The following is a 288,358-nucleotide window of genomic DNA, read 5'->3' on the forward strand; positions in this document are numbered from 1 at the left end:
TATCCTAGAAGTTACTGGTTACTCCTGACTTTATCTTCCATCTTGTGGTTCATTCCCTAAATGCCTGCAATAGCCTGGCCAGGGCCAGACTGGAGACAGGAGCCCAGAACTCAATCTGGATCTTCTACATGGTGGCAGGGACCTAAACGCTGCTCCCTCCCGAAAAGTCCACATTAGCAGGAAGCTGGAACTGGAAGCAGAGCTGGGACTCAAACCCAGGCACACCACCCTAGGGTGTGGGCCTCCCAGAAAGCTTCTTACCTGCTGTGCCAAACACTTGCTGTGGGGAGCAGCCCGGACTGGACTGAGTTACTGGAATTAAGACTTATTCTATGCATCTGCTCTCCCACAATATGGCGCTGGGAGAGAAGTAAACAGCTTCCGCACAGCTGCCTCCAGTTCAACCAATAAACTGTAGGACTTGCTACTGATTGGAGAGCAGCGTACTCGGCGTGTGGGTAGCAGAGTTGGGATTGGCGGAGGAGGACTATAAAGGAGGAGAGAGACGGCATGCACCAGGAACATCTATGGGGAACATCTATCTGAAGGAACACCCGTGCAGCCCCCGAGAAAGCCGGCCGGCGGTGTGCCGCTCCCCTGCGGAAGTGGGGAATGCGGCCAGGGGGAACTGCCCTTCCACGGAGGTGGAAGGGATAGTAGCCAACCCGGGAAGAACCAGCAGCAAACCCGGGGAGGGCCGAGCAGACGAGAGAACAGCGCAGGGTCCTGTGTCGTTCCTCCACGAAGAGGGGGAGCGACAACTTGCCACATTATGGTCTCATATCCATGTTCACTTTCTTCATTGGACTTCATTAATCATCTCTGATGTTATTTGATTTTTCCTTTTTGACTGCCTCTTTCTCCCTCACTGGATTGTGATGTCAAAGAGGGCAGGGGCCCTGTCTTATTTTTCATAGCACAGTGTCTAGCACATAGTAGCCTTGCAATATATATTTGTTGAATGAACTAATGAATAAAGCCATTTTTCTTACTTCATAGTTTCATTTACCTCAAGTGGAATTATAGGTGATTACAACAATTTGCAGGAATTTTTCACAGAAATAGAATAGCTTCAAAGTTTCACTGCAAAAGTAAGGAAATTGAAAGAATGCAGATGATGAATGTTCTTTTTTTAGAGCTGGCATATCTGCTTTTTTCCTTCAGTTGCAACCTTGATATTGCTACAAATGTGCTGCAGTGTAGTTTTTCTTAAGCAGATGATGTCATTTAGTACAATCTTTTTTCTTTTTTAATCTCTGTTCTATTAATCAAATACAAGGTCTGTAAAGTGAGCCTGGTGTCATCCTGTCCTCTGCCAGTTTCCTGATTGAAAGGCTCACCCTTAGCCTATGATCACATCCATTTGGCAGAAAATCAGCTTATTTGATGGGTAAGGACATCAGCATGTCTCTCTTCTTGGTAGATTTGATTCCCTCTCCCCGGAATATAAATGGGACTGATGTGTCAAATGAACCTGTAAATATTATTTCTCCTGATTGTCTAGATGCCATGTTAGCTCTTGTCTGAGGAATAGAGAGGCAGCACAGGAGGAGGTTAGCATCGAGTATGACGTGAGCCCGATGAGTCGATTGGCCTGTTCCTTCACTTGGCCGGCAGAGCTCATCTCCTTCTCGCCCTCTTCACTAAGTTACAAGTTATGTGGGAATAAAGATGTTGTCTTTTTCCTTTGTAATTTTACACACATATGCTGTCTGATATACAGTATTATAGACTGTGAAGTGATATGGATTCTATGAAAGATTGTTCCCACATAATACAAACTATTTAGGAAACAAACACGATTTGCTTATCCAAAATAAAAAAAATCCCACCTACTTTATTAAGCAACATTGACTAAGTAATGCACAGTAGTTGCAACCAATACAAAATAGCTAAGTACATACTATGTGCTAGTTGTTCTAAATGATCACATACCTAAATGTGACTGAACACCTACAGCCGCACTGCAGTCATTGAAATAAATGTATAGGAATGAATTTAGGGAATGAATGTTGCAAACAACTTTATTTACTAGTTCATTTAACAGAAAAGTCTGGGTTTATCTTCCTTTTCATTAGTTCTTTAGATGGGAAACAATGCCATGTGATCAAGAGATAAATTTGTTTTTATCTCTGTTTTTGCCTCACACTCTGGTATTATAACATCCTTATTTGATGGAGAAGTTGAGGATCAGGGAGGTAAAAGTCTAATGTTCAAATAAGAGTAAAATCAGGCTTAGACTGTGGTTTATTTAATTCCAGAGTATGTGATCTTGACAAATATACTGTAAACTGTCTCTAATGTTTATTTTAATGTCTAGTAGTTGATTGTGGCATCTTATATCATTTTTAGAAAGTACCCTTTACTTTAAAAATGTAATATTTCATCAAACATTAAGATGAGAATCTGGGAACATGCATTTGAACCAGCACTTACCACAAGTGAGGTGAACCTTAAAGGTTACTTCTATCTTCAATGAGGTATTTCTATAGAAAAGCTTATGATTTTATTCCAAGACTATAAACAACTTCACAGAAAATTAAAAGCTCATCTTGTGACTCATTTATGCATCATCTCTACATGTACCTATGTTTTTTATTTTAATTTCTGTATAAGTGATATGTTTGCTTAGTAATTCCAATTTTCTAAACCATCAAGTTCTGAGAATGGTGATTTGGAACAAGTCATCATGAAAGAAATATTTTATAAATGCACTTGTCCCTATTGTTTATATCAATTATAAATAGGAGTTCAGTATCATAAAAATCTAGGCAATCTAGATCAGAAGTGCTGTGGTCTGAATGTTTGTGTACCAGTAATATTAAAATGTTGAAATCCAGTTACCATCAGTTTACTGGCATTAGGAGCTGGAGGCTTGGGGAGTAAATTGGATCATGAGAGCACAGATCTCATTAATGTGAGTTGTGCCCTTATAAAGAGGCTGCAGAGAGCTCCCTCGCTCCTTTCACCACATGGACGCAGCAAAAAGTGGGCCCGCACTACACACAGAATCTGTCTTGGACTTCCCACACTCAGAAATGAGTTCCGGTTGTTTATAATCCACCTAGTTTATGATCTTTGGTTGTAGCAGCCCGAAAAGACTAAGATAAGGGGTTTTTAACCTGAACGTACATTAGAAATACCTAGCTGGTGGTGGGAGTAGCTTTGAAAAAGTATGATCTTAGGGTGGTAGAGCTCCATAGACCAATTATATCAGAATCTCAGGAGTGGGGTTTGGCCATGAATATTTTTTAAATGCCCCCCTCTCCTGAATTTTTAATGTACAGCTGGAGTTTACAACTGCTGATCTAGGCTGGATCACCGTCCACTGCACCAAGTTCCATGATCACGGATTCCTTGACTTCCGCAAAAGCCGGCTGCTTCAGTGATGCCAGAGTCTAATGAGCCATCGATTGTTGGTCCCAGAACAACAAACGTATCCTTGCTGTATCAGAGTGATTTGGATTCATAAGATTTTTTGGTTCATTAACAATGTCAGATTAGCCATTATAGTTTGTTTAGTCTTTGAGTCCTTAATAATGATAGAAACAGAACAGTTCTGTCAAAGTACTTGATTTTTCTCATGTGAAAGGAAATCAAAGAGCATCTGAAAGTCAGGGGAAAAATTGTGGGTTGAGGGCTTGAGCTTTTGAAGTTCCCTTTTGAATTCTAGTAACTTGGTTTATTTGAAATCTCTATTTTAAAATCAGAACAACGACATTACATTTTTCTCCCAAATCCTTCAACAATTCTTAAATGTCAGCAGAGACTTCCACAGTGAAATGGGACACAGAGGTTTTCATTAATTCATCTCCAGAAAATTTGATAACAAAACTTGAATTTGTATTCACTGGTACTGAGCATCTCTTCTCACCAAAGAACTCTGAAAGTCATGATGACAAATACTCATTTCTAGGTCAGGACGCAAAGGAGACTCAACTCTGTGGATAGTTGATTAAAGGAATTATTTCAGATTTCGCAGTCATAACATTGAGGTAGTCTTGGATGTAATTTATTTACTTAACCATCTGGGTCAGCACTCAAGAAAAGAAAGCTATTATTTAGTTCACAAATGCACCTGTAGTTTGTTTCACCAATACAGCTGGAAGATTTGTGTAGGTTCAACCTAGTCCCAAGAGGACCCGCTCTCTGGTCAGACTTCAGAGTCACTTGCCCTGGGCCACTGAAGGAAGCCAATCTGACAATTACACAATGAAATGTCTTTTTTCTAGTGAATAATGAGCAGGAAAAAGGCTCCCCTACCCATCCCCTGGGTGTGACCCACCTGCCAGAATACATTGAGAGCCCTCTCCATGGGAGCTACAGCATTCCAGTTTGGTGTAGCATCTGCTCCTTGTACATCAACCCTTCACAACTCAAGGCCAGGTCTGAGTGTTAGAAAAGAAAGGAAGAGACAGGTGAGTCAATGCTGCTTAAGGTCTTGTGCTTCCTTGCCACCTTTGACATCCTATATGTAACCCTACTGTGGGAACAGAATTAAATGTAGCCAGAGAGATTCCACCTTCAGAGAAGAGATGGTGGTTCCCCACTGTTGCCCTGCTTCTGGTGGTGCACGTATCTTTTGGCTCTGTGCTGCCTTTCATTTCATTCTTGTTTGCTTGTGTTGAGACCTGGTTCCTGGATCCCAGAGTGCTGCCATGAGAGACAGCAAATGAAAAACTTGCTCATAGCACAGGAGGCTGAAAAGGAACACTTGTATAACCTGGTAGTCCTTTTTGTGGTCAGTTTTATTCTGCACTTGAATCTGACTTAGGTTCTGATGAGAAAGATGATGGAAAACAGAATAGTGAAAAAAAATGGCTGGGCCTATAATGGTGCTTTTGTGACCAGTGAAAAGTCTTCAGAGATGGTCAAAGAAGAGGGGAAATGACTGAGAAGGGGGACCTCTGCACTGAAAGCTGTGATGGCAGTAGCTGTAATAGCCACTTCTGACTGACTGGATAGTAAGGAATTTATCTGTTGTAATATTTTGTAGACACAGTACTGAATCTGCATTCATCTATGAATGATGTAATTATTCTTTCTATGGTCGCACATACTTAATCTTATAATGAATAGATGCAAGAGCTTTTTTATTTATTTGGCAGGTAGAGTTTACAGACAGTGAGAGAGAGACAGAGAAAAGTCTTCCTTCCGTTGGTTCACTCTTCAAATGGCCGCAATGGCTGGATCTATGCCGATCCGGAGCCAGGAGCTTCTTCCGGGTCTCCCATGTGGGTGCAGGGGCCCAAGCACTTGGGCCATCTTCCACTGCTATCCCAGGCCACAGCAGAGAGCTGGACTAAAAGAGGAGCAACCAGGACTAGAATCTGGCACCCATATGGGATGCCGGCGCTGCAGGCAGAGGATTAACCTAGTGTGCCACAGCGCTGGCCCCAGAGCTTTGTTTTTTTTTTTTTTTAAGATTTTATTTATTTGAAAGGTAGAGTTACAGAGAGAAGGAAGGAAGGAGGAGGGGGGAGACAGATACAGGAGAGGAGGGGGGAAGGGAGGGAAGGAGGGGCTGAAGAGGAGGAGGAAGGGGGAGAGGGAGGGAGGGAAGGAGAGAGAGAGAGAGAGAGAGAGAGATCTTCCATTTGTTGGTTCACTCTGCTATGGCTGGAACTGGGCCAGGCCAAAGGCAGGAGCTGGGAGTTTCTTCCAGGTCTCCCACGTGGGTGCAGGAGTCCAAGCACTTGGATTATCTTTGGTTGTTTTTTCAGGTGCATTAGCAGAGAGCTGGATCTGAAGAGGAGAAACTGGGATTTAATTGGCCCCAAATGGGATGCCAGCATGACAGGTGGCAGCTTAGCCTGCTATGCCACCATACCCACCCCAGATACAAGAATCTGGTACTGTATTCCTAATCAAATGATTTCTAACTATATCAATTCACAGAATTGTTTTTGTTTTACTGTTTTTATATATATGTATATATATGTGTGTGTATATATATATATTTAAAATATTTGTTTATTTGAGATACAGAGTTACACGGAGAAGGAATGAGAGAGGTGGAGAGAGCAAGATCTTCCATCCACTGGTTCACTCCCCAAATGGCTGCAACGGCCAGAGCTGGGTAGATTGGAAGCCAGGAGCCAGGAGCTTCTTCCCGTTCTCCCACACAGGTGCAGGAACCTAAGCACTTAGGCCATCCTCCACTGCTTTCCCAGGAGCAGCTGGGACTCAAACTGTTGCTCGTATGGGATGCTGGCACTGCAGGCAGTGGCTTTACCAACTATCCATGGCACTGGCTCCTGTTTTATATTTTTTCAACAGCTTACATTTCCCTTATTTTTAAAAATCATGCACATACATTCTTGGTACATTTTTAAAAGATAATAAAGGCTGGGGCTGGCGCTGTGGCGTAGTGGGTTAAACCACTGCCTACAGTGCTGGCATCCCATATGGGTACTGGTTTTAGTACTGGCTGCTCCACTTTTGATCAGCTCCCTGCTATGGCCTGGGAAAGCAGTAGAAGATGGCCCACGTCCTTGGGCCCCTGCACCAATGTGGGAGACCCAGAAGAAGCTCCTGGCTCCTGGCTCCTGGCTCCTGGTTTGGGTCCGCACAACTCCGGCCACTGTGGCCAACTGGGGAGTGAACCAGCAGATGGAAGACTTTCTCTGCCTCTCCTTCTCTGTGTAACTCTTTCAAATAAATAAATAAATAAATCTTTAACAAAAAGATAATAACCTTTTTCTCTGTCTCGCTCACTGTCTGTAACTCTGTCACATAAAAAAAAGGTAATAAAGGCTAATATATAAAAACTAGGCATCTAGCTTAGTGATTAAGATGCTCACATCTCACATCAGAATGCCTGTGTTTGGTTCTTGGCTCTGTCTCCTGATTCCAGCTTCTTACCAAAGCAGAACCCAGGAGGAGGCACCAATGATGGCTCAGGCAACTGTTTCTCCCACCCTCGTGGGAGAGCTGGGTAGACATCCCAGCTCTTGTCTCCTACGCCAGCCCAGCTGCAGCTGCTGTGGGCATCTGAGGAGTTAACCAACAGAAGGAAGCTCCCCTCGCCTTTTCTGTCTCTCAAATTCTTAAGAAAGGGCCTTGTTTAGTTTGGTTGCTTAGGGTTTGAGGGGCTTTCTTTTGAAAGTACATTTATGAATTTGCCTAACATTCTTTTCCACTTGTATCCTTTATAACAAGGGCTGTATCATGAATATCTTTTTTATACTTGATGCCACAATGGCTTACACATAATAAACACACAGTAAGCATTTATTGGTTCGCTGGTTTTATGTTACATATGGGGCACAGTCTATTATACTGAGTTTTGACAGTGTCAGATTCAACCACACTTTTTGAAAAAGTAATTTTTCTACTGTGTCTCTTCCCTCACCTTCTTTCACTGCCTTGGTGGAGATGTAGCTGCTACCCCCAGTCCACAGAGACAGCCTTTGCTGCAGTACCAGTGTCTACCTTACGGAAAAGCCCAGTAGTTACTCTGCTGTTGGTAGTTCCTGGGCCTCTCCGTGTACTCCTTCTAATTCCCCCTTTCTTTGGCTTCCATGTTATCTCCTGCTTCTCTGCACCTCCTCAGTATCCCCTGAGACTTCTCTTCCTCTGTAGACCACTGGAAGGTGATGAGCTTGATTTTTGCTTCTTCTTTTCTCATTCTACCCTTTTAAGTGATCCCATCCACTTTTGAGTGTTCAGTACGACCTGATGATGCATTCTAAATGCATGAGCTTTCCTGAGCTGTGGACCATATTTCCAGCTGTTTGCCAGATGTTTCCACCCGGGTACCCCAAGGGCATTGCAACTCTATATATTAGAACTGAATTCCTCACCTCACCTCTACAATTCCCATCCTACAACGTGACTCTTCCTCCTTACCCACTTTGTATCCTGATTTGGTCAGTTTCACCCATGTCCCAGCACCCCACCAGCTGTCCCAGATAGGATGCTTAGAACTGGTGGCAGAGGTGGTCTCTCAAAACAGTGTTAGTGATGTGAGAACAAGTCCTTCAATTCCCCTGCCTGATGACCTTCCTCCCTTAGCACTCATCTCAAGCACTGTCGCCTTTCTGAAGCCTCTATTAAAGCAGAATTAGATGTTTTCACCTCTAGGTACTCAGAGAAATGTTTACTTACTTTTATTGCAACACAAAATCTTGTTGTGTTGTAATTGTCTATGTGTGGGTATTTGCTCTGCTCTACTGTGAACCCCTAGAGATCATGACCCATGAATTTTTCATTGTTATAAAAACCTATACTGAAGGCCAGTGCTGTGGCATAGCAGGTAAAGCTGCCACCTACAGTGCCAGCATCCCATATGGGCATTGGTTCAAGTCCTAGCTGCTCCACTTCCAATCCAACTCTCTGCTGTGGCCTAGGAAAGCAGTGGAAGGTGGCCCAAGTCCCTGGGTCCCTGCAGCCACGTAGGAGACCCAGAACAAGGTCCTGGTTTATAATCCACCCAGCCCCGGCCATTGCAGCTACGGGGGAGTGAACCAGCGAATAGAAGACTTCTCTCTTCCTCTCTTGCTCTCTCTACCTCTCTATCTCTGCCTCTCTATAACTCTGCCTTTCAAATAAATAAACTTTTTTTTTTGACAGGCAGAGTTAGACAGAGAGAAAGATAATAAATAAATCTTAAAAAAAGAAACCTATACTAGCAGCTGGCGCAGTGGGTAAAACTGCCACCTGCAGCACTGGAATCCCATATTGGTTTCCAGTTTGGGTCCTGGCTGTTCCACTTCCAATCCAGCTCCCTGCTAATGTGCCTGGGAAAGCATTGGAATACTTGGGCCCCTATACCCACATGGGAGACCCAGAAGAAGCTCCTGGTTTTGGATCAGCCCAGCTCTGGCATTGTGGCCATTTGGGGAGTGAACCAGCAGATGGAAGATCTCACTTTCTGTCTCTCTCATTCCCTCTTTCTCTGTAACTCTGCCTTTCAAATGAATAAATCTTATTTATAAAAAACCCCTACACTAGCTCTAGTTGAAAGGCACCTAATGAAAGCTCAATGGAGTCTAGTTTCTGAAATGAACAGATTGGTTATTAGGATGAAAGTAATGTGCCAGTGTTGTGCACAGCAGAGTAAGCTGCTGATTGTGCTGCTGGCATCCCGTATTGTGGTGCTGATTCGAGGCGTGACTGCTCTGCTTCTCGCCTAACTTCCTGCTGACGCACGTGGGAGGCAGTAGAGGATGGTCCAAGTACCCATTTGGGAGAACAGGATGGAGCTTCTGGCTTTGGCCCAGCCCAAACTCAGCTGCTGGCAAGCCATTTGGGGAGTAAACAGTGGATAGAAGATTCTCTCTCTCTCCCCCGACCCCTCTCTCAGTTGCTAGGTCTTTCAGATAAATAAATAATCGTTAAAAAAATCATAATGTTGTGGAGCTCGGAAGGAGATCATTGGAAAACCCTACTATTTTCCTGGGTGGCTTTCCTTTAGTTTGTTAATACTTCATCCAGGTTTAAAATACGTACAAATCTTAGGAATTCTAACAAGATGAGAGTATTACTGAAATAGTTTTGAATTCCTTATAGCCACATAATCTTCCAATAAAAATATATGGAAATAGAATATCAAATCCAAAGCTATTAACATCAAAACACAGCGAAAAGCTGTTGCCATCAACCCTGATGTATAAGAAGAAAAGGAAACACTACCAGCAGCTGAAAGACCTCCATAATATCAACAATGATACTGGAAGAAGCACTGGGGCATCTAACAGACCTGAGAAGAATAGAGGGTTTTGTTTTTTTAATTTTTATTTGTATTGATTTGACAGGTAGAGTTATAGACAGTGAGAGAGAGAGAGAGACAGAGAGAAAGGTCTTCCTTCCGTTGGTTCACTCCCCAAATGGCCGCTACAATCAGCGCAGCCAGGTGCTTGCTCCTGGTCTCCCATGCGGGTGCAGGCACCCAAGCACCTGGGCCATCCTCCACTGCCTTCCCAGGCCACAGCAGAGAGCTGGACTGGAAGAGGAGCAACCGGGACTAGACTCCGGTGCCCATATGGGATGCTGGCACTGCAAGCGGAGGATTAACCAAGTAAGCCACGGCACCAGCCCCAAGAATAGAGTTTTTTTTTCTTTTCTTTTCTTTCTTTCTTTTTTTTTTTTAACAGGCAGAGTGGACAGTGAGAGAGAGAGAGACAGAGAGAAAGGTCTTCCTTTGCCGTTGGTTCACCCTCCAATGGCCGCCGCGGCCGGCGCACCGCGCTGATCCAATGGCAGGAGCCAGGTACTTCTCCTGGTCTCCCATGGGATGCAGGGCCCAAGCACTTGGGCCATCCTCCACTGCACTCCCTGGCCACAGCAGAGAGCTGGCCTGGAAGAGGGGCAACCGGGACAGAATCCGGCGCCCCAACCGGGACTAGAACCCAGTGTGCCGGCGCCGCAAGGCGGAGGATTAGCCTAGTGAGCCGCGGCGCCAGCCAAGAATAGAGTTTTAAAATCACCAAAAGCTAAGTACAGTTGGCCAATTTGAGAACCGCTTAACCCACAAAGGGTTTATCCACACATCAATTTGTGGATGAGTGAAAGGACAATATACAGCACCAAGGTCTAAAAAGAATGCAGTAGTTTGATCCTTAAGAACTCCGGAAATTCATCGGCTGAATCTTCAAAGACAACGCTCATACTAAGGAAAAATTATGGGAGTTGAACAGAACAGAGAGACAAAGGAAAGAGAAGGTTCAGAAAGTGAGGGAGAAGCACACAACCAGGAGTTCTCATAAATAAGAAATAAAGGTCAGGCAACTGGCCTAGTGGTGAAGACACTGGGAAGATGTGCCTGGGACCCATGTCAGAGTACCTGGCTTTACTTCCAGCTTTAGCTCCTGACTCCAACTTCCTGTTAATGTAGATGCTGAGATGCAGAGATAATGGTTCACGTAGTTGGGTTTGTGGCACTCCTAGGGAGACCTGAATTGCAATCGAAGCTACTGGCTTCAGCTCCCTGGCCATCGAGAGCATTTGGATAATGAAACAGTAGATGGCTCTCTGTCTCTCCCTCTCCCTCTCCCTCTCCCTCTCCCTCTCTCTCTCTCTCTCTCGTGTGTGTGTGTGTGTGTATACATTATAGATATCTATATAAATGTATGTATTAGATATGTTGCCCTTCTGTGTATGTATATATACTGTGTATGTATATATATACATACATATATGTATATGTATATATCTCCCTTTATGTATATATATATTAACCAAGTAAGCCACAGCGCCAGCCCCAAGAATAGAGTTTTAAAATCACCAAAAGCTAAGCACAGGGAGAGAGTATCTTGCCTCTCTGTGTATATCTCTCAAGTAAGTTTTTAAAAAAATATTTATTGTGAGGTATAGAAACACAAAGAGAGAGAGATGGTTTCCATCTGCTGGTTCAGTCTGCGAAGGCCTACAGTAGCTGGAGTTGAGACAGGCTGAAGACAGGAGCAGGGAACTCAATCTATATTTCCTATGTGGGTGATAGGTACCCAACTACTTGAACCATCACCTGCTGCCTCCCATGGTGCACATTAGCAGGAGACTGGGATTGGGAGTGACTTGAATCCAGGACTCTGAAATGGGATGCTAGCATCCTAACCAGCAGCTTAACTGGTAGATGAAATATCTGCCCTCCTCCCCACAAGAGAACCAAGAAACCAAAAACTTAAACTACAGATGGTGGAGTTCAACAAATAAGGACAGATAATAAATATTTTAGACTTTGAGAACTTCTCAACTCTGCCATTTTAGCATGAAACCAGTGATAGATAAGCTGTAAACAAATACTCATGACGATATTCCAATAAAGCTATAAAAGTAGGTGATGGGCTGAATTTAGCCCATGAGCTATGGCTTGTTGACCCTTGATCTAGAGTCATGAAGCTCCAAAAGTTGTTCTAACCCATCCCTCCTTCCTAAAGGGTCATAAACTCTACTGTCACATAAAGTACAACTGAGAAATAGCAAATTTGAATCTCATACAAACTTTGTCATAAAGAGAATAAGGAACAAGGTAAGCATCTTATAATGATAGTACATAAAAAAGTCCACAAAACAGGTAAAAATTTTAAATATCTCACAATGACTTTAAAGTGACAGGAAAATAGGGGTGTTGTGGTATAACAGATTGGACTGCCACCTGCAATGCTGGCATCCCATAAAGGTGCCAGTTCACAAATACCAGCTGTTCCACTTCTGATGTAGCTCCCTGCTACTGTGCCTGGGAAAGCAGTGGAAGGTGGTGCTAATCCTTGGGCCCCTTTACCTACTTGGAAGACCTGGATGAAGTTCCTGGCTCCTGGCTTTGGCCTGGCTCAGCCCCTGGATGTTAGGGCCGTTTGAAAAGGAAACCACAAATGGAAAATTCTCTCAGTTAGAGAGAGAGAGAGAGAGAGACAGAGAAAGGTCTTCCTTTCGTTGGTTCACCCTCCAAATGGCTGCTACTGGCGGCATGCTGCAGCTGGCACAATGTGCCGATCCAAAGCCAGGAGCCAGGTGCTTCCTCCTGGTCTCCCATGCGGGTGCTCTGCTTTTCAAATAAATAAAAATAGATCTTGGAAAAAATAAGTGATGGGAAAATAAAAGGTATGAAGTGGTTACACAAATTAGAATAACCCAGGAGTGAGGTGATAGAATTCAGGAAGAATTAGAATTTCAAAGAAATAATTTCAGTAATGAAATCCAAACTGGAAGAGATGTAAGTGCAAATAAATCTGACAGACATTTTAGTAAGAAATTAAAAGGAAAGGAGAAACATTTGGTAAATCAAGCAAAATAGAGGAAAGGTTATCAAAAAATGTGAGAGAAAGAAATGGATAAAGGGGGGGAAAATGATCTAACCTGCATGTATTAGGTTCCCTAAAGAAGAAATTCAGCAATAGAACATATTTAGGAGATTTTGTAGCTATACAGATAGATAACAGTAAGAAATGGATAGCAATAAAAATTTGGGATAGAAATCAAATGACTATTTTTCCCAAAAATTCTGGTTTTGTATATCTGTCTTTGAAAGCCATAAAAATGTTATATAATTATAATACAATGTATGTTTTTAAGTATTCCCTTAAGATATAAGGAAATTTAAGGAACTTAGTCCAAGTATCCCACATGAGTAGCAGGAACCTAACAACTTGAGCTACCACCTACTGCCTCCCAAGGTCTACATTGGCAGGAAACTGAAATTGGGAGCTGGAGCCAGGAACTGCACCCAGGTACTCTGATACAGGACATGGACATCTTAACCACTAGGCCAAACACCTTGCTGAATTGTGTGCTACTTTTTTTTTTTTGTTGTTAAGATTTTATTTATTTGAAAGTTAAGAGTTACAGACAGTGAGGAGGAGACAGAGAGAAAAGTCTTCCTTTTCCGTAGGGTCACCCCCAAAATTGCCACTACAGCCAGCGTGCTGCGCTGATCAGAAGCCAGGAGCCAGGTGCTTCCTCCTGGTCTCCCATGCGGGGGCAGGGCCCAAGAACTTGGACCATCCTCCACTGCCTTCCCAGGCCACAGCAGAGAGCTGGACTGGAAGAGGAGCAGTCGGGACAGAACCGGTGCCCCAACTGGGACTAGAACCCCGGGGTGCCGGTGCCGCAGGTGGAGGATTAGCCAAGTGAGCCATGGCGCCAGCCTTGGATGGATTAACATTTAAATTGGTGGCCCAAGTAAGTTAGATTAGTGTGAATGGGCTTCATCCAATCAGTCTGATTAGAATAAAAAGGCTGACCCTCCCCAGAGCAAAAGGACATCTTCCCTTGACACCCATTAACTAGGACATTGGCTTTTTTTCCTGTCTTCAACTTGAACTAGACTGCCGGCTCCCCAGGTCTGTGGACTGGCTACTCACCTTACAGATCTTGGGTTTTGCCAGACTTCAGATTCACATTAACCCAATTCCTTATAGTAAATTACATATATGTATGTGTGTGTATACATACATGTGTGTATATGTGTATATTATATATAATACATACACATTACATATATACATATATGTATACATATATGTATATACACATATATGTATACATATATACACACATGATTTCTCGAGTCATGAATTTGAGTTTAAAGTATTAAAATGAAGTATTAGTGTATTTTCATCCAAAAAAGTATTTCTATCTGTGTACTTTAAAGACCTAAAAACAATGGTAAACCAGTGTCAATGAATAGCTCTTGGTTTATGATCTCTAAATCTCTAGATCTTCCCATGAAAAGGAATGAGAGATCCTCAGGGAAATGGCTGAGTACAAGTCCAGTGTGAGACATGTACAAGGCATGCAAGGACAATCTTGCCAAATCAGATAGAAAAGAAATGATTAAAGCCTGCAAAGATCGTGTCAGGATCCAGAAGCCAACTTAAAGTGCCTCCCAATGGCCAAAGATGGGATGGTCTGAACCCAGTGAGGATAATAACTATAATGGTTTGAAACACATGAAAGTATATTTGAAACTATGAGTCTATCATGTGACCAAAAAACAACTAGTTAATATCATTGTAGAACACTAAACCAACTTACTATTTTGAAAACTGATAATAAGAGGTAAGCATTTACCCTGCCATTACCTCATGAATTGTATTTCTGGGAAACTACATAGTAAACTCGGGGAATTTTTTATTTTGGCTGATACATTTGATTTTTTAAAAAAGATTTTATTAGGGGGCCGGCATTGTGGCATAGTAGCCTATGCCTATGGCTCTGACATCCCATATGGGTTCCAGTTCAAGTCTCAGCTGCTCCTCTTCTGATTCAGCTCTCTGCTTATGGCCTTGGAAAGCAATGGAAGATGGCTTAAGTGTTTGGGCCCCTGCATCCACATGGGAGACCAGAAGAAGCGCCTGGCTCCTGGTTTTGGATTGGCCCAGCTCCAGCTGTTGTGGTCATTTGGGGAGTAAACCAGTGGATTGAAGACCTCTCTGTCTTTCCCTTTCTCTCTCTGTCACTCTGCCTCTCAAAATCTTTTTTTTTAAAGATTTTAAAGACAAAAAGAGATCTACTGGCTCACTCCCCAATTGCCCGCAACAGGTCAGGGTAGGTCAGGCTAAAGCCAGGAGCCAGGGATTCCACCCAGATCTTCCACATGGATGACAGGGGCCCAAATACTGGGGCCATTATGTGAGTTGCAGAGGCCCAAGTATATGGGCCAGTATTCACTGCTTTCCCAGGCACATTTGCAGGGAGCTAGATCCAAAACACAGCACTGGGACTCAAACCAGCAATCCCCTATGGGATGCTGGTGTCACACATGTGCCACAACACCAGCCCCTATTCTAGAAGCTTATAAAGAAGTAGCAGAATTATAATATCAACATTTTTCAATCCTTAATTAATTAGTATCTTTACCAACATCTGCTACCACAATAAAATGAGATAAACAGACATTAGTTCCTCCTAATGGAAACTTCCATATCTATCAAGTGCATTTGTCAAAGATAAACACATCTGAATCTTTTCAAATCTCTTAGATTCAACCATTAGTTTAAAAGCACGAAATATGTTAAATAATACCCAGTGTTATGATCAAAATAAAATCTACTTCTATAGGACAAATGACCTGGTTTTATCAATGAACAAATTATAAAGAAAAAAAAAAAGACGAGATGAAGAGAGAGCTTAGAAAGTAAGGCAGACCCAAGAAACTTGTAGTCAATCACTATGAGTGAATTTTTATGAATCTTGATTCAAACAAAATTAAAACTTACATTGATGAAGCAGTTGGAAATTTGAACATTGTGTATTTGATAATATTAAGTCATTATTATTAGATACAATAATAGTATTGTGGGCTTTTTTTAATAAAGACTCATTTTTTAAATACATATGCTGAAATATTTGTGGATAAAATGATATGTGAGATTTGCTCAAATTATATGGAAGAAGGGAATTCAGCAGGATATATAGATTAAGTGAGGTAGGCTATGACTTGAGATTCTTTTTTTTTTTTTTTTTAAAGATTTATTTATTGAAAGGTAAAATGACAGAGAGAGAGAGAGTTTCCACCTACTGGTTCACTCCTCAAATGTCCACAATAGCCAGGGCTGGGCCAGGTTGAAGCCAGGAGTTAGGAACTCCATCTTAGTATCACAGCTGGCAGGAGCCCCAGTACTTGAGCCATTTTCCACTGCTTTCTTGGGTGCATTAGCAGAAAAACTAGATCAGAACTAGAGGAATCAAGTCTTAAACTGGTGATATGGGATGCTGTTGTCTCAAATAGCAGCCTAACCTGCTGCACCACAATGCCAGCTCCTGAGTTGAAGATTCTTGAAGCTCTTGGATTAAGAGGGTTCATCAATATTTTTTGTGATACAAAAAATTTTTTTGAGTCTAAGCCTCTGAGCTCTAGTGCTCTTTCCACCACATCATTAAATTGGTCATGGAAAAGAGCAAGCAAAATTCCACAATTTTCTGCATTTTTAAATTTCTAATAGTGTTCCCAAAACAAGGGACAAAGGCAGCAGTTAAAAAATGCTAGCACTGGGAGTTCATGAACCCTGTTTTCTCATTGATTTTTGCCAAGAAATGTCTATGTGGTCTTTAGCAAGATCAGATTTTCCAGTCTTGATTTGGTCATGGTCATAGGTCAAGGTCCACATTATAGCTTACAAGAAGGCAGTAGTTCCAGCCAAGGAGGCTCCATTATCTGCATGAAGAGAGCTTACTACTGTGTTTTAGGAGAAAAATAAATCAGCTTTGGAATAACTGTCAATACAATAAGTTAGATGACAAATGTAAAAATAAAAACCTTCACAGAGGGAGGAAAAGGGTGCATTCTGTGAAAGCATTGGCCAAATCTTTATAAGTGACAGTATTATTGGCTCAAAATAGTAGTACCATTTTTCACTGTAATATATGGTCTTGTGGTTGAGGTCCTCTATAGCTATTATTTTTTTTCTCTTCATAGTTTGCCTGTATTTGTTATTTGAGACATGGTAATATTCATAGTTCTCACTGGTTCTAATCTATGTGCACATGACTTTCTTGTATAAAGGGCTATTCCTTGATTTTGAAATGTTCTTGATAATATCTGCAAGCAACCTTTCAAACAAATAAAAAATCATGATCATTTGATGTTGATGCATATATACTGTTTTACTTGTCTAATCCCAGAAAATAAATGAGGTGGTAGAGCAAATGAAATCAACGTTCTCTTTTACCCACCTGGCATCAATTGTTTCCAACCCCAAGCATCTAGTTGAGGATTATTTGTCAGCCGAAGAGGTGGAGGGTCATACCAGAATTCTCAGTGGCTTATGTAACAACCAGACAATACCCTTCTGTGCAGGCACAGCGCCCTTTCTCCATGTTAATTCTCTCCCATACATTTGGACAGACTTACTTTCTCAACCACACACATATGCCCACTCCAATTTTCTCTCCTGTATCTGTAAGTTACTTTGCCCAAGATAAATTTATTCATCTGTTTCATATTTAGATGACCTCCCTCAGCATGTTTTATATGCTATCATTGGAAAAAATTCTAAATAAAAGAGTACATGCCAGGTAATTATAAAAAAAGAGCTATTACATACTTGATAGAAGGAAGGAGAGGAAGGGAGGGAGACAGTGAAAGCAAAATGCACACACCACAAAATTTTGAAACATCTACAACTCATACATTCTAATGTGAGCCATTAGTTGAAGTTTGTTATTCTAGAATATTGAGAGAAAATGTTAACATCCAAACAAAATGCATACTGTAAATCTCAGGTTGAAAAAAAGATCTTGAAAAAAAATTCACAATGATGATGTGTAAAGGGGGTACCTCAGAAACATGTAAAACTAGTGTTGTTAGTCAATAGATTTTCATTTTTTACTTTTTAAAGATTTATTTGGAAGGCAGAGTGACAGAGAGAGACAGAATGAGACATCTATCTGCTGGTTCACGCCCTAGATGCCTACAACAAGCAGAAGCCAGGAGCTAGGAACTCCATCCAGATCTCCTAGATACATGAGAGGAACCCAAATACTTGGGCCATCACCTGATGTGTTCTATGTACATTAACAGGAAGCTGGGGCTGGCGCTGTGGCTCACTAGGCTAATCCTCCACCTGTGTGCTGGCACCCCGGGTTCTAGTCCAGGTCAGGGCGCCGGAGTCTGTCCCGGTTGCTCCTCTTCCAGTCCAGCTCTCTGCTGTGGCCCAGGAGTGCAGTGGAGGATGGCCCAGGTCCTTGGGCCCTGCACCTACATGGGAGACCAGGAGGAAGCACCTGGCTCCTGGCTTCGGATTGGCGCAGCACACCGGCCGCAACACGCCAGTCATGGTAGCCACTTGGGGGGTGAACCAACGGAAAAGGAGGACCTTTCTCTCTTTCTCTCTCTCACTAACTCTGCCCATCAAAAACAAACAAACAAAAAACAAAAAACAAAAACAAACAAAAAAAACAACAGGAAGCTGGATGGAAGTGCAGGTATCCCAAGCAGCAGCTAAATCCACTGCACCACAATGCTAGCTCTCTGTGTGCTGAGAAACTCAGTATTAGGGATTTTAAACATGAAGTCAGAGTTCATATTAAAACTTGAGAGTCACAGCCCAAGCATTCTGCCTACTGCTCTCTGTCATGTACCCATTCCAAAAGCTGGCTCACAGAGCATATTGTTCAAATGAAGGTTTAGTTACTCTCTAAGTTCCAGAATGGACTTACTGAATTAACCATTCTGACCTCTGAATATTTGTTTTTGAATTTATAGGCTATCAGAATTCTGCATTTGCAAAAATTAGTGGGCATTTTAGCTGTTTCAATAGGATGTTTAAATATTTATATCTATTTTTAATAAAACATTTTAGGAGTTAAACTCTAAAACTTGCTTAACTTTAGGAAGTTGTCTGATTTTTATCTAAAACAAAGGCAGCTTTATGGATTAGTAGTCATTGTGTGACAGAAATTGGCTGGATGTCACTGACCCTGTTTCCTTTCTCTGGGCGTACAAGAAGGCCTACTCTTGCTTCCAGTGAGGCTGGTGTCATTTGATGAGGTTCTGGCCAATGGGATGTGGAGGGACGTGGTGTGCACCTCATTGAGGCTTGTCTGTAAAACACTCTGGTGACCTTCAGGCTGATGGATGGTCAAGTGGAGGGTTCATTTCTCCGCCTGTGTATTGTTCATGGGAAGTCCCACAATACAGGGGTAGCCCAGGTCTCTGAGTCACTTCCTGGGGCACAACCTCCAAGGAGAATTGCCCCATCTGTATTGGGCAGGGAGGTGAGAAATAAGCAGATTTTTTATTAAGTCACTGAGATTTGCAGAATACAAGTAACTGCTGATGTTGATTGCTTCTAGGTGGTTAGAACACCATTCTTTCTTCCTGTTTAGGGAGCCTCACCGTGCTCAGTACCTTATCTCTGCATTTAACATCAGGTCTAAACTTCTCACTCCTAGACCTCTGATGTTGACCTTGGGCCCCATGTCATATATTTCCAAAGATAGCTCACTTCCTGATCATACGTTTGAAGAGCTCACAGAGGGCTTGGCCATTCTGTAGGTAAAAGATGCTTTCATTTGAGCAGCATAATTTTGTTTCTGAAACAGTGAAAGAATTTTTTATGGTAGGGCACTTTACATTTTGGAGATCCCCCCTCCACGGGCACACACTTCATTATCTCGTCTTCCCCATTCTTATTTTTCAGCCCAAGATTCATGGTCTTCATCTTGTTTGCATTTCAGAATTTCTTCTCAATATTTCACAGCAAGGAGTTTTGACCTCTGATTTACCATCAATTTTTGTGAATTGTGGATGTTTTTGAAACTTTCTGATTTCTGTTTCGCTTTAGCTCTTTCTTCCTGTGAAGTGTATAACAGCTCTCTTTTATTATTACCAAGTGTGTACTTTCCTCTTTATTAACGTTTCTTTTTTTTTTTTTCCGACAGGCAGAGTTAGAGAGAGACAGAGAGAAGAGAAAGGTCTTCCTTCTGTTGGTTCACCCCCCAAATGGCCACTACGGCCGGTGCCCTGCGCTGATCTGAAGCCAGGAGCCAGGTGCTTCCTCCTGGTCTCCCATGCGGGTACAGGGCCCAAGCACTTGAGCCATTTTCCACTATCTTCCCGGGGCCACAGCAGAGAGCTGGACTGGAAGAGGGGCAACCGGGACAGAATCCAGCACCCTGACTGGGACTAGAACCCGGTGTGCAGGCGCTGCAGGCGGAGGATTAGCCTGGCCCTTTATTAAGGCGTCTAAGAGCTATGGCATCATTCTTTCAGTTCTTCTCCCCCGATGCCTGATTCCTGCAGCCTCAGCAGAGAGGCCTCCTTTCCCTGCCCAGCACAGCCTGTTCACTGAGCAGCAGGTGCAGCAGGGGTCCTGGAAGTCCCCGGGGCTCTCCTCTGCTCTACCTTACTATTTCCAAAGCCTCAACAGCAATTGCACTTTTCTCTGTTCCCACCATTGTCAATCTCTCAACTACATACCTCCACTTTCTGTTATCCTTGAAGTTTCTCTGTGCTCGACCAGTCCTTCCCAAACCACTTCAGCAAGATCTCAAAATCATCTTGGATTTCATACTCCCAAATCTCCCTCACTGAGGACGGTTCTCATTTAGCCTACATGCGTGGTCTCCACTGTACCAAACGCCTGCTGATGCTAGGACAGACTCTCCCCAGAGATTAGGATTAGTGAGTGCATTTTCCTAGGGCCCAAACCCGGGCCGGGTCTCAGACCTGCCCTGGATTCTGGCAGGAATCTGAGGCAGAGAATTTCAAAGTTGAGAACAGGAGCTCTCTTTCTCTGTATAGCTCTTACCTCTCTGCCTCTAAAAATAAATCAATAATTCAAAAAAAAAAAAAAAAAAAGATCTCTAGACCCCTCCCTCTTCAGAGTCTAATTTGTAAAATCTTGATTGAACCGTAGGAATCTGCATTTCTCTAAGGCCTCTCAGGTATACTATTTGCAGGGATGCGAGGGCCACAGCCAGTGAAGTTTTTAAGACGCCCTGAGGAAAATGTCACCTTGTAGGAAAGCAGTCTATTAACATAGCTTTATGACAGGCTGACCTTTGTCACTTGAAGATATTCTCAGGACTGATACTTGCTCCTTCCTTTGCTTCCAGCTCTCTGAGTCTCCTTTGTTGACTCCCGGCCCTGGCTTTCAGAGCCATGACTCATACCTCTTGTTCCGTATTTTTAGCTTTGCTTCTCAACATCTGTAACTGTCCTCACATTGTGCTCGGAAATCACCCAGCGTTCCAAATATTGAGGTGTGAGGTGGAAATTATTCCAATCTTCACTTTCTTTCCCTTTTCCTTTCCAGTACTTCTCAGCCCCTGTGGTTGGAAGGAGCCATGGGATTTGTTCTGGCTAATGATGTAAGAGCTGAAGTGGCCTGTGTGGGATTCCCCAGTCCCTCCCTTTGCTTCCACTTTCCCCTCCTGGTCACATGTTCCAGCAGCTGTGAGCTGGGAGAGCCTCCATCCGTACAGGTCCTTCCATTTCTGTGTGGAGCACAGTTTTTGCAGACATGCACGGATCATCTTGTGTGAGCACAGAATACACTTGTGTTGGATTGATCCAGAGAGATTTGAGGGGAACTTGTTATCACAGAAAAACCAAGTCCATGTGCCTCAAATGCAGTCGTGTTCTACTTTAATCGAGTTTGTCCAGGGTCACCTTGGTCCTTGCTTATGTAGCTGAAAGCTGCTGACTGCATTAGAGAATTCAGTATACAGCGAGGCAGGCAACATAACAAATTGTCTATTTTTATGGTAATGGATCAATGAGCACCTAATAAACATATTTCAGTAAATACATCTTCAGCTTGAGACAAAAATGCATATCAGGAGACTTCTGGCTATTAGACTGTGAACTCTGACTAGTACAGAGCTGATGGATTATTGAGCATTTATCTTAATAAATCTCATACATCCAGATTTGGGGTTCCAACAACCATCAGTTGCCACTAACTCTAATTTGGACTCAATTCTCTGTATTTTTTCCTAAGTGCTTACATTTATGTAGACAGAAACAGCTTTTTGCAAGTTCGTAGAAACATAAGAATCTGCCCTGATAAAGTACAGTAAAATGTTTTTTTTTTTCTTTTTCCTTCCAACTCTGCTGGAGGCAGTGTGGAAGCCGGGGGCATTTGCTGCCCTGAAGAGGCTTTTAAGCTGGCTCCCGTTGATTTGTATTCTGCGTGTCCTCTTGAAAACTTAAGTTGCCCATACAAGGCAACTTAGGTCGTCTAGGCTGTCCTTGTTTTACCTTTGCAAAAGCCTCGTTTACATTGTGAAGCTGGAAGAATGGCCTCTAAACAGCTTCTTCTAAAGCGATTGTGTCTGATTCCTGCCCACAGCAAGATGCAAACTGGCAATTTTCTTTTGTTCTCTGAACTCCCCCTCCCATTCCAAATTGTTGGTTATTTTTGAAAAAAATTTTTCCCCTCGTTGATGCACTCCTAGGCTGACCGACTTTCTGGGCCCTGATTCAGCTTAGTTTAACATTGTTTGCTGCCTTTCACAGTCTTGTTGGGCGATTGGTGTTTTAATTAAGAACATATTGATTTTAGATACTAGAAAATGTCATCTGGTCAAAATATCTCTGTTTTAAATCTTCTCAGCAGACTTCTCTCTGAAACCTCAAAACACACTAAGAGTGATGACAGCCTGTTTTGAGCATATCTACACTTGAATGTTGCTTTTCTTAAAGTGCTTAAAACAGTGCACTTTGTCTACCTTGACTAAAATATTCTCTGCAACCATCATTGACTAACTTTTCCTTTTCTCCACATTTTATTTCATTTATACCTCGAATAAAAGCTTTAAGTCTGAGAGAGAGGAACAAATCACTTAAGCCTCTGCCTGGGGCACTGGCATCCTCTATGGGGGCCAGTTTGTGTGCCGGCTGCTCCTCTTCTGATGCAGCTTCCTGCTGATGGGCTGGGAAGGCGGTGGAGGATGGCCTGGGTGCTTGGGTCCCTGCACCCACATGGGAGACCTAGGTGAAGCTACTGGCTCCTGGCTTTGGATCAGCCCAGCTTTGGCTGATACGGCCATTTGGGGAGTGAGCCAGTGGATGGAAGACCTCTCTGACTCTCCCTCTCTCTTTCTATGACTATAACAGTTATTATTAACTTGTAATACTTTAAATCTTAATGTGTTTAGGAAAACAATTTGAATTTGATGGTAACTAGAGCAATCATGTTCCTAATTTGTGATCTATCAGGGTTGCCTTCCAACAAATATCTTTTCCATCTTAATATTTTAAAAGAGTTAATTCTAGTTCCAATTTTTTTATTTTATTTACGTTTTTTTATTTTATTTACTTGAAAGACAGAGTTAGAGAGAGGTAGAGACAGAGAGAGAGGTCTTCCATCTGCTGGTTCACTCCCCAGATGACTGCAATGGCTGGAGCTGTGCCGATCCGAAGCCAGGAGCCAGGAGCTTCTTCAGGGTCTCCCACGTGGATGCAGGGGCCCAAGGACTTGGACCATCTTCTACTGCTTTCCTAGGTCATAGTAGAGAGCTGGATTGGAAGTGGAGCAGCCAGGACTAGAACTGGCACCCATAGGATGCCAGCGCCTCAAGACAGGGCGTCAACCCACTGCGCCACAGTGCAGGCCCCTCTAATTCCAATATTAAAATGGAAAAAATTACATGAATGAGCTGGCAACTGCCTAAGAGAGGGGGAAAAGAAAAGCTATATTGTGTTGGTTTGAGTTTCACAGCCTAGAAGGCACTGATGTAAGGATTCAAGCTCAAGTTCTTTGAGAGATGATCCTAGAAAGGGAAGAGACATAGGGACAGGAACTGGGACCCAGGCTTGCTGGGAAACTCTTGGGAGAGAATGTAAAGCATTCCCCAGAGTCATCCCACCTAGCAGGTGAGATAGCCTGCTGTTGGTTGAGGGTGCTCTTTCGGGGTGTTACTTCTCAGGCACTTTCTCTTGCCCTGCACAGCTTCCTCCTACTGTTAGACCAAAGACAATCAGCAGTCACAGGGTCTCTAAGTCAGTAGCCAGGAGCTGCAGCAGCAGAAGCTGGAGCTTATGGGAGGCCTCGCAGTGTCTGCTGCTCTTATGAGAAGAGGATCAGTCTCAGTAGGGGTCGCACACATGCTAATTAAAATAACAATGAAATGTTATTTTGATATACTTCTGATATGTTAGAATGGCCATGATTTTTTTTTTTTTCCCAAAAGAAACAATGTTGGAAAACTGGCACTCATACACTACTGGCAAGAATAAAACTTAGACAATCTTTCTGCAATTTGGGAGATGAATCAAGAAAGTTTAAAATTGTGCTTCTCTTTGATCCAGAAACTCTGCTTGTAAGATCATTGTGAGAGGATAATTAGACCAGGATGAAGTGTTCATTGAATCATTGGTTATAAAACAGACATAATCATAAAAATCTAAATGTCCAAGAAAAAGTTATTGATTAATCCCTTATCTTCCAACCAGTGGAATACAATGTTTTATTTAAACTGAGGAAGCAGAAATGATTACCTGGGGCCGGCGCTGCGCCTCACTAGGCTAATCCTCCGCCTTGCGGCGCTGGCACACCGGGTGCGGCGCTGGCACCCCAGGTTCTAGTCCTGGTCAGGGCGCGGATTCTGTCCCGGTTGCCCCTCTTCCAGGCCAGCTCTCTGCTGTGGCCCAGGAGTGCAGTGGAGGATGGCCCAGTGCTTGGGCCCTGCACTCCATGGAAGACCAGGAGAAGCACCTGGCTCCTGCCATCGGATCAGCGCGGTGTGCCGGCCGCAGTGCGCCGGCCGCGGCAGACATTGGAGGGTGAACCAACGGCAAAGGAAGACCTTTCTCTCTGTCTCTCTCTCTCACTGTCCACTCTGCCTGTCAAAAAATAAAAATAAAATAAAAATAAAAAAATATAAAAAAAGAAATGATTACCTGGAAATATTTTTATAATATACTGGTAAACAGTATAAGCAGAGGCTCTATTCTATTAAAATATATATGTGTGTTGTATGCTTATGGAAAGGTCTAGATAGATTAAAAAATACTAGAAGCACTTATTAACAAATAGTAGAAATGCAGGTATTTTTAAAAATTTTGTATTTTTTATAAATCCAAAATTATTTATAATGTTATTAAATATTTTATAGCAAAATTAAATTTATTTTGAAAAGTGAAAATATGTATATTTAATTCATGAGGTTACAATATAAGGGCCAATTAGTATGCAATAAATGCTATACTAAAATCTCTCCTTCTGGGGCTGTAGCACAGTAGATTAAGCATCCACCTGTGGGTCTGGCATCCTGTATGGGCACCAGTTCAAGTCCCAGCTGCTCCACTTCTGATCTAGCTCTCTGCTATGCCTTGGGAAAGCAGTAAAAGCTGACCCAAGTCCTTGGGTCCCTACAGCCATGTGAGAGACCTGGAAGATGCTCTTAGCTCCTGGCTTCAGTCTGGCCCAACTCCAGCCATCCTGGCCATTTGGGGAGTGAACCAGTGGATGGAAGGTCTCTCTCTCTCTCTCTCTCTCTCTTTCTCTCTCTCTCTCTTTCTCTCTCTATAACTACCTCTGCCTCTTTGTAACCCTGCCTTTCAAATAAATAATTTAAAAAAAGAAAAACAAAAATGTTCAATGCCCCATTTAAAAAAATATCTCTCCCTCTGTATCCCCCTCTCTCTGTAACTCTGCCTTTCAAAGGAAAACAAATAAATCTGTAAAACAAAACAAAAGTGCCAGGTGTATAAAATAAACATAGAATGGCCATTTACTTGTGAATGCCACTCTTGTAAACTGAAGGCATAAAATGTGTGTTGTCTCATCTTGGAGAAGTTTTTTTGTTAAATGAAAATCACTTGATTCATTTCTAGAAAAATGCCATGTAGCACTCTTTTTAATATGAGTCAACTTAATCCTGTCTTGAGTAGGGTAACAGCTTGTGTAATTTTGCAACTTGAAGGAGAAATTTATCCTACCAGAAACCAAAATCAGAAGTAGATTGTGTTTAAATTCCATTATATATTATGTAGCTGGAGACATGGAGCAGCAGCTACAAATGTGTTTTCTCACAAGATCAAAAGACTGTAGAAAAGATTTTCAGAACTTATGGATCTTCATGGCCTAAAATTATAGTTATGTACATTATCTAATTTTTTTACTTACCTAAAACTCTATGCGGTTAGTACATTATTATTATATTTATATCACAGATGAAGTTTCTGAGGCCTAAAAAATTCTAAATAATGTTTTCTAACCTTAGCTAAAAAAGCATCTATCTTTGGACTCAGAGATCTGATTCTTAAGATGATTTTTGAAAGATTTATTTATTCATTTGAAAGTCAGAGTTATAGAGAGGGAGAGAGAAGTCTTCCAACTACTGGTTTATTCCCCAAATGGCCACAACAGCCAGAGGCGGGCCAGGCCAAAGCCAGGAGTCAGGAGTTCGTTTCAGATCTTCCATGTTGGTGCAGGGACCCAAAAACACGTGGGCCATCTGCTGCTGCTTTCCCAAGAGCATTAGCAAGGAGATGGATCAGAAGTGGAGTGGCCAGGACTCGAACTGACGCCCATATGGGATGATGTAGATTGGAGCCTAACCAGGTATACCACAGCACTGGCCCCAATTTTTTTTTTTCCTCCAATGCTGTGCACAAGATCTGGATTCACAAGCTTGGCCCTTGTCCCAGGCTCCAACAGCTGGCTTATGTATGAGCCATGTTTCTATAATGGTAGAATAAGAACAATAACATGTATATATTAGAGCAGTTATTCCCTAATTGAATCAGAACCACTTGGAGGGCCTGCCAGTTAAAGCACAGACTAGTAGGCCCCATCCCCAAAGCTGTTCTGCAGGTCTGGGGTAGGACCTGACGATATGCATTTCTGACAAGTTCCAGGGTTATTCTGATGCTACTGGTCTAGAGACCATACTTTGAGACTCGCTGGCTTAGGATCTGTTAAGTATCACTCCTACTAAGAGTTTGTTTTATTTATCCAAAGAATTCTGATCACAATTTAGATTATAAACTGTTTATATTTGTATATGCACATGAGGGTACTTTAATAAGTTTGTAGAAAAATGAAGAGCTAAGTTGATTTTTGGTGCAAAAATATTTTGAAATCCATGCAGCTTCCTTCCTTCCTTCCTTCCTTCCTTCCTTCCTTCCTTCCTTCCTTCCTTCCTTCCTTCCTTCCTTCCTTCCTTCCTTCCTTCCTTCCTTCCTTCCTTCCTTCCTTCCTTCCTTCCTTCCTTCCTTCCTTCCTTCCTTCCTTCCTTCCTTCCTTCCTTCCTTCCTTCCTTCCTTCCTTCCTTCCTTCCTTCCTTCCTTCCTTCCTTCCTTCCTTCCTTCCTTCCTTCCTTCCTTCCTTCCTTCCTTTGACAGGCAGAGTTAGACAATGAGAGAGAGAGACAGAGAGAAAGGTCTTCCCTCAAGTGGCCGCTACAGCCGGCGCGCTGCACTGATCCAAAGCCGGGAGCCAGGTGCTTCTCCTGGTCTCCCATGCAGGTGCAGGGCCCAAACACTTGGGCCATCCTCCACTGCCTTCCTGGGCCACAGCAGAGAGCTGGACTGGAAGAGGAGCAACTGGGACAGAATCCGGCACCCCGACAGGGACTAGAACCTGGGGTGCCGGCGCCACAGGCGGAGGATTAGCCTAGTGAATTGTGGCGCCGGCCAACCATGAAGGTTTTTAACAATACACATTGTCCATGAACTTTTTGAAGTACTCTCTATATACATATTGGGTGTAGATACATACATATATATATTTGAGCTATTTTCTGTGGATGTAGGTTTGTTTGTTATGTTGTTTTTAACTGTCTCAGACTTTCTCCAAATGAACTCTTTTCTGAGTTGTGCTCTAATGTTGAAATTATGAGTAACATTTGACATGAAAATTATTTGGGTAATAATTTGGAATAAGGTTAGTGTTTATAGTTATCATTCTTGATAATACAATGAACCTAAATTTAAAAACTTAAGAAAATAATGTCTGAGGATGCCCACCCAAACCCACACTGTGCTTTCTCAGGACCGCGGTCTACCGGTGTCTCTGTATCATAAAGTCCAAGGTGAAATATCACTGTCATGGAAACAGAACAAAGAAAGCTGAAGCGACAGGAATGTGTGTTGATTTCTTCCTTTCCTTTTCTCTGGTTTCCCCTGGAGACATCAGCAGAATGGTGGAGAAGGAGCCGCTTGGTTTCCTTCTCTCCCACCAAAAGTAATCACACAATTTTCTCAAGCTGGGAGGAGTTTCCACATTTGGGTCATAGACCAGACTCTCCAACAGAAAAGGAAGTCCAGGAAGGACAATATAAAATAAGCTGTTATCAGGAAACTTCCACATGCCTGGTGCTGTGCTAAATGATAACTTAGATAAGTCACCAGAAAATTATAATACTTACATAAACAATAGGATGATACAATGTATTTCTATGGTAATTTCTGCCTATGAGTCTCATGATTCAATATAGAATTTCCTTTTGTTTGACCCTACGTGCATCTTTCTCAAGTTTCGAAAGAGAATCTCGGATCTGGTGCTGGGGCATAGTAGGGTAAGCCTCTGCCTGCAGCACACCATAAGGGCATCAGTTCGAGTTCCTGCTGCTCCACCTGTGATCCAGCTCTCTGCTATGGCCTGGGGAAGCAGTGGAAGATGGCCAAAGTGCTTAGGGCCCTGCACCCACGTGGGAGACCCAGAAGAAGCCTCTGGCTCCTGGCTGTGGATAAGCCCAGCTCTGGCTGTTGTGGCCATTTGGGGAGTGAACCAGTGGATGGAAAACCTCTCTGTCTCTCCCTCCCTCTGACTGTAACTCTGCTTCTGAAATGAATAAATAAATCTTTTTATTATTATTATTTATTTGAAAGAGTTACACAGAGAGAGAGAAAGAGAGGCAGAGAGAGAGAGGTCTTTCATCTGCTGGTTCACTCCCCAGTTGGCCACAACAGCTGGAGCTGTGCCGATCTGAAGCCAGGAGCTTCTTCCTGGTCTCACACACAGATACAGGAGCTCAAGGACTTGGGCCATCTTGTACTGCTTTCCCAGGCCGCAGCAGAGAGTTGGATCAGAAGTGGAGCAGCTGGTACTCAAACTGGTGTCCGTATAGGAAGCCAGCTCTGCAGGCAGAGGCTTTACCTGCTATACCACAGCGCCGGCCCCATAAATACATCTTAAAAAAAATAAGAGAGAGAGAGAAAGAAGTTACTCAAAAAATAGAGAATCTCTTACCCCAGCAGGTTGAAGACAAATAAATTATTTGTTCATTTTTAATTTTTATTTATTCATTTTTGAGAGGCAGAGAGATAAATGGTGGGGGGGAGTGAGTGAGCTAGTGCACTCACATCTGCAGGTTTACTCCCCAAATGTTTTGTTTCTGGGACTGGGCTGAGGCCTAAACCAGGAGCTGGGAACTTATGCAAGTCTCCAGCATGGGTTACAGGAACCGATCGCTGCTGACTCTCACAGTCTGAATGAGCAGGAAGCTGGAGTCAGCAGTCAGAGCCGGTATCAAACACAGGCATTTTGACTTTGGACAGAGACATCTTAGCTAGCACCCAAGCTGCTATGGTAAACTCCTGCCCTGGACCTTTCATTTCCCCAAGCAATCCATTCACTTTTGTTTCTTTGTAGCCTTTACCTTTTTCTTACTAAAGGTCCTGAATATTTTACATTTTTAAACATGCAAATAAACAACAGCTGCTATTCATAATCTTAAAATGTGGTAAGTGGATATTCAGCCAAGTAGACATAAGAATCTGCAGACTGATATTGTTTGCCCTTGGAGGCAGTTGTCCTTATTGAGAGAAGATGAAACTGACTGTTGAGATTCAGTGGTTAGTCCCTGGCCGCCAAAGTTTTCAGAATTAGGTCAGGGACCAGAAATGTCTGATGCTCAGCTTTTTACTGCGAAAAGAATTAGTGAGAACATGCTAACCCTCAGGGAGACGTATGCACTCTTTGACAATGGGATCCACTTACCAGCTAGTATTCCTTCTTTATTTATAATCATGGAAACCATTTAGCTATTTGGGCCTTCTGATACTTTATTTTTCCAATGCCATATGGTCTTTGTTTAGCTTCATTCTCTTATAGGGCATTGGTTTGAAATAGCTTGAGAAGGGGATTCCATGTCTTGTAGCTATCTTCTTTAGAATTGCCTTTTCATTTCTTCCAGTAATTTTTGGCAGAATACATTAATCAAACAAGTCTCATTTATTTCCTCCTCTTATTTCTCTTTCCACATGACTTTTTTTTTGTCTACTTCTTGCAAAAGAGCCAAATAAAAGTCTCACAAGAATATAATTTGGACCAATTAAAATAATAAAAGTGTTAGGACAATATGGTATTTATTTCTAGGCTTTCTGTACTAAAAATAATAGTACTTTGTATTTGTGTTGCAACTCAAGGCACTGTTACAGATGCTTATCTTCTGTTATTCTCAGGAGGGAGAAACAGTTATTATAATCCCTGTTTTATAGGTAGAGAATGAAAAATATGCCCAAAATTTCAAAGGTAGTGAGTGGCAGCGGTAAGACAAAACTTTGGGTTTCTTGATGGGCATCCTAGTATTCTTTCAGTAGTTGTTGTTGCTGTAATTGCAAGAACATGCTTTTCTAACATCATATTAGACATTTAAAAGAAGCATTGCTTATAACATTAGCTATAAATTATGATTTATTCTTTGCATAAGCTTTACATAAATTTCAAATGGATTTTGGTGTTAATCCTTGGTGTGTTTAGAAAATTGCAGATGACATAGAATTCTGTACAGTGGGAGACTTTGGCACAGTGGTGGGCCCACCTTGGCAGATATATTGGACAACCACTGGAGTTTCATCCTCACTCCTTCTTTTGAATAATTAAATATTCATATGGAGAAATCCAAAGCTCATATGCATCTTCCCAGGGATTGGCAGCCAATTTATTTTTATTTATTTTTCTTATTTGACAGATAGAGTTAGCCAGTGAGAGAGAGAGAGACAGAAAGATCTTCCCTCTGTTGGTTCACCCCCCAAATGGCTACTACGGCCGGCACTGCACCGATCCGAGGCCAGGAGCCAGGTGCCTCCTCCTGGTCTCCCATGTGGGTGCAGGGCCCAAGGACTTGGGCCATCCTCCACTGCCTTCCCGGGCCACAGCAGAGAGCCGGACTGGAAGAGGAGCAGCCAGGACTAGAACCCAGCACCACAGGTGGAAGATTAGCCAAGTGGGCCACCGCGCCATCCCCCATGCAGCCAACTTTTAAAAGCGCAAAGTTATGTGCAAAGTCTGAACCTGCTATACCATGGGACATCCATGGTTATATTCGAAGTGTGGAAAAGGGCAGCCCAAGTCCATAACTCTTATTTATCATCATGTCCTCCCACAAGGCCTGTGAATTTTAACGTTTACTCCTTTGGTATATGACATCTACTGCTACCTCCAAGAAAACAAATCTTGCCCACTAAGGATGATGGGTAAAAATAATAGATAAGACTTTAGCCTCAGCTTTTGACATTAGATTCCATCTTCTGGGTGGGCTCCGGGCGTGAGGAGGTTGAATCAAATGAGATCAGCAGTCAGGAGGCCTGTGTAGCTGAGCAGCAGTGTGAGCTCACTGCGGGGCTGGAAGTTTTGAAAGCTGGAGGGAAAACAAAAGGCAAGAGAAAGTCACAAACTCTGGCACTTTAGCTCACCCTGTGTTAGTCACGGGAGCTCAAACTGTGAGACGGGAAATGAATCCAAAAGAAGCTAGTATGAAGAGTTAAAAAATTCTTTTTGAGACAGACAGGCATTGAAAGAAGCACTCTTATCTCCTGATTACTCCCCAAGTGCCTCCAAGGGCTGGGGTCAAGTCAAACTGGGAGCTGGGACCTTGTCCAGGACTCCATGTGGGTAGCAGGGACCCAATTTCTTTAGCTATCACCACTGCCTACCAAGGTGCGCATTATTAGCAGGATGCTGCAGTTGGGAGCCAGAGCTGGGTATTTTTTTTTAAATAACTTTTTATTTATCCTTTTATTTTTATTTGAGAGAGCTACACAGAGAGGGAGAGACAGAGAGGTCTTTCATCCACTGTTTTACTCCCCAAATGGCTGAAACAGCCAATGCTGGACCAGGCCAAAGTCAGGAGCCAAGTGCTTCTTATGGGTCTCCCACACTGGTGCAGGGGCCCAAGGACTTGGGCCATCTTCTACTGCTTTCCCAGGCCATAGCAGAGAGCTTAATGGCAAGTGGGGCAGTGGGGACTCCAGCCAGAGCCCGTATGGGATGCTGGTGCTGCAGGTGGAGGCTTAACCTACTATGCGACAGCGCTGGCCTCCAGAGCTGGATATTAAACTCAAGTACTCTGATATTGATGCCAGCATCCTAACTGGTGTCTTAACACCAGTTAACACTAGGCTAAATGCCACCCCAGGAGAATTTTTTTTATCCTAACAGAAGCTGGTAGATTGTAACTGATTTTATTTTGAAACAAGTATAGTCTGTAAGTCTTTGTTATTATAGTATCTAAGAAAGTTAAATAATAAATGATGAAATGTAAGATAATATACATGGAAATGCTATTTATAATAGAATGGATAATTATAAATCTTGATAAAATAGAATCCCATCCTCTTCCCCCCTAAGCATTGTCTGCTTCACCTATAGAGTGTAACTGCTTTAAGTTCATTCAATTTGATTCATTTCAAGCATTTTGGCATGTTCTTCTTCTTTTTTTTTTTTTTTTTAAGAATTATTTATTTATTTGCAAGGCAGAGTTACAGAGAGGCAGAGAGAAGTCTTCCAGCTGCTGGTTCACTCCCCAAATGGCCACAATGGCCGGAGCTGTGCCGATCAGGAGTCAGGAGCCTGGAGCTTCTTCCAAGTCTCCCACGCTGGTGCAGGGGCCCAAGGACTTGGGCCATCTTCTATTGCTTTCCCAGGCCATAGCAGAGAGCTGGATGGGAAGTGGAGCAGCCAGAACTCGAACCAGCACCCGTATGGGATCCTGGCACTTCAGGCGGCAGCTTCACCCACTACACCACAAAGCCAGCCCTGGCATGCTCATTGTCCAGACGTGGAAGAATCTCATAAAGCAGTTTACAAAAAATTATCATAATTGAAAGATTAAAAGTGACCTCTTCCAGAAAGATACAATGTACAGGGGCAACTTTTTTTGGTTTTCTCTAAATTTGTAAAGAAAATATTTTCAGGGGCCGGTGCTGTGGAGCACTAGGTTAATCCTCTTCCTGTGGCACCAGCATCCCATATGGGTGCCGGCTTGAGTCCTGGCTGCTCCTCTTCCAATCCAGCTCTGCTGTGGCCTGGGAAAGCAGTAGAGGATGGCCCAAGTCCTTGGGCCCCTGTGCTCATATGGGGTACCAGGGAGAGGCTCCTGGCTCCTGGCTTCGGATTGGCACAGCTCTGGTCGTTGAGGCCATTTGGGAAGTGAACCAGCAGACAGAAGACCTTTCTGTCTGTCTCTCCCTCTCACTGTCTGTAACTCTACCTCTCAAATAAATAAAATCTTTAAAAAATTTTTTCAGTTTTGATTAACATTTACTGTTTACATTTAAAATGTATAAAAAAAGAATAAAACACATGCAGCCAATAAGCAGAAGAAAAGATGTTCAACATTTTCAGTCATCAAGAAAATACCAATGTAAATGATAGGATATCATTACTCACCCACTAAAATGGTGAAAACTCACAAAATTGATATTACCAAAGGTTGGTGAGGATGTGGAGCAACTGGAATGTTCATACAAGTATATTTGTCATGTGTCCTAGAAAATTTTACTACAAGGCTTATATGTAATGTTCTTACCAGAAGCCCAAAATATCATCAATAGATTAATGGGTAAAAAATTTTAGGATTTCTTTATTTAATGGAATACTACTCAGCAAGAATTAACTACTGAAAAGTACAGAAATGGATGGATCTCCAAAACATGCTAGACTAAAATAGCTCGACACAAAAGAGTACCTATTGTACCATTCCATTTAGCTGAAGTAAGAGGTACAGTCAAAACTAACCTACACTGGAAAAAAAGCAGATGAGTGGTTTCTGGGGGCTGGCAGTAGGGATCATGAGAATGACTGTAAAAAGGCCCAGGGAATTTCTTGAGGTGATGGAAATACTGTATATCTTGAGTTAGGTAGAGAGTGTCTGGGTATGCGTATTTATAAAAATTCATCAATATACAGAAAATAGGGCATATTGTATAAAGATTATACATCAATCAGTTTAAAATAAAATATTGATGTATTCACTAAGATTTACATATTAAATTACTTCACAAGATGATTCCTTCATGGAGTATCCAAATTGGTCTCAACTGGTACCCAGTAGGTACCAATAAATTAGGTAATGTTTTTAAAGCGTAATGAAAGGCAGGCCACTAATGTTGGGGTAGCTATGCTAACAGTCGCTGTGAGGTGATTCTGGCAAGCACTGGTTAAGGGTAAAGGCTGGAGTTAAGCTATGAGGGTTTGGGTTTAACTCACCATCAGCTGACTGAGTGACTTTGGGAAGTTAATTAACTTCTCTAAGCATCAGTTTTCTCATGTGTAAACTAGGGATAACAATGACCTCTATGTTACAGTGTGTGCAAAGATTAAAAGAGGCAACATATGAACCTAGGTATAGCAAATATTTCATCAATATTAGCTATTATTTCTGGTTTCACCTATTTCAGGAACGCAGAGATCCAGAGGAGGAAGAACCCAGGTGGTGGTTGGTCTATATAGACCTACATCTGTTTATTCCATGGTTTCTTTATTTTCCTTTGTACCGTATGTAAGGCTTTGTTGAAAGGGCTGTTGTCTTCTATTCTAAGAGAAAAGACAGGACTGGGGTCATGGGGCTGAACCTGTGAGACTGCATTAAAGAGAAAGCACAAGGCTGAATGTTGCAGCAATCTCCCCTCATACCCATGGTTTTGAAAAGGAGATGATTTAATGGTAGGCAGCGTCTCTCCAACCATTTAGCTTTCTGTCCTCATCATGGCAGGGGTTGCTGGGCTGCACCAGGCACAGGTGGAAATAAAGCACCACAGAATGGGACTGCAAGTCAGTAGGATCCATGCATCATCTTGCACTCTGGTTGCTTCAGACTCTAGCATTGTATTTAACCTCAAGTTATCCAATATTTAAAATCTATCAACATAATTAATAGAGAATAGTGTAAGTTTGAAGATAGTGTTGTTGCTGCTGACTTAAAAACTGGAACCTTCCTCTATTTTATTTACTTTTTATTCAAATATTTATAAATTCTGTTAGGATTTCTGAAATGAAAGCAAGTAAGTAGATTTGAAAAATTTTTTCTGTGAAAACATCCTGGATGATTCATTTACTCAGAAATAATTTCCCAGTAGCTCAGACACTTGTGGGGTGTATGTGTGTATTAGGCATTTTAGGGAGTTATTTGGCAGAGTTTTAAGACTCTGGGATATGAAAACTGATCATTTTCTTTGCTTTGAAAATTCTGTCAGGAGTCCTATTCTTGAAGTCTTAAAATGAATGTATAATCACCTTGTAAGCCATTGTGCACGTTGGTTTACTAGGGAGAAAGGGCAGGAAACCAACTTTGTTTGAATGGAATGAGTTTTCACAATTGAATCCATTTTTGGACGTGTGCTTCGTGAATCCCTAAGATGGTCGTATTCCCAAGGCGACGTGGAAGAGCAGAGCGGATGTTGCAACACATCACCCATGGGAATGGAAGTGGAAGTTAGTGTAAAATTGAAGACATCTGTGGGAGCAGTGAGCCGCTCAATGCCTAGTGCCCTAAATCAAATGAAACCCCCAGATCTTTCTTGGCAAATTCTCATCTGATCTACAGCTCACTGGTGAAATGATGATATGAAAGAGAAGGCTCAAGCTACTTTGGATTAAACAAACATCAGAAACTGATTAAGATTTTCTCACTTCTTTAAGAACAGATTTTTCGGGGCCAGTGTTGTGGTATAGCAGGTTAAGCTGCCTCCTGCGATGCCAACATGCCATATGGGTACTGGGTCATGTTCCGGCTGCTCCATTTCTGATCCAGCTGCCTAGTAATGGCCTGGGAAAAGCAGTAGAGCATGACCCAACTACTTGGGTCCCTGCCACCCACGTGGGAGACCTGGAAGATATTGCTGGCTTCAGACTGGCCCAGTCCCAGCTCTTGGAGCTATCTGGAGAGTGAACTAGCAGATAGAAGATCTCTCTCTCTGTCCTTCTCCCTCTCTCTGTAACTCTGACTTTCAAATATAAAAAAAAAAATCTTTAAAAAGAAAGATTTTTCACATAAAAATATCTGGTTGGTGACTGAGGTAATATGTATAAATTTAGTTTCTCTTTTTCACAGCATGATTGTTGAGACATAAAAAATTTGAATGATTTGAATGTTATTGGTAAGGAAAAAGCTAAACAGAAAAACTGATTATTTGATGAAATCGCCTACTATGAGAAAAACCGTAAGGAGAGGTCTCTGAACATTTAGCAGAAGAACTTTGACCCATAATCAGGAGCTTCTACAGATAATTGTAGTTCTGCTACTAATGTGCATGAACAAATTGTGTCAACCTGTGAATGGGTTCCTATTTTTGAAAATAAGAGGAAGGGGGCTGATGTTGTGGTGCAACGAGTTAAGCTGCTGTCTGCAACACTGGCATCCTATGTAAGCGCTGACTGGTCCATGTCTCAGCTGCTCCGCTTCTGATCCAGCTCCCTGCTAAAGTGTCTGGGAAAGCAGCACAAAATAGTTTAGAGTACTCAGGCCCCTGCCACCCACATGAGAGACGTGGATGAAGCTCCTGGCTTCCGCCTGGCCCAGCCCCAGCTGTTGTGGCCATCTGCGGAGTGAACCAGTGGATGGAAGACCTTGCTCTGTTTTTCCCTTTCTCTCTAACTTTGCCTTTCAAATAAATAAATAAATCTTTTAAAAAAATAAGTGGGAGAGGGTTGGACTTCATGGTCTCAAACTCTGTGATTCTGCCCTATCTAAACATGGATGACATTGTTCAAGGTGTCTACGTATATAAAGAGCAGCAGGATGTCTGCATAACTATAGTGCAGTTTCACAACCTTTTCATTAATTACATGATATTTTAAAAATATAACTATAAAGGAGGGCAGGCCTTTAGTCTAGCGACTACAGTGCAGGTTAAAAATGTCTCTATCCCATATTAGAGTGTCTGGGTTTGATACCTGGCTCCAGCTCCTGACTCTAGCTTCTTGCTAATGCACGTCCTAGAAGTTGGCAGTCACTGTTCAAGTGATTGGGTTTCTGCCGCCCAGGTGGGAGACGTGGATTGAGTTCCTGGCTGTAGTCCCAGCTATTGGAGGCAGCTGGGGAGTGAACCAGTGCAGAGGAGCTTTCTCCATCTGTGACTGTCTCTCTCTCAAATAAATAAATAAAAACTTGAGGCCGGCGCCGCGGCTCACTAGGCTAATCCTCCACCTTGCAGCGCCAGCACACCGGGTTCTAGTCCCTGTCGGGGCGCCGGATTCTGTCCCGGTTGCCCCTCTTCCAGGCCAGCTCTCTGCTGTGGCCAGGGAGTGCAGTGGAGGATGGCCCAAGTGCTTGGGCCCTGCACCCCATGGGAGACCAGGAGAAGCACCTGGCTCCTGCCATCGGATCAGCGCGGTGCGCCGGCCGCAGCGCGGCAGCCATTGGAGGGTGAACCAACGCAAAGGAAGACCTTTCTCTCGGTCTCTCTCTCTCACTGTCCACTCTGCCTGTCAAAAAAAATAAAAATAAAAAAATAAAAACTTGAAAATGTATCTGTGAGGAGCAAACCAGTAGTTAACACTGTTATATAAACTGGTAGGTAAAGATGTTCTGTCTCTGAACTTCTGCTTAAACTACGCATATAGGAATTTTTAATTTAAGGCAAGAACCCACCATGACTGTCTTCCCAGCTGAACTACGGGAACCTCTTTAGAAATTCACACATAACAGGCACTTCCTCGTTGGCTGCTTCTGTTACTGCCCAGCTTGAACTTGCACTTGTTTTGCAGGCCATCAGCAATCCACCCCAGCAGCGTTTCAGAAGATGGGGAGCAATTGTGTGACTGGGAACAGACTTAGCAAACTGGAGAAAACCAAACCCGAAACTGACACTCAGAAAAGATCCAAACCAGTTGGATTTATACCACACAATCCTGAAGAGGCTCAAAATTGGTGGCATCAGGGAGACAGGAGTGAAGGTGGAGCCAGAGGCTGAAGAGGATTGGTAAGAAGCAGGTAGACCCCTAGGTCACCCTGTGCACTCCACACTACCACGGGGTGACCCCACTGCCACTATAGTGGGAATGTGAATGCTTGTGCTCTGAAGATTGAAGAACAGTCTGTGAACTGGAAGAAGCCAGGCACAGTGAGAGTGTGGATACCATATCTGAAAGAAGGGGATTCAATGACCGTACTCATTGATTGCTGAAATCCCCTAAGTCTCTTCTCCCACTCAGCTCCTAAGATATGGCAGTCAAACAAGTAAGGAAAAAAAAAAGACAACACAGCTCAAGGGAATGACAAAGGGGCTCCCCAGAATGATGGTGCGGGGAGTTGCCAGGCTGACAGGTGTGCATCAGACAAAGTCCACATCAGAGCGGGCAGCGCTGTTACGCAGCGGGTTGAGCAGCCACTCAGGATGCTGGCACCTATATCAGAGTGCTTGTCTGAGTCCCAGCTGCTTCACTTCCTGTTAATGTGCCTGGGAAGGCTGCAGAAGATGGGCCAAGTACCTGGGCCCCTATCACCCATGTGGGAGACCAGGGTGGAGTTCCAGCTTCCTGGCTTTGGCCTGGCCTGGATCTGGGTGCAACGATCATTTTAGGAATGAAGCAGCAGGTGGAAGATCTCTCCCCGCTCCCCTCACTGTTGCTCTTTCAAATAAATAAATGAATAAGTATTTTTAAAGAACCTACATTGGAGCAGTATGGCTCAAAGGCATGTGTGTCATCACCTGTTGAGTATAAATGGCTGGGGGGGTCTGACCCGGTGCTTGTCTGTACTTGGTTTCCTGGGTGCTGTATGGGGGAAGTTCTAATCTCTTCCATTCCTTCTTGGGTTGGCTGAGAACGTTCACTTTCCACCTAGGTGTGTCCTGCTTGGACCTGTTCCTGAGACCTGGAAATGAGTCCGAGTGACACTGGAAGGATTGCAGCAAACAGTCCATGTTCCCATCCAGGGTCCAGTGCCTGGCCCGGACTGTGCCTACCAAATATTGCAGTGGTGGTGAGCCTGGTGTCTCTCAGGACTCATCCAGGCTCCTGCTTGCTGACTCCTTCAAAGGGCTTTGGTCATTTCCTAATGAAGATAAGCCCAGGTCATGACCCCAGATCATGGTTTACTTCTGTAAATTTCTCTTTCCACCTAACATTAGTTTTTAAAACTTATCCATGTTGATGTTTATTTTCTAACTGAATAATGTTCTAATATCTGACTATATAACTTACTAATCTGCTTTTTTTTCTCAAATTTAATTATCTGGGGACTGGTGCTGTGGCGCAGTGGGTTAACACCCTGGCCTGCAGTGCCAGTTCGAGACCTGGCTGCTCCACTTCTGATCCAGCTCTCTGCTATGGCCTGGGAAAGCAGTAGAGGATGGCCCAAGTCCTTGGGCCCCTGTACTCACTTGGGAGACCCTGAAGAAGCTCCTGGCTTCGATACGGCGCAGCTGCAGTTGTTGCAGCCAATTGGGGAGTGAACCATCGGATAGAAGACCTCTCTCTCTCTCTGCCTCTCCTCTCTCTGTGTAACTCTGACTTTCAAATAAATAAAGTCTTAAAAAAAAAAAAAGGTTTACTTATTTGAAAGGCAGAAGGCAGAATAACAGGGAGAACAAGAGAGAACAAGAGATTTTTTCCCTCCCCAAATGGCTGCCACAGTCAGCCAGGTCTAAGCCAGGACGCAAGTGCTTGGACCATCTTCTTCTGCCTTCCCAGGCACATTAGCAGGTGGCTGGATTGGAAACAGAGTATCTGGGACTTGAATCATTGCTCTGATGTAGGATGCTGGCTTCACAAGTGGCCACTTAACTCACTGTACCACAACACTGGCTCCTAATCTGTTCTTTTATTGATTGGATTTTTAGATTATTTACCTCTTTTATATCGCAAACAACATTTCTATGAATAATTTGTGCATGTCTTTCTGTGGATATGTAGAAGAATTTATCTTCTGTATTTACTTAGGTATTGCTAGATTATAGTATTTCAATATTTCCCAAATTTTCCTAAGCAATTTTTACTAATTTTTCTTCCCATTAGTAATGAATAAAAATTTCTGAACTCTACATTCTCACCAATATCTGATCTTACCAGACTCATTACAATTTGCAAATTACATGTGTGTAATTCTCATTGTGATTTTTACTTTCACTTACATGTGGCCAGTGATTTTAAACATTTTTTCATGTTTATTGGCCATTCAAGATTTCTGTTCTATGACATGTCTGTTCATATCTCTTGTGCTTTTTCTTTTTTTAAGATGTATTTATTTATTTGAAAGTAGGAGTTACACAGAGAGAAGGAGAGGCAGAGAGAAAGAAAGATGTCTTCCATCCGCTGGTTCACTCCCCAGTTGGCTGTAATGGCTGGAGTTGCTCTGATCCAAAGCCAGGAGCCAGGGGCTTCTTCCAGGTCTCCCACGCAGGTGCAGGAGCCCAAGGACTTGGGTCATCTTCCACTGCTTTCCCAAGCCACAGCAGAGAGCAGGATTGGAAATGGAGCGGCCAGGACTCGAACCGGCACACATATGGGGATGCCGGCACTGCAAGCAACAGCTTTACCCACTGTGCCACAGTGCCTGCCCCTCTTACGCTTTTTTTTTTTTAAGGTTTATTTTATTTACTTGAGAGGCATAGTTAGGGGGTGGGGAGGGGTCTTCCATTGCTGGTTCACTCCTCAAATGGCTACAACAGCTGGAACTGAGCCAAGCCAAAGCCAAAAGCCAGGAACTTCTTCCAGATCTCCCACACCAGTGCAGTGGCCCAAGCAGATGGGCCATTTTCTACTGCTTTCCTAGGCCATCAGCAGGGAGCTGAATCAGAAGTGGAGCAGCCAGTACTTGAACCAGTGCCCATACGGGATACCAATGCTGCAAGTGGATGCTTAACCTACCACCCCACAGTGCTGGCCTCTCTTGAGCTTTTTTCTATTTGGTTATTCATCTTTTTTTCTAGACTTGAGAAAATAATTTATATTTTTTGAATTATAATCCTCCATTGGGTATAGATTTGCAAGTATCTCTTCCTAGAATGTGTACAATCTACTGATTTTATTATAGTGTCTTGTTTTTGATAATTTTTTTTTCTTTTCTGTTTATTTGAGTGGTATAGAGAAAGAGATTTCCCATCCACTGGTTCACTCCTTAAATGCCTGCAAAGGCTGGGACTGGGGTGGGCTGAAACCAGCAGCCAGGAACTCAGTCTGGACCTCCCATGTGAGTGGCAGGAACTTGGCTCCTTGAGCCATCACCACTGCTACTCAGGGTCTTTATTCGTGGGAAGCTGGAGTCAGAATCTGGAGTTGCAATTCACAACAGCTGAGGTATGGAATCAACTCAGATGGCCATCAACTGATGACTGGATAAAGACAATGTGGTGTACATATACTGTGGAGCACACAGCCATAACAATGAATGAAATCTTGTCTTTGGCAACAAAATGGATATAACTGGAAACCATTGTGCTTAGTGAAATAAGCCAGTTGCCAAAAGACAAATATCATATGTTTTCTCTCAAATGTAACAGTTAATACAGAATAGCAAATAAATTAAGCTTTTAAAAAGTGTTTTTGTTTGTATCAACTGGATTATCTCAAACATGTTTTCAAGCTCACAAATTCTTTTTGCTTAGTCTGCTATTGGGGGCTGTCAAGTATATTATCAGACTTTTTGGCTTCTTACAGTGAAAGACTTCTGTTTGCCTTCCTAATTACATTAAATTTTACTTTACTAAGTTTCCTTAAAATCATTATTTTCAGTCTTTTTTCAGGAACTTCACTAACTTCCTTTTCTTTTGAGTAAGTTGTTATAAATGTGCTCCTTGGAGGCATCATGGTACTTGATTTTCATGCTTCAGTACTGGAGGATTTGTGCATCTGTCAGATCACCTGCCTCCACCAAATTCATAGGCTGGCTTATGTAGTTAGACTTTCTTAGTAACGTGTCTTCAGATGGTGGGTGAATATGCGGTGCTGGCTTCTGTTCCAGCTGAGTGCTTTGCCATAATGTATGTTAGCTTCTTCAGTTGTGGCCAACACCAGCAGAATCTGCAGGCCTAAGCTGTTGGATTGCACTGCTAGCTGAGATGCAGGCAGGTGGGTCTGCTGGTGGTTCAAGGCAGAGTGCACCTGGCTACCTAAGTGGGGCATTTGTGAGTCTCTGTGGGTCACCTGGGATGGGACCTTTCTGGCAGGTCCATGCAGGTGTGGTGCCATCAATTCCTGAGAGTGACATTGAGCTGGGCTATTCCAGTGGATCCAGGTAGGTGCAGCACAGCATTCCTGGTGGTAGAGCAGGGTTCCTGTCCAGTGTCCATGGCCCATCATGGTGGCCGGTGCTGTGGCGCAGTGGGTTAATGCCCTGGCCTGAAGCGCTGGCATCCCATATGGGTGCCGGTTCTACTCCCCGCTGCTCCTTTTCTGATCCAGCTCTCTGCTAAGACCTGGGACAGCAGTAGAAGATGACCCAAGTGCTTGGGTCCCTGCAACCACGTGGGAGACCCGGAGGAAGCTCCTGGCTCCTGGCTTCAGATTGTTGCAGCTCCGGCCGTTGCGGCCATTGGGGAGTGAACCAATGGATGAAAGACCTCTCTCTCTGTCTCTACCTCTCTCTGTAACTCTTTCAAATATATAAAGTAAATCTTTTTAAAGAATTTTTAAAAATTAAAAAAAAATACAGAATACAAAACAACATATAGGAATGAAACGGACATCTTGTGATATGCTTGTTTTCAGCCCTTGTTTATATTCCTGTAGAAGTGTGGTCTTCCCACTTTTTACTTGTTGAATATCATGGTTAGTGGTGAATTAGCCTGGCCCCTTAGAGTGGATTGAAAGCATGTCTTAACAAAAATCAGAGAAGAGAAGAAAGGAGAAGGATTTAAGGGGGAAGGGAAGTATGGTTATCTTTTTAGAACTGTACCTATAAAATTCATGAAATATGCTCTTTTTATGGTAATAAGAAAGAAACATAATAAAAAGAAGCTGGAGCTGGAAATTGAACCCAGGTAGTCTGATGTGGGACACAGGTTTCTTTACTGGTGTGTTAACCACTAGGTTAAATGCCTGCCCCATAGTAACCTTTAAAAAAAATTAGAGTACAAGAGATAGAGTACACACATCAATTCAATAAACATTTACAAGTGAATATGTATCAACATATTATTGCACAGGGATGCATTTACTTTTTTTACTTTTTTTTTTTTTTTTACTTGAGAGGCAGGGGGAGAGGGATTAGGAGAGAAAAACAGACATAAATATAGACAGACTACACCCAACCTGTGGTTCATTCCCCAAATACCTGCAACAAGGCTGGTCCAGGCCAAGACCAGGAGCCTAGAATTAAACCCAGGTTTCCTATATGATGGCTGAGAACCAACTACTTGAGCTGTGATGCATTTAAAATGTATTTGCATTCATGAATCTTTCCCTTTATCATTTGTAATTTTGTGTTTTGTTTAAGAAATCCTCCCTTATCCTAATGTCATAAACATGTTCTTACTTTTCTCCTAAATATTTTAATGTTTTGGTTTTTTATGTTTCATGAACCCAGAATTGTTTCCTGTGTGTATATAATATAAAGTAGTGAAAGGCAGAACTACAGAGAGAAAAGGAGAAACAGGGAGAGAGAGCTGTTCTATCCACTGGTTTATTCCTCAAATGGCCACTATGGCTGGGGCTAGGCCAGGCTAGAGCAAGAAGCCCAGAGCTGCTTCTGGGTCTCCCATGTGGGTGCAGAGGCCCGAATACTTGGACCATCCTCTTCTGCTTTCCCAGCCACGTTAGCAGGGAGCTGGATCAGAAGTAGAGCAGCCAGAACTTGAACTGGTGCCCATATGGAATGCTAACCTCGCAGGCGGCTCAACCCACTATGCCACAGTGCTGGCCCCTTAGTTTTCTTTCTTTTTTTTTTTAACTTATTCAACAGGTAGAGTTATAGACAATGAGAGAGAGAGAGAGACAGAGAGAGACAGAGACAGAGATAAAGGTCTTCCTTCCGTTGGTTCACCCCCCAAATGGCCACTATAGCCGGCGCTCTGCACCAATCTGAAGCCAGGAGCCAGGTGCTTCCTCCTGGTCTCCCATGCGGGTGCAGGGGCCCAAGCACCTGGGCCATCCTCCACTGCCTTCCCGGGCCACAGCAGAGAGCTGGACTGGAAGAGGAGCAACCAGGACTAGAACCCGGCGCCCATATGGGATGCCAGTGCTGCAGGCGGAGGATTAACCAAGTGAGCCACGGAGCCGGCCCCTAGTTTTCTTTCTTTTTAAGATTTATTTTATTTATTTGAAAGACACAGAGGTAGAAACAGAGAGAGAGAGAGATACCTTCCAACTGCTGGTTCAGTCCCCAAGTGGCCACAGTGAGTGGCCAGAGCTGAGCTGATCTGAAGCCAGGAGCCATGAGGCTCTTCTGGGTCTCCCACCTGGGTGCAGGGGCCCACGGATGTGGGCCATCATCAGCTGCTTTCCCATGTACGTTAGCAGGGAGCTGGATTGGAAGTGGAGCAGCCAGGACTTGAACCAGCACCCATGTGAGATGCTGGCACTGCAGGCCAGGGCATTAACCTCTGAGCCACAGTGCCAGCCCCTAGTTTTCTTTCTAATAAGTGTAACCATTCGGTCAAACAGTATGTATTGGCCATCAATACCTTCCACCACTTTTGTGTAGCAAGGTTCTACATGTGTGTGCATCTAATTCCTAGGCACTCCATTATGTTCTATTGATCCCTTTGTCTACCTTCACGCCATAGAGAAGAAAAAATAGTATCTTTTCTTCACGTATTTAAGGTTCACGACCAAGACAGCTGTAGTAAAAGACAGATACGGAAGGAAAAAGCATACGAATTTATTTATGTTTTACATGATATAGGAGCCTTTGGAAATGAGGACCCAAAGGAACACAGCAACGAGTATGTTTTTATGCTTAGGTTGGAAGAAGAGCAGACAGTGGCAGGGAAGCATGATTGGCTACAGAGATACGATCTAAGAGTAAAACCTGAGGAGACCTTACCAAAGCCTCTTTGTTCAGGTACTTCTAGGTGTCTCTGTCTTCAAGAGTAAGCCTGTTCCTTTCCTGACGGTGCAGGGGAGGAATCTCTCACATGAAGGTTTTGCCTCACGAGGGAGGAGGGGGAGGTTTCTCCTAGGCCGTGCTGCCATATTTTGGAGTAGCCTGTTCTGAACCCCACCAGCACCAGGATCTACTACCTCCATGACTATAGATTTATGAGAACGTTTGATAGTGGGTGGAGTAAAAAGTACTCCATATTTTGTGCCATAAACTCCCAGTTACACATTGAGGCATAAAAGCATTCAAATCGTTCCAAAGTTCAGGTTGGTAAAGGAGAAAATGTGCCAAACTTGGTGTCACAGGTGCACCCCTGATCTGACATATCTGATTATATGCTTCAGAGTAGGTCACTTTGATGTTTTCCATTTTAAAACAGGTAAATTTGAGTGGATCTTTAAGATTCCATTCACTTACGATAATCCTGACATCATCATACCTGTTTTCCCACACTGCCAACAGCCTACCCTCGCTGCTCAACAGAGTAGCGGTGTGTTGTAGAATTCACCACTGGAAAAGAATATGAACAACTCCTGATTGTTTTTGTTCTTGTGCTTGAGGACTAAATTAGATTATAAATTTTTAAAAGGCCATCTCAGATCTTTGTCAAGTAACTAAACTCAAAAGAGTAATAACTGTTCTCCATTTCTCATAAATGTCTCATCTATTTTGTTCATACTTTCTAAAACAACTTGGTTTACATGGAGATTTTTAGTTAGTCTCATTGGGACTGTAAAAAATACCTCTTCCTCTTTCGGAATGGATTATTTTGAGTAGTGACATAAATGAAAATCAGCATGTAGTTTTATCATGATCGGTTTCGACTGGAGCCAGTAGAAGAAATGTTCTTGCCCTTATAAAGCAAATTAGGTCTATGGTGATATGCTATAACTAGTGGGCTTTATGTTAAGAACAATATGCAGACTTCATTTACATTTATAAAATAAATTCTTAGTGGGAGGGTTGTAATTATTTATACTACTGAAGGCTTGAGGTTTTTTTTTTTAACTTTTATTTAATGAATATAAATTTCCAAAGTACAACTTATGGATTACAATGGCTTCCCCCCCATACCGTCCCTCCCACCCACAACCCTCCCCAAGGCTTGAGTTTTTTAAAATGAAGACTCACTATGTAGCTCCTTTAAAATATTTATTACATTATTAAAAGTATGGCAAAACACATATGATGAAGTTGGAATTTTCTAAATTGGAAAAAATATCCTATGGGAGCTGTCAATTAAACATTTAAAAAATGTATCTATTTATTTTAAAGGCAGGGAGGCAAAGAGATGGAGAGCTCCATCTACTGATTCCTTCCCCAAACGCTTGCAGTGGCTAGGACTGGGCCGAGGCTAAGGCTAACAGCCAGGAACTCAATCCGGGATTCCTACTTGGGTGGGACAAACCCAACTCCTTGAGCCATCACTGCTGCCTCCCAGGGTCTGCAATAGCAGGAAACTGGAATCATGAGCTGAAAACAGATGTCAGACCCGGATACTCTCATGTGGGACATAGGCCTCTCTGTTGGTAACAATGCTAGGCCAAACACTTATCCCAAATTAATGTGTTTGAAAATGAAAATGATTAGACCCAAGGAGAAGAATAACTTGCCCAAGGGTTCAAACTATGGAAACTCTTCTGCCCCAGGAAATTCTTCTTTGTGAATAGAGATTTTTCTTCGTGTTTTTGTTCTTTTTTTTTTTTTTTTTTTTTTTTTTTTTTTTTTTTTTTGACAGGCAAAATGGACAGTGAGAGAGAGAGACAGAGAGAAAGGTCTTCCTTTTGCCATTGGTTTACCCTCCAATGGCCGGCACACCGCGCTGATCCGAAGCCAGGAGCCAGGTGCTTCTCCTGGTTGCCCATAGGGTGCAGGCCATGGGGTGCAGGGCCCAAGCACTTGGGCCATCCTTCACTGCACTTCCCTGGCCACAGCAGAGAGCTGGCCTGGAAGAGGGGCAACCGGGACAGAATCCGGCGCCCTGACCAGGACTAGAACCCAGTGTGCCGGCGCCGCAAGGCGGAGGATTAGCCTATTAAGCCGCAGCGCCAGCCCGTGTTTTTGTTCTTAACATTAGTTTACAATATATTTTATATATTAATACATATATATAATGTATGTTATACTCAAGGACAAATCTAGATTTTGGGAGATCAAAAATAATTTAATTGCTTTAATTTTTAATTTTATTCTTTCTAAAAAAGTACACAAAATTACAAATATAAAATTAAGTATAAAAGAGAATATTTCAATAAAAAATTATAACAATATATGGAGGATTTAGAGATTTGAGTGCCTTTCTTCTGAGATTTCTTTAGACAGCTTACACATATAATACTTCCAAGAGCAGCCTGCCTTCGTCTCCCCCACACAGATCACTCTATAAATCCCAGTGACTCCCAGAACTCATAGCATTATCAGCTTCATGTTAAATCTGCTTTGGCCCATAGTATGCTTATTATTTCACTAGTTCTTTATTTTCCCCTAAGATTGGTTTATTTATTTGAAAGGCAGAGTTACAGAAAGAGGAAGAGAAGGAGAGACACAGAGAGAGGTCTCCCATCCGCTGGTTCATTCCCCAGATGGCCACAATGGCCAGGGCTGAGCTAGGCTGAAGCCAGGAGCCAGGAGCTTCTTCCAAGTCTCCTATGTGGGTGTCAGAGGCCCAAGGACTTGAACCATTCTCCACTGCTTTCCCAGACCATTACCAGGGATCTGGATCAGAGTTGGAAAGGGGCCTGGTGCTGGGGCCAGCAAGTTAAGTTGCTACCTGAAGCACGCACATCCCATCTGGGCGCCAGTTCAAGTCCTAGCTGCTCCATTTCCAATCTGGCTCTCTGCTAATGTACCTGGGAAAGCAGTGGAAGATGGCCCAACTGCTTGGGCCCCTGCACCCACATGGGAGACCTGGAAGAAGCTCCTGGCTTCAGCTTGGCCCAGCCCTGGCCACTGTGGACATTTAGGAAGCGAACCAGTGGATGAGAGACCCCTCTCTGTGTCTCTCCCTCTCTCTCTGTAACTCTGCCTTTCCAATGAGTAAAATAAACTAAAAAAAAAAAAAAAAAAAAAGAGCAGCTGGGACTTGAACTGGTGCCTATATGGGATGCTGACACTGCTTGTTTCACTAATTCTGAGAGATCCACAAAGTAAAAAGTAGTATAATAACAGAAAGGGATCTATATTTCTTTTTTACATAATGACAGAAATTGAAATTACAGTTGGTATCATGTAATAGCACGCATGGACTTTAGCAAAAAATAAGGTAAAGAAAATGACTCCTTTTATACATTTTCTGTTACATGCCAGACCCTCGCTGGAGTTTAGATGAGGAAACAGGCTCATAAATTAACCACCTATCCAAGGGGACCCAGGTGTTTGCATTCTATCTCCCCTACCTTCCACCAATACTTTCTTCTTCTTTTTTTTTAAGTCCATAGGAATGTATGCAGAACTACACAGCTTTACAGTTTTAAAGTTCATACACTTCATACTTACAACTTTAGGAATGTGGTGATTCTTCCCACTGTGCCTGCCCTCCCTCCCACACTCCCCCACCCCCGCTTCCTCCTCCCTCGCTTATTCCCACTCTTGTTTTTTACTGAGATCTATTTTCAATTGACTTTATACACATATGTTTAACGCTGTGTTAAGTAAATAATTCAACAAATAGTATGGGGAAAAAACCACAAAAACTGTTCCTCAACAGTCAGACAAGGGCTGTTCAAGTTGTTTCTCAAAGCATCAATTTTACTTCTACAGATTGCCTTTTGGGTGCTGTATTAGTTATCACAGATCAGGGAACATGTGTTATTTGTCCCTTTGGGACTGGCTTATTTCATTAAGTATGATGTTTTCCAGATTCATTCATTTTTGTTGCAAATGACCAGATTTCATTTTTTTTATTGCTTTGTTGTATTCCATGGTGTATATATCCCATAATTTCTTTATCCAGTCTTCAGTTGACAGAATTTGGGTTGATTCCATGTTAAGACATTGTGAATTGAGCTGCAGTAAACATGGAAGTGCAGTTAACTCTTTCATATGCTGATTTCATTTCCCAATTATTTCGAAATTTACTCTTCTTGGGGCCTAGAATAAAAATGCAAAATGACAGATGAGTCCATTCCCCAGGGACGGAGCCCTGCAGCCTGGAGCATCTGCCCAGATACCAGACTCATATCCCTGAGGGAATGTTCCTGACAAAAACAACAAAACACAGAACCTGTTAGAGGTACAGTTTGGGTTATTCCCCCAACATTTTAGTTTTATTTTATTTATCTATTTTTTAAATGAATGGCTCCTTCTTAAAAAAATATTTATTTGTTTGAACACAGAGTTACAGAGAGGCAGAGAGAGAGAAAGAGAGAGAGAGAGGTCTTTCATCTGCTGGTTCACTCCCTAGATGGCTGCAACAGCCAGAGCTGCGAGGATCCAAAGCCAGGAGCCAGGAGCTTCTTCAGGGTCTCCCACATGGGTGCAGGGGCTCAGGGACTTGGGCCATCTTTTACTTCTTTCCCAGGCCATAGCAGAGAGCGGGATGGGAAGTGGAGCAGCCAGGACTCAAACCAGCGCCCATAGGGGATGCTGGCACTGCAGATGGCAGCTTTACCTGCTATGGCATAGCGCTGGTCCCAACATTTTAGTGTTAAATACTTTACATAGCTGCAACCTGCTGTGTTCCAGTGTGCATTGATACCGTTAACTTGTAATTTTTCCTCTTTTTAATCAGTGAGTATATTCAGAACTGTGATATCCAGTATATAGAATATTGGATTTATCTGAAGAAACCATTTCGATATCCACTTTCAGTATCTTCCCAAGGGAAACTATTGCATTGAAAAAGCCCGTTTGAGCCGGCACCGCAGCTCACTAGGCTAATCCTCCACCTTGCGGCACCGGCACACCGGGTTCTAGTCCCGGTCGGGGCGCTGGATCCTGTCCCGGTTGCCCCTCTTCCAGGCCAGCTCTCTGCTGTGGCCCGGGAATGCAGTGGAGGATGGCCCAAGTACTTGGGCTCTGCACCCGCATGGGAGACCAGGAGAAGCACCTGGCTCCTGGCTCCTGCCATCGGATCAGCACGGTGCGCCGGCTGCAGCGCACCTGCCGCGGCGGCCATTGGAGGGTGAACCAACGGCAAAGGAAGACCTTTCTCTCTGTCTGTCTCTCTCACTGTCCACTCTGCCTGTCAAAAAAAAAAAAAAAAAAGCCCGTTTGCGTACCCCTGGCAAATATGTGAACTGCGGGGCTGGTGCAGTGGCGTAGCAGATTAAAACCATGGCCTGCAGTGCCGGCATCCTATGTGGGTGCTATTTCAAGTCCTGGCTGCTCCACTTCCAATCCAGTTCCCTGCTAATGGCCTGTGAAAGCAGTGGAAGATGGTCCATGTGGTTGGGCCCTTGCACTCACGTAGGATAACTGGAAGCAGCTCCTGGCTTTGGCCTGGCACTATCGTGGCTGCTGTGGCCATTTGGGGAGTGAACCAGCAGATGGAAGATCTCTCTGTCTCTCTCTCTCTCTCTCTCTGTAACTCTGCCTTTCAAATAAATAATAAATAAATCTTATATATATATATATATATATATATATTGGGGCTGGCACTGTGGCACCCTAGTTAATGCCCTGGCCTGAAGCGCCAGCATCCCACGTGGGCGCCGGTTTGGGACCTGGCTGCTCCCTTCCAGTCCAGCTCTCTGCTATGGCCTGGGAAAGCAGTAGAGGATGGCCCAAGTCCTTGGGCCCCTGCACCCGCGTGGGAGATCCGGAGCAGGCTCCTGGCTCCTGGCTCCTGGCTTCAGATCGGCGCAGCTCCAGCCATTGCAGCCAGTTGGGGGGTGAACCAGTGGATGGAAGACCTCTCTCTCTGCCTCTCCTCTCTCTGTGTAACTCTGATTTGCAAATAAATAAATAAATATTTTTTTAAAAAAATATATGTAGAGTGTGCCAGAATGTGCTGTTTGAGAGCTGAGGGACCTGGTCCTGGTTCTGTCTCTTCTACCAACTAATTTTCTACAACTTGATGATTTCTGTAACTGCAGTCTACAGAATTCTTAACCTCTCAGAATTCTTAAGGTCCTCAGCTATTAAATCAAAGTGTTAGAGCTGGGACTCTGATTTTAATTATTTTTACAGAAGACTGACCTATGGGAATGTTTATCCCATCATTGTATGTACTGGTGGCAGAAGTAACCCAGGGAACTGTGCTAGAAGAATGGAGAATTAATTGTGTTGGCTGATTACTATGGGATGTTACAGACAATTAAAAGCAACAAACTAGATGTTCATGTTTCAATGTGGATAGATCTGAAAAGCATTATGTAGTAAAGAAATTAAGAGCAATAAACTCTATATTATAATGTTGTTTACATAAATTGAAAATACACATTTAAGGCAAAGTAACATTATGCATTTTACAAAGCTAAGTGGATATTTAAAATACAATAGGTGTCACAGTTGGTGGGTATGGGGCGTGGTTATCAAAGAAAGGGAGTGACAGGAAGGTATCTACATGAACCAATGATTTCAGATGGCATAAAAATAAATCATTAATTCAATCATGTGCATTTGAAGTTAAAATTTCAGAGTTCCATAATAGTTACATGCTTAAGAAAGACTGTGGGACTATCCTGTGAATCAACATGAAAAATACGGACTAAGAATAGTATGAATTACAAACAGACAAGCACGTGAAGTGTAGAACAATGAAAAATTGATCAAGTGAGAAAAGGTGAATTTCACTGAAGTTCACAATTATTGATAAAGAGATGTGGATTTAAGGGAATGACAGAACATATGTATTAGAATCAGTTTGTCAATTCATGTGTGTGAATATGGGTCAAATTTGAGTCTTGGAGAATTTACAGGAAACCCACACATAATAATACTGAAAGGTTACATGTTCTCAGTGTTGGACACTTACCAGTTTCATCATTTCTGTCATCTTTCCTTCTCTCAGTTACATTATCTTTGGCTCTACTTTCTTTGGCTTGCTTTTGTAGCCAGCACTGGGCTTCCTCTTTCTTGAGCTGTTGTCTTGGCAGGCACATTATTGATATTTCCTTTAAAGAAGTAAATAGTTCTTGCTTTGGCCACACACTATGTAACCACCGCCCTACAAGTACACACACACACACACACATGCACACACGCACACACACACACAGAACTAGCTACTGCTAAAACTTCCAATAAAGCCAACCCTACAATTAGTGGCTTAGGAGTGGTAAAATGGGTGGTGTAAATATGATGATATGAACAAAAAATGTTCCAGAGAACCCCAAGAAGTTATTTGTTCCATAAATAAAGAGATGGCAAGGCCCAACCCTTTTCTTGTTCTTGATCATATTCTCCATTCCTATACCCCAAATTCAAGTGCTTACATTATCTTACTATAAGTGAGTTTAATATTTTATCTAGAAAAATACTTTTTTTTGATGATCATAAATCCCATTACGGGGGGGACTGAGTTTTTCTGTGACTATAACTTAGTGATTTTTTCCCCTCTGGCTGTAGGATTTTGTCTTGACGTTTAGAGGCCTTAAAGGGAAGAAAATTTCAATAGAGAGGTTAGCTTTCTTGCTTAGAATGGAAATATTTTGAACTGCATTGTTGTTAATTTATTTATCTTTATTCATGGAGATGAAGAGGTTATGTCAGTGGGCTTTCTAGACACTCAAAGTTGTGTTATTTTCCCCCTAATATATTTTTTTTTGACAGGCAGAGTGGACAGTGAGAGAGAGAGAGACAGAGAGAAAGGTCTTACTGTGCCGTTGGTTCACCCTCCAATGGCCACCGCGGCTGGCGCACTGCGGCCAGCACATTGCGCTGATCCGAAGCCAGGAGCCAGGTACTTCTCCTGGTCTCCCATGGGGTGCAGGGCCCAAGCACTTGGGCCATCCTCCACTGTACTCCCGGGCCATAGCAGAGAGCTGGCCTGGAAGAGGGGCAACCGGGACAGAATCCGGCACCCCGACCGGGACTAGAATCTGGTGTGCCGGCGCTGCTAGGTGAAGGATTAGCCTAGTGAGCCACGGCGCCGGCTCCCCCTAATATTTTTACTGATTAAGAGAATCAGAGAGAAAGAGAGCCACCCATTGGTTCCTTCCTAAATGCCCTCAAAAGTGAGCAGCTGGAACCGGGAGCTGGGAACTCAATCCAGTTTTCCCGTGTAGGTGGCAGGAACCCAACTACCTGTGCTGTCACTGCTGTTCCCTAGGGTCTGCCTTAGCAGCAAGCTGGAGTCAGGAGCCAGAGCCAGGAGTCAAATCAGGTGCACTGATGCAGAACACAGGTGCTCTAACTGGCATCTTAACCAGTAGGCTAAACACTCCTCAAGTTTTTATTTTTAATGGCCAAAGATTACAATACTATGATATTAATAGCATTAGTGTCATTATCTTGGAAGAAAATGTTCCACCTTGGAATTTTTACTTGCTGACTTTATGAACAGAGTATGTGGGTTATCTATTCTACATTTGCTGAGGGCAGCTGTCGTGAATAGTGAAGAGCAGCTGTGATGCTGGCTGAAAGGCAGTGTCAGTGAGTAGTTGTGTACTGTAGTAGTTGTCGTAGAGTAGCAGTGTTGTGTAGTAGTTGAGTGAAAGGATTGGAACTAGACTGCCTGAGTTGAATTGTTGTTCTACCAATAATGAAGTATATGGCCTTGGGAAAGGGTGTCATCTCTTTATCCTTTGTAGAGTTATTAGGATTAAATGAGATAATTAAAAAATATTCATAAGAGTGTTTGCTACAAAGTAAGACCTATATGCTTATTAAATCAAAATAAAAGTAATACACCTTTGTAAATGTTATTGAGGTAAATGTCAATAGCCTGGGACTGCTGGGTTCTCATTTTAAGTATAGTTGGTTTTTTTTTTTTTTTTTAAGATTTGTTTACTTGAGAGGCAGAGTTACAGACAAAGAGAGGGAGAGAAACAGAGAGAGGTCTTCCATCCGCTGGTTCACTCCCAAAATGGCCACAATGGCCAGAGCTGGGCTGATCCAGAGCCAGGAGCCAGGAGCTTCCTCTGAGTCTCCCACGTGGGTGCAGGGGCCCAAAGACTTGGGCCATCTTCTACTGCTTTCCCAGACCATAGCAGAGAGCTGGATCGGAAGATGAGCAGCTGGGACTCAAACTGGTGCCCATATGGGATTCTGGGCACTGAAGGCAGATACTTAACCTACTAAGACCACAGCCCCAGCCCCCTAGTATAGTTTTTAAATATGGTTTTTCTGCCTCTTCTCTTTGTGATGACAGTTCTGTTCATTTGAAATGAAATCCCTACTCTTTCATCAGGGGCCTCTTAAATTTTTTTAAATTTTTATTTTATAGGCTTTCTAATTCAGGATGGCCTGGAAAATGAGAGAATCAATTTATTAGAATTATGTGTAGAAATTAAATAGTTCAAAGATCTTTCTTATGAATCATTTGTATGCCCTTTAGTTCTTGAATGAGGAACTGTATCTATCTTGATCAGAAATCATCCTTTTCCCTCTACTTCCAATCATCAATTATGTTCTGAATGGAGGTAAATTGCTAAGAGCTCTCTAGATGGCCAGCACCACGACTCAACAGGCTAATCCTCTACCTGCGGCGCCGGCACACCGGGTTCTAGTCCCAGTCGGGGCACCGGATTCTGTCCTGGTTGCTCCTCTTCCAGTCCAGCTCTCTGCTGTGGCCTGGGAGTGCAGTGGAGGATGGCCCAAGTGCTTGGGCCCTGCACCCCATGGGAGACCAGGAGAAGCACCTGGCTCCTGGCTTCGGATCAGTGCAGTGCGCTGGCTGCAGCAGCCACTGGGGGTGAACCAACGGAAAAAGGAAGACCTTTCTCTCTGTCTATCTCTCACTGTCCACTCTGCCTGTAAAACAAAAACAAAAACAAACAAACAAAAAATCTCTCTGTTTAACAGGGTTCATCATACTGTTTTATTCTGTAACTATATTCTGTATTGGATATCACTGTTCTTGTCCCTCTCTTCCGCACTGATACAAGTGCTCAGATGAAGCAGCAATCACTCTGGGATAGCATAGAATATGTGGAGCTAAGAAGAGGGAAAGGTATCATGGTGGATAATAGCTAAATGGTCTCTTCCTGCTCAGCTGTTGGTGTCTGATTGCAGAGAATGGCCATGAACTCTGAAGCTTCTGGACTAGAAGGTTGCTTAAGTATTTTTAACCTAATCTGCATCTTTGCTACATGAAAGTAGGTGTATAATTTCAATTATGGTGTATGAAATGAGGCAACGTTGTTGGTATTGAAAACACATGAAAATCAGCACTTGGTTGACCCCCCTCCACTGCTTGTCCTCTTAAAACTGCCCAACAACCAAAACAAACTAGCCTTTTGGAATTATTAATCTTGGCTTTGCAGCTAACGGAAAAAGTGAACTTGAGAGAAATTGTGCAGGTAGCTATGGAGACTTAAGACATGCTCATAAATGTTAGAGTTGGAAGACATATAAAGATTATTTAGTTCAACTGTCAGATGTTTAGATGAAGAAGCTGTGACCATGAAAAGTGAAGTAATTTGACAAAAAAAATCACAAAACCACATCTTGACTTTTTATTTTTTTAATTATTTATTTATTTTGAAAGTCAGGGTGCTAGAGTGAGGGAAGGAGAAAGAGCTTCTATCCACTGGTTCCTTCTACAAATGGCTGCAACAGTGGTGGCTGGGCCAGGTCAAAGACAGGAGCCAGGAAATCTGTCAGGGCCTCCCATATGGGTGGCAGGGCCCAAGCACTTGAGCCATCTTCCACTGCTCTCCCAGTGCATTAGCAGGGAGCTGGATGAGAAGCAGAGTGGGGCTCGAACCAGTGATCAGATATGGGATGCCGGCATAAGAAGCAGTGGCTTGACCTGCTGCGCCACATGCTGGCCCATGGAGCTTGATGTTTTCAGTGTTGATGAGGCTATGAGTTTTTATGTGGACAAAATGGAAGCTTTCTCTGTCATGGACTTGTTCCCCTCCTTGTCCTCAGACAGGGTCTTCTTGCATATGTAAAAGATTATTACAGGGGCCAGTGCTGTGGCGCAGCGGGTTAAAGCCCTGGCCCGAAGCACCAGCATCCCATATGGGCGCTGGTTCTAGTCCCAGCTGCTCCACTTCCCATCCAGCTCTCTGCTATGGCCTGGGAAAGCAGTGGAAGACGGCCCACGTGCTTGGGCCCCTGCACCCATGTGGGAGACCTGGAAGACACTCCTGGCTCCTGGCTTTGGATCAGCACAGCTCTGGAAGTTTCGGCCAACTGAGGAGTGAACCAGTGGATGGAAGACCTCTCTCTCTCTCTCTGTATCTCTGTCTTTCAAATAAATAAAATAAATCTTAAAAAAAAAAGATTATTACAACAGCTCCAGACTCTATCCTCTGGGATCCGAGTTCGGTAGGAGAGATGGAATATCCCAGAACTGCTCATATCATCCTGTTGGTTCTGACAAGGACTATCTATTATCCACAGATCCATCACAGGGGCCAGGAAGAATGTGATCCATTCACTGGCATCAGCTATCATCACATATAATGAGAACTAGTACACAAATGATCCAGAAAAAAGTTAATACATGCATGTTATTTAATATTTTCTAACAAACAATCGTATAGCACTTACTCTACTGGGTTGTTTTAAGAACTTTGCAACTATTAGCCCATTTATGCATCATCTCAATGTGATATGATAGGTGCTATTATTATCACCATTTTAGAGATGAGAAAACTAAGTTAGAGGAAGGTCAAGTAATGTGCCTGAAGTCACACACCTTGTGAGTGGCAAAGTGGCGGCAGTGCCAACCCAGGCAACTTTGCTCCTGAATATGTGTTTTGTTTCTCTACTGCGTGAACCCAGTAGTTCAACTCTTTCCCTGTTTCTATAGGGTCACCTTCTTAACTCCACCATCACTCTCTGAGCAGGGAGGGATTTTTTTCTTGCTTCTTGGCATAGGAGGCTGACTAACTGGAAGTGATGTACAAAAGGTGTGCCTGTAGGGCTCGCGATCAGGGCAGACCAGCTAAGCAGAGGTAACAGTTTGCTCCCCGTGTTCTGGGCTTCCTTTTTAAGGAGTCGTCTGGGCTCTTGCAGAAGTGTTCACATGCTCACTCTATTTGCTAATTCCTGGAACCGAGGAGATTTGCCAATAAGCTTCTTGGAGATGGATGACTTCTTAAATGTCAAATGAAACATTGAGTTGTTAAATTGTGCTGCTTAAAATGTCAGGAAAAACCATTATTTTTGCAGACAGAGCTTCAGTGTGGTCTGATTTCAAGTCTGTGAAGTGACTCCTGTCTTTGAGAAGAATCCTCCTTTATTGTCAAGTGTTGCTGTGGCTTTGTACAGAGGTGGCCTAAGTGACAGTGCTGCTCTCTAAGCTAGCTGAACACAGGGAAAGCGTGCTGTTCTTCCTCAACTCCTCCCCTGCCTTCCTACCTGTACTAACCCAGACTTCCCGGAAACTCCACGGGGGCCACTCTCCTGCCATCTCCCTCCCTCCCTCCCTCCCTCCTTCCTTTCTTCTCTTCACTCCAGTACAAAGCTCTGCATGACGGGGCTTTCAGAATCCATTTTTCAGTTATCTGATTTCATTAAGAAAATAATTTTTTTTTTTGTTTTGACAAGCAAGAGAGACAGGGACAGAGTTCCCATTAGCTAGTTCACTTCTTAAATGCCTGGCAATGGTCCCAGGTCAGGGGAGTGGCCCAAAGCTAGGCACCAATAATTTAATCCAGGTTTCCTTGTAGCTGGCAGGAGCCCCAATACTTGAGCCATCATGGCTGTCTCCCAGGGTCTGCATTAGCAGGAAGCTGGAGTCAGAAGTCAAACCCAGGTCCTCTGACACCCACGGGTGTCTTAATCTCACCAGTAGACTAAACACTGACCCCTAGTGATGTTACTTTAAAGTATTTTCCTACAGAGCAAAGCAGGGGCTTAATAGAGTTGAATTTATACCTCAGGATGACATAGCTGAGTGGAGGAGTCCAAGTATGGTCAGGTAATTGGAAGGCTGAGTTGCATCACCAAAAGTAACCTGAAATTCTAGTGATAGGTGTGGCAAGGGCCAAGAGGAGGGCGGCTGTAGTGCCTGTGGTAGGGGACCAGGAGCAGAAGGGTTAGCACTGCCTCTGTGCATCTGTGAACCTCCAGCTTGTGCAACACTTTGAGTCCAGGCAGCTCCGCCTCTGGCCTGCTTCCTCTTTCATCATGACCCAGCTTGGTCATCTCAAAATTGTTAGGTTGGAGGAGATAACTCCCAACCCTTCCCTGCATCTCAAATTATATGGTAAGGCTTACTACATATTTTACTGGAAACAAAATCAATTTGGGAGGGAGGAGTGACTCTGTCTGGACAGTGTAGGTGACTGCCATCTTGTGTCTTAACAAGATTCACTGTGAATACAGAAGTGCACGTGTTCTAGATCGCCCGGTGTATAAAGCACTGTGAATAGGGCGAGCCACATGGCCTCGAGCCAGAGGCGTGGAGCTGCACTTCAAAATGCCCAGCTTCTTCAGCTCTCACGCCCTCTGGCTGGGTGACATTGAGGAAATCAAAATCTTTCTGACCCTTTATTTCTGCTGTGAAACGAAGACACAAACGATCATTTCTAGGATCTACTTCCTATTCGAAGATTATTTTGTATCTATAAAATAAGATTTAAAAATATTGACAATTATTTTCTATTTCTGAAGTCTTGGAAATGTAAATGAATACTTGTCCCTATATAACAGAAAAGAAAATTGAGACACAGCAAAATTCATATCCACCTAACATTAAAATCCTGAATGCTAGGGGTGGGCATTCAGACCAATTAAGGTGTCAGTTAGAATACCTGTGTCCCCTACAGGAGGGCCTAGGTGTGCAATACCCACCGCTTGCTCCTGATTCCAGCTTCCTAGGAGTGCAGACCTTGGGAGACAGCAGTGACAGCTCAAGTAGTTGTACTGCTGCCACCCATGGGATCCCTGGATTGAGTTCCCTGGCTGCCAACTTTGGCCCACAGCCAGAGGCTGTTACAGGCATTTGGGGCATCCGCCAGTATATGGGAGCTCTCTTTCTGTCTGTCTCACAAAAACAAACAACAAGCAACAAAATAAACCCCTGGCTCTCTCAGTGAGATCCTAGTCCCTGTGTGATACTTGGCCAGTGAGTCACTAAGCTACCTCACACAGGCTGTGCTGGCTCTTCCACTCCAGGAAATGACGTAAGAAACTCAGTGGATGAATAGTTTGGTTCTCACTTCACTCAGCTGGGAGATGATATTTAGAATGATGGCTCAAAGACTCTTCTGACCAAGCAAAGTATTAGTCAGCTTGGAAAAAACTGAATGGCTTGGGAGGGAGAGGTAACAGTGTATTCTGTGTATCCCAGGAGGACCATTGCCATAAATCAGTGAGGAAAGGATTTGTTTTGGACCCACACACAGAGAAGGGAAGCAGCAGGCCAAAGCAGGCTGGGCTAGGAGTTAGAAGACTTTACTTCTAGTCTAACTCTGCCAAATACTTAGCACAGGGCAAGGTACCTATCCTTTCTGGCCTTACCTTTTCTATCCATAAAGTGGGAGGGTAGCACTAGAAGATACCAAACTTCTCAAAGCTCTGACATCTATTAGGTTCCTTCCAAAAGTGCACACCCTCTTCTGTGCCACAGAGGTGAGATAGAGGCTTTTCCTTAGTTTCCAAGACCAATCCTGAGTGGCCACAGTGATTTCTCACCCCCAGCTCTGTGTGCTCCTTACCTTATGAACACCTGCCTCTGAGCAGCCGAACGGCAGCCTGATTTGTGTGGTCGTGGGGGTTACGTTCCCCTGCCCCTCGCTCCTGCTGTGGGCTCTCAGCAAGCAGGAATCAGGTCACCCATTTCAGGGTCTCCTAAAGCATGCAGTGAATACTGCCTTCCCTTCCTTTATGAGAATTGTACATCCACAAAATTGCAAATCTCTCACTGCTCAATATTCTAAGTCTTACTATTTCTCAAATCTCAAAATACTATTAAATTGTTAACAATGTAATTATTTTCCGTGTAGCTTGCACAGGAAGTGCAAGTGTAGCACTACCTTGTGTAAGTGTAGAGTTATTAATTCACATTTTTGTTTTCATTGAGAGACTACATAATTTATATATGTATATGATCATTTGTGCATATGATTACATAAAATGTATCTTTTTTCCTGTACCAGTTTGTATTTTGCTGGCTTAAATATTACAACTGAGTAATATTTATATTTGGTTTCCATTTTAGTGCTGGAGCCCTGGCCACAACTTCCTCTTGGCCTTTCCTCTACTTGCTCATCGTGAGGCCCGTATGCAGAATTTTGAAACTGAAAGACCCCTTCAAGGTCATCTCTGCTCCAACCCTTACTTTAGAGTTGAGAAGACTGAGGCCCGAGACGTTAGGGGTCACCGCTGGTCATAGCCAAGGGCAAGCTAGCACCGATGTGGGGCTTGGCTCCCAGCCTAATGATTGTTTCTCTGCTACAGCACTGTCACATTTATAGACATTTAATATAAAACATATTTCATATAAGTATGAATATATAAATATTTATGTTTTGCTTATATTTTGTTACAGAAAGGTAGAGGAATTCAGGTATAAATTTCCCTCTTGAATGTCTTGGAGATGTGCATCTTTATGGATATTATTCATTGGTTGGAGCAAACATGCTGGAAGTAGAAGATATGTATCCTGTTTCTTTAGAAGCCGATTTCACGCTGAGCCAAGGGGATAGAGTACAAGTGCTGGTTAATAATTTATAGTATGCATTCATCTCCATTCCTCTTTGACTAAAATATTAATTCCCCATTGATCATCATTATTTGCTTTTTGCCCAGGCAATAAACAATGTGCAGAGGGTTTGATGAAAGGGTTATTTCCTAGACTCATCATGGCCCCCTGTGCTCTGCCAGTAATTTACTGACTTTATTTACTTGTGGTAATGAGCACGCCATGTAGAGTGTGCCAGCTGCTGGGATTGTCCTGGGTGTCTTTTTTCTAGGGCAGGACAATGTAGAAAGCACAGCTGTTTTTCTAATTTAGTATTTGCAGCAACTGCCTGCATTTTTATTCTATTTTTCATGGAACAATGCAGGTGAATATAGAATATTTAAAAAAATCTCAACACTTCTCAAGACATTTTAAAATAAACTGACTTTATTAATAAAATGAGTTATTTTAAAATATCATCTTTTAAAGACTTATTTATTTATTTGAAAGATAGAGTGAGAGAGAGAGGAGGCACAGAGACAGAGAACACTTCCATCTGCTGGTTTACTCCCCAAATGCCTGTAACAGTCAGGGCTGGGCCAGGTGGAAGCCAGGAGCCAGGAACTCCTTCCTGGTCTCCCATGTGGGTGGCAAGGCCCAAATACTTAATCCATCACCTGTTGGCTCCCAGGATTCACATTAGCAGGAGGCTGGAATTAGAAGGGGAGCCAGGACTTGAACCAAGTGCTCTTATATGGGATGTGGGCCTGAGAGAACGTTTTAGTATTTGAATTTCTAAAAAGAAAGCCAGCCTGCAAATTATTCTTTGTGTACTGTGAAAGGCAGTTTTGAATTTTTTTATTTGTCTCTGAGTATCTAGTTTTCTAAAATTGGGCATTTCCTCCAAGTTTTGATGCTTCGAGGGTAGCCTGCTCAAGGGGGAACTAGTGCTTTGCCTGCACCCTCATTTGGAGGCTTGGTCATTGCCTTCCAGGGCCTTGTTCCACAGCAGGGTTGGGGACTGCCTGCATTATCCTTTGCTATCCTTCACACCAGTGCACCCTGCAAGCTGTCTCTTTTTGCCCTTTCTCTTTCTGACTTTCATCACTGCCTTAAAAAAAAAATAAAAACACTTCTGCTTTTACCTTCTCTTACTACCTCTTGCAATTTTTAAATTTGAACAAACCCAGGAACTGCAACAGCTCTTGGCATACCCAAGATTGTGAGTTGAGTTGCTTGTCCATCACATACTCCTAGTTTCTCACAGGTGATGAGCTAGTGGCACAAACTTGGGACCCTTGGTTGCTTTTAGTGCACTACAAAGACAGTGGAGTTAGATTACAATGGCTCCTGCTCAGGTGGGAGCCCAGTTTTTCCTGAAGCTCAATGAAATAAGTCTGTTTGAATAGTAATCTATGTGATTACTGCAGTTTGGGGGGGGGTATAAGGGTAGGGATGGAGAAGCCTTAGAATTTATGCTCTACTCTTGAATATGTAATTATATTGCTTGGCAAATCACATTTTAACAAATTATGACATACTGATTTTTAAGTAGTTTTACTTATTTATTTGTGTATTTATTTGAAAAGCAGAATTACAGAGAGGTGGGAAAAGACAGAGAAAGAGAGAGAGAGAGATCTTCCATACAACTGTTCACTCCCCAAAAGATTGTAGTAGCTGGGGCTGTGCCAGCCCAAAGCCAGGAGCTAGAACTCCATTACGGTCTCTTAGGTGTGAGGTAGGAACCCAAGTACTTGGGCCTTCATCTACTTCCTCTCATGGTGCACATGGCAGGAAGCTGAATTGGAAACCCAGGCGGGACTCAAACCACTCACTTTGATATGCAATCCAGACAACCCAAGTGGTGACTTAACTTGCAGTGCCTCAGCATACCCACCACCCCACCCCACCCCGCCCCTGCAAGTCAGGTTTTAATACACCATTTCTTTATGCGCGTATGTATCAGTCAGGGTCTAGCAAGGGAACCAGGAATCATTTGAAGTGCTTATAAAGAAGAAATCTAGTAGAGAAATTATTGATGCAGGTGATGAGAAGCTGGGAACCAGAGAGGTTTACAGAGCAAGAGGCAAGTTTACCTAGCATTGGCTGGCACTGTAGGAGTCCTGTGCAGCACAGCTGTAGCCAGAGAGCATCCCCTTACTCACCTGGGAAGACACCCCAAGTAGAAGGAGTTGTGGCCCCTGGTTTCTCTGCCCCCCCCTTCCACCCCGCCCATCTCTTTTAAGCCAGCGCCTCCCGTTGGCCCATTCCAGAGTATAGGCTGTCACGCCAGAGCTCAGGGGTCTGCAAACTGTGGAGATGAGCTTCCCCTTGCTGAGATGCAGATCAGAATTGGACGGGGGTAGAGTGTGGAGCAGGTGCACAGGAAGGGGCAAAAGGTTGGATCCATAAAGCGAAGAGGTTCTGGACGTGCGCATGGAGGTGTCTGAAGGTCTGATCATCTGACCCTGACTGAGATCTCTTGACACCCAATACTGACAAAATCTGGGTGCGGTGCAGGTTTAGGGATCCAAGTGGACAGGGGCCACAGAGCCTGAAGGTTGTGCAGAACCCATGGCTCTTGCAGTGCGTACTCGGGCTCCTTTCTCTCTGGGACTTTCTGGGTTTCTTCCTCTTCCCCACCACCCCACCGCTACTTCCTTGCTTAAACTTTCCCCGTTGTCACTAGTCAGAATCATGTGGGTTTAGTGGGGAAAACCTCAACTCTTCTTGTTGGCTGACAGCCTGGTTCAGGGTTAGAATAACAAGTCAAACAGATTGTCTTCCCAAGGCTCGCTCAAGTCCCAGCAGTGGGAGCAGACCTTCGCCCAACCCTTGGGAAATGAGGAATGAGCCCAGAGCCTCGGTTACTCGACTGGCAAGCCCTCATCACAGACCACCAAGTATTTGAATTATTTGTTTGATGTCTTGGCAATTCTACCAGAATATAGATTTCTGGAGGTAAAGTTTGTGCCCCACAGAACTTTGCAGCCCAGAACACAGTCACTCAAATAATAAGTCCTGCAGTTTTTGAGTGAGAGGTGGAGGCCCAGGAATTGGAAAAGATAAGCTCTAGTTTCTGTGGTTTTGGGTAAACTAGTACAAAGTTTCCAAGTCTCATTTTAATGCTTTTATGTGTTTTAAGATAATGCTATTAAAAAAGGGGGGTGAGGGGGCCAGATCCGATCCATATGAGCTCCAGATGACTTGCCATTTGGGTAGTGAAGCAGCAGACGGAAGATCCCTCTCTCTCTCTCTCTCTCTCTCTCTTTCTGTCTGTCTCTCTGTCTCTCCTTCTTTCTCTGTTAATCTACCTTTCAAATAAATAAAATAAATCTTTAAAAAGTTAAAAATTTTCTGTTTCTGTTTATTGCACTTAAGTAGTAAAAGGAAGTTAGGAATCTACTTATTAGGGGTTGTAAACTCAAATGCCTAGCAGGATTAGGTAGGTCATGTGCAACGAACCTGGCTGGGACAAAAGGAAGTAATGTAAACTGTGGAGACTGGAAATTACTGGAGAAATCCTTAAGTGACCTCTGTAAAGGGAGCAGCTGGTGTCCTGTGCTAACCAATTGTTTCCTTATGGGAGAGTGGTCTCAATGTGGTCAGAACTTCAGACAAGTAGGAGAAATTTCTTTTTGTGGCCAGCTAGGGGATTTTGCTAAATACCAGTGCATAGATTTAAAAATAATACATTTTATATTTTAGGTATTAATAATATTAACATTTCTTTTTTGATTTTTAAAGGTTTATTATTTATTTGAAAGACAGAGTTACAGAGAGGCAGAGGCAAAGGCAGAAAGAGAGGAGGTCTTCCATCCTCTGGTTTATTCCCAAATGGCCACAACTGCTGGAGCTGGGTTGATCCAAAGCCAGGAGCCAGAAGCTTCTTCCAGATCTCCCACACAGGTGCAGGGACCCAAGGATTTGCTTTTTAAAAAAATTTTAAATTTATTTTTTAAGGAATACAAATTTCATAAGTACAACTTTAGGAATATAGTTATTCTTCCCACCATACCCACCCTCTCACCCTTCTTTCTCCTCCCTCTCCTCTTCCCAGTCCCATTCTCCATTAAGATTCATTTTCAATTAACTTTGTACACAGAATACCAACTCTATACTAAGTACAGATTTCAACAATTTACACATATCCACACAGTTTTACAGATAACTCTCATAATACAACTCATTGAGGACAGAAGGCCTGCATGGGGAGTTAGTGCACAGTGACTCCTGTTGTTAATTTTACAAGTAACACTCTTATGTGTGATGTCAGTGACCACCCGAGGCTCTTGACATAAGCTGCCAAGGCTATGGAAGCCTTTTGAGTCCACAGAGTCTGTCAATATTTAGACAAGGCCATAAGCAAAGTGGAAGTTCTCTCCTTCCCTCAGAGAAAAGCACATCCTTCTTTGATGGCCCCTTCTTTCCGCTGGGGTCTCACAGAGATCCTTCATGTAGAACATTTTTTTGCCACAGTGTTCTGGCTTTCTATGCCTGAAATGGTCTCACAGGCTTTTCAGTCAGACCAGGAAGCCTTAAGGGACCCAAGGACTTGTACTATCTTCCACTGCCTTCCTAGGCCATCAGCAGGGAGCTGGATCAGAAGTGGAGCAGCCGAGACTCAAACTAGTACCATATGGGGTGCTGGCACTGCAGGCTATGGCTTTACCCACTATGCCACAGCGCTGGCCCCAATATTAACATTTCTTAAACAGATGCTTATTTAAGATGCTTTGGGAGTTATTTTATGATTTCAGAGCTGTAATTTTCCCCATCATCTTTTCCAGCTTTAACTGGAATGCTTCATCGGTTGTACTCAGTTTACTTTCAGAAGTAACCACAAGGTAAGAAAAGAGAGCTATTAGCTATGCTGTGATTTGTTTTTCTATTGACAAGCACACTAACTGGGTAGTTGCTTTTTCAGATTGTCTTCTACCTTGACCATTCTAACACAGGAGTGATGATGGATGTATAACCAACCAATTGCTTATCCCGTGTAGAGACTACAGGATGATGGGTACTCTAATGCTGACATGTGATTAGCTCAGATAAGAGACACACATACGGTTGCCAAGGAGGGGCTTGTGTTCTTGCGTTGAACAACCAGTTAGTTTCAGACACGAAATCCTCTGTGACCAGCAGGGAGTAATGGCTCAAGCAGAGCCACTTGAGCTTCATAAGATCTACTCAATTTGCAGATGATTTGATCTTGAGGGGAGCTAATAGAGGTAGTAAATGAGTCATTTTCCAGCATGATATAACTAGAATTGGTTCTTGGCCCAGAAAGATGTGAGTCAGTTTAGTCCTGACTCAGTTCCCAGTGTGATGCACGGTGACTCACTTCCCTCTCTGATGTCATGTTTGTTCCTTACAAGATCTGACCTCCTCATTGTTTTGTTGTATTAAGATTTTTTTTTTCAAAAAAAGAAAAGGAGAATATTGTTGAATAAGATGAAGTACTCCAAGTTATTCAGAATCAGACTAATAAAGCAAGCCTTGATTTTCTCACAATGAGCCTGAGGAGTAATTAAGCTTTAAATGTCTATATTGTTGTCCCCATCTATTAGGATTGTTAATTTCCCAACAGCATAGCTATTAGTCAACATTTGATTGAAAACATTTTGCATGTAAAAGAAAAAAAATGGTATCACAACAATTCAATCATTTGGTGGATGTATTTATAAAAGGCAGCTGCATTTGAAAAAGCTAACAATAGATGGTCAGATTAAAGAAGACACATGGATTGATCTGTCTAGTAAGATACACTAATTTATATACAGAAAGTGATCCAAAAATGGAACATTTGTTATGAAAACCACAGGCATTTTCAGAATATGTAGTCTTAAAAAAAATACTTGTAAAAGTGGTTTTGTTATGTTCAGGTCAACTGTGAGTCAAATTCTGTGTCTAAGGCTTGTGCTGAGGGTCAAGTTTGGAAGCTGAGGAGACAGCAAGTGAAGCATCTTAGATACTATATGTGAAACAGATGAGCTGATCTTCCACTTAAGGCAGCTCAAACACTGTAATCCTCAGTGGATAACTACACCGAGAAAGCCCAAGCTATGGGGCTTGGTGTAACAGGTTAAGCTGCTGCCTGCAGCACCAGCATCCTGTATAGGTACCAGTTTGAGTCCCAGCTGCTCTGCTTCCCATCCAGATCCCTGCTTTTGCAGCTAGGAAAGCACTAGAAGATGGCTCAAGTGCTTGGGGCCCTGCACCCACAAGGGAGACCTGGAAGAAGCTCCTGGCTCCTGGCTTCAGCCTGGCCCAGCCCTGGCTGTTGAGGCCCTTTGGGGAGTGAAGCAGCTGATGGAAGATTTCTCTCTCTCTCTCTTTCTCTCTCTCTCTCTCTGTTACTCTGCCTTTGAAATAAATAAAATAAATCTTAAAAACAAAAGCTAAGACCAAGCTACATAGGTTAAGGTTGTTCTAGCAAGCAACAGAAACTCTTGTTAGCTAGCTTAAACTAAAAAGGGGATACTGGATGGATAAATCAAAGGAGATATCAAGGATGGGGTTTAGTCTAGTGGTTTTAAGATGCCCATGGGGCCAGCATTGTGGCGTAGCAGGTAAAGCTGCCATCTGTAGTGGCAGCATCCCATACGGGCACTGGTTTGCAAATCCCGGCTGTTCTACCTCCGATCCAGCTCCCTGGTAATGCACCTGGGAAAGCAGTGGAAGATGGCCCAAATCTTTGGGCCCCTGTACCCATGTGGGAGACCCGGAAGAAGCTCCTGGCTCTTGGCATTGGATAGGCTCAGTTCTAGCCATTGTGGCCAGTTGGGAAGTGAACTAGCAGATGGAAGACCTCTCTTATCTCTGTCTCTCCCTCTCTCTCTCTAACTCTGCCTTTCAAATAAAATAAATAAATCTTAAAAAAAAAGGCCCACATCCCATATTGGACTACCTGGGTTTGATACTTGGCTGTTGACTCTAGCTCCTTGCTAATGCACACCCTAGGAGGCAGCAGTGGTGGCTCAAGTGACTAGATTCCTGGCACCCATGTAGGAGACCTGGATTGAGTTCCTGACTCTTGGATTTGGCCCTAGCTCAGCCCTGGCCATGGCAGACATTTGAGAAGTGAACTAGCAAATGGGAGCTCTCTGTCAGTCTCTCTCTGTCTTTCTGTTTTACTCCCTGCCTCTGAAATAAGTAAATGATTCTTTTTTTCTGGAAAGGGGTTGTTGAATAATGAAGCTGCAGCGTGTTTTAGGGGCTTCCAGACAAGGTCCTTCTGGACTTTCAAAGCTCCCGTCAACTTGGAAATCTGTTCCAACAGTCTTCTCTGTGTTTCTCACCCTTCATGTTTCACATTCCCAGAGTGATTCAGTAATTGGCCTTCCCTGGCAAGTGCATCTCTCCTTGGATCGGCTGTCTGTGACACAGGGGCTATGTGCACAATTCCCACTGAGAGAACTATTATGAGCGGTTGTCATCATAACTTATGTCTGCTACTGAGACCATTTGGTTTGTTCTCCAACTTCCTTCTCTTCCAGCCCCGATCATAATAGTGTTTTTATTCATACTGTGTATGAGTGTTTCTTAAAGTTCTTCATTCATATAGATTGCCTGGAAACCTTGCTAAAATGTGTCCAGTCCAGTTGAATGTGGCACCCCGTGAGCTTTCAGATGATACCAAGAATGCTGGTCCTTGAGCCACACTTTCAGTAGCAGGCTAGAATGTTTTTGGATGTTTAACTAGTATCTCCTTTTTTCTTCCTCTTTCCTAATAGTGGAAGGGACTGTAACTATCCACTCTCACCCCATATAGTCCATGAACTTTGGGGGAAACTGAACATACTCCCTGTTCTAGTTGTTGATAGCAACTGGTTTAAGCCAATCATTCCTGCAATGGTATTCTCACACCGAGTACAGTGGCTGATACATAGTAGGTAGGTACTCAGGAAACATTTGTTAAATGAATACATGAAAAAATGTGAATGCACACATGTGCATTAAGCTTCCCCAGTTTAGCTGAACTTTGGAACATGGGCTTGGGATGCTAATCTTGAAGCTCTCTGTGTCACTGGGTGTGAATGTTAGAGACTGGATTGTGACTGACAGCCTTTTTACAACAGTTAGGGGAGCTGACACTACCAAAGGTGCGGCAGGGAGCTAGATATGGGTCATTGAAGGGGTGAGCATTTAGCTTTGCCCTTAAGATGTCTGCAACCCTATCAGAGTACTTGGGTTTGGTAGCTGACTCTGGCTCCTGACTCCATCTTCCTGCTAATGCAGGTCCTGGGAGAGAGCAGTGATAACACAAGTAATTGAGTCCCTGCCACTCACGTGGGAGACCTGCATTGAGTTTCTGGCTCAGGATTTTGGCCCTGTTGCCATTGTAGGCATTTGGGAGTGAACCAGTCGGTAGGAACTCACTCTCTGTCTCTCAGACACATAAATAATACTTCTAAATGCCTAGAATGTATTTGGTAGTATAATCTGGGATATTAGAACAGTTCGGGGCCGGCGCTGTGGCTCAGCGGGTTAACACCCTGGCCTGAAGTGCCGGCATCCCATATGGGCCGGTTCGAGACCCTGTTGCTCCACTTCCGATCCAGCTCTTTGCTATGGCCTGGGGAAGTAGTAGAAGATGGCTCAAGTCTTTGGGCCCCTGCACCCATGTGGGAGATCCAGAGGAAGCTCCTGGCTCCTGGCTTCAGATTGGCGCAGCTCCGGCTATTGCAGCCAATTGGGGAGTGAACCATCGGGTTGAAGACCGCTGTCTCTCTTTCTCTTTCTCTCTCTCTCTCTCTCTCTCTCTCTCTGCCTCTCCTCTCTCTGTGTAACTCACTTTCAAATAAATAAATAAATCTATTTATAAATATCTATTTATAAATAAATATCTATTTATAAATAAATAAATGGTGTCGTTAACACCATTATTCTACAAATTGAAAAATCTAAAACCAAGATGAAACCAGGCTTTAATGTAGAAAGTTATAAAGTGGGATGCAGAATGAGAAATCCACAGTCGCAGAGGCAGTCATTCATCCAAGGAAAGGCTTCTATTGGGTGTGGCAGGGAGGAGGACACGGCCTCTTTGTTGCTTTCCTATGGAGACCTCGGAAGAACAACATATAGCTGGGGGAGCACCAGATCTGAGTTAGGTGTCAGATGCTCTGAGGAGTTGTCTGGCTGGGAAAGACAACCTTCCTGCTCTGGAGGGTTGAGGCCTGCAGGGAGTGGAGGAGCCTGCAGGAGGCTGAGTCTGGGGTGGCACATCACACTGGGACACAGGGGAAGCCCCTGTTCTGGTTGGTCACCCACAGCGACCTCCTGGAGTCATTTCCAAACCATTTGGCTTGTCATATCCACTCAGGAACCCCCTGGCCAGGCCAGTTGCTTAAAATCCTTCCCGGGCTTTGCCATTGCCTTCAAGATGCAATAAAGAAGTTTGCTTTCCAAGGCAGCACCGTGTGGCCCGCTCTGTCTTTCTTGTGTTACTCCCCTTGCTCCCCACTCTACTGTAAATTCTACTGGACCGGATGACCTGTTCGCCAAAGGTTTCGCATATCATCACTTCTCCGTGCCTGCAAGACGGCTGCACCCTGCCTCTTCCTGGAACGTATCTCGCGTATCTCGCTGAGCGCTCTGCCCAGTGATTTCCTCATGATCAAAGCCTACTCATCCTTTAAGTTGCAGATCAACTGTTGGATTCTCTCTGGGAAACAGTCCCAGATCTTTAATCCCCATACCCAGCATAATTAATCATCACGGCCTTGGAGTCCCCATGGCACTTGCCTACACTGCTGGTACGCACTTATCACCTTGTTAAGCAACATATCTGTGTCCTCCCTGAGATTACCAGTGTCCTGAGTGCACAGCCCTTGTCTTAGTTGTCTTCAGATAGCTTAAGCCCTGCTGGGCTACTCTCCATGGGCTGGAGCCCGCTGGCCCTGCTGTGGCATCCTGCCCTTTTAATATGTATTACGGAGCGTGCCCGAAGGCCAGGGCTTGCTGAGAAGTTGTACAGGCCCTTCCCTGGTGATAAGTGAATGCAAAGATGCTCTAGGGACAGCCCATCAAAATGTTAAAATTCTTCCCGAGCTGGGAAACAAAACGGTAGAGAGAAGAAGCTCCACCTTACAGGTCAGGTTCCCAGAGGGCCACTCGGGTCCCGGGGGTGGGGGTGGGGGTGGGGGTGTGGGGGTGGGGGTGGGGGTGTGGGGGTGGGGCTGCTGGTACAGAAGGTGACCTGAGATAGAAAATGGACAATGTAGTCTTTTTTATTTTTTAAGATTTATTTTATTTATTTGAAAGAGTTTCAGAGAGAGGCAGAGACAGAGAGGTGTTCCATGTGCTGGTTCACTCCCCAGTTGGGTGTAACGACCAGAGCTGAGCTGATCCGAAGCCAGGAGCCAGGAGCTGCTTCTGGGTCTCCCACATGGGTGCAGAGGCCCAAGCGCTTGGGCCATCTTCCACTGCTTTTCCAGGTCATAGCAGAGAGCTGGATCAGAAGTGGTGGAGCAGCCAGGTCTCAAACCGGCACCCATAGGGATGCTGGCACTGCAGGCGACAGCTGCACCACAGCACTGCCCTGACAATGTAGTCTTTGTAAAAGAGAAATTTTCACTTTGACCTATTCTCAGTGTGATTAGATTACCATTAACTTTATCATTTTAATTTTTAAAATGGTGTTTATTTTCATCTATTTGAAAAACAGAGTGACAGGAAGGGGGGGGCAAAGGGAGACAGAGAGAGATATCCTCCAGGCCGGCACTGCAGCTCACTAGGCTAATCCTCCACTTGCAGCGCTGGCACCCCAGGTTCTAGTCCTGATTGGGGCGCCAGATTCTGTCCTGGTCACTCCTCTTCTAGTCCAGCTCTCTGCTGCGGCCCAGGAAGGCAGTGGAGGATGGCCCAAGTGCTTGGGCCCTGCACCCACATGGGAGACCAGGAGGAAGCACCTGGCTCCTGGCTTTGGAACAACGCAGCGCGCCGGCCGTAGCAACCATTTGGAGGGTGAACCAATGGAAAAAAGAAGACCTTTCTCTCTGTCTCAATCTCCTTCACTGTCTTACTCTGCCTGTCAAAAAAAGAGAGAGATATCCTCCATCCACTGGTTTACTCCCCAAATGGCTGCAACAACCCTGGCTGGGCCACATTGAAGCCAGGAGCCAGGAACTCCATCTGAGCCTCCCACATGGGTGGTGGAGGCCCGAACAGTTGGGCCATCATCTGCTGCCTCCCAGGATGCCTCAGTAGGAAGTTGGATCGGAAGTGGAGGAGCCAGGACGTGAACCACACTCCAATTTGGGATGTGGCCCTCCCAAGTGGCAGCTTAACCCGTGTGCCACAACGCCCACCCCGCTGTTAACTTTATTACTGAAGCTTAATGCCCAGGAATGATCCCAGGAAGCACTGTAGAAACAGCCATGAATGGGACCATTCATCGATTTTGCCCCACTGTTTGGGCGTGTGGGGAGGATTTCTGTTCCCGCAGCCAGTGCTGCTCTTGTTAGAGTACTAATGCCAGGCACTTAAATTAGACCACACAGCACTCAAGGAAACAGTTCACTCCTTCATTGGAGAACGTTCGGAGCTCCAGTGCACACCTTGACCTCTGTGGCACTTTTAGAACAGCAGTGTCGTAACCTGCAGCAAGATAAGTGCCGGCAGGGCACGTGGTTCTTCTGAAGGTCGATTCAGGGAGCCCAGAACACACCTACAAGCAATCTGATGCCAAAGTACACGGGGCCCTGGGCGGCAGCCTGCTGAGAGCAGAAACTGCCATGCCTAATGGAAGGGTTGGCACGGCGACAGTCTGCAGGCCCTGTCTGGCCTGCACGGCAGCTGCACAGGCTCCTGGGATCAGAGCCAGCTGGTGGCTCATGGCAATGGTTTCTGGGTTCTGGCTCTGTCCCAAGATGTGCTCAAGCGTCTTAGCTCTGACCTGGCAGTGGCTTTGTTCAGGCTCCAGCTTGAAGTTTGGCCCCTGAGCCAGAAGGTGAGGGCAGGCTCTTGCCCCCTGGCTGGTGCTTTCCTTCCAGTCTGACAACGGGGCCTTCCCTGGGCAGGGGGGGGGAGAGCAGGAAGGACCAGCCCTCCATGATTTGACTTCACTCCCCTCAGAACTTTTGCAAGGGTTTTGCCCTCACTGAGCCTGCGAAGGGAACGTCAGTGTTGCTCTCTGTGCTTTGGGCCTCAGATGGACCGAGAGGCCACGAGGAATTAGCGTGGAAATTCCAGACCCTGACCAGCCCAGGAAAACCCAGAGGTGACTCTGGGACTGGCTTGCAAAGCTGGCCTAGGTTTTGCAAGAAGTGGAACCCCACATCAGGGTCTCTGAAGCAGGGTATCAGGACAGTCCCCCAGATTCTCAAACTGAGATGGATTTCGATCTCTGTTAGAGCATGTCCCACACTCCCCCATGAAAACCCCACTCCTGGATATCCACGCTTGTGTCCTTCCAGCAAGTGTGCATAATAGAACAGCTTTAGAACACTTTAGTGTCTTTATTGATTGGAACAGGCAACCTAAGTAAAAGCAGAGTGCTTGCTATGCAAATAAAGCTTCTAGACGCGTCTCCAGTCCTTCCCCTCCCCCCAGCCTGCCGTCCCGAGCCCCTCCCAGACGGGACTCTGAAAATCTGCTTTAAAACAGTCTTTATTTGCAATTGCATGTTCCCCCCTCGTGTTGCCGTCTAATTCTCCCAGATTGAGAGAAGCACAATAAGGGAGAAAAAAAAAATGTTTTGTTTCCAGTGCTTTCCTTTTCACAAACTTTTTTTGGAAACCACAACCTCGGATCCCAGCAGAGGTTCCTGGGGGCTTTCAGAACATCAATCAGTTTCGCAGCTGGAGGCTGAGGCTTTCCTCAGGGAAGACTTTTTACATAAAACAGATTGTACTTTGTCCTTGCCAGGGCAGACAAAGGTTTAAATTAAATATGCAGCAAGCTCCAGTTGGCTGCTTGCCACAGCGGGGGGCAGGGAGATGGTGTCCCTGCTCGCCTTCCTTTCTCTGGAGCTGCTCGGTTTCCTCCTTGTGTTATTCCAGTGGAAGGGGGCCGAGGCTCTGGGCTGGGCTCTCCTGCAAATCCGCTGTGTGACGGGATGCAGGTCCCTCGGCCTCCCGGCACTGCTGTTTCCTCTGCCAGACAATGAAGGGTGTGAGGGAGATGAGCTTGGAAGGGCTTTTCTATATTTAGCCTTCTAGGTCATCTCCTGAGTCCGCTACGTGGATTTCCAGCAAATGCCCTCAGCGGTGCCTTTCCTGGGGTGACCGGGGAGCCTGCACCCTTTTCCCAGTGGGCGCAAGGCGGTCACCTTACACGAAGGAGGCCCAAGGCAACACGGTAAATGCAGCTGACCCTGGACCTCACTGAGGGGGAATATCAGAGAAAGGTGAGGAGGGAGGTGGACTGGAGAGAGAGAACTCTGAACAAAGGGGCAACCTCCACCCGTTCAGCTGAAGCTCTGTCGTTGCCACTTGGGAATGTGGGCCACTGGGCAGCTGATTCTTCTTTTTCTGTAAGAGATGTACTTGAAAGACAGATTACAGAGAGTGTGTCTGTCTTCCATCTGCTGTTTCACTCCCCAGATGACTGCAACAACCAGGTCTGGACCAGGCCAAAGCCAGGAGCCATGAACTCCATCCAGGTCTCCCCCGTGGGTGGTAAGAGCCCAAGTACTTGGGCCCTCTTTGGCTGCTTTCCCAGGTGCATTAGCAGGGAGTTGGATTGGAAATGGAGTAGCAGGACTTGAAGTGGTACCCATATGGAATGTTGGCATTGCAGGCCACAGCTTAACCTGCTGAGCCACAAGCCAGCCCCGATTTTTTTTTTTTATGTTGTTAAATTTCCAAACTTTAAAGTATTGGAAATCAATTAAAAAAAAAAAAAACTTTTGGGAAGTGTTATAAAACAATGCTCCAAACCAGCTGGAGGAGTTGCTATAGAACACCACACCTGGTCCACCTGCTCCACATGCAGAAAACCACTCCCTGACATCAGGCTGGCGGAAGAAAATAGGTATGTATTTGCAAAGCACAGAGCAGGAAGCCTGCCAGCTATGGCTTGATTCTTGGCTCCCTGAGGGTAAGGGGTTAGGGGTGAAATTTCTTACGGATTGAAATTAGGGCCCAGAAGTGCACATTCTTCTAGTGCTCAAATTCCAGGTTGGAATTTTGGTCAGTGATGCAGTGTTCTTAAGGGCATTTTTATGGGGGCCAAGTGGGCTTCCCTGGGGGCTACATGCAGAAGGAATTTGCTTTGTAGCCCTGGGCCACAGTTCCCTAGCAGCAAGACCCTGTGAGTAGATACTGATCATTTAGGTGTTAATTGATGGAGAATTTTCCTAGGCCAATCATACCATTCCCTCTCCTGATAATTCCTTTTTGATAAGTGGTTAATTAGCTATGCAAAAGGAGGCTGGGTTTTGGTGTTACCTTGTTTGTGATTTAGGGAGACACGGCAGGAATTCAGTTTCAAGGGTGGGCGGTAGGCATAACCTTTGAGGCGGGGTTAAGACATCCCTTGGGATGTCTCTGGTTTCCAGTCCCAGCTTCCTGCTAATGCACACCCTAGGAGGCAGTAGGTCCTGACTCAACAGTTCAATCCCGATCACCCATGTGTGGAAGACCCAGATCCTGGCTTGGGCCTGGCCAGCCCTGGTTCTTGTGAGTAGTTGGAAAGTGAACCAGTGCATGGGAGACCTTGGTCTGTCTCTCCGCCTTTCAAATTCAACAAACAGCTAGCTTTGTGGGTCTCACAAATAGGTAAATCCATCTAAGATGTAGGTAAGCAGAAAGTCTAGGATCAGACAGAAAAAGAGTGGAGGAAATGCCACAGCACCCTCTCCAAGGATTGCCTCTAAAACTCTGTGGCCCACGGCCGGAAACCACTGCCATAGCAGAGCCGCTCCCCAACACAGGGCCAGCCAAAAACATCCAACATGGCCGCTGAGCACATGCCCTCTTGATGACCTATAGCCAATTGTAATATCATTATAATAAAATCACCATGGCTGACACTCCTGCTCCCATCATGTACCTGATGCCATGACATTTCTGAGGCTTCTAAAAAGTCCAGAAAATGGGCAGTCACCAAATTCCTGGAAATCTCCTCTCAAAGCACCACTTCCTATGCCTCAAATAAAACTCAGCTTCACCTTCGAGCATGCCACACTGTTGCTGTTAGGATCTTTGGGTTCAAGGAAGGGAGGAGGTGGCTAGTTAAAGCAGAGGCAGCTTTATTTTAGGGAGGACAGCCTGGGGGGTTGGGGTGAAGGGATTGGTCTGCCAGGACAGGGGTTTTGAAACCCAGCTTCATTCCGTTTGAACAACAGGCAGAGTCAGTCCCTCCTTAAACTGCTCGTTGGGGGAATTGTAGAGCACCGCAGGGACTCTGATGAGGTGCGGAAGAATCCAGGTTTGAGCTAGTTGAGAAAGAATGTGAGAGCTAGGGAGTCCCTGGGGTGGGGGTGGGGGCCAGGGGATTGGATCTGCTTTCAGGCAGGAGCTAAAATGGCTCTGAGGCTTCTCTCCTGTTCCGTCACACACCCCCTCTTGAGTGTGTGCTTCCTCTTTGCTAACCAATCCTGTTTCTCTGATAACCTTGACCTATGTCTCATCCTTGAATTCATTCTCCATCAGAGTGGAGAACCTGGACCCTGGTCCCCCAGCAGGTCTGCGGACTGAGTTCTCTGTGAGAGTCAGTCTGCCTGGTCTTCACGGATCTTAGGAAAGCGAGAGTCTCTGTGCTGTCTGTCTCAGAACTGTCCAGAGAACCTAGGGAGTTCCACGTGCGCCGGGAACGGTGGGCATGAGAGGTGGAAACCGAATAGGTTGTTCAGTCGTATCTTTCACAATAGAAATGTTTCTCAGGAGAGTTCAGGAAAATAACTCGACCATATTCTACTTCCACATTGAGTCATAGCCTGAAAGTTACTGCTTCTGGTTCTTTATTGGTTAAAAATAGCTTATAATTTCTACCTCTATGTTAAAAAAAAAAAAGATTTCATGTTGTTAGCCTTGTGGAGAAGCAGGCTATTGTGCAGTGTATATTTAAATTCCAGAATTCTATTCTGTAATCTTTATGCCATGATTAGCACAGTAACTGAAAAATCATTTTAGTATAGAATTGAACATGAAAACTTTATAGAAGGTAATATGCAGTTTAGTCAATGTTTCTATCATTTAGATTCACATGTTTAATGTATATGTTGTATACTATAATAATTGTAACAGGAAGTATAGAGAACAAAAGCAATCTGAAGGAAATTCTATTCTTTTTGTACTACAGTGTCAAGTGTCTGTCTTGAGAAAGAAAATAAGAATGGAATTCAGTCCTTTGAAGTATACATGTTAATGGCTAGATTACTTCTTTTAACTGTGTCAGAAACACAAATTTTAATTTCAGGAATGTATATGAAATAAAATACATTTGCCTTATATTTATTCAAGTAAAGTACAATCACAGGTAATTTTTTTAAGATAAAACAAGTTCCTGTGTTAAAATTCCATAATTTCAGAATAAGATAATTGAAGTAGTACCTAACTATAAAATCATTTCCTATTACATGGCTAGATAAAAATTCTCTTTTTAGTTTTCTTTCCTTGATCTTTTCAACTTAAAGACATTGTTTCTCTATTTCTCCTTTCTAGTGGATTTTGCCTCATGCTCTTCCCCGTGTGGGTGAGCTGTTTTGTCTTTTTGCCTAACGCAGATGATAAGTCTCATGGATTCGATCGGTTCCTGGGCAGATTCTGGTGCTGGGGTTCAGGACAGGCAGCACCCTGGCCAGGAGAAGGTGGCAGAAGGAGGAAGAACTCCCTGACCTCACCCCTCCCTTCTCTCCTGAAGTAGTCAGAAGGGAGTTGCCTGATCCTGCTCTGAAGCAGGTCACGGGACACCTACCCTACACCCAAGGGAAGGCACACAGGGACACAGATCAGCGGAATCTAAACAAACAGGGCCAGACTCCAGCCCCGTGCCCATGCATTACCACCACCTCACACCCCGTCTTTCCAACTCTCCACTCCTTCAAACAGCACGCAGATCCACAGGTTTCCCTTTCTGGAAGGCTGCCTCATCACGTACAATGTGCAGTAAACACACTTGTGTGCCTTTCTCTGGCTAATCTGTCTTTCCTTAGAGGAGCCTCAGCCATACAACTAGCATAATGTAAGAAAAAAAAAATTGTTTCTTTCCCTACACTGCCTTGGAATTTGAGAATATACCTGTGTTCTAGCTTTCACTTAGGGAACACGGTGAAGGAGACAGGTAGAGATAGGATTCCCCAAAAGTCGGGCGACAGGTGATGGCTGAGCTGGCCTGGGCTCTAGGGGGACGGACACTGCCCTGGTCAGCAGAAACACCAGCTGTCAACACTGCTCCACACTTAGGGGTTCTTTGTAACAACACATTGCAGAGATGCAATTGTCATCACTAGACTCTCTTCTGTTCCTGTAGTAGTTGGATAACTGGCCACCAGCAGCCACAGCAGGCCAGCTCGAGGATCTCAAGGGTCTTCAACAAAAAGGATTTCTCGCTCACGTACGGCGATGCGGTCCCTAGAGATGCTCCTGCCCTCCGCCACTCTGGGACGCTGCCACACTGCAGTCCCTTACAAGGGACAGGAGCGTTGGCTCTGGGACCTTGACTTGGAAGTGTTACTTGATACTCCTGCTCCCCTTTCACTGTCTGGAACCGGACACTTGGCTCCAACCCCACTGCCAGGGAGGGCAGGAAGTGTAGGGAGTGACACCAGTTCTCCTTTGAGTCTGCAGCCCCAGTACTGGCGAGGGCTCCTTTCGCACAGCCTGCATTTATTCAGCTCAGGGTGCCTGGCGGCTGTGCTGCTGACTCATGGCCTGATTCGCTGCCTTTTTTTGCTTTTCATTCTCTGGCTAGCTCTGTCACAGGCTCTCCAATCTATTTCTGGTTCAGATCCTGGGGAGGGACTGTCTGATTGGCTTGTGTGTCGGCCTGGTCTCTGGGCGGAGCCTTTGTTCCCTCGGAGAGGCTGTGGCCGGCCCAGCCAGTCACTACCCTTGGTTTTGCACCCACACCTGTTTTAACCACCTGGGGAAAGGAGTTTGGGAGTAAGTGGACAGGAATTTGAGATAAAATGAATAAGTGTAACGGGACTATTTGGAACATCAAAGATGTAAAACCTATCTCATGATGTCCCTTCGTTATTAAATTGTTACTACATCACAACAGTTGCATAACCCAAGTTCCTCGGGTTTTGTAAGGATCTACAGGTATATATTTTTTCAAGCATATGCGGCAATAGCAATTCAGAGCAGCTGTTTTAAATGTCAGTCCACAAACCAAGATGTACGGAACTTTCTTCCCTTTTTTTGATAGCCAAATTTAATTTCTATTTTATGCCTCTGCTCCATTCAGTAGAAGAAACTCAACTTTGCTCAATTTCAATCCCCTCCCCCATCTGCCTAGAGTTGCATCTAAGAATCAAGGGGTGTGGGTAGGATCCAGGTGTTGGGACACGACCCCTCTGGCCCCATGCTTCTATCCAGGTTGACTCTCCTGTCTACACTTCCCAGGCTGTTGAGAGCCAGGTGTGGACATGTGTGTCAGGGCTGCCTGCCGGTGGGGCGTAGGAGTGGTGAGTCCACTCCTGGGGCAGCATCTCCTGTGGCATCTCCTGGCCCCCAGTTCCCCACATTACTTCCTCTCTTTCTCCCAGGCTGAAATGAGGGTGTGGCGATGCTGAGCCGGCTCATTCTGTGAGGGTGTGAGGGAGGGCAGCCTTCTGCGGGGTGGCAAAGGGCAAGAGAGAAAGATCCTGGCTCCTGGGTGATCTCGTGGCAGCCGAGCAGCTCCGGGCTGCTTGCACCTGCTGCCACTTGAACTTGTGTGAGACAGACACGAGCCTTCGGTCTTGTCTGGGGCTCTGCCATTTTGGTCTGTTTGAAAGCAATTAAACCAGTATCCTTGCGGACACACCCACGTCCCTGGGAAGTCCCTGTGTACTCGACCTGGTTTCCGCCGGCCAGGCTTCCGGTCCCTTGCTTCGCAATGCCTTGCGCACACCACGCCCTGCATGTTACTGCTCCCCCTAATACTTCCTCACCAGCTGCACCGTGGGAAACTCTGCTCCAGGCTCATCTTGCATTCCTGGCATCACTGGGCTGCTCCACCTCGCTCTGTGGCTTTAGTAACTCTGTGGGACTCCTGCAGGACCATCTGCCTCCACCAGATTTTCCTTCTACTCCTGTCCAGCAGGACACAGGGAGCTGGAGAGTCCCGCGGCTCTTCCACCCCACCCGGAGCGGGCGCATAGTCTGCGCAGGGTCTCCAAACACATGTGGGCTTTGTGTTGTCTCTTCCTCTGAGCTCAGCTGTGGTTAGCAGAAGATGAGGTGTGGGGGCAGACCCGAGGTCCCTTCTCGGAGCTCACCAACTTTGCTTTCCTTTCAAATCTCTGTGCTCCTGCCCAGCGGGGCTTTGTTGAGCCAAGGGAGACAGAGCATGCTCTCCCCTCTGACCTTTCTATCTTACTGCCTGGGCCCTGTGCTTTAAAAACACTCGTTGTGGCTGCCATTCCCTTTAGGAGGCAGTGAAGGTGGAACCCCCTAGGAGGTGGAGGGCTGAGGAACAGTGAAGACAGACGGAAGAGCCAGACAGAAGAGCCTGCTAGCACTTCAGAATTTCATCTGCACTTGACCGGCCGCCAAGATTGCCCAATATTTGTCTGCTTGGGGTTTCTTCAGCCAATGGGAATGCTTTCCCGGCGCGGTGGAAGGTTCATTTCTCTTCAAGTCCTGGTTGATTGCTGTTCTTTGGCAACCTCCCTTCTTCCATGTCAATGGCAAAGGGCAGAGCGAGTGATCTTGTTTGTCTCTTTCATCTGTGAACTTTGTTCTGTTGACTGTTTCACGCTCCAGTTTTTGCTTTACAGTCCCGTAGCATGTTAGCTAGGGAGAACGTCCATGAAATAGTCATAATAGTTAATAGTTAAATAGCATTTCTAAGTGCCAGATATCATTCCTAGGGCTTTATATATGCTAATTCATTTTTGACTCATTTATGAGGTAGATATTGAGATAAATAACCCAAAGCAGAACTGCGATTTAAACTTACACAATCTGGCTCCAAGGTCTAGGCTCTTAATTATTAAGCTAGGAAGCTGTTTATAATGGGGTACAGTTTGAAGGAAAGGAATGACAAGTGTACTGTAATTACTGGAGCACTCTCCTAGCTAGATCTGTAAGTACCAATCTTTCAAAAGTAAAGTGCGACTCATCTCTGCCTAAATTATCCCAAACTTCAAATGAGGAATAGCTGAATGAATGAATGTAGTGGTTAAAATTGTTAGTTTAAAGAAATCACTGAGTTATTCATTTTTATAAAACAAATACATTTACTTTAACCTATCTCTTTCAAAAATGAATGTAGGTCACAAATCAATACGAGAAACTCAATTTCACTCCCAACATGGAAATAATAATTCAAAAAATATTATTAACTAATAAATAGGGGTTTCCTTAGGTTTTCTGAGTTATACTTGTTTTAACCCTGGCCAGACTGTGCAGTAAGGCTGTAACGGCATGATAAAGCTTTACCGCCATCTAGTGACTGTAAGGAGCATTGCAGGGAGGTTCTTTTGCGACAGTCTTCCTTAGTGACTATGTCAATGTTAACTTGCATTCCCAAGAGGCACTGTTTGAGTGTTTTACCAGTGCCCTTTGGCTCCATAGATTATTTTGATAATTTGATTTCAGAACAATCCATATCCTGACAGTTCTCACTTCCAAAGTGCAGTTTCCTTTATGAGAGCGTTCTCTGGGGGGGGGTATACAAGAATTTTCATCCAAGTTACAGTGAACGTGCTCATCCTTAAAAGATGCTAAACATGGGGAGAGTGCTCCTGTTGAATAATGTTGAGATTGTGAGGTGTTTTAGCATTCAGAAGAGCATCGGGGAGTCTATGAAATATTTATGTACCCACTGTAGTAGAATATCCATTGCTATGTGACAAATTGCCTGAAAACTGGAGCAGCAGAAAACGCTTATTTCACACAGTTTCCAAGGGTCAGAGAGCAGAGAGTGGCTTCGCTGTGGGTGCAGGAGGAAGGGGACTCAATGTTTCCCTGGGGCAGTGGCTGGTGCTGTGGCACAGTGGGTTAAGCCACTGCCTGTGACACTAGCATCCTACGTGGGTGCTCCATACGGCTGCTCCACTTCTGATCCATCTCCCTGCTAATGTGCCTGGGAAAGCAGTAGAAGATGGCCTAAGTCCTTGGGTCCCTGCACCCACGTGGTAGACCCGGAAGAAGCTCCTGGCTTTGGCCTGGCCCAGACCTGACCATTATGGTCATTTGGGGAGGGAGCTAGCTGATGGAAGATCTCTGTCTCTGTCTCTCAAATAAAATAAATAACCATGAAAATAATGTCCATGGTGCTGGCCAACGTCACATGTTGTTGGGTGGCTTCAGTTTCTTGCTTGCTGGTGACTTGAGGCTCATTTCCTCAATGTGAGGGCTTCTTCACAGGGCTCACTTCTGCAGAGCAAAGGAGAGACAGAGAAGTAATCTTTTAAAATAACCTAATCTCAGAAGTAATATTTTATTACTACCATATGTTGTTTAACATTTTTAAAAACTTTTTATTTTGTTTGAGAACCTCACTTGTGCATATGGAGTTGGGGGGGGGGGTGGCTGGGGGAAGAGAGAGACAGAGAGAGAATCTATCGCGTTTGTGGCTTCACTCCCCAAACGCCCACAACAGCCAGAGCTGGGCCAGACCCATGCTGGGATTGGAGTCTCCTGCGTGGGTGGCAGGAGCCCAAGCAGCTGCCTTCCAGGATGGGTGTTTGACAGAAGCTGGAATTGGGAGTGGGGCCGGGACTGGAATCCAGGCGCTCCGGTGTGGGATGTGGGCATCCCGAGCGGTGTCTCACCCTGGGCCGAACGCCTGCCCCTGCTGTGTGTTCGTGAGCACCCAGGGCAGCCCTGGGCCCCGGGCGGGGAGGGGGACGGGTGTGGGGTCACGCACACAGGCTTCTGCAGGCTGCCGCGGACTGGAGGGAAGATGAACTCTGCCGCATCTGTGGTATTGCTTCATTAAGACGAGATTAAACAGAGAAGTACAAACGAGAAACAGCTTTTTCTCTACCGCCGCTTTCACCCACACTGTGCTAAATGTCCCTTCCTCGCTCTGTCACCGGCATCTCTGCTAGGTCCCGGAGCTTCTGACCGGCGCTCAGCTGGAAGAGGAGTCCATGTCCAGACAGGAAACCGTGGAGCCAGTCTCCCGTGCAGCTCGCACCTCTCCTGACTCTGAGACGGACAGCAGATTAAAGAAAGAGGAACAACAACAATAAAGATTGTTCTTAGTATTAGATACAAGTATACTGCAAAAAAAAGTTAGTGGAAAATAGAAGTAAAGGGTAAGCTTATCTTGGTGCAAACATTTTTGAAATTCATGCATAATTTTTTCATAGTATCTATTTTCCATAAGCATTTGGAACCCCTCCCGGGTAGTCTTCTCTTGGCTGATACTTACTGGTTCCTCATTCCTTTTGTTAATCCAAGCATCCACATATGGGTTCTCCCGGGAATGAGTCGGGTGCAGCGCCTGCATCCGACTCTAGTCATTCTCCGATTGGCTTCTTGAAATCCTTGACCAGTTTGTTCCTCGTGTTAAAGGTCTTACACAGCTTCTTCTTGTTGGGGAGCCCCAGCTCCAGGAAGCAGTTTTCTTGGTCAAGGTCTCTTTGGGACGGCTCACACGTTGCTGCTCTCTCCAGATTCTTTTGGTCTGTGGGAAAATACCAGGATTCCTTTTCCTGCCAAAAAAACCTACCCTTCCAATCAGCCCTCTCTCCCACCCTGTAATTGCATGCTGCTCCAGCTAGTCTTTTGCTGTGGAGATTTTTGTAAATAGCTTTAAAAAAAGTTTATTTTTGTTTTATCAGAGAGAGAGAGAGATTGAGATTCTTGCTTGCTGGTGACTTGAGACTCATTTCCTCAATATGTGGGCTTCTTCACAGGGCTCTCTTCTCCAGAGCAAAGGAGAGAGAAAGAGGGAGAGAGGGAGAGGGGGAGAGGGAGAGGGGGAGAGAGAGAGAGAGAGAGAGAGAGAGAGGGAGAGGGAGAGAAAGAGAGAGGAATCTCTTCTGTTCACAGATTCACTTTCCAAATACCCACAATAACCAGGACTGGGCCAGGGTGAAGCCAGCAGCAGCTAGAGATTCAACCTGGGTCTCCCATGCTGGTGGAAGGGACCCAGGTACTTGAACCATCATCTGCTGCCCCCCAGGGTGCCCATTAGCAGGAGACTGGATTGGAAGTGGAGGTAGGACCTGATTCCCGGCACCCTAGCCATGACTTAATTGTCTGTGTTGCAATGCCTCTTCAAAGCTGCCGTCACCGAACCTGCAGCCTTCTTGTAAACTGGCTGCAGGTGACCGATGGAGGCTGATATTTGAAGGACCAGCTTGATTATTTAAAAAAAAAAATTAAAAATTGACACTTGGTAATTGTACATATTTATAGGGTACAGTGTGACATTTCAATTCTTATTTATACATGTACTTGGCCAATTTTTATAAAATTGTACAGAAATGTGCCTATTAATTAATGCTGTTTAGCTTCAGGGCTTTAGCTGGATTTCAAAGTGAATAAGAAAATTCTCTTTATTATTGTATTAAATTTCATTCAGGTTAAAAAATGTAGAAATGTACAGCTTTAATTGACATATCCTGTGTACTGGTTTTCAACTCTATTCCTCTCCTTGCCTACCCAGAGGATAATTATCATACAGAATTTTATGTTTTTCAATGCCATGGGTTTTTAAAAAGTTCTTAACTATTTTTTATTCTTTATTTGAGAAAGAGGCAGAGACAGAGAGAGATCTTCCATCTGCTGGTGCATTCCCCAAATGCCTGCAACAGTTGAAGCAGGGCCAGACTGAAGCCAGGAGTCCTGAAGTTCATGTAGCTCTCTCACAGGGTGGCAGGGACCCAAGGCCTTGAGCCATCCTCTGTCACCTCCCAGGGTGCTAGACTGGAGGTGGAGATGGGACTTGGACCTGGGCCCTCTGATATGGGATGTGGGCTTCCCAAGCAGTGGCTTAAACCTGCTGTACCTCAATGCCCGCCCTGCCGTGAAGGTTTGATATGATTCCGCGTATGTACGCATCTGTAAAGCATAACTTCCATGCATTCGTCCAAGCTTTGTAGGAATGATATTTCAGCACACGTTCTGCAACTTGTTTACTTGACTCAATATTTGAGAGTTACCCTTGACAATACCAGAATTTAGGAGTTTATCTTTTTAACTACTTTGTAGTATTTTGTTGTATCAGTATGCACTACTTTATTGCACATTTACTGTCTTCAGGGCAGCTGTTTGGTAATACTGGTTTGCGGAACCATGGAATTAAAAGAAGTTTATTTCGGTCCAAACCATTTTAAAATCTATGCATAGTTTTTTCCTAGCATGAATTTTTGAACTTTAAAAAAAATTAATTGATTAATTTGAGAGGCAGAGAGAGAGAGAGAGAGAGAGAGAGAATGCTCCCACTTGCTGGTTGGCTCTGCAAATGCACAGAATGGTAGAGGGGAGAGGGATGAAGCCAGGAGCTGGATTCATAATTCGGGATTGGTCAAATTTTCATGTTTGTTTAGGTCTTTATTTGGGTTCTATATTCTTTTTATTATTTTCCTCATCTCTGAGTCAATACCAAGGCTTAATTGACATAGCTTTTTAAAAAATCTTTAAATGTTTTAAAAATGTTTATTTATTTCTTTTCATCTACTTGAAAGGGAGAGAAAGAGAGAGAGAGAGAGAGAGAGAGAAAGTGACAAAGAGAGATATCACTTCACAAATGGCCACAACAACAGGGCTGGGCCAGGCCGAAGCCAGGACCGCTGGAACTCAACTTGGTTCTCCCACACGGGTGACAGGGGCCCAAGCACTTGAGCCATCATCTGTTGTCTCTCAGTGTGCACTAGCAGGAAGCTGGAGCAGAAGCAGAGCTATCGGACTTGAGCTGGTGTTCTGACACGGAATGCGGGCATCCCAGGAGGCGGCTTAGCCACTGTGCCACAGGCCCAGCCCCACTGTAGCTTTTAGCTAGTTCTCTGAGAGTCAAAGGGGCAGGGAGCGTCCACCTGCCAAAATGCTGCAATGGCAGGACTGCAGGGGAGGGATGGTTGGGGAAGTGGGTGGGGGGAGGGGAGCCTAGAAAAGCCAGGACAGTTTCCCAGCTGCATAACAGGAATGCAATTGCTCGAGCCATCACTGTTGCCTCCCAGGGTCTGCATTAGAGGGAAGCTGGAATGAGGATCCAGAGTCTGGAATCCAAGCCAGGTGCTCTGGTCAGGGATGCAGGCATCCTAAGTGGCATTTTAACCTCAGGCCGACACCTGCCCCTGCTGTAGCTTAATAAGTTACCATATGTGATAGAGCAAATCTCTCCTCCTCTTCTGATCCTCTTCCTTTTCCAACAAAACTGAGGGGCTAATTTTGGTCTGCTGGATGTCCCACACATTTTAGAACTAGTTTGTTAACATCTTTAAAACACCTGTCAAAAATTTGATTAAAGTTGTATTGTATTTGTAGATTCGTTTGGGAGAAATGTGCATCGTTTTGTGCTTGAGCTGTCCTGTTTATGAGTACAATGTACCTCTCTGCTTATGCTTTTCTTCTATTATATCTTTAGGGTTGGTCATGGCCAGGCCACTCAGCTGGGAAAGCCCTAACCCCGTGAAGAAGCCCTTTTCTTTCCTTCGCTTGAAACCCCCAGGCTCGATGTCATAACGAGAAATTCCAGACACAGCACTCCTGCGTTAGGTGTGCTTCTGGAAATTCCAAGGCCATTATACTATACAGGTTGAGCTGGACATGCAGGATGTTGCCTCCAGGATTTTAAGGGGCACTAACCCAAACGTCAGCGTGGCTTTGTTCTGGAGGGAGTCCCTGGGTCTCCGCAGGGCAGGCCAAGTGGAAATAAAGAAGGCAGCAGAGAGCCACATCCCTTTTCTCCATGGGCATAAACTTTGCCTTCATTAGCTGAGTTTTATTCTTTCCCCAAGTTAATAGTTTCTTCTACTGCAGGTACTCTGAGGGTTCATTTTCATTAGTTATACAGAGGTCATGAAAGTGACAGGTGTCTCCTTAGGCTTGAGTGTGAAAGGGACAGCTAAGGACTGTTGGAGAGCCCTGGAGGGGAAGGCAAACCTTGGGAAACGAGTGCTGATTCTTCAGCCTGTTACAGTTCAGGCTCTGGCTGCTAAGATTTGGTCAGCCTCTACTTTCTGTTGTTTCATGTGTCCCCTTCTCTCCCGCCCCCAGTGTAATACCACGCTGTGGTCGGGCACATGGAGAGTCTCTTTTCGTTGCCAATACTAGGGGATCCGGGTTGCATTTGATTAAGGAAGATGGTGATTTTTAGGAGCAGAACCAACGCGAGGTTCCTTGCTCACATTTCCCATTCCTATATATTTGGAAAAAAAGTGCAATTGTATGTGTTTGTTACATAATCATTGAGGAAATTTTTGAAAGATTGGTGCTGTGGCATAGTGGATAAAGCTGCAGCCTGCAGCACCACCATCCAGTATGGGCGCTGGTTCAAGTCCGGCCATTCCACTTGTGATCCAGCTCTCTGCTAATGAGCCTGAGAAAGTGGTGGAAGATCATGGAAGACCTTGGCCCCCTGCACCCATGTGGGAGACCTGGAAGAAGCTCCTGGCTCCTGGCTTCGGATCAGCACAGCTCTGGCTGTTGCGGCAACTTAGGGAGTGAACCAGCAGATGGAAGACCTCTCTCTCTCTCTGCCTTTGTCTTTCCCTCTCTGTAATTTTGACTTTCAAATAAAATAAACAAATCTTTAAAAAAAAAAAAGTTCGTAACAGCAGGATTAAGAAAAAGCTATCCAGAGACTTATAGTTCAGAAGTTACCATTAATATTTTGGTACATTATTATATGTGGAAATCATTTAAAAATTATACACACACAAATACACTGTTTGGGCATATATTTTCATTAGCAATATGTTGTGAATATTTTCTATATCAGCAAGTGTTTTCATAAGACACGTCTAAATGCCAATTCTAGCATTTATGGGTTTCAGAGTATCCTGTCGATTGCCCCCATTGCACTGAAGATCGATGGAGAAGAGTGAGCCGCGTGCTCACCCACCACTGGATCGTTTCTTCAAACGGCCGACTGTGTTCCAGGAACACTACTGAGGCCTAGGGGTGCAGAGCTGAGGCCGGCCTTTCTCTGGCTTCACTCTCAGCCCTACAGGCTCAGAGGCTGTTGGCAGAGACAGGTGTATTGCTGATGAGTACTACAGCACGGGGGCAACGCAGAGAGGGAGACATCACCCCGTGCGGTTGCCATCGAATCCCCTCTTGAGAAAATCACTGCATTCTGGAGGAAAGAGAAGCCCCCAGGCTGAAGCGTCTACAGAGGCCGCCCCCTGATGGGACAAGCCGAAGCACTGTGTCCTCAGGGAAAGGTGAGAGAGAAAAAACTTGCTATGCATGGCATTCAGGGGAAAAGTTGGATTTTTTTTAAAAGATTTATTAAGTTTGAAAGGCAGTACAGGAAGAGAGAGAGAGAGAGAGAGAAAGAAAGGGAGAGAAATAGCTCTCATCTGCTGGTTTACTCTCCAAATATCCACAATAAGCTGAGGCTGGGCTGAGCTGAATCCAGTAGCCTGGAACTCCATCTTGGTCTCCCACAAGCGTGGCAGGGTCCCAAGCACTTGGGCCGTCATCAGCTGCCTTCCCAGGTGCATTAGCAGGGAGCTGGACTGGAAGCAGAGTAGCTGGGACTCAAGCTGCCGCTCGTACAGAATGGAGGTGTCGCAGGTGGTGGCTTAACTTGCTGCACCACAACGCTGGCAACCACCGACAGGCTCCCCTGCCGGTGTGGTCTGAATTTACTCTGCCAAGGAGGCTCAAAGAACATCAAGGAGTGAATTTAATTTAGAGCTGTCAGTTGTGTATGGACCCATGTGAGGGCAGAAACAAACTCAAGTCCTCTCCAGGATTTGAACTTGACTTCCATCCAGGCTGGCAGCAACTGCTAACACTCGGCGGACTCTAACCACATCTCAGTTTTAATGAAATTAAGAACTGAAAACACATGCAGGACAGGCAAAAGGAAATACATCCAGTTACTGTGCATGGGGAAGAGCACGTGGGTGGGCCTTAGAGTGAAATCTGTATGCTTCATAAACCATGCTTAGGTAGAAAGTAAAAGGAAGCCATAGTGCTGATAGAAGAAAATGCCAGTTCTAGGAGAGATCCTCCATGCAGTCTTCTGTTCACACTGGACGTACAGGACAGGAGCGGCAACCTTTGCCCAAGCTCACACACCCACCCGTGCCTTGACATCACAGCTGGCCCGGTTTCCTGAAGTCAGGGCCTTGGTATGGTTCGCCACAGTCTTGCATATCCTGGTGCGGCACTTGGTGGACACCAGGCTGCCATTACAAGACAGAAGTACATCTTCCCACGGCAATGGAGGTGGCAAGGCCAAGAGCAAGGGGCCAGTGAGCTGGTGGTGAGGCCTCGCTTCCTGGCTGACTCTGCACACCTTCTCATGATGCCCTCACCTGAAGACAGAGGGGGAGAGGGGAAGGGAAGGGAGGGAGAGACAGAGGAGGAGGAGAAGGGAGGAAGAGAGAGGGAGGGAGATGTTAGGGCCCACAGCAAGTGTCAGACTTGGGGACCGCACTTTCTGTTGCAAGTGCTCAGCCCTTTCACTGTCAGGGACAGCAGGGAAATGAGTGACAACAGCTGGCTTCTCATAAATTCTTATTTGTGGTCATTCAAATTCATACGGCTCCTTGAGTCATGAATTATTTTTCTTTTGCTCTGATTTCTCCCCTGACCATTTAGAAAGGTCAAAATTATTCTTAGTTTGCAGAAGTAAGCTGTACAGAAACAGGGGCAGGCTGGGTTCCCCCCAGGCTACCGTGTGGGTTGCAGGGCTTTATCCACCTCCACCATTTCTCTACCGGTCCTGCCCCTGGGCCCCTTGCGTTCCGCTGATGCCGCCTCTTCCTGGTGAGTTCCACTCGCATCGTCTCCTTGGTATTTTGCCAAATATTCTACGTAGGTCTCTGCTCTTTGATGGCTGGACACCTTGGACAAATCACAGATCACAAATAATATCTCTAAGTCTCAAGTTTCTCGCCTGGAAGATGGGGCTAGTATCAGCGCTTACTGTGCTATATGCGTATTAAATGAGATAGTGTAAATAAAGCACTTCATACAATGCTAGATATACATTAAGTGCTCACCAATGTTATTTAAGTTAAGCACTTAACAGTATTTAATTGCTCTGTATGTTACTTAAGTGCTTTAAGTGAGGTGTTGCACTTCCTTTAAAGCATTTTACTTATTTGTTTTCATTTTACTTGAAAAACAGAGACAGACAGGCGATATCTTCCAGCTGCTGGTTCATTCACTGAATGTCTGCCCAAGTCAGGTGGGTTGGGCTGAAGCCAGGATCTGGGAACTCAGCCAGGTCTCCCACGTGAGTGGCAGGAACCCAGTCACTTGGGCTGTCATTGCTGCCTCCCAGGGTCTGCATTAGCAGGAAGGTGGAGCCAGAACCAGACCCAGCTACTCTGATGTGAGATGCAGGCATTTCAAGTGTTGTCCTGCACATGTGGGGCGCTCCTGGCTCCTGGCTTCGGTCTGGCTCAGCTCCAACCATTTGGGGAGTGAACCAGCAGATGGAAGACTTTTCTCTCTGTCTCTAGGCTAAATGCCTTCCCTCCCCTTCAGACTCTATTTAAGCAAGCACTAGACATAAACATTAAGGACAAGTTAAAAATTCTAGAAACAGTTTTATGGGAGGCAGCTATCGTAGGAGCAGCCGGACCGTGTCTATCGTTGGAGCCTGCAGGGAAGGCTTGTGTGGAGTTTGCAGCTTCTCAGATTGGTGCCTCCTCACGTGCCTGTTCTTTAAACACTTGTTCAAGATCTCTCCAGTGAGGAAAGAGCAAATGCCGTTTGTGGGTGAGCAGAGCCAGCCCACTCGGCCACTTCTCTGTTATCAAGATCTCCTCCACTCTAGCCCCAGACTTCTGTAGCAACCCCAGCAAAGCAGAGGCGGATGCTAATTAGACTCACTTATTCCTGGGCAGTTTAGCCACCACCTGTGCCTTCCCCGACACACCCCCATGGGATCTTCCTAACCATCTCCCAGTGAGTTATGGACTCCTAACCGCATGGCCACTCTTTAGGCAAGCAAATTTGATAAATACCTCATTCTGTATCCGGTTATGTTTGCTGAGAAATTTGAGAGCTTGTCTGCCCCTTGACCCACTCGGCTGGCAGAATGAGGTTGTTAGTAGGTTCTGACAAAAGGAGATTAAGAGCCTCGTCCCCCTTTCTCAGATTTAGTCTGTGGTCCAGCCTGGCAGAGCAGATGGCTGGCAGAAAAGAAGGCGTTTCAGAAGATGCTCCGTGGGGCCTGTGCTGTGGTGTAGTGGGTAAAGCTGCTGCCTGGGATGCCAGCATCCCATATGGGTGTCAGTTAAATTCCTGCTGCTCCATTTCCAACCCAGCTCCCTGCTCATGTGCCTGAGAAAGCAGCAGAGGATGGCCCAGGTTCTTGGGTCCCAGCGCACATGTGGGGAGCTCCTGACTCCTGGCTTTGGTCTGGCTCAGCTCCAACCATTTGGGGAGTGAACCAGCAGATGGAAGATTTTTCTCTCTGTCACTCCCTCTCTCTTCTATAACTCTGCCTTTCAGAAAAGAAGAGAGAGAGAGAGAGAGAGAGAGAGAGAGAGAGAAAGATGCCCTGTGAAATAATAGGATAAACCCCACCTGCCTGTTAAAGAGGGGCTCTACTGTTGGGCATGAGAGGCATTCTCCACACCCCTGTGGCTTTGGTACTTGAAGACTTGGAGAGGGGGCAGAAAGTGTGCCCCTTTGTGTGAGGGGGCGGGACTGACACTGGGCTTCAGAGCTGTGACAAGTGTCCTTTGTAGGGGAAGAGGCCTGGGCACTCAACCTCCCCACTGAGGATGCAGCCTGAGAGTGGAAGCCCAGGAACCAGTGCAGCTGAGGTGCTGGGAAAATGGAGCTGCGCCAGATGCTCTGCTGCTGGCTGAGAGGCTTGGGCTACTGCTTCTTCTAGAAAATGATACTACTGGAACTGGGCTTGTGGTAGAGCAGTCGAGCTAGCACCTGTGATGCTGCCTCGTTCAAGTCCTGGCTGCTCCGCTTCCCATCCAGCTCCCTGCTAGTGTGCCTGGGAAGCCAGTGGAAAATGGCCCAAGTCCTTGGGTTCCTGGCACTCACATGGGCAAGGCATGGGTTCCTGTGTTTCAGCCTGGCCTTATCTGGTCATTGTGGCCATTTGTGGAGTGAACTAATGGAGGTAAGATCTCTCTATCTTTCTGTCTCTCCCTCTCTCTGTCACTCTACCTTTCAAAGTAACAAACAAATCTTAAAAGAAAGAAAGAAAGAAAGAAAATGCTAAGAGCTACCACATAGTGCTGTTAAAAAGATTCAGATACTGTGAGCGAGGCATTGTGGTAAGTGATATTAAAATATTAGAAAGAGACATGGGCCAGTAACATAGGCGATCTCCCTGGCAATGTGACCCCATTTGAATCTATAAAGAGCGGTCTGGCATTTGTACATGTGAATCACATATGTTTCCATGTGCCTTGGGTGGCCATGAAATTAAGCGATTTTTTTTTGGTCCCTTTAATAGAAAACTACAGCAAACACCATGCAGTGTGTGAAAAGGACCACTTATTTATTATCACGACATGTCAGAAACCATCTGGGCCGTTTTCTTGCAACAGATGTTTGCCAAATTAACTTTGGAAGCAGAGAATTCATGTAGGGTATTTCTGTTAGCACAATGAATGTAACTAGGACAGATGCAGATACATTTTTCAAAACAACATTAAACCACATTACAGTCAGGTAAAAGCTGTGGTGCCCGCACGCGTTCTCCCAATTTGCTTGGAGAGCTCAGGAACATCAATAAGCTACCTCTTAATTTAAAGGAAATGAACTTAGAAATTATCTGCAATGCAAATGAATTTTAAAAACTGACCATGAAAATATCAAAATATTTCTTTTCTGCTAGTCACAGTATTGGCAATTACTGATTATCAACTATTAATTATTGTTCTGTTGGTTGACAAGTAGCGTCTAATTCTTTTTCTTACACAAGCATGCTGGGCCATGACCTGGGAATATGAAGTCTGTTGAGAACTAGCCTCTGTCTTCAGGGATCTTTCGGTCTTACCTGCAGTCAGGTAAACCGAAAGCGTGAGATATGGTCAAGGCCTGAGGCTCAGCTGTGGCCTGGATCCCATGACGACCGTAACAACCAGACCTAGGGCCAGAGAACTCTTCCGAAGGAGGTGAAACCGGACAGAGAAGAGAAAATTTGCAAAGTAACTGCAGATGGAGGACAGGGTCGAACCTCATCAGCAACTTTTCTTTATTTTTATAATCAGCACAGACAGATCAACAAGATAATGATGATTACAAAATCTAATAGTTTAAAAAATTTCACTCTAGTGCTTTCAATAGGCTTGTGTTACATTTAATGTAATTCTAAATCCAATAAATACCTTCTGTAGAGTCATAGAATTATAAAATGTGAAAAGATAATATCTTTTAGTCCATTTATTAATTTTTTTTGACAGGCAGAGTGGATAGTGAGAGAGAGAGAGACAGAGAGAAAGGTCTTCCTTTGCCGTTGGTTCACCCTCCAATGGCCGCCGCGGCTGGCGTGCTGCGGCCGGCGCACCGCGCTGATCCAAAGCCAGGAGCCAGGTGCTTCCTCCTGGTCTCCCATGTGGGTGCAGGGCCCAAGCACTTGGGCCATCCTCCACTGCACTCCCGGGCCACAGCAGAGAGCTGGCCTGGAAGAGGGGCAACTGGGACAGAATCCGGTACCCCGACCGGGACTAGAACTCGGTGTGCCAGTGCCGCAAGGCGGAGGATTAGCCTATTGAGCCATGGCGCCGGCCACATTTATTAATATTAAAGACCTTTTTAAAAAGATTCATTTATTTATTTGTAATGCAGAGTTAGAGGCAGAGGCAGAGGCAGAGGCAGAGAGAGAGAGAGAGAGGTCTTCCATCCACTGGTTTTCTCCCCAGATGATTGCAAGGGTCGGAGTTGCACTGATCTGAAGTCAGGAGCCAGGAGTTTCTTCCCAGTCTTGCACTGAGGTGCAGGGGCCCAAGGACTTGGATCATCTTCTACTGCCTTCCCTGGCCATAGCATAGAGCTGGATTGGAAGGGGAGCAGCCGGGACTTGAACTGGCACCCATCTGGGATGCCAGCACTGCAGGCAGCAGCTTTACCTGCTATGCCACAGCACTGGCCTCTTAATTCTTAAAGTAATAAAGCCCCTTATTATTCTTTTTAAAGATTTTTTGTTTGTTTATTTGAAAGGTAGAGCTACAGAGAGAGAGAGAGAGAGAGAGAGAGAGAGGTCCTCCTTCCATCGGCTCACCCCTCAAACGGCCGCCAAGGCCGGAGCTACGCCAATCCAAAGCCAGGAGCCAGGCGCCTCCTCCTGCTTTCCCATGCGGGTGCAGGGCCCAAGCACTTGGGCCATCCTCCACTGCCTTCCCGGACCACAGCAGAGAGCTGGACTGGAAGAGGAGCAACTGGGACCAGAACCTGGTGCCCACATGGGATGCCGGTGCTGCAGGCTGAGGTTCAACCCAGTGCGCCACTGCACCGATCCCCGAAAGCCCCTTATTCTTAAAGTAATACTGTTTACTAGAGAACCTTTAAGTAAATAATAGAAGAAAAAATTTGCGTTTAATCCTACTGCTAAACTGTCACAAGTATTTTGTAGAGAAATTCTTCAGACACCCATAATTATTTCCTTGAGATAAATTAAGATTAACACCAAGATGGGATTTTCAGGTTTATAGACAATGCCCACTTTGAGGGATTTTTAAAAAGTTATTTATTTATTTATTTATTTTATTTTTATTTTTTTGACAGGCAGAATGGACAGTGAGAGAGAGAGACAGAGAGAAAGGTCTTCCTTTGCCGTTGGTTCACCCTCCAATGGCCACCGCGGCAGGCGCGCTGCGGCCGGTGCACCGGGCTGATCCGATGGCAGGAGCCAGGTGCTTTTCCTGGTCTCCCATGGGGTGCAGGGCCCAAGGACTTGGGCCATCCTCCACTGCACTCCCTGGCCACAGCAGAGAGCTGGCCTGGAAGAGGGGCAACCAGGACAGAATCCGGCGCCCCGACCGGGACTAGAACCCGGTGTGCCAGTGCTGCAAGGTGGAGGATTAGCCTAGTGAGCTGCAGCGCTGGCCTAAAAAGTTATTTATTTGAAAGGCAGAGTGGCAGAGAGAGAGGAAGAGATGGAGATCTTTCATCTGCTGGTTCGCTTCCCAAATGTCCACAGCAAATGAGGCTGGGCCAGGCTGAAGTCAGGAGACTTGAACTCAGTCTGTTTCCCGTGTGGATGATTTGGACTAAAGTGCTTGAACCATCATCTTTTGACTCCTAGGTGCATTAGCAGGAGGGTCGATTAGAAGCAGAGGGGCTAGAATTTGAACCAGGCACTTGATACGCCCCAAGGGGCAACTTAAAAAAAAAAACTTTTTACTAACATAGAGAGAACAGATTTTATGAATTCCACAGGAACAGTTACCATACTTTCCTCACTCTTCTGCTCCCCCTCCAACCTCCCTCCCCCTCCCTTCTCTCTCTTCCTCAGTTTTTGCAGAGCCATAGTTTTAATCCACTCTATATTCACAGGCTTAATTCAACACTAATCACAATATTCAACAAGTAGAAAGTAGGAAGAGCACCATTCCACAGAGTATGAACAGAGCTAAAATAACAGTCATCCCAAAATGAACCTTTCATTCCTATACATTTTTTGGTATTCTATATTAACTGTCACATAGCAGAGAAAGCATACTATATTTGCCTTTTTGAGACTGGCTTACTTTGCTAAGCTTATTTCCAGTTGCATTTATTTGTTGCAAAAGACAGGATTTCATTCTTTTGTATGGCTGAATAGTATTCCACAGTATTCATATACCACATTTATCCAGTATCAGTTGATGGCCATCTGGGTTGATTCCATATCTTAGCTATTGTGAATTGAGCTGCAATAAACATGAGGGTATAAAATAATTCTTTCATATACCAATTTAATTTTGTTTGGGTAAATTCTCAGGAGTGGGATGGCTAGGTCATGTTGTGGATCTCCCAAGGGGCAACTTAACCTGCTGTGCTACAATGCCCACCCCAAGGGTTTGACATTAGTTAACAGATGCAGAAGGATTCTATTCCCATCTGCATGACTGTGCTCTGGAGCAGGCCTCCCAAGTCTACACCACTGTCCATCATGTCTAACTCTGAGACCTTGCCATGTGATACATCTTTCCAAGCTTTGACTTCTTCATTGGCCCACATGGAATGCATTTCAGGTTTGGTTCATCACCTATCATTGTGCCCAGTCAGAATGCCTATATCATGCGATGGTCATTAGGACTACCTTAGACAATCTCTGTAAGGAATTTATTACAGTGCTTGTGCGTTTAAGCTTTCAGTGAAGTTCAGCTACTGCTGCTGTCATGGCTCTTGCTGTTCCCATACTCTTCCCAAGAATACAGAAAGTGCCTGTTTTCCTCTGGCTTTACCAACAGTGAGGACAGAACATATGTAGCTTGACTGGTGAAAACAGTGCTTTAATTTGTAATTCTTTATTAATTCCTCCCCACCTACTTTTTTTTTTTTTTTTTTTTTTTTTTAAAGAGGAAAGACCCAAGGACACCCAGCAAGTTAGAGCAAAATCCAGACAAGAACCCTGATTGTCAGCTCTCGGATCATTGCTCTTTCTAGCTCATTGCTCTGGGAGGGATGATGACTGCTATTCAGCTGTGCTCCCTAAAGTCAGTCAACCTGGGTTCAAATCTCACTTCCTAGTTCTCTGCTGAGGAACTCTTCATCTCTGAAAACAGAGTTAATAACGTCTCTGTGGCCTTTTTCCCCATTTACAAAGTGGAGAGACAGAAATCAAAGGTTGTTCCAGGGATTCATGAGTTTATGTTTATTAAGTGCTTAGAACAGTGATGAGGGGGCTGGCATCGTGGCACAGTGGGTTAACCCTCCACCTGCAGCACCAGCATCCCAAATGGGCGCCAGTTCTAGTCCTGGCTGCTCCTCTTCCAATCCAGCTCTCTACTATGGCCTGGGAAAGCAGTGGAAGATGGCCCAAGTGCTTGAGCCCCTGCACCCGCATGGGAGACCCAGAAGAAGCTCCTGGCTCCTAGCTTCAGGTTGGCACAGTTCTGGCCGTTGCGGCCATTTGGGGAGTGAACCAATGGAAGGAAGACCTTTCTCTCTGTCTCTCCCTCTCCCTGTCTGTGACTCTGTCAAATAAATAAATGAAATCTTTTTTTTTTTTTTCAGAGTGGACAGTGAGAGAGAGAGACAGAAAGAAAGGTCTTCCTTTCTGTTGATTCACCCTCCAATGGCCGCCGCGGCTGGCACACCATGCTGATCTGATGGCAGGAGCCAGGTACTTATCCTGGTCTCCCATGGGGTGCAGGGCCCAAGTACTTGGGCCATCCTCCACTGCACTCCCTGGCCACAGCAGAGAGCTGACCTGGAAGAGGGGCAACCGTGACAGAATCCGGCGCCCCGACCGGGACTAGAACCTGGTGTGCCGGCGCCGCTAGGTGGAGGATTAGCCTAGTGAGCAACGGCGCCAGCCAAATAAATAAAATCTTAAAAAAAAAAAAAAGAACAGTGATGAGCAAGTGTGATGTGCCAATGAAATGACAGTCTCCATTAGTTGTCGCAGTGGGCCTGGGTCACATTTGACTTTAATTATTTGCCTTGTGTCTGATCCTATAGCTCACCTGCCTACAACAGCAGAGGTGGGAGAGTAGAATGGGAGTGGTGAGAACTTGTCCCAAAGTGAAGAAGGATGCAGAGCTGATCTTGATGCCCTTGCCCAGGGGGTAGTGCAGAGTGAGGTAGCACACTTGTCACACTGAAGGTTCTGTATTCATTAGGAACAAAGCATCACACAAGAGCAAAGCACACCCACTCTGTGCATCCTCAACAGTTGGCTCTTTTATTTATTTACTTTTATTTTTAACCTAGAAACCTTTTATTTAAGGTGTGCAAACTTCATGAATTTCATATATACAAATTCAGGGGCACAGTAATTCTTCCCACCCCACCCTCCCTCCTGCACACACTCCTACCCTTCTTCCTCCTCCCTCTCCCATTCTCATTCTTATTTTTTACAAAGATCTACTTTCAGTTAACTTCATACTCATAAAATTAACTCTAATTGAAGAATTCAACAAATAGTGTCAAGAAAATAAAAAAAAAAAAAAAACACTGTTCCTCAACAGTTGAGACAAGGGCTGTTCAAAATCATTGCATCTCAAAGTGTCAATTTCACTTCTATAGATTACTTTTTAGATGCTTTATTAGTTACCACAGATCAGGGAGAACATATGGTATTTGGCTTTTTGGGACTGGCTTATTTCATTAAGTATAATGATTTCCGGTTGTATCCATGTTGTTGCAAATGACAGGATTTCATTTTTTTTAAACTGCTGTGTAGTATTCGATAGTGTAAATATCTCATGATTTCTTTATCCAGTCTTCAGTTGATGGACATTTGGATTGATAGTGTATCTTAGCTATTGTGAACTAAGCTGCAATGAACATGGAGGTGCAAATCATTCTTTAATATGTTGATTTCATTTCTCTTGGGTAAATTCCCAGAGTGGGATGGCTGGGTAATGTAGCAGGTCTATAGTCAGATTTCTGAGGTACCTTCATACTGTCTGCCACAGTGGCTGCACCAGTTTACATTCCCACCAACAATGGATTAGAGTAACCTTTTCCCCACATCCTCACCAGCATTTGTTGTTTATTGATTTCTATATGAAAGCCATTCTAACTGGGGTGAGGTAAAGCCTCATTGTGGTTTTGATTTGCATTTCCCTGATGGCTAGTGTTCCTGAGCATTTTTTCATGTGTCTGTTGGCCATTTGGATTTCTTCTTTTGAAAAATGTCTGTTCAATCCTTTGCCCATTTCTTCACTGGGTTGTTTGTTTTGTTGTTGTTAGGTTTTGTGAACTCTTTATAGATTCTTGAAATTAATCCTTTATCAGTTGTGTAGTTTGCAAATATTTTCTCCCATTCTTTTGCAATGAAGAAGCTTCTCAATTTGATGAAATCCCATTTGTCATTTTTGGCTTTGATTTCCTGTGCTTGGGGTATTTTCCAAGAAGTCTTTGCCTATTCCAACATCTTGCAGAATGTCCCCAATGTTCTCTAATAACTGGATGGCATCTGGTTGTAGGTTTAGGTCTTTAACCCATTTTGAGTGGATTTTGTGTAAGGTGTAAGGTAGGGGTCTTTTTTTATACTTCTGCATGCATAGATCCAGTTTTCCCAGCACCATTTGTTAAAGAGACTGTCCTTGCTCCAGGGATTTATTTTAGCTCCTTTGTCAAAGATAAGTTAGTTGTAGATGTGTAGATTGATTTCTGGCATTTCTATTTTGTCACATTGGTCTACCCATCTGTTTTTGTATCAGTACCAGGCTGTTTTGATTATAACTGCCCTGTAGTATGTCTTGAAATCTGGTATGTGATGCCTCTGGTTTTGTTTTTGTTGTATAAGATTGCTTTAGCTATTCTGGGTCTACTCGGTTTCCATATGAATTTCAGCATTGTTGTTTCTAGATCTGAGAAGAACGTTGTTGGTATTTTGATTGGAATTGCATTGAATCTGTAAATTGCTTTCAGTAGTATGGACACTTTGTTGATATTGATTCTTCCAACCCATGAACATGGAAGATTTTTCCATTTTTTTGTGGCTTCTTTTATTTCTTTCTTTAATGTTTTACAATTTTCATTGTAGAGATCTTTGACATCCTTGGTTAAATTTATTCTGAGGTATTTATTTTTTTTTTGTAGCTATTATGAGTGGGATTGATCTTAGAAGTTCTTTCTAAGCCATGGCATTGTCTGCATATACAAAGGCTATTGATTTTTGTGTGTTAATTTATAACTTGCCACTTTACCAAAATCTTTTATGAATTCCATTAGTCTCTCAGTGGAGTCTTTCAGATCCCCTATAAATAGAATCATGTCATCTGCAAAAAGCAATAGTTTGATGTCCTTTTTCCCAACTTGTATCCCTTTGATTTCTTTTTTCTTGCCTAGTGGCTCTGGCTAAAACTTTCAGGACTATATTGAATAGTAAAGGTGAGAGTGGGCATCCTTGTCTGTTTCCAGATCTTAATGGTAAAGTTTCCAACTTTTCCCCATTCAATAAGTTGCTGGCTGTGGGTTTGTCACACACTGTCTTGATTGTGTTGAGGAATGTTCCTTCTATACCCAATTTGCTTAAGGTTTTCATCATGAAAGGATGTTGTATTTTATCAAGTGCCTTCTCTGCGACTATTGAGGCAATCATATGGTTTTTGTTCTTCAGTTTGTTAATGTGATGTATCACATTTATTGATTTTCAGATGTTGACCCATCCATGCATACCAGGGATAAATCCCATTTGGTCTAAGTGGATGATTTTTCTGATGTGTTGTTGGATTTGACTGGCGAGTATTTTGTTGAGGATTTTTGCATCTATGTTCATCAAGGAGATATCTGTAGTTCTCTTTCTGTATTGTATCTCTTTCAGGTTTAGGAATTAATTTGATGCTGGCTTCCTAGAAGGAGTTTAGGGATAATTGGCTCTTCCTTAGCTTCACAAATAAGTCCTTCAACATCTGACCTATCAGCTGTACAGTTTGGCACACATTCCCACAGACTTACCCCTAAAGGTAAAGCTAAAAACTTGCCATGAAACTCCAAATTCCATTAAGCTGGTGGTACTAATGCCATTTATGTGTTAAAGTGATCATATTAAGTGTGCAATTGATTATATTGATAGGATTATGTGTCAAATGGATCACATAAATAAGACCAAGTGTCTAGTAATAACAATATATAGAATTAAAAAGGAATGTTCCAACATGGGAAGCAGTCTACACAGCAGACTCATAGAATGGCAAATGCTCTAAACAGCAATCTGACCTCAAAATCAGTCCTTAAGGCATTCAGATCTGGCTGAAAAGCTCATGAGAGCATTCCAGGAATGGAAAGCCAAGACACTATAGCAAAAAATGTTCAACATGAAGGATCTCTGTGAGTGAGACACCAGGGAAAAAAGGGGCCATAAGAGAAGGATATACTTTTCTCTGAAGGGAGGAGAGAACTTCCACTTTGCTTACAGCCTTGTCTAAATACTGACGGAGTTTGTGGACTCAAAAAGCTTCCATAACCTTGGCAGCTCATATCGAGTGCCTTGGTGACCACTAACATCATAAATAAGAGTATTGACTGTTAAGTCAGCAACAGGAGGCACTGTGCACTTGCTCCCCATGTAGGACCTCTGTCCTTAATGAGTTGTACTATGAGAATTAATGTAAAACTTGTTTTCTAATAGCACTTTATACTTTGTGTGTGTGTGTACAAATTGTTGAAATCTTTACTTAGTATAGAGCTGGTCTTCTGTATATAAAGTTAATTAAAAATGAATCAATGAAGAATAGGATGGGAGAGGGAGTAGGAGGTGGGATGGGAGGGGGGTGGGAGGGCAGCTATGGGGTGAAGAATCACTGTATTCCTAAAGCTGTACCTTTGAAAATTGCATTCATAAAATAAAAGCTTCCTTAAAAAAAACCAACCAAGTTGTCTACTATATCCTCTAAATCATGATGTTCAATGCGACAGTTGTATTTGCTCATCTTAATATTTGTATAACAATAAATAAATCATGAAGTAGCTTAAGCAAAAAAGAAAAGAAAAGAACCAAACCTATCTGTAAGTGGAAAAATGTATTAAACACAATGTGGAAATGGTTATAGATTCTAGGTAGGGCTGTTCTTTAACCTAAACATAACCATCTAAAAACAGCATCTGGGAGAGGACATTTGGCCTAGTGGTTAAGATATCTGATTCTGCCCCGGTTGCTCCTCTTCCAGTCCAGCTCTCTGCTGTGGCCCAGGAAGGCAGTGGAGGATGGCCCAAGTGCTTGGGCCCCTGCATCTGTGTGGGAGACCAGGAGGAAGCACCTGGCTCCTGGCTTTGGACTGGCTCAAGGCGCCGGCCTTAGTGGCCATTTGTGGGGTGAACCAACAGAAGGAAGACCTTTCTCTCTGTCTCTCTCTCTCTCACTGTCTAACTCTGCCTGTCAAAAAAAAAAAAAAAAAAAAGATATATGCATCTAATATTAGGCTACATTGATTCAATTCCTGGCTCTGGCTCCTGAGTCCCGCTTCCTGCTAATGCAGACCCTGGCTCAAGTGGTTGGGTTCCTGTGACCCGGGTGGGAGACCTGGATTGAATTCCTGGTTCCTGGCTCTTTCAGTGGCTCAGCCCAGGCAGATAGGGGCATTTGGGGAGTGAACTACTGGATGGGAGCTCTGTCTATCTCTCAAATAAATAAATTTAAAAACATTTTTTTTCTGAGACAAATACAAACACTAGAACTTGAATTTTTGCTGCTATTGCTTGTACTTTGGATCAGAGACATTTTAAGGATCATATAGATAAAGTTACAAAGATAATTTTCAAATAATCTAACATGTCCAGCTTCATTTAACAAGGACAAATCTTTTTAAAACAGACCATGTTCCTTAATATAGCCTTAGTCTGACAAATATGCATTACACCTAAAAGCTGAATATTATGCAATTTTAACTTTATCATTTCCAATTTTCTCACATAACAAACACATAACTTTCATTTGCCTTTATGATAAAATACTCGGGCTTGTGCTGTGGTTGCTGTGGTGTATTTGCTAAAGTTAAAGATAAATTTGCTGCCTTTGGTGCTGACATCCCACATGGGTACTGGTTCAAGTCCTGGCTGCTCCACTTCTGATCCAGCTCCCTGCTAATGTGTCTGGGAAACCAGTGGAGGATAGCCCAAGTGCTTGGGATCCTACACCCACATGGGAGACCTGGAAGAAGTTCCTGGCTCCTGCCTTTAGGCAGGCCCAGCTCCTGCCATTTTGGCCATTTAGGGAGTCAACCAGCAGATGGAAGACCTCTCTCTGTCTTTCCATCTGTGTCTCTGTAACTCTACCTTTCAAATAAAGAAATATTGATTTTATTCATTTATAAAGGTGTTTAATAAGCACTGATTATAAAGAAAGAGGTTTTATTTTAAAATTAATTAATTAATTTGAGGGAGAGGGAGAGGGATAGGGAGGGAGGGAGAGAGGGGGAGAGAGAGAGAGAGAGAGAGAGAGAGAGAGAGAGAGAGAATGAATACAAGCCAGCTCTCATCCGTGGTTCACTTCCCAAATGCCTTCAACTGCCTAGGTTGGGCTGGGCCAAAACTGGCAGCTGGAAACTCAGTTTAGGTCTCCCAACTGGGTGGCCAGAACCCAACTTCTTGAGGCACATCACTACTGCCTCCCAGGGTCAGCATTACCTGGGTATCAAATCCAGGGACTCCAATATGGAACATGGGCATCTTACTTGGTGTTTTAATTGCAAGACAAACTGTTCACCCCCAGAAAATTATTCATTTAAAAATGCCTGAGTAGAATAGAGGCAGAGGCCGAGGCAAAGACAGATCTTCCATCCAACTGTTCACTTTCCAAATGGAAACAATGGCTGGAGCTGGGCTGATTTGAAGCCAGGAATCAGGAGCTTTTTCCTGGTGTCCCATGTGAGACAGGGGCCCAAGACTTCTGTCATCTTCCGCTGCTTTCCTAGGCACAACAGCAGGGAGCTGGATTGGAGACAGAGCAGCTAGGACTCGAATTGACACCTATATGGGATGCCTGTGTCATGGACGGAGGCTTAACCCGCCATGCCACAGTGCTGGCCCCTGCATTTTTTTTGTATTATTTTATTTTTTTGGACAGGCAGAGTGGACAGTGAGAGAGAGACAGAGAGAAAGGTCTTCCTTTACTGTTGGTTCACCCTCCAATGGCCGCCGCGGCTAGCACACTGCTGCTGGTGCACTGCGCTGATCTGAAGCCAGGAGCCAGGTACTTATCCTGGTCTCCCATGGGGTGCAGGGTCCAAGCACTTGAGCCATCCTCCACTGCACTCCCGGGCCACAGCAGAGAGCTGGCCTGGAAGAGGGGCAACTGGGACAGAATCTGGTGCCCCGACCGGGACTAGAACTTAGTGTGCCGGCGCCGCAGGCCTGCATTTTATTTTTAAAATCTAATTCAAGTGTATGAATACTGCTTCTTGTCTACCAAAAGTGTATTTTTCCATTTTTTCTACAGTAATAAAGTTATAACTGAGATATTGATACCCAGCAATATCTTTTCCTGCCTCCCTTTGGAGCTAGGAGCCCATGTTCTTGTCAATGCAGTATGAATAGAGGTGATATTGAATTTGCTGGCTTGACCTGGCAACCTTGCTTGTGAATTCTCTATATGTTTCTCCTTCTGTGAGTCAGAATTTAGATGCAGATGAGATGGCTTTGTAAAGGATGGAGGGGGTGGGTGGGAAATACTACAGAAGGAACTTGGCTCTCTGGATGACACAGAGTTGCCCATTGATTTGAAACATTCACTTCTGTTATTTGATCTTCCTTGAGCCGTTTGGTTACTGTTGGGTCTTTTTGTTACAAGAGCCTGATCTCCCATTGGCATTCTCCATGGAATGTGTTCTCCATGTAATTTTAATCTGTTTCCTTTTGCTTGGAGTTCCATGCTCCATGTTAGTGCTGAGTGTACTCCTTCCCTGCACAAGTAGTTTCTGGGCCTCTGCTGGGTGCCAGGGACAATGCTAGGAGGTAGGTTTATAGTGGGGAAAAGAGAAAACTTCCTCTCTTTAGTATTACAGAGAGTCGGACATTAACAATCACAGAATAGCTATAGACTATGATAAAATAAAAGTGTAGGGGGCTCTGAGACTGTATGTATATTGGGAGCTCAGACTTTTCTGAGGGAGACGTTTTTATGTTGAGACTTGATGCTGAATAAGAGTTGGCTAGTTAGGTAAAGGACGTAAGGGAAGAACACTGCATACATGGAACAGCGCGTATCAAAATTTGGTGATATGAAGCATGGTGCATTCCCAGAACTGATGAGAAGTCAGTGAAGTGGGAGGGTAGTGGGTCAGGCAGACAGAGGCACGAAATGGGCCTGGAGGAGTGTTCAGAGGCTGGAAGATGTAGGGTCTTGAAAGATTTGGTGTTTCATTCTAGTCCGGGCAGCCGTGGAAAACCTTTGGCTTAGTTGCATTAGCTAGCATTGCTCTGTCCCCTGGGTAGAGGACTGATTACCAGGGAGAGAGAATGGCAATGAGATAATGGAGACCTGGAGGACAGTGGTAGCAGTGACAACAGAGGTAAGAGGAAAGACTCAGGATACAATTAGAGGGTCAGACATTTGGCACAGCCGTTCAACTGCCAGTTGAGATGCCTGCATCCCAGATTGGAGTAGTACCTGGCTTTGAGTCTTGGTTCTGCTCCTGATTTCAGCTTCTTGCTAATGCGGATGATGGGAAGCAGCGGTTGATGGCTCAAGTACTTGGATCCCTGCCACCCATGTGAGAGACTTGAACTGAGTTCCTGGCTCCCAGGTACAGTGGGGTTTGTGGGCAACTGGGGAGTAAACCAGTGAATTGGATCGATCTCTCTCTCTCTCTCTCTCTCCCCCTTCCTCCCTCTCTCTCTCTCTGAAAGTCTACCAAATAAACAAATAAATAATTTAAAAGAAGATACGGCTGGCGGTAAAAGTGGCAGGACTTGGTGATGCCATGTTCAAAGGAGGGATGGTTGTGAGGGCAGGAAATTGTCACCAAATCCTCTCTAACTGATGTATTCACTTTGTCCTCCCACTTAAACGAGGTGGGAAAACTGCCACATGAGTCTTGCTTTTGTGATTTTCATTGTGTGAACACCTGCTGCATAGCCACCTAAGCCTGGTCCGTCTCACCTGAAGTATTCCCGTCTATGTTCTCTCTTGAGCTATTGAGATTTTTCTTTCCCACCGGATTGTTAGCTGTGGGAAGGAAAAGACCGCTGCTCTCATCTCCTGTTCTACATCGCACCGGCACAATGCTTGCCCCAAGCAGATGCTGCAAATCGTAATGGAATTACGCTTGGTTTGAGCTCTTTGTAAGAAATGTGTCTTTTTCCTCCAGTTGGACAAAAAAGATTTTATTTCCCATTAGATGTATCTTCAATTTTTAGCCCATTGGTTACCTACAGTGTATTTGGCACATTGAAGATAAGTTCAAGTTATTTTTTCCCTTGCTTTTTGATTTTAGCCTCCAGTAGAATTGAGTTGTTTCTATGGGGGTGCAAACTGTTGAAATCTTTACTTAATGTATACTAAACTGATCCTCTGTAAAAAAAAAAAAAAAAAAAAAATTATCAACTCCCAACTTGACTCTCACTGGGATTAAACATGACAATAGGTCTGATCTGATTTCATCATCATTTAAAAAAATCATCTATTATTTTTCACTTTATGTTTCTGTGTGAGAGCAAACTGTTGAAATCCTTACTTAATGTATACTAAGCTGATCTTCTGTATATTAAGATAATAGAAAATGAATATTGATGTGAATGGAAGGGGAGAGGGAGTGGGAAAGGGGAGGGTAGTGGGTGGGAGGGACGGTATGTGGGGGAAGCCATTGTAATCCATAAGCTGTACTTTGGAAATTTATATTCATTAAATAAAAGTTAAAAAAAAAAAGAATTGAGTTGTTGGACCAGCCACAAGCCCAGTGCTTCATCCAAGTCTGGTATTCCTATCTGTGGGGCGAGAGCTACTGATGAGCACGTGGAAGCATTTTGCACATGTGTTTTTCTCTTTCCCCTCTGTGGGAAGGCATTTTCCTAGCTGGGCTTTGGATTTCCCCCATTCCAGTTTTGAAATTTCCACATGGGTTTAGCCACTTGGTGAACTGTTTTCCAATTCCCTGCTTACTGTCAGGGTCAGCTTCAGCTGTGAGAGCTTTGATTTCTTTCTGTTTTTCTGAGCCTCACTTTACTGCCCCACGCCCTTGCTTCTTTGCTTTATTCTTCCCCAATATTTCACGGTTGTGACATATGAGCTTTGCCTTTCAACAGTTCTCGGTCCTTGGGGAAGCACTCCATCTTGTCTGTTGCACGATTTTTGATTTTTGACTCTGCAGCTCCCCAGCTGGGACTGCTGCAGCCTGAATCACGGTGCCCTAGAGCCTGAGCTATTTTTCTTTAGTTTTGCTTGTTTCTCATCTTCTCTGCCCTAACATTGTTTCAGACACACGTTTTAATTCAGCAGACTTTTTCTCATTATTCTGTTTCTTAGATGCTGATTCCAGTCTGTCTCTTTAAAATAAAGCCAATTTTGTCAATTTCTTTCTTTCTGTTTCCTGTTTGGCAATGTCGAGAGTGCCACTGCTCTTGACAGCTGCTATTCAGTATGGCATTACTCAGCCTTGGAAGTAATTTTAGAATGCTGTGTGCCCCTGACCGTGGAACACTGTGTCCTGACACTGGTGTGTCTGAAGGTGGGTGTGACCGGATGAAGAGTCTCTGACATTTGTACAACCCCTTACCACTTACAAGGGACTTGTATGTATGGAATCTTGCTTCATGCTCACAATAGGCCCAGGAGGGTTATTATAATTTCCGTTTTAAAGCCAATGAACTTGAAGATCATTATGCGTGTTTCCCAATGTTGCCCGGTTAGAAGGTGATGGAGCCAGGGTCTGAACTTACCTCCCACCACTAGCTCTTCATACTATAAGATGCGGTCTTTTTGATGTCACTTGAGCTTCAGGCTGGGATGGACAATGTGGACTGCAGGCACAATCAGGAACTCACACAGTGTGAATCAGGGCTTAGTCATCTCTTTTGTCTCTGCTTCTTCTGCACGGACTTTCCCTTTATCCAGGCTTTTGTTGCTTTGGGGCCCAGGATGGCTTCTAGCAGCTCTGGTCCATTATGTGTCAACTCAGAGGAAAGGAGAAGGTTGCCCTTCTGGCAGAAGTATGGGCCTGGCTGCTTACTCGTGTTTTATGTGTACTTCTGAACCAATACTGTGACAGAGGTGAGTGCTGCTCTGATCAGACAGACCTCAGTCATGTGACTTCTGAAGTCTGAGGTACAATCAACTGGCTTTAAATCACGCGGCAGGAGAGTGGGGGGGGGGTGAAGTGGTTTTCTGAGAGGATTTTTTAAAAAAATATTTATTTGGGGCTGGCGTGGTGGTGTAGTAGGCTAAGTCTCCACCTGCAGTGCCGGCATCCCAAATGGATGCCAATTCGTGTCCCAGCTGCTCTTTTTCCAATCCAGCTCTCTGCTATGGCCTTGGAAAGCAGTGGAAGATAGCCCAAGTGCTTGGGCCCCTGAACTCACATGGGAGACCCTGAGAAATCTCCTGGCTCCTGGCTTTGGATTGGCCCAGCTCTGGCCATTGTGGTCATTTGGGGCATGAGCCAGCAGATGGAAGACCTTTCTCTCTCTCTCTCTCTGTAACTCTACCTCTCAAATAAATTAAAAAATATATTTTTAGAAAGAATGAATGGGTGCTGGACCTGTACTGTGCTCTGAGCCAGGTTTTCTGCATTTGCCCTCAGATCTGCCTACCACCCTTTCTCTCCCCAGGGGTCTAACTTGTATACATTGTGTTGCTGGGTTCCTTTCTCTCAAAGTGCCAGTCCCATTAGGCCAATGAAGAGCTCTGGCAGACCTGAATCAAGAAGAGCGATGGAAGAATATTTATTCTACCAGTTCCTTTCCCATATGGGCACTCCAGCACGTAGATAAAGCTCACAGCTCCTGCCAGCAAATCTCTTTGCATAGCTTGCCCTGTCTCCAGATGCAAACTGCTTTCCTCACTCCTTGGAGCCCAAAGCACAATCCTTTCTAGTTTCCACGCACTCTGCCCCCACTTTTGCAGATGGTGCCTTTACTAAGCTCCAATTACCCAACCTGAGCGCGTCATTTCTATCTTGCCAGGATCTGAATGACATCCCGCCTATAGATGGGGAAGTAAAACTCCCACTCATTGTCACATGAAAGATGGTTAGGTCAGAGGTTAAAAAGTTTTTCTAGGGCATGGTAACCATGACCAAGAGGGATGGGGAGGATGGCGCAGGGAAGAGGGAACATCTTTAAATTAGTTTAAATCAGAATTGTTGGGTTTTTAAGAATTAGTGCTGTCTAACAATGAAGTGAGCAGCCCGAAAGGTAATAACTTCAGCATCACTGAAGGTCTCCTGCTGAGTATCTCTGGCGACTTCCAACTGTCTGAGGTTTTGTGAAGGCCATGCATCTGTCAGCTAGTAGGTGGACTAAGTGACCTAGAGGGTCCCTTCCTATAGTTCTATTCTTGCAGAAATATCTTCTCATTGCCCTCTGCCCTTTGGGGACCTATTGATTCTCAGTGCCCAGAAGATATTTTGGTGTTGAAACTAGAGACTGTGGGTGCATTCTGAGTTATTTGCATTGGTTTCCTGGGTTGTGTTGGTCCCTGCACTTTCTCGGTACTCTCCGGCATGAAGGTCACAGATCAGAAGTGGTGACCTTGCCTGCCTTGTCAGTTACATGGTAGAGGTGTTTAAAGACCTCACTTGCACCTTTGCCAATACACACTGGCAGATGTCTCCAAGTGGAAGTCGTGGGGGAAGTAACCCAGTGCTGCTCAACACTAAAGGTGGGATGTTGTCACAAAGAAAACTGCTGGTCCTAGAGAAGTAGCATTATGTTAGCAAGAAGAATGGGCTGTGCATTAGCCTTTAGGGAGACTAATTTAAGATCTGTGAAATGACATTGCTATTCTTTTTATTATATATATTTCTGCATTTAAAAATGGAATAAAAATAAAACCTTGCAGAATTTTATAGGTTCAGTCAAAAACTTCTTTCTCTAATCCTAATTTATTCAGAGGAATCAAATTCTTTAGAGACCAATTTCCTTAGCCTTTAGGTTTTTCTGGACTTATTAGGTCATCTGAGTCTGACTGTGAGTGGCAGACATTGATTTGGCCAAATTAATTAAAAATAATTTATAGGACTGAGGCAAAAGCTGTAAGAACCAGGTTTGGCAAGGACAATTTACAGAGCAACAGGTTGGACATGGCTAGAAGACAGATCCACTCTGGTCCAATTAGGGAGAGGAGTCCTAATGGGCTGCTGGGTCTTAAGCCCATCTTTGGTTAGAGGAAGGCAGTACCCCTTGACTGAGTTCCCCCAAAACTGTACTCCTGGGAGAGGCAATGTCCCTTGATGCAGGAGAAATGGGAACTATTTTCCATGGACAAAGTCTAATGGCTGCTGAGGAACTGTTCCATGAATATGGACATTGAAATAGTTGACACAGTGGTTCTGACGTGGCATAGCCTGTCTGTAGCCCAACAGTGTTAGCTGTGGCCCACTCCTGACTAGGAACAGATAGTCTCCATGACTAGAGGGGTTAACATGCTCCTTTTGGGAAAGGATAATAGCAAATAACATGTATTGAGCTCTTAGAATTCACCGGAACTCCTACCGGTACTTCAGGCGTTAATGTTGTTATTCTCACAGCAGCCTTAACAAGTAGTGCTTATTGTTATGTTCATGTTGTCAATGAGGTCCTGTGAGCTTAAACACAGTGCCCAAGGCCACACAGATAATATGGGGAGCTCTGATTTGAACATGTAGACTCAACTTCCAGAGCTCATACTCTTTAAAAATTTTATCTATTTTTATTTTAGTTGAAAGAGAGAGACAGACAGACACAGGCACACACAGCGAGAGAGGGAGAGGGAGAGGGAGAGGGAGAGGGAGAGGGAGAGGCACAGGCACAGGCACAGGCACAGGCACAGGCACAGGTCTCCCGTCTACTTCCCACAACAGCCAGGAAAGACAGTGGCCCAAAGCCAAGAGTCCAGAACTCCTTCCAGGTCTCCTATATGGATGGAAGAGACCAGGTACTTGCCGTATCCCCCGCTGCCTCCCAGGACGTGCATTATCAGCACCCTGGATCTGAAGTGGGTGAGCTGGGAGTTGAACCAGCATTCTAATGTGAGTTGTGAGCATCCCATATGGATACTTAACCGCTCTGCCAAATGCCCATCCCAGAACTCACACTCTTAATTCCAGTTTTCTTCATAATTTAAAAATTAGGGGAGAGAGAGGCCCTTATGACATAACATTGTACTGTATTAGGTTGTCCTAACAGTTAAAACATTGATGTAAAACAACATTTTAGGGGGCTGGCACTATGGCCTAGTGGGTAAAGTTGCTGATGCAGTGTGGGCATCCCATATGGGCGCTGGTTTGAGTCCTGGCTGCTCTGCTTCTGATCCAGCTCTCTGCTATGACCTGAGAAAGCAGTAGAGGAAGGCCTAAGTCTTTGGGCCTCTGCACCCGTGTGGGAGACCTGAAAGAAGCTCCCGGCTCCTGGCTCCTGGCTTCCGGTCAGCCCAGCTCCTGCCATTGCAGCCATCTTTGGAGTGAACCAGTGGATGGAAGGCTTCTCTTTCTCTCTCTCTCTCTGCCTTTGCCTCTACCTCTCTGTAACTCTGCCTTTCAAATAAATAAATAAATCTTAAAAAAATTTATAAGAAAATCATATTTCAGGAGTTAAAAGTTTGCAAATTTATGAAAACAAATGGCCCCTTTTAGCAACATTAAGTAGTGATGTATTAGGTTCTGGCTTTCAGCTTGTGGTAGCTCTCTCAGAGCAGGAGTTTAGTTCGGTTCTGACTGTGACGGCCCCTGGCCTGTACCATAGCCTTGAAGTGGCTCATCTGTGGGGTGTCCACTCTCAGATTGTTCCTGGAGGAGGCCACACAAGGAAGCGATCCCATCTGGTAACTGGTGTAGGGAGGAGGGACAGAGGAAATGCAGCTGTGAGTTCAAAAGAAGCCCCAAGACGTGTAAGGGTATAAAATGTTATTTTGACAGCTGGCCTTAGGATAAAATAGCCTTTGTTTAAGAACATGGCCTAATCGGGCCTCTAGGGCAGCAGACAAGGACTGGAAGGAGTGACTTGGAAGACAGCAACTGGTTAGAAGTTCCGGCTATTTGGTTTGAATCTCAAAGGCTGTCGTGACCCCAGCTGGTGGCCAGGTTGCACACACAAACCCCTGCCACCACGGAGTGTGCCCCTCACTTTGCAAACTTCTTGCATATGTGAGGCTGCCTACTTGGGGATTTTCCATTTAAGATTGCTCTCGAGATGTGAATTTTAACCTGATTTCCCTTGGCTGCGAATGCTGAGTAGCTAAGGAGGGGGTGGCAGACACTGATTCTCTACAGGCCTGGAAACATTCTAGCTATGTGATTCACAGGGAAGAAGCCCATGGAGAACACAAGTTGGAGCTCCTGTCACAGCCAGCAGAGTCCCCAGGCAACCCCAGTTTGCTGCTGGCTCCAGCCCTGCGCTGTGACACTGAGAGAGGCATTCTCATCTCTGGGTCTTGATTGTGAGCTCTCAGGATAGCCCTCACCCTAACCTCTAGGGTTCTTCAGTGTTTCTTTTTCTTGGTATTGAGGACTTCATCTTTGTATTTCTTCTATTTTTAGAGAGAGATAACTCATCTAAAGAGAACAGTGGTGACACAATTCTGGGAAAAATCAATGTGTTTTCTGAATCACCTTTTTTCATATAAATTCTATATTTCTATGTGTTTCTTGCTCCCTCTTCTGTCCAAACTTTGGGTTACGCTGTCTATTTTTGCATTCTGAAGACCATCGTATACACTTGGGGCTTTATTATTTGAAACCTCTCCTACTGTTGTCAATGCTGATATTTCATGTCTCATTTTAATATTGAGGTAAAATTTCTCACATGACATAAAAGAAATTATCTTGTTTTTAAAAGTTATTTTTTATTTATTAGAGATAGGGAGAGGGAGGGAGAGAGGGGCGGAAGAGGGAGGGAGGGAGGGATAGAGAGAGAAACAGAGAGAGATTCTATCTATCTGAGGATTCACTACCCAAATTCCCACAATGGCTAGGGCTGCAGCAGGCTGAAACCAGGAGCTGGGAACTCAATCTGGGTCTCCTGTGTGGGTGGCAGGGACTCAGCTACTTGAGCCATCGCCTGCTGCCTCCCAGGGTCTGCATTAGCAGGAAGCTGGAACTGGGAGGAGAGCTAAGACTTGAACTTAGGGATGCTGGCATTCCAAGTGGCAGCTTCCTGCTACACTGAACACTTACTCCAGAACCATTGTCAAGTGTACAACTCAGTGGTGCTAAGTACATTGCAATATTGTACAACCAACAAGTCTATCTAGTTTGAAAACATTTTAATCACCCCTAGGTAAAGCCCTGTACTCACTAATTAATCCTCATTCCCTCTCCTCTCTGCTCCTGAAACCACCAATCTCCTTTGTGTAGCTACTGATTTACTTTATCTGGTATTTCATGCATTTGGAATCATGCAAAATGTGACCTGTTGTGTCTGGCTTCCTTCTCTTAGCATAATGATTTGGAGGGTCATCTAGGTTGTGGCACATATCAGTAATTCATTCCTTTTTTTGTGGATGAATGGTATTCCACACAAAAGTTTCTGGAAAAAATGGAATTAAAAGATAAATTTACTTGGGTATAAATGTTTTTGGAGCCTATGCATTTTTTGTTCTCATAATATACATTTCCATGAGTATTTGTTCATTTATTTATTTATTAGAGAGGCAGGGAGGAAGGAAGGTGGGGCAGAGAGAGAGAGAGAAAGAGAACACTCCATCTGTTGGTCCATGCCCCAAATGCCCATAATGGCTGGGGCTGGAGCTTGGGGCTGATGGCTGACATTGCAAGCCAGAACACAATTTAAGTCTCCCATGTGGGTGACAGGAATCTGATTATTTGAGCTATCAGCACTGCCTCCCAGGGTCTGCATTCACAGCAACCTGAAGTCAGTGGCCAGAGCTGGGTATTGAACCCAGGTACTCCTAAGTGACACACAGTTGTCTTAACTGCTTGGCTAAATTCCTGCTCCCCATGACCTTTGGGAATACTTCTTATATATGCAATTTCAGTTTTTTTTGGTACCAATATAAATTTACCTTTTAATTCCATTATTGTAGAAACTTTTTGCCAGATGCTTGTATATCACAATTTGTCTTCCCCTTCATCTGGTGATGGCTATTGGGTTTATTAGCACTCTGGTTATGGGGAGCAGTGCTGTTGTGAACATTCATGTACGAGTATTTGTTTGACTATCTGCTTGGAATTCTTTTGGGTATATACTTAAAAGGGTAGAATCGCATTATCCTATGGTAATCTTGTGTTTTAACTTTTTGAGAAATTGCCAAACATTTCCCCAGGGGCTGCACTATTGTATATTCCTAACAGCAGCATAGAAGATTCCAGTTTCTCTGAATCCTTGCCAACACTTGCTATTCTCCACCCCCCACTTTTTAATTTTTTTTTTTTTTTTTTTTTTTTTTTTTTTTTTGGTTATGACCTTCCTAGTGTGTATGAAGTGGTAGCTGACTGTGGTTTTGATTCTTACTTTTAGGAGATCCTAGGGTATATTTCATACCCTACCACTTCAACCCAGCACAAGAGCTGATAGATACCAGACAAATCCTTTTGTAAAAAGGATTTGAACAAACAGTGTGTTCTTAGTGCCCTGTTCTGTATACCTGGCCACTTACTTTCATGTTGTCTCAACACTGTTCTTAGGGTACAACTCTGTGCCAAGTGTTTCAAAGTCTTTTGCTAATTCTTTACAGACAATAGTTTTTTTTTTTTTTTTTTCTTCACAAAAAGAGCACACAGGGTGGGCATTTGGCCTGGTGACTAAGATGCTAGTCAGTATGCCCATGTCCCACAACCAAAGTGCCTGGGTTCAAGCAATTGGGTTCCTGCCACCACATAGGAGACCTGGATTGAGGTCCTGGCTCCCATATTTGGCCCTGGCCCAGCCCTGGCTGTTGTGGAAATTTGGGGAGTAAATTGGCATAAAGGAACTTTCTGTGTGTCTCTCTTCCTCTGTTTCTCAAATTAAAAAGAGGATATGAAAGCCAAAAACACAGGAGTGAAATTTTTTTTTGCGCCAAAGTGAACATATTTTATTTCAAGTTTTGCACAAAGCGTTTGGCGTACCTTTATAAATAGCATGGTTTTCTATCCATCCATAGAGTTGTGAACACTTACAGTCTTTCTGTCTCTTGGCTATTATGGCAAATGCTGAAATGTACATGGGAGTGCAGTGAAGCTTTGGTTTCCGCGAATGTTCACTGTGAGATAGTAGGTTCTTCCTCCTGGGTTAGGTTCTAGGTGAAATTGTCAACTATGTTTGGTCCTGTGGGGAGCTAGGCCAGGCATTACAAAAGGACCACACCAACTGTTTCAGCCACTTGCTCTCTTTGAGGGAAACTGAAACTGGTTTTGTGCCACACCTAAAGGGTAGTCTTTGTCCCCATCCACCTGTGGAGCTGCTGTTTCTGCAGGGGATGCCTGAGACGGGAAGGGGTTGGTTAGCTGTTCCCAGTGGCCATCTGAGCAACCTTTCTTTTTCCTCACCCACCACTCTTTTTGCCAACAGATCCAGGCCAAAGTCAAGGTTATGTATGGACATTCCAGTGTTCAAAACTTAGGGGAGGTTTTCCTCTAGCTCCTGAGACTAATGAGATCCATTTACCTTGTATTACAAAATTAAGCATCAGTAAGTCAAGAAAAATGATTTAAAACTTGGAAATAAGACAAAAAGATGGGGTGTGTCCTTTTAGTATCATATGAGGATATGGTTTAGCAGGCCTGACAAAGGAGTCTTATTCTTCAGGCAAGAGAATAAACTTTGTTAAAACCATTTATTATTATTGACTAAATTTTCTAAATTGAGGGAAGATTTTTGTTTTAATAGATTTTTAAATTTATTTCTTTGAGAGGCAGAGTTACAGACAAAAGAGAGGAGGAGACAGAGAGAAAGGTTTTCCAACCACTGGTTTACTTTCAAAATGGCCACAATGGCTGGAGCTGAGCCTATCCAAAACCAGGATCCAGGAACCTCTTTTGGGCCTCCCATGTAGGTGCAGGGGCCCAAGCACTTGGGCCATCTTCCACTGCTTTCCCAGGCCATAGCAGGATAGCAGGAAGTTGGATCAGAAGAGGAGCAGCTGGGACACAAACTGGCGCCCATATGGGATGCTGGCGTGCAGGCAGAAGCTTAGCCTATTAAGCCACAATGCTGGCCCCTAACTAAAATTTCTAAACTTAGTGAAGTTACATGAAGATTTTTCAAATGCTTTAATAGAAAAGATAATCCCCCAATTATTGCACTATATATAAATAGCTTATTGTGTATTTAACATAGTTTTTTTCTAGCATTGTTCCAAATGTTTGTGAAAACCTAGACTCTCAAAATATTCTTTGAATGAAACTTACTGTCTTGTTGATTTCCTTATTCGTTATTAAGTTGAATAACATCTTTGACACATGTTTTTTTTATCTGTATGAGAGTCATATTATTAGCTTGTTGAGAGTTTTTCTTTAACAAGAGTTGCTGATGATTCTACTAGAAACCCAGGGGAGGCTGGGGCTTGATCAGTGCAGGGCTTTATGTTCTGTGTAAGGGGACTAACGTCTGACAGGATAGTCATGAATCCGTTTGCTGGAGTTAGCCGAGCACTGCAGAGTGCCTGGGATGGTGGGCTCCTAACTTTAGGTCAATAACGTCAAGGCATTTATAACTTGCCTTTGTTGTCAGTGTAAATTTTGCCCAACATCTGGTGGTGTTGGGTCTCCTGCTTGTGGCTTCTCTGTTTTCTTGGTTCTTCATCATTTGCCTGCTCACACCCCAAATACCCAACCCGTGGGTCCTTTCACTCCCAGCTGCTCTTTATCTTCCTCTCTCAAGTGTGGGACTACGTGCAGGTGCCAGGAGCTGGGTTTTCAGGGCAGTCCTTGCTACCTGCTCAGAGCCTTGCTCCTGGGTGCTGTCTGTGTGGCACACACCTGCTCTGGTGGGAGAAGACACTCTGGGACAGAACTTTTCATGAGAGCCTCATGTGAGTTCTGAAGTAGACTTGGCTTCAGATTGAGTCTTTTCTAGGCTTTGAGGGTGAGTGAGCCTGTGTGCTCAATTATATCATGATTTTACTTGAAAAGCCACTTCCTGTCATCAGTTCCTCAAGCTGTTTGATCTCCTAATCACTCATCAGCAACTTGGGCCGTTCATCACCCTTCCATGTGTATCTTCTCACAGTTCTAACTAGAATATTCTAGAAGGTGGGTTCATTTTTGATACGTCTTCTTCCTCCACCTGTCTCAGAGCCTTACTTGACTCTCTTCATTCAGGTTGTTTGTCCTTAACCTTCTCCAGACTCCTTGCATTCAAAGGGCCCTTGACAGCCAGATCATCTCTTCCTGACTTAGGCTGGGGAAAGATGATGATTTGGAGGACTTCTTTCTTGTCTTTCCCTTCCTCTCCAATCCAGTAACGGCCTCTCTAAGGTACCATATCCCCAACTACTGGGATTCCCTGGTGAGTCCAGCCAAACAGCTGAGGGACTGGTCCCACATCTTGTCTTTGCTGAGCTCAGCTCAGCTCAGCTCAGCTTTTTCCTCCAGCCATTTGCCCATATTGGCATCACCCTAGGAGGATGACTTGCCTTTGACACCAAAGGCAAGTCAAAGGCATTGTCCTCAACTGTCTGCCTTTGGGTTAAATGTCTCATATAGGCTGCTCTGGCCTGACCTTATTAGGGGCTGAAGGAAGCTATGACCTTACCTGTATTCATTGGATCATCAGAACATTCACAGTTGGCTTCTCAGAGCGGGCAGAGCAGGTCTTAGGCTCACTGGCAGCAGTTTTCACACTTGCCATGAAGTGCGATCATTGTGAGCTCCGTAGATCCCCCACAATGCCTAGAGAGCTTGTTGAGAAATGTTGCCTGATGTGTTTCGTGAATAAATGAATGAATCAAATTAGTAGGATATATTTTGGCACTTGGGCTCTGATTGGTTCACATACAAGGGGACTTCAAAAAGTTTGTGAAAAATTGAAATTAAAAGGTAAGTTTAGGGTAGGCATTGTGCCATCGTGGGTTAATCAGATGCTTGGGACACCCACATCCCATAGCAGAGTGCCTGGGTTTGAGTCTTGCCTCTGCTTCGAATCTAGTTTCCTGATAATGCACACCCTGGGAGGCAGTAGATAATGGATCGAGTACTTGGGTCCCTAGCACCCATGTGGAGTACCCTGTTGGAGTTCCTGGATCCTGGCTTTGGCCTGGCCCAGTCCTGGTTATTATGAACATTTGGGGAGTGATCCAGGGGATGGAAGGTATCTCTCTCTCACTCAGTCTGCTTTCCAGATAAATGAAATAAAATAAAAAGAATAAGTTTATTTTGGTGTTAAATTAAAAATTATTTTCATCTTATTTGAAAGGTAAAGAGACAGACAGACATATCTTCTTTCTATTACTTTTGTCCCCAGATGCCAGTGACAGCCAGAGCTGGGCTAAGCTAAAGCCAGGAGCTCTGAACTCCATCTGGGTCTCCCGCAAGGGTGGCAGGGAGCCAAGTATTTGAGCCATAATCTACTGCCTCTTAGGGTGCTCAAGTAGGAAGCTGGATCGGAAGTAGAATAGCTGGACTTGAAACAGGCACTTAGATAGGGAATGGGAGCCTCCCAGGAGAGGGCTTCGTTGCTGAGCTACATGACTGCCACTGGTGCTACACATTTTTGAATTCATGCATGGTTTCATAATATTCATTTCATGAACTTTTTGAAGATTCTCCCCTCATATACATGGATTTCAAAACTTTTTGCACCAAAATAAACTTATCTTTTAATTCCATTTTCCGTGAAAATATTGAAGTGCCCTGTATTACTTTCTCCAGATCTAGTTTTGCAGTTGTCACTATTTAAAATATTATTAGGATATAATTTTAAGAAATTTTATATAAAATATGGATGTCAGCATAGGGAGACCCATTAAAACCAGGGGTACTCCTATCTTTAAAATTATGTAAAAATACAAATTTTATCTATATTGAGAAAATTCCAGCTAAAACATGGCAGATCAATTAGGCACACGTCAGTCCACTCCATTAGCATCCTGGCCAGTATTTGTATTGATGCCAATGGGAAACCGTCAACTGTGGAGATTTGCTGGTGCACTCCTGTGTAAAGATGAATTGCTGTTGTTAAATTTTTTGGTTACTTAATACAAAAAAGAGTAGGCTCTCCCTTGTATAGACAGACTGCACACCGAGAGCCAGGGCTCCCTTCCTGGACTTAGACCAAAGAAAGATCATTTCAGTTTTTAGGACTTTCTTCGCCTCTTGATTCTATTCTCAAGCTGTTGTTGATGGAACCTAGGCCTTCCCAAATGGGATCACTTGAAACAGAGATGAATTCATTCTCAAATGAAATGTATGAGGAGAGAGAACAGTTCTGGGATGTATTTTGGTGGTTAACCACGAAGCCAGGAGAAAAGGGCGGCAGTTGGCTGGGACTCATCCCTATCTAGTCTGCATGCATTTAGAATCCTTTATACGTATGTCACTCTCCTGCTCTATTGGGTGAAAAAAATCAAGTAAGCATTGTGAAGCATGATTTTTTCTTTTGGAAAAGGAGTTTATCTTAAAATAAGATTATGCATTCTGTGCGTGCAAGAGAATTTTGAAAATTTTAGAAGTGAAATTAGATAGCCTGAAATTGATCATGAACTGAGTGATGTGTGCCAAAAAAATATAACAGGGAGATAGGAATTGTGTGGATATATGGTGTGGGCAATTGATACATAAGAAGAGAATAAATTTGGAGTATTGAATGAATGCTATATATATCAGGGGTTTATGAGACTGTACCTTTCAACTTGGATGCCTATGTATTTGGTAAAAAGGAGAAAAATGATGTCATCAAAAGAAAACAAAGAACACAATGTGACTTGTAGTGTCTTTAAGAGACATCAGAGATTACTCCATCCAATCTCTTTATTTCACACAGAGGAGATCAGTGCTCAGCGAGGTCACGTGACTTGCCCAAGGTCACCCAGAGACTTAATGGCACCTCCTGGGATGGGATTTCACTTCCTCGTCAATAAACCGGTGCTCCTGTGGTGTTATGACTCCCATGGTCCCGGTTCACCTAATGTGGACCAAGTTAAATGTTTGAGAGAATCCAAAATGTTCCAACCGAAGAGACAGAACTACGGAACAATTCACATTCCCGTGACCTTGCTTTGCGACTGCGGAGCTTGCAGCTTGAGATATTTAAAACATGCAGGCTCTTATGGGTAGTTTAATGACAGATTTATAGTTTTAAATTTCTGTGTCGTTCCTTTGGAAAGGATTGAAACCTCTTATGGACTTAGCAGGTATCCCCCATAGGCCCTCACTGTAAAATTGGAGGAGTTAAAAAAGAGCAAGATGGCATCTGAATAAGAAGCTTTGGTGACTACTTCCCGCAGAGACACCAGTGTGAACAGCCACACTGGGTCACCTTCGCGAGAGCTGTGGAAGCCAGGCCAGAGAGTGCAATACCTCATCTTGTTATAGTGGTAGGAAAAGCAGCACTGAAGAAAGTGCCTATGCCACCCTCCCCCAGCCGCCAAGAGTATGGCACAGAGACACCTCCTGCTTGGGGGATGGAGAGTGAACTGAATCCCAGTGCCAGGCCCACTGCAGGAAACTTCAGTCTGGCTGAGCCCATGGCCACTTCCGCCAGGCCCATACCTATGGGTAGAAAATAAAACTCCAGCCCCACAGAGCGTTTGGGAGAGAGAGCTTAGAACACTACATCAGAACTCAGAGCCGGGCCTACTGGTACCTAGGAAAGGTCAAAGGCCTCTGGCCCATGGCCAGTGCTCACAGAATGAGCCTCTAGACTTGTCTGGCATCTGGCAGAAACCTGTGTTCCCGTGGGTCAGGCTTGCTTTGGTGTGTGTCATTGTCAGCCTCTGGTGGTCTTAGAATGCCTTTATCACCCTTCTCCAAGTTTGAGCTGAGAGCAAGGGACCAAGTGATTGCTTCTTGGGAATCTCCAATGGGCAGAGAAAGCCCAAAGCTGGGCAGATCCTGCTGGTTTACATCCCTAGACTGGTGCCTGTGGATGGAGTTTCGGGGCTTGCCCCAGCATCTGGTGGAAATCTGCAGCCTGGTGAGAGAGACTTGTTTTGGCATGTACTGCTACCAGTCTCCCATGGGCCTGCTTGTGCACCCCCAAGATTGCATGGAGCTGTTGACTGGGAGACCCAGCGGTGATCTGAGTAGCTGAGGGGCTCCCTCTTTCACCCTTCCTACCACCTGAGGCAGACAGCAAAGATCACAGGACAGTTTAGAAACTCAGTGCCTGGCTGATGAAACCCAGCATTGAACAAGTTCTAACTGTCCCTGTCCCAAGGTCAGTGGCTGCAGACAGAGCCTCTGGACCTGCTTCTGCACCCAGTGGAATTCGTAGTCCTGTAGAGCAGCCTTTTTTTTTTATAGCTCTTAAAAACATTATATATATGTATATATATTTTACAAAGAAACCTTTTATTTAATGAGTACAGATTTCATAAGTACAACTTTAGGAATATTGTGATTCTTTCCCCAATATCCACCCTCCCACCCCCACTCCCATCCCGCCTCCTCCTCTCTCTCCCATTTCATTCTCCATTAAGATTCACTTTTAATTAACTTTATACACAGAAGACCAACTCTATACTAAGTAAAGATTTCAACAACTTGCACCCCCCCACACAAAGTATACAGTACTGTTTGAGAACAAGTTTTACAGTTAATTCTCATAGCACAACTCATTAAGGACAGAGGTCCTGCATGGGAAGTAAGCGCACTGTGACTCCTGTTGTTGATTTAACAATTGACACTCTTATTTATGACATCAGTGATCACCTGAGGCTCTTGACTTGAGCTGCCATGGCTATGGAAGCCTTCTGAGTCCACAGACTCCGTCAGTATTTAGACAAGGCCACAAGCAAAGTGGAAATTCTCTCCTCCCTTCAGAGAAAAGTACCTCCTTCTTTGATGGCCCCTTCTTTCCTCTGGGGTCTCACTCACAGAGATCCTTCATGTAGGACATGTCCTGTCCCCCCCCCCCCCCCCCCCCGCCCAGTGTCTTGGCTTTCCATGCCTGAAATGTAGAGCAGTCTTTTTTTTTTTTTTTTTTTTTTTTTTGACAGGCAGAGTGGACAGTGAGAGAGAGAGACATAGAGAAAGGTCTTCCTTTGCCGTTGGTTCACCCTCCAATGGCCGCTGTGGCCGGCGCGCTGCGGCCTGCGCACCGCGCTGATCCGATGGCAGGAGCCAGGAGCCAGGTGCTTTTCCTGGTCTCCCATGGGGTGCAGGGCCCAAGCACCTGGGCCATCCTCCACTGCACTCCCTGGCCACAGCAGAGAGCTGGCCTGGAAGAGGGGCAACCGGGACAGAATCTGGCGCCCCAACCGGGACTAGAACCCGGTGTGCCTGCGCCGCTAGGCGGAGGATTAGCCTAGTGAGCCACGGCGCTGGCCCGAAATGTAGAGCAGTCTTATACATCAGCCACCATCACCAGTGACTGACAGGTGCAGCACTGAACAGTGAGCCCAACTCAGCAGCAGACAGACCATAGCCCACCTGTGCAGCACGACAGACAGACTGCTTAGAATGTCTTGAAGGACAGCACACTACAAAAACTAATCCTTCAATGCTCAGATGACATCATATTCTCCAGTAAGCATCAGAAACTTCCAGGGAAACATGACCTCAGCTCAAGAGGAAAAAAAGGTGGCAGATAAAAACCATCCAGAAACTGAAATTTCAAAGTATCTGTTTTAAGGAAACTCAGTGAAATTCAAGAGAACATAGAAAAACAATTCAATATTCTACCAGATTTGAGAGAGATGGAGTAACTAAGCAGAATCAAGCAGAAATTCTTCAACTGAAAACTACACTTAGTGAAGCTAAAAACAGACCAGATCAAACAGAAGAAAGAAATCAATGAGTTCAAAGACACGCTATCTGAAAATAAGTATGCTGCTGGAGAAAAAAAGGAAAAAACCATTGAGAGGAATGAAGAGAGCTGACGGGAAATAGGGGATAGTGAGCAAAGAGCAAATGCTGAGTTCCTGGGATTGAGAGGGAACTGAGAATGCCACCGGGGTAGAAAACACATTCAAAGAGAAAGTGACTGAAAGCTTCCCAAACATAGAGAAAGACACAACTACGCAGGTTCAGCAAAGTCAAAGGTCACCAGCCAGAGTCAACTCAACCAAGCCTACCTCGAGGTACATTCAAATCAAGCTCTTCAAGGTTAAAGATAGAAGAGGATTCTCAAAGCTGCAAGAAAAAAGAAGCAAATAACACAGAAAGGGCTCCCACATCACTGACTGCAGCTCCTCCATAGATATCTCGCAGGCCAGGAGGGAGTGGGATGAGACTTTTATACAACGGAAGGACAAACACTGCTAGCAAGGCTATCCTGCAGATATGAGGGAGCAATATAGGCATTCCCAGAGAAACAGAAGCTGAGAGGATTTATTACCACCTGACATGTGCTGCAAGAAATGTGAACGGGAGTTCTTTAAATTGAAATAAAGAGATGCTAACAAGTAAGAAGAAAATGTTGGAAGGTAGAGAACTCTCTGGTAAGAATAACTATACCAACAAATTTGGAGTACTTTAATATTGTAAACGTAGTATGTGACTCATTTATTTCTTAACCATAAAGACCAAAAAATTGTCATTAGCACACCCAAGGTTAAGAGAAGGCGATATGGAAGAGGTCAGATGTAATGTCAAAAATTCAAAATGTGGGGAGGAATGGAGCACAAATGTACAGTGCCTTAGCAGGATTCCCTTTTTTTTTTTTTAACAAAAAGATTTATTTATTTATTTAAAACAGTAATGGAGACAGATATATCTTCTATTTGCTGGTGCACTCCCCAGAAGGCTGTAATACTTGGGGCTGAGCTGAGCTGAAACTAGGAGTCAGTAGTTTCATTGGGGTCTCCCATGTGGGTGGCAGGGGCCCAAACACTTGGGACATCTTTTGCTGCTTTTTCCAGGCTGTTAGCAGGGAGCTGGATCAAAAATGGAACAGCCAGGGCATGAATTAGCATATAGGATGCCGGCATTACAGGTGGTGGCTTTACTTGCTATGCCACAACAGCTGCCCCAGGATTCCTTATCTCCTTGTTTTTGTCTCTTTTCATATTTTTATAATCAATATTAAGTTGTTATTTTTCCAAGATAGTTTTTGTTAGAGCCAAAAGGAGGTCTTTTTTTTTTTTTAAGTTTCAAGGTAATTGCAAAGCAACACCTATACAAAGATTTACTAAAAATTGTAAGGAAGGAATCAGAGTATATCACTAGAAAAAAATCACTTGCCCACACATTAATATTTTAATTTAGGAACAAAGAAGGGAACCATAATAAAAATGTAAAATAAATTTCAAAATGGCAGTAGTAAGACCTTACCTATCAATAATTACCTTAAATGTCAGGGGACTAAATTCTACAATCAAAAGACATGGAGTGACTAAATGGATTAAAAAACAGGACCCAACTAGATGCTGCTCACAACAAAGTCACTTCACCTCTAAGGACACACATAGAATGAAAGTGAGAGGGTGGCAAAAGATCCTCAATGCAAATGAAGCAAAAAAAAAAAAAAAAAAAAAAGCAAGAGTAGCAATATTTTTATCAGGTAAAAAGGATTTAAAATCAAAAGTAGTAAAAAAGAGGCCAGAAAGTTCATTACATAATGGTAATGGATCCAGCTAGAAGAATCCAGCAAGTAGAAATAACATTTGTAAAAATATATGCACACAATATTGGAGCACCAAAATATGTAAAGCACATATTAATAAACCTAAAGGGAGAGATAGACAGATAGACTCCAATACAATAATAGTAAGTACTTGAACTTTCAGAAACAGATAGACAGAAAACAAAAAAAGAAACAGCAGAGTTAAATTGCACCCTATATCAATTGGACCTGACAGACATATGCAGAACTTTTCACCCAACAAATATAGGATATACCTTCTTATAGCAATCCTTAAATTATTTAGAAAAATAGAAGAGGAAGGAATTTTTCTAAAATTCTAGGAGACCTGTATTATCTTTATATCAAAGCCAAACAAAGATACACCACCACCAACAAAAGAAAACTACTTGCTAATATCCTTGATGAAAATAGATGCAAAAATTCTCAACAAAATACTAGCAACTTGAATTCAACAGCACATTAAAAAGATCATTCACTATGATCAAGTGGAATTCATCCGAGGGATGCAAGAATGGTCCAACAAATGTAAACCAGTAAATGCAATACACCACACAACAGAATGAAGGACACATCATATGATCATCTCAATAGATGCAGAAAAGACATTAGCTAAAATTCAACATCCTTTTATGATGAAAACTTTGACCAAATCAGGTCTAGAGGGAACATGTGCCAATATGATAAAGACCATATATAACAAGTCAACAGCTAACATCACATTGAATGGGGGAAAGGTAACGACTTTCTCTCTGATCTGTAATAAGACAAGGATGCCCTCTTTCACCACTTTTGTTGGACATACTAATGGAGGTCCTAGCTAGAGCAATTAGGTAAGAGAAAGAAAGGTTGTTCAAATTGGAAAGGAGGAAGTCAATCTGTCACCGTTTTCAAACAACATGATCTTACATATAGAAAACCCCAAAGACTCCACCAAAAAGCTGTTGGAACTAATAAACAAAGTCAGAAAAGTTGTAGGATACAAACTCAATGTACAAAATCAGTTGGGGTGTTATGCACAAATAATGGATCCTCTGAAAAAGAAACCAAGAAGGTAATCACATTTCCAATAGCTACAAAAAACAAAAACAAATATACCTGGAAATAAATTTAACCAATGGGGTGAAAGATCTCTAGGATGAAAACTATAAATAGCTGATGAAGGAAATTGTAAAGGACACAAAGAAATGGAAAGACATCCATGTTCATGGATGGGAAGAATCAATATTGTTAAAATGTGTATCCTACCCAAAGTGGTTTACAGATTCAATGCCATCCCTAGCAAAATTCCAATGACATTTTTCACAGAACTATTAAAAAAAAAACTACTAAAATTCATATAGAATCTCAAAAGGCCCTGTATAACCAAAGTGATATTGAGCAGAAAGAACAAAGCAGGAGGTATTACACTACTTGACCCTTTTTTTTTTTTTTGACAGAGTTAGACAGTGAGAGAGAGAGACAAAGAGAAAGGTCTTCCTTCCATTGGTTCACCCCCTCAAATGGCTGCCACAGCTGGAGCTATGCCGATCCGAAGCCAGAAGCCAGGTGCCTCTTCCAGGTCTCCCATGCGGGTGCAGGGGCCCAAGCACTTGGGCCATTCTCCACTGCCTTCCCGGGCCCCAGCAGAGAGCTGGACTGGAAGAGGAGCAACTGATACTAGAACTGGTGCCCATATGGGATGCCGGTGCTGCAGGCAGAGGATTAATCAAGTGAGCCATGGCGCCGGCTGCACTACTTGACCTTAAAATATATTATGGGGCCGGTGCCATGGCACAGTAGGTTAATCCTCTGCCTGCAGCACCGGCAACCTATGGGGGTGCTGGTTCTAGTCCCGGCTGCTCCTCTTCCAATCCAGCTCTCTGCTGTGGCCTGGGAAGGCAGTGGAGGATGGCCCAAGTCCTTGGGCCCCTGCACCCGCATGGGAGACTGGGAAGAAGCACCTGGCTCCTGGCTTCGGATCGGCGCAGCTCCAACTGTTGTGGCCATTGGGGAGTTAACCAACAGATGGAAGGCCTTTCTCTCTGTTTCTCCCTCTCACTGTCTGTAACTCTACCTCTCAAATAAATAAATAAAATCTTAAAAAAAGAAAGAAATCCCTTTTATAATAAAATAAAGTATATTACAAAGCTACTGTAATTAAAAACAGCATGGTATTGGCATAAAATCAGATCCATAGACCAATGGAACAGAACAGAGACGCTGGAAGTAAACCAATATATCTATGTCCAAGTTATCTTTGACAAAACATTCTGAGAACTTCCAATGGAACAAGGATAGTCTTTTTAATAAATGATGCTGGGAAAATTAGATATGCACATGCAGAGAAATGAAACTAGATCCCTATCTCTACTTACAAGAATCTGCACAACATAGATTAAAGACCTAAACGTGAGAACTGAACCTTTGAGACTATTAGAAGAAAACATAGGAAGCACATTAGAATGGGCGATAGTACAAACTGCTGTTTCTCAAAGGCATAAAAATGGTGAACAGGTACATGAAAAGGTGCTCAGCCACACCAGTCGTCAGGAAAATGCAAATTGAAAGTGCAATGAGAGATCATCTCACTCCAGTGAGACTGGTTGTTACCAAAAGATGAAAGATGACCAGTTTGCGGAGTAAAGGAACATTTACACACTGTTGGTGGGAATGTAACTCACTACAGCTGTTGTGGAAAACAGTGTGGAGGTCCTCAAATGACTGCACAGAGAACCTTCATAGGAGTTAGCAATGCCACTTCTGGGTGTGTATCCAAGGAAATGTAATCCTTCTGTCAAAGAGACATCAGCACTCTCCTGTTTATTAGAGCACTATGCACAGTAGGCAAGAGATGGAACCGAGCTGAGTGCCCATCCGCTGATGACTGGATAAAGCAAATGTGGTACACATACACAATGGAGTATTACTCAGCTGAAAAAGGATGATGCCTTGTCATTTTCAACAACGTGGGGGGCTGGCACTGTGGCGCAGTGAGTTAAAGCCCTGGCCTGAAGCGCCGGCATCCCGTATGGGTGCCGGTTCAAGTCTCAGATGCTCCACTTCCCATTCAGCTCTCTGCTATGGCCTGGGAAAGCAGTGGAAGATGGTCCAAGTCCTTAGGCCTTGCACCCACATGGGAGACTCAGAGGAAGCACCTGGCTCCTGGCTTCGGATAGGCGCAGCTCCGGCCGTTGCAGCCAACTGAGGAGTGAACCAGAGGATGGAAGACCTCTCTCTCTCTCTCTCTCTACCTCTCACTGAAACTGTCTTTCAAATAAATAAAATAAATCTTAAAAGAAAAAAAAATGGGTGGAACTGGAGATCTTTATGTAAAATGAAATAAGCCGTGCACCAGAAAGACAAATATCATATGATTTCAGTCACATGTGGAGTCTAAATAAAAAATAATAATTGGGGTTACCAGAGGCTGGGAAGGGAAGTGGGGCAGGAGGGGGTGGGAAAGGATATAACTACATAGGAATAAGAAGATCTGAGGTCCTATGCATAGCACAGTGAAGATAAATAGTGTTCATTTACTGTATATTTCTCTAAAAAAAAGCCGGAAGATATGATTTTTGGATGTTTTCACCATATGGGAATGTCAAATGCTTGAAAGCATAAATATATTTACTCTGGACATCATACCTCATACACATATAATGACACATCACAGGGTAATCAATAAATAGCTACAATTTTCATATCTGTTAAATTTTTAAAATGAAGTAAAAAAAAATTGGGACATTGTGTTCTTCAGGGTGACCCACGTGAAATGAGGAGAGTTTGACTTCACTACTCTGTTGTTTCAGGAGCTGAGGTTTGACTTTGTGCTATTACCATGGCACATGTCCATGAATGTATCTAATCGGTAACATCCTGGTACTTCATTCGCCCTGAAAGGTGTTTTCTAAAGTTTTTTCTTTCTCTTAAAAAAGATGTGTATAGCCGGCGCTGCGGCTCACTAGGCTAATCCTCCGCCTTGCGGCGCCAGCACAGCAGGTTCTAGTCCCGGTCTGGGTGCTGGATTCTGTCCCGGTTGCCCCTCTTCCAGGCCAGCTCTCTGCTGTGGCTTAGGAAGGCAGTGCAGGATGGCCCAAGTGCTTGGGCCCTGCACCCAATGGGAGACCAGGAGAAGCACCTGGCTCCTGCCATCAGATCAGCGCGTTGCGCCGGCCGCGGCGGCCATTGGAGGGTGAACCAACAGCAAAAGGAAGACCTTTCTCTCTGTCTCTCTCTCTCTCACTGTCCACTCTGCCTGTCAAAAAAAAAAAAAAAAAAAAAAAAAAGTGTATAGTGGGAGACCCAGAAGAAGCTCCTGGCTCCTGGCTTCGGATCAGCACAGCTCTGGCCCTTGCGGCCAATTGGGGAGTGAACCATCAGATGGAAGACCTCTCTCTCTCTCTCTCTCCTTCTCTATGCCTCTCCTCTCTCTCTGTGTAACTCTGACTTTCAAATAAATAAATACATCTTAAAAAAAAAGATGTGCATGCAACCTGCAGATTTGCCAATTGCTGCTGTTCATTTGTTTCCTAAATGTTTTTTTTTTTTTTTTACTCTTTTGGCTAAGTGGATGGATTCTTTTCTCTCCATTTCCCTGGCCCGTTTGCAACTTTGCTGCTGATTTTGAATGGGCAAGAACCTAGTTAGATTTTATTGTGGTAAAATATACATAATTAAAAAATCATTTTATCCATTTTAAGTGTATAGTTCATTAACATTAATGTATTCACAATGTTATGCAAGTGTAATTAATCATTTCCAGAAGCTTTTTATTATCTCAAGCAGAGTATCTGTACTCTTTAGATAACTTCCCATTCCCTCACCCCCTAGTCACTGGTTAACTCTATGATGTTTGGGGCCTGGGCTAGAAGCTTAGTCTAAAACCATGGTCTCATGTAAATTTTCTTTAACAATACCTGGAAATGCAATTGCTGGTTCATATTCCATTTTGACTTATTGAGGATTACCACGTTCTCTCCTACCACTGTGTCGTATCACGTTTCCAGCAATGTACAAAAGTCCCAGTTTCTCTGCATGCCTATCTACACCTGCTATTTTCTGTTGTTTAGATAGTGACCAGCCACATGAGTGCCTGTAAAGTGGTATCTCATGGCACTTTTGATTGGCATTTCCCTAATGACTAATGATGTGGAGCATCTTTTCATATGCTTAGTGGTCCTTGTGTATTTCCTTTTGAGGAATATCTATTCAAGTTCTTGGCTAATTTTGTATTAGATTTTTTTTTTGGTTGTTGAGTTGTGGTTTGTTATGCATATGTACCTTATCAGATACAGGATTTGCAATTTTTTCCCATTTTGTGTGTTATTTCTTCACTTTTTTTTGATACACAAAAGCTTTCAATTTTATTGAAGTTCAAGTTTTTTTTTTTTCTTTTCTTTTTTGTTTCTTGTTCAAGGCTTAGGGCACTCTGCCCATTCTAAGGAGACTGCTTCAAACAGCTGGACACACCATACTCAGATCGGTCACCCAGTTACACAACTATCAGGGGTCACGTAATGTCCCTTACTGACAGTGGCCCATCAGGAAATAGCCAAGTGTGGATCTGACCGTGAGGCTCTGCTGGGAGGCAACTGCAGTGTGGTGAGTAATTCCCAAATTCAGGGACCGGATTCTGGCTTCGGAATCCTGGCTCTGCTCTTCATTGTCTGTGCCACTGTAGGCAAAGTACTCCATTCTCTGCCTCAGTTTTCTCATAGGCATTATGGCGAGGAGGATGTTAAAGCCTTGCAGGAGTTAATACACCAAGTGCCTGAAATAGTGCTCAGCATATCCTAAGCACTCAACAAATGTTCTTCAGAGGATTAAATGGATTCAAATATGCAAAGCACTTAGAACAGTACCTGCTGTAGCCAGTGTTATTCCCAGCACATGACATTCAAATGCAAAGCTCTAAAAACGTTTTAAAGAAACTGAGTGCAGACCAAACAACATATTTCCATGGGCCAAAATTCAGTTCTAAGACTGCTGGTTTGCAATGTCTGAACCGAAATGGGAGAACTTTGTCAAGTCTCCCAGTCCAAACTTGCTTCTGCTTGTGCTTTCTCTGGCTTTACTGGGACCCTGGACTCTGATCCCTGCCACTCTCCCTGACCCCTCAGCCCCTTCCCCGCATGTCCATCTGGACACTCGAAAATCAAGATTCTAGAAATCTACTCAACTATTTATATCTGCTAGTTTCACAAAAGTTTTCATTTCTTTTTTTTTTCAGCCCAAAATATTTTTATTTATTTTTTTAACTTTTATTTAATGAATATAAATTTCCAAAGTACAGCTTACGGATTACAATGGCTTCCCCCCCTCCCCATAACGTCCCTCCCACCCGCAACCCTCCCCTTTCCCTCTCCCTCCCCCCTTCCATTCACATCAAGATTCATTTTCAATTCTCTTTATATACAGAAGATCAGTTTAGCATACATTAAGTAAAGATTTCAACAGTTTGCACCCACATAGAAACACAAAGTGAAAAATACTATTTCAGTACTAGTTATAGCATTAAATCACAATGTACAGCACATTAAGGACAGAGATCCTACATGAGGAGTAAGTGCACAGTGACTCCTGTTGTTGACTTAACAAATTGACACTCTTGTTTATGGCATCAGTAATCAACCTAGGCTCTTGTCATGAGTTGCCAAGGCTGTGGAAGCCTTTTGAGTTCACCGACTCTGATCATATTTAGACAAGGTCATGGTCAAAGTGGAAGTTCTCTCCTCCCTTCAGAGAAAGGTACCTCCTTCTTTGAAGACCTGTTCTTTCCACTGGGATCTCACTCGCGGAGATCTTTCATTTAGGTATTTTTTTTTTTTTTTTTTTTTGCCAGAGTGTTTTGGCTTTCCATGCCTGTAATACTCTCATGGGCTTTTCAGCCAGATCTGCGTGCCTTAAGGGCTAATTCTGAGGTCAGAGTGCTGTTTAGGACATCTGCCATTCTATGGGTCTGCTGTGTATCTCGCTTCCCATGTTGGATCGTTCTCTCCCTTTTTTATTCTATCAGCTAGTATTTGCAGACACTAGTCTTGTTTATGTGCTCCCTTTGGCTCTTAGTCATATCATTATGATCAATTGTGAATAGAAATTGATCACTGGGACTAGTGAGATGGCATTGGTACATCCACCTTGATGGGATTGAATTGGAATCCCCTGGTATGTTTCTAACTCTACCGTTTGAGGTAAGTCAGCTTGAGCATGTCCCGAATTGCACATCTCTTCCCTCTCTTATTCCCACTCTTATATTTAACGGCAATCACTTTTCAGTTAAGTTTCAACACTTAAGAATAATTGTGTATTGATTACAGTATTCAACCAAAAGTATTAAGTAGAACAAACAAAAAAAATACTAAGAGGGATAATGTATTAAGTTGTTCATCAACAGTCAGGGTGAGGGCTGATCAAGTCACCGTTTCTTATAGTGTTCATTTCACTTTAACAGGTTTCCTTTTTGGTGCTCGGTTAGTTGTCACCGATCAGGGAGAACATATGATATTTGTCCCTTTGGAACTGGCTTAATTCACTCAGCATGATGTTTTCCAAATTCCTCCATCTTGTTGCAAATGACCGGGTTTCATTGTTTTTGATTGCTGTATAGTATTCTATAGAGTACATGTCCCATAATTTCTTTACCTATGTTGTGTCTTGAAGGAATTATCATGATTACTTTTATATCACTTAATGGAACAACACTTTGTCATCATTGGTCAAATAGACCTGAAGGTTTTTTTTTTTTTTTAAGATTTATTTATTTTACTTGAAAGGAGGATTTACAGAGAAGGAGAGGCAGAGGCCAAGAGAAAGAAAGTCTTCCATCCATTGATTCACTCCCCAAATGGCTTTGATGGCTGAAGTTGAGTCAGGCCAAAGCCAGGAGGCAGGAGCTTCTTCTAGGTCTCACACATGGGTGCTGTTGTTTTACCCAATAACTCCAGTGCGACCTGGTTGAATCATTTCCTTCATTTATAACTGACAGGCTCAATAACTATTAGCTATTCACTTATCCATCCCCAGTGTTCTCTTGATTTCAGATGATACCTGTATAACACTAAATTCTTCCCTCTTGAGAGGCAGGAGTCATCTCTCATCTCTATATATTTGATGCCTATAACAATGCATGAGTTTGAATGAATGATCGTTACAAACATACTTTTGAAAAAACTCTCAGGGGGCCGGGGTTTCGGCATAGCGTGTTAAGCCGCCGCCTGCAGCACTGGCTGCACTGGGATCACTGGGTCCTATCTCCACGTTTCTCAACCCTAATTGCTTTCCCTTTGCATCATTTCCAGGAAATTTCTCTCCAAGTGGTGGCAAGATTGGCTCCAGCAGCCACTGGTGTTCATGCTCCTTAAAACTTGGGATCTGAGTCTCCATATTTTCACTCTCGTGGCTGGATGCTGCCGGGTCCAGTTTTGGCCTTGCGTCTGCTTCTTTAGACCCTGTAATGGGCACCATGATTGGCTGGGTCTGGGTCACAGGTCCATTTCTATAAATCTACATAGAGAATGGGTTCATGCATACACATTTACAGGTGTCTACCTCAAGCACTTTCTGTAAATAACTAGAAAGATACATTTACAAACTTGAGATAAATGCTTTTTCCAAGTCTGCGTGTTAACCAAGAAGTGCTTTAGACTTTCTCAAGTTTGCCCATGGATCTTCAGGTCTATAGAAGCTGTTCTATAGAAAATTCATGTCAGTCATGAGGTGTTGTTTTTGGTACTAGTATGGTGATATTAAAGTGAACGCAGCTCAGCTTCTGATGTGGGGCAACCATGGGGCTGGATCTCTGGATTGGCTTTCTCATTCCATTGGACTCATTGGGCTGGGCCCATTGTGAGATAACAGTGACCATGTGTTGATGTATTGTTTTACAGGACAGCAGTAGGTGATTTTTATGAAATCTGTGTTTTTACCGTCCTTTGTGGTACAAAACATATGATGCCTATATTGTCAAAAAAGCAAACATGAGTATAATTTCATTCACATGTAGCTTTTGTCATGGATTATCATACTTCACAACGAATCATGTTTGTGGTTGCTAGAAAAATGAAAGCGTCTTTAGAGTTTTTAATTCTGCTTATAAAGATGATAAATGCTTATTGTAAACAATTCAAGAACTAAAAGGAAGTAGAAAGAATAAAGGAAAACTCCTTCAAATTCTGTCACCCAGGAATAAATACTGTTAACATTTTGATGAATATCCTTCTGAATATTTCTCTATGCGTATATACTGTCCTCTATCTAAAAAAGCAAGAATGAGTGGTCCATTTTCTCCAGTGCCTTTTAGAGTCCTTTGAAGTGTTTGTATGACCTGGTGAACATTTTCCATATTGACCTATTGAAATAATGAAAAAAAAAAAGAGTTCACTCTTATCCGTTATTTATCCCTCTGTATATTTTCCCCTGCATGGGCTGATGTTGGGTTTATTTATCAGTCTGGTTTTAAATTTCCTAATTTTGTTATTAAGTCTTTATTTTTCTTAGGCTTTTGTTGTTCTTTTTTAAAAAACATCTTGGTTAAATTTTTAGTCATCAATTGTGGTGATCTAAATTGAGTCCCCTTTTCTGATCTTCCTTTCACTCCCAGAAGAAAGTCAAGAGTTCATACTAAACAAACATCTTTCTGTTTTGTTAACTCTTAACTCCGAGCGGGGAGACAATGGGAGAGGCTGGCGACCTTCTCACACAGCCGGCTGTAACAGATGGTATTGCCATTTACTTTTGTTTTGGAAGCTAGAGGCAAATAACCATAGCATCTGGGATGAGATCAGTTAAAGTTAGGATGGAAGAAAAGAATTTGAGACTTTCTGCTAGATGAAGATGTAACAGTCCACTCTAAATGTCACCACCGAAGGAAATGTTACTCTGCGTAAGCTCAGCTGTGCGGGCTCACTGAGCAGGCTTAGCATTTAGCATGGGTTGTAGACAAAGGGACCTGACATTCCTAACGGATTTCTCTGACCTATTAAAACAGGAAGCTTCTGGAAATTGTATTTCCCTTGTTGATTGATTCAGTGTGGCCAGTCTATTCAACCTTAGGTCCTCTAAACCCCAGCATAAAATCTCCCCTTCTAGGAGGACGGCGAGCTCAGACTACAGAGGCAGAAGGAATCTGTGCTCAGCCACACAGGAGCTGTGACCTTGGCCAAGTCTCCTATCTCTTTGGGCCTTAGTTTCCTCTGCTGGAATGTAAAAATAATGTAAGAATTAAGTTGCCCAATGCACTTAACACAGGGGCAAATTACAAAGTCTTGGTTGGGGCCACTGATCAATCAAAAGAGGCACAGATCACAGTGTTGGGGAGGCTCCCTTTTGTCATTTTAGTTTCTAGAATCAGGGAAACTAGGGTTTCTAGGAGAGGACCTCGGATGACCAGGACAGCAGGGGTACCCTCAGGGTGCTCAGGGAGATATATGAATATGTGCGTGATAGCACTTCAGTGATTTAATGACCATCATGTCAGTCTGGAGGAAAGCACATAGTACACTATTTAGCACATAGGAAGTACTCAACAAATGCAAGTTACTTTTCCTGTCATGATTGTAAAATTATGAATATTGTGATGATTATTGTTAAGAATATGCATATTCCTACCACAGGCTTTTCTGTCATTATTACCTTGCCTGAGTTAATGATGTGGCCCTGCACAGCGCCTTTTAGTTGGTGACATTTCTTTCCTATGCAGTCTTCTATTTCTATCATAATCCTCCTTAATCCATTTTAGCTCTTCCTCTACAGATCACTTTCCTCGTTTCCAGTAGCATATTAATCAGTGCATGAGCATGAGTCAGTGCCTTGGATGTATTCAGCACTGCGGTGACATGTGGACTCTGCTCCTTGCCATCCGGGCCCTACAACACCTCTTTGATGGTCTCCCTCAATTTTTCCAAAGCCTTCAATGGCTACCTATCTAAATCTACAACTGCGTCTTTTGATGCTCTTTTTCCATACTCCATGTTTTAGCATAATGGGACCATTTTTCACTCTTCCCCATAATACCAGGTAATGTCCTCCTTCTTCTGTTCTATTTTGTCCACATGGCATCCTCACTAGCCTGGCCTCCCCTTGTTTCCTGAAAATGCCGCGAGTTTCAGATCTTTGCTCCTGCTAGTCCGTCCACAGAATGCCTTCCTCCCCTGCCTGTCTGCTTATGTCTCTCCTTCATTTAACCTCCCCTAACCTCAGGTTTTCATCCTCCATAAATTTTTCTTTCTTGCCACTTGTACTGTGAATTTGATACTTTATATTACCTTTTTTGCATATAGTATTACATTTTTTGCATATAGTGTTACATATTTAAAACTTATGTTCTATGTAATTTCTGCAGTTTTATCATAGGCTCCTGGAAGAAATTTTGGAGCCACATAGTCAAGCACCCAGAGTAAGTATTCAATAAACATTTGTGAATGGTAGTCATGGTGAGACTACTGCTATTTCTGATTAGGGAAACTACATGTGCAAGAATGCAGGGGAGATCTTGGAGTAATGACAGATTGGATAGAATTAAGAGGATATTGAAAGCAAAAAGACCAGCTAGGAGTCTGCGGAAATAATTTATGCCAGGACAAAGATAATGGCCCTGGGAATGGGGAGGATAGAACTGCTGTGAGTGAAAGAAGAGAAGAAGAGTGAAAAGCAGGGCTACAGGATCAATTTAGTCCACCAGATGACAGAGTCCAGCTAGAAATACATCCTGAGGTCCTTTGTCTTCAGAGCCAAAAACTCGGTGGGTGACTGAGGACAATGTGGAGGCAGAAGCAGTTTGCTTTGTACATGCTGAATTTGAGGCGACTCGAGCTAATAACTGCAGACTTGAGATAAGAGTCATAAGATGAAGACTGTCAAAAGAAGATCAGTAGGTGGATTGTATAAAAAGAGCAGTAAAAATCCATGGACTGAACCAAGGATTGATCCGAGGACTGGCCTCTGAGAAGAGAGAGGTTGGGAAAGGACATGAGAAGAGGTTGAATCTCGAGTGTGCGGCGTCATGGAATCTGACAGAGAGCAGAATTGTAAGGCTCTGCTAGTGCTCACGAAGAGTGAAGACCATGACTGAGAGGACAGCACAGTGGCTGGGATAGAATGGAGGTCAGCCTCCTTTTGGGGGATGTGCTTTCCATGATGGAGATGAACCTAAGAGAATTACAGGAGCTAGAGGAAATTGATTTAAAGCACAGTGTTAGCTAGGAAGCAGGCACAAATAGCGGGAACCTATTCAAGCGGGCGCAAGTATCCAAAGCGAGAGTACTGAGTATGCAGGGACACCTCATGGAAACCGGGTGGTACAGCTGTGCTCTACAAGGGTCTGGGGGTAGCAACTGTTTAGCAATCAGTCTTTTTCATTCTTACTTTGCTCCACAGAACAACTTCAACTGCTCTGATGTGTGTCTCTCTGTGTGTGTGATTTGCATGTTTTCAATTCAAGTCAGGAGTCTAGGTTCAATTCCAGTCATCCAAATTCTTGGGAAGAGACTTTGATTAGCTTAACTAGGCTCATGTGCCTGCTAATGATCTCCTGAGCTGTGGTCCGTGTCAAGGGGCATGAAAATAGAACTGGGGATGCTGGGTCTAGTTCATAGGTTAGAAAGTAATTCTTAGGGAAAGAGGTGTTTACTAAACTAAGGAGTTAGCTAATAAAAGGAAGAGCAAAGGAGGGTAGCAAAAAGGGAGCAACATCAAATGTCTTTGTTTATAGTGAGAAGAAATGCACATGTTTAAAGGCAGAAGAGATGGGATCCTTAGACAAGGAGGGAATTGGGAGACACAAAGATTTTATGAATCTATGGAATCTAGTGAACCAATGAAGGGACTGACTGACTTCAAGGAGAGAAGGTATTTTTACTGCGGTGCTAGGGAGAAGATGAGGAGGGAAAGGGATGCACTGATGTGAAGAAAGGGGAATGCCAGAGGCTCCTGGGAGGAGTCTGTGATAGAATAACAGCCCACAGAGATGTCCATGTGTTGGTCTCCAGAAACTGAACTGTGTTAAGTTACAAGGCTAAAGGCACTTTACGGATGTGATTAATTTAAGGACCTTGAGGTAGGGGAATCCTGGGTTATCCATGTGGGCTCAACATAATCCCAAGGGTCCTTATAAGAGGGAGCGGAGGCAGGAGGGTCAGGGAGAGAGAGGAGATGTGATGTGTGGCTTTAAGCTGCTAAGTTTGTGACAGTTTGTCACATCACAACAGGAAACAAACATACACCCTCAATTTTTTCTGACAAGTCTGTGAAGTTGTTGGTTAAGTGTCAGTGTGTGGGGAAGAAGGTAGGGTACTCTGGAGGCTGCTGGGAGTGAGCACAGGAGCTGTTGCAGGCGGTGGAATTTGGATAACAGTCAAGCAGTGATAACCAGCACAGCGCACACTGAAAGCGCCCCAGGTATCAGTGCTTCTCGTGAATGACCTCATTGAATGCTTTCTATAAGTCCCCAGGCCCATGCTGCTGTTAGTCCTCTTCACCCTCCAGAAAACTGAGGCAAAGGAAGCTTAAGTGGCTTGCCTGCTGGTATGTAGGCAGGAATTTGTGCCTGGGAAGTCTGGCTTTGAGGTCTGCGTCCAAACTTTACCATGTTGGATCATGAGGTGTCTATTCTTTACGTCTCTTTCCTGGAGTCAGAGTGAGTGAGTGAGTGAATGAGAAAGAGAGAGAGAGAGAGGTATTCCATCCACTTGTTCACTCCCCAGATGGCTGCAATGGCCAGAGTTTCACCAATCCAAAGCCAGGATCCAGGAGCTTCTTCCGGGTCTCCCACATGGGTGCAGGGGCCCAAGGACTTGGACCATCTTCTACTGCTTTCCCAGGCCACAGCAGAGAGCTGGATCGGAAGTCGAGCAGCTGGGACTTGAACCGGCGCCCTTATGGGATGCTGGCGCTGCAGGCCGCAGCTTTACCCATTGCCCCACAGCACTGCTCCCCATAGAGTCTTCGTTTGAGGCTGCAATCAGATGGGAACCTAACGTGGGTGCCACCTGATCTTCAGCAGACATCACTTCAGCCATGGACTTGAAGTCCAGTATGGGTTGAGAGCCACAGCTGAGTGTGGTTCCCTTCCCCTTCCTTCCCCTCTTTCCCCTAAATGCCCTTCTGCATCCACTCCTCTGATTTATTTTTCTCTCTGTGTGTGTAAATGATTTGACAGGGAGAGGGAGGGGGAAAGGGAGATAGATGCTAGATGGATTAGATAGATGGATGCCAGCCAGCCAGCCAGACATTCTGTCTTCTGGTTTACTCCCCAAATGCCTGCGGTGGCTGAATGCTGAGGCCAGGTTAGGCTAAAGTCAGGAGCCAGGGACTCATTTTGGGTCATCCACGCGAGTGTCAGGGGACCCGAACACTTGTGTTATCACTGTTGCCTCCCACAATGCACATTAGCAGGAAGCTGGAACTGGAGGCACCCCCCTTTGAGACACGGCATCTTAACCACGAAGCCAAATGACTCACCTGTCTTCTTAACATCTACTTTTCCAGCTCCTCTTTGAAGAGCCACATAATGAGAGCATGATAATAGTAAAAGTAAGTTTTTTTTCCCCTAGGAGTCAAACTTAAAAATAGGGTTGAATGAATTATGCATTTTCCTCCGAGTTCTGGTGAGCACCTAATAAATGCTAATGATTTTCCTGTGGAAGGCGTATTTACTAATTGGAAATAGGCTCCTGTGATATAAATGGCTTCAGCGTTTTAAAGTCGTACAGCATGTAGAGGAGGTGCTCTCGGGAGGATCTAGACTGCTATTAAAATTTAGTAAACTCAGCTGTGCAGAAACCAAATGAAGGTGGTTGAAAGGATTTTCCAGACCCTTTTTTGGGAGCTATTTTCAATTCTCTTTGCCCAGGCTCCTCACGGAGACGATCATGTGGATCTTGAAGTCAACAGCTTGATAGTCCTTGACCAAAAGGAAAAGGCAGACTCTGGGGCACTGTGCACGCTGAGAACGGTGACAGTCGATTGCACTCTGCAACACGCAACACACTCCTGTTGTGCTTTGAGAACAATGGCAGACACTGTAGGCCATGCGGAGAACCAATGGGACTTCTCTGGTTTCAAAGTGAACCTTCTGGTTTAGCATCAAAGAGGGCTAAGATAAAACACTCAGGCTTCTTTTGAAGGCTTTGAAAAATGCATCTTTGGACAGACCCTCGTTCCAGTAACAAGGCATAGAGCAGAGGAGTTTGCCCCTAGTGAGGAAGTGCAGAGTTGGCCTTATGACTTGACCTCTGCCCTCTCACATACCCTAGTTGGAATCAGGTTCCATTGCTTATAAGTTTCATGAAACAAGGCATGTAGTTCAATTCCTTTGAACCTCCTCATCTGTAAAATGGGCCCAATAATGTGTAATCCTTGTGAGGACTGAAAGAAATCACGTATGTTGTCTTTACTACACAGCCTTCAGAAAGTGCTGAGTAGACAGTGTCATGACGGTCAAGAAAGAATCAATGCACCAGCCTACTGTGGTTCTTGGGCTCAGAAACCCTTTTATACACTGTTATTTAGTTGTTCTTTGAGCTCCTCTATTAGCTATCACAGTCACCAGATTTGGCAAATAAAAATGTAGGACATTCAGTTGAATTCGAATGCAGATAAGCGCAGTGAATACTTTTGTAGTATGAGAATGCACTGTATGATGACATCAGGTATATTTACATTAAACATTATTTGTTGTTTATCTGAAATTCAAATTCAGCTGGGCATTCTGCATGTTGGCTGGCAGCTCTATAGGCTAGCAGGTGTGTGATCTTGGGCAAATTTCTTTTTTTTTTTTTTTTTTTTTTTTTTTTTTTTCTATTTTTTTTTTATCTTTTATTTAATGAATATAAATTTCCAAAGTACGACTCATGGGTTACAATGGCTTTCCCCCCCATACCGTCCCTCCCACCCACAACCCTCCCCTTTCCCACTCCCTCTCCCCTTCCATTCACATCAAGATTCATTTTCGATTATCTTAATATACAGAAGATCAGCTTAGTATACCTTAAGTAAGGATTTCAACAGTTTGTTCCCACACAGAAACATAAAGTGAAAAATAATAGATGATTTTTTTTTAAATCATGATGAAATCAGATCAGACCTATTGTCATGTTTAATCCCAGTGAGAGTCAAGTTGGGAATTGATAATTTCTTTTTTTTTTTTTTTTTTTTACAGAAGATCAGTTTAGTGTACATTAAGTAAAGATTTCAATCGTTTGCACCCCCATAGAAACACAAAGTGAAATATACTGTTTGAGTACTCGTTATAGCATTAATCCTCAGTGTACAGCACATTAAGGACAGAGATCCTACATGAGGAGTAAGTGCACAGTGACTCCTGTTGTTGACTTTACAAATTGACACTCCTGTTTATGGCATCAATAATCTCCCTATGCACCAGTCATGAGTTTCCAAGGCTATGGAAGCCCCTTGAGTTCTCCGACTCTTATCTTGTTTAGACAAGGTCATAGTCAAAGTGGAGGTTCTCTCCTCCCTTCAGAGAAAGGCACCTCCCTCTTTGAAGACCTGTTCTTTCCACTGGGATCTCACTCACAGAGGTCTTTTTGCCAGAGTGCTTTGGCTTTCCATGCCTGAAATACTCTCATGGGCTTTTCAGCCAGATCCGAGTGCCTTTAGGGCTGATTCTGAGGCCAGAGTGCTATTTAGGACATCCGCCATTCTATGAGTCTGCTGTGTATCTCACTTTTGGGCAAATTTCTTAACTTCTCTGTTTCACTCTCCTCATCTGTCAAATGGGGCATTAAATCAGATGACTGGAAGAATTTTTAAAAGATTTTACTTTTATTTATTTGAAAGCAGAGTTACATAGAGAGACAGACAGAGAGAGATGTATCTTCTATCCTTTGGTTCACTCCCCAAATGGCCACAACAGCCAGGGCAGGGCCAAGCCAAAGCCAGGAGCCAGCAGCTTCATCTGGGTCTCCCACATGGCTGCAGGAGCCCAAGCACTTGGGCCATCTTCCTCTGCTTTCCCAGGAGCATTAGCAAGGAGCCAGATTGGAAGTGGAGCAGCTGGGCTATGAACTGGTACCCATATGAGATACCGGTGCCCATATGAGATGCCGGTGCTGCAGACAGCAGCTTAACCCACTATGCCACAGTACTGGCCCCACATTATTATAATCATTTAGCACAGTGACTGGCTCGCAATAGTTACTCTGTGTTATTTTAATAATGGTTACTGTTTGGATGGGGTTGTGCCTGACTGATGCCATGTTGCTGATGGTAAAGCTTGAAATCATAATCTTAAGGATTTGAGACAAATTGTAAAAATTACATTTTCAGTTTGGCCTAATGATTAAGACACTGGTTAGGATCCTATATCCTGGGTCAGAGTGCCAGGGTTTGATCCCAAGCTCTGGCCTGTGATTCCAGCTTCCCAATAAGGCAGGTCCTAGAAGGCAATGGGGATAGCTAAAGCTATTGGGTTCCTGCCATTCATGTGGGAGGTCCTGGCTTTGACCCCCTGGTCATTGCAGGCATTTGGAGAGTAAACTGGCAGATGGGAGCTCTCTGTCTCCTGCCTCTCAAACAAATTAATAAATAATTAGAAAATTATGTTTTCATTGCTACTGCAGTTAGCATTCCATTTGGTATTGCCTTTAAAAATGCAGTGTCAAACTGAAAGAAAAAGACTCCATCCTTATAATAGCTCCCTTTGGCTTTAATGATTTTACTCTGCCATAAATTCTTAGGATTGACAACCATCAAGGAGAATTCAATTCTCACTCTCTGTTTTTGCAGTTTTGCCCTCTGGAGCAGTGCTGACTTGGAGTTGAAACAAATGAAATTGCCCAGTTTCCTCATTTTGCACAAGTTGCAAAAGGCTTGACTGAAGTTTTTAGAAGTTTCAAGCCAGTTAAAAACTTTCTTGGATATAAGCCTTTGTCACTGAGAATGTTTCAGTAAGGGGCTCTGAAGCTGAGTTGTAGTTGCGGTTCTGACAGGGGAGATGTTTATTAATTACTGCATTTCAAATTTATTAAAAGTTAGTATTCACCATCATTTCTTCCCCATCAGAGTCTTTCCTTGTCAAAATCATGATTCTACACGTCCTGGGTCTGAGAAATGAGTTCAATTAAAATTATTTCTCCTTTATTTTAAGTGGCTTGGAACATCTCATGCCATTGTAGCAGAGTAACAGACTGGTGATGTTTAATGCTGAGAAATGTAGTGGTTAACAGTTCTTGATGGAAGCTGGGAAGTCCAAGATCAAGATGCTGGCATCTGACAAGGGCCTTCTTGCTGTGTCATCACATGGCAGAAAGTGACAGGGCAAGACTGCAAGGTAGGAAGGAAGGAGAGAGAGAAATAGAACAAAAAGAGACTGAACTCCTTTTATAATGAACCCATTACTGTGATAATAAATGTATTCCCAAGTGAGATAATGGAGTTAATTCACTGATGAGGACAGAGCCCTCACAGCTCAGTCACTACTCCAAGTTCCTACCTCCTAACACTTTTACCTGACAATCACATTTCTTTCTTTCTTTTTATTATCATTTCATACAATTTTATTTTTTCCCCAGAAAAAATAAACTTCAGGCATTTCATAAATACAAATGTAGGAACATAGTGATTCTTCCCACCCTCTCCACCCTCCCACCCGCACTCCTACCCTTCCTCCTCCTCCCTCTCCTATTCCCATTCTTGTTTTTTACTAAGGTCTATTTTTAATTAACTTTATACACTTAAGATTAACTCTACACTAAGTAAAGAGTTCAACAAATAGTATGAAAAAAAAAATCTGTTCCTCAACAGTTGAGATAAGGGCTATTCAAAGTCATTGCATCTCAAAGTGTCAATTTCAATTCTATAGATTACTTTTTAGGTATTCTATTAGTAACCACAGATCAGGGAGAACATATGGTATTTGTCCAATTGGTACTGGATTATTTCACTAAGCATAATATTTTCCAGTTACATCCATTTTTGGGCAATCACATTTCAATATGGATTTTGAAGGGAAAAAGCATTCAAGCATTTGGGTAAAGTATCTTTCCTGCTCTCCATCCTAAAACTCCACCGAAGTTCTACTTATTTTTCCAGATTCAGGTAAGTTCCCCTTCCTTGAGGATATCTCAGAGTCCAGAATGACTCTTTATGAGAACATTCATCTTTTTCTGTCTTTGTAATTCATCTTTGAATTTCCCAGGATGCCTTGTAGTTGGTGGACAACTCAATAAATATTTGAGGTACTGAATTAAAAACATCTGAGCACTTGATAGGACTTCAGTGTCACTGTAAACAATTCATGCTTTAACAAATATTCATCTTTGCAAACCAATCTGGAAAAGTTGCTTTCCCTAAGATTGGTGAAAATTCAAATATGGAAGAAAGATAGATTTTTTAAAAGTCCATCAGCACTACAGTATTTGTGTTTAGTTTCCACAGATAAAATAGGTTGGGTGAATAACTCACAGTGGACGTGGGAAGCAAGTAGTCTGATGGAAATTATCTGAGTTAACAGAGAGAGATTTCCTTTCTCTTTGAAGAGGAGAAGGATGTTATCTGCAGTGTGGGCAGGGATGGTCTTAAAGACCCAACCCAATATTGAAGGACTGGGCCCCTTGCTGGGTTGGTTGTTCCCCCTTTGCCCTATTTGCGTTGCCTCTCTTCTGCCTGCTCCTTGCCCAGGAGACCAATATTTTCTTACCGCTTTTTCTTATTTACCTATTGTCTATCTTCCATGTGGGTTTGACCAATAGAAGGCACCATCAGGACAAGAAAGCAAGGCTGATAGAAGGTTTCTCTGATTTTACATTGCATCCTATGGCAGCAGCTAGGTACTTCTACAATGATGCACCCTCTGGATGCCTGCTCTATGGTTGGTTCTCTCCCAAGTCCTATAAGGTGCTGACATTTCTCACCTTTGCTAGTATGTGGGTGTCTTATTTCCTGTCCTCACTTCTATGACAAGTTCTTCTTGAGTCTTTATTTGGAGCATTTGGAGTAAATTTTTATTGTTGCTGGGATGTTAATAGTTACACCATCCAAGACAAAGACTTCCTAAGATATCCTCTATGTTCCCATCTCTTCCTTGGGGGTTGGCCACAGAGACAGTGCAAAGAAGAAAAAAACCCAGTCTGTACTCCAATGCTGATCACAGTCTAGTGCTGTAGTCTCTGAAGAGAGCTTTAGTTTTTTTTTTTTTTTTAAGATTTATTTATTTATTTGAAAGAGTTACACAGAGAGAGAGGAAGAGAGGGAAGGAGGAAGGGAAGGAGGGGGGGAGGGAGGGAGAGAAAGAGAGAGATAGAGAGAGAGAGAGAGAATATCTTCCCTCTGCTGGTTCATTCCCCAATTGGTCACAATGGCCTGGGCTGGGCCAGGCTGGAGCTAGGAGTCAGGAGCTTCTTCCATGTTTCCCATGTGGATGCAGGAGCCCAAGGGCTTGGGCCATCATCTGCTACATTCCCAGGTGCATTACCAGGGAGCTGGATTGGAAGTGGAACAGCTGGGGCATTAACTGGCACCTGTAAATAAATATATATATATATACACACACACATATATATTTATCTATATAAAATAAGTTTGAGGAGCGGGCTTTTGCTACAGTGTTTAAGATGCTGTCTGGGACACCGGTATACCATATCTGAGCGCCTGGTCCAAGTCCTGACTCTTCCGCTTCAAATCCAGCTTTCTGCTAATAAACATCCTGGGAAGCAGCAGATGACGGCCCAAATACTTGGGTTCCTCCCACATGGGAGACCCAGATTGAACCCTGAGCTCCTGGTATTGGCCTGGCCCAGCCCTGGCTGTTGTGGGCACTGGGGAGTAGACCAGCAAATAGGAGATTCTGGCGTCTCTCTGCCTTTCAAATAAAATAAAAAATAAGTAAATAATAGCAACTGTGATCCCTCTCTTAATAAAATAAAGCAAGTTGATCTGTGTCTTGATAGTAATCTGTAGACAGAGAACAATTCTAATAGGCGAGGAGGGGATTCTTTAACACGGAGTTGTTGGGCACGGTGTTCTTATTCTTGTTTGCTTTTGGAATTTTGTGTCTAATTGTTTTATTTTGCTGCTGCCAGATATCACCAATACAGTTACTATTACAAAAATAGCAGCTTAATGCACCTGGGAAGGCAGGGATGACAGCCCAAGTACTTGGGCCCCTGTCACCATGTGTGAGACTGCTATGGGGTTGGTCCTGGCTTTGCTGACCCAGTGACAATTTGTGGAGTGAACCAACGAATGGAAGATATCTCCCTCTCTCCCTCTCCCTCTCCCTCTCCCTCTCCCTCTCCCTCTCCCTCTCCCTCTCCCTCTCTCTAAGTCATTCTGCTTTACAAATAAATAAACAAAAACAGATTGGAAGTGGAGCGGCTGGGACTTGAACTTGTGGTTATATGGGATGCTGGTGTTGCAGGTTTACCCGCCACACCATAATTTTGGCCCCAGGAACAAAATTTTCTAACCCATGAACTACTCTTTCAAATGAAAAATTTCAGAAAACATTGAGCTGTTTGTTAAAAATACAGATTGTATCATTTTCCTATTAGATTGGAGGTGACTGAGACATCCAGATGAAAATTTAGTAGGACAAGTTCAAAAAAAGGTATTTTTCATATTTGGCACATGGAATTGAAAATTGAGCATGATAATTCAGTAAATATAGCCAATGATGTACTCCCTCCATTTGGATCTATGAATTTTGTGAAGTTTATTTTTCTAGTTATGTGAGATTAAAGCCAAATATTGAACACTTTACCACTATTATAAAAAGCTTATGACATATTTTCTTTTTTTTAAGAATTATTTTATTTATTTGAAAGACAGAGTTACAGAGAGAGGTAGAGACAGAGAGAGAGGTCTTCCATCCACTGGTTCACTCCCCAGATGCGACGATCTGAAACCAGGAACCAGGAGCTTCTTCCGGGTCTCCCACATGGGTGCAGGGATCCAAGCACTTGGACCATCTTCTACTGCTTTCCCAGGCCATAGCAGAGAGCTGGATGGGAAGTGGAGCAGCTGGGTCTCCAACCGGCGCCCATATGGGATGCTGGTGCTTCACGCCAGGGCATTAACCCACTGCACCACGGCACCGGCCCCAACATATTTTCATCTCTAAAACATTTCCTTTTCTGTATACATTTTTCACTCAGTAATATAATAATATGTAATTTAAAAATAGTACACGTGTCAAGATGTGTTAAGAGACTCCTTCAGTGACTTTGATGAGTGGTGTGGTGAAGACTAAGTGTTTGGAGGATGCAGACAAGCTGTGCAAGAGGACTGGAGGTGACGTGAGCGCACAGAGCCAGATCCAGTCCCTGTGGGAGCCAAGCAAAGAGGAAGTGACAATCTTGTTTTCAAAGAGCAGGATCAGAGGTGAGGTGGAAGGGTCGTTTCCGACAGAGCTATAGAGCTTGGGCTGAGGACGTGAAGGTCCAGCCCCCTCTGACTCTTTTGTAGGATGGTATTAGTGACATCTGTCTTGAAGGGAGGTGCGAGTGTTGGGGAGATTAGAAATTGTATGTGGGGTGAGTGTTTGACCTAGTGGTTAAGACAGCAGTTTAGACACCTGTGTCCCATATCAGAAAGCCTGGGATCCATTGTTGGCTCTGGCTCCCTATTCCAGCTCCCTGGAAGGCAGCAGTGGTGGTCTAAGTAGTTGGGAGGCCAGGATTGAGTTCTTGATTCCTAGCATTGGCCCTGGCCAACCTCTGGATTTTGTGGGCATTTGGGAAACAGACCAGCAGATGGGAGTTCTCTGTCTGCCTGTCAAAAGAGAAAAAAAAAAGCATATAAAACCATTTCAGTACTGTCACCCTGAAGATGCATAAGTATCATATATATAATTTTTATAAGATTGTTCTTTGTCCCATGAGTCACAAGCCAGCCCAATGAGCAACCAGAAATTTCCCAGGTGAGGGCTGAGTTCATTGGCTCCACCTGAGACTGGGAAGTGAGAGGCCTCTGAACTTCACCAGGGGGATTTCTGAGAGAATTGTCAAGGGCTACTGAGTTTGTAATGTGAGTCTGTGGAGGCCAAGAATTTGAGTTGGAAGAGAGCTTTGGAGGTCCAGCCCTGTGGTTGGAGACATGACAACTGGAGGTAGATGTGGTTAGAAGATAAATCTACAAGTAGAAACTGGGTCTCCAAGTTCCCAGGACACAGCCCTTTCCTCTACATCACACTTATGTGTAGCAACAGTAAAATATGACTCTGATTTCTCTGTCTTCCAAACGGCAACCAACTGCTGGCCTGAAATTGTGAATGCATTGATGAGGGAAAAATAAGGATTTTACTGACCTCCAGAAAGTCTGACGTTGTGATGATAGCCCCCTAAATTCTGTTGTCCTTGGAAGTACAGCAAAGTCCAGGCTGAGACCACGAGCTGGAGTTGGAACTTAGGGTTTGCGCCCCACACTCCATGTATTCTGCACTCAATGCCAATTATTCATTCCTCCAGTTCAAATAAAAACAAAAAATAAAGCCACAGATGGGGAGTAGTGGGAGAGAAACCTTGACTGAGAAGTGAGAGAGTGCTGACCATCACTTAGAAAGCTTCACTTCCTGAAGAGAGACCCAGCTGTCATGTGTGTTTCTTAAGGTGGGGCGTGAGGCTGCCAGGTGATGGGAACTTGACTGCGAAAGGGGTAGTGGGAGCAGGAAGCTTTTTCTTCTTTACTGAGAAAATGAAAGATCATTAACTGGAAAAAATAGCCACGACTCCTTCAAGGTGGTGTTATTGATAAAGAGAGCGCAGAGAGAGATGTCAGACGGAGGAGCCCAGGCCCTAGGAAAGGGTTGCAGTTCTCTTCCAATGCCTCTTTTCAAGCCTCTTCCTGGATGACTCGCCCTTGCTGTTTAAGATCCTTGAAGAGGGCCCAGCACTGCGGTGCAGCAGGAGTCCCGGCTGCTCCACTTCTGATCCAGCACCCTGCTAATGCACCTGGGAAAGCAACAGAAGATGGCCCAAATACTTGGGCTCCTGCACCCATGTGGGGGACCTGGAAGAAGCTCCTGGCTCTGGGCTTTGACCTGGCTCAGCCTGGTGGTTGTTATCATTTGGGGAGTGACTCAACGGATGGAAGATCTCTCTCTCTCTCTCTCTCTCTCTCTCCTTCTCTCTTTCTCTGTAACTCTGCCTTTATTTATTTATTTATTTATTTATTTATTTTTAAATATCCTTGAAGGCAGACCTTCCTCTGCCCAGTGCTAGTTGAATGATTTGGGCATGTGATTGATGGGGACTGAGCTGACACCCTGTCCTACCAAAATGGGATAACAGGGATGCTTTTGTGAGAACCAAACAGGACAACGTATGGAAAACTGCCTAGTGCTAGAAATGAGTACATAGTAAGTGGTCAATAACAATTATAATATGAAATGCTTCACACTTACAGAGGGTATAAAGGGCAATGTGACAAATACCAAGGCACTCAGCTCTCAGCTCTCAGTATAACTTGAGATAACATAAAACCCTGATACAGTCCTTTCTCTGTCCCTCTCTTCCCCCTAGGTAACACAACTGTTATTGGTATTCACATTCCTTTGAATGTATTTATATTTTTACTAAAAAATGATATATAGACCATTGCTTGGCTATTTAAAAAATCACACGTTCTGTGTTTTGTAAGTTCTTTTTTGCTTCAAAATTATGTTAGTGAGGCTCAGACATTTTAATCTGTGTAGCTGTAGCCCATTTTATTTTCTTATTTACTCATTTTCTTGGTGATGGATATTTAGGTTGAAGTCTTTCCTCCTATAATTGATGCTATAATCATTGTTTGTTTATGTAACTCCATTTCTCTCATTTGTAAAATGGAATAGAAACCTCTGTGCTACACCACCTATCCTTTATGTATCCCCTACAATGATATTTTGGGAACATTTTCCAGCTTATAGCATGCCTTTAAGCTCATTACAGCCTTCCACAGATGGAGACCACACTCAGATTGAGGTTTTCTGAGTCCCAACCCAAGGTTCATTACAGTACCTTATGCTGTAGAAGCTCTTTATAAACTTCAAAGACTTTACCAATATGAAATGGCACCATCATTGCTAAAAAGTGCCATTTGCAGTGGCTCATAGCCCACTTATTCTGTCTGCTTATCTTTCAAATACGGTTTCAGAGTCTACAGTTGAAGTTTCCTGAGCTAGAGACTTGCAAAACAAATTCAATTTTCCACCTTGAGGTAAAAAATAGTTCCTTGCAATAACCTTGGCATTTGCTGTTTGGTCAATGTGGCTTTTAGTGAATTCCTCTATAATCAAGATTTCCATGGATTTGTTTCTTAAATTAACATTTTCCAACAATAAAATTAATACAAGATTTTTATGTAAGGATTTAGAAGCTGTAAATACAGACAGAAGAAAAAGTAAATCAGAAATAAATGCTATTATCATTTTGGCACATTTCTTCCCAATCCCCCCCCCCCCCCGCATTATTTATATAGTTGGAATTGTGTTGTTGATCCAGATTTGTGCCCTGAATTTTCCACTTAACATTTGAATGTAAGCATTCCCTCTGTGGACTTTTAGTGGCCAAAATTTACCCAGAAAGGAAGTCTGTGTCTCCAAGGAAGCTTGTTCTCAGAAAGGAAAAAAATCTGTTCATTGCAAGGTTATGGGAAAAATGCCTCTTTGGTGGTTTGATCTGCCCATGAGCAACTAACTCTTCATTAAATGTGCCAGTAAACTTCTGTTTTTTTATACTAGTTTTGTTTCTATAAAGATGATGGGTGGAGAAAAAAAAGTGTGTAAAACATGTGTGTTCACATGCTTATCTTTATGTGTACACATGTGTTGAATGTGTGCACATAAATGTGGATGTTTGCTTTCACACTCACACATACTCACACACAGAGACTATGTCACACCCTTTCAGAGAAGGAGTGTTTCTAGGACAGACAGAAGCTCTATATTCCTATCATTATTTTCAAATTTTAGAGTCAACTTTATTCTAGCTCTATGTTATGATTTTTCTTTTTTTTTTTTTTAAAGATTTGTTTATTTATTTGAAAGGCAGGGTAACAGAGAGGTAGAGGCGGAGAGACAGCGGGGCGGTGAGGGGGCGGGTGTCTTCCATCTGCTAGTTCATTCTCCAAATGCCCACAACGGCCAGAGCTTTGCCGATCTGAAGCCAGGAGCAAGGAGCTGCTTCTGGGTCTCCCACATGAGTGCAGGGGCCCAAGCACTTGGACCATCTTCCACTGCTTTCCCAAGCCATAGCTGAGAGCTGGATCAGAAGCCGGTACTCGAACCAGAGCCCATACGGGGTGCCAGCACTGCAGACGGCGGCTTTACCTGCTACGCCACAGCGCTGGCCCCATATGTTATGATCTTAATCTCAGGCTTCTCCAGGAAGGGAGTGAAATAATTATTAATGACAGCTTGTAGTCCAAGTTAATTTGTTGTTGGAAGAACTAATTATCCATTCCACGTGTTCTCCATCAGGGTAACAAGACAACCTGTAACAATCGACTGTTCGTTTATGATGAACTAATTAAGACTAATTAAACAGATTTGAGTTTACAATACAACTAATTACAAGTAATTAAGGAACATTAGGTTTGTAGTATGCATAGAACAATCAGCTTTGAAACCAGAATCTAGTTTTCTCAGATTCAATGAGCATGTTTGTAATATAAGCAGCATCGAGCCAGGAAATCTGCCAGTGAAATGTTTTTTAATGATCCATCATTGACTTTTAAAAAACATCATGGAAGGCTAGTTAATATTTTAATTCATAAAGTATGTAAGGAGATGAATTTCCCCAGGCAAGGTACAATCCACAGAGAAGTCAATTAGCTGTGAAGTTACAGAATATATATATACACACATATATATATATGGCAATACTGAAATGCTTTTGAATGTCATAGTGAATAATATTGAAAGATATTCTCCAATTTACCTGAACTTACTATAACATTCCTATGTATTTAATTTATTTGAAAGGCCAAGCCAGGAGCCCAGATTTCAATTTATGTCTCCCCTGCGGGTGGCAGTGACCCACTACTTGGGCCGTCACTTGCTGCCTCCCCTTTGTCCACATTAGCAGGAAGCTGGAACTGGGAGCGGAGCTGGGACTCGAACCTCAGCACCTCGGTGCAGGATGTGAGCATCTCAGGGAGCTACTTAACTGCTGTACCAAACGTCCGCCCCCGCTGTGGTCTTCTTTTCTGTCTCCAGAGCAGGTGACGGCTTCCCTGTCTGCCAAAGAAAGGTTAAAGAACACATTCTCTGTAGTCCTTTGATAGAGGATCTTTCTTCTGGTACATTAGATAATCCTTTTTGCTAAGGCCTGTGGGTTGCCAGCCCAACCCTTCTCTTAGTTTTTTTTTTTTTTAATTTATTCTTTTTAATTTGACAGAGTTAGACAGTGAGAGAGAGAGAGAGACAGAGAGAAAGATCTTCCTTCCATTGGTTCACCCCCCAAATGGCTGCTACAGCCGGCGCTGCGCTGATCCGAAGCCAGGAGCCAGGTGCTTCTTCCTGGTCTCCCACGTGGGTGTAGGGGCCCAAGCACTTGAGCCATCCTCCACTGCACTCCCAGGCCACAGCAGAGAGCTGGACTGGAAGAGGGGCAACCGGGACTAGAACATGGCCCCTCTGAGTTGTTTTACAGGGAGGCGCTGGGAGCCATAGCTGTTGCCACTTTCTGACCCAAAGGGACTGGCATGGTTTGGTGAAAGAAAAGCAATGTTGGGAGTTATTTCATCTGGGTTTCTCTTATTAGAAAAATCCTAGTTGGGCGGCTGTTGCAATGACAGCCGGGATTAATTGAGTGGCTGTGAAAAGGGGAGGAGATGTGTGAGATATATGTTTGCAAAACAGAAAGAATTTGGCAACATTCAGATGTGTGTTGCACAGGGTGTGTCTTATAAAGCATCTCACGTCCTGCTGGCCTCAGCTCTCATTCCAAGCAGAACCTTGGCAACCCGCTCCTCTCTGGTGTTAAGTTTTGTGCAGTTTCACACTGACATCACTCTCAGGCTACAGCTGTGAGCGTCTTGCTTCCTGGCTTGGAGTTCTGTGGCCTTGACAACCTCCTGGGTAGTTAGTATTCGTGATGAGGAGTATTGGAGAGTCAGTGCCTGGGAGACAGCTCTTGACCCCATAATGCTGGAAGCCGAGAGATACCGCTCTTTTTGCCTTTTCTGGTGGAGAGTCCCAAGACATGTTTGAAAAGGTGGCTGAACACCCTGGAATCTGTAGTGTGGCCAACTCGGTATTGCATCTCCACAGTGCTTTTTTGTTATTTTACTGTTTCACAAACTCCTGTCTCTCATTGCTGCCTCGTCAGATTCACTGCCAAAAACCTAACTGAATATAACACCTTGTCTTCCTCTCTGCTTTTGAGAGAATCAGGCTAATACATGGTAAGCTTGTGTACATGCGAGGACAGTGGACCTATGAAACTGACGAACTCTGGGATACACTGAACTGGAAGCAGCAAGTGGGAATCCTGGTCACAGCGCAGTCAGCATATCAATGGCATTGCTGCCAGAGCTTTCCTGAGACTAGAACTCAGGTTTCTCAGCTCCTAGTTGTAGCTTCTGACTCATACAAAAATGGTCCCCTGGTCGCTTTTATTTCACTAGGGATAACAGTCTGTATTCGTTATATGTTGATGCAAAACAGATCATTCTACAATGTAAAAGCTTGATGCAATAAGCACTTGCACTTATGGTCTCCCATAGTTTTTGGGAGTTAGGAATTCGGGAGTTGTTTGCCTGGGTGGCTCTGTTTCACGGTCACTTATGAGGCTGCAGTCTGCTGTTGACTGGGGCAGCAAGGCCTGCTTCCAGCTCACTCATGTGGCTGTTCCCACCTGGGCCTCTCCATAGGGCTTTTTACAACATGACTTTGTGTAGAGTTAGTGAATCTGAGAAATAGATCTATCAAGAAAAGTATGTGGCCGGCACCGCGGCTCACTAGGCTAATCCTCCGCCTTGCGGCGCCAGCACACCGGGTTCTAGTCCCGGTCGGGGCACTGGATTCTGTCCCAGTTGCCCCTCTTCCAGGCCAGCTCTCTGCTGTGGCCCGGGAGTGCAGTGGAGGATGGCCCAAGTGCTTGGGCCCTGCACCCCATGGGAGACCAGGAGAAGCACCTGGCTCCTGCCATTGGATCAGCACGGTGTGCGCCGGCCGCAGCGTGCCAGCCGCGGCGGCCATTGGAGGGTGGACCAATGGCAAAGGAAGACCTTTCTCTCTCTCTCTCTCTCTCTCTCTCTCTCACTGTCCACTCTGCCTGTCAAAAAAATTAAAAAAAAAAAGAAAAGTATGCAAGATGCAAGCTATATTCTTCTTCTTCTTAAAGATTATTTATTTGAAAGGCAGAGATACGAGGAGGGGCAGAGAGACAGACAGACAGAGAGAGAGAGAGAGAGCGAGCGAGCCAGGAGTTTCCTCTGGGTCTCCCATGTGGGTTCAAAGGCCCAAGCACTAGGGCCATCTTCCGATGCTTTCCCAGGTGCATTAGCAGAGAACTAGATCAGAAGTGGAGCAGCCAGGACTTGAACTGGAGCACATGTGGGATGCTGGCACTGCAGTGGAGGTTTAACCTTCTACTGGCCCTGTAAGCTATAGTCTTCTATACCTAATCTCGGAAATGACATTAGCCATCACTTCTGCCATTTACTATTTGTAGCATAGTGTGTATAGTCAGGGAGAATAACACAATGGTGTAAACACTGTGTATTGGTTTTCTGTATAATGATGAGACACCTGAGGCTGGGGATCTTATGAAGAAAAGACTTGATTAGCTCATTCTTCTGGAGGCTGAAAGTCTAAATAGTTTGATGCCAATTTTTGGGGTTTCCCTAGCTGCACCACCTCATGGCAGGTGCATCACGGTGGGATTTGTGCATAAGAGGGATGACTTTGTGAGAAAGGAAACCAAAGAAGCTGTGGAGTGGCCATGATTTTTTTTTTTTTTAAGATTTATTTATTAGAAAGTAAGAGAGAGAGGGAGAGAGACAGAGATCTTTCATTTGCTCATTCACTCTCCAGATGGCCACAACAGCCAGGACTGGGCCAGGCCAAAGCCAGGAGCCAGGAGCTTCATCTGGGTCTCCCATTTTGGTGTCAGGGGCCCAAACACTTGGGCCATCCTCCTCTGCTTTTCTCAGGCCATTAGCAGGGAGCTAGAGTGGCAATGGAGCAGCTGGGACATGAACCAGCACCCATGGGATGCTGGCGTCACAGGTGGCAGCTTTACCTGCAATGCCACAATGCTTGTGCCTGACCATGCAATTTTAAAAAATATTTATTTATTTATATTTACTTGAAAGTTAGAGATGGAGAACTTCCATCTGCTGATTAACTCTCCAAATGTTTGCCAAAGCCCAGGCTGGGCTAGGCTGGATCCAGGAGCCTAGAACTCCATCTGGGTCTCCCCCATGGGTGGCAGGGACCCAAGAACTTGAGCCATCCCTAGCTGCCTCCCAGGGTGCACATTAGCAGGAAACTGGAATCCCAAGCAGAGCTAGGATTTGACCCCATTCTGGTGTGGGATGTGGTCATCCCAAGCAGCATTCCAACTGCCCTGCCAAACTCCTGCCCCCCAGGCTTGTTCGTTCTTTTTTTTTTTTTTTTTTTTTTTCTTTTTGACAGGCAGAGTGGACAGTGAGAAAGAGAGAGAGAGAGAAAGGTCTTCCTTTTGCCGTTGGTTCACCCTCCAATGGCCACCATGGTGGCTGGCACACCGCGCTGATCCGATGGCAGGAGCCAGGTACTTATCCTGGTCTCCCATGGGGTGCAGGGCCCAAGCACTTGGGCCATCCTCCACTGCACTCCCTGGCCACAGCAGAGAGCTGGCCTGGAAGAGGGGCAACCGGGACAGAATCCGGCACCCCGACCAGGACTAGAACCCGGTGTGCCGGCGCTGCAAGGCGGAGGATTAGCCTAGTGAGCTGCAGCGTCGCCCAGGCTTGTTCTTTCATAACAACCCTCCTGTGAGAGCTAAGCCGGGGGCCCCTGGAGAACTGCCTTCATCTCTTCCAAGAACAGGGCCTCCTGGAATCTAAGGACCTCCTACAAGGTCCCAGCTTTTAAAGATCCCACCAGCTTTTCATATCACAATGCCAGGGACCAAACTTTCAACCTATAAATACTTGGTGGACAAATCATATGGAAACCATAGCCTTTGGGAAGCAGGGATCTGAGGTCCATTTGCAGCATGAAAATCATGCTGTTATCTTTTCCTTTTCTGCTTTTAAGTGGTTATTTTATTGTACAAATAAAGCGTGTCTACAGTTAAAAAAATCAAACAGTGCAGAAGAATGTATGTGGAGAATAGAATTCTTCCTAATGTCCAGCTCCCAGGTCCAGTCCTCATGGATCATCAGTATAAATTGCATGAATGCAATCTATGTTTTCATAATGCTTGACAACTGTGTTTAATAACTGTAACTAACAACTACGCCATTGTTGTGGCATAGTGGGTTAAGTGGCTGCCAGTGATGCAAGCATCCTATATGGGTGCTAGTTTGGGTCCTGGCTGCTCCATTTCCAATCCAGCTCCCTGCTATGGCCTGGAAAAGCAGCAGAAGATGGCCCAAGTCCTTGAGCCCCTGCATACATGTGGGAGACCCAGATCAATCTCTAGGATCCTGGCTTCAGCCTGGCCAGCCATATCTGTTTACAGCCATTTAGGGGAATGGACCAGTAGATGGATGATCTCTCTCTCTCTCTCTCTCTCTCTCTCTCTATATATATATATATATATATATAAATATTTCTCCCCCTCTCTCTAACTGCCTTTCAAATAAATAAATAAATCTTTAAAAAAATTAATTGTAAATAGCGTACTTTAACTTCTTATATTTTTAGAGATTTTGTTCACTTATACACCTCTCACCTGTATTATCCTCCCATCTCCTAAATGTTTTAGTTATATAATTATTTTTAATTCCTCTGCTGGTTATGTTCATAGTTGAAAACATATAATTCAACACTTTGTTTATAGATTTGAGAGGCAGAGAGATAGAAGGAGAGCCAGCGAGCAGGCTCCCATCTACCAGTTTATTCCCCAAAATACCTGCAATGGCTGGGGCTGGACCAGGCCAAAGATGGGAGGGAAGAACTCAATACAGGTCTCCCACATGAGTGGCGGGGACCCAATTATTTGAGCTGTAACTCATCACTGTCTTCTAGGCTCTGAACTGATGGGGAGATGGGGTCAGGATCTGGGGTTGGGAATTGAACCCAGATGTTTTAACAAGGGATGTGATGATCTTGACAGCTGATCTAAATGCCTGCTACCAAACATCTACTTTTTTAAAAAAAGTTTTATTTATTTACTTACTTTTTATTTATTTGAAAGGCAGAATGAGAGAGAGTGAGAGAGATAGAGAGGGAGAGACGGACAGAGATTTCACAGGTTCACTCCTCAAATGACCACAACAGCTAGGTTTGGGTTAGATTGAAGCCAGGAACCAGAACTCCATCCTGGTCTCCCACTCGGGTGACAGGGGATCCAAGTACTTGGACCCTTCCCAGGTGCATTAGCAGGAAGCTGAATGGAAAGCAGAGTAGCTGGGACTTGAACTGGCACTTCAGTACGGATGCCTGTACTGTAAGCAGCAGCTCAACCAGCTGTGCCATAATGCTGGTCCCTAAGCATCTATTTTTGATCTATCATATATAAACAATGCCTTTAGCTCAACTTAGAAGATGAGAAACTCAGTAACATTTCCTCTCTTCCTTTGACTTCTGTCAGTTCTATCATTCCTTTAATCTTACTGAGATTAATAATGTTTACATTCTCTTCTACAGATAAACTTGTATTCAATTCTTTGACTAGAGATTGACTTTAAGGTTTTAAAGGCATGAGACAACATTTATGCATATATAAGTGTTTGCCATAAATGTCTACAGCAAAATCAAGCAGTTGAACCAATAATAAAGCAAACAAAATGTCCGAAGTGCTGAGGGCAAATGGACTTCCTTTTTCTTTTTTTTTGTCAAAGCAAATGGGTTGCTCAAAATGTGTCAAGTTTTAGTTTGTATGATGGCTTTCTTTAATAATATTTTATTTTCCTGGTGTTTCTAATTGCCTTTCTTTCCTTCTTTACAAAAAAGATGCAATGCCTTCATTTTATCTCTAAAAACTTTCTGTTGGGAAAAGAGTTGCAGATTGGCGTCTCCTCACATGGGATACCAAAATGTTAGGAAAAGAGGCGCAGAATAGAGAGGAGGCAGTGTACGAATTTACAGCCAGACCAAATTTATTCAGAGAAAATAAATTTATACAGGTGGGTGACCAATTGCCCACGTGCACATTGATGGAACACGTGGCAGAAGGCCCCGACCCCCAGGGGCTGGGCCTTTTTAAGGAGGGCTAGGTTTGGGGGTGGGGGTTGGGGGCAGCAGGTGGAGGGGAATTTCTGAAACTGGGTGGGACATTGGGAACCTGAAAATAAAACAGGGTGGGTATGGAGGCAGTAGGGTGTGAAACCAATTGAGAGTCAAGGACAAGGAATACATTCCAATGTTTATCTTTTGGGCAATGAGCAAGAATGGCTGAGGTTTATGTCCTTGTTCCACCACTTGCTGGTTCCATCCTGGTATGCAATGTCTCTTCAGTAGTTTTTTTGGTTTAGTTTAGTCCATTTGTCTCTTTTCATTTTTAGATCCTCTTTGTGTTTTGTTGTAATACTTTCTCACATGAATATTTTTTGAATGGGCTCGCAGCAAGTAAACTTTCCAAATTGTTGCATGTGTCAAAGTGTCTGTTTTGTACTCATTTGATGGATAGTTTGGCTTAGTATAGAATTGTAGGTTCAAAAAGTTTTTTTTAAAAAATGTTTCTTATGGTCTTTTAGGATTTACTTATGCTGACAGAAGTTGGATACCAATGCAGTTCTTGATCTCTTGAAGGTGAATCTTTTATGGAAGCCTGTATAATTTTTTGTTTTTAAGACTTCAGCCTTTTAGCCTTCGAAATGTCTGGGTGTGGTTCCTTTTCTTGTTAACCCTGTGTGGCTCCTGCTGGGCCCTTTTGGCCCTCAGCCTACATCCTTCCTTCAGTGCGCCTCCAAGGCCTGTCTCTCTTTTCTTAACTCTTGTTACCTACTTGTGGGCAAAGATATATTTCTCATCTTTGCCCTCAGAGTGTTTTATTTTTGTGTTTTTGCTCTGCATTCTGGGAAACAGCCTCAACTCTGTCTTTCAGGTAAGGTCTATTAACAAAATTTACCACCTTCAGTTCTTTTATTGGATTTCCTACTGTTTTCTGATTGCTCCCTCTTTCACTGAAGGTCATTTCTCTGTGTGTGTGTGTGTGTCCTCTCTAACTTCTCTGTAGATACCTCTAAGCATGAAAGCAAAGATTCCTTTCCTTGTAATATTTGTGTCCATTGGGATTGGTTGTTCTCTGTTCTCTTGGTCTTTCTCATCCACTCTCTAGCCCTTGGCTTTCTCTCCAGCCCCACCACACACACACAATGTGCTCTCTCCCATCTAATCTTTTACTGCATTTAGACAGCCTTTGTTCAGATCTCTGGCGGGTTAGCATTGTTGAAGCCAGCTCTCTGTATACTCAGTGGAGAGGAATGAATGGAACACTGGACTCCAGCAGCCTAACTCTTCCTAGAGACCTACTCTACAATGGGAATATGTCATTCTAAATTCCTTTTCCTAGATTGAGTGGGGATTTGTATCTATGAAAATTTTAGTAAGAATAATAATCACTGGGGCAGACTTTTAGCTTAGTGGTTAAAATGCTGGTTAAGGGGCTGGCACTGTGATGTTGAGGGTAAAGCAGCCGCCTGCAGCGCCAGCATACCATATGGGCACCGGTTAGAGTCCCAGCTGCTCCACTTCTGATTCTGCTCTCTGTTATGGCCTGGAAGAGCAGTAAAAGATGGCCCAAGTCCTTGGGCCCCTGTACCCGCTTGGGAGACCTGGAAGAAGCTCCTGGCTCCTGGTTTCAGATTGGCACAGCTCCAGCCACTTGGGGAGTGAACTAGCGGATAGAAGAGCGCTCTCTCTCTCTCTCTGCGCCTCTCCTTCTCTCTCTGTATAACTCTGATTTTCAAATAAATAAATAAATCTTAAAAAAAAAAAGATTCTGGTTAAGATGCCTACATATCCCCACTGTTGGTGGGAATGCAAACTGGTCAAGCCACTATGGAAGTCAGTCTGGAGATTCCTCAGAAACCTGAAGATAACCCTACCGTTCAACCCAGCCATCCCACTCCTTGGAATTTACCCAAAGGAATTTAAATTGGCAAGCAAAAAAGCGGTCTGCACCCTAATGTTTATTGCAGCTCAATTCACAATAGCTAAGACCTGGAACCAACCTAAATGCCCATCAACGGTAGACTGGATAAAGAAATTATAGGATATGTACTCTTTAGAATACTATACCGCAGTAAAAAAACAATGAAATCCAGTCATTTGCAACAAAATGGAGGAATCTGGAACACATCATGCTGAGTGAATTAAGCCAGTCCCAAAGGGACAAATATCATATGTTCTCCCTGATCGGTGACAACTGACTGAACACCAAAAAGGAAACCTGTTGAAGTGAAATGGACACTATGAGAAACGGTGACTTGATCAGCATAGCCCTGACTGTTAAAGAACAACTTAATACGTTATCCCTCTTAGTATTTTTTTTGTCTGTTCTACTTAATATGACTGGTTTAATTCTGTAATTAATACACAGTTATTCTTAAGTGTTGAAATTTAACTGGAATGTGATCCCTGTTAAATATAAGAGTGGGAATAAGAGTGGGAAGAGATGTACAATTTGGGACATGCTCAAGCTGACTTGCCCCCAATGGTAGAGTTAGAAACATACCAGGGGATTCCAATTCAATCCCATCAAGGTGGCATGTACCAATGCCATCTCACTAGTCCAAGTGATCAATTTCAGTTCACAATTGATCATAATGAAAGGACTAAGAGTCAAAGGGATCACATAAACAAGTCTAGTGCCTGCTAATACTAACCGATAGAATAAATAAAGGGGAGAGCGATCCAACATGGGAAGCGAGATACACAGCAGACTCATAGAATGGCAGATGTCCTAAACAGCACTCTGGCCTCAGAATCAGCCCTTAAGGCATTCGGATTCAGCTGAAAAGCCCATGAGAGTATTTCAGGCTTGGAAAGCCAAGACACTCTTGTAAAAAAAAAAAAAGGACCTAAATGAAAGATCTCTGTGAGTGAGATCCCAGTGGAAAGAACAGGTCTTCAAAGAAGGAGGTACCTTTCTCTGAAGAGAAGAGAGAACTTCCACTTTGACTATGACCTTGTCTAAATAAGATCAGAGTCAGTGAACTCAAAAGGCTTCCATAGCCTTGGAAACTCATGACAAGAGCATAGGGAGATTACTGATGCCATAAACAGGAGTGTCAATTTGTAAAGTCAACAACAGGAGTCACTGTGCACTTACTCCTCATGTAGGATCTCTGTCCTTAATGTGCTGTACATTGAGATTTAATGCTATAACGAGTACTCAAACAGTATTTTTCACTTTGTGTTTTTATGTGGGTGCAAACTGTTGAAATGTTTACTTAATGTATACTAAACTGATCTTCTGTATATAAAGAAAATTGAAAATGAATCTTAATAAGAATGGAAGGGGAGAGAGAGTGGGAAAGGGGAGGGTTGCAGGTGGGAGGGCAGTCATTGGGGGGGGGGGGAGCCAATGTAATCCATAAGCTGTACTTTGGAAATCTATATTCATTAAATAAAAGTTAAAAAAAAAAGATGCCTACATATCATACCAGAGTACCTGGATCTGATACCTGGCTCCAGTTCCTGGCTGCTTTGTGCTAATGCAGACTGTGGACGGCAGTGGTAATGTTCCAGTAATTGGGTTCCTGCAATCCATGTGGGAGACCAGGATTGAGTTCCTGGCCTCTAGCATTGGCCCTGGCTTAGTCCTGACCATTGCAAGCATTTGGGGAATGAACCAGTGAATGGGGGCTGGCTCCCTCTCTCAGTCTCTCAAAAAAAAAAAAAAAAAAAAAAAAAAAGAAGAAGAAGAAGAAGAAGAAAAGACAGTAATAGTCATTTACTGAGCATTGGCTGTACACCAGAGATACGACATCAATTATCTTTCTCTTAAACAGTCCTGAAGGGTAGTTATGATTACTCCACTTTATAAAGACACAGCCTGAGGGAGCTAAGATAGTTGTTCCAAAGTCACCAAGTCAGTCAGTTCAAAACTGGGATTTGAACCTAGGGTTTTCAGTGGCTCCCAGTCTTTGCTTCAGAAGGGATTCTTTCTAGGGTTTGACAAAAGATGAATAAATACTGCAATTTCAAAAAGCCTTAATTTTTAAAAACTGTTTCTCAATTATGCAAAAAGAGTATCTTCACAAGTAGCATTTGGCATAATTCTCATCTTTCCTCGTGTACAATACTATTTTAAGAGACCAAGACCTGTTGTTTATTGGGAGAAAAGCTGGCATAGAATTTTGAGGGACTTTGTTACAGATAGATCTGTAATCTTGTGGCTTTCAAGAAAGGAGATTTTTTTTGGAAATGGACTGAGTTTGAGTTTTTCCTGAGGGAAAGGGAGCTGTACTTGATGAATTACAGTATTACTTAAAGTGGAACTTAGCCAACTTGGGTAGCAAAATACCTTTATCAAGATCTGCAAGGGTTCATAAGATACTATGAGGTTATAGGGCAAGGAGTTCTAGAATTTTAAAAATATAGGTCTGTAGGAGGGGTGAGTAACTTGCTTGTCAACAGAAATTCTTATTTTGAGCAGACTTCCTAGCATTATGTATGCTAGGAAAAATAAAAAACAAACAAACAAAAACAAATTCAAAATGTGGTATGTTTGGAAATAAAAGGTTAAATAAATTATAATACCACATTAAATGAATTCTGTCGTGTCTCTATCCAATTGCCACTTCCACAGACTACCAATATTTCCTTTCTGGGTAGTTGGGCCCATGCAACTGCATCAACAGAATCTGTCCTGTGAATAATATGATTTCACTCTTCATTTTATTATGCTTCCTAATTAACAAGCCCATTCCTCTGCCCTCCTGTGAAAGTCCTTGTCTACAACTGTTGCTAAATTTGGCTTGCATGCCCCCTACTGGCAGGCCCAATTATTATCTCCAGTTATTGCAGATTTTACCATTGCCAAAATTACATGTTTGCTAAGTACCCATGTTCTTTGTCTTTTAAAATTAATACTAGGATGAAAATTCTTTTTTTTGAAAGATTTATTTTATTTATTTGAAAAACAGAGTTACAGAGAGAAAGAGAAGGCAAGAGAGAAATCTTCCATCTGCTTGTTCACTCCCCAAATGGTCAGGCCGAAGCCAGGAGCCAAGAACTTCATTTGAGTCTCCCATGTGGTACAGGGTCCCAAGCATTGAGCTGCCCTCAGCTGCCCTCCCAGGCAAGTTAGCAGGGAACTGGATCAAAAGTGGAGCAGCTGGGATTCAAACTGGTGCCCACATGGAATGCTGGTGTTGCAGGCAACAGCTTAAACAGCTATGCCACAATACCAGCCCCAATTCTTTGTAATTTAATTTTTTAGAATTTATTTTATCTATTTGAAAGGCAGAGTTACAGAGAGAGGTAGAGACAGAGAGAGAGGTCTTCCATCTGCTGGTTCACTCTCCAGATGGCTGCAACGGCTGGAGTTGTGTCTATTGCAGCCAGGAACCAGGAGCTTCTTCAGGGTCTCTCACGTGGATGGGCCCAAGGACTGGGACCATCCTCCACCGCCCTCCCAGGCCACAGCAGAGAGCTGGATCGGAAGAGGAGCAGCAGGGGCTCATATGGGATGCCGGCGCCTCAGGCCAGGGTGTTAACCTGCTGCGTCAGCGCCGGCCCCTGTAATTTAGTTTGATACACTGTCAGGACAGCCAGAGGATGAAAAGGAAGATGAATATTAATAGATGCTCAACCTACAGGAAACCCTCCACAGACGTTGATTTCCTGTACACAGGTTTGTTTCATACGTGTTCAGAATAACCGTGCCCTAGATGGCAGACCAAATTAAAATGCGTACCCAGTAGAGCTGCCAGTATTTTGTTGCAATGAACCGATTCTATCTCTTTGATATAAATGACCTCTCTCCTACTTTGAGTTCTCTATTTAAGGTTTACTAAGTGCAAATTTAAAAGTGGATTTAAAAATTAGCCTATTCAAGTCTATTTCTTTTTATTTTATTTTTATTTTTTGAAAGGCAGAGTGGACAGTGAGAGAGAGAGACAGAGAGAAAGGTCTTCCTTTGCCGTTGGTTCACCCTCCAATGGCCGCCACGGCTGGCGCACCGCGCTGATCCGATGGCAGGAGCCAGGTACTTATCCTGGTCTCCCATGGGGTGCAGGGCCCAAGCACTTGGGCCATCCTCCACTGCACTCTCGGGCCACAGCAGAGAGCTGGCTCAAGTCTATTTCTAAGACAAGCACGTTCTATAAGTCCAGTCTTCAGACATAATTTGTAGATTCATGGTGTCTGAGGCAGTATCAGTGATGTTGGGGGGGGATGGGTAGGGTTTGATTTCGATTTTATTTCTTGGTAATTATTAAAACTAGTTTTTTTTTTTTTTCATTTATTTGAAAGGCAGAGAGAGAGAGGGAGGGAGGGAGGGAGGGAGGGGGAGAACCTCAATCTTCTGATTCATTCCCCAATGCCCTTAACAGCCAGGGCTTGGACAGGCCTAAGCTTGGAGCCCAGAACTCAGTCTGGGTCTTCCACATGGGTGACAAGGACTCAAGTATTTGAATCAGCACCTGCTGTTTCCTGGTGTGCACATTAGCATGAAGCTGCAGTTGGAAGAAGAACCAGGATTTGAACCCAGGCACTGTGAGCTAGAGTGGGACAACCCAAGTGATGTCTTAATGGCTGTGCCAGGTTCCTACCCTCATTTCTATTTTATCTTATCGTTTCTCTTACTTAACCCTTGGAGTAAGGGTGGGGAGTGGGTTTGAAGGCAGCCCCTCTCCCTTCCCCCAGGCTGGATGTAGAGGAGGCGAATGTTGGCTTTCACAGAATTGCCTTCCTTGGAGAACATACAACTCCTCTTTTACAGAGGAAGAAGCAGGTGAAAACCAAAATAGCAGAACATTACCAGCATCCTTTTGCCATTGTCTGTTTATGATTGGAGGCATGAATGTCTTTTCTGTAGAGTTTGAGCACTGTGTGAAATGTTTCTTTTAGAAGAGGTGATGATAAGATGCGTTGGACAGTATTGTCCCCATCTTTTGTCCTTTCTCAAGCGATTTGATTTCTTACCTGGATTTTGGTACTCTATGTAATAAAATGCAAAGGTAAATAAACATCATGTAAATCTTTTTCACCTGAGAATACATGTGCTAAAAAGGTTATATTTCATAAAACTGAATGTGGTAGTCAATCTTCATTAGAAATCATGCTTTTCTTTTTTCTTCTAAAATTTATTGATATTTTTGCTATGACAAAGATAAGAGGCAGATAATTAAACCAAGATGAGAACTTGTCCAGTAAAGATGTAACAGGCTCTTGGGCTGGCACTGTGGCACAGTAGGTTAATCCTCTGCCTGCGGCACCGACATCCCATATGGGCACTGGTTTGACTCCCGGCTGCTCCACTTCTGATCCAGTTCTCTATTATGGCCTGGGAAAGCAGTAGAAGATGGCCCAAGTCCTTGGGTCCCTGCACCCATAAATAAATCTTTTTTTTTTTAAAGATGTAACAGGCTCAAAAATAAAAATAAAAATCAGCCAGCAATCACACTTCCATGTAGCAGTTCTGGTTAGCAAGATAAGATGCGTTGATGATAAATTCTTAGAAAAAACTATGGCCCAAAGAAAGATCCTTTCAGGTGTGAGGAATTCCACAAGATGCATGAGTACAATATATCTGTGATCAAAAAAGGTATCATTAGACAGCCTCCCCTCTGTTTTCATAGGAACTGATGATTATGAGACAAGTTTTAGAATTACTAAGGAAAACTTAGTAACAGACCTGGGGATGGGGAACACAGAGATGCTCAGCTAGGTGTCTTGACCAGGGTCATGTGGAGGCTGGGAGAATTGATTCCTTACACTCATCTTTAAATTCTCCCTCTTCCTCCTCACTTTTTAAATTTTCTGTCCTTGTGTTTTGGGTGCTTGTTAAGAATGAGCTTAGTTGATAATTTGACTAAATGATCTTTCTTTGGGAATTATTAATCAATAATGTTAGGTTTCTTGGCAGAAGGACTCAACCCAAACGAGTTGAATTCTCTGAAAAACAGGCTCTCACATCTGTTGAAAGTGATTAAACGAGAAAACCTGGCCCTGTAGAATGCTTCAGTGCTATGTGCAAGGAAGGTCAGAATTGACTAGAAAGGAGCTGGCACTGTGGCGCAGCGATTCCGCTCCGGCTCCCAGCTAATGCGCCTGGGAAGTCAGCGGATCATGGGCCATGTACTTGGGTCCCTGCCATGCACATAAGAGACCCAGATGGAGTTTCTGGCTCCTGGTATTGGCCTGGTCCACCCCGGGCTGTTGCATCTATTTGAGGGGAATGAATCTACGGATGAAAGATCTCTCTATCACTCTGCCTTTTAAAATGAATGAATGAAACCTTAAAAAAAGAACTAACTAGAAAGGTGTAGAAATGGTGTAATGAAGTAAAACACACGTCTACATTTACTGCCCAGTGAAAGTAACATGCAGTTGTCCCTCAACATCCACAGGGGAGTGGTTCCAGGACCCCCAGCAGATGCCAAAATCTGCAGATGTTCAGGTCCCTTATATAAAATCGTCATAGCATTCGCATATAACCTATGCACATCCTCCTGTGAACTTGAGGTCACTCTAGATTATTTGCAAGACCCAATATGATATAAAGTCTGTGTAAGTAGTTGTTATGCTCTGTTGTTCAGGAAATGGTAACCAGAAAAGGTCTGTGCGTATTCAGAGCTGATACAACTTTTCTTCAGAATGTTTTCATCCTGTGTTGGTTGAATCTGCAGGTATGGGACTCTGGAGACAGAGGCCCGGCTGCTATCCTTTATGCTTCTTCCCAGTATCCTTATTTTGGAGGAATTACCTCTCCTTCACCAGGTGTCATTCTGGAGGGGCTGCCGCTGTGGTGCGTTACCCAGGAGTGACCGTTAAGAAGTGGGGTGTGTGTGGCAGGTACCTTCCCGAAGCCTGAATCCTCAGGGCACAGGCTCAGCTAGAAGAACGTATAAGGAACGGGTCACCTGCTGTCTGAAGTGAGCCTTCTTCCGTCCTGCCTGTGGTTGTGCTGGTTGGGACTTTCTTTACAACTCTCAGCTACTCCAAAATATTGTCAATAAGCCCCTCTGTCCTGTAGAAGAGAGTTAAATCAGTCTTATTGTTTATTATTCAGGGAGCCTCTCACCGGTGTTTCAGGTATAGCAGTAGTTTCTGGCAGAAATTCTATTTAGTGCTTGCATGAAGAATGAAGCCGTAGAAGCGTGCCTCTAGCTGGCCAGGAGCTGATCTGCCTTCAGCCATCTTCTGGTTGTGGACTGTGAGGTCCTCGTATCTCCGGAGCGCAGAGAACATCATCAGAGAGGCATGTAGGGATAGCACAGTGTTTCCTAAAATGTATTACGAGGGCCATTCCTCCTTTGAAAAACGAACAGAAGCATTGCACACTCAGCTAAGATGGAGACAACTCACCTTGTGATTTCCTGGAGATTCACTCTACAGCTACACACAGCAAAGGCTCTAATGGGCGATGTGGGAAAGGAAGATGTGCAACGTTGTCTCCCCATGTCCCCACTACAGAACCCTTTCCCCACAGAATGCCTGTTAAGATCTCTTGTAACTAGGACTTTGTGAAACAAATTTCTAGAAACATAAGAGCAGAAACCCAGGTTTTAGATACATTAATATGCATTTGATAGAGTGTCTGACAGCCAAATTTTACTTTGTCATCATTTCTTAAAACAGTATTTCATCATTAATCATATGATTAAAAATAATTTGGAGCATCTTGCTGGGAACTTATTTGGGTCATCAACACAGCTATTTAATAAAATGACTAACATATTCAATCTCCAATTCATTCTTTCCTGATGAAAGGACAGAAAAATTCATTCCATGATCATTGGCCAAGAGAAAACATGTTCTCATTTTATTAATTTGTGCATGTATTTTAAATCTGGGACTTTAGGTGAGTATATAATTTTTTAAAAAAGATTTATTTTATTTTATTTGAAAGGCAGAGTTACACAGAGAGAGGGAGATACAGAGACTGAGAGAGAGCTCTTCCATCTGCTGGTTCACACCCCAGATGGCTGCATCAGCTGGGGCTGGGCCAGGCCAAAGCCAGGGGCTAGGAGCTTCATCTGGGTCTCCCACGTGGGCGGCAGGTGCCCAAGGACTTGGACCACCTTCCACTGCTCCCCAGGCACATTAGTGGGGAGCTGAATTGGACGTGGAGCAGCTGGAACTCACTGGCACCCATATGGGATGCCAACACTGCAGGCAGTGGTTTAACCCATTGTACCACGGTGCTGGCCCCAGTTTATCACTTCTTAATGCAAGTTAACTTGGGTCAGGTGTTTTGCACAGTGGTTACTGCCGCATGGAATGCCTATGTTCCCTTTTGGAGTACCTGGGTATGAGTCTTTGCTCTGCTTCCAATTCCACCTTCCTGCCAATGTGCACCCTGGGCGGCAGTGGTGATGGCTCAAGTAGTTGATTCCTTGACACCCACATGGGAGACCCAGACCAAGTTCTGGGCTCCTGGCTTTCGCTTGATGCAATCCTGATCCCTGTGGGCATTTAGGCATTGAAACATAGATGGAAGATCTCTCTTTCTTGCTCTCTCTCTTTTTCTAAACATTTTACCCTATTTTAAAGGCAGAGTGACATCCTTCTCTGTATGTCTCTCTATCTCCATCAGTCTCTCTGCTTTCAAATAAACTGTTAAAAAGTAACTGTTGTCAGTTACAGCACTGGATCTGAACCTGGAGAAATTTCCTTACCCAGAGGACATGTGGCAATAGTGTTTGTGTTTTGGTCATCACAACCGGGTTGTGAGTAGCTCCGTCTGCATTTAATAGGTAAACATTCTGTGATAGAATGACAGCTTCCCACAACACAGAGTTGTAGAGCACAAAGCATCAATAACAGTGCTGATTGAGAAGAAATAGTCTCACATCAAACAGATACCATGTGTTTTCCCTGATCTGTGGTAACTAAGAGAGTACCTAAAATGTCATGTATTGGAGTGAAATAGACATTTTGAGATTTGATGATTATTTATAGCTCTTGTCTCTACTGTTGAGGAACAATGTTTTTTTTTTTTTTCTTCATATTATTTGTTGAACTTTTTATTTAGTGTAGGGTTAATCTTATGAATATAAAGTAAACTAAAAATAGATCTTTGTAAAAATTAAGATTGGGAATAGGAAAGAGAAGAGGAAGAAGGGTGGGAGTGTGTGGATGCAAAGGAGGGTAGAGTGGGAAGTTATCATTATGTTCCTAAATCTTTATATATGAAATATATGAAATTTTGTATACCTTAAACAAAATTAAAAAAAATCAACTCAAAATGGAATAAGATTTGAACGTAAGACCTGATGCTGTAAAACCATTAGGAGGGCTGGCGCCGCGGCTCAATAGGCTAATCCTCCACCTGTGGTGCTGGCACACCGGGTTCTAGTCCTAGTCAGGGTGCCGGATTCTGTCCCGGTTGCTCCTCTTCCAGGCCAGCTCTCGGCTATGGCCCGGGAGTACAGTGGAGGATGGCCCAAGTGCTTGGGCCCTGCACCCCATGGGAGACCAGGATCAGCACCTGGCTCCTGGCTTCGGATCAGCGTGGTGCGCTGGCCACAGCATGCCGGCCACAGCGGTCATTGGGGGGTGAACCAACGGAAAAGGAAGACCTTTCTCTCTGTCTCTCTCTCACTGTCCACTCTGCCTGTCAAAAAAAAAAAAAAAAACATTAGAAGAAAACATTGGGGAAAGCCTTCTTGACATTGGTTTGGGAAATGAATTTTTAGATATGACCAAAAGAACATAGACCACAAAAGCAGAAAATGGACAAATGGGATGGTATCAAATAAAAAGCTCTTCCCAGCAAAAGAAACCACAGAAAAAAAGGCAGCCAATGGAATGGGAGAAAATATTTTCAAATAATAAATCTGATAAAGGGTTAATATCTAAAATATCTAAGGAAATACAAATTCATTAGCAAGAAAATTTAAAAAATGATTTAAAAAATGGAGAAAGGACCTACATAGGCAAATCTCAAAAGAAGACAAACATATGGCCAACAGGTATATGAAATGGTGCTCAACACCACTAGTCATCAGGGAAACGTAGATTAGCTCACAATGAGCTGTTACTTCACACATGTTAGAATGGCTGTTCTCAAAAAGAGGAAAACCAACAAGCATTGGAGGGACTGTAGAGAAAAGGGAGCCCTTGTAGATTGTTACTGGGAATGTAAATCGAGTCAGCCATTATAGAAAACAGCATAGAAATTCCTAAAAAATTTAAAAATAGACTTATCCAATGATTCAATAATTCAGCTTTTGGGTATATTCAAAGGAAACACAATCAGTATGTTGAAGAGATAACTGCATTCCCATATTAATTGCAGTATTATTCCTAATAGCCAAGATAGGGAATCTAAGTAACCATTGATGGATGGATTAATAAAGAAAATGTGGTATACATACACAATGGAATAATATTTAGGATAAAACAAAAACAAAAACCCAAACCAGAAGTCTTGCTATTTGAGACAACATGGATGAACGTGGACGACACTACATTTAAGGGAACAAACTAGGAACAGAGAGAAACACTGTGTGATCTGTCGTACATGCAGTTTAAACAAGTTGAATGTGTAGAAGCACAGAATAGAATGGTGGTTACCAGAGGTTGGGGTGTAGGTGGAATGGGGAGATGTTTATAAAAGGGTACAAAGTTTTGTTAAGTGAGATGAATAAGTTCTGGGGAATCTAGTGTAGAGCATGGTGACTATAGTTAATAATACTGTATTGTACACTTGAGATTTGTTGAGAGTCAATATTAAGTGTTTCTGTTACACAGACACAAAAATTAACTGTCAACTATGTTAACTATGGACATACTAATTGGCTTGAAATGGTGATCAATTCCTTATTTAGTTCTATCTCATATATTTTAAATTTGCATATTTTAATAATACCTTGATAAAGCCAGAAAAAATGAATAATGAGTTCCCTTCTCATGAAAACAATGTATTCCTGAGGGATACACAGCAGACTCATAGAATGGCAGATGTCCTAAACAGCACTCTGGCCTCAGAATCAGCCCTTAAGGCATTTGGATCTGGCTGAAGAGTCCATGAGAGTATTTTAGGCATGGAAAGCCAAGACGCTCTGGCAAAAACAAACAAACAAAAAAACCAAACTAAATGAAAGATCCCTGCATGTGAGATCCCAGTGGAAAGAATGGGTCATCAAAGAAGGAGGTACCTTTCTCTGAAGGGAGGAGAGAACTTCCACTTTGACTATGACCTTGTCTAAATAAGATCAGAGTCGGTGAACTCAAAATGCTTCCATAGCCTTGGCAACTCATGACAAGAGCCTAGGGAGATTACTGATGCCATAAACAAGAGTGTCAATTTGTTAAGTCAACAACAGGAGTCACTGTGCACTTACTCCTCATGTAGGATCTCTGTCCTTAATGTGTTGTACAATCTGAATTAATGCTATAACTAGTACTCAAACAGTATTTTACACTTTGTTTTTCGGTGTGGGTGCAAGCTGTTGAAATCTTTACTTAATATATGCTAAACTGATCTTCTGTATATAAAGAGAATTGAAAATGAATCTTGATGCGAATGGAATGGGAGAGGGAGCAGGAGATGGGAGGGTTGTAGGTGGGAGGGAAGTTATGGGGAGAAAAAAGCCATTGTAATCCATAAGCTGTACTTTGGAAATTTATATTTATTAAATAAAGTTAAAAAAAGAAAACAATGTGTTCCTATGGGATATTTCCTGTAAGGGAAATGAGAATTGTAAATTTTTATACCATTGTCTTAAAAAATTATTTTGTCTTTATCTCCTATAAAAGACTAAACTATGGGAGATATTGATTAAGCATCAAATCAGCCGAAACTCAAGATATCCCAGGTATTTATCTTAGTTTGGTCATATTGGTAGCTTCAAACATTAGAGAGTAGTGCAAAGTAACAGCCAGTTCTCCTTTCTCTCTGGAATACAGGGCTACTGTCCTTTGTGCACTGAGACTTAAGAGCCGTGTGCTCGATCTGGCCAGAAAAGCAGGTATGGGAGTGATGTGCGGCATTGGGAAGTCCAGTTTGATTTCCTATTCTCCTCCCCTTCCTTAGAAATCTCTGAGATACCATGTGGTGAGATGACAGAGCCACATGGTTAAGCACCCTAAACTGCTAAACCACTGTATAGGGCAGTGGTCCTGGATAGTTTCCAGGACACATAGTGGAATTTGTTGCAATGTAAAATAACTTCTATGTGTTTAAGTGGGTGAGCTTTTGGGTTGATTTGTCACTGACACATCACTTTGCTAAAACTGACTAGTACATTCATACAGGTGAGATTGGTAATCATAGTCATTACAAATAACAGAAGAAAGCCAATGATAATAATAGCTAGCCCTTACTGAGCACTTATTCTCCAACTTTGTGATATGACATTAATGAGTTATCTTGTTCAACCGCCACAACAACCCATCTAATAAATGAGGAGACTGACACATAGAGAAACAATTCACCCAGAGTCACAGAGTTCAAAAGCTTTAGAGCTGGGATGCCAGCCTACAGGTGATCTGATAATAAAGTTAACTTCCTGATCATGCTCCAGAGTAATCTGGTTTCTTTACATAATTGTAACACTCTAAGTAGCTGCCAGAGAGAACTGGCTTCTAAGGTATCGTGTGTAATATCTGTTAGAGGTGCATGGTGGATTTTGCCTCTGGGAAATTTCTGGTTCACATCATCTGCTTTATTTTTATAGTATCCATATGTTGGGCATAGAGTAGGATTAGAGAAAAATCTTTTTTAGGAGTGAAGAATGCTGATGTAATTAATATGTTATGATTTAACAGTGGCCACAGCAAAGAAGAGTTAGCAAGTTAATGAATTATATGCCATTATGTGCCTTTTGGGAGGGACTCTTTGTCAGCTTAAGTAGGACTTTGTGCCTTGGGTGCCCATGAAGTTATAAACTGAGCCTAGCTCTTCTCTATGGGGATCAAATTCCAAAGTCCTGGCTTCACTTGTTCCCCATTTCTTTGACTCCTTAGGGAGCCATGGTTTTAATGAGGATAAAACCTTTTACTTTACGTACTTATTTGTTGTAATAAAAATGTAGCCAGGACCTTAACTAATGAATGAACTGGCAAGTTATTTTACCCTACCTCATTAAAGGTATTAATTGGTACCATTTGCCTTGGGAACATTTTATATTTTGATTTTAAATATAGAGTTGATCCTTCATGTCTGTGGGTCCCAAATCCTTGGATCAGCTACCCATGGATTTAAACAATTGAAAATAAAATAGAGTTACGGTAGCCGCAGAAAAAAGAACCAGGAAAAAATTGCACGGGAATCGTGAATCAGAGGACCTACTGGGAGAACAAGGTCGCCCACCGCGCGGAAGCCAAGTTGCGGGACGGAGCCGCAGAAGCCCCAGTGCTCCAAGGGGAGTGCATGCCACACAGACAACAGCGGGGAGACTTGGGACGCTCCACACATCGGCGCTGGAAGGGGAGGTGAGCTCAATAACCTGAGACATTGGTGGGGAAACGGGGGTCAGAATCTAGAGGGGGGCCGGAAAGTGCAGCAAACTCACTACCGGAAAGAAGGAAAAAAAAAAGCTTCGGGGTTTCTCTTCCCCCTAACCTTGCAAAGGTTACAAGGCTGCAAGGCTAGAATTCCCAAGAGACAAAGAGCAGGCCTGCGCTCTGGATTTACATATCAATGGGGGAGAGCTAAGGAACTGAGTCACTACAATTCAGTAGCCTAGGCAACCCAGTGGGAGTCCAGAGGAGCCAAAGACTGGAAGCTAAATACCATCAATTCTGCACAGCCGTGCCCTGCGGTGTTACTTACCCCCTGAATAAATAAAATAAATAAATAAATAAAAAGAGAGAGATTTACCACGCATAACCTGAGGGTGTCACCTTTGCACACCCTTAACCTGGAAGAACCAGGCAGAGCTCTCAGGCCGCACCCATCTCAAGCCTCCAAGGCTCCTCCAACAGCAGGCAGTCCACTTAACACAGACACAGTATAAATAAAAAAAAAAAAAAAAAAAGAAAAAAAAAACGCACAGTGACGCAAGAAGAATTAACTATGCCGAGTAACAAACACAGAAATAGAGGGAGCAAGATCAACAATGACACTATGATGCCTCCAAATAAGCAAAACACCCCAAGCCAAGAGTATGAAGATGATGAGATAGAAGAAATGCAAGATACGGATTTCAAAAAATTTATGATAAGAACATTTAGAAGTTTTCAAAAGCAAATCCTTGAACTACAGAAATCCTTAATGGACAAGATTGAAAATCTCTCTCGTGAAAATGAAATTTTAAGGAAGAGTCAAAATGAAACTCAGAAACTAGTAGAACAGGAAAGTGTTATAGTGAAGAGAAATCAAAATGAAATGAAGAGCTCAATAGATCAAATGACAAACACATTAGAAAGCCTTAAAAACAGAATGGGTGAAGCAGAAGAGAGAATATCGGACTTAGAAGATAGAGCACAGGAAAACATACAGTCAAACCAAAGAAAAGAAGAGGAAATTAGAAACCTAAAAAATATTGTTGGGAATCTACAGGATACTATCAAAAAAACCAACATTCGAGTTCTAGGAGTTCCTGAAGGCATGGAGAGAGAGAAAGGATTGGAAGGCCTTTTTAGTGAGATACTAGCAGAGAACTTTCCAGGTTTGGAGAAGGACAGAGATATCCTAGTACAGGAAGCTCATAGAACCCCCAATAAACATGACCAAAAGAGATCCTCACCACGACACGTGGTAATTAAACTTACCACAGTGAAACATAAAGAAAAGATCCTAAAATGTGCAAGAGAGAAACGTCAGATTACTCTCAGAGGATCTCCAATCAGACTCACAGCTGACTTCTCATCAGAAACCCTACAAGCTAGGAGGGAATGGCGAGACATAGCACAGGTGCTAAGAGAGAAAAATTGCCAGCCCAGAATATTATATCCTGCCAAGCTCTCATTTGTGAATGAAGGTGAAATAAAGACCTTTCATAGCAAACAGAAATTGAAAGACTTTGTGGCCACTCATCCGGCCCTGCAAAAGATACTTAAAGATGTGCTACACTCAGAAACACAGAAACACGGCCATCAATATGAAAGAAGGGAAAGGAAGAACACCTACCAGTAAAAGAGCATGGGAAGCTCAAAGCATATACTAGAAAATATTTCCGGGAAAATGGCAGGGCAAAGTCACTACGTATCAATAGTCACATTGAACATTAATGGTCTGAATTCTTCAGTTAAAAGACACCGTTTAGCTGACTGGCTCACAGAACACAACCCAACTATTTGTTGCCTACAAGAAACACATCTCTCTAACAAAGAGGCATGCAGACTGAAAGTGAAAGGTTGGAAAAAGATATTCCATGCCAACAGAAACCAAAAAAAAGCAGGTGTAGCCATATTAATATCAGACAAAATAAACTTTAATACAAAAACTGTTAAGAGAGACAAAGAGGGACACTATATAATGATTAAGGGTTCAATTCAACAGGAAGATGTAACTATTATAAATGTATATGCACCTAATTACAGGGCACCGGTCTATTTAAAAGATATGTTAAGGGACTTAAAGGGAGATTTAGATTCCAATACAATAGTACTGGGGGACTTCAATACTCCACTCTCAGAAATAGACAGATCATCCGGACAGAAGATCAACAAGGAAACAGCAGATTTAAATGACACTATAGCCCAAATGGATCTAACAGATATATACAGAACTTTCAACCCTACATCTACAGACTTCACATTCTTCTCAGCAGCGCATGGAACCTTCTCTAGGATTGACCACATACTAGGCCATAAAGCAAGTCTCAGCAAATTTAAAAGAATTAGAATCATACCATGCAGCTTCTCAGACCACAGCGGGATGAAGCTGGAAATTAGCAACTCAGGAAACCCCAGAAAGTATGCAAACACATGGAGACTGAACAACATGCTCCTGAATGAACACTGGGTCATTCAAGAAATCAAAAGAGAAATCAAAAACTTTCTGGAAGTAAATGAAGACAACAACACAACATATCAAAACTTATGGGATACAGCAAAAGCAGTATTGAGAGGCAAATTTATAGCAATAGGTGCCTATACCAAGAAATTGGAAAGGTACCAAATAAATGAGCTTTCAGCGCACCTCAAGGACCTAGAAAAACTGCAGCAAACCAAACCCAAATCTAGTAGGAGAAGAGAAATAATTAAAACCAGAGAAGAAATTAACAGGATTGAATCCAAAAAAACATTACAAAAAATCAGCCAAGCGAGAAGCTGGTTTTTTGAAAAAATAAACAAAATTGACACCCCATTGGCCCAACTAACTAAAAAAAGAAGAGAAAAGACCCAAATCAATAAAATCAGAGATGAAAAAGGAAACGTAACAACAGACACCACAGAAATAAAAAGAATCATCAGAAATTACTACAAGGACCTGTACGCCAGCAAACAGGAAAACCTATCAGAAATGGATAGATTCCTGGACACATGCAACCTACCTAAATTGAACCATGAAGACATCGAAAACCTAAATAGACCCATAACTGAAACAGAAATTGAAACAGTAATAAAGGCCCTCCCAACAAAGAAAAGCCCAGGACCAGATGGATTCACTGCTGAATTCTACCAGACATTTAAAGAAGAACTAATCCCATTTCTTCTCAAACTATTCAGAACAATCGAAGAAGAGGGAATCCTCCCAAATTCTTTCTATGAAGCCAGCATCACCTTAATCCCTAAGCCAGAGAAAGATGCAGCACTGAAAGAAAATTACAGACCAATATCCCTGATGAACATAGACGCAAAAATCCTCAATAAAATTCTGGCCAATAGAATACAACAACACATCAGGAAAATCATCCACCCAGACCAAGTGGGATTCATCCCTGGTATGCAGGGATGGTTCAACATTCGCAAATCAATCAATGTGATTCACCACATTAACAGACTGCAGAAGAAAAACCATATGATTATCTCAATTGATGCAGAGAAAGCATTTGATAAAATTCAACACCCTTTCATGATGAAAACTCTAAGCAAATTGGGTATAGAAGGAACATTCCTCAATATAATCAAAGCAATTTATAAAAAACCCACAGCCAGCATCCTATTGAATGGGGAAAAGTTGGAAGCATTTCCACTGAAATCTGGCACCAGGCAGGGATGCCCACTCTCACCACTGCTATTTAACATAGTTCTGGAAGTTTTAGCCAGAGCCATCAGACAAGAAAAAGAAATCAAAGGAATACAAATCAAGAAGGAAGAAGTCAAACTATCCCTCTTTGCAGACGATATGATTCTGTACTTAGAGGATCCAAAGAACTCTACTAAGAGACTATTGGAACTCATAGAGGAGTTTGGCAAAGTGGCAGGATATAAAATCAATGCACAAAAATCAACAGCCTTTGTATACACAAGCAATGCCATGACTGAGAAAGAGCTGCTAAGGTCAATCCCATTCACAATAGCTACAAAAACAATCAAATACCTTGGAATAAACTTAACCAAGGACGTTAAAGATCTCTACGATGAAAATTACAAAACCTTAAAGAAAGAAATAGAAGAGGATACCAAAAAATGGAAAAATCTTCCATGCTCATGGATTGGAAGAATCAACATCATCAAAATGTCCATTCTCCCAAAAGCAATTTATAGATTCAATGCAATCCCAATCAAGATACCAAAGACATTCTTCGCAGATCTAGAAAAAATGATGCTGAAATTCATATGGAGGCACAAGAGACCTCGAATAGCTAAAGCAATCTTGTACAACAAAAACAAAGCCGGAGGCATCACAATACCAGACTTCAGGACATACTACAGGGCAGTTGTAATCAAAACAGCATGGTACTGGTACAGAAACAGATGGATAGACCAATGGAACAGAATTGAAACACCAGAAATCAACCCAAACATCTACAGCCAACTTATATTTGATCAAGGATCTAAAACTAATTCCTGGAGCAAGGACAGTCTATTCAATAAATGGTGCTGGGAAAACTGGATTTCCACGTGCAGAATCATGAAGCAAGACCCCTACCTTACACCTTACACAAAAATCCACTCAACGTGGATTAAAGACCTAAATCTTCGTCCTGACACCATTAAGTTATTAGAGAACATTGGAGAAACCCTTCAAGATATTGGCACAGGCAAAGAATTTCTGGAAAAGACCCGGGAGGCACAGACAGTCAAAGCCAAAATCAACTATTGGGATTGCATGAAATTGAGAAGTTTCTGTACTGCAAAAGAAACAGTCAGGAGAGTGAAGAGACAACCGACAGAATGGGAAAAAATATTTGCAAACTATGCAACAGATAAAGGGTTAATAACCAGAATCTACAAAGAGATCAAGAAACTCCACAAAAACAAAACCAACAACCCACTTAAGAGATGGGCCAAGGACTTCAATAGACATTTTTCAAAAGAGGAAATCCAAATGGCCAACAGGCACATGAAAAAATGTTCAAGGTCATTAGCAATCAGGGAAATGCAAATCAAAACCACAATGAGGTTTCACCTCACCCCGGTTAGAATGGCTCACATGCAGAAATCTACCAACAACAGATGCTGGCGAGGATGTGGGGAAAAAGGGACACTAACCCACTGTTGGTGGGAATGCAAACTGGTCAAGCCACTATGGAAATCAGTCTGGAGATTCCTCAGAAACCTGAATATAACCCTACCATTCGACCCAGCCATCCCACTCCTTGGAATTTACCCAAAGGAGTTTAAATTGATAAACAAAAAAGCGGTCTGCACCCTAATGTTTATTGCAGCACAATTCACAATAGCCAAGACCTGGAACCAACCTAAATGCCCATCAACGGTAGACTGGATAAAGAAATTATGGGATATGTATTCTTTAGAGTACTATACCGCAGTAAGAAACAACGAAATCCAGTCATTTGCAACAAAATGGAGGAATCTGGAACACATCATGCTGAGTGAAGTAAGCCAGTCCCAAAGGGACAAATACCATATGTTCTCCCTGATCGGTGACAACTGACTCAACACCAAAAAGGAAACCTCCTGAAGTGAAATGGACACTATGAGAAATGGTGACTTGATCAGCATAGCTCTGACTGCTAATGGACAACTTAATACATTATCCCTCATAGTATTTTTTTTTGTCTGTTCTACTTAATATGACTGGTTTAATTCTGTAATTATCACACAGTTATTTTTAAGTGTTGAAAATTAACTGAAATGTGATCCCTGTTAAACATAAGAGTGGGAATAAGAGAGGGAAGAGATGTATAATTTGGGACATGCTCGGGCTGACTTGCCCCAATTGGTAGAGTTGGAAACATACCAGGGGATTCCAATTCAATCCCATCAAGGTGGCATGTGCCAATGCCATCTCACTACTCCAAGTGATCAATTTCAGTTCACAATTGATCATAATGAAAGGACTAAGAGTCAAAGGGAGCACATAAACAAGTCTAGTATCTGCTAACACCAACCGATAGAATAAATAAAGGGGAGAGTGATCCAACATGGGAAGTGAGATACTCAGCAGACTCATAGAATGGCGGATGTCCTAGATAGCACTCTGGCCTCAGAATCAGCCCTAAAGGCACTCGGATCTGGCTGAAAAGCCCATGAGAGTATTTCAGGCATGGAAAGCCAAGACACTCTGGCAAAAAGATCTCTGTGAGTGAGATCCCAGTGGAAAGAACAGGTCTTCAAAGAGGGAGGTGCCTTTCTCTGAAGGGAGGAGAGAACCTCCACTTTGACTATGACCTTGTCTAAACAAGATAAGAGTCGGAGAACTCAAGGGGCTTCCATAGCCTTGGAAACTCATAACTGGTGCATAGGGAGATTACTGATGCCATAAACAGGAGTGTCAATTGGTAAAGTCAACAACAGGAGTCACTGTGCACTTACTCCTCATGTAGGATCTCGGTCCTTAACGTGCTGTACACTGAGGCTTAATGCTATAACGAGTACTCAAACAGTATATTTCACTTTGTGTTTCTATGGGGGTGCAAACGACTGAAATCTTTACTTAATGCATACTAAACTGATCCTCTGTAAAAAAAAAAAAAAAAAGAAAGAAAGAAATTTTCAATTCCCAACTTGACTCTCACTGGGATTAAACATGACAATAGGTCTGATCTGATTTCATCATCATTTAAAAAAAATCATCTATTATTTTTCACTTTATGTTTCTGTGTGGGAGCAAACTGTTGAAATACTTACTTAAGGTATACTAAGCTGATCTTCTGTATATTAAGATAATCGAAAATGAATCTTGATGTGAATGGAAGGGGAGAGGGAGTGGGAAAGGGGAGGGTTGTTGGTGGGAGGGACGGTATGGGGGGGGAAGCCATTGTAACCCATGAGTCGTACTTTGGAAATTTATATTCATTAAATAAAAGATAAAAAAAAAAATTAAAAAAAAAAAGAAAATAAAATAGCATCTGCATTAATCATATGCAGTCTTCCCTCTGGTCTGGTCATTGTTACCTAAACAGTACAATATAATAACTATGTATGTGGGGAGCAATCCGGACTGGACTGAGTTACTGGAATTAAGACTTATTCTATGCATCTGCTCTCCCACAATATGGCGCTGGGAGAGAAGTAAACAGCTTCCGCACAGCTGCCTCCAGTTCAACCAATAAACAGCAGGACTTGCTCCTGATTGGAGAGCAGCGTACTCGGCGTGTGGGCAGCTGAGTTGGGATTGGCGGAGGAGGACTATAAAGGAGGAGAGAGACGGCATGCACCAGGAACATCTAAGAGGAACATCTAAGGGGAACACCTGTGCAGCCCCCGAGAGAGCCAGCCGGCGGTGTGCCGCTCCCCTGAGGAAGTGGGGAATGTGGCCAGGGGGAACTGCCCTTCCACGGAGGTGGAAGGGATGGTAGCCAACCCGGGAAGAACCAGCAGCAAACCCGGGGAGGGCCGAGCAGATGAAAGAACAGTGCAGGGTTCTGTGTCGTTCCTCCACGAAGAGGGGGAGCGACATAATGGTGCCGTGACTCGGATATGAAGCCTAGCCAGGGTTTAGTGTCGTTCCTCCGTGAAGAGGGGGAGTGACATAATGGTGCCGTGACTCGGATAGGAAACCTAGGACGGATAGGAAACCTAGGACGGATAGGAAACTTAGGAGGGAAGAAAAGGGAAGAAGTGGAAAATACCGGAGAGAGAGACTAGCAAAGAGCCTAGGGGAAAGCTGGACGGAAAAGGTGCCGGAAGAAGCTATTGAAAGCCTAGGCATAGACTCGGATATGGACTGTGGGAAAGAAGTTAGGATTGAAAGCGAAAGTGAAAGCTTTCATAGACTCGGATGCGGACTATGGTGGGGAAGCTAGGAGATTGAAAGCGAAAGTAAAACCTGGAGGAGGCTTGGACTCGGATACGGACTGTGGGGAGAAGCCAGGAGAAATGAGAGGAATATTGTTGGAAGAAAACTTAGGGAAACATACCGGGTAGAGAAAAATGTTAGGGAGGATGAAGCCGCGAGTGCAGGCCAAGGCGGAGACATAAGCCACCTTGGAATTCTTCAAGTCACCCCGGGGAGCAAGAGGTGAAGATCTGGAACCAGAGGCAGAGACGTGGGCCGCCAGGTTGAAATTCGCCAGGTTAGTCCGGGGAACTTGGACTGAATGCCGGTGGTGGCGGAAACATTCGCGGAAGCCGCTGCGTGCAGAGAGAGCACGGGGCGTGAATAGACAGGGAACGCGGGGCTGGCGCGAGGCCGTGGTGCGGGCGCGAAGTGCGTGGAGACCGCGGAGCGTGCGCGCGAAGCCGAGCCGTGCAGAGCCGGGAGCCCGCCGGCGGGGCGAGGCGCCGGGAAGCCGCGCAGAGCCGTGAAGCTGTCGCGGGGCGAGGTGCCGAGAAGCAGCCTCGGGGCGAGCGCCGCCGGGAAGCCGCAGGGATAAGAGAAACAGAAGTTTGGAAGTGGAATGAGAGAAATGGGAATGTTGGCAGACAGAAGTAAAATGGGAGAAATAGGAATGCCCGGAGATAGAGAAATAGAGAAATAGAAAGGCCTCCCCTCAACATGGCAATGAGAGAGCTTGGATTCGGTCTGCCTGATTAAGTGAGGCGATGAGCACCTGCGGCGGCTAGCAGCTTATGCGCCGCAGGTCACCGAAGACAGGCATGAATTAACATCAATAAGGCCTCCCCACAACACTGCTATGTGAGAGCTTGGATTCGGTCTGCCTGATTAAGGCGGTAAGCGCCAGCAGGCGGCTCGACCAGAGTGTGAGCCGCAGGTCACCGAACACAGGCACGCATCAGCGCCTAAAAACCTCCTAACAACATGGCGAAGAGAGGACCCGGATTCGGTTTTCCTGGATTGATAGGACTTGTAAGAACCTGTGGCAACTCTAGCAAGCAGAGCAGAGTGTGTGCCACGGGGCACCGAAGACAGGCGCGTATCAACGCCAAAAATAAAAAGAAAGGGGGATCTGTGGGGAGCAATCCGGACTGGACTGAGTTACTGGAATTAAGACTTATTCTATGCATCTGCTCTCCCACAATATGGCGCTGGGAGAGAAGTAAACAGCTTCCGCACAGCTGCCTCCAGTTCAACCAATAAACTGTAGGACTTGCTCCTGATTGGAGAGCAGCGTACTCGGCGTGTGGGCAGCTGAGTTGGGATTGGCGGAGGAGGACTATAAAGGAGGAGAGAGACGGCATGCACCAGGAACATCTAAGAGGAACATCTAAGGGGAACACCTGTGCAGCCCCCGAGAGAGCCAGCCGGCGGTGTGCCGCTCCCCTGAGGAAGTGGGGAATGTGGCCAGGGGGAACTGCCCTTCCACGGAGGTGGAAGGGATGGTAGCCAACCCGGGAAGAACCAGCAGCAAACCCGGGGAGGGCCGAGCAGATGAAAGAACAGTGCAGGGTTCTGTGTCGTTCCTCCACGAAGAGGGGGAGCGACATAATGGTGCCGTGACTCGGATATGAAGCCTAGCCAGGGTTTAGTGTCGTTCCTCCGTGAAGAGGGGGAGTGACATATGTACATGGTATTTATGCTATGTTAGGCATTATAAGTAATCTAGAGTTGATTTGAAGTTCATGGGGAGATGTGTGTAGGTTATGTGCAAATTCTACACCATTTTATAGAAGCTGGTTGAGCAGACATGGATATCTGTGGGAGTTCATGGAACTAATCCATCACAGATAGCAAGGGATGAATGAATTGATTAAGAAATATTAATTCTTCAGGGTTCCCTGGAGAAATGGCTAATTCCAGTCTGGGGGCAGGATAAAAAATACAAAGTGAACTGGGATATCTTGTTGAGCAAAAAAGTCATGGAAATGCTCGAAGATTAATGCAAGTATGTCAAAAGAATATGTACGTCAATCGAAGGTGCTCCTATTGGTCAAACTGGAAGACTGAGCAGAAGAAAGAATAATGGGAAGTCGGCGTTCAGCCTCGTGGTTAAGGTGCCTTGATCCCACACTGGGGAGCCTGGGTTTGTTTCCTAGCTCTCGCTCCTGCCTCTACGTTCCAGCTGATGCAGACCTTGAGAGCTAATGGTGATGGCTTGGCTTAATTAGGTTCCTGCCATCCACATGGGAGACCTGGATTGTGTTCCTGGCATGTGTCTCTGGCCTGGTCCAGCCCTGGATGTTGTGAGCATTTGGGGAGTAAATCAGTGAATGGGAATGCTCTCTTTCAAAACAATTAAATAAATAAAAAGGAATAATGACTGTAACTGGTAGTACAAACAGAAAAGAATGATAGAACTTACTTGCTACGGTTGTATATATTAGTGACATTTTACTCTAAAGTTCATTATCAGCAGGGAGGTACTAAGTATTTATCTCACCTCTTTAGGAAGGCTAACAGTGCTTTTGGCTGCACAGGGAAAGCTGAAGACTGCCAGCTCATAAATGTGATATTGGTACAAATGAAAAGTCACTTTGCATCCTTCAAAGAAATATTTGATTAAAGTAAGGGATCATCAATGTCTGTTAAAATCTATAATTGAAAAGATTTGGCAGATAGGATGTGTGCATAATATGAGGATATCAATGCATATTTTTGATGATTGCTTATGAAAAAATATACTTTTTTTAAGATTTATTTTATTCATTTGAAAGATAGAGTTACAGAGAGAGATAGAGACAGAGAGAGGTCTTCCATCCACTGGTTCACTCCCCAGATGGCCGCGATGCCCAGAGCTGGGCCGATCTGAAGCCAGGAGCCAGGAGCTTCCTCCAGGTCTCCCACACGGGTGCAGGGGCCCAAAGACCTGGGGCCATCTTCTATTGCTTTCCCAGGCCATAGCAGAGAGCTGGATTGGAAGAGGAGCAGGCAGGACTCGAACTAGCACCCATAGGGGATGCTGGCGCTTTAGGCCAGAGCTTTAACCTGCTGCGCCACAGTGCTAGCCCCCCCAAAAATATACTTTTCAAATGTAAACATTTTGTGGTCTATTTTACTGAGTGATCAAAATTGTCATTGCTAAGCATGAGACAATCTGATATATTTCTTCTGATGTAACAAAATATAAAGTGCACAACATTAAGCATGTAATATTTTGCTAATCACGTTTAAGCTGAATCTGACCAGGCTCCTAGTCCTGACTTAGCTTCTGGTTTCTAGAAGATAGAGATGGTAAGAGCCGGTGCTGTGGTATAGTGGGTAAAGCCACCAGCATCCTCTGTGAGCACCGGTTCAACTCTTGGCTGTTCCACTTCTGATCAGGCTCCCTGCTGATGTGCCTCGAAAAGCAGGAAAGACCGCCCAAGTGTTGGGTCTCTACGCCCACATGGGAGGCCTGAGGAAGCTCCTGACTCCTGCTTTGTCCTGGACCCATATTGGCAGGTGCGGCCATTTGGGGACTGAACTGAGGATGGAAGACCTCCTCCTCACCATCCTCCCTGCCCTCTGCCTCTGTGTAACTCTTTCAGATAAGTAAATGAATCTTTAAAAAAAGGAAAATAGATATGGTAGCACATGAGTTCAATATTATAACTATAAATCATTCAAATTCAGGTCATAGTCCATTCTGTAAGACAACAGCTCCATTTCCCTGCCCCAAAGCCAATGTTGTGAAAAATGAATTAATAAAGATGAGCACTACAGCAGAAAAGCGAGCCGCATGCCGGGACCACTGTGGCTGACTGCCATTTGCTTGCCTTTTCCTTTCCTTGCATGAGCGCAGCTTATGAAGCAGCCTGGGAGAAAGCAGAGCTTTACCTCTCCTTTTCTCTCCTTGGGGCATTTTAAGCCTCTCATTTTAATCCTGTCCCAATTCATACTCCTTGGAAGTGGATTTGAAGCAGTGGTCGTTCAACATAAAACATGTATGAAGAAGCCGTATGAAGGAGAAGACAAAGTTTCAGTCTTAAGGACAGTATTGTATTTCACTGTCTAAAAATAGTTGTTTTTATGGTTTAGTATTGAGTGCTGCTTCAATTTAACAATGTGAGATAAAGCCAGCGATAGGCTCTGTGACTCAGATGTTCATTGAACGCAAGACCCTCCTGCTCGAATCAAGAGAGGGCCGTGGTAGTCTCTACTGTGAGCTTTTCACCAGTGGAGTTGGTGTTGTGCCAAGGTCTGAAGGTCGAGTAGGGTGTGTGTGAACTTGGGTAAATGATTGAGCCTCTTCGAGGCTCAGCTTCTGTGCACAGCACAGGAGGACACATGGGGATGGCCAGCAGTCACTGAGCGGCAGGTTGCGTCCTTCTCTTTCCTATAAATACCTCTCTTCTGACTGGCTGTGGGAAGCACTGTGGGCCATGCTCTCTAGCTCCTGTGTCCTGTACAGCAGGCAGGATCATTACTTGGGATTTATAAAATTTCCACCAGAATCCTGGTGGAAGACACAGGTGGAAGAATCCTTGCTGGAAGACACAGGTGGTACAGTTGCTCTTCTTAAGATTCTGACCTTCTAACAGTTAAAAAAAAATTATCTGGGCTCGGTTTGCTTCTACTCCCTGTGCCTTCAAGCCTATCTGCACTATATGTGGCTGATAAGGATCTTTCCAGAAGAGTTCAAGAGAGTGACAGACAGGTGTTTTTTTGTCTGCCTTGCTATTCCTTTCTCCATCTTGTCTCCACCTGTTTCAGAATCACTGCTTGCATGTGCAGTTATGTTCTCTTTATGAAGCATCTGTATACGTGGATTCATCCCCATAAAGGTGTCCTGAAACTGTGAGACTTTCAGTTCATATTTTATGTAAGCTGTCATCTGTCTTCATATGCATTTCCATCCCTCCCGGTGGAGGAAATTAAAAAAAGATGTACCTGGAAGTTGGGAAAGGAAGAAGGAGGCAGACCAGGTGGCAAAGCAGGAGTGGGAGCTTTCACAGTGCAGCCGTGGGGAAGGGCCAGGCAGCGGAGCCAAGGTGCACCTGAGCCAGAGGCTGCGTGGAGGGGGCGGTCTCCTGCTGTGAGGGAGGCGAGACCCAGGACTGGTTTCTGTGACCTTCTGCTATGATACCAGCCTCAAGGTATCACCACAGACTCCAAGCATGGCTGGGAAATCTGAGAAATACTACTTCTGCTACAGGCAAAGCTAAATCATCTCCATAAAGTTGACTCAAATTCTTCACATCACGATTTGGATAATTATGGAGATTTCCTATAGCCCGTTTCATACCAGACTCCTTATTAACAGGAGATTCATTCTCTCTCTCTCTCTCTCTCCTCCCTCCCTCTCTTCTTCCTTCTCCTTCCTTCTACCTCTCCCCCCAACTTTTAAAACTAATATACTTATTTTCCTTTTTTTATCTAAGAGTCTCCCACATGGATGGCAGGAACCCATGTACTTGAGCCATCACCACTGCCTCCTAGTGTGAATGTTAGCAGGTGGATGGAATTGAAAATGGAGCAGGGACTTGAACCCAGGTACTCTGATATGGGATGCGGCAGTCCCAAGATGATGGAGTTGGCATTGCACTGGCTAAAAATGGCATTACACATCCTTCTGTGAGTTGGAGTGGATGTGTGACTAATTCTGTCCAAAGGGTGTGGGTGGAAGTCACTGGGTGTCTGGGAAGTACCTTCAAAGGAGGGCTGACCCCTCCTGAAACCACTTGTCACCTTCCCCTTTTCTTTCTGAATAGAGTTGTGGTAGTTGAACTTCAGCAGCCATTTTGCCACTAAGGTGCAAACACAGTGGGATTCTGAGGTTTCAAGCTTGTGCTAGGGACAGTGGAGAAGAAAGGTAGGAGGCTGAGACGGCTTCACCACATCAGTGTTAAAGTAAAAGATCTGACACTTGTTAAAATGGCGAAGAAAACTTGACTGCAGATGGTCACGAAAGGGTTCACGCTTTTGCAGTGGAGGAGAAGGATCCAGCTGATGGTTGGAGTGAGGAAGGAGAAGTGGGATTTATGGCTGAGGGGCTGAGTGAATCAGTGGGTAGAAAATCACTGTAAGGAGAATCACGGGTGAGGGACTTTTGCTTGCAGGGTTTAATAGGTTTCCTGTTGAAGGCGCTGGGGTGATTGGATACCAACAGTGATGTATCCCTCTAACCTGGCTTACCAGGACTCCTGTTAATTCTGGGCAATGCAGGCCTGGCAAAGGCAGGATGGGGGCCCCTGTTGCAGCCCAGGGAAGAAGAGGGCTCGGAGGGGCCTGACATTAGGCAAAGGAGCACCTTTGTGACTCAGGGTCTTTGTCGCAGATGAACGTAACCCCAAGAGAGGCTGTCTTCAGATCTAGGAATGAGGAGCCCCAACTCTGGGTCATAAACTCGTGCAGGAATTCTGCTTTGCATGGAGGACCAGACACTGAAAGAGTTAAATGTTTTCTTTAAAATCAGAGCTATATGTTTTATTTATAAAAAATAATGAATACTTATTTTAAGGAGAAATTCAGGCAAAACTGAAATGTACAAAGCAGGAAGTGAGAATCTCTTTTAATTCTACCCTCCACAGTAGCAACAATATAATTGCCACCTCTCACATATGAATGCAATGTAAAATAATTAAGAAGTTAGCATTTAAGTTTTCTACAAAGAAAAAAATTTATGAAAATCTTGGGGGAGATCTTGGTATCTTTTATAAAGAGATTGTGATAATAAACAAAGATGAATTATACAGAAACTATTACTGCTCTTATAATATGTGTAAAATGTTATTAATCATCTTATTGCCTGAGTAATTATTTCAAATCCAACTTCCTCAGTCTCAGCATGTAACCTGGCTCATCCTTTCATAGGGTAAATAGAGGCCACCCAGTGGAAACTCTGTTTAAAATTTTCTTACTTATTTTTTAAAGATTTATTTTATTATTTATATGAAAGTCAGAGTTACACAGAGAGAGGAGAGGCAGAGAGAGAGAGAGGTCTTCCGTCCACTGTTTCACTCTCCAATTGGCCACAATGGCCAGAGCTGCGTCGATCCGAAGCCAGGAGCCAGGAGCTTTTTCCGAGTCTCCCACATGGGTGCAGGGGCCCAAGGACTTCGGCCATCTTCTTCTGCTTTCCCAGGGCATGGCAGAGAGCTGGATTGGAAGTGGAGCATCCAGGACTCGAACCGGCACCCATATGGGATGCCAGCACTGCAGGCAGCGGCTTTACCTGCTAAACCACAGAAGCTGGCCCTTTCTTACTTATTTAATCATATTTATTTGAAAGGTGGGAAGAGAGAGAAAGAGAGAGAAAGAGAGAGAAAGTAAATTCAATTCGCTAGTTCACTCCCCAAATGCCCACAGCAAACCAGGAGTCTAGAACTCAGTCCAGGTCTCCTTTATGGATAGCAGAAATTCAACCTCTTGAGCCATCGTGTTCTGCCTTCCAGGGTGCATATTACCAGGAAGCTGAAGTTGGGAGTGCAGCCTGGACTTGCACACAGGTAATCTGGTAAGGGATGCAGGCAACCCAAGCACCATCTTAACCTCTGTGCCAAACACTCACCCACTGTGGAAACCGTCAAGCTCCTGCCTCTCGCCTACTCGTGTTTGCACCACATCTTCCTCCTTCCCTTTGGTCTCAGCAGGTGTGTGCCTTCCACCTGTGCCCTGATTCCCTCCGTCCCTTCTCCTCCAGGACTCGCATCATTCGCTGGTCTCTCTCTCCCTCTCTATGAGCTCTGTTCTACTAAACATGAAGAATTTTTCTCCCCTGTCTGCAGAGAGGAGTACAGCTCTCTCCCCTAACTTCCCAGCCATAGCTGACTTCTCCTGGGCCTCCTTTGCATCACAGCATCACTCTTGTCTCCTTTCCTTCATTTTTCATGGCATTTAGTTTGTGTCTCCGCCTTGCCCATGAATTTCTAAGCGATCCATTTTGTGGGTATTTTCTTGTTTTTCTTTCTGCAGCAGGTGTTTCTGTTGGCTCCTCCTTCCTTCTTAGATCGTTCTCTCTTTGTATTCATAACACCACACACTTTTATCTTTTACTGTTCTATCCATCTCTTTAGGATATTCTTAGGTCCAATTTTTTTAAAAAAACATTCACATTTCTTTTTGTTCCCAGAATATCCACATAGTAGTGCCTTTCCGACTTGTTAAAAGGAAATGTGTGTGTGTGTGTGTGTGTGTGTGTGTGTAGGCTGGTTGAAGCTCAGTTTGGAGCACTTTAGCCTGAGAAAACTTCAAAGGCCCTGTTAAAGACTGGGGCTGTGACTGAGAGTAAGTTGTGCCAAATAGTTCTACCCTTAGTATATTATTAGACATCTAACTATTTTACCAACTACAAGTTGATGACAGCTAGAACCCTAGAACAAATATGCCTATAGACGACCATTAGAGGCATAGCAAATACAGGCCTATGGATGAGAGTTATGAGCCCAGCCTAATAATCAGTCTGTGAAAACAGGTACATATACAGAGCTACCTGCAGAATTACCAGAAATCGTGATTTCTCCTGAACTCACACCATATCTATAAAATGTGGTAAGAGCTCTGTCTTTCTAGTGATCACTGCTTCTTTACAAGTGACTCCCAAGCCCCTCCATGTCTTCTGCTTTTTGAACAAGACAATCGTGCTAAGATCCTCAATTACTGCTGCCCCCTCGTGGCAGCTTCCAACTCTGGAGCAGGTCCTCCTTTCTCTCAGCTCCCCCTCAATTCTCATTAAGAGCAAGCAAGCCCTGACTTGACAAAACATCTCTCCCTGTCCTCCTTGATCTCATGCTGTGGGTCCCACTTGTTGTGCCAAGTTGAAAACATCTTCCTTTGTTGGACCGCATTGGTGTTCCTAATCGTCTGTATTTGATTGGCTGTGTTGTTCTAGCTCGCATTCCTAATTCATGTTCTGATTTGAATGAAGCCTGTCCACAATTGAACTCATCATTTTCTTTCCCAAATCTGCTTGCTTTCTCTTTCACTCCTCTTGCATAATGGGTCCATCTAGTTTTTTAAACCAAACATTTGTGAATCATTTTTGACTCCTTTCTCTTTTGCCATCATTCAGAACTAAGTTCTGTTAATTATATCCCTTCAATATATCTCAAATGTCTTTCTTCTTCATCCTTGTCATCCATGAGATTAGGTCCTGGTCACCATGAGATTAGATTTCATCACTGAAAGTCCCCTCCTGTCCCTAGTTTCAGTATTATCTCCTTTAAGAAGTTGGGTTCTGTTGTTTCATGTGAATCGTTGTTGTTAAAGACATGTGGTTGTTGTTTAGCTTTCTAACCCTGTGGGCTGAAATATTACCACTTTATGTTGAAGGCTAGGGTCTTATCGATGTTAGTTACTCAAGGAAGAAATGTAACTCAAATTAGAAGCAAAGATGGAATGCCCTAATGTGCAGCATAGTGGAAATGTGGCTCTCTTGCTCTTATCCCCAAACATGTTGAAGTCTAGTGGGGGTGGTGAGTTGCTATCCCTTTGCTGAAGTCAGAGCGGAGCTGGGAAGTGGTTCTGACATTTCTTGGGTCTCCAAGGGATCTCATATGGTGTGTGTGTTGAAGTCTAGTGGGGGTGGTGAGTTGCTATCCCTTTGCTGAAGTCAGAGCAGAGCTGGGAAGTGGTTCTGACATTTCTTGGGTCTCCAAGGGATCTCATATGGTGTGTGTGTTAGAACAGCATCTGTCAGACTCAGGAGAAAGCCTCCCAGGGAAGCATCTAAAACCTGTAAGTGATCTGCCCGGCTGACCACAATTCATTCTTTCCGTCATGTTGAATTCCTTTTTATTCTGCCTTGACATCAAGCGATCCTTCTTCAAAGGGCATAGGGAAAACAGTTTGTATCTCTTTCTGAGCCAGGCTATAAAGGGGATCTCAGTATCAGGAGAGAAAGGAGAAAGTGATACGAGGAATCCCTTCTTTAGAAATCGCCCTAGGAGATTGTACTCTACAGCTGATTCATGGAGAGTTTGAGTTTTCTTAAATTGATATGGGGTTCTATGATTAAAATCTTTCATTGAATTCCTTCACATTTTGTTAGGGTGAAACAATTCCTCACTTAGCTTATAAGGACTTTCATGCTTTACCTCCAGCCTATTTTTACTATTCTATTCTCCTACACTGTCTTATACACACACGCTCACACACACATGTGTACACACACACATGTGCATGCACACACACACACACTAGCCACCTAAAAATATTGAGGTCTCACAAGAGTTTGTTTCTCTCTCTGCTTAAATTTTTCTCAAGAAAATTACTCTTATGAATTTTCCTGAGTGTGATGGGAAATATGGCAACTGATAGCTCAAGAACATTGCAACTGATTACTTCTACTCTCAGAAAGGAACTCACTTTCTCAAAATTCATATGCAATGCTTTAAATTCTTTAGGTTGGGTCAGGTGCCTTCCCCTGGATCAATCAATTCTGCCAGGGACTATGAGATCAAGCAGAACCTGGCAGGGCTGACTTGAACCACATGGTGGTGCAGGGAGAGGAACATTTTCCGGAAGTTGGTGGGAGGTTCTGGACAGGCAATAATTTGGGTTCTCTAGTCTCTTCTGCTTTGTGAAATAAGACTCTTAGTTATGTCCTCAAAACGTAGCACAAGACCTGGCATAATGCGAGTAGCTAACACATACTTGCTGAATGGAATGGGATGTCTACCAGGTGCTCTGATAGTAGTGTTCTCATTCAGAAAAGGAGGAGTGCTCTTCACAGGAGGATCAGAGGGGTGTAGAGAAATGCAAGAGAGTTGCAGTCACTGACCTGAGACAGGAATAACCACCATTTGTTTGGGGAGGGCAGTGAGAAGATAGAATTCAAGAGGGAGTACTTGAAGTTCCTGTCTGTGTCCAGCTGTCCATACTGGATGAAACATTAACAGGCTCTTCACAGATTAGATTAGGGCTTAGACTCAGTTTTTCAATTATATCAGGTCATTTTGTAGTTCACGATTAATCCACTTTTGAAAATGATTTATTTATTTGACAGAGAAAAAGAGAAAGAGAGGAAGGGAGGAATCTTCCATTCATTGGTTCACTCTCTAAATGTCCACAACAGCCAGGGCTGGGCCAGGCTGAGGCTGGGAACCACTAACTCCATCCAAGTTTCCCGCATGGGTGGGAGGAACCTAAGCCCTTGGGCCATCATCTGCTGCCTCTCAGGTATCACAACAGGAACCTGGATTGGGAGTAAGGAACAGCTGGGACCCAAACTGGCACTTTGATATAGGATGTAGGCATCCCAAGTGGGATGAATGATTGTGCCACAATGCCCACCCTGACTGACCTATTCATTTTACTTTTTTAAACAAAATTGTAGGAAGGGCCTGAGTGATGTATTTTTGGATTCCATGGAACATTCACATTTCTAATCTCCATCCCCTGCCTCCAGAGCACATTTTAAATTGTTTTCTTAGCATTTACTGAGCCATTGTTCAATAAATGCCACACTACAGTGAGGATCAACTATATGTCTACAGTGCAGTCTATATTTTGATCTAAAAAATAAAAATCCCATGTAGTTAATACTAAGTTTTTAGAGCAGACCATATAAATATGTTTCTATCTTGGAAGACCTATAGGTTAATTTCAAGTTAGTTAGACTTTTTCAGTTTCACTTTAATGAGTTCAATCCCCTTTTAAGTCAATGATTTTTCATGTTTCTTGGTTTCTGTGAGTTCATGCTGAGCTAAAAGAAATTTTGTGCTACCATTCATTCACCCATTTTACTTTCTCATTTTTATTTCATTCAGCAGAAAAAGAACAGAAATTTTCAATCATGAAAACCTAAAACATCAAAGGAAATTTTATATCCATGGTTTGAATTTAATGATTTTAAGGGCAACTCTTTCTGAATGAAAATGGTCTAGGATGGATTCCCTGAAAATGTAGCAATGGAAACATTCCTGCAATTATTCAAACAGCTGCTTTGTACCATTTATGAATTTATATTCAAATTTGAATTTAATACTTAAAGGATGGTTTGGGGTATTATCATCTATGAATATTTGTCTTACTAAGAAGAAAGCTGGGGACTTTCTAACCAGAATTATCAAACATATAATGATATCAATTCCCTCCAGGAAATGGCTCCCTGAAGCCATCACATGAGATAATGAAAAGCAAAACTATGAGTGAAAGTGTTCTTCATCATATGTGTTTTTAAATAGGAGGATAAAGAGAGAAAGACCACGACTCTACCCTTTGTGCTGGGTTAACTGCTGTGAAGTTGGAACGGGTTCTATCCTGGTATGGTCTCCTTAGCAGATTAGAGAAGCCGAGTTTCCCAGCATCCTCTTCCCTCTGCTTACACACAGCTGAGTCAGACTCTTTTAATGAGAGGACACTGGAATGCAGAAGAAAGGCTGTTATTTTCTTTGGAATCTCTGAGGGCCAATGAAGATGTGAAGTTTGAAGCAACTATGTAGAGAACTTCCTTTTAAAAATGTTATTGAGGACAATGCTGTCGCATAGTGGGTAAAATCTGCAGCTCTGGCATCCTATATTGGTGTCAGTTCGAGTCCTGGATGCTCAACTTCCAATCCAGCTCCCTGCTAATGTGCCTGGGAAAGCAGTGGAGGATGGCAAAAGTGCTTGGGCCGCTGCACCCACATGGGAGACCCAGAAGAAGCTCCTGGCTCCAGATCGGCACAGCTTTGGCCATTGTGGCCATCTGGGGAGTGAACCAGCGGGTGGAAGACCTCTCTCTTTGCCTCTGCCTCTCTGTAACTCTGCCTTTCAAATAAATAAATAAATCTTTAAAAAAAGAATGGGAATAGGAAAGGGTGGAGGAAGAAGGGTGGGAAGGAGTGTAGGGTGGAAAGAATCACTATGCTCCTAAATTTGTGTTATGAAATGCATGAAGTTTGTATTCTGTAAATAAAAGGTTTCTAGGTTAAGAAAAAAGAATTTCCAGGATGAAGGCAGAACCCGGAGAAGCTTCAAGTGAAACTTCAAATGAAAGTAGGCTAATGAATAGGAAATGGGGAAATGGAGCTTCAAGGGGACTTGGCTGGTGTGGAGTTGTCAGAATATTTTATATTTCTATGAGGTTAAGGCTTTCTGAGTAAAGAAACCTGGTATCTGGGTAGAAGAAAAGTCTCAGTATTCAAGGGTGGTTAGGTAGGGGGAGGTGATCCTGAGAGTCAAGTGTTTACATTTCAGCAGAATGAAGCCCAGTTCACAGAGACATCCCAGGAGCTATGAACTTGAACATGCTTGCCTTCCTCCTGGAGATGTTTATTTACATTCCAAAGATGAAGGACTCCCATTCTTTCCTCCCCTTTTCCTAGGGAGAATTTGTTTACATTAGGGAGGAAATGTTTCTCTCCCTTTCTCAGAAGGGGAGGAAGGGCAGTTGTCCAGATAAGCTCTATAAAACGCATGTCTACTTTCAGAACAGTGTGAATAATGGTAGACACTAAATACTTAGCTGCTGAAATCAAATGCTTGGAACCTCAAGGTGGATGCTATGCAGTACAGATAAACATGGCCTGGGGAAAGCTGCAAGGTGGTTGCAGAGCTGATCACCAGTTCCCAGGATTGTGGAGAGTGATTGGGAGGAACAGCTTTCCCTGGAAGGATGTGAGAGGAGCAGGAGTGTTATGCAATCACACTCATCTCTAATGGAGGAAGGTGTTTTTTTTTTTTTTGACAGGCAGAGTGGACAGTGAGAGAGAGAGACAGAGAGAAAGGTCTTCCTTTGCCGTTGGTTCAACCTCCAATGGCCACTGCGGCCAGTGCGGTGCACCACGCTGGTCCGAAGCCAGGAGCCAGGTGCTTCTCCTGGTCTCCCATGGGGTGCAGGGCCCAAGCACTTGGACCATCCTCCACTGCACTCCCTGGCCACAGCAGAGAGCTGGCCTGGAAGAGGGGCAACCGGGACAGAATCCAGCGCCCCGACTGGAACTAGAACCTGGGGTGCCGGCACCGCAGGCGGAGGATTAGCCTATTGAGCCGCAGTGCTGGCCGGAAGTATTTTTTTTTAAAGATTTATTTATTTATCTGAAAGTCAGAGTTACACAGAGAGAGAAGGAGAGGCAGAGAGAGAGAGAGAGAGAGAGAGAGAGAGAGAGAAAGACGGGTCTTCCATCCGCTGGTTCACTCCCCAGATGGCTGCAATGGCCAGAGCTGTGCCTATTGAAGCCAGGAGTCAGGAGCTTCTCCCAAGTTTCCCGTGCGGGTGCAGGGCCCCAAGGACTTGGGCCATCTTCCACTGCTTTTCCAGGCCATAGCAGAGACTTGGATCAGAAATGGAGCAGCTGGGTCTAGAAATGGCATCCATATGGGATGCTGGCACTGCAGGTGGCAGCTTTACCCACTATGCCACAGCGCCAGCCCCTGGAAGAAGTCTTAAATTGTTTGGAAGGTTCTGCATTAAGTTAGAGGCTACAGACTTTCAGTAGAATGTAAGCGAGTTATAGGAAGGCAGTGCACACAGAAATAACTATTGTGCCATTTGGATTAGAAATGCAGCTCCACTTACCATTCATTTAGGTACTGTTTATTGAGCATCTCCAATGTGAAGATCTATTCTGCTGGATGCTGCACAGAGGGATGACCTCTGCTCTTATGGAGTCTACATACTGGGGCAAACAGTGCACAGAACATAAGCAAACAGCAGAGTGCACTCACACTCACCAACTCTAAGAGTGTGATGAAGGAAAAGGATAGGGAGTTGCGAAAGAAAATAGAGATGACGAGATTTCATTTGAGTGGCAGAGAGGATGACGGATGAACTAACGTCTGAAGTGCAGAATGATCCGGGCCCGTGGAGAGTAGGAGCATGAGCTTTCTGGGTGGAGCGACTGGTACTAGCAGGCTATGGAATCCAGCCTCTGAGAGCTGTGTGATGAAATGGTTGTGCACATTTCTGTATTAGTTTGTTCTGTTTCTTCTTCTGAATGTAGGGGACAAACATTGCTTTCCTCTGAGGCAGGAAGCCCTGATGTGTGAGCAAAGCAGACAGAAATGATCCCCTCACTGCAACATTGTGATCCAACTGGCTCCTCACTGGAAGCCAAACAAGCATTATATGTGACAAGGGCATATGCTGTCAGGAAAGTTTGCAGGGAAAGGAAAGTGACCACAGGTGATTCCTACTGCCATCCAGGACTGTGACTTCCAAAAACACCTTTCTCCTTTAGAAGGAAATTGCAAAGGTAGAATTTTCAGCCTTAGTTCAAATGTACACATGTGTGTGTACAAGAGACAGGGGGAGAGAGAGAGAGAGAGAGAGAGAGAGAGAGAGAGACATGTTCTGGGGCCAAAGGCTTTTCTCTGGGTCCCACACTGTGAAGATGACAGTGATTTCACTTATGCCTAAAGCAGCTCTGATTGGGCGTGTGGGGCTATCTCCTTTGACATGTTTGACAAGCAGGCCAGCAAGTACAGCGTGTGGAGGGAGGGGATGGGAGAAGAGGAACTAGGGATGTCAGCAGAGGGATGGAGTTCCAGGACCTTCTTCCTCTATTTCTAGAACTCTTCCATCCAAGGCAGGGTTGTGAGTGGAGTGCCCTTTCTCATAATGAAGCAGATGTGGGCTGCGATGGAGGACTGTAGCAATTCATTTGAAAAGTCTAGGCAAAGCTGGAATCAGAGGGAATTCTGGGGATGATGTGGGATGCTGTGAACTGGGAGGGAAGCAACTTGGCATTCTCAGTGGCTTCTCCGCTGTGACTCTACAGGCTGTACCTTATCAGAGGCCAGTGTCCTTGGACTATCAATTTGTTTCCTCTTTTGCTTAAATAAGTAATGTTCCTAATGATTATGAGTGGACCTATAAACCTAACTTCAAAAAGCTTAGATGCTGACAATTATGATTTCATTGCTGATGGTATTTTGATGGAAGAAGTCACTCTCAGTAGAGAGAATGGGAAGCAATAATGCCTCTCCAGCTAAAATCATTCATTCACTGAATACTTACGTAAAGACAAGGTTTACTAGGTAAACCTTTTATTCTCTGGTAGTTTTCTCTTTTGCTTTCTCCCCTTACCTAGACCTGCATTCTTGGAAATTCAAATCTTTCACCTCTGAAACTACAATTCACCTCCCAGAACTTAAGGCTCTAAACATTTCCCCCTGTTCAGAGAAGGAAATAGCACCCCCCACCCCATCTCTGTCCATTCTGTCTTTTTTTTGTTTTTTTTTTTTTTTTTTTTTTTTTTTTTTTTTGACAGGCGGAGTGGATAGTGAGAGAGAGAGACAGAGAGAAAGATCTTCCTTTTGCCATTGGTTCACCCTCCAATGGCCGCCACGGCTGGCATGCCGCGGCCGGCGCACCACATTGATCCAAAGGCAGAAGTCAGGTGCTTCTCCTGGTCTCCCATGGGGTGCAGGGCCCAAGCACTTGGGCCATCCTCCACTGCACTCCCGGGCCACAGCAGAGAGCTGTCCTGGAAGAGGGGCAACCGGGACAGAATCTGGTACCCCGACCGGGACTAGAACCCGGTGTGCCGGCGCCGCTAGGTGGAGGATTAGCCTATTGAACCGCGCACCAGCCTCCACAAAGTTTTAAAAAATGTTTGTTTATTTATTTGAAAGGCAGATACAGGGAGAGAAAGAGAGAGACAGAGAGAGAGAGAGATCGATCGATCAATCTTCTATTCTTTGGTTCACTCCCAAAATGGTGGCAATGGCCAGTCTGGGCAAGGCTGAAACCAGGAGCCAGGAGCTTTTTCTCGCTCCCACTTGGGTGCAGGAGCCAAATTACTTGGGCCATCATCTGCTGCTTTCCCAGGAGCATTAGCAAGGAGCTGGATTGGATGTGGAGCAGCCAGGATTTGAACCAATGCCCATATGGGATGCTGGCACTGCAGGAGTAGGGTTAACCTTCTACACCACAGCGCTGGCTCCCTACAAACTTTAAAAAGTATCCTCATAGAATAGTTTGGAGGGAAGAAAGGATCTGCAGAGGGTTTGTAAGTGAAATTATTGCATACAAAATTAAAAATAATTTTAATTTATTTGAGAGAAAGAGAGAGATGGGAGTGGAGGGGAGCTCTCATCTCCTGGTTTACTCCCCAGATGACTGCAATGGCTAGGGCCAGGCTTAGGCCAGAGCTAGGAGCCAGGAACAAAATCCAGGTCTCCTATAGAGGAGGCAGGAACCGATTTACTTGAGCCATCACTACTATCTCCCTGGGACTGTATTGGCAGGAAGCTGGAGTCAGGAGCCAGAGGGGAGAATTGAACCCAGGCACTCCAATTGGGACATGGGTGTCTTAACTGCTAAGCTAAATGCTTATTCCTTCTGTACTCAGTGTTGAGACCTTGTAAGTTACTTTGTGACAGAGCACACCCTAATGCTGCAAGAAAGGACAGAGAAGCTGTACTGAACATCTACACTCTCCCAGCGTTTCTTGTGCCTTTGTGATTACTTCCGTCCTTAAAGTTAACGATGCTTGATATCAACTAAGATCTCTGATTCCTGTGATGGCAGCCATGAAAATACACAGTCATATCTGTTACAGGGAGCAGAGTTGAATAACAGCCTCAGCTGCCCCTTTCTGAGTCTGCCATTATGTTTCCTCCGAGGTCACATTTCTCCAGTTTGTTCCTAGCCAATGACTGCGCACAGTGGGCTAACGCCAGCTGTTCCCATAGGATGCATGGCCCCTCTGTTGTGGGCAACTTTGGCTCAGATGTGCTCCATGGGACTTTTGTAGACTGTACTACAGTCTGAGAATTTTCTGCCCAATCTTTCCCCACCCCTTTCACAGATGCAAGACCTGCATCATGGTCTGAGGCCTCTCTCTGCTATTAGGTAAACCAGCTACGATGAAAGAAACACAAAATGGATAAAAGGAGGTCAGGATGAGTCAGGTGTGGTACTGAGCACGGCCCTAATTAATCTCTCTAACTGTCCTCTTTTTTAATTGAAAACTTTTATTTAATAAATATAAATTTCAAAAGTACAACTTTTGGATTATAGCAGTTCTTCCCCCCATAACCACCCTCCCACCCCCAAAACATCCCATCTCCTATTCCTTTCCCACCCCATTCTTCATTAAGATTCATTTTTAACTATCTTTATATACAGAAGATCAACTCTATACTGAGTAAAGATTTCAACAGTTTGCACCCACACAGACACACTGAGTATAAAGTACTGTTTGAAGACTAGTTTTACCATTAATTCTCATAGTACAACACATTAAGGACAGAGGTCCTACATGGGGAGCAAGTGCACAGTGACTCCTATTGTTGATTTAACAATCTAACTGTTCTCTTAATCTAACTGTTCTCTCCTTCAGGAGAGGCCCATGGGAACCACAGAGAAGTTTCTTAAGTCTGCATGGACAAGTAGATCTGTAAGATATAATTCATGGACCTTGGGGACTGAAAATATGCACCAACTATATTTCCTGCTACAGAAAGGACAGTTGACCCACAGCTGAGTTTACACGAAGACTATATATGACTGGGATGCTGCTGCCAGGTGGGCACAGAGCCCTGGGGACTGCTGGCACAGGCCCATCCCTGTGGGGTGTGGGACAACCCTAATGACTGATGTTGGCCTGAGGAACTCTTCTCAGTCTGGCCAGTCTATTTCTAGAATTGCCCTACAGACTGAAACTCTTCCTAGCCAACCCCCCTCCTTATCTCTATCCTTTCATAGACGTCAGACGTACACTGCAGGCCAAGGTCTCTCCCTGCTGCTCCTGCTTCTTTCCCTTCATCCTGCACAGGCATTGTCCCCAGTCATTCTCCTCCATGCTCTGAAGGTTAATGTTCTATGTCAACCTGACTGAGCTGAGATGCCCAGATAGTTGGTAAGACATTATTTCTGAGTATGGTGTGTGAGTGTGCTTCTGGAAGAGATTAGCAATTGAATAGTAACTGGGCAAAGAACCTGGTTCTCTTCGCTGTGGGTGGGCTTCATTCAGTCTGTTGGTGGAGGAAGAGTGAAACACTTTCTCTTATGTTCTGGCCTGGCCATTTATCTCCTTCTACTGCATGGAAGTTGTTCTGAGGTCACTGGGAAGTCACTGAAAGATTTTAAATAAATGAGTTGGAGGGTAGAGAATGAACTGGAAGGAAGCAATATTGAAGGTATGTGTGTGTTGGTATCACCATGCGTGACCTGAACGGGAGTCTGCTACATGCTTTCTGTCCTGAGCTGTGAACCCCCTGAAGGCCAGAACTCAGTTTGCTGATCCTGCTACACTAGTACAGTGGCAGCTACCCAGCAAATGTTTCCCGAGAATATTTATTTTTTCCTTTTCTCTGGAAATAAAAACTCATTTTTAATATTCTTGTTATTTTTATGTGTGTATGTTAACCTGAAATAAATAGCTCATCTCATGCTGAGCTGTCAGCCTATGCTGGGAGGCATTTGAATAAATTATCTGTGGTCACTGTTCTTTGGGATTCTGATGAACTTCCCTCCAGGATCTATGCTGTTTTGGTACCATTCCTAGAGAAAAAATATGTTATCTATTACTTTCCATCTTAAAAGCCAATTTAAGTTTGACTCTGTCAGATGTTTCTAGAAGCCATATTGTCATTTGTATATTGAACCATTCTTCTTCATTTTAAAGACAGAAGAGATGCTAAATGGCAAGTAGAAGGAGCTGGTAAGAAAATTGTCTATAATGGCATTTATCCTAATAACAGATACCTTTGAATACTTAAATAAGTACAATGATTTTTCTCTGACATTCATTGTCTCTACTATTGACAACTCTGAAAGCAGGGCTGGCTTCGTGCATGTACTGTGCATTTACACAGTGTCTCTGGCTTAGAAGGGTCTATACTTGGTTAATGAAATGATTTATCAGTGATTCTTGTGGGTTTTTAAAAAATATTTATTTTGTTTATTTGAAGCACAGAATAACAGAAAGAAGGAGGGAGAGGGAGAGGAGGCGGAGGGGAGGTTTCCATCTGATGGTTCACTCCCCAAATGGCTGCAATGGTCTCACTATTTTCATTTTGTATTGGACCACACATATTATGTAGATGATTCTATCTGTAATAGAGATATGTTTCTTAATTCATAGGTAATGAAATTCAGGTTCCAGTAATTTTTTGAAAGATTTATTTATTTACTCAAGAGGCAGAGTTGTAGATGGAGAGAAGGAGAGACAGCGAGAGAGGTCTTTCATCCACTAGTTCACTCTCCAAATAGCCACAACAACTGGTGCTTCTTCTGGTTCTCCCATGCAGGTGCAAAGGCCCAAGCACCTCTGCCATCTTGCACTGCCTTCCCAGGTAATCAGCAGGGAGCTGGATCAGAAGTGGAGCAGCCAGGACTTGCACTGGCGCCCACATGGGATGCCGGTGCTGCAGGAGGATGCTTAACCAACTATGCCACAGAGTTGGCCCCAAGCTCTGAGAATTTAAGTAAGTTGCCAAAAGTCACACAGCTGATAAAACACAGAGGAAGGGTTTGTCTTTAAAGCCCATCCTGTCTCCATTATATTTAGGTCCTTCTTTTTGTGACCCTGAAAATAATGGGTGTGAAATTAGGCAACAAAAGGTAATAGAAAGAAGTCTTTTTGTGTTAGGTTGTCTACTCCCAATGAGGTAGAAACCCAGAGTCTTTTGAGTCCAGATCCTGAGCTTTGCATTACACGTGCTGCTTACAGACTCTTCAAAGGACATAGAATCCTGGAGTTGGCAGGCACTTGAGAGACCCTCTCTGTCTCCTGGTAGGTGATCTTCTAGGCTGTGCTAGTAGCACAGTTGGTCTCAATTCTGGATGAACCTGTAATCACTTGAGAGAGAAGCTTCCAGTGTTCCACATGCTTGTCTGGTTAGTTTTCTTCCCGTATAGTAGTTTGGTATGAGAACCACTGAAGTCCCATGTCCTCAGGTGAGAAATTCCCACTTTGCAAGACAGTCTGAAGACCTCACATGTCGCTCCCCGTCTTCGTGGAGGAACGACACAGGACCCTGCGCTGTTCTTTTGTCTGCTCGGCCCTCCCCGGGTTTGCTGCTGGTTCTTCCCGGGTTGGCTGCCGTCCCTTCCACCTCCATGGAAGGGCGGTTCCCCCTGTCCACTTTCCCCACTTCCGCGGGGGAGCAGCACACCGCCGGCCGGCTCTCTCGGGGGCTGCACAGGTGTTCCTTCAGATAGATGTTCCCCTTAGATATTCCTCGTGCATGTTGTCTCTCTCCTCCCTTATACTCCTCTTCCGCCAATCACAACTCTGCTACCCACACGCCGAGTATGCTGCTCTCCTCCAATCAGGAGCAGGTCCTACAGTTTATTGGTTGAACTGGAGGCAGCTGTGTAGAAGCTGTTACCTCCTCTCCCAGCGCCATATTGTGGGAGAGCAAATGCATAGAATAAGTCTTAATTCCAGTAACTTAGTCTAGTCCGAGTTGCTCCCAGTTGCTCCCCACACTCACATACATATTTTTTTATTTTTTCTTTCTGAAAGTTGGGACTATTTTTTCATTTTTCCTTAAGCTTTTTTTTTTAAACTTTTATTTAATAAATATAAATTTCCAAAGTACAACTTGCGAATTATAGCGGCTTTCCCCCCCATAACCTCCCTCCCACCTGCAACCATCCCATCTCTCACTCCCTCTCCCATCCCATTCTCCATCAAGATTCATTTTCAATTATCTTTATATATAGAAGATCAATTTAGAATATATTAATTAAAGATTTCAACAGACTGCACCCACAAAGGCACACGAAGTATAGAGTACTGTTTGGGTAGTAGTTTTACCATTAATTCGCATAGTACAACACATTAAGGACAGAGGTCCTACATGGGGAGCAGGTGCACAGTGGCTCCTGTTGTTGATTTAACAATTGACACTCTTATTTATGATGTCAGTAATCACCCGAGACTCTTGTCGTGAGCTGCCAAGGCTATGGAAGCCTCTTCAGTTCACCAACTCTGATCTTGTTTAGAAAAGGCCATAGTCAAAGTGGAAGTTCTTTCCTCCCTTCAGAGAAAGGTACTGCCTTCTTTGATGGCCCGTTCTTCCCGCTGGGATCTCACTCACAGAAATCTTTCATTTAGGTCATTTTTTTTCCCTCAGTGTCTTGGCTTTCCATGCCTGCAAAACTCTCATTTGCTTTTTAGCCAGATCCGAATGCCTTAAGGGCTGATTCTGAGGCCAGGGCATTTGCCATTCTATGGGTCTGCTGTGTATCCTGCTTCCCATGTAGGATCATTCTCTCCTTTTTAATTCTATCAATTATTATTTGCAGACACTGGCCTTATTTATGTAATCCCTTTGACACTTAATCCTATCTTTTTGATCAGTTATGAACTCAAACTGATCACTTTAACAAGTAAGATGGCATTGGTACACACCACCTTGATGGGATTGAATGGGAATCCCCTGGCACATTTCTAGCTCTACCATTAGGGGTAAGTCCGAGTGAGCATGTGCCGAACTATACATCTCTTCCCTCTCTTATTCCTACTCTTATATTTAACAGGGATCACTTTTCAGTTAAATTTAAACACCTAAGAATAATTGTGTGCTAATTAAAGAGTTCAACCAATGGTATTAAGTAGAACAAAAAATACTATAAGGAATAAAATAGCAAGTCATTCCTCGATAGTCAGGACAAGGGCTGATCAAGACATTTGTTTCTCATAGTGTCCATTTCACTTCGACAGGTTTCCTTTTAGGTGCTCAGTTAGTTGTCACCAATCAGGGAGAATATATGATATTTGTCCCTTTGGGACTGGCTTATTTCATGATGTTTTCCAGATTCCTCCATTTTGTCGCAAATGACCAGATTTCATTTTTTTTTTTACTACTATATAGTATTCTATAGAGTACATATCCCATAATTTCTTCATCCAGTCTTCTGCTGATGGGCATTTAGGTTGATTCCATGTCTTAGCTATTGTGAAGTGAGCTGCAATAAACATTGAAGTGCAGACAGCTCTTTTATTTGCCAATTTAATTTCCTTTGGGTAAATTCCAGGGAGAGGGATGGCTGGGTTGTACAGTAGGGCTATATTCAGGTTTGTGAGGAATCTCCAAACTGACTTCCATAGTGGCTTTACCAGCTTGCATTCCCAGCAACAGTGGATTAGTGGAAAGTTGGGACTTTTGTCAAGCTTGATTGCTCAGATACATCTTATTTTCTCAATGATTTCCCCAAGATTATCACCTGAGCTACTATGATAACCTTCAAGACTTCTTTCAATGTCTGGAGTGTAAACTTTCCAGCTTCTGAAACTTGAATCCAGTATTGTGTGTAACAGTCCTCTTCTGTCCTCAGGTTCTGTTCTCTCCTAGGGGTGTTTGTACTGATTTCCAACTTACCAACTGTGGGTAAAAGTAAAACCAAATTTGTGTGGTTAATTTGGATGGCTTAGCCTCTCTGCTAAGTATTTGTCGCTCCCCCTCTTCACGGAGGAACGACACAGGACCCTGCGCTGTTCTTTTGTCTGCTCGGCCCTCCCCGGGTTTGCTGCTGGTTCTTCCCGGGTTGGCTACCGACCCTTCCACCTCCGTGGAAGGGCGGTTCCCCCTGCCACTTTCCCCACTTCCGCGGGGGAGCGGCACACCGCCGGCCGGCTCTCTCGGGGGCTGCACAGGTGTTCCCTTTAGATGTTCCCTGGTACATGTTGTCTCTCTCCTCCTTTATAGTCCTCTTCCACCAATCCCAACTCTGCTACCCACACACCGAGTACGCTGCTCTCCTCCAATCAGGAGCAGGTCCTGCTGTTTATTGGTTGAACTGGAGGTAGCTGTGTAGAAGCTGTTTCTCCCTTCTCAGCGCCATATTGTGGGAGAGCAGATGCATAGAATAAGTCTTAATTCCAGTAACTTAGTCTAGTCCGAGTTGCTCCCAGTTGCTCCCCACAAGTATTCAGTTTATATTAATATAATGAAGGTATGACTGTACCTTGCCTTTCCACTGTTTGGCTCTGAATTGCCTTGTCCACTGGACAATAACTTCAGCTATTTCTGAGCTTTACTCTTCATGACGTACGGTAGGCTTCTTTCACATGTATCACACAGAGCATAATCCACCTTTTCAGGAGACACTATTTTTGCTGAAAATATGGTGTAATTGGACTGGAGTGGGATTTGGTTTACCTGCTGGTCTCTTCCAGATAACTTGTCTACTCAGGATTTGAACCTGATCCGCTTAAAGTTCAAGCTTCCATATGGGACAGACCGTTCTCTCATCTCCCTGGTCTGAAGTGGTCATTTGTCTCATTGTTCCCAGTTATTCAGTATCTTTTCCCTGGTAGAGGATCACATACCCTTCCTGTTGCTTTGTGGCTTATGAAGGGTTCTTCATTCACTCACATCAGGCTTGGTCATGGATTTATTTTTGGTCAATAAATATGAACTGATATGGCAGTATTGAAGTTATGAGCAGCTGGCCAGCAGACAGGGACAGAGACAGTGTAAAAAAGTCACATATGTGGGGCTGGTGCTGTGGCGTAGTGGGTTACCTCTTCTGATCCAGCTCTCTGCTATGGCCTGGGAAAGCAGTAGAAGATGGCCCAAGTACTGGGGCCCCTGCACCCACGTGGGAGACCCGGAAGAAGCTCCTGGATTCTGGATTTGCATCGACACAGCTATGGCCGTTGTGGCCATCTGGGGAGTGAAGCAGCAGATGGAAGATCTCTCTCTGTCTCTACCTCTCTCTGTAATTCTGTCTTTCAAATAAATAAAAATAAATCTTTAAAAAAAAGGCCGGTGCCGCGGCTCACTTGGCTAATCCTCCGCCTGTGGCGCTGGCACCCTGGGATCTAGTCCCGGTTGGGGCTCCAGTTCTGTCCCAGTTGCTCCTCTTCCAATCCAACTCTCTGCTGTGGCTTGGGAATGCAGTGGAGGATGGCCCAAGTGCTTGGGCCCCTGCACCCGCATGGGAGACCAGGAAGAAGCACCTGGCTCCTGGCTTCGGATTGGTGCAATGCTGGCTGTGGCAGCCACTTGGGGAGTGAACCAATGGAAGGAAGACCTTTCTCTCTGTCTCTCACTGTCTATAACTCTATCTCTCAAATACAAAAAAAAGTCACATATGCTCTCAGCAGCCTCAGACCTAAAGAGGCATGCATGTCACTCCCACCCCTAAGTCATTGGTAAGAATTTCCACGTGGTCCCGACTAGATGCAAGGGAAACTGGGCAGTGCAATTTAGCTGTGTAGCCAGTGAGGGAGAATAGGTTTGGTGCAATATCTCATCTCTTCAAAGAGCAGTGGTTGTCAAAGTGTCGTCCAGCAGCAGCAACATTTGAAAACTTGTTAGAAATGCAGACGCTTAGGCTCCATCCAGACTTACAGGATCAGAAACTGGGAGTTTCTGCATGTTAATTTGAGAATTACTGATATATCCTCTCAAACTGGGTCAGTGGTTCTCAACCTGAGATACACATTAGACCAAGGAAATCTAAAGCCAAACCAAAACATAATTCCCTAGACTCCAGCTGAGATGAATTAAATCAGAGTCCATAGTGGGGAACCCAGGCATTGGCATTTTAGGGTACAGTTTCCTGGCTGTTCTACCAGTGACCAGGGTTAGGGACTTCTTTCCTAGATGATAAAAAACTACAGCTTATATTTCTTCTGTTGTACAGTACAGGATGCAGCTCATTAGCTGTGTAACTTTGAATAAGTCAGCTCACCCCTCCGAATTTGTTTTTCTCATCAATCAAAATGGGAGCATAAAACTGCCATCTATTTTGTTGTGAGGATTATAGGAAGCTGTGTTTCTAAAGTGCTTATATAATAGCTGGTACACAGTGCATATGTGGAAGAATATTTTTTAAATTAAATTTTGATATCCTGGTGATAGAGAACTTTATAGAGAAAATAGAGTTGATAAATCAGAAGCCAGTAGAAGAGGTAGGCGTTGCACAGCAGCAGGTTGGCATGCCCAGATCTCCTATCAGAGTGCTGGTTTCAGTCCCAGCTGCTCCACTTCCAGCTCAGTTTCCTGCTGATGTTTCTGACAGCAGACAACGGCCCAAATACTTTAACTCAAGAATGCTATCTGGGATTCCGGCTCCAGTCTGGCCCATCTGGGGCTGTTGCAGCCATTTGAGAAGCAAACCAGGGGATGGAAGACATCTGTCTCTCCTCTGTCTCTCTGCTTTTCCAGTAAATAAGTAAATCTTAAGGGGGAGAAAGAGGCCAGGAGAGTACTCACCACATTTTATCTTAAATTTTAAGGTCTCTCTCGCTCTGTCTGCCTCTCTTCTCTTTATATCTTACATTTTAAGGTCTCTCTCGCTCTGTCTGCCTCTCTTCTCTTTACACCTCCCTGACTCTTGCTAGACTAAAAATTTGGTATTTGACTTCACCATAAGGGATTTCCTGTATGATTTTTATTTATTTATTTGACAGGTAGAGTTATAGACAGCATGAGAGAGAGAGACAGAGAGAAAGATCTTCCCTCCGTTGGTTCACCCCCCAAATGGCCGCTACGGCTGGCGCTGCGCCAATCCAAAGCCAGGAGCCAGGTGCTTCCTCCTGGTCTCCAATGCAGGTGCAGGGTCCCAAGCACCTGGGCCATCCTCCACTGCCCTTCCGGGCCGCAGCAGAGAGCTGGACTGGAAGAGGAGCAGCTGGGACTAGAACCCGTTACCCATATGAGATGCCGGCGCTGCAGGCAGAGGATTAACCAAGTGAGCCACAGTGCCGGCCCCCTTTATGACTTTTGATTTCAGTGGCTACACTCCCACTGCTTCCAATTATGCCCTTTTGAAGCACTGAATTTTGACAGAACATTGGATCTACTACGTTAAGTGAAAACTAGGGAGTGAGTTTTCTCACCTCAATGTCTGCTTGGTGACCACATTGTGCCTGATCGACAGTTGGGTTCCAGAGGGGTCTGGCCATCATTTATAAGTGACACCTTTACAGGATGAAACAAAAGGAGAAATACTTGCCTCTCTGTAGTTGGTTTGCTGCTGGAATGAAAGAAAAAGATTACATATCACAGAGGGGCATAGATTTTCCTTCACATGCAGTTTGCTGATAATGGTAAAATTTTAATAGAGTTTGAATCATCTAAAAAAGGTACTCAGAAAGTTCATCCATCCACCGCGGACTTTTAATGTGACAGCTTAATCCTACAGAAATTTCAAGCAAAATAGCTCATTGACAGAGCCAAATAGCTAGCTCATTTGCCCTTATCTTCATGGAATTAAGATTAGATCCAATCTCTTAGAATTAAATGGCTTTGCCAGTCCATATCTGCAAAATTAACCAAAATATTAGATAAAAGCTTATGTTGGCTAGTGAAACTCTCTTCAATTTGTATTTGAAGTAACTGTGCTTTAAAAAAAATGCTTTGGATGACAGTTGTGATGGATTAAACCTGGAAATAAGACAGAAATTGGTACTACATTTGACAGAGAGTGGATGAATCATGTTAGGGTTAATATTGTGACAGCAGAACACTCACATTTAAACTTCCAGATACATATATATGGTTTAGGTTATTCAGACATCCTGGCAAGAGTGAATTTAAGGATCCTGATAGGATATTGGTTGGTGAGAGGTGTAATTTTTTTTAAATTTATTTATTTGAGGAGCATAATTTTTAAGAAAGTAATCACAAACTTAGGTGTTGGCAGTTTTGTGTTCAACTTTTAGGCTCTCCCAGTAATAGTGTGTAAATCACTCAATTTCTCTCTGTCTCTTTTTTACTACCTTTAAAATATGACTCACTGTGTTTCTTTCACACATATCTTATTGTAGTTCTCAAATGCTTCATATTTCAGGAATTAGGAAATAATTAAAATATTTCTTGCCAAATTACTGTCATTCAGAAAGCACATAATTTTTTTTTTTTCTAGAAAATTCTTCAGTCTGTGCCTGTTAGAAAAGTGAGGGAGTGTCAGGCCAATTAGCCACTGGAAACAATCTGAAGTGTGACTTCAGCGTGAGCAATGAACCAAATTCCATTATAGGAGTCAGATATTAGTGTCATTATTCACTAGCTCTGATCATTTGGGTGAGCAAGGGGAAAATCTGACTCTTGCACATTTTATTCTGTGGGTTTATTATTTCAGCTGACAAATGGAGAGGCAAATTGGCAGCGACTTCCCAGCTAGGAATATTGTGCATGTTTACCACCTTAGGGAGATAAAGTTTTGTCATTTAGCATGACATCTTTCGAATTTTCCTTACCCAGGTCTCCAACTTAAAAAAAAAAAAACACAGCATAATTCTGTGTCTGCCAATGAAAAAAGCCTTTTAAAATCTAGGAGTGGCTCTTTGTTGGCATTGGCTTTTCCTGTGGTGGACCTTGAAGAGACTGTAGAGCCATCAACAAGGTTGGCATCAGGCAAAATGGAGAAATCCTTCCATTATTGCCAAACGTTGAGTACTCGTGACTGTGGTGGAGGTTGTAAGCCAAGGAGTGGGGCTCTGAGTGTTTAAGGTATTCTAGGTGCGCAGGGTAGGGCTGGAGCTAAGGAAGTGTATTTTGGGAGTTGGACCTAGCAGAAGAGAATCCTGGCTTAGTATCCATTATATGTGCAATTTTGGATAAATGGCTTAACTTTTTAAGTGTAAATGAGATCATTTGTCATTGTTACCTACTCTTGTTTCTGGAATTAAATGAGATAATGTATGCAAATAGTTAGCAAGGTCATGTCCAGGCATGTAGCATTTGCTCATCTTTCTCAGGCAGTTCTCCCATCACTCTTTGCTTTCTAGTTCCATTTATAAATGACAACTAAAACTTGATGGTGTCCATTTCTCTGGAAAAAGATTTCAAATGGTCATTTACATTTTAAGAACAATTTAAAGCCAATGACCTCCTTCTACCTTTGTGTATAGCTGGAATCCTGACTTGGATTTAGATACAACATATACCACAGTTAGTCATTTCTGGAAGAGGAGGTGGAGGCCTCTTGGGAATCAATTGTATGATATCTTGAGTTAGAATTCACCTCAAAAGATGTTAGAAATGAGGAATTTTGTTTAAGGGTAATCCCCAGGGGCAGAGGAATGGGCTGATTCTGAGTATAACACTATGCTAGTCCCTCTAGCCTGATGCTAGGTTATGTAACACCCTCTGATGTTGGCTCACCAGCCTTGGATAAAGCTGAAACCCAAGTCATAGGTGGCTGTCACTGGAGGCTGTGAAAGGGGTCTCATTAAAGTGTTCGGACAATGGGGACACAAGGTATTGGGTATTATAGACTTCAGCAGTGTTGTCAGTAATGAGGAATAGTGCCTGTGACTTTATGCTAATTCTTCAGTAATGGGTAATAGCACTGTAGAGAGTAGCAGCAGTGTGAGATGGAAATCCCAGAGCAGGCAGCAACTGCATCAACATAAAGCATTCCATGCCTTGGTCTCAGTGATGATGAGCCTCTGCAGCAGTGGTTGCCCTTCTAAAAGATCTGGTGATGATCTCTTCACTATCTCTACAAAACCTTATTGAGAGGTAGAGTCCAGCTCAGTGGGTTAAGCCAATGCTTGTAGTGCTGGCATCCTGTAATGCAGTGTCAGTTTGAGTCCTGGCTGTTGGTGCTTCTAATCCAGCTTCCTACTAATGTACCTAGGGAGGTGGCAGAGGATGGCCTGAGTGCTTGGGCCTCTGCCATCCATGTGGGAGACCAGAATGGAGTTCCTGGCTCCTGATTTGGCCTGGTGCAAATCTGGCTGTTGTGGCCATTTGGGGAGTGAACTAGCAGATGGAAAATCTCTCTCTGTCTGCCTTTCAAATAAATAAGTAAATGATCTAAAAAAAGAGGTGGAGTCTATTTCCTTGTCTCTTGAGTCTGCATTGTGCTCATGACTTGCTTTGACAGATGGGATGTAGCAGTAACGTTGTTGTAGTAACTTTACAGGCTGGGCTGTGGAAGATCTGGAATGTTTAACTTTGCTGCTTGGGATGCTCCTTCTTGGAATGCAGTCTTCATGCAGTGAGGAAGCCCAAGCTACCACATAGACAGGACTGTTGGGGCTCCCAGCTGACAGCCAGAATTATTTGCCAGCCGGGAGTGAAGTGATTTTGGATGGGGCCATCCCAATATCCCAGATGACATTAGATGAAACAGCTGGTCAACATGTGGATTCAGTGGAGTAATCCACTCCCAATATTTTAAGGCATGAAATTGTGTGGTTTAGTGCATAAAACAGATAGTGAAACTGGGGCTATTTGAAGTACAGGCAGTAATGTCCAAGAGCTGGAACAGAAAAGGAGGGAAATAGCGAATCCCACGGAAGAATCAATAGGACTAGTTAAGGGGCACATTTGAAATGCCTTCAGAGGACTCTCAAAACTATAAGGAAACAGTGTTTTAGGATTACCGAGGTGGAGGTCTCATTTACAAGAAGGAAATAGTAGCACTAAGTTTCTAGGGTTGTAGTGCAGATTAAATGGGATAATACATATGGAATAATTCGTTCAAGGTTTGACATACATACATATGTACATAGCTGCCATTATTGCTATCCTTACCTTATCTGAAGCTATTACAGAAATCTACACATGCAACTTTGCTATTAAAACCCTTTTCTTGACTACTATATTCCTATGAATACAAAAGTTGCATAATCATTTGTCCTCTGAGTAGGGACTTGTATGAAGGGCCTTCTAATTTGACACTCAATAGAAAACAACCACATTAATTTGTCCACATCTTATTTCTGTTGCTAGATGGAAGCTCTCTTAGAGGGAGAGATGGTAGCTCCTATTTTTGTGATGTAAGCTCTGAATAAACATTTATTTGTTAGTTGGCTAGAAATGGTACAGAATATATAACCTTTCTCTTAGGATTCTAGTCTCATTCACATTAGGCCCATGTGTAATTTGGAAGCTAAATTTCTGAAAACGAAAGAAAAACATGTACTGAACCCCAACTAAATGGGGCACTTATTGATAGGATACACGGTTGTTCCCTGTGCGTATTTCAGGTGTCACTGTGAAGCCAGGTTCCGTTGTCAAGGAGGCTGAAGGACAGTCTGTCTTGTTGTCCTTAGCTGAATCAGCAACAAGCTGTGTTAGTCAGCTTTTTGTTACTATATCACAAATACCTGAAAGGAGCTTCTTAAGAAGGAAGGAGTCTATTTTGGTTCACAGTTTTGGAGGTTCACAGTCTAAGCTTCATCAGTGTGGTGTCTGGTGAGGCTGCAGGCTGGCCATGGTGCGGTGGGTGTGCAGGAGCACTCACCTGGAGGGCCAGGAAGCAGGAAGAGCAACCAGGCCCGGCTCGGCTTTGCTGACCAACCCTCTGGGGAGATCCGCCTTCTGAGGGCACACCCCCACAGGCTCACCTCCTAGACACCAGAATTAGATCAAGCCTCTACCCTTAATTTATATACGACTTCAGGGTTTAAGCATCTGCATGAGTTGGGGAGCCAAATCATGTTCTAGCCATAGCAAGATCAATGGTGAATTCTAGGATGCTTTGTTCAGTCTAGGCCAGGCACCAGAACAGACCTGTAGCTATTGGCAGAACAGCTTCGTCAGGCTTTGTGGAGCTGAAAATCTTTGTAAGTTGCCTTGAAGCTATCACAGCATGTGATTGGCTCGTTCAAGCATTGCCCTCTATCAGCTACTATCATGTGTGCCATGCGTGTAAGCAGTCACCAGGGTGTCGTCAGTCAACCAGTTGAATGGGTTCCCAGCTCTGTTCTCTGCTAGACAGCTTGGGGAGTATATGGTTGTAGTCCACTATAGCGATAGCAGATGTGTTATGTGTATGTGAATAGCAAGTGTTAATAAGGTTCTCTGATGAACCTATTCTGATTTTTTAAAAAAAGATTTGGCCACTTAATCTATTCACGGGGCATTAAATTCCATTATGTGTTAGGCAGCTAGAAGTTTGTTATTTTCAGGAGAAAGGATAAATGATTTTAAACATCAGTTTATACAAAGCACCCAAAGTTTCTTCTAACATACTCTATTCATCACCGTGGGTTCCTGGTCTGTGAATTAAAAGACTAGAAGCTGGTGAATAGTTTCTCTAAAGAGAATGTGCAAAAATGATTAGCTGTGATTTTTGACACATATATGATGGATAGGAGTAAATTACATAAAGAATTTGGAGTTGGAAATCCTCCTGTGAAATCAGATTAGTGATTGTTTTTATATTTAGATGCTTTTCCTCTCCCAGGAGCTTAAATCAGAGCTGCCTATGTACATTTAATAGTGAATTATTTATGTGTTGTGATTTGGTAGGCACCAAGAAGAACTCTCTGCCTCAGTATAGTTTTTTTTTTTTTTTTTACTCAAATGATGCAGACTTTGAAATTGTACCATTTGAGGTAAGTATTGTCTCCTGAACTAGTCTTCTTTGTTCTAAGTAGATAGAATGTTTGGTATAAACTGTTTTATTCAATATCCCCTTCCCCTCACAATAGGAGGCGTGGCTGCTGTAGTCACAGGGCGGGGCTGCTCACTACTGCACACCTGTGAGGAAGTGGGAGGTGGGCTGCATTGCTGACATTTTGTAAGACTTATTTTGACATTTCTCACAAGGGCTTATGTTCTTTTAAAATTTATTTATCTTAGGGGGAGGGAAGGAGGAAATGAGGGAGGGAGAGAGAGAAAGAGAGAGAAAGAGAGAGAGAGAGAAAGAGAGAGAGAGAGAGAGAGAGACATTGACTCCAATCTTTTGGGTTACTCACCAAATGCTCGCAAAGCTGGGGTTGGGCAGGCCTGGAGCTGTTAGCTGGGAATGCAATCCAGGTCTCCTCTGTGGGTGGCAGGAATCCATCAGTGCTGCCTTCTAGGGTCCACATTAGCAGGAGCTGGAGCTGGGATTGAAACCACATACTTGATGTAGGCTGTTCTATCTTAACCAATAGGCTAAATGCTCACCGCAGGGCCTCATCTTAGAACTCTTCTGGGGTTATAATCTTAGTATTCTTGGTTTAAGATAGGGAATTTGGTCCTCATTGTGATCACATTTTAAAAACCAGGTATGACTCTGGCCTTTTAGTGTATGCTCAGCTCTGGGATCGATCACGTGACCATGAGTTTGAAGACATATGATTGGTTGATTTAGATCACACGCCTCACAAAACCCTGAAACCAGGGCTAGCTGCTGCACTGCGATTGCAAGCTTCAGGAGAACCATGTGCAGTCAGGGAAGAGAGTTTCCCAAGGGCAGATGGGGTTGCTATCTTTGCTAGAAACAGGAGGATAAGAAAAGTCCTGGGAAGACACAAATGACACTAGCCACCAGATTTTCCTGGCTCCAAATCATCTCTACGTAGAGTTTTTGTGGTTGTCGCTCCCCCTCTTCGTGGAGGAGCAACACAGGACCCTGCGCTGTTCTTTCGTCTGCTCGGCCCTCCCCGGGTTTGCTGCTGGTTCTTCCCGGGTTGGCTACTATCCCTTCCACCTCCGTGGAAGGGCAGTTCCCCCTGGCCGCATTCCCCACTTCCGCAGGGGAGCGGCACACCGCCGGCCGGCTTTCTCGGGGGCTGCACGGGTTCCCTTAGATGTTCCCCATAGATGTTCCTGGTGCATGCCGTCTCTCTCCTCCTTTATAGTCCTCCTCTGCCAATCCCAACTCGGCTGCCCACACGCCGAGTACGCTGCTCTCCAATCAGGAGCAAGTCCTACAGTTAATTGGTTGAACTGGAGGCAGCTGTGCGGAAGCTGTTTACTTCTCTCCCAGCGCCATATTGTGGGAGAGCAGATGCATAGAATAAGTCCTAATTTGAGTAACTTAGTCTAGTCCGGATTGCTCCCCACAGTGGTGTAAAATAATTAATTTTTTAAAAATATTTATTTATTTATTTGAAAGAGTTACACACAGAGAGGAGAGGCAGAGAGAGAGAGAGAGAGAGGTCTTCCATCTGATGGTTCGCTCTCCAAATGGCTGCAAAGGCTGCAGCTGTGCCAGTCTGAAGCCAGGAGCCAAGAGCTTCTTCCCCCTCGATGGTGCAGGGACCCAAGGACTTGGGCCATCTTCTACTGCTTTCCCAGGCCATAGCAGAGAGCTGGATCAGAAGTGGAGAGGCTAGGACTCAAACTGGCACTCACACGGGATGCTGGCTCTGCAGGCAGCAGCTTTACCCACTATGCCACAGCACTGGCCCTGTAAAATAATTCATTCTAACCTGAAAGGTGAAGACAGTGCATGAGGGTTGTGTGTTTGAAATATATACACCCTAAAGAGGAGGTGTTTTGGAAACTGTTTGTGATTGAGATGAAATAAATCAATACAAAGAGATGCAGCTGGCTACATGATTCTATCACATACATGGGAATCACTGATGACTGTGCCAGTGATGACCAGGGTGTTTCCTAATCCTCCACCAAAGTGGTAGCTTCTAGACTCTGTCTTCTCAATACACAGATAGTATCTCCAAGGGGGTAAAGATGGGTTGTAGGGATGGAGGAAGGAAATCTTAGATATTATAAATAACGAGTTGTAGCTGTGCAAAGGCTACAGTATGTAAATATATATGCAATATCACTGGAGGACAATTTGGGGAAAAATCTAAAAATCATCTTTATGAGGACAGATATTAGTAAAAAATATTGAGAAACACTATTCTAGAGTCAAGCAGGTTGATTGAATGAAACAATTGTCACGAAACTTGTGATCAGAGATGCATGAATGGTAACAATAGAACTTGGATTTGGATCCAGCCCACTTTCTAGCTATGTGAAAATGGATGAGTAAATTGATCTTTCCGCATCTCAAATTTCCGAGATCTTTTAAGTCAATCTCTCCCCCACCAATGTCCCCAGGCAACTCCTGATCTGCTTTCTGTCTCTACTGTTTCCTATGATTTCATGTAAGTAGCATCATATGGTACATAGTCTTCTCTTTCTGCTGTGTTTTGCCCACCATAATGTTTTTTAGATTCATCCATGCTGTTGCATGTATCAGTATTCCTTTTTTTAACCTAGAAACCTTTTATTTAAGGTATACAAACTTGATGCATTTCATAAATACAAATTTAGGAACATAGTGATTCTTCATCCTTTTTGAATTCTATGTACCAATTGATGAGCATTTGGGTTATTTTGGGTTTGGGGCTGCTATGAGTATTTTTGTGCAACTCTTTCCCAAAATCTTTTTCTTTTCTCCTCCTCCTCCTCCTCCTCTTCTTCTTTTCTCTTTCTTTTTTTTTTTTTTTAAGATTTATTTAACTTATTTGAAAGACAGAGTTACAGAGAGAGAGGTAGAGACAGAGAGAGGTCTTCCATCTGCTGCTTCACTCCCCAATTGTCTGCAACAGCCAGAGCTGTGCTGATCCAAAGCCAGGAGCCAGGAGCTTTTTCTGGGTCTCCCACATGGGTGCAGGGGCCCAAGGACTTGGGCCATCTTCTCCTGCTTTCCCAGGCCATAGCAGAGAGCTGGATCAGAAGAGGAGCAGCCGGGACTAGAACCGGCGCCCATATGGGATGCTGGCACTTCAGGCCAGGGCTTTATCCCACTGCGCCACAGTGCTGGCCCCTCCCAACATCTTTTTCATACTTTTCTTATTTTTTTTTTTATGCTATTGGACATCATGTATGCTATTTAGTTAATAGTTTATCATGCAGGACAAACAAAGACAACATAGAGATAGGAAAAAAGTACAAGTGAATTGAAAATTCACTTTGAAATTCTTTTTGAAAGGCTGCAGATTTTGTAAATATTTATTGCTACAAATAGCATATTTCAAAAATACTTGTGTAGAAAAGAATGTAAAGTAGAAAAAACAGGCAAAGTATACAAAATAATAGCAGTAAAATGCATATTATGCATAAGTAAATAGAATGCTGTATCATGCATAATTATGTAAAATTTAAAATGAGGTTCAAAGTTTTCTGGAGCATTAAAAAACAACTTAGAACTCTTAATTCTGAATATTAAGCAAAAAATCCTCAAAGATCATGTGGCATATTGATCATTAATAAAGTAATAATTTCAGGTAAGCAAATTTTAGGCAAATTCACTTGAGGCAAATTTCACGGTCAGTGGAAATGAACTTGTGATTAATTGGACGCAGATGGCCACAGAAGAGGTAGAACACAGATTGTTTCTCTTGTGGGTTCCCAGGTCGATAGAGGTATTGTTCATGGAGATGGGAAATGCAAGAAAGGAGGGAGGATTTGTGGAGGGATTGGGGGAGAGGGATAACAAGTTTGGGTTTACTTATGCTGAATTTGAGCTTCTTGGGAGGATCCAGATCAAGGTGTCCAGTAGGCGGTCAGATTTGCGGTAGACAGGGCAGCGATCTGGCTTGGAGATTCAGACGGTAGGGGGCTCATGGAGGCAAAGCTGCTAGCGCACGGTATTCAGACACACAGGGCACATCAGGAAAAGCGCTGGGACTGGAGGAACTCTGTGGAGGAGACTTATTCCAGTGCAGCAGACTGAAGCTTTCCAGCTGACCTTGCCTGAAAGGTTCTGGGTAAAACTCCTGCAGCCATTCTGGGACACCAAATACATCCACAATCCCTGCACTCGGGGGCACATGGCTTTGATTCACTAGTGCAGGAGGGGGCTGGTGATTCTAAGAACAGCGTGGATTCGTTTCTTTCTTTCTGTGCATTGGATTCACGTCTGGATCCCATAGATATTTAAGTATTCATGTGTTGAAGCTATTAAGGAAAACTCAAAGAATCACTCTGAAAACAACACTGGGGGAATACATGTCAGTGCTTTGGTGCTCCCTGCCCAGAGTATAACATAAGAGAGTAGAGAGTCTGGCTTGATTTTAGTGCCCATGTCATCTTCCCTTTTCCCATCTCTGGTTTCAGCAGCAGCTATGGCGTATGGTTCCGGTGAACTCAGACTTGCTTTGTGTATCTTTCTGATGTCTGCCTTGGGGCCCTCGCTGATTCTCTAGAAGCTCTCTCGGTTCGTGTGCAATTGCAGCCCAGAAATGCAGGGGAGCCAATGCTCCTGTAGCAACTGTCAATCAGTGGGCTCTGGGGACCAGTGGAGAAATACTCCAGCCACTGCCCCTTCAAGTGGACCACACTGGAGACGTCCTGTATGCTTCTGGGGGCCGCTGGTTGGACCATACTTATTCCTTACAGTGGTAACCTGGACAACACAACCTAGAATTTCCTTTCCTTCTTCCCTGTCTCATTCTTTCTTTCATGCACTCTAGATTCTTACGTAAGTCATCTCCACCACATCCTTGCCTCAGGCTCTGCTTTTGGGCGAATCTCCCTAGGGATGGCTACCCCTGCTCATCTTTAACAGAGCACTGTCACCTTGAGTGCTTCCCACCAATTATGGTTAAGGAAGAGACTAGCACTCAGCAGAAGCAGTAGGCTGCCCACTGTGGGCAGCCACACTCAGCTGAGGAGAACCCTTGAGGAGGAGGTGGAGGTGGAAACTGAGGTTGACTATGGGCTGGATGTGTGGACGAGCACATGTGAGACAGCCCCAGCATCTCCAAGTTACTAGAATCTTTTTTGTCATGGAGGCAATGACCAGTAGCTGTGAGTGCAGCTTTCTAGGAATACTTACTGATTCTCAACACATCAGAGTCTGGGGAAAATTTTCAAATCATAGATGCCCCCAAGTAGGGTCTTGACAACTACAGTTATGTAGGTTTTTAAAATTTTCCTGGTATCAGTATGGGCTGATACTGATGTCCAATAAAGTTTGAGGACCTCTGTTCAAAAGTGAGATAAGAATAAGGCCAAGGACAGAAGTCCAAGGAGACAGTAACAGTTAAGATGTAGGCAGGGGTCTGGTGCGGTGGTGTAGTGGGTTAAGCCTTCACCTGTGGTGTTGGCATCCCATATGGGCGCCAGTTCAATTCCTTGCTGCTCCACTTACGACCCAGCTCCCTGCTAATGTGCCTGGGAAAGCAGAGGAAGATGGCCCAGTTAAGTGGGTCTCTGCACCCATGTGGGAGACCCAGAAGAAGCTCCTGGCTCCTGCCTTCGGATTGGTCCAGCTCTGGTCATTGTGGCCAATTGGTAAGTGAACCAGCTGATGGAAGATTCTCTCTATCTCTCTCTTTCAAATAAAATCAAATAAATAAATACATAAATAAAATCAGAATAGGGACTAGGCAGATTTGAGAATGAAGGGAAGAAGGAGAAGTCACAAAGGTGGAAGAAAGTCTTCAAATATGTGAAGTTAGGATCAGTGAGGATGACATCGGCTGATGCCACTGGTAGGGCAGTTTCAGGGAAACAGTAGGGGTGAGTGTCATTTCACAGAGGATTTGGGAACGAATTGAAGAGGAAGAAGAATGAGAGTGTACTATGCGTTGTTCACATGACTCCCAGATCAAATCCTGTCTCCTACCAATTCAAACCTCTCTGCAACAGCACATACGATGGTGCCATATGACCTGGGGTTTGGTTAATCCTGGAGGACTGTGTGTTGTGCCACCTCTAGAAAAGTATATGTGAGACCCTCACATAAATGTAAAGAATCTCCAAGGAATTAAGAAGAAAAAACCCCAAATAATCATTTTCAGAACAATGGACATAAAGAATACAATTGATATATCGAGATTTTTTTTTAAAATGAAAGTTGTCTAAATGGCACCCTTTCCCCTCTTGGGTGACAGGCATGCTGTCGGTCCCTGGCATCACGTCCCATGGGAGTGCCCCCCCCCCCCCCCCCCCCCGGAGAAAGAAGCGTCTTTGAGAGCATTTCCTGGGCCACATTTGTCTTGCACTGTGACACTGCATCCTCTAGATGGCGATAAATCTCCAAGGAACGTCAAGCTTTAGGCCCCCTAGGAAAATTGCTTTCTTGGTAGAGAAAAATGAGAGGCATTTCTTTAGAATTGACTGGAAGCTGCTGAGAAAGCTCTTCCTTGCCTCTTAGTTCTTAAAGCCCTTTGAGACACTGGCAGGAGTCCAGCGTCTGGAATATTGAAATCGGGCTGAGGAAGGAGCTCCTGTATTTGGGGGCCCTGGAGCGGGACTGTGTTGGTCGGGATGGTGGCTGGGAAGAGCCCCCAGGTCAGGCGTCCCTGCTCCTCAGGGACCGCTCCCCCCATGTCCTTGTGCCTGTTCCTTCTCACCCTTCTTACCAGGGGCTTGTCTGTTCATTTTCCCCAGGGCAGTAACGGTGGTGTGCGCATGCGTCTGCTGGATGCCACTACGTGCAAGTGCTGTAAAAGCCTCATTCAACTGTCTCCAATACATTCTATTATTTCCCCTTTACTGAAGTCCAGGGAATACTTGCCCAGAGTCACTGTGATGGGGACTTGATTCTGGAGGCTGATTCTTAATCATTCTGCTGTTTGCCTCAAGAGCAACCACCACCCGTCGCCTCCACCCTCTGGGAACAGACCCTGTGCCGGGTCAGGGGTGATTCAAGCGTATCCAGGAAGGTGGTTCAGGCTACGAAGGGGAGGCATGCAGGGGCCCGGGCTGCTGCGGGGATCCTGAGGGCGTGCTTCTGGTCAGACCAGAAGACAGCCAGGGTGTATGTCACAGCCAAAGATGGGATGGGCCGGTGCCACGGCTCACTAGGCTAATCCTCCGCCTGCGGTGCCGGCACCCCGGGTTCTAGTCCCAGTCGGGGCGCCGGATTCTGTCCCAGTTGCTTCTCTTCCAGGCCGGCTCTCTGCTGTGGCTTGGGAAGGCAGTGGGGGATGGCCCAAGTGCTTGGGCCCTGCACTCCATGGGAGACCAGGAAGAAGCACCTGGCTCCTGGCTTCAGATCAGTGCAGGGCGCTGGCTGTAGTGGCCATTTTGGGGGTGAACCAACAGAAGGAAGACCTTTCTCTCTGTCTTTCTCTCACTGTCTAACTCTGCCTGTAAAAAAAAAAAAAAAAAAAAAAAAAAAGATGGATGGTTTTCCTCCCCAGCACTGCAGAGGACTGGGCTGTTCACCAACACCTGGACTCAGGCATTTTAGTTGGGTAGTCAGGAGTTTCTTGGCCAGCAGCCTGCAAAGGCAGATCTGCTGTGTGTGGAGGGGAGGCGGCAGTTCAGGCTTCTGCCTCAGTGTCAGAGAAAGGGCCCCCCGACTCGGGAGCCAGGAGGACGGTGGCCACACTTGGTGCAGGGGTCTCTGCTGTGAACGTCTCCCGGGGAGATCATTAGGATGCCTGCTCAGGTTCTCCTTGGAGACCACAGACAGCAGAACTGGGGCCACATTCCCTGGCCTTGTTGCAGGCTGCCTTTAGAATGAGTAAAAATGTTAAAAACAGCCATTTACTGAGTATGGGCTTGCTCTGGGTCTCATCCTCTAAGGAACCATTCAGCCATACCATCTCATTTACTCCCCCACAAAACTCTAGGAGGTTAGCAGGGTCTCCATTCTACAGATGAGAAAATGCAGCATCAATGTGCTATAAGTGACTGACCCAAGGCCACACAGAGGATTTTTTAAAAAGATTTATTTATTTATTTGACAGTCAGAATTACAGAGAGGCAGAGATGGCTGCAATGGCCGGAGCTGCGCTGATCCGAAGCCAGGAGCCAGGAGCTTCTTCCAGGTTTCCCATATGGGTGCAGGGGCCCAAGGACTCAGACCATCATCTACTGCTTTCCCAGGCCACAGCAGACAGCTGGATCAGAAGCGGAGCAGCCGGGACTTGAACCGGCGCCCATATGGGATGCCAGTACTGCAGGCAGAGGCTTTACCCCCTATGCTACAGCGCCCAAGGCTTTGCTCTTAATTACTCTCCAAGGCACAGTCTTCCTTCTTGCCTGAAGTCGGGTTCAGGAGCTGCGGCGGAGGTGGAAGATGCGCCGTGTTAGCTGGGATCCTCTGTGCCCCTCCAGAACAGACAAGGGTCAGCCGCCAGGGAGGTCCGAGAAACGCAAAAGGAGATGTGTGCACACCTAGAGCTGCCTAGTCGGAGGAATGGCCACGTTGCTGTTCTCTGGCTGACTGTGGGAGAGGGTGCTGCAGGCCGGGAGGCAGACGTTGCTTGGCCGCTTCCAGCCTCTGTCCGACTACGTGGCTGTTAATTCTCTTAGTGCCTTGGTCAGCTGACGGTACTTACCGGCGACCCTGGCCCTGACGGCACCTTGACCATAGCAGGGGCAACAGTGGACGGGCCAGCACAAGCCCAGTGCCCAGTGAGTCCCTGTTGCATTCCTGCTTGCCTCACCCACGCCCGGAGTACCCGAGCGCTCTTACCATATTATCAACATCCATCCTAAAAATGCTGCCGGTAGCTGTTTTCCCTTTCCCCCAAGGATCCTGAAATGCTTTGCATGTGTCCCTCCTACTGCAACCCAGAGGCCTGGTGTGACAGCTTCTCCCCATTTATGAGAAGGATATCCCCCGGAACAAACGGGAGGCTGAGCCGTGTCTCCACGCAGTGGCCCCCTTTCACGTACCGTGTTTGTCTCCAGAGATGTCAGAACGTACAGATCCCAGGAGCCTTATTTATGGAAATGTAGAGGCAAACATTTGAATGCTGCATTTTCCTACTATAACGTGAAGGCTTCGGCTCATTTTTATTCTTTAATTGAAACATACATCCATGTTAGCAAAGAAAGGAAATAAACACCTTGTCAATCATAGACATTATTGGGTTGTGTAAGAGGTCTTATCTAAATATCCTCTTTCTCTCTGAGCCTGAGGTTTTTTTTTTTTTTTTTTTTTTTTTCTCTCCATATCCTTTAAGAAAGTACATTTTGTTCAAGCTGTTTCCTGGCAGGAATCAAGGCTCTGTGGGGACACAGGTTTGCGAACCTTTCCTCGTCATGAAAGAGCTCGGGGTTGATCTGGGCAGGAACCTGCCTCTCCCCATCTACATCACGGCCGAGTCAGCACCTCTCCCGTTAGTAGTGACAAATAAGAGAGCTCTCGGGCTTCCCAGGAGGGGGCCTCAGCACCAGGGGCTGTTCAGGGCTGGCTTCCAGGAGGCATGGCTCACTCTCTCAGCTGCTCGCCCAACCCGGGTTGTGCCGGCCACGGAGCACCTTGCTTTGGTGGTGGTGATGAATTCGGAAAGCTCTTTGAAGAACCCAGAGGGAGTGGAGAGAAACACGACTCAACAGCTGATCAGCATCCCGGCCAGGCTGACCGGGGAGAACTGAGCGGTTTGCGCACTAAATTTGGCCTCGGGTGAAAATGGAGGCCAACAGGCTGAAATCTAGCCTGTATCCTCTGCTGTTCAGGGAACACAAGGACTGCAGGGCCTTTGTTTCCAAAAGGGGGCGCCATTGGGCAAATCCTGCCAAATCACCCTATGGGGCCAGTAGCTACCCTGTGATTGTTTTTTTCTATTTATAATATTTTAAAATTATCATAAAATAAAATTGTTTCTGGAATGTAGTTCTATGAGTTTTAGCAAATGTGTGGTTGTAGAAAGAAACACCGGCGCATTTGTGACTCAGAACAGTTCCCTTACTCTAAGACATTTCCTTCCCTCTGCCCTTTGTAATCAAGCCCTTCCTCTTCCCCAGTGCCTGGAAACCACCGATCTGTTCTCGGAGCATCTAGCTGATCTTCTCCAGGGGGCTGTACAGTTGGGAGCACACAGAACATGGCATTTGGAGCTTGGCCTCTTTCATTTAGCACAGTGTGTTTGAGATTGACCATGTTGCATGTACTGACTCTTTATTCCTTTTTATTGCTGTATAGTACTCCATTGAATAGTGGTACCATAGTTCAGTTTACTCACTCTCAAGATAAAGGACATACTGGTTGTTTCCAGTCTTTAGCAATCATGCGTAAGGCCTCTATAAACACAGGCTTGTGGCCGGCGCCGTGGCTCAATAGGCTAATCCTCTACCTTGCGGCGCCGGCACACCGGGTTCTAGTCCCGGTTGGGGCGCCGGATTCTGTCCCGGTTGCCCCTCTTCCAGGCCAGCTCTCTGCTATGGCCAGGGAGTGCAGTGGAGGATGGCCCAAGTGCTTGGGCCCTGCACCCCATGGGAGACCAGGAAAAGCACCTGGATCCTGGCTCCTGCCATCGGATCAGCGCGGTGCGCCGGCTGCAGCGGTGGCCATTGGAGGGTGAACCAACGGCAAAGGAAGACCTTTCTTTCTCTGTCTCTCTCTCTCACTGTCCACTATGCCTGTCAAAAATTAAAAAAAAAAAAAAAAAAAAAAAACTTTAAAAAAAAATAAAAAAAAAAATAAACACAGGCTTGTGAGTCTGGAGGTTTTCATTTCATTTGAGTAATTTTCTAGGGATGGAATTGTCAGGTCATTTGACAAGTGTATATTTAATGTCAGATTAAAGTAGTTAGAGATGAAGATACAATAAAACTGAGAAAAAACATAACCTCTTTGATGGTGGCTCTCCCCGGTTACATTCCCACCAGCAGCATAGGAGAACTCCAGATGCTCCGTATCCTTCCTAACACTGGATATCGTTGCCTTCCTTAGAAAGGTGTAGACATTCAAGTAGTTGTGTCCTGGGATCTCACTGTGGTTGTAATTTGTGTTGAGTATATATCATGGGCTTATTTGCCACCCAAATCTTCTTGGAAAAGTATCTGTTGAAATCTTTGCCTTTTTAAAAAAATTGAGTCTGCTTGATTGTTATTGAGTTGAGAAAGCTCATATCTATTCTGATTAGAAATCTAGTCTGATATGCAATTTACAATTTTTTTTCTACTCTATGGCCTGGCTTTTCTAATTATGTCTTTCACAGAGCAAAAAGTTAAAATTTTGATGAAATCCAATTCAAAATGTTCATTTTATAGATTTCTTCTTTGGTGCCAGACCTAAGACTTCCTTGATTAGTTTATGGTTATAAAGATTTTTCTCCTGTGTTTTCATCTAGATGTTTTATGGTTTTAGGTTTTACATTTATTTTTATTTTTTTTTAATTTTTTTGACGGGCAGAGAGAGACAGAGACAAAGGTCTTCCTTTACCATTGGTTCACCCTCCAATGACCGCTACGGCCGGTGCGCTGTGGCCGGTGCACCACGCTGATCCAAAGCCAGGAGCCAGGTGCTTCTCCTGGTCTCCCATGGGGTGCAGGGCCCAAGCACTTGGGCCATCCTCCACCGCACTTCTGGGCCACAGCAGAGAGCTGGACTGGAAGAGGGGCAACAGGGAAAGAATCCAGTGCCCCGACTGGGACTAGAACCCAGTGTGCTGGTGCTGCAGGTGCAGGATTAGCCTGTTGGGCCATGGCACCGGCCTTTAGATTTTATATTTAGATTTATTATACATTTTGAGTTAATTTTTGTATACAGTACAAGCTATAGATTGAAAGATTTTTTTCTTTTTTGCATATGGATGTCCAATTTTTATGGCACCATTTGTTGAAAAGATTATCGTTTTTTCATTAAACTACCTCCGTTTTTTTTTTTTTTTTTTTTTTTGGTTAAAAATCAATTGACTTGGGGTTGGTGCTGTGATACAGTGGGTTAAAGTGACTTCTGCAGTTCCTACATCCCTTATGGGTGCTAGTTAGAGTCCAGGCTGCTCCACTTCCAATCCAGCTCCCTGCTAATGTGTCTGGGAAAGCAGCAGAAGATGGCTGAAGTCCTTGGGTCCCTGCACCCATGTGGGAGACTCAGAAGAAGCTCCTGGCTCCTGGCTTTGGATCAGCCTATCTCTGGCCATTGAGGCTATTTTGGGAGTGCACCAGTGGATGGAAGACCTCTCTCTCTGTCCCTCCTTCTGTTCCCTGTAACTGACTTCCAAATAAATAAGTAAATAAACAAATACATAAAATCAATTGATTGTGTTTTTGTGGGTCTATTTCTAGGCTTTCCATTCTATTCCATTGATCTATGTGTCCACCTCTTGTTCAGTATGTATGATTTGTCTTAGACAGAGGTGGCCAGGAGCATGTGGGAGAGGACGTGGGAAAGGCACGGAGGGTTCAAGACTTTCCAGGGAACATAATCTTTAAGCTGAGATCTGTATTGGGTGAAAGTGAGATAGAAGAGAAAGGGCAGATATTCTAGGTCATTTCAGGCCTTGGGAACATGGTGGACAAAGGTGGAGGGCAGGAAAGAAGTGGGGAGGGGCAGGCGTATGATTCGCAGCATGGTGGGAACAGAGGGTTGGAGACAACCCAAGTCAGGGGTTAGGGCAAGGTGGGTGTGGATTTGATCCCAAGGGTAGGGTGGACGCATTCATTTTCCAGGAGAGTGTTTACATAGGTCAGTAGCAGAAACACCACATTGAGTACTTTGGTCATTCAGTCAGGGTATTTTTCCTACCTCTCAAAACAGCAGATTCTGGACCTAGCTGCCCAGTGACCTCCGAGACGGAGCAGCCCCATTCAGCCCAGGACGGACACCACCGGCCTTACCGGACACCTGTGTGTGCGAAGTTCACCTGTTCCTCACAGTTTCTCTTCTGACCTTGGCTCCGCCACGAGGCGTCTGAGAGTCGCCGTGCACCACGCAGAGCCGAGCAGCAGATGGCAGCAAAACCAAGCCTGCGTGAGCGGAAGCCGCTGATGCTACAGCGATTTTGGTGCCTGCATACAAGTAGGCTTGTCCTCCCCCGCCCCCAACCCCCCGGCCCGTTGTAATAATATTGTTGAAATCTTTTGGATTCAAGCCTGCTGAATCGAGTGTAGCGTGTTTTCTAATCATGCGGGCCACGTGTTCCTTTCTGAAAGGGTGTTGGTTTCAGTGGGAACGCTTCCTGCAGCTGAGGGTCATTGAGGAGATGGTGCTGATTGGCCCTGCTGAGCAGGAGACGTAGCCAAGGCGCAGCATCGCCTGAAACAAGGACACATGCAGAAGACACCCCGGAGGCAGGCGACTGGGGACGGAAGGAAAGCCACGTGGCCAGGGTGGCCGACCGGGAGCCCGCCTGCCCAGCATTACTGCTGAAGCACACCTCAGCCAGGTAAGCTTCTTCCTCAGCAAACACTGCTCCCCCGCAGCTCCTGACTTCAAAATCCCTTCGTGGAGGACAAGGCTTTTCACAGAGTTCAAATACACTCTCTGTCTCCCACAGTACCCCCCAACCCAGGTTCCACCCTCGCTCATAGCACTGTCCAACTTTTCTGGTTTTTTTTTTTTTTTTTTTTCAATTTGAGAGGCAGAGAGACAGGGAAGGAGAGACAGAGAGAGCTCCTACCCACTGATTCACTCCCCCAAACACCTGTACTAGCTAGCTAGGGCTGGGTCAGGGCTGTAACTGGGAGCCAGGAACTCAGTCCAGATCTCTCAGAGGGGTAGCAGGGACGCGAATACTTGAGCCATCACTGCTGCTTCCCAGGGTCTGCATTAGAAGGAAGCTGGAGTCAGGAGCTGGAGCCAGGTATGGAACCTTGGCACTCTGATAGGAGACAGAGGCCTCTTAGCCACAAGGCCGGGTGCCTGCCCCCTTAGGGTACTTTTCCCAGTGTGTAGTTATGTAACCTTGTGATTATATATTTATTTTTTATTTATTTTTTAAAGATTTATTTATTCGAAAGTCGGGGGAGAGGCAGAGAGAGAGAGAGAGAGAGGTGTCTTCCATCCATCCGATGGTTCACTCCCCAACTGGCCGCAACGGCTGGAGCTGTGCTGATCTGGAGCCAGGAGCCAGGAGCTTCCTCCAGGTCTCCCACGTGGGTGCAGGGGCCCAAGGACCTGGGCCATCCTCCACTGCTTTCCCAAGCCATAGCAGAGAGCTGGATCAGAAGAGGAGCAGTCAGTTCTCGAACCAGTGCCCATATGGGATGCCGGAGCCTCAGGCCAGGGTATTAACCCGCTGTGCCAGATCGCCGGCCCCATGATTATGTATTTAACATCTCTGTCTTCTACGAGATGGCAAACCCATGAAGACACAGATAGTTTTGCTTTCTTTAATTCTGTATCTGGCGTGGTGTTGCTCCTTACACAAGAATGACACAGTTATTTGTTGAATAGTCCATGATAATGTGCACAAAAGAGGAGGCATATTGTAGAAGGAAAGGTCTAGATTGATCTATGCAAAATCTAGCTATTTACCCATGATGTGTGCTTGGGTATCCATTGCAAATTTTGTAAAATAGGGACAACAATGCGTGTCTTGCGGGGTGGTCATGGGTATACAATGAAATAAACTGTGGAAAGAATTTAGCACAGTGCTTGAAACTGAGTATATGGTCAAACATGACAGTTATTTTAATTTTTTATGGTGAAACTTCACATGCAATTTGTCCAGAAAACCAGTATTGTTTTGATTTCTTATGGATATGAAATGACTAACATGAGAACTTGCCATATAGTTTTGATAGGGAGGAAGCAAGAGTTGTTGGAGGTGACGGTGCTGCCACTCTTGCTGCTGAAATGAGTGACTTGCATGTCCTAGAACTGTGAAAATGTTCTGTGCCAGGGTGTTGTATGGGAAAATACTGCACTGAGTCAGAATAAATAATAAGGTAGCGAGGTGAAGCCTTTTCCTGATTTAAAAAAGGAATGCAGTGGGCCCCTTGACATGGTGTCAGGAATGGAAGGCTGAGCAAAGCAGTTTGACAGTCGCACGCCACCAAGTTCTGCACTCTGCAAAGGAGGATGGGAATGGTAACGGGCACTGCCGAAGAGAGGGGTGAGCACTGGTGTTCTCTTCTTGAGAGATACTTTCAAACTGTTGCATAATCTTTTCTATTACTTAAAGCAGATCATTTTAAAGTGCTTTTAAATATGAGGGGTACTCTCCCTAATCATCAGGGAAACGCAAATCAAGACCACAATGGGATACCACCTCACTCCAGTTAGAATGGCTACCATCAAAAAGACCAAACATAACAAATGCTGGTGAGGATGTGGGGAAAAGGGAACACTTACTGTTGGTGGGAATGTAAATTACTCCAGCCATTGTGAAAAACACTATGGAGTTTCCTCAAAAAACTAAAAACAGAGCTTCCAGAGGATCCAGAAATCTCAGTACGGGCTGTATCTCCAAGGGCCATGAAATCATAGCAGAGAGGTACTGCATTCCTTGGTTACTGCAGCACCGTGCATAATAGGCAGGGTATGGAATCAACTGAAGTATCCTTGGACAGATGAATTGATTAAGAATTGTAGGCTGTGTTGTACACAATGGAGTAGTATTCAACCAAAAAGAGAGTGAAATTCTTTGCTTGTGACACCATGGGTGGAACTGGAGGAGAGTCTATGGAATGAAATAAGCCAGTCAGAGAAAGAAAAACATGCATGTTTTCACTCATCTGTAGAAGCTAACAAAGTCATCAGAATAAAGGAGTAGAATTGTGGTCACTGGAGACTGGGGCGGGGGGGTGGGGCAGGGAGAGTTTAGATAACAGACACAAAATACAGTGAAAGACAAATTTAGTGCTTCATAGCACAGTTGAGTAACCATAGTCTACTATAGTTTGGATTACTTCAAAGTAACTAGAAAAGAGGTGGTGACCAACGCTTCCCCACACAAAGAGATGAGAGATGTTTGAGGAGATGGAAATGTTAATTACCCCAAATTGATCTTTCTATATTGTTTATATGTATCAGATTATTTTCCTGTATCCCATAAATAAGTACAAACAGGATATGTCCATTAAAATAGGGATATTCATGAGAGCTAAAAAGTAGAAGCCAGCCAAATGTTCATTAACTGATGAACGGATGAGAAAAATCTGCACTATCTACCCAATGGTATGTTATTTAGGCAGAACAAGGAGTGAAGCTCTAACACGTGCTGTAATATGAGTGGACTTTGAAACACTGTGCTAAATGACAGAAGCCAGACTCAGAAAGACCAATGTTGTGTTATTCCACCTTTATGAGGTACCTCAAGCAATCACATTCATAGAGATATGAAATACAATAGTGGTTGCCCATGGATGGGGGTGAAGGTATCTTTTTTAGGATAATGGAAATATTCTAAAATTAGTTGGTGATGATGGTTTTTCAACTCTAGAAACATACTAAAAACCATTGAATGGTACAATTTAGATGGATGAATTGTGTGGTACTTGAATTTTATCTTAATAAAGATGTTAAAAAATATTAGGGATCTCAACCCTGGATGCATATTATAATCATTTTGGGTAGGCTAAAAAATACCAGTTCCCAGGGTCCTACCTGCAACCAATGAAATCAGACTATGTAAGGGGTGGGTCAAGGCCCTGGGTCAAGAGCCGAGAGGCTCTGGGATGGGTGACAGGGGCAGGAGATACACACTTTTCTACCTTTGGAGAGCTTAACTGTGGTAATGAATAGGCACTTGGTTGTTTTATGAAAAGTTTATTTATTTGAAAGGCAGAGTGACATAGAGTGAGAGATCTTCTATTCGCTGGTTCATTCCCCCAAATTCTCACTGCAGCCAGAACTAGGCCAGGCTGAAGCCAGGAGCGGGGAACTCTGTTGGAGTCTCCCACTGGGTTTGCAGGGACTCAAATTCTTGGGGCCATCTTCCACTTTTCCCCAGATGCATTAGAGGGGAACTGGATTGGAAGTAGAGCAGCTAGGACTCAAACTGGTGCTCACTTGGGATGCCAGCATTGCAGGCCATAACTTAAGCTACTGTGCCACAGTGTTGGCTGCAGTTCTTGTAATTTTTTAACTATAAATCTGTATGTCTAAGGTAGTTTTCTTTAGCTTTTCTTGAAGGCAGGAGGGTGGTTAAACTCTATGACTTTAATAGAATCTTTCTCCTTTTAGGATTTTGTAATTAATCTACTGCAAATATCATAAAAAGATATAAACATTTATTTGGGTAATATCTCTAGATATTTTAGTACAGCTAGGAATTCTTTTATTTTTCTTATTTCCTCTAACTTTATTGAAGTATAATCAGCAAATAAAAATTGTATATATTTAAGGTGTACAATGTAATGTTTTGATATATGTATATATGTATATATATGTATATATGAGAAGACTACCACAATCAGATGAATTAAAACTTTATCACCACTTCATCACCTCATATAGAGCTTTTGTGTGTGTGTGTGTGTATGTGTGGTGAGAACACTTAAATTTCACATGTGTAATACAGTACTAGTATTAGTTTTTAAAGATTTATTTATTTATTTATTTGAAAGTCAGAGTTACATAGAGAAGGAGAGGCAGAGAGAGAGAGAGAGAGAGAGAGAAAGAGGTCTTCCATCCGCTAGTTCACTCCCCAATTGGCTGCAATGGCCAGAGCTGCAATGATCCAAAGCCAGGAGCCGGGAGCTTCTTCTGGGTCTCCCACGCGGGTGTAGGCGCCCAAGGACTTGGGCCATCTTCTACTGCTTTCCCAGGCCATAGCAGAGAGCTGGATCAGAAGAGGAGTAGCTGGGACTCGAACTGGTGTCCATATGGGATGCTGGCACTGCAGGCAGCAGCTTTACCCACTGCACCAAAGTGCCGGCCCCATAATACAGTATTATTAACCATAGTCACCATATTGTGTATTAGATCCCCAGAACTTAATCATGGTGCAGCTGAAGATTTGTATACTTTGGCCAACATCTGCCGATTCTGCCCTCTGCACTCCTGGGTCCCTGACCGCAAGCCTCTGGCAACAACCATTCTGCTCTGACTTCTGTGACTTCAGTTTTTTTGATGCCACATGTAAGTGAGACCACCAGTATTTGTCCTTTGTGCCCAGCTTATTTCACTTAGCATAGTATCCTCCAGTTTCACCCATGTTGTCATCAATGAGCTTTTCTTTCTCTTTAATGACTAATGATATTTCATTGCATATACTCATCTGTCTATGGACACTTAGGTTGATTCTGTATCTTGGCTGTTGTGATTAATATTGCCATAAACATGGATGTGCAAATATCTCTTTCACATACTGATTATACCTTTGGGTCTAGAAGTAGAATTGGTAGATCATGTGGAATCTATTTTAAATTTTTTCAAGAACTTTGCACTGTTTTCCCTAATGGCTCTATCAATTTACATTCCCACCAACAGTGTATAAGAGTTCCCTATACTCCACATTCTTGCCAACACTCACCTGTTGCTTTTTATTTTTTAAGTATTTATACATTTATTTAAAAGGCAGTATGATAGGCCGGCGCCGCGGCTCAACAGGCTAATCCTCGACCTAGCAGCACCGGCACACCGGGTTCTAGTCCTGGTCGGAGTGCTGGATTCTTTCCCAGTTGCCCCTCTTCCAGGCCAGCTCTCTGTTGTGGCCCAGGAAGGCAGTGGAGGATGGCCTAAGTGCTTGGGCCCTGCACCCGCATGGGAGACCAGGAGAAGCACCTGGCTCCTGGCTTTGGATTAGTGCGGTGTGCTGGCCGCAGCGTGCCAGCCGTGGCGGCCATTGGAGGGTGAACCAACGGCAAAAGGAAGACCTTTCTCTCTCTCTCTCTCTCACTATCCACTCTGCCTGTCAAAAAAATAAAAAAAAAAAGGCAGTATGATCGAGAAAGAGAGAAATTGGCATGGGGGGTAGGGGTAGGAGAGAAATCTTGTATCCACTTGTTCACTCACCAAATGGCCACATTGGCCAGGGCTGGGCCAGACTGAAGCCAGGGGGCAGAAACTTCATCCAGGTTTTCCATGTAGGTAGCAGGGATTCCAGTGCCTGGGCCATCTTCTGCTGCTTTCCAAGGTGCATCAGAATGCTGTTGAATCGGAAGTGGAGCAGCCGGGACTCAAGCAGGTGCTCATGGGGGATGTTGGTGTTGCAGGTGATAGCTTAAAGGGCTGTGCCACACTCCAGCCCCCACGCCTCCCGTTGCTTTTTTAATAACAGCTATCCTAACACATATGGCATGATATCTCATCATAGTTTTGATTCCTATTTTCCTGATTAGTGATGTCAAACACCTTTCCATACACCTGTTGGCCATTTGTATGTCTTTTTTAGAAAAAATCTTTTCAGTGTTTTTCCCCATTGTTGACTTTTTTTTGGCTATTGAGTTATTTGAATATTTATTTTGGATGTTAACTCCTTATCAGATATACTTATGGTTTGCAAATATTATATTTTCTCCCATTCTACAGGTTGTTTTTTCATTTTGTTAATTGCTTTTTTTTTCTGTGAAGAAGGTTTTTGGGTTGATGTAGTCCACTTATTCATTTTTACTTTTTGTATCATATCCAAGAAAATGGTTGACAAGACCAATCCCAAGGAACTCCCTTCCTTTTCTTACTTTAGAAAAGTAAGTTTTTAATAAAAAATATTTATTTGAAATAAAAGGTGACAGAGTGAGGGGGAGAGGGTGAGTTTCCATTTGCTGGTTCACTCCCTAAAAAGGCCATAAAAGCCAGGCATGGCCCAGGCTAGAACGAAGCCTGGAGCTCCATCCTCATCTCCCATATTTATGGCGGGAACCCAAGTACTTGGACCAGCATCTGATGCCTTTCCAGGTGCATTAGCAGGAAATTAGATCAGAAGCAGGGTAGCCAGGACTTGAACTGGTGCTCCGGTATGGGATGTGGCTTACGTGAGGAGCTGGAGTGCTCCATTTTCCCCAGGCGTGTTAGGGGGTCTTTCATCCATTTTGAGGTAGCATTTGTGCTGGATCATATGATTGTTTTATTTTGAATTTTTTGAGGAAAACATGATATAAAATAAGGGCCCTATTTTATTCTTTGGCATTGGGTATTCAGTTATCTCAGCACTGTAGATTGAAGAGACTGTTCCTTCCCAATTGTGCGTTTTTGACACATTGTTAAGGATTAGTTGACTATGTTATTTTTGGATTATCCTGTTCCATTAGCCTATTTACTTTTATGCCAGTACCATACTGTTTTGATCACCACAGCTTTGTAATATACAGGCATTTTTTCTAATTTATTTGAGACACATACACACAGCAAGATCCCCTCTACTTCCCAAATGTCCACAACAACCAGGGGCCTAAAGCCAAGAGCCAGGAACTCAATCCAGTTCTCTCATGTGGTTGGCAGAAATCCAGTTACTTGAGACATCACTGCTGCCTGCTAGGGTCTGTATTTGCTGAAGCTGGAATCAAAACCTAGAGCCAGATATCAAACCTAGGTACTTCCGTGTGAGGTGTGGGCATATTTTTTAAAAAGATTTATTTACTGGACAGGCAGAGTTACAGATAGAGGGAAAGGTCTTCTATCCACTGGGTTCACTCTCACTCCCAAAATGGCCTCAACGACTGGGGCTGGGCTGCTCTGAAGCCAGGAGCCTAGAGTTTCTTCTGGGTCTCCCATGTGGGTGTAGGGGCCCAAGCACTTGGGCCATCTTCTACTGCTTTCCCAGGACATAAGCAGAGAGCTGTATTGAAACAGGAGCAGCTGATACTCAAACCAGCACCCATATGGGGTGCTGGCGCCGTAGGCAGAGGCTTACCCTACTATGCCACAGCGCCATCCCAATAGTTTTTTATTATAATAGACATTTATAATGAACTTTTCAAATACTCTCTTATATACTATTATATAACCTGGTAACAGAAATGATTTAACTATTTCCTTTTTTTTTTTTTTTAATTTTTTGACAGGCAGAGTGGACAGTGAGAGAGAGATACAGAGAGAAAGGTCTTCCTTTGCCATTGGTTCACCCTCCAATGGCCGCCGCGGCCGGCGCACCGCGCTGATCCGATGGCAGGAGCCAGGAGCCAGGTGCTTTTCCTGGTCTCCCATGGGGTGCAGGGCCCAAGCACCTGGGCCATCCTCCACTGTACTCCCTGGCCACAGCAGAGAGCTGGCCTGGAAGAGAGGCAACCGGGACAGAATCCGGCGCCCCAACCGGGACTAGAACCCGGTGTGCCGGCGCTGCTAGGCGGAGGATTAGCCTAGTGAGCAGTGGTGCCGGCCTGATTTAACTATTTCCTTTCTGGTTTATTTTGTTTCTTTTTCTTGCCTAATTGTTCTGGCTAGGACTTCCAATACTATGTAAATATAACTAGCATGAGGGGCATTCTTGTCTTGTTCCTCATCTTAGAGGAAAAATTTCAGCTTTCAACTTTGAGTAAGATGTTAGCTATAGGCTTGTCATATATGACCTTTGTTATGCTGAGGTATATTCCTCCTATACCTAATTAGTGGAGAGCTTTTTAAAAAATCATGAATTGGTGTGGGATTTTGCCAAAGGTTTTCTTCTGCCTCTATTGAGATGAGCACACGATTTTAGCTTTTCATTCATTACATTTACTGACTTGCATATGCTGAACCATCTTTGCATCCAAGGATCAGTCTAGCTTGATCATGCTGTATGATCTTTTAATGTGCTATTGAATTTGGCTTGGTAGAATTTTGTAGAGAATTGCTACATGTATCTTCATCAGGCATATTAACTGAAATTTTCTTTTTCTTTTTTGTTGTTTAAAGCTTTATTTCTTTGAAAGGCAGAGTGACAGAGGGGGAGGGGGAGGGGGAGAGGGGAGGGGGAGAGGCGATATCTTGCATCTGCTGGTTTACTCCCCAAATGGCCACCACTGGCAGGGCTGGGCCAAGCCAAAACCAGGGACCTGGAATACCATCTGGGTCTCCTATGTGGGTGCAGGTGTCCAAGGACTTGGGCTGCTTCCTGCTGCTTTCCTAGGCACATTAGCAGGCAGCTGAATGGGAAATGGAGCAGCTGAGACTAGAACTGGTGCTCGTATGGGATGCTGGCATTGCAGGTGGGGGCTTCACCCTCTATGTCACTAGTTTTCTTTTCTTTTTTAAAGATTTATTTATTTATTTGAAAGGCAGAGAGAGAGAGAGAGAGAGAGAGAATCTTCCATCTGCTGGTTTACTCCCCAAATGATTGCAATGATTAGAGCTAGGCCAGGCTGAAACCAGGAGCCAGGGGCTTCTTCTGGGTCTCCCATGTGGGTTGCAAAGGCCCAGGGACTTGGGCCATGTTCCTCTGCTTTCTCAGGCCATTAGCATGGAGCTTGATCAGAGGCGTAGTGGCTGGGAATTGAACCAGTGCCTGTGTGGGATTCTGGCATTGCAGGTGGCTGCTTTACTTGCTACACGTCAATGCTGCCCCTAGTTTTCTTTTCTTGTAGTGTCCTTGTCTGGCTTTGAAATGAGAGTTATGGTCTCATAATATTAGTTTGTAAGTGTTACCTGGTCCAGAGCTTTTCTTCATTGGAAAATTTTTGGTTACCACTTCAATGTCCTTACTCATGGTTGCTCTACTCTGATTTTCTGTTTGTTCATGATTGAGTTTTATATATTTCTAGAGAGATTTATCCAATTCATCTAGGTTACCCAACTTATTGGATAGTAGTCTCTCATAATCCTTTGTATTTCATGGTATTAGTTGTAACAACGTTTCTTGTGTTTATTATTTTATTTGTTTGAGTCCTCTTTCTTTTTTCCTTAGTTAAGGTAAAGGTTCGTCAATGCCCTTCCTTTCCAGAAAACCAACTCTTAATTTTGTGGATCTTTTCAATTTTCTTTCTAGTTTCTATCTTATTTATTCCTGCTTTAATCTTTATTATTTCCTTCCTTCTGCTATCTTTGGGCTTAGCTTGTTCTAGTTTTTTTTTTTTAAATCTATTTATTTGCTTTTGTTAATTTTTAAAAGATTTATTATTTATTTTAGAGTCACATAGAGAAATGGAGCGAGGAAGCGGAGAGAGAGAGAGAGAGGAGAGTGAGAGAGAGAGGGGAGTTTGCATCTGCTGGTTCACTCCTGCAATGGCCAGCGCTGCCCAGGCTAAAGCCTGGAGCCAGGAACTCCATCTGAGTCTCCCAGGTGGGTGGCAGGGGCCCAAGCACTCGCGCCATCTTCTGCTCTTCCGGGATTAGCAGGAAGCGGGATCAGAAGCGGAGCAGTGCCCATGTGCCGGCATCACAGGTGGCAGCTTTATCATTATATAGTGATTTTTTAGGACACATTTCAACTGCTTGTCTATTTGTATAAGTATAGCCACTCATGTTCTCTTTTTGTTCCTATTTGCATGGAATATCTTTTTCTATCCTTTCATTTCTCATGTGTCTTCTTAAAGTTCAAATAAATCTCCTGTAGGTAGCATATTTTTAATCCTGTGTGTTTTTAAATCTATTCAGCCACTATATCTTTTGACAAGAGAATTTAATCCAGTTATATTCAAAGTAATTACTGTTAGTTAAGGACTTACTATTGTCATTTTACTGGTAGTTTTCTGATAGTTTTAATAGTTTTTCTGTTCTTTTTTTCCTCTCTTGTTGTCATCCTTTGTTATTTTTCATCTTTAATAAAAATTTAAAATTTATTTACTCATTTGAGAGACAGAGTCATAGAGACAGAGCTTCCATCCGCTGGTTCACTCCTCAAATGCCTGCAGTGGTTAAGGTGGCAAAGGCCAGGAGCCAGGAGCTTAATACATATCTCCCATGTAGGTGGTAGGACTCCAATTATTTGAGTCATCATTACTGCCTCCCAGGGTCTGTATCAGAAGACAATTGGAGTCAGGAGCTGGAGTTGGGTGTGGAGCCTGGGTATGCTGATATGGGATGTGGGTGTCTGAACTGCTCCTATTTTTTTTTTTTTTTTTTGACAGGCAGAGTGGACAGTGTGAGAGAGAGAGAGACAGAGAGAAAGGTCTTCCTTTTGCCGTTGGTTCACCCTCTAATGGCCGCCGCGGCTGATCCGATGGCAGGAGCCAGGTGCTTTTTCTGGTCCCCCATGCGGGTGCAGGGCCCAAGCACTTGGGCCATCCTCCACTGCACTCCCTGGCCATAGCAGAGAGCTGGCCTGGAAGAGGGGCAACCGGGACAGAATCTGGTGCCCCGACCGGGACTAGAACCCGGTATGCCGGTGCCGCAAGGCGGAGGATTAGCCTATTGAGCCACGGCGCCGGCTGAACTGCTCCTATTTACTTTTTAGTAGTATGCTTTGACTCCTTTATGTTTTGTATATCTATTAGAGGTGTTTGAAATCACCATGAGGCTTACCAAAAATACAGATATGTCTATTTTAAGCTTATAATAACTTCAATGTATATAAACCCTATAGTTTTATTCTTCCTTTCCCTATATATTTTTATATAGTATATACATAAATTATTATAGTTATGGTTATCTTTATCTTATTTAAAATTTTTATTTAAGAGGCAGAAAAAGAGACAGAGCAGGGGTGGATAGATTTCCTTTCTATGGGTTCAGTTCCCAAATGCCTGAAGTAGTCAGGACTGGGCCAGTCTGAAGCCAAGAGCCAGGAACTCCATCTGGGTCTCCCACATGGGTGTCAGGAACCCAACAGTACTGGGGCCATGGTCTTCTGCCTCTGAAGCACATTAACAGGAAGCTGGATCAGAAGTGGAGGCAGGACTTGATCCCAGGCACTCTGATATGGGATGTGGATGTATCAGAAGGCCACTTAACCCACTGTACCACAATATGCACAGTTTGCAGATAGAGTGTTCTTGATTTGGCAGTTTGTTTCTTTCTTTCAGCACTTTCAATATACCTTCCCACTTCTTGGCTTCCCTGCTAGATTGTGTCAGTGGCAGAATCAAGGCCAAACTGGGTGGCAGCCAAGTTCATAGGAGGATGGGGCTGTTTCTGAGCCTGTAGCCAGAATCACGGTCAGTGAACCTGCCACTTGGGCATGGGCCTGCTTTCTCAGAATGGCCCTCCTTGGTCGTACAGCCTCCTATCTGGACTCCAAAGCTCCCACAAATGCAAATTTGCTGTTTTTGTTGCTGTGGGCAGATATGAGCTGGACCTCCTGTACTTTGCCATCTTGCTAATATTAATCCCCCTGTTCATTTAAATTTAGTCCGTGGAGGTAATGACATAGGTAATAACATGAGCATTTTCACTTGTCATTTAGACAAGTTAAAATGTTTAGTGTTTAGGAAGAAACTTTTGTAGTTATCACTGTGTCACAAAATCATGAACAAAAGCAGTGGTTTATTGTTGTCCTTCCTGGCAAGAAGTCAAAATGGTGTTGTTAGGCCAACCACTGCATTTTCTGAGGAATGGCAGCAAACAAATATCCCCATCAAAGTCCCCATGAAAGCTGACCGGAACTTGTTTGAATTGCAATAATTTTTTCAAGAACAGAGCAGGTTACCAATATCTTAATTTTGTAGCATGAAAATAGTATATGAAATACATGAGGGCCGGTGCCGTGGCTCACTTTGTTAATCCTCCACCTGTGATGCCGGCATCCCACATGGGTGCCGGGTTCTAGTCCCAGTTGCTCCTCTTCCAGTCCAGCTCTCTGCTTTGGCCCGGGAAGGCAGTGGAGGATTGCCCAAGTGCTTGGGCTCCTGCACCCCATGGGAGACCAGGAGGAAGCACCTGGCTCCTGGCTTCGGATCGGCATAGCTCCAGCCGCAGTGGTCATTTTGGGGGTGAACCAATGGAAGGAAGACCTTTCTCTCTGTCTCTCTCTCTCTCACTGTCTAACTCTATCTGTCAAAAAAAAAAAAAAAGAAAAGAAAAGAAAAGAAAAGAAATACATGAAATTTGTCCACCTTAAATAAGTAAAGAATTATTAAAAAATTGAAAACTTTCAAAGTGAACATCTAACAAAATGAACATGCTAGAATAGAGAATGCCATTCTATTGGGCTGGATTTTGGAGGGGTAGCTCTGGCACCGTGAGGAAGAAGAGAGGAAAATTTCCATTTGTTGAGTTTCTACTAAGGGTCAGGCTCATAGCCTAATGCTTTATATACAGTATGTCATTCTGTTCTGTCCCCAAGTGTCTTTTTTTTTTTTTTAAGATTTAAAAAGGAAGATTTATTAGAATCAAAGACTTCCAGTGAGAACAGCAGGGAGGGGGGCTTCCAAGAGAGAAAAAAACACGAAGTGCCAGGTGGTAGTTGGGTTTTTAAGTACAATTTTAGAAAAAAATTTAAAAATCAGATTCACATTCAGTTACAAAGCAGAGACAAAACTCATCAAAAGACCTGATTTACAATCCTTTATATTATTTGGCTTGCTCATGACAAAAAAAAAAAAAAATGCAGAAGGGAGGGAATAGGTAACTTGCTTTGACAATAACTATGAGTTCAGGAGGATGAAATCACCACTCCCTTGCTAGTCTCATGGTAAATTTGGAGATTCCTAAGGAAGGAGGGTGGACATTTTGTTCTTGCTAAAGATAATCTTTTCTGGGGAAGCAAGCATTCTCTTCTCCAAATTCCACTGGGAGCACTGTGACTGCCTATTTTTTAAAACTTTTATTTAATAAATATAAATTTCCAAAGTATAACTTATGAATTATAGCGGCTTTTCCCCCCCATAACCTCCCTCCCACCCACAACCATCCTATCTCCCACTCCCTCTCCCATCCCATTCTTCATCAAGATTCATTTTCAATTATCTTTATATACAGAAGATCTACTTAGTATTTACTAAGGGCTGATTCTGAGGCCAGGGTGCTGTTTAGGGCATTTGCCATTCTATGATTTTGCTGTATATTCTGCTTCCCATGTAGGACCATTATTATTTTCAGACACTGTTCTTATTTATGTAATCCCTTTGACACTTAATCCTATCTTTTTGATCAGTTATGAACTTTAACTGATCACTTGAACAAATAAGATGGCATTGGTACATGCCACCTTGATGGGATTGAATTGGAATCCCCTGGCACGTTTCTAGCTCTACCATTAGGGGTAAGTCCAAGTGAGCATATGCCGAACTGTATATCTCTTCCCTCTCTTATTCCCACTCTTATATTTAACAGGGATCACTTTTCAGTTAAATTTAAATGACTAAGTATAATTGTGTGTTAATTAAAGAGTTCAACCAATGGTATTAAATAGAACAAAAAATACTAAAAGGAATAAAATAGTAAGTTGTTCCTTGACAATCAGGACAAGGGCTGATCAAGACATTGTTTCTCATAGTTTCCATTTCACTTCAACAGGTTTTCCTTTAGGTGCACAGTTCATTGTCACAGATTAGGAAGAACATATGATATTCGTCCCTCTCTGGCTTATTTCACTCAGCATGATGTTTTCCAGATTCCTCCATCTTGTTGCAAATGACCAGATTTCATTTTTTTACTTCTGTATAGTATTCTATAGAGTACATATCCCATAATTTTTTTATCCAGTCTTCTGTTGAGGCATTTAGGTTGATTCCATGTCTTAGCTATTGTGAAGTGAGCTGCAATAAACATTGAGGTACAGACAGCTCTTTTATTTGCCAATTTAATTTCCTTTGGGTAAATTCCAAGGAGTGGTATGGCTGGGTTATATGGTAGGGTTATATTCAGGTTTGTGAGGAATCTCCAGACTGACTTCCATAGTGGCTTTACCAATTTGCATTCCCACCAACAGTAACTTAGTGTCCCCATTTCCCCACATCCTTGCCAGCATCTGTTGTTGGTAGATTTCTGAATGTGAGCCATTCTAACCGGGGTGAGGTGAAACTTCATTGTGGTTTTGATTTGTATTTCCCTGATTGCTAGTGATCCTGAACATTTTTTCATGTGTCTGTTGGCCATTTGGATTTCCTCTTTTGAAAAATGTCTATTGAGGTCCTTGGCCCATCTCTTAAGTGGGCTTTTGTTTTGTTGTTGTGGAGTTTCTTGATCTCTTTGTATATTCTGGTTATTAGTCCTTTATCTGTAGCATAGTTTGCAAATATTTTTTCCCATTCTGTCGGTTGCCTCTTCACTTTCCTGTTTCTTTTGTAGTACAGAAACTTCTCAGTTTGATGCAATCCCAATTGTTAATTTTGGCTTTGACTGCCTGTGCCTCCCGGGTCTTTTCCAAGAAGTCTTTGCCTGCGCCTATATCTTGTAGGCTTTCTCCGATGTTCTCGAATAATTTGATGGTGTTGAGTTGTAGATTTAGATCTTTAATCCATGTTGAGTGGATTTTTGTGTAAGGTGTAAGGTAGGGGTCTTGTTTCATGCTTCTGCACATGGAAATCCAGTTTTCCCAGCAACATTTGTTGAATAGACTGTCCTTGCTCCAAGAATTGGTTTTAGATACTTTATCAAATATAAGTTGGCTGTAGATGTTTAGATTGATTTCTGGTGTTTATATTCTGTTCCATTGGTCTATCCATCTGTTTCTGTACCAGTACCATGCTGTTTTGATTACAACTGCCCTGTAGTACATCCTGAAATCTGGTATTGTGATGCCTCTGGCTTTGTTTTTGTTGTACAAGATCGCTTTAGCTATTCAAGGTCTCCTGTGTCTCCATATGAATTTCAGCATCATTTTTTCCAGATCTGAGAAGAATGTCTTTGATATTTTGATTGGTATTGTATTGAATCTATAAATTGCTTTTGGGAGAATGGACATTTTGATGATATTGATGCTTCCAATCCATGAGCATGGAAGATTTTTTCATCTTTTGGTGTCCTCTTCTATTTCTTTCTTTAAGATTTTGTAATTCTCATCGTAGAGATCTTTAGCATCCTTGGTTAAGTTTATTCCAAGGTACTTGATTGTTTTTGCAGCTATTGTGAATGGGATTGATCTTAGCAGTTCTTTCTCAGCTGTCGCATTGCATGTGTATACAAAGGCTGTTGATTTTTGTGCATTGATTTTATATCCTGCCACTTTGCCAAACTCTTCTATGAGTTCCAATAGTCTCTTAGTAGAGTTCTTTGGATCCCCTAAATAAAGAATCATATCATCTGCAAAGAGGGATAGTTTGACTTCTTCCTTCCCAATTTGTATCCCTTTAATTTCTTTTTTTAAAACTTTTATTTAGTAAATATAAATTTCCAAAGTACAGCCTATGATTGCAATGGCTCCCCCCCCATAATTTCCCTCCCACCTGTAGCCCTCCCCACTCCCGCTCCCTCTCCCATTCCATTCACATCAAGTATCCCTTTAATTTCTTTGTCTTGCCTAATGGCTCTGGCTAAAACTTCCAGAACTATATTGAATAGCAGTGGTGAGAGTGGGCATCCCTCTGGTACCAGATCTCAGTGGAAATGCTTCCAACTTTTCCCCATTCAATAGGATGCTGGCCGTGGGTTTTTCATAAATTGCTTTGATTGTATTGAGGAATGTTGCTTCTATACTGAATTTGCTTAGAGTTTTCATCATGAGATGGTGTTGAATTTTATCGAATGTTTTCTCTGCATCTATTGAGATAATCATATGGTTTTTCTTCTGCAGTTTGTTAATGTGGTGTATCACATTGATTGGTTTGTGAACATTGAACTATCCCTGAATACCCAGGATAAATCCCACTTGGTCTGGGTAGATGATCTTTCTGATGTTTTGTTGCATGCTATTGGCGAGAATTTTATTGAGGATTTTTGCATCTAGGTTCATCAGGGAAATTGGTCTATAATTCTCTTTCTCTGCTGCATCTTTTTCAGGTTTAGGAATTAAGATGATGCTGGCTTCATAGAAAGAATCAGCTCTTCTTCGGTTGTTCTGAATAGTTTGAGAAGAATTGGAGTTAGTTCTTTAAATGTCTGGTAGAATTCAGCAGTGAATCCATCTGGTACTGGGCTTTTCTTTGTTGGGAGGGCCTTTATTACTGATTCATTTTCTGACTTGGATATGGGTTTGTTTAGGTTTTCTATGTCTTCATGGTTCCATTTAGGTAGGTTCTATGTGTCCAGGAATCTATTCATTTCTGATAGATTTCCCTGTTTGCTGGCATACAACTCTTTGTAGTAATTTCTGATGATTCTTTTTATTTCTGTGGTGTCTGCTGTTACATTTCCTTTTTCATCTCTGATTTTATTGATTTGGGTCTTTTCTTTTTTTAGTTAGTTGGGCCTTGGCCGGTGCCACGGCTAAATAGGCTAATCTAGTTGGGCCAATGGGGTGTCAATTTTGTTTATGTTTTTCAAAAAACCAGTTCTTCGCTTTGCTGATCTTTTGAAATTTTTTTGGATTCAATTTTGTTTATTTCTTCTCTAATTTTAATTATTTTTCTTCTCTTTTAGTTTTGGGTCTGGTTTGCTGCAGTTTTTCTAGATCCTTGAGATACATTGATAGCTCATTTGTTTGGTGCCTTTCCAATTTCTTGATGTAGGCACCTATTGCTATACTTTCCTCTTAACATTGCTTTTGCTGTATCCCTTAAGTATTGATATGTTGTGTTGTTATCCTCATTTACTTCCAGAAAGTTTTTGATTTCTCTTTTGATTTCTTCTTTGACCCATTGTTCATTCAGGAGCATGTTGTTCAGTCTGCATGTGTTTGCATATGCTCTAGGGATTCCTGAGTTGCTAATTTCCAGCTTTTTTCCATTGTGGTCTCAGAAGATGTATGGTTTGATTTCGATTCTCTTGAATTTGCTGAGACTTGCTTTATGGCCTAGTATGTGGTCAATCCTACAGTAGATTCCATGTACTGCTGAGAAGAATGTGTATTCTTTAAGTGTAGGATTAAAAGTTCTGTAGATATCTGTTAGATCCATTTGGTGTATTGTGTTGATTAAATCTGCTGTTTCCTTGTTGATTTTCTGTCTGGTTGATCTGTCTATTGATGAAAGTGGAGTATTGAAGTCCCCCAGTACTATTGTATTTGAGTCTAAGTCTCCCTTTAAGTTCCTTAACGTATCTTTTAAAAAACCCGGTGCCCTATAATTAGGTGGATATACGTTTATAATAGTTACATCTTGCTGTTGAATTGATCCCTTAATCATTATATAGTGCCCTTCTTTGTCTCTCTTAACTGTTTTTGTGTTAAAGTTTATTTTGTCTGATAGTAAGATGGCTATGCCAGCTCTTTTTTGGGTTTCTGTTGGCATGGAATATCTTTTTCCAACCTTTCACTTTTGTGACTGCCTATTAACTCATTTGACGTCTCACATTCCTCCCCTCAAGAAGAATGAACCCTAATATCTGTTGGGGGGACTAGACATTGATTGCTTGGGCTGCTTCATGCTGAAAAGGGGCATCATTGGGAACAACAATCTAGACAAGGTTCCAGCATGAGGTGGCTCCTCAAGGGGGGATGCAGTGCCAGCTTGCAGAAACTGCTTCCCTCTGAGGTTTCATGTGCATGACCATCTAGAATTTCACTATTTCAAGTCTGGAGAAAATGAATCTAACAAGCAGTTTAAGCTCACAGCATCCAAAGGAAAGATCGGAGTCATTATTAAAGGACCTAAGAATTGGGTTGTCTAAACCACAGCAATTTTTCCCATTGAGAGGCAGATAGAAACTGACAGAATGGGCCTGATAATCACTAGGTGGGCTTTAAGGCCTGGACAGCTATGAGGCCCAGACCTATCTCTCTCTTCACACAGCATACATCATAAGGGAGGTGTGAACCTCCTTGAAGGCACCCTGTTGACTTCCATTACTGGCCTAGGAGGAAATCTGGCCAGGTAAAGGCAGGTGGCATCTCCAACAGGAAATTTACAGTTCTGCCTGCAATGTTGCTGTCCCTACTTGGCCATCCCCTTGACAGCAGTGCTTACTTTTGGAAGCTGGGACGGGTGAATGGCTTTTTAGCTTAGAGCCAACAAGGACTGCAGCTCGGGTCTGGAAGTCCTTTGACTCCAGGGTAGTTCCATTTCCAGTGAACCAATTCTTGGCTGGCAGAGCTGCCAAGGCTCTTCATAAGCTGACTTCTGCTGAAGTCCTGGCTTTCCACATTGAAAACCAATGCCTGCTGGGTCTCCTTGATGGTATAAAGCAGCCATTTATTGGCCTGCCACCAATCTTTACATTGCTTCTGGTGCCTAGCTTCCTCTTCCTCCTGGTTTTTGTTAAAACAGACCAGAGGAAACCTTTAAGAGAATGTAAGTCAAAGAGATGCTCCATCCCTAAAATTGGTGGCATGAACTAGAAATCTATAGTCACAAGCATGTTCCGATAGTGGTTTTTCTATAAGATAAACAGTGCCCATGAGGAAAGCTATATCCTCTCTTTTTTTTTTTTTTTTTTTTTTTTTTTTTTTTTGACAGGCAGAGTGGACAGTGAGAGAGAGAGACAGAGAGAAAGGTCTTCCTTTGCCGTTGGTTCACCCTCCAATGGCCGCCGCTGCAGCCGGCGCACCGCGCTGATCCTGGCAGGAGCCAGGAGCCAGGTGCTTTTCCTGGTCTCCCATGGGGTGCAGGGCCCAAGCACCTGGGCCATCCTCCACTGCACTCCCTGGCCATAGCAGAGAGCTGGCCTGGAAGAGGGGCAACCGGGACAGAATCCGGCGCCCCAACCGGGACTAGAACCCGGTGTGCCGGCGCCGCAAGGTGGAGGATTAGCCTATTGAGCCACGGCGCCGGCTTATATCCTCTCTTTAAAACTTATTCTCCCTTCATTTGGTTTGAAAAGGTATGCCCCCAAGTGTCCTTTTTCATTCTTTTCAAATGAGGAAATGAAGCAAAAGAGGCCATTTAATTTGCTTTAGGCTGCAAGCTTATGAGTGGAGATCCTGAGATGGGCTCAGGTAGATCTAACTCTGCTGTTGTAGGGGTCTGTTTTTGGTTGCTGTGATGAAATTTCTAAGGCAGACTACCTTATAAATATAAGAAGCTTATTTGGCTCATAATTCTGGAAGTCTAGGTCTAGGGTCTAATACATTTCACGGTGGCCTTTTTTTCTGGCAGAGTTCCAAGGTGACTCAGCCCATTGTGTGGCAGGAGACAGGGAATATGTGTGTCTATGCATCTAATTTTGCTTATAAAGATATCAGATTCAATCATGGAGACGGTCATAATTACCTTGTTTAAACCCAATTACCCCTAGAAGCCCCATCTCTTAACACAACAGTTGGATTAAGTTTCTACCCTCTTTCAGACTTGTAATAAGGATTAAATTTCAACACAGGAAGCTGTGGGAGCCCCTGAAACCATGTCCGAACCATAACTGTTCTTTGTCATTCTGAGGAAGGACCATTTTGTATTTTAGTTTGGTGTAGGAAAACACACTGAACATTAGAAGACCCCCGTTGCAAATTCTGCATCCCATTTTCTTGAGCTGCAAGAGATTTGCCTCATGGGGTTGTTAAGAGACAATGAGTTAATGCAGTTGATTATGCTTGTCATCTTGCTTGGCAGGACATAGGTGAAGTCCAATGACTTCAACGTGGGGTTTCTAAGATGTGGAACAACTGAAGTAGAAGAAGCAGTCCATCTTCGTGAATTCTTCAGCCTCACTCTGATCACTGTCTTTGAAGACTGTCTGAATGAGGGACAGGCTTGGAAGTCCAGCTTGGAAAAGGCTCCCAGCAGGTTCTGTCTATCTGGGCAGGTATTTTAGTTTTCAAAGGAGTTATTTTCCCAGCTTGGATTCTTTCAGAAATCTGTTCACTTTCAAACCAATGAGAATTCATCGAGCACCTGCTCTATGTTGGGTTCCCTGGGGAATCTTTCTGCCTTCCAGGAACTTAACATATACTTACAGGAGGCAAAACAAATATGCAAAACAGCAGCAGTACTAAATGAGATGGAAATCGCATTTTAAAAAATAACATATTCACATGGTAATGATGCAGAAACACTGAAGGTAGAAAGTGTGTCCCCCCCCCCCACCAGCCCTGCTTTCTTGCCCTGCTTCTCTTTCTCTGTCATGAGCTTCTTAGCATCTTCTAAGAGATTCTATAGATAAACATATACATACATACAGTACCTTTTATGAAATCAGCAAATGAGACATTGTATAATGTCTTTCTGCATTTTACTTTTTAAAATTCATGAAATATCTCCAATATTGTGCTATCTCAGTACATATTGATCTCCCTCATTCTCTTTAATGGAATTCTTTTGTATGAATGTACTACACTTTATTTAATGGGCCCTTATCAATGGTCTTTTAGGTTGTTTCTAGGCTTTTGCTGCCTGAACAATGCTGCAATAAATTCTCCTGACAACGAGCCATAATTAAAGGCTAAATTGTGTGGCTCAGACTGTAAGTGATTCTGATTTTGCAGTGTGGGTGCTGATGGCATTTTGGGTAGGACAATTTTTTTGGTGTGTGTGTGCTACAGAACTGTCTTGGCCACTGCACGATTTTTAGTGCCCTCCTCACAAGTTTCAGTGTGCATTCATTGTGACAACCCAAAAAGCTGCCACCTCCTTCTAAATACTCTGTAAGGGGATGCCATCACCCAGGTTGGGAACCAGTGCAAGTGTAGGGAGTTAGAGTTGGAAACCTTCTGGGAAAGGGGTGCTGCTGGCCATGTTATGGTTTGAATGTTTGTGTCTCCTGCAAAATTGATGTGAAGACATAATCTCAGGGCAGTGGTATTAGAAGGTGGGGCCTTCAGGAAGTGACTTGGTCATGAGGGCTTGTAAAAGGGCCTGAGGAAGGCAATTCAGCTGCTTTTTGCTCTTGTGTCCCTTTTGTCATGTGAGGATACAGCATTCATCCCTTCTGGAGGATGTAGCAACAAGGAGTTTCGTGGAAGCAGACAGCTGCTCTCAGACACTGATCTGGCTGGTGCCTTGATCTTGGACTTCTTAGTCTTCAGAACTGTGAGAAATGAATTTCTCTTGTCTATGCATTACCCACTCTGGGGTATTTTATTGTAGCAGCAAAAAAGACAAAGACAGAGCAGGAATCCAAGGATTTGTATAGGATTTGTATAGGTTCTGGTCCACAGCCTAAGAAATGACCAGAGGAGGCACCTTGGAGGGGTGAGGGTGGTAGTTTCCTTTTTCTCCTGGTACCTACTCAGTATTCATTCCTGGATGGACAGCACAGTGTTTGTAAGGCTGACTGGCCTGGAAAGTGGCCCTTTGCCCTTCACGTGGGTCCTGGAGGATTTCCTAGGTCTTTGCTTCAGCTTCCTCACCTAGGCTTCCCTGTTTGGCCCTGGGTCTGCAGGGACATCTTGTAGCAGGTGTGGAGGCCCTGGTTTGGTGACTGTGCTCAACCATAGCACAGAGAGCCATCCACACAGCTGGATGGGAACACCCATCAGGCTTGGGACAGATTATACCATACTGGAATTTTTATTCTGCCATTTTTGTGCCAGTGAATCACAAAATCCTAGAAAGTTAAGCTGCAAGGAATATTGTGTGTCATCTATTCAGTCTTGATAAGAGAGTAATGTGCACACGAACACCTGACTTGAGCAGGGGAAATCACATAAAAGAGCCCGCAGGGAAGAGCTGTTGTAGACTTGGGGGAAAGAGTAGAGGTGGCCAACTAGGATGAACTCCATGTCTGGGAAAAGTGATCTGATTCAGTGCTTTCCTAACTGGGTTTTACATCAGAATTGTTTGGAAAAGTAAGAAAATAACAAAAAATTGCAGATTCCTAGGCACCACTCCCAAATTAAAGAAATTTAAATCACTAGGACTGGAGTCTGGGAAATTACTTTTACTGTGAGCCTCAGGGGATTCTTATATCTGCTAAAGGCCTGACGATCAAGCTTGGGAAACTCTGCTTTGAGTGCATTCCAATAAAATAATTCCCACATCACAAATATGAGTGTTAGAGGAGCGCCGAGTGGTGCTCTGCTGGCTCTCTGCCCTGTTAGTAAAGGGAACACGCAGATAATATGATAGCTGGTTAATTATGTTGGCATTTATTCATTCTGAAATGTTTACAAAAGTAATTAGAAGTCAGATTAGGTGTGATGCTCACTGACCTTTAAGGAGAGCTTGGCCTCAAACAACCAAAGGGGAAAAAGATGGAAGTGCCAATTTCAAAGGTTAATCAGAGCAAAACACAGCACGAGTAGCTGGGGATTTCTAGCTTGCAAAAGAAGGGCTTTATTTGGTGTGAAAGAGGAGAATTGGGAAAGGAAGATCATCTCTCCTCCGTTGTTTTTCTGGATTTGGAATGGTGTTCTGAGAAAAGGTGGGGCCCAATTTTTTTCCCTGACCTGAGTCTTTCCTGGCTGGCCAAGTATTCCTCATTGTTTTGACCTGGAATCGTTGGGAAGATCTTTTCAATTGTAAACTTGGAGCTCTTGCTCCATATGGGCATGCCATCCAACTGATCGTTGACTATTCTTACACATTGTCTAGAGAATGTCCTCCTGCTTCCTGCTGCTGGTAAGTCCTCCTGTGCCCTTGAGAATAGTTCTCCCTCTTGCCTCTCTTTGCCTTTCATCTTCTCCCCAGGTAGCGATGCGTCATTGGGTTCACTGATTGTCACTTTCTTGGTGATGTGGTGAGGTTGAGTGACTATGTGACCTTAGGGAAGTCTCCCAACTTTTCTCTCCTTCCCAATAGCCCATGTAGGTCTATTTTCCACCTGGGAGGCTGCCTCCTGTAGACCACCTCATTCAGGCTTCTTTGCCAGCAGGGAGTGCCTGGCAGTAGACAGGAAGGTCTTCCTTGCTTCCTTCATGGCCATGGCCCCAGGACTGGGTACATGGCAGCATGACCATTGCTGGGCTCCAGTAGTATTATTTCCTCCCTTGGCACCCACTGGCCTAGAGGCTGTAATGGCTCCCCCTGTTGGTGGCCACTGGATGCTCATCCACACTTGTTGCTTCACTTTTCCCTGACATGATTCAATAAAGAGTCCTTTTACAAAAGTTTATTCAGCTGAACACCCTGAGGGAAGTTGTTTAATCCCTGCCTGGTATGCTCCTTCTTCTTTTTAAAGCTATCAAGCAGGGGAACAACCCTTGCTCTGCCTGTCTTGGGTGTAACTGTGACAATGAAGAGAGACTAAGTCCCTGATGAAGTGTGCTTCAGGAGTAGGAAACATTCAGTTGTGGGGCCATGTCAGAGTCACTGCCACAGTGATGCTAATGAGGTCTGAGACACCTTTCTAACCCTAAGGCATTTTGGACAGTTTTCAGTGTTATGTTATTTGCACTGTAAATGCTACTTGATTAATTCAAGAACAAGTGAGGAGCAAGGACAAGAACATCTATCTACTTTCTAATATACAGTCTCACTAGGTTTCCAAAAGGTACAGGAGCGTCTACTCCTATTCTGTTGGTTATAAATGGAAATTCCTCCAAGATTCTGATATCAGGTTGACATATAGCCCTAGTTTTCAGAGTTACGTCACATTTTCATTTATGCTTAGGTTCCATAAGCATTTTCTTGGAAGTTAATAGAAGCTATGTTAGGAGATTTCAATTGAATCTGGAAAGCCTTGAAAACGTAAGTGTTTAAATGATTGGACGCATATCTCATAACTTAACTATTGCCCCATTGCTAGATTGTTTCCAAGTTTTGCTGTATGATAAAGTGACAGAATGTCCACCTTTGCACATCATTCACCAAAGCCAGTGCTGCTCAAGTCAGGCGCTGGTGGATTCAGCAGTGAACAAAGGTTAAACCCTGCTCTCATGAACTGACATGTGTTCTATTTCAGGAGAGAGCCAATAAACACACGATGAATGAATGAATTTGGTAAAGCAGGGTAAGGACTATGTGGGATGGAGGAGGGAGGTGGGGGTTGCTCTATTAAATAAGGCAGTCACAAAAAGCCCTGCTCATATGGTGACATTTGAGTAGAGATCTGATTGACATGAGGGAGCAGGCCACACAAATAGCTAGGAGAAGGGCCTTCCTGGTAGAGAAAGCAGAAAGGCCTGTGGGCAGGAACACCCTCGGCTTGCTTTGAAGTACAGCCAAGAAGTCAATGGACTGGAGAGGAGTGAGTGAGGGGGATGCTCATAAGAAGTGAATCAGAGGGGAACCCAGGGATAAAAGATCTTGAAGCATCGCATAGGTCATCATAAAGAGACCTTGGTCCTTACAATGGCACAAGACCCTGGAGGGCTTGGAGAAGAATTACATGAGAAGACTTGCATTTTAAAAGCCTGCCTTTGGCCTCTGTTATGAGAATGCTCTGAAGGGGCCAGGGATGGAATGAGGGTGGCCAATTAGGTGGTTTTTGGAGTAATTCAGGGAAAGATGATGGTGGCTTGGACTAGGGTTGTTGAAGTGGAAATCATGAGACATTGCTGGATTCTGGGCATATTTTGAGGGCAGAAATGACAGGTCTGTGGATTTGTGCATTGGATGCAGGCTGTGGAAGAAGGGAGATAAAGATGGTGCAGGTTCTGCCCTGAGTAATGATTTTTTTAAGACACATTTCTTCATTTAATCAATGGTAAAAATCTTATTAAACAGAAACAAAGCCTAAACATCATCACTTATATTTAATCAGAAATACAGGTCATTGAAAGTGTGTGAACATAGAACACAAAATGTAGTTTTTACTGAAGCAGTTATAGGAATGAGTCTGTTTTTTTTTTTTTTTTTTTTTTTTTTGACAGGCAGAGTGGACAGTGAGAGAGAGAGACAGAGAGAGAAAGGTCTTCCTTTGCCGTTGGTTCACTCTCCAATGGCCGCCGCTGCAGCCGGCGCACCGCGCTGATCCGATGGCAGGAGCCAGGAGCCAGGTGCTTCTCCTGGTCTCCCATGGGGTGCAGGGCCCAAGCACCTGGGCCATCCTCCACTGCACTCCCTGGCCACAGCAGAGAGCTGGCCTGGAAGAGGGGCAACGGGGACAGAATCCGGCGCCCCGACCGGGACTAGAACCCGGTGTGCCGGCGCCGCAAGGTGGAGGATTAGCCTATTGAGCCACGGCGCCGGCCTGTTTTTTAAGTTTCTTCGCTGACAATCCCATTTTAACCAAAGTAATGGTTGTTGAAGGATAAATAAGTGACTGTCTAGTGAGGGCAGTGTTGCCCCTAAGAGGACATTTGGCAATGAATGGAGGTTTTTGTTGTTTGATAATACAATTTATTTTTTATTGATGCTGTTGTGGTACTAGGGTGGAGATCTGTGAAGCACACTTCTATTGGGCAAAGATCAGAGATGCTGCTAAACCTGCTACAATGCACAGGACAGCCTTCAGAATAAAGAATCATCCAGTCCTGAAGGTCCACGGTGCTAAGACTGAGAAACCCAGGGTTAGGGAGATCACTATTTTTTCTTTCTTCTCTTGGCTTTGTTCTCCCCTCCCCTCCCCTCTCCTCCCCCTCCCCTCTCCTCCTCTCCCCTCCCCTCCCCTCTCCTCCCCTCCCCTCCCCTCTCCTCCTCTCCCCTCCCCTCTCCTCCTCTCTCCTCCCCTCCCCTCCCCTCCCCGCCCCTCCCCTCTCCTCTCCTCCCCTCTCCTCTCCTCCCCTCCCCTCCCCTCTCCTCCCCTCTCCTCCCCTCTCCTCTCCTCATGGGCTTCTTTGCTGTTGCTTGTGTGAGCTAGGAAACAATCGCCCAACTCTTCCCTGTCCTCCACGAAATGGAATCTTGAAGCTTCCACGTCCAAGTTCAACTCAGTATCTAGAGTGTCTTTTGTCCCAATTTCACATTTTCAGGAAAACGAAATTGACCCAGGTGTTCACTCTGCTTTAGAGGGTGGGCTCACGTGCGCCTCTGGCTACTTAACAAAATTGCAGGGAAAATACTCTGGGGTGGGGTGAGCATCAGGTAAGAAACTTAACTGCAGAGCCTGTTGCATGGATTTGGAGGATTCGACCTAAACATCTGACACCTGGGGGCCCTGCTTAGCCCACAGCCTTGTCCAGGCTTCTTTTAATTATTATTATTTTAATTTAGCAGGAAAGGGAAACCATGGGTAAGGAGAGGTGGTGAAGGAGCTCCTGGGCCGTATTGGAAGCTGGATTCCCACTGAGCTGGACAAAAACAGGATGCTGCTTGCTGCTTGCTGCATTCTTCCTTCTCTTTCTAATTGAGTTTGAATCTAGCGTATCTTTGGAGGAAGTCATTTAGCACCATGAACACTCATAGCTAGGGACTGGAAAGGAAAATAATAGTGGGGAGAGAGCATGGAATGCAATGTACATTTATTGCAACATATGGCTCTCCTCCCGGATTTCCACTGACTATATTATCCAGGAAGGAACTTGTTTTCAGAGAGAAAGGGGTATTCTGCAGATGGCAGCATATTGGAATCATTGTCAGGAAGAGGAGAGATTATATCAGACTCATATTGAATCTAACGTGCAGTTAAGAATTAGTGTGAGATCATTTGTCCATGTTGTAATGAGCAGTTAAATATTTGCAGCCTGCTGTTCCCCATGCCTAGTGCACTTCTCACAAAGGGATGTCTCTGAAGGCTTCAAAACAGTGCTTATGAAAACTGTTGTGGGAACAGGCCGTGATGGAGAGGACAGAGAGGGCTTGCCCGGTCCCGGGGGAGTGCTGCTGTGTGTGCTTCTGGAACAGGCACAGCCCGAAACCAAAATGTCTCCTTTGCTCTTCCTGCCCACGGGAAGTACCTGTATTCCTCAGACCACTGAGCTAAGGCTTTGCGAGTCCCTGCAGAAGGCCAGTTGCTAAGTAGTAATTAAGCCATAAGAAGCCATTTGTGCCAGTTATACACAGCTTTACTGAGATGCACTGTATAATCCACCCTTTCCAAGTGGATAATTCAGTGGTGCTTAGAATATTCAGAGTTGGACATTCAGTACCACAGTCAATTTGAAGTGATTTTCACTACCTTCAAAGGAAAACCTGTACCCATTTCTCTCCAGCCCCCAGCCCCAAGCCACTACTAACCTCCTTTCCAGCTCTATAAATTTGTTTTTTTTCTAGAAATTTAATATATATATATAATACATACATATATCATCACACCATATAAGTTACTTATTTCTGGCTTCTTTCAAGCATAATGTTTTCAAGGTTCATTCATGTCACAGCATCTATCGACACCTTGTTCTTGCTTGTGGCGTGACAATAGTTCCTTGTGTATGGATATATCACATTAGGTTTATCCATTTACCAGTCATTTGAGCTATTATGAACAATGCTGCTATAAACATTTGTGTTCAGGGCCTTCACACTTTAGCACTAGTTTTTCAACTCAGAAGTCATCTATTGTAGGAAGTCTGCCATGGTGCACCCTCCTTCTCTCCCCCTCGCCCGCCCCATTCCATTGCTGTCTGTCTGCTCATAGCATCCATGGATCATCTGTTATTGGAAAGAGAGCTTGTTTGTCTCACCTGTCACTTCTGTGTAAGCAAGGATGATATCTTATTCATTTTTTTCATCCCTAGCACCTATTGATATTAAGTTTACAACTAGTTCTGTATCTCCAGTTACTGCTGAATTTCAGATATGGCTTTAAAAACTGTGAGTTCTGTATCTTATTCTTTCATGAATTTCAGACTCCGAGATTAGGCTAAAAATTCTGCATTTTTTTTTCTTTAGTCTCCTGCTTAACTGTCACTCACTGGATCCCTTTTGATCATATACAATCAGGAGGGTTCTTCAGTGTGGGAAGCAAGTGCCAGTGAGTATGGGATGAGACGGGAGACCTTGGCATTATTTTGTGTAGAGAGGGGCCGTCCTGGAATTCAAACTTCTGTTCTGGCAAGCTTTTTGAAAAGGCCTTTGTCTTGTCATCAGATGGTATCTCCTCATCTGTTCTTGGAATTCTAGTCCTTTGTACAGGGTCTTGGGAATGGTTTCCAGTCCCTGGTTCCAGAATTACCTTCCTCTCCTGATCTGGAATTGCTTGCTTCAGCTTGCTAAAGGTGTCCTAAAGGACCAGTTTGTTTCCACTCCAGTAAATTCCTGGGAGTAGGTATGCAGCATTGGTTACTTTCCCCAAGAGCTTTAAACTCATTCTTTCATGGGGCTGGGGCCATGTCTTATCCTTATATCATCCTGACTGCTGACACGGTAGGTGTGTGCCTGGTAGGTAGATACACCTGACTGCAGTGAGTATGTAGCAAAGGTTTTGCTTTCCCTTTGTATCAGCAGGGCAATGAGGATGAGGAGTAACAGCTACTTAGAGGCAAATGCTGGTTTTTCATTGTCTTTTTTTTTTTTTTTAACCAAGTCATACACTTCAGATCTCTTTGTTGATAATTAACTTGTGCTGAAGACACATGACTGCCTTAGACAGATGGTAGAGTAACGAAGCCATTCCTGTCTTTCCACTGGGCTCACTCTTTGGGTTTCCTTTGCCTTCTCATTCTGTGCTTGCCTTGTGAGAATGAATAGCCAGCTAATCAAATCAGCAAGGCAATTCTATATAAGAAAACACCCCAGATAAACAAGGGCAACGTTCATCTTCAGATCTGGAGAGAATCCAACCACAGGAATGCTTACATACCATGCCAAATGGAATTCCAGGGCTCAGGAGGCCTCCAGGCATTCTACTGCACAGCAGTGCCAAAGGATATTTCCAGCATGTGGGGCACCAGGAGTGAGGATGACGGATGTGGATTTTGCCCTCTCTCCTTCAAGTACTCAGTGGTGGTATCCACCCTGCAATCAATCAAGTCCTGCCTGAGGGCTTGTGCCATCTCCTTTGATGTATGCTTGTTTTCATTGCCTCCACTGACTGTTAGCTCTGCAAGGTCATATCTTCTGCATCTATGCAACTCCCACAGTGCCTCCCTCATGCTGAAACACACTGAAAGGTTGATTTTGAGATACAACTAGATATTTGTATCTGAATATCCCATCTTCAGTTCACACTCTGCATATGTTAGCTTAGTCTTCTCTGTCTGCTTAAGTGAGCTTACGTGTCATACTCATGTGGCAAGAGAACACAAATTAGAGGTGAGTAAGGAAAAATAAGAAAAGCAAGGGTTAGGACCATGAAGGGGAGTCTCTGTAAGGGACACATGCTACAGGGGAGTCACAGGTTTGGCTTTCTAAGACTGAGCAGGAAACCTGACTGCTCACATAGTTTGTCACCCATATGATGAAAGCAAGCCAATGTCTTGTGAGTAGCATAGCCGCTGGATCCCAAGAGCACCAGGGAGTTTCTTGAAGGCTCTCAATGAAATGCACAGCTGTATGCTGGCCTGGATTCTCCACAGAGTGGATTCTCAAGCATAGAGAGGAATAGCACTGTACCACTTTCAACCAATCCTTCCTAAATTTTATTTCTCTCAGTTGAGATTTTGCTCAATTGCAGTTTATTCTTAAGAGAACATATCTACCAGACTCCCAAGCCAACCTTCCCTTCTGCTCCCTGTTTTATGAGCACAGCCAAACAAGTCATATTGTTGTATAGCGCTCCTTTGCTCTTTTATTCCCATGTTGAACCAGTCATCAAAATCTGTTCCTTCTCTTCTCCCTGCCTCTTTTCCTTCACTCATTCCCTTTCTTCCTCCTTCTCTCTTCCACTCCTCTCTCCCTTCTTTTCTTCCTCACTTGGTGCGTATCAGGAGTGGGGCTAAGCATATGAAGGCATGATATTAAATATGTCTCAATTAGCAAGGGAACTGTCCAGTTGGAAACAGTATCAGGTCCTCAAAGCTTTCTCCTGTGCGTGGCATACACTCTTCTGTCCCTGGAATTGTTCTAGATGTTCCAGGAGAGGGCTGGGATGGTGGCGTGGGTATGAAGCTGAGTGGGTTGATCGTTTCAGGAAAGCAGTAGTCTCCGTACTCACAAGTACAGACAGGTTTCAGTTTTAACAGCTAATACAGCTGCATGGGCAGATGGTGGGTGTGTATCAGCCCTGAGTACATGGCGCCATGGAGATGACTCAGCTGTGGTTCCTACCATGGAGGACATTGGAGTTCACTGTTTCAGAATAGGTTTCAAAAACCTCCTTTCCTTCCTTGCTGTGTTGCCGTGCCTGTAGTTTAGACCCTTAATATCTCAGGCTTCATTGACTGTCATTGTCTCTTAACCAGTCTTCAGGCTTTTAATTTCTTCCCTCTTTTATTTTCCCTCTTTTAAAAAATATTTATTCTATCTGTTTGAAAGGCAGTATAACACACATACACACACACACACACACACACAGAGAGAGAGAGAGAGAGAGAGAAAGAGAGAGATAGAAATATTTCAGCCAGGGCCTAGATACATGGACCATTGTTTGCTGCTGTCCCAGGTGCATTAGTAGGGCACTGGATCAGAAAACACAGCAGCTAGGACTCGAACTTGTGCTCTGACATGGGATGCTGGTGTTGCAGGTAGTGATTAACCTGTAGTGCCACAACACTGGCCCTCTTTCTCTCCTTCCCAGTGTTTCAAGTACCTGCTGTCAGGAAATTCTCCCCTAACTACTTTTATCATGCAATTACCTTCTAAAACCATCAAGGGCTTCTCTCTCCTCTGTAGGATAACATTTGAACTCTTGACCTGGGCGTTTGAAGCTCTCTACTTTATACTCATACAGTTGTATCCAGCACCACAGTGACTAAAAGGGCAAGTTATAGTCCCCTCTGCTCTTAAGGAACTTAAAATGGGTGATGAGGGTATAGAAGAGATATTTGTAATGATTGCTATGCAGCAAAAGAGAATGTGGGAAGCAGGGAGGTGGTGGGGTGTGGGGGGTACAGCCTGAAGACGCTGATGGGATGGAAGTCCAGGAAATAAAGTCCCTTTGAGTCTGATTTCTCTTGGAAAGCCAAGAACAATTGACTCCTTATTGAAGGCATCTGATTTCTAGATGGTTAAGTTTGAGATATTTGAGGGAAGGTTATTTTTTATTGCTTACTTATTTGAATGTCAGAGTTATTGCAGAGAGAGGGAGAGTCATAGACAGATCTTCCATCTGATGGTTCACTCCCCAGATGGCCACAACGACTGGGCCGAATCCATGAACCCGAAGCCTTGTCTGGGTCTCCCATGTGGGTGGCAAGGATCCAAGCATGTGGGCCATCCTCTGCTGCCTTTTCTCAAGTCATTAGCATGGAGCTGGATTGGAAGTAGAATAGCTGGGACACGAACTGGTGCTCTAATGGAAAGCAAAGAGTGGCTACACTGGAAGGAAGTTTATTAACCTCAATGGGATTTGTTATGCTTTCCAAGAGGCAAATCCAGGTAGTGAAAGCTCTCAGAAGTTAAACATCTTTAGTAAATTCCAAACAGAGTAAGTGCAAGTGACTTTGAAACTCACTTTCATACATCCTACCTGCTCCCTCAGTTTTGCCATCAGCTCTGGATAGACATCCGGCAGTCCTGGGTCCAACTGGATTCCTTGGACAAGTCCCTGGAGAAGTGTCTGGTGTCCCTTCCATAAGCTGCTCTTCAAGAGAAAGCTTGGCTTGATGGTTTCTGGGTTTAGGCCAAGAGAAGTCCTTTCTACCTCCCATACACTGAGAACCTGCCACGCGCATACTCGAGTACTACAAGTCAGCATTTTGCTAACATTTTCATACATGATCTTATCTAAACTTCAGTTATCTTGTAAGGTGGGTGTCATAAGTAAAATGACACCTAAAAGCTAATTTATTCAAGGTCATGCACCAGGTAAATGCTAGATTCAAAGTTGTAGGACTTCCAGAATTTATACTCTTTCTACTCTGTCATGCAGCTTTCCTAAAACTTTCTGGGACAGGTGGAAGGACAAGGATTGTACACTTACTTACCTGGCATCTTAGGAATGAGAATTTTAAACCTCTAAGCCCTAAGGATAAGCACAGCTGAATATTCGTCTGCCCTGGGGAATAAGTGTACTGTCGGTAGGTAGGTGTGCCTGTATTTTACGTTTAAGTGACCAAAGTAAGAGAGTCCTAATCCTTCAGTCATATGCCTCAACATGAACTTCAGTGCTCTTTTTTCTTTAAAATTTTATTTATTTTGGTTGGAAAGAGTGACAGAGGGAGATACAGAAAGGGGGGGGGGAGGGAGGAAGGGAAGGGGAGAGAGAGATACACAGACAGAGACAGAGACAGAGATTGATTTTACATTGACTGATTCACTCACTCCCTAAATGCCCACAGCTGTCAGGACTGGGCCAGGCCAATGCTAGGATCCAGAAACTCCATCCAGGTCCCCCTTTTGGGAGGCAGGAACCTATCTGCTGCCTTTCCAGGCACATTATTAGGAAACTGAACCAGAAGTGGAGTAGCCAGGTTGCCAACTGACTATGGCTTTACCCATTGTGTCACAATGCCCACCCTTTATTTTAATCGTAGGCATTGAAGGTCCTATTGTAGTCTTCTTTTATTTTTTAAAAATATTTATTTGAAAGTCAGAGTTACACAGAGAAAGGAGAGGCAGAGAGAGAGAAATAGAGAGAGGTCTTCCATCCTCTGGTTTACTCCTCAATTGGCTGCAACGGCTGGAGATGTGCTGATCCGAAGCCAGGAGCCTCTTCCAGGTCTCCCACGCGGGTGTGGGGGCCCAAGGACTTGGGCCATCTTGTACTGCTTTCCCAGCCATAGCAGAGAGCTGGATTAGAAGTGGAGCAGCTGCTGGGTCTCGAACCAGTGCCCATATGGGATGACCGGCACTATAGGCCAGGGTGTTAACCTGCTGCACCACAGGACTGGCTCCATAGTCTTATTTTATAACTTACCAGTATCTCTACTAACATCTCTGGCTTGCTTCAATCATGTATGCTACTTCTGTTTTAGAATTTGACTGGAGTTTTTGTGAAGTTTAAATAAGATTGTGCATGTAACATGGTTAGTAGAGTGACTGGCATATTTTAAAAGCACAATACAATGTGGTTACACCGGTGGTTCTCCATGAGTTGAGAGTACCCCATAACCCCATAACCCACAGCACTTCTTCAGATGAGTGTTAGTCACCCGGCAACACTCAGACAAGATGGAATATAGGTCTGATAATTCACCTAGCTCACCTAGCTCCGACTAGAGGAAGTATAGGTCTGATCCCCTTTTGCTGATGAAAGTCAGAAAAGGCCTGAAGAGTGATATGATGTGCCACAAAGACATCCTGAGTGTCCAGAGGAATCCTTTGAGTAAAGTTGGGCAAACTGTGTACTGTAGGCCAAATCTGGCCTTCTACCTGTTTCTATATAATCTGTGAGCGAGGAATGTTTGCTTGTCTTACAGTTTTAAGTGGTTGAAAAAAAAGCTAAAGAAGAGTAATATTTTGTGACACATGAGAGTTATAAGAATTTCAAATCTCTGGGTCTGTAAGTAATGTGTCAGTGGTATACAGCCTTGCCTGCTTGTTGATGGACTGCCAGTGACTGTTCTCACTCTCTAATGACAGAGTTGAGTAGCAGTGACCAAGACTGTAGGCTCACAAAACTGAAAATATTTACTCTCTAGCTCTTTCTAGAAAGTTTGCCTTGGTGTAAGGTACAATGATTTAAGAAAGGAGCTGAGGGAAAACTCAAACATATATAACTCAATTCACAGAGCTTCCCAGGAGTGGCATCTGTTGACTTGGGCCATGAAATCAGATTCTGTCTATTTTCAGTTTGGTTTAGTAAGTACTGGTGAATGCTCTTTGTATGACGAAACCGTCCTCCTGGAACCGTGGGAGGGAAGAAGGAGCCTCCCCTGTTAGGGCTCACATCCTGGCTCCATCATCTGCTGGCTGGATGCTCTGCTGAGTGTCTTCCATTTGCTTGTCTGTGTGTCCTCTTCCCTCTTTGCTGTCCTGCTCTGGACCTGGGAAGGGTGACTCATGGATTTTGCTGATGAGCTCTCTTGCAACTGAGCTTCCTGTTGGATTTGGCTAATGGGAGGTGTGGGCAAGAGGAGGTGCGGCAAGAGACTTATTCTCCTGGTTCCCTCCTTACCAGTTTGCTGTGGTTGGCTATGTGCCTCCACTGAAGGCCACAGCTCTTGTCGGAGCCTTTTCTGTGCATCTACACTCTCTGCGCGTACTGGTAACTACTCTCTCCTCTTTCCCGTGGGCTTATGATTGCAATAGGCTCTGATGTCAATAGCTTTAGGCTGTTGGAATCGCTCTTTTTTATTTTATTTTTATTTTTTTGACAGGCAGAGTGGACAGTGAGAGAGACAGAGAGGAAGGTCTTCCTTGTCCATTGGTTCACTCTCCAATGGGTGAATGGCGGCGGCCGGCGCACCGCGCTGATCCGAAGGTAGGAGCCAGGTGCTTCTCCTGGTCTTCCATGCGGGTGCAGGGCCCAAGCACTTGGGCCATCCTCCACTGCACTCCCGGGCCACAGCAGAGAGCTGGCCTGGAAGAGGAGCAACCGGGACAGAATCCGGCGCCCCAACTGGGACTAGAACCCGGGGTGCCGGCACCGCAAGGTGGAGGATTAGCCTATTGAGCTGTGACGCCGGCCCTTTTTGTTTTTTAAACATCACTCCCGCTCTTATAAACAGTTTGAGTGGGCTTTAGCTCTCTCATTTATAAAATCAGGCTATTACAAGTGTTGGGATCACAGCACATAGAAGTCCCTAACACACTGTCTGGGCATGCAGTAGAGGCTCAGCAAATGCTCTTTAGCTTCTAGTTTCCTTAAGTGCTTATGGTTTCTCAAGTGGAACAAGTCAATGGCTATAGACAAGTTTAAACCAAATGAGGTCAGTGACTTAGGGACTACTAGGAAAGGACACATTTGGGGGAAAAATTTGTAAGTAAAAATAGCAGAGTATGAGATAAAGAAGAGAGAGGAACCAGGGATAAGTATGAGCTTTTGACTTTTTGTATAGATGTGGGGGTCACCAACAGAGACAGAAAGTGTAGGAGGAGTTTACAGATTAGAGAAGATGCTGGGTTCTGTTAGAACATATAGAATTCGAATTGCCTGTGGGATGACCTGGTGACAGTGTTAAGTAAGAGGTTGGCAGGGAGGCATTGAAGAAAAGGTATGGATGGGAGAGGAGCATTTGGAAATCGTATTTATGCTGGTGAACAAGTAGGAGAGTCAAGAAGATTTCTGTGTGTCATGAGTTATTAGGAAAACAAGAGGCTCTGCTGGCAACAGCACTAGACTGGGAGTCACATGACCTTATTCTTTTGGTCTGGCTTGCCACTTACTGGCTGTTTAAACTTGGAGATGTTACCCAATGATAATAGTGTTCTGTTTTCTCCAGCAAATGTAGAATGAGAAAGTTAGAATAGGCGATACCTATGATGCTACAGGATTTGTAATCTAATTGGAAGGCAAACTGTGAAATAACTAGTGATTAGTGTTTGTATCGTCAAGTGATATGTGGATAAAACTCAGGGAGCACCTAGGCATTCCTAGCCAATGGCTATTTCTCAGTGAGAAGAAGTTGTACAAAAGCCATCTCAGACACAGTTTCCTGGAAAAATAATAACAACAATGGCCAATATTCATTGAGTGTGTACTATGTGCCTGGTACCATTCCATAGATTTCATTTCTATTACTATTTAAACTTTACAACAACCCTGTAAAGTAGGGGCCATTAGGGGCTTCCATTTTATATAAAAAATGAGACAATAAAGAGGTTAATTATCTCACTCAAAATCATGAAGGGAGTAAAGATTCCAACACAAGCTGCAGGGCTCCAGAGCACAGGCATTTAATCCCAGACCACACGCTCACAGGGAAACTGAACTCTTGGGAAAGAAGAACCACAGTTGGACACTCTGCAATCAGTAGTGATGTTAGGTCAGCTTTAATTTTGTTTTAAAGATGTATTTATTTATTTAAAAGGCAGAGGTACAGAGGCAAAGAGAGAGAGCCACTGGTTCACTCCCCAACTGGCCACAACGGCTGGATCTGCACCAATCCGAAGCCAGGAGCCTCACCCAGGTCCCCCACGTGGGTGCAGGGGCCCAAGGATTTGGGCCATCTTCTACTGCTTTCCCAGGCCACAGCAGAGAGCTAGATCAGAAGTGGAACAGTGGGGACTTGAACTGGCACCCATATGGGATGCTGGCACTGCAGGCAGCGGCCTCACCAGCTCCGCCACAGCAGCAGCCCTGGTCAGCTTTAATTTTAAGAGAGGCAGAGTCAGGAAACAGATTCACCAATTATGATTATATTTACCAGTTGTGGAAATCTTATTGACTAGTATTTTCACTAAGCTTGCAGTTTGTAGACATACCCTAAATTGATGCATTTTGGTAACAAGTACAAATGACCTATGAACATATATGTTATACACGCTTACATATGTTGACATATACAGGTTCAGTCTTTTGTCCACCTTTATCCCTCCTCCTCCTGCCACAGACCTCCCATTCTGAATTGTGCCTGGCAACATTTATATTCCAGACTGTCCCTTTTCTAAAGACTGCCCAGGTGAGCTTCCCTTGTGGTCTTGTTGTTAATATTAATTCTACTTCTTAAAGCCTCCCCTTTAGTTTTTCATTAGAGACCCTTTAACAAAGCAAATGATCAAGTTCATCTTTTCCACATGGCTTCTTGAAAACATAAGAGCCAAATATGTGGCCAAAAGCACCATATGTGCTTATGCATTTTTAGTTTTGTTCCTGGTCCCTCTCTCTAATCTTCTGTTTGCTTTCCTCTCCCCCCTCTGCTTGCTTTTCTTTTATAGCATCTTGTTGTAATTTATGTTCCCGTAACCAGAAACGAGGCGGAATGGAAATCGATGTCTGTGCACGCAGCCCCACCTGCATATACATATTCACAACTACTGTGTGTTCTGCACTCTTCAGGAGGTCGATGCTTCCTTGCTAGCACAGGGACCATTAAGGTCCTCTAACTACTCTGCACACTTGCTGATAACAAGGAGGTCATCAAAAAGAAACTGGTAATTAGGAGGATTATCCCCACCATCAATTTACAGTCCCTTTGATGAGTGTTGGTTGCACTTAACGACTCACTGAAGATCAAGTCATACTTCCTTTCAGCAGTAATGTGGGCTTAATAAACATTAGTGTGATGATGACAAGGAGTAAACAATCATTTTTGTAATGATAACAATTTGGTCCAGGCAGGAGGGAAGCTCTCACTGACTGGGCTTACTTGACTGTAACAGGAGGCAGAGAGGCAGATGCTGGTAGTGGGAATCCAGTGAGGACCAGTGGAGGCAAAGATTGTAGGGAAGTATGAGCAAGGGAACGTATGTGTGGGAGCGAAGGTAGCAGTAGGGTGAGGAGGGAAGCAGTGCACTGTGTGTGTGTGTGTGTGCAGGGGTCGGGGGTGTCAGCCAGTTAGCTCTGTTGCCTACTAGCTGTGTGACCTTGTGCAAGTCGCTTGACCTCTTTGTGTCTTCATGTCCTCAGCTGGAAAAGGAGGATCAAAAGTAGCACCACCGTGTTGCTGAGGGATTATGTAGGATAATTCACGTAAAGCGCTTTAGTCAGTGCTGAGTGCACTTGTTGGTGTTTAATCACTGGCAGAGCTTCTGCTGCTGTCCTAGACCGTAGAGCAGGCAATGAGAAGATTCTTATCTGAGGCTTCTAAGAGGATCATGCAGTGTTGTGAATGTAGGCGTGTAATTCTGGGACCTCTTATTTAAGCAACATGTAGATAGTGACATGTATGATGTATTACACGTCATATATTCCACCCGACACTTCATTTATTCTGTGTTCTTATCCATCTTCCCATCTATTTCTTTGTATCTACTTATATGCCTGGGCAGATGACAGATGTTCAATAAGGATTTATTGACTTGGATTCAGGGGTGCACTTAATACATGTTTTGAAATAATGAGGGTATTAGTGAGTTTGAAATTGCAAAAGAAAATATTACCATGAAAACAGCAATAATAAGCCCTAGATTGTATAGTGTTTTGGGCTTTTCTCAACACTTTGGTAAGCACATTGGTCCTTATAAACTTGTGAGGTAGACATCCTGCTCCCATCAGCCCCCTTCTGCAGATGGAGACGTGCTGCTTAGAGAGGTTCCATCCTGGGTCTAGATGCCACGCTAGGAAGTGACGGAGCTGGAGTCAGAACTCGGGTCTTTGGGTGTCTCCAACAAAGACGTTGCCATTTAGGCCGTTTGGAGTCAGGAAACCTGAATCTGTCGTTAGGTCCGTGTTAACCTCTATGGAGCTTCTGGGTGAAGGTTACCAGCTCAGGTTTTCACAGAGTGCAAGGTCATATGCACATGTGCAGCGGGCTGACAGCAACAGAGGAGTGAGAACTGTAAGTAACCGCACATCTGTGCCTCACCTGAAGGGGGCACCTGCTAATTGCTCTGGCTGATGATTGGTCTGCTGATAATAGAGGCCCAGAGTGGCCAAAGCTAATGGTTTTTAAAGAAAAGTCCCCCCCCCCCCATTTGGGCATTGAATGTGAAGTTCCCAATTTACAGTATTGATAACTAATTCAGATGAAAAGCAGACATAATTTGCAAGGGTCTATTTAAAAAAAAATGTGCAGAAAATCAGGTCAAAGTTGCCAGCTTGTGATCTACATACCGATGATTTCTAGGTCCCTTCCGGCTTTCAGAGGCCATGAAAAAGGTCAGTAACTTCCTGCTGAAAGGTGGGAAATCATTTATCTCCACTCACGGTCAGAACTCGGCGCCTCTGTTTCCATTTGAGAATATTCATTGGTACCAGGGGGCAATACCACCCCAAGCCTCCAGGTTCTCACTTGTGCAGAGGAGTGGAATTATCACACCACACTGCAGTGAGTGACAGATGTGGGTGCAGGCGAGAGAAAAGCAACCTGGGTTTAATTATGTAAATCTATGGCTATGCTTTAATAAGGCACTGCAATAAAACTGTCATAACTGCCAAGTTTGGGAAATAAGATGAGTGAGGTTTTCATTCCTGGTACTATATTTGGGAAGGAAAAAAAAGAAGAAAAATAAAACACAAAAGAGCTGGTTCATCTTTGAAAGTCTTCAGAAACACGTCAGAGAATCCTAGGCTTCCTGCTCCTGCCAAGCAGCGTGTGCAGTGATAACTGATGCTGAACCCCCAGCAGCCCACACCGAGTTCCCTGGGAGAGGAGAAAACTGAAGTTTCAAGGTTGATGTTTTCTAACGAGATCTCACAGAAACTGAGCTTTCTATCATCACCTGCCAACTGTTCCTCAAACCAGGCAGCCTGAATGCCTCACAGCCTCGCCTTAGCTGCCTGTTGCTGGGATGTGACAAAAGGTGGCTGTGGATCGGCTGTTTTGGAAAACTGGTGGTAGGGGGCTTGGTCAAGGTGGTGGGGACTACAGTGCTACTGTGGTTGTTGTTGTTGTGTGTGTGTGTGTGTGTGTTTGTTTTTTTTTTTTTTTAGAGGCAGGGTTACAGATCTAGAGGGGGAAAGAAATGTCTTCCATCTGTAGGCTCATTGCTTCAGTGGCCACATTGGCCAGAGCTGGGCTGATCCAAAGCCAGGAGCCAGGAGTTTCCTCTGGGTTCTCCCTGCAAGTGCAGGGGCCCAAGCATTTGGGCCATCCTCCACTGCTTTCCCAGGCCATTAGCAGGGAGCTGGGTCAGAAGAGGAGCAGCTGGGACACAAACTAGCACCCTTATGGGATGCCAGTGCCACAGGGGGATGCTAGCCTACCACGCCACAGTGCTGGCCCTGCTGCCATTTCTGTTTTAATTATCTGAATAAATGTGTGCTTATTTGGTTTCAATATTTTAAAGTAGTCATCACCTTCATATTATAGGGCTTGGGTTTTCATAGGCAGGGCACTGCTGGTCATGAGCAAGCAGATTGCCCCTACCAAAGTAGGCCCAAGAACCCATAGGAATGGGGTTCCTGGAGCGGATGCTTTGTACTGTAGGGATGTTGTGTCCCTTTACCTGCTTAGATCTTTTCCCTGTAAAGAACACTGAAAGGGTGGCCCCCTTTTGCATTTGTTCTACAAATAACCAAGTGATTTGCATGAACAAGGAAGGGGGAGAAGGAGAGGGAGGAAGGGAGGAGAGAGAGTGAGAGAGAGAGACTGTAGATTAAAATACTTTTCTGGGTTTTATCAATCAATGAAATGTTTATAGACCTTATTTGCATCCTGAATTAAATAATTAAAAATTTATGTACCAATTAGGGAACTATTAGGGAATATTAAGGGATAATTAGTAAGTTTTCTCATGTCATAATGATGTTGGAGTTCTGTTTTGTATAAGAGTCTTTTAGAAGCCGGCACCGTGGCTAATTAGGCTAATCCTCCGCCTTGCGGCGCCGGCACACCGGGTTCTAGTCCTGGTCAGGGCGCCGGATTCTGTCCCGGTTGTCCCTCTTCCAGGCCAGCTCTCTGCTGTGGCCAGGGAGTGCAGTGGAGGATGGCCCAAGTGCTTGGGCCCTGCACCCCATGGGAGACCAGGAGAAGCACCTGGCTCCTGGCTTCGGATCAGCGCTATGCGCCGGTGGCAGCGCGCCGGCCGTGGCGGCCATTGGAGGGTGAACCAATGGCAAAAAGAACACCTTCCTCTCTGTCTCTCTCTCTCACTGTCCACTCTGCCTGTCCAAAAACAAACAAACAAACAAAAACACACACACACACACGCAAAAGAGTCTTTTAGAGACACATGCTGCAGTGTTTATGGATGAAATGACATAACGTCTGGCATTGAAAACTCTAACCAGGGAATGGAAGAATGCAGTGGCAAGCTAGGGCCATACTGTATTAGATGGGAGACACGATTGCTAAGTTTTCCGGCATCTTGTGAGCTGGTAGCGAATAGTCATTAATGAAAATTGAAGTCTGTAAACTTAAAGAAAAATATTTTTGAAGAGGTAACAAATACCACAAGTTTTCAGCTTTCTAGTTATTTTACTATAATCATTGTTGTCTATGCTCTTAAAATAATTCCATCCATTGTATCTGGTGGAGATACTATACTCACATAGCCACGGGCTCCTATACATCTCTTTCCAATCCTTGGTTGGCCCCATCATATTATTAATTATATTGCAAACCAGAAAGTTCTCCAGGGAGAGCCACTTGTTGGGCCTTGACGAGCACACCACTGGAGGAGTGGGAAGGATTTCAGTGGCACAGGATTATGCATGAATTGATAATTGTCCTGAAGCTGAGTGAAAGGACACAGGGCCCATCATTTTACTCTCTGCTCTTCTGTGTGCTAAACTGTCTGTACGGAAAAACTTACAGAAATATGCTGGTTCAAGATTCTCTTGAATACATGAAGTTAGCAGAATTAGAGAATCAGACTGGAAATGAAGACCCCACAATGAAAAGGAAAAAGCAATGGTTATAAGGTCAAAGAATGTAGATTCCTTGACCAAAACTGCTCCGTGATGAGCCATGGGGCTTGAAAAAGTCAGTTGGCATCTCTGTGTCTCATCATTCCTAATATGTAGTTTGTATTTAATAAAGATTTGTGTTGGGAGCCACCATTGTGACATAATAGGTTAAGCTGCTGCCTGCAATGCCAGCATCCCCTATGGATGCTGGTTCTAGTCCTGGCTGCCCCACTTCTGATCCAGCTCTCTGTTAATGCATCTGGGAAAGCAGTGGAAAATGACCCAAGCCCTTGGTCCCCTACACTCACATGGGAGACCTAAATGAAGCTCCTGGCTTTGGCCTGGCCCAGCCTCGGCTGTTGTGACCATTTGGGGAGTGAATCACTGGATGGAAGATCTCTTTCTCCCTCTCTTTTCATCTCTTTCTCTCTCTCTCTCTGTAAGTCTGCCCTTCAAATACGAAATAAAATTGAAAAATAAAGGTTGTGGCATTCATGACTATAAAGTGAGTATATGAATGAGACTATGGAAACATTAAAGGAATTGCAAAACAAGAGAATTATCCTTCACTTTAAATTTTCCATTTATTCTAGATTAAAAAAAAACATATGGGTGATTAAATATCTCCCAGAAGTTGTTTATGTAGGATACTTTTTTTTGCTCATGGTGATGGGTCTTGCTGGGGGAAAGAATTACTTGTAACTAGCTGCAGCTTAGGAATTAGAAGTACCGCAGCCAAAAAGAAATAATGCAAATGTCTCGTAGTTGATGAATGGATACATACAATGTAGTATATTGATATTCAGTAATGGAATAGTATTCTTCCATCAGAGGATGAAATCCTGATGTATGCTACAGCATATAGGCTACAGCCAGTACAAAAGATCATATTGTATGAGACCACTGATGCTACATTTCCAGAACAGGCAAAGCTATGGAGACAGAAGGTAGAGCAGTGGTTGTCATAGGCCAAGGATTGGGGCATTAGGAGATGAAAGCTAAGAGATAATGGATTTGTTTTTTTGGTGATGATAAATGCATACTAAAATTGTGCTAATGGTTGTATAACCCTGTGAGTATACTAAGACTCTAAAGTTGTGTATTTTAAACAGGTGAATTGTATGGTATGTGAAACATATCTCTATGAAGTTGTCAAAAGGAATATAAGTTTCCCAGGTGCAAACCCTATTTACCAGCTGTGGGACCTGCGGGAAGCTTATTTTTGTTTTGTTTTGTTTTAAAGATTTTATTTATTTATTTAAGAGGTAGAGCTACAGAGAGAGAGAGAGAGAGAGAGGGAGGGAGAGAGGGAGGGAGCGGAGCGGAGCCAGGAGCTTCCTCTGGGTCTCCCATGTGAGTGCGGGGATCCAATCACTTGGGCCATCATCTACTGCTTTCCCAGGCCATAACAGGGAGCTGGATCAGAAAAGGAGCCCTGGGACATGAACTGAACTGGTGCCCATATGGGATGCTGGCACCACAGGCGGAGGCTTAGCCTACTATGCACAACACCAGCCTTGTGGGAATCTTTCATAGCATTTCTTTGTATTTTCTTTATCTGTAAAATGAGGATGAATGTGATACTTGCTTCATGAGATTCTTTTTAAAAGATTTATTTATTTGAGAGGTAGAATTACAGACAGAGAGAGGGAGAGACAGAGAGAAAGGTCTTCTGTTTGCTGGTTTATTCTCCAGATGGCTGCAACTGCTGGGGCTGAGCCAATCTGAAGCCAGGAGCCTGGAGCTTCCTCTGGGTCTCTCATGCAGGTGCAGGGTCCCAAGGACTTGGGCCATCTTCTACTGCTTTCCCAGGCTATAGCAGAGAGATGGATCAGAAGAGGAGCAGCAGGGACATGAACCAGTGCTCAGAAGGGATTCCAGCATGGCAAGTGGAGGCTTAGCCCACTACGCCACAGTTCTGGCCCAGTTTCATGGGATTTTGATGAAGCGTTAATTGAATTCTCATGTGGGAAAACATCAAAATGCTCACAGTATGTCTTACACATAGAAAGAAGACAATAAATGTTAACTACAATCATATTCTTGTTACAAGAGAAGAATTTAATAGTAGAGGACAAAGAAAGAATGTGCTGGTGTTTTTTATATTTAATTTTGCCCTGGAGAAGTGAAAATGCAATCAAAGAATTTTAGGTATTAGGTTGAAAGGTGACCCATCGCCCTCCTCTGCAAAAAGATATGTCGATGGCCTAACTCTGCCACTTGTGAGTATGACCTTATTTGGATATGTCTTGCACATGTAATTAAGTTGAAGATTATTCTGGATAGCCCCAATGAGTCCTGAATCCAATGACAGATGTCCAAAAAAGAGAAAGGAGAAGAGGGTAGCTGTAAGGCTGCCACAAAACACACCAAACACCAGAGTAAGGGAAAGAGTTTGTTGGCGGAAACCTGACAGACTGGAGGGAAGGGGTGATGAAGGAAAAGAAGGAGGAGAGCATAAGAGAGAGAGACAGAGACAGAGAGAGAGGTCGGGAGACAGACAGAAAGAGAGAGCCACGTGTTCAGGAACAGGTCCTTTTAAAACTTTGCCAGGAGCGGGCAGGGAAGTAGGAGCAGCGAATCCCATTAGGACGGGGGTGGGGCTGACACTGGTGGTTGGGCCATGTGGCCACCTTGGCTTCTAGCAATGGCGGTGGGGGCTAGAGTCTAGGATGGTGTCAGGGGGTAGATCGGCACCAACGGTGAGACGGTGCCATTTTACTAACAGTAGCGGTGGGGAGAAGGCCCTGTGAAGACAGAGGCAGAGACTGGAGTTAAGCAGCCCCAAGCCAAGGGGCTTTTTCTACTAGGGCTGGAAAAAGCAAGGACAGGCTCCTCCTCCCTCTCCCCCGGGCCTTCAGAGGGACAGTGGCCCTGCTGACACCTTGATTTAGGCCTTCCAGCCTCCTCACAGTGAGAGTTCAATTTCTCTTATTTGAAGTCACCACATTTGAGGCAGCCCCAGGGTAAGGTCCCTACTGCTAAAACTGTTTTCAGGATAGCACTCCCCCCAGGGCCTCTCCCAATTTGCATACCAAGGACACATTTTCTTTTTTTTTTTAATTCAAAAAATCAAGTTCCTCTTTATAGACCCAGCTGCTTCAGGCCTTTTCTTTCCTGGCTCCTGGAGCTTTTGCCCATGTTAATATGAGCCATTCTGAGCCATTCTGCCCTATGAGCATTTTGTTTTTTTCCCTCATCATTCCTCTGAAGTACTCTGTTAGTGCCACATGGCTGACTCTTTTCTTATGTTTTATCTTTGAGAATTTCCTGATCATTTTTATATACAATGACATTTCTACTATTAGTTAAGCAGAGTGAACAAAATGAAGGCAAGTTGAGCATTCTGAAAAAACAAATTCTTCTTTTTGCCTTCTCTCTTCCATGTCCAGGGCTAGATTTTATTCACAATGGGGGGTAAAGGATATTACATTGGGAACAAATGTTGGGTAGATAAATTTTTGTCAAGGACAGGCTCTTGGAACTAATAGATTCTCCCTTTTCCAACTTTTGCTATACTCAACTAGCTCTTGAATTCTCCAGTAAGGATGACAAATGAGAGAACCTGGGTTTCTTATTACCTCCATGTTCATTTATAGATATATACTCACTCTACCAGAGAGGAACATTGGACAGAACAGACCCATGATATGAAACCAAGAATTTGCTCAGAATATCATCTTCTTCTGCCTCTGTGTTCAGGAACAGGCTGTGGCACGTTATGGAAGTATCAGCAAAAGCCTGGGCCAAAAGTCAAGAAGCTCAGACTCCAGTCCTGGGCTGGTCACTAGCTGCTGTGACCTTGACTGAGCCAACTCTTCTTGCATTTCAGTCTCTCTACTGACAAAATCTTAAAAAGATTAAACTCTGTGTATTGGGATATCTTGTGACCCTGGATCTCATTCTTATTCATCTGAATCTTATATGTCTGAAATTGGGTGCATCAGTCAGGGACCGGTTGAGGCAGAAATACTACACTAGTATTGGACAGGGGGCATTTAATCCAGGGGGTTTCTTACACAGGTGTTGGTGGCCTGAAGTGGTGAACAAGGAGCTCTGAGGTAACCTAGAGTTGGTAGGAGCAGGGAGCAGCTAGTAACAAGGAAAGATGCTGGTTTATCAGAATTGAGGGAGATGGAGGAAGAGCTTCTCCGTGCTGCCACTCAGATACCTGCGGAAGGTGCCCTGCTTTGATGCTGTTGTTACCTTAGGAGTGCAGAGGAAGGGCCTTGCTGAATAGCACCCAGCTTTCTGAGGAGGGGACAATAGCACCTTTGATGGGGGCATCACGGGCTGTTCTGGATCTGCCAACAGAAGGTAAGGGCTGGGGCTAGCTCTGTTGCTGGGCAGTGGGGGGGTCACTAATGGGGTGACAGAGCTGGGAATAGTGATAAGCGCTGCCCTCAGACTCTTTCTAAGGGCCTGTGTTAGCAGAACTTACCTGGAATCACTCATCGCAGGACAAATGTAGTTTTTCAGAATCCCAGTCTCAGCGTTTGATGGCAGAGCATAGAAAGAGGGACATGGAGCTGAGACAATAGTGTACTAACTGGCACATGGTGTTCAATGTCTGTATGCTGAAATATGGTGCTCCTGCTATAGCCACTTTAAAGTCTGTCCTTGGAACGAGAATTCAGGGAGACTGTACTTAGTCAACAAATGCTTTTTGCTAAGAAGGGTGAGAGATGTGATGGGAAAACAAAATTGGGACATGAAAGGAAATGGTGGGCCTATTTTCTACCTGGCTTGATCAATTATACAGAGCTCTTAAATCATATGATTTGTGCTGTGTGAGGCTGGATCAATTTTGGAATTTATGAGTGATCTTCTAGCTGTGCAAGTGCCTAACTCTAGAATAACAGATCCTTGTCAAAAGGAAGCTCTTGTCCGGATCTGAGGAAGGGGATTCCAGCAGAGTTTGTGGTGCTGTGCACCTGTTGTAGGCAGAATTCAAAATATGTTTCCAATAAGATGCTTTTCTACCCCTTGGGAATTCAATCAAACACTGATCTACTTACTGCTGTGTAGTTAAGATTGTACTGAGAGATTATCACCTATTATTAAGGCAGGCCCAAAATGATCTCTTAAAAGTAGAGAAGTGAACTCTTGAAAGTAGAGACATGTCTCTGGCGGGAATTAGATCTAGCCGAAGATGAAGCAGGCAGGGATGAATCAGAAGGATCTAAACGGGAGGACTTGAGCCGTTGTTGCTGGCTTTGGAGATGGAGGTGGAGGCCTTTGAGCCAAGGGAAGTGGGTGGCCTCAAGAACCTGGGAATGACCCCAGCTAATAGCCAGCCAGGACCCAGGGACCTGCTTCAGTGCTCCAGCCTTTAGCCAGGTTCAACCAACCACCTGAATGTGCTTCGAAGTGGATTCATCCCTAGAGCCTCAAGAAGGGAACACCACAACCCCACTGACAACTTGGTCTTGGCTGAGTATCCTGTGCTTGGATTTCTGAGCTGCAAAACTGTAATACGAGGGTGTGTTTTAAGTCACTAAATATGTGGTAATTTGTTACAGTAGCAACAGAGAACAAATGTAACACCAAAGAGGTACTCCAGGGCAAAGTCTGTTTTGCTGCTTTTCCCCCTAGTGGCTCACCTCCTGCCCCCTCCCCCACCTGCCTCCTCATTGTCCCTAGGAGGGCACTCACTGAGTCCTTATGGAGCACAGAGGCTGATACTGGGGGTTGCCTACCTCTCCTGAGTTCTGCCGTGGCCTCACAGAAGGGGGTTACTTAGGGAACCTTTGTTCCACTGCCCCAGGATTAGGTCAGAGAAAACCCATACTGCTTTCTCGGTATATTGCCAATTTAATTAATAGACATTGAGCCTGTCACAACAAAGAGGATTGATGGAGATTGGGATGGATAATTGAAGTAAATATTGAAGGCAGAGTAGGGTTCGGTCAACGACTTTAAACACTCTCATTTCCCCTTTTCCCTTAATCATGTTAGTTTTCTGTGTCTCAGGAGAAGCATCCCTTGTATTGGCCATCAGGCTGGAGAGGTTGTATGATCAAATTGCAGATGTAATTGTTAAGGCAAATTAAACTGTCAGGCGCTCAAAGGAGGCTTCTCTCTTGATTGGAGTTTCGTTCACTCAACAAGCAGAATATGCATCATGATCTTGTCCAGGGAGTGGACATGGCCTGCATAGAGAAGAGTTAGGCTTCTCTGTGCTCTGTAAAACCTGTTTGGAGGAAGGGAAGGCTGAGTGTCAGGATGTATTTATTTCTTTTGACACAGAGTTCATGGGGACCTTTGATTGCAGAGTTTTTCTGCTCTTGAACAACCACTGTTTCATCAAGTGACTTCTGAGATCTGGACACCAAGGGGTTAGATGAGCTGTCAGAAATTTCCTATGAGCAGAAAATGGAAAGCTGTGATAGTTTTCTTTATTTCTTATCACTAAATTCCATTACGCATGGGTACCAACTATCAGGGCAGAGCACTTCAAGGTTCTATTGTGCTCCTCCAGTTGTTAGCTAACTGAACTTTGGTCCCTGGCCTTCTTGTTCCTCACGAGTTGCTTAGTGTTCATCTCCCCTGGGAGAGGCTCTGTAATTTTCCAATGGAACTTTCTAAGTGCTGCTTCTTTATTTATTTCTCATTTTCTGAGAGCACAACAATGCTTTCTCCTTTTCTTCCCACGGATTATATTTGAATTTATGGAATCATGACAAGGGAAATATTGCTTCAACTCTTTTTTAATAAGAATATCTCATTTTAATTGAATGCTTTTGTCTTTTCAAAGTGCTTCAGATCTGTATTTTCATCATGCAAGGTGTTTATATAATGTGTGACATTTTTAATGGTCCAAGCCCCACGCTGCCTATCTGGTCAGCCTCCCTGGGCTCAGTCACATGACTGCGTGCAAGTGAGACATCTCTGGTTAAGTAAGCATCTCTCCTTAAAAATGCATAAGGAGTTCTTTACAAAAGTGAAAGTGTTAGTTGATAATGACTCTATGAAATGAGCTGATATTAAAAAGCATAATTATGAGAGCTATAATCTGGATGGGTTACTAAGAACACCTTGTCCCTTAATATCTAATATAAAAGTGTGCTTCAAAGCCACCATCCAAGTGCTTTGAGAAAGTCTATCTCCTCCCTGAGAGGTCTCAAATTTTGAGCTGCTTATATCGTCACAGACACTTTTGGCTCCAGATTCCTGTGAGGAACCCAGGGAATGAGAAGTTCTCCAAGAAGTGGCTTGGAAGTCCAGCTCACACAGCATCATCAACAAAGAACAATGGGTTTCTAGAGAAATGACAAGACCAAGGGAAAGGACTGAGTCTCTGCAGGCACCAGTGTGGGAAGAGGCAGAGAACTGACAGATAAAGCTGTTAACAGTTGGCAAAGTTGTTACGCAGCTTCTCTGCTGTCATCTCCCGATGGGTAGGGTCCACAGTTGCCGTCAGAGTGAACCTTTGTTCTCCTTGCTGGAGAGAAGAGACTGGATGCTCTTTGAGAATGTATGTGCTGCTTTTAGGCAGATGGAGGGCAGAGAGCTTTCTTATATGTGCTCCTTCACTACCTTCAGCTCAATAATCCTTATTGTGGGAACCTGGTTCTGGTCTGCCACTCTGCCTTTGTGCTCTGTCCTGTGGGTCCTGCCATGTTACCAACCCCCCTTCCCTCCATACTTCCCTCTATTCCACACCTGTCAGTGCCACCCCGTAAATCACATAACATCCAGAGCATTCTGTCTCAGTCTCTGTGTCCTGCTGGTCTGCACAGAGCATGCTGAACTGGGTTAGTCTTCATAGCAGAGCTCGTTTTTAACTTCAAAGAGCAGCGGCTTGTTCTGTCTGTGACCTCTCAGTATCAGACTGTAAGACACAGCGTCTCATCTCCTGTGTCTTCTCATCTAGCTGTGTCTTCCCACTGGATTCCTTCCCATGAATAAGTCCAGCATGAAAACCTGGAGCTGGAGGAGGTGGGGCTGGGCAGTGCCAGCCTGCAAAAGGTATCTCAGTGATCAGCTCAGTCACAGAACTGAAATACCGGGCAGCGCGTGAGGGATCTTACAAACACTTTGGGTTTTTGGTGGGAAAAGAACAACACTAAAAAGTCTTGCTTCCTAAGTCAACAGGTCATTATTCTGTTATTTTTTCCTGTTGCCATATCAGTGTGGAAGAGGTGGGATGTATTTGCTCTTCAAACATTCATGCTCATTCACAACCACTTTGGGTGACAGTTGAACAAATGGTAGTGTTACAATTTTCCAGAACTAAGAAGGAGAAAAAATAGAAAATAAAATATCCTGCTGTATTTTCCATGGTTTTCATTCAGATCGTATTACTTATTCTTCAATGAGCCACATATTTAATTTCACTTGTCACTATTTGTGAGGAAATGAACTTCGAGGACAGTTAAGTGATGTGACTATGAGGACGTGATAGAATAGGGAAATGCATTTTACACAGTGTGTGGAAGCTTTCCAGGTGTGGTTCCCAGTCTCCTCCTTGGTATTTAAGTAAGACCTTTGATAGTGAGATGGATTTAGATATGGGTTTGACAAGCGTTTGATTCAGGGCTGATGACAAGCCAGGTACTTGAAAATGCTCCTCAAAGGACGAAGGAATTCTGTCATGTAACTCTCCCAAGCCCCTTAGGAGGAAGGAACCAGAGAAGTCAAAGGACTTGCCCAGAGTCCCAGAGTCTGCAGAATCAGGATTCAAATGCAAATGCTCAATTTTAACCCCTTAATTCTTGGTGTGCTGCCATCATGGGCCTCCTAAATCAATTATTGAAAGACTTGCTTGCCTCCCAGACATTTGTTAAGTAAATAAAGCTGTGGTAAAGACAGAGTCCACTGAGTAGTGTTCCTGGTGATTCACACATGTCTGATAGAATCAGCTGGGAGTAAATGAAATACATAAAATTGGTCCTCTTTATAGTAATAAAACTTTAAAAAGAAATACACATGAGCACCAGGAGAGCCTGCATATGTGTGGCCTGAAATGTGAATCATTTTGATGGTGTCAGCACCAAGGACAGCCCCCAGTGAGCCCAACCTTACAAATTCACACCCTTGGGGATCGTGTGGCCAATAGCATATGGCAGAAGTGATGGAAAGGCCTTTCCAGAATGAGTCTATGGAAAAGATCACAGCTTCTGTCTTGAGCACTGTCTCTCAGGGCTCGGACTGGGGGAGTCTCATGAGTGCCTCCTTAAATTTTAGCCTCCCTCTATTCCTTTCCTGTCCCCTTTTCTGTATGGATCCCTGAGCCTGATGGTAGTTGCTGGTGTCTGAAAAGCCCCATGAAAAGGACTTTGTGCTGGAAACCGAGGCTTCTGGTCAACAGGTAGGGAAAGGCTGCAGCCTGGCAAAACCTATGTGAGTGAGCCTGGTAGCAGATTGTTCAGTTCCAGTTGGGCTTTCCAGAACTCCTTGAGCCAGAGCCATCCAGCTAAGCCACCATCCTGACAGCAACTTGGCTCTCACTCACCATCTAAGCTTCAAGGAGAGGGGACGACTCACTCCCCACCTCTTTTACTACAGTTCCCTCTCCTTAAGATGTAGCTGTGCTTTTGAATAATGATAACTGTTTATCTTATCCTAATTTGGTACAAATTTGTGAATACTGCAAATGTAGAGTGAGAAAGCACCTACTACCTAAACTTTATATTTTTTACCAGAGTGAAACTTAGCAACACCCCGCAAATCCCTTCTGATGCATACGCTGGGTCATGAGGGGTTGATGATGATGTGCACACTATGGTGCTTGGCGAAGTATGCATGATGCATGTGGAGCAGCACAGCACTGGGAGAACCTAGAGGTGCAGGTGCGGCCCCCATTCTGATCTCAATTTTATCATCAGTCAGCTCTGATTTTGATCAAGTTCTGCTATCTTTCTGCCTCATTTCTCATCTGTAATAGGGAAATGAGATTATTATGAGGATGGGCTGAAACAATGAATGGTACAATGTATTCAAAGTACAAGGGGTAATACAAATACTGTGTAGTATTAATCAGGGTCCTGGTTATTATGACTGTGTTAAATAACCTTTCACTTGAGAGAGAGATTTAAGTAGAAATAAGGGAACTTCTCCCAATGCAAGTGGATTTGCCTTACAAAGCAGAGATGGCTCATCATTCTCAGATTACACCATAGTGGATATGCTCACTCATTAATTTATTTATTTTTTTAACTTTTATTTAATGAATATAAATTTCCAAAGTACAGCTTATGGATTACAATGGCTTCCCCCCCATAACGTCCCTCCCACGTGCAACCCTCCCCTTTCCCACTCCCTGTCCCCTTCCATTCACATGAGGATACATTTTCGATTCTCTTTATATACAGAAGATCAGTTTAGCATACATTAAGTAAAGATTTCAACAGTTTGCTCCCACACAGAAACATAAAGTGAAAAATAATAGATGATTTTTTAAATGATGATAAAATCAGATCAGACCTATTGTCATGTTTAATCCCAGTGAGAGTCAAGTTGGGAATTGATAATTTATTTATTTATTAATTCAACAGATACTTGCTGCATAATATAGTGTGCTAGGCACTGTTCCTTGTACTTGGGACACAGGTAAATGCAGCAGATAAAGGCTCTGCTCACACAGAGCCTGCCCCAGTGGCGAGGGGCAGGAGAGCATGGCTCTGTCCTTTTAAGACAGAGGAAAGACAGCTAATTGAAGAAGCCAGGGAGTGGCAACCTTCAAGACAAGGAGAGATGTCCCACAGGAAACCAAAGCTGCCTATATTTACATCCTGTTTATTTTTTACTTATTTCTTCCTTCTTTCTTTAATAAAAATTATTTTTGAAAATGCCAATTTTTATCTGTTCTGTTGACAGAGAAAAAAAGTTCAGGGACATTGAGGACTCATTAAGGAGACATCAAATTCCTGGGGACTGGAGTGGTAATGTTAGGGGCTCAAATGGGGATAATTCAAGGAGAGAGGGAACTTCAGGGAGAGGGTGCAGGGATTGTTGATGTGGTTTCTCTCTGGAATTTTCTGTATAGAGATCTATTTTTGTATAACCCTAAGAAGAGTTTTGTTTCATTTCTTTCAGGCACAATTTTTTTGAAAGCCTTTATTTAATAAATATAAATTTCATAGGTACAGCTTTTGGAATATAGCGGTTCTTCCCGCCCCATACCCACCCTCTCACCCCAACTCCTGCCCCACCTCCTACTCTCTCTCCCATCCCATTCTTCATTAAGATTCATTTTTAATTATCTTTATATACAGAATATCAACTCTAAATAAAGATTTCAACAGTTTGCACCCACACAGACACACAAAATATAAAGTACTGTTTGAAGATTAGTTTTACTTCATAGTACAATCATTCCCGTAGTTCAACTCATTAAGGACAGAGATCCTACAAGAGGAGCAAGTGCACAGTGACTCCTGTTGTTTATAATTGACACTCTTATATGATGTCAGTGATCAGCTGAGGCTCTTATCATGAGCTGCCAAGGCTATGGAAGCCTTTTGAGTCCACAAACTCAGGCACAATTTTAACAGAATAAATTACTGAGATTTTAAGATTAAATGAATCACTGCTTTCAATTAGATAAAAAAGTAAAAATAAATTAACTAAGTGTATGAAATTTATAGCAAAACTAACATGAATCTATAAGATAGATTCCCTGGACTTCAGTTCACAGAAGAAACAGAGAAAATAAATAAATATTTCTGTTCTTTTACCCACCCAGTGGGATTTGCTATGCCAGCCTTAGTGAGCTGATGCAGATCTTTTCTAGTCAGAGGGACATGGGCTCCTATAATGGGAAGTAGTTCTCCATTCTAACTGTACATTGGACTCCCCCAGAAGATGTTAAAAATATGAATTCTTAGAATCCACCCCAGATTCATGACTCATTTAATCAGAATTTCTGAGCTCATTTTTTGACAGAGTTAGACAGTGAGAGAGAGAGAGAGACAAAGGTCTTCCTTCCGTTAGTTCACCCCCTAAATGGCCGCTATGGCCGGAGCTACGCCGATCCAAAGCCAGGAGCCAGGTGCTTCTTCCTGGTCTCCCATGCGGGTGCAGGGCCCAAGCACTTGGGCCATCCTCCACTGCCTTCCCGGGCCAAAGCAGAGAGCTGGACTGGAAGAGGAGCAACCGGGACAGAATCCGGCACCCATATGGGATGCCGGCACCGCAGGTGGAGGATTAACCCAGTGAGCCACGGTGCCAGCCCCTGGACATCATTTTTTAAAAACACGCCCAAGTGATTCTGATGTATAGGAAGGGTTATGTTTTCTCATGATATCTTCACAAACATCTAAAAGGTAAAAATATCCCTTGTAGCCTTGACAAGAGTTTGGAATTCATAAGTAGTTGGCAGTCACAGCAATAGAAAATGGTTGATAGAAGTACAAGGTGCCATTTGCGGCAGCTCATCTGGATTTTGCAGGGTGTTTGCTTGTGTTTAAGTGTGAAAGCCAGACCTCCCTGCTTGGTCCATTTCCCAGCCCAGTTTAAACCCGTGTTCAATCTTACTAGCTGTGTTTTTGTGACTGATTGTAAGCTGTTTAACTTCACTTTCCATAATTTATTCATGGTACACAGTCAACACTCAGTTAATGTTTATCCTCATTATTAGAATTATTGAAGAATTTCCATGTAAAATGCTTATTCGGGTCAGTTCTGATGAGTTGTTCTCTGATTAGCTGAGATAATAGATGATGACTGAACAACAGGCATCTAACTTGTTCAGAAGGTAGTTCCAGGCCCATTCTGTGGATTTTCCTGGCGATCTGCATTGTTCTCAGGAGTTTAGAGATCTCTTAGTACATCAGAGGGACAACAGTCACAACAGGGAGGATGATGTAGTAAAAATCAGCATCAGTCGTGCCAAAGTTCACACTCACACTGCATAGAAATGTTTCTTAGAGAGTCGTAGAAGACCCTGAGAATGAATTGCTGGGACAGACATTTCGGAAGCGATTCTTTGGTGTCCTCTTACCTGAAGGACCTTTTGAGCTAAAGGGATTGAATTTTCTTGGCCAACTTTCTCTTGTTTAATGACCCTTGTTTAGGGTCCTTGTTCCTGGGTCAGAGGCAGGAATCTTTAGAGGAATGAGTCAATTATGAGGGAGGAATTGTTGTCCCACTATCTATTTTTTTTTTTTAAAGATTTATTTTATTTATTTGAAAGTCAGAGTTACAGAGAGAGGTAGAGACACAGAGAGAGAGGTCTTCCATCCACTGGTTCATTCCCCAGATGGCCGCAACCGCGGAGCCGTGCTGATCTTAAGTTAGGAGCCAGGAAGCTTCTTCCAGGTCTCCCACATGGGCCGTCTTCCACTGCTTTCCCAGGCCATAGCAGAGAGCTTGTCCCAGTATCTGTTCAATGGCTTCCCTGTTAGAATAATTCTGCAAAGGATAGTAGGAGAGGACCAAATAGGAGACATACTCTTCATATTGGAGCTTTTAGGTGAGGAAGATCTCAAAATTGTCAATATAGCTAGCTGTCTCCTGCAGTAAGTCTAGACTGGACTGATGACAGTTGAGACATGGGAAAATATTGCACCTGTTTACACTGGGGGCTTTTCTGCCTGAATTTACTAATTTGCTGTGTACTAAGTTATGAAAGCATTCTGCTTGCTTTGTAATGAAAACATTTGAGTTCCTTCCAAACAGAAGCACGTAATGAGTAGACACATTCCTCCCTCCTCAAAACCCAGCTGAGCCACTGAAATTTGCTTCTCTGTTCCCTCTTTCCCTCACTATGACTTCTTTCCTTTGCTTTTTCTGCTTCTAAAGTGGTCCACCAAAGTTTAATTGCTCAGTGCATTGCTAAGTGTTTGAATTCTCTCGGGTGCACTTTTGTGTTTCCTAATCCTGGACTGAATCTGGATGAGTTTCAAGCAAGTGGAAGATGTGGCTTGGCAGGAAATGAGGGAAGCCTTTTTATTCTTTGAAGGTTCCAGAATCGCATGACTGTCAGATCAGCAAATTTGAATAATTCCAGTGCACTGGGGAATGCTCAATGTCTTAGTGATGATGTGGGTAATATCACAGAATAGGTGATAATTACTAATGTGTTTTGAATTTCTAAAGAACTCAAAAATCACTGTCAGACTTCAGTAGAAGAAAAACTAAAGAATTATGGAAGCTACAATAAAAATGTGGGGATATGGGATAGGAGACATTGAACTTTCTCATTTTGTTCAAGATAGTGACATTGCTACTATGATCACCACCACTGCTGCTACTACTGGCTAGAGGTACTGGGTACTTGCTATGCTCCAGGTCCTATACTAGCTTCTTTACATGTATTTCCTGGCTTAATGTGCATTAGCCTACATCAACCTTGTGAGGTTTGTATTATCATTATCCTTATTCTACACTTGAGGAAGCAGATACTTAGAGAGATTAAATAATTTGCTTTAGACTGTCCAAATATGATGTGCTGGAACTAAGTCTCAAATTTGTGTTTATCTGCTCAAAGTTCATATTCTATCCTGATATGCTATACATAAATTTAGTCACTCCAAGTACATATTTTGATTCAACATTGAACTCATGCTGATCAGACTAGATCCCTTTCTTTAGTATCATGTGCGCATGTGGTATGCATGTGCATATCTGTGTGCACTATGACAAAATAAGTTATAGAAATGGACAAAGCTATTGACCTGGGATTGGAAAGGTAAGCGCCATCATTGGGGCTTAAGGATGCTGTTTCCAACTATCCTGAGAATGAGTTGTAAATGTGGTGTTCCCAAGTCAGAAAAAATGAACTCCAAAAGGGAGAATGTTAGAGAGTTGAAGGCATTTGATCCAAGGAAAGTGGTTCTGGCATTTGTTCTTTTTTTTTTTTTTTTTGTCAGGCAGAGTAGACAGTGAGAGAGAGACAGAGAGAAAGGTCTTCCTTTGCTGTTGGTTCACCCTCCAATGGCCGCTGCGGCCAGTGCGCTGCAGCTGGCGCACCGCTCTGATCTGAAGGTAGGAGCCAGGTGCTTCTCCTGGTCTCCCATGCGGGTGCAGGGCCCAAGCACCTGGGCCATCCTCCACTGCACTCCCTGGCCATAGCAGAGAGCTGGCCTGGAAGAGGAGCAACTGGGACAGAATTTGGCGCCCCGACCGGAACTAGAACCCGGTGTGCCGGCGCTGCTAGGCGGAGGATTAGCCTAGTGAGCCGCGGCACCAGCCCTGGCATTTGTTCTTGACTGGAGCAGATGTTTAGTTAGACTGTGATCATGTATTAATAGATAAGATGCTTTTCATGGAGACCAGAAACAAAGTTAAAAAGCTCAAGCATGGTACTTGTGGACACTGCTGGCTTATTGGAGCCCAAGACTAATTACCCATGACAGTGACGTTCTGAGCAATTCTGTTTTTAATGACACCAATTATATTTGTGTGCTCCATATTTACATCTTGTTTATTTTTTATTTCTTCCTTCTTTAATAAAAATTATTTTTTGAAAATGCCAATTTTTATCTGTTCTGTTGACAGAGAAAAAAGTTCAGGTACAATGAAGACTCATTAAGGAGACATCAAATTCCTGGGGACTGGAATGGTAATGTTAGGGGCTCAAATGGAATAATTCAAGGGGAGAGGGAACTTCAGGGAGAGGGTACAGGGATTGTTGATGTGGTTTCTCTCTAGAATTTCCTGTACAGAGATCTACTTTTGTGTAACCCTCAAGTTTTTTTTTTTTTTTCATTTCTTTTAGGTACAAATTTTTACAGAGTAAAGTTACAGAGATTCTAAGGTTGAATGAATCACCTCTTCCAATAAAAGTTAAAGAAGTGAAGATAAATTAACTAGCTAAGTGTATGAAATTTATAGCTAAAACTTTAACGTGAATCTATAGATGATAAATTTTCCCCTAAATCACTGATTTTTTAAAAATTTTATTTAAAGTATACAAATTTCTTGTATTTCATATGTATAAATTTAGGAATGTAGTGATACTTCCCACCCCACCCTCCCTCTCACCCATGCTCCAACCCTTCTTCCTCCTTCCTCTCTTATTCCCACTCTAAATTTTTACAAAGATCTATTTTCAGTTTGCTTTATACTTACAAGGTTAATCCTACTATAAGTAAGGAGCTTGGAAAATAGTCTGAAGAAAATAAACAGCATCAAATCACTGATTTTTTAAACTCATTTTTTTCAAGATTTGTTATGAGGTACATTATAAAAATTTTGCCAATAATAAAGAAGTTTGAAGTTTTATACTGATATTTTTAGTATAGGCGGCATCCAGGGCTGGGCCAGGCAAAGCCAGGAGACTGTAATTCAATCATGAGCTCACACACGGGGGTCAGGGACCCAAGTACTTTGCCCAGTATATGTTACCTCCCAGTTAACACAAAGCTGGACCAGAAGCCAGGGAACTGGTACTTGAACGATGCACTCTGAAATGGCATGTGGGTATCCCAAGTGGTATCTTAACTGCTGTGCCAAACACCCAACCCAACAATGAAATTGTATCTTGTTCATACTGTATATTAATTGTAGGTAATCCAGGGACTCTGTCCCATGTTATTCCCTTTAGGGATGAAGATTCATGGAACTTCTTCATGTGGACAACTCTAGTCATTGCAGGCAAATCAGTCACTGGCCATATTAAGACAAACAGACTTTGCCTAACAAGAAGGAGGGGAGTGGAATGTAATACCACCATGTACTTAGAAGGAGAAGAATTAGAATATCAAGAAATGGCCTGATGACCACCACAGTTCCTTCTCTAATGATAATCTCACTCCTTACCTTCTGCAAGGAGCTTAGGAAGGTAGAGCTGAGGCTCACAGGCAGGACTTTCCCGTACTCCACTGTTGCTGTAGACCATGGTGGTGTCTGTGTATGAACATCTCCTTGCAAAGCTCTTCTGCATTGTCCAGCTGCTGTGTTTTAGAAAATACTTGACTTGTTTGGTATCTTTTAAAAATAAGAGGAAGTACAAGAGGACTTCTTGACACAGAGCTTCTGGGAGCCCCTCCAGAAGGGGCTTTTAGGAACAATATTCTAAATCTTTCCTATAAGGGTTTTCCCAAGTCTCAATCGCATCCACCCGTCTAAAGTCAAGTGCTAGAGTGTTTAACCTTGTGAAAAACCATCTAACTCCATTCTTTCCTATTAGTTAACATGTATCGAATGCATATTGTACATGAGCCACTGTTCGAAGTCCTTGCTTTGTATTCACCATTTCGTCCTCACAGCAAGTCAGAGAGGTGGCTACTGTTACTATCCTTGTCTTACAAGTGAGTCACAGAAAGGTTAAGGAAATTGGTAGTGAGTTATGCAGCTAGGATTCTATCTCAGGCAGCCTGGCTTGAGAGCCTAGTCTATGGCCTCTTGGCTACTAACATGGTATTATATTGGGGGAATACAAGCTCCCTATGAGTGTGAAGGTGAAGAATAAACTGCTCAATGATGCCAATAGCAACTCACAGGTATTCTTAAGGGCTAACACTCTCATAATCTTACACTTTCTATTAGGGTCCTAGGATAAAACGAATGCAGATGTGCCCGTGGCTCAGCAGGGACCTTCATCTTCTACAGAGCTGAGGCAGAGCTAGTTTACAAGACAGCTAATAGAAACTTTGCCATGAGCAGCAGATGACAGATTTCTAAGGGTTTAAAGTCATTACCATGTACACCCAGGGGAAGCTTGTAGTCACTCTTTTTAGGAAATCATTATTGCAAAAACAAACAGAAGAACACTTAGCAACACAGGGCTGTCGAGGAATTAGCGTTTTACTCACATGAAATGAGTCTCTTTCCCCCACCCCCCTGTTTCTAAATATATATAAATTTGTGGAAAACCTATTCAGTGGTGTGCTCTAAGTGCTTAACAATTGGTTCTTAGTTCTCTGGAAAAACAAAACAAAAACAAAATGACCAATAACACCAGATTTGTAGTGGTTGCCAATGTCTATGGTGTAAATCTTTGTATAGTGCTAGTTTCAAGTTACCCCTGTGCTATCATTGAATGCAGAGTTGGAAAGACATGCTAAGAACTGGTTCTCATGAGCCTGAATGAGCTGACTTTAGCCCAATACAACATCAGATGGGAGAAAAGAGATGCCCCATTGCTCAGTTGCAACTATGTGTGTCAGATTTGAAACACCTTGCCTGAGCTGAATATACCATCATATCAAACCTGTCCATGAGAACTGTATTAATTATCTTTGTTTCTAAAATCGATAAAGCAAAAAAACATTTTCAGACATATCCCAGTAAGTGACTGTTTTCTGGAAAATTTGCTGGGACTCTCAAAGAGCTGCCACTTTTAAGGATTCCCAGTGGGCTGTGAGACCCTGGGGCCAGGTGTGCTGAGTGCTGAGCACTGGTGGGTCACTGTGACCCAGTGCACATTGAGATGAAGACACTCGTTCAGAGCCTTCTGGTGCTAACAATCTATGGCTTGGAGTCCTGTAAAAAGGAATGGGGAGATGAACATAAGGTGACTCAATGGGTAGGTGAAGAAAATGGAGACAGAAAACAAAGACTGGAGTGGGTAGCTGTGCTGGGGAAGAGAGAGAATTGAGAGAGACAAAGAGAAAAGGGTAACACTTATCAACAATCCCCTCTGAGCCAGTGATTATGAGATTATGTGATTGTGATTGTGTGATTAGGGGAAGCACTTTGTTTATTTATTTATGCTCTCTAATTCAATTTCCATACCAACCTCGTGAGACTTAAGATGAGGAAAATCAGCCCAGAGTATAGTTCTTCACCCAGAGTCACACTTGCAGGGAGGGGCTGAGCTGGAGGCCCGGGTGAGGTCTGGACGCCTGTAAATCCTGTGCTCTCTGCCCTGAGTGGTGCTGCTGAGTGGGCAGGCGGTTGGAGAGGACTGTTAGAGCAAGAGCGCACCCAGGAGAGCATTTGAGCTCCGACTCTTATAAATTATCCTTTGATAAATTCGTTGATCTTTACTGCTCCTTACCTGTTCAAATCTTTAAATCTTAAGAAGCACCAGTCTGAATAGGATGATTTAAGCAGCCTGCAAAGGCAAAAATGATCTCCTTGGAAGACGCATCCCTCCCCAGAGCGGCAGACCCCTGAGGGCTGGGTGGACTGGGCTTGGGTTGGAGGTTGCTTTTCCGATCTCTCCTGGGCAGGAGTGGTAGAAGGTGGGCATCTTCTGGGCCTCTGGAAAATACAGAAGAATAAAGAGAGCAAGAGGGGAGAGGTCATGAGACAGGAGCACCACACCACTAATTCTCTCTGAGTCTGGCTTAAAATCTAAAGTTGAATCAGACTTCTGCTTTAATGAATAAGAAAATATTGATTTAAAGGACCAGACGCCTTCAGCTCCCCAGCTCTGGAATCTTGCTGCTTTGCTAGCATGGATCGATACCCTCTTGCGAAGGCTTAAACTGTGCTTCGTGAAATAGGAAGTGCACCAGGGTCCAATAAGAACTGCTGTCCAGCAGAGAAACTGCAGCAGGCGCTGGCTCAGGGGAAGCACATTTACCACTTGAGCAGCTTTTATTCAGGGCACGGAATCCTGGGTCCAGGCTCTGGGCCTGTGACCTCCTGCTGCCAATGCCCAGCAAGGGATCAGATCCCATGCATGTGCTATCTTTATTGCATGATACGGACATGTATGGCTATATCCCTGTGTGGTGCGGAGTGAGACCCATGAACTTGAATTGCTGGCAGAACCTTGTGTATTTGCTTTGGCATCACACAGCCAGCCTCGGGCTGCCTTTTCCATCCTGTGTTGAGATCCCAAAGCTGAGCGATTCTGTTCTGGTCATAAATATATGCATATTTCCTTTGTTCTTGCTCACTGAAATCAAAGGTGAAATATTTTCTTAGGCTGGAGAATGAGCACACATTTTGGAGTCTAACAGACGCATGTCCAAATCCAGTCTGCACCATGCACTGTGCATGACTGTGATGAAATCATTTAATCTTGCTGAGCCTGGTTTCGTGACTGTGAGATACAGGTAACAGCAGTCTACCACTGAGGATTTGTAGCCAGCATTCCGTGGGATCCTGGAAAGAGGATATTTAGAGGAGTGCCTAGAAGACACTCTGTAACTAGTCCCAATATTTCTTTTAGATCACTAATGAACTGATTTATCTACACAGACATTACAGTGCCAGTTGTGATGTAGGCAGGCATACAAGTTAAAATTGATTAGGTCTGTGAGCTAGGAGACCACGCCTTCGCCACGCCCCTGTGTGACCTCATGCCCCTACCTGGCCACACCTGTGCGCCCACTGGCCAATCAGGTTAATTAACCACTCCCCTTTGGAAGGGGATTAAAAGCCTGGGACACCCCTTCCTTTCCCTGGCCTCTTGCCAGTAGGGGGCTGGCTGTAACCCTGCACCACCAGGGTGCATGGCCTTGGGGGCCACCCAGCCCCATGCTTCCTGGCCCAGATGCTCCTCCACGTGGCTGGTTCCTGGTATGAACCCAGACTTACCTCTCCCTTTTAGTTAGGGCCCTTACTCTCCTATGCATCTTTCACACTGAATAAAAGCTTAAAAATGTACCATGCTTCCTCGTTCGTTTATGCCAGTATTCGAAATTCT

At 43.8% G+C, this 288,358-nt stretch overlaps 2 long non-coding RNA genes across 2 annotated transcripts in view; both read left to right on the forward strand.

The window, feature by feature from the left end:
- Positions 1-1,176: 1,176 nt before the first annotated feature.
- On the forward strand, positions 1,177-129,022 carry LOC138845369 (uncharacterized). The gene is made up of 6 exons (XR_011382416.1): positions 1,177-1,390; positions 3,288-4,418; positions 37,827-38,041; positions 60,323-65,631; positions 105,241-105,341; positions 128,957-129,022. It is a non-coding gene; the product is annotated as an uncharacterized lncRNA (long non-coding RNA).
- Positions 129,023-213,137: 84,115 nt separating this feature from the next.
- The window catches only part of LOC138845368 (uncharacterized), a 328,457-nt gene continuing 253,236 nt past the window's right edge, over positions 213,138-288,358 (forward strand). Inside the window, exons 1-2 of the long non-coding RNA XR_011382415.1 lie at positions 213,138-213,195; positions 225,790-226,417. This is a non-coding gene — a long non-coding RNA (uncharacterized lncRNA). The remainder of the gene's footprint in view (positions 213,196-225,789; positions 226,418-288,358) is intronic.

The sequence above is a fragment of the Oryctolagus cuniculus genome, chromosome 15, assembly GCF_964237555.1.
Source record: "Oryctolagus cuniculus chromosome 15, mOryCun1.1, whole genome shotgun sequence".
NCBI lineage: Eukaryota > Metazoa > Chordata > Mammalia > Lagomorpha > Leporidae > Oryctolagus > Oryctolagus cuniculus.